General features: G+C 31.8%; 3 protein-coding genes across 3 annotated transcripts; all 3 read right to left on the bottom strand.

The window, feature by feature from the left end:
- Window positions 1-95,608: 95,608 nt before the first annotated feature.
- Window positions 95,609-101,138, bottom strand: LOC142329869 (coiled-coil domain-containing protein 12). Its single transcript, XM_075374751.1, has 3 exons — window positions 100,899-101,138; window positions 99,125-99,263; window positions 95,609-95,958 (listed from the first exon to the last, which is right to left on the bottom strand). The coding sequence occupies exons 1-3, from the start codon at window positions 101,027-101,029 to the stop codon at window positions 95,758-95,760; spliced, it is 471 nt and encodes a 156-aa protein (XP_075230866.1). The 5' UTR covers window positions 101,030-101,138; the 3' UTR covers window positions 95,609-95,757.
- A 12,218-nt stretch (window positions 101,139-113,356) lies between these two features.
- On the bottom strand, window positions 113,357-265,400 carry LOC142330643 (uncharacterized). Its single transcript, XM_075376087.1, has 2 exons — window positions 265,311-265,400; window positions 113,357-115,829 (listed from the first exon to the last, which is right to left on the bottom strand). Exons 1-2 carry the CDS (start codon window positions 265,398-265,400, stop codon window positions 113,562-113,564), a joined length of 2,358 nt encoding a protein of 785 aa, XP_075232202.1. The 3' UTR covers window positions 113,357-113,561.
- A 10,132-nt stretch (window positions 265,401-275,532) lies between these two features.
- LOC142330525 (uncharacterized) lies at window positions 275,533-283,407 on the bottom strand. Its single transcript, XM_075375860.1, has 2 exons — window positions 283,074-283,407; window positions 275,533-275,960 (listed from the first exon to the last, which is right to left on the bottom strand). Exons 1-2 carry the CDS (start codon window positions 283,288-283,290, stop codon window positions 275,728-275,730), a joined length of 450 nt encoding a protein of 149 aa, XP_075231975.1. The 5' UTR covers window positions 283,291-283,407; the 3' UTR covers window positions 275,533-275,727.
- Between the last annotated feature and the right edge of the window lie 4,951 nt (window positions 283,408-288,358).

The raw sequence follows: 288,358 nt of genomic DNA, 5'->3' as shown, positions 1-288,358 counted from the left end.
ACAGATATTGGTTTAGATTCACATGATTGGTGGGCACCTGGGCACCCGACGCCCTTAAAAAGGAACTCGAGGCATTCCATCCACACACAATAAAGAGTATCTACATACAATAAAGAGTAATCTTGAAATGGTGTCTTCAGATCATGTCGGAAGTTGCAATTGAAGATGTTGTGAATAATATGCAGATTGTAACACACACGAGCGACCCAAGAAATAAGCGGAAATGGCACACACGGAAGAACATCCAGATTCAGAGTGGAAGAGGCACACACGAGCCACCCCACATTCATACATCCCCCCACACACCCCACATGCACTCACACAAACACACACTCATTCACTCACACTGTCATGCCCTCAACCACACACACATTCACGCCTCCCAACCACACACACATTCACTCTGACTCGTATATGTCTAATCTACAATGTCTGGGGTAATTCCGGTGTGTCGCGTCCTCTCCTTCCTTGAGTGGCTCAGATGAGTCATTTCTCTCCGTACTTCCTTTTCTCCTTGGGGTGGTTCTTGTTTGTGAATAACTTCCTACACAATTTTCGGTATTTACACATGAATAATAATTCTTCTATTTTATTTTAACACAAAAGTTTTGATATAATATTAATAACACATAATTATTAATATAATATTAATGACACATGGTAAAAAATAATTGTTTTCAATCAAACTTGTTATTTTTGTTAAGGTAAATGAATTATACCCGTAGTATAAATTGAAATGTAAAAATGATTAATTTACAAATTAACAAAAAAATATTATTAAATAGTTTGCTATTAACAGCAGTGGTTACAAGTTATTAACACTAGCATTAGCATTCACTAAGTTATAGTATTAAAACTAGTTGATACAATAAAGAGTAATCTTGTAATGGTGTCTTCAGATCATGTCGGAAATTGCAATTGAAGATGTTGTGAATAATATGCAGATTGTAACACCACGAGCGACCCAAGAAATAAGCGGAAATGGCACACACGGAAGAACAGCCAGATTCAGAGTGGAAGAGGCACACACGAGCCACCCCACATTCATACATCCCCCCACACACCCCACATGCACTCACACAAACACACACTCATTCACTCACACATTCATGCCCCCAACCACACACTCATTCACTCACACATTCACGCCCCCAACCACACACACATTTACTCACACATTCACACCCCCCAACCACACACACATTCACTCTGTGACTCGATATGTCTGATCTACAATGTCTGGGGTAATTCCGGTGTGTCGCGTCCTCTCCTTCCTTGAGTGGCTCGGATGAGTCATTTCTCTCCGTACTTCCTTTTCTCCTTGGGGTGGTTCTTCTTTGTGAATAACTTCGTACACAATTTTCGGTATTTACACATGAATAATAATTCTTCTATTTTATTTTAACACAAAAGTTTTGATATAATATTTATATCATATTTGATGATGTTCAAGTTAGGTGCAAGAATATACTAATTTATAATTGGTATTGTTCAATTAATGAAATTTACTGATATTTTGTAAGAATAAATTGTTACAAATGAAAAAATTAATAAATATTCAAGTAAATTAATAATTAAAGTATTATAAGCTATTAAATATTTAATGACACATGATAATAAATAATTGTTTTCATCAAACTTATTATTTTTGTTAAGGTAAATGAATTATACCCGTAGTATAAATTGAAATATAAAAATTATTAATTTACAAATTAACAAAAAAATATTATTAAATAGTTTGCTATTAACAGCAGTGGTTACAAGTTATTAACATTAGCATTAGCATTCACTAAGTTATAGTATTAAAACTAGTTGATACAATAAAGAGTAATCTTGTAATGGTGTCTTTAGATCATGTCGGAAATTGCAATTGAAGATGTGAATAATATGCAGATTGTAACACACACGAGCGACCCAAGAAATAAGCAGAAATGGCACACACGGAAGAACATCCAGATTCAGAGTGGAAGAGGCACACACGAGCCACCCTACATTCATACATCCCCCCACACACCCACATGCACTCACACAAACACACACTGATTCACTCACACATTCACACCCCCAACTACACACTCATTCACTCACACATTCACGCCCCCAACCACATACACATTCACTCACACATTCACACCCCCCAACCACACACACATTCACTCTGTGACTCGATATGTCTGATCTACAATGTCTGGGGTAATTCCGGTGTTTCGCGTCCTCTCCTTCCTTGAGTGGCTCGGATGAGTCATTTCTCTCCGTACTTCCTTTTCTCCTTGGGGTGGTTCTTCTTTGTGAATAACTTCCTACACAATTTTCGGTATTTACACATGAATAATAATTCTTCTTTTTTATTTTAACACAAAAGTTTTGATATAATATTAATAACACATAATTATTAATATAATATTAATATAATATTATTGACACTTGATAAATATAATTGTTTTCAATCAAACTTGTTATTTTTGTTAAGGTAAATGAATTATACCCGTAGTATAAATAGAAATGTAAAAATTATTAATTTTCAAATTAACAAAAAAATATTATTAAATAGTTTGCTATTAACAGCAGTGGTTACAAGTTATTAACACTAGCATTAGCATTCACTAAGTTATAGTATTAAAACTAGTTGATACAATAAAGAGTAATCTTGTAATGGTGTCTTTAGATCATGTCGGAAATTGCAATTGAAGATGTGAATAATATGCAGATTGTAACACACACGAGCGACCCAAGAAATAAGCAGAAATGACACACACGGAAGAACATCCAGATTCAGAGTGGAAGAGGCACACACGAGCCACCCTACATTCATACATCCCCCCACACGCCCACATGCACTCACACAAACACACACTGATTCACTCACACATTCACACCCCCAACTACACAATTCACTCACACATTCACGCCCCCAACCACATACACATTCACTCACACATTCACACCCCCCAACCACACACACATTCACTCTGTGACTCGATATGTCTGATCTACAATGTCTGGGGTAATTCCGGTGTTTCGCGTCCTCTCCTTCCTTGAGTGGCTCGGATGAGTCATTTCTCTCCGTACTTCCTTTTCTCCTTGGGGTGGTTCTTCTTTGTGAATAACTTCCTACACAATTTTCGGTATTTACACATGAATAATAATTCTTCTATTTTATTTTAACACAAAAGTTTTGATATAATATTAATAACACATAATTATTAATATAATATTAATATAATATTATTGACACTTGATAAATATAATTGTTTTCAATCAAACTTGTTATTTTTGTTAAGGTAAATGAATTATACCCGTAGTATAAATAGAAATGTAAAAATTATTAATTTTCAAATTAACAAAAAAATATTATTAAATAGTTTGCTATTAACAGCAGTGGTTACAAGTTATTAACACTAGCATTAGCATTCACTAAGTTATAGTATTAAAACTAGTTGATACAATAAAGAGTAATCTTGTAATGGTGTCTTCAGATCATGTCGGAAATTGCAATTGAAGATGTTGTGAATAATATGCAGATTGTAACACACACGAGCGACCCAAGAAATAAGCGGAAATGGCACACACGGAAGAACATCCAGATTCAGAGTGGAAGAGGCACACACGAGCCACCCTACATTCATACATCCCCCCACACACCCACATGCACTCACACAAACACACACTGATTCACTCACACATTCATGCCCCCAACCACACACTCATTCACTCACACATTCACGCCCCCAACTACACACACATTTACTCACACATTCACACCCCCCAACCACACACACATTCACTCTGTGACTCGATATGTCTGATCTACAATGTCTGGGGTAATTCCGGTGTGTCGCGTCCTCTCCTTCCTTGAGTGGCTCAGATGAGTCATTTCTCTCCGTACTTCCTTTTCTCCTTGGGGTGGTTCTTGTTTGTGAATAACTTCCTACACAATTTTCGGTATTTACACATGAATAATAATTCTTCTATTTTATTTTAACACAAAAGTTTTGATATAATATTAATAACACATAATTATTAATATAATATTAATGACACTTGATAATAATTAATTGTTTTCATCAAACTTATTATTTTTCTTAAGGTAAATGAATTATACCCGTAGTATAAATTGAAATATAAAAATTATTAATTTACAAATTAACAAAAAAATATTATTAAATAGTTTGCTATTAACAGCAGTGGTTACAAGTTATTAACACTAGCATTAGCATTCACTAAGTTATAGTATTAAAACTAGTTGATACAATAAAGAGTAATCTTGTAATGGCGTCTTCAGATCATGTCGGAAATTGCAATTGAAGATGTTGTGAATAATATGCAGATTGTAACACACACGACAAGAAATAAGCGGAAATGGCACACACGGAAGAACATCCAGATTCAGAGTGGAAGAGGCACACACAAGCCACCCCACATTCATACATCCCCCCACACACCCCACATGCACTCACACAAACACAGACTCATTCACTCACACATTCCTGCCCCCAACCCCACACACACATTCACTCACACATTCACGCCTCCCAACCACACAAACATTCACTCTGTGACTCGATATGTCTGATCTACAATGTCTGGGGTAATTCCGGTGTGTCGTGTCCTCTGCTTCCTTGAGTGGCTCGGATGAGTCATTTCTCTCCGTACTTCCTTTTCTCCTTGGGGTGGTTCTTCTTTGTGAATAACTTCCTACACAATTTTCGGTATTTACACATGAATAATAATTCTTCTATTATTTTTTAACACAAAAGTTTTGATATAATATTAATAACACATAATTATTAATATAATATTAATGACACATGGTAAAAAATAATTGTTTTCAATCAAACTTGTTATTTTTGTTAAGGTAAATGAATTATACCCGTAGTATAAATTGAAATGTAAAAATGATTAATTTACAAATTAACAAAAAAATATTATTAAATAGTTTGCTATTAACAGCAGTGGTTACAAGTTATTAACACTAGCATTAGCATTCACTAAGTTATAGTATTAAAACTAGTTGATACAATAAAGAGTAATCTTGTAATGGTGTCTTCAGATCATGTCGGAAATTGCAATTGAAGATGTTGTGAATAATATGCAGATTGTAACACCACGAGCGACCCAAGAAATAAGCGGAAATGGCACACACGGAAGAACAGCCAGATTCAGAGTGGAAGAGGCACACACGAGCCACCCCACATTCATACATCCCCCCACACACCCCACATGCACTCACACAAACACACACTCATTCACTCACACATTCATGCCCCCAACCACACACTCATTCACTCACACATTCACGCCCCCAACCACACACACATTTACTCACACATTCACACCCCCCAACCACACACACATTCACTCTGTGACTCGATATGTCTGATCTACAATGTCTGGGGTAATTCCGGTGTGTCGCGTCCTCTCCTTCCTTGAGTGGCTCGGATGAGTCATTTCTCTCCGTACTTCCTTTTCTCCTTGGGGTGGTTCTTCTTTGTGAATAACTTCGTACACAATTTTCGGTATTTACACATGAATAATAATTCTTCTATTTTATTTTAACACAAAAGTTTTGATATAATATTTATATCATATTTGATGATGTTCAAGTTAGGTGCAAGAATATACTAATTTATAATTGGTATTGTTCAATTAATGAAATTTACTGATATTTTGTAAGAATAAATTGTTACAAATGAAAAAATTAATAAATATTCAAGTAAATTAATAATTAAAGTATTATAAGCTATTAAATATTTAATGACACATGATAATAAATAATTGTTTTCATCAAACTTATTATTTTTGTTAAGGTAAATGAATTATACCCGTAGTATAAATTGAAATATAAAAATTATTAATTTACAAATTAACAAAAAAATATTATTAAATAGTTTGCTATTAACAGCAGTGGTTACAAGTTATTAACATTAGCATTAGCATTCACTAAGTTATAGTATTAAAACTAGTTGATACAATAAAGAGTAATCTTGTAATGGTGTCTTTAGATCATGTCGGAAATTGCAATTGAAGATGTGAATAATATGCAGATTGTAACACACACGAGCGACCCAAGAAATAAGCAGAAATGGCACACACGGAAGAACATCCAGATTCAGAGTGGAAGAGGCACACACGAGCCACCCTACATTCATACATCCCCCCACACACCCACATGCACTCACACAAACACACACTGATTCACTCACACATTCACACCCCCAACTACACACTCATTCACTCACACATTCACGCCCCCAACCACATACACATTCACTCACACATTCACACCCCCCAACCACACACACATTCACTCTGTGACTCGATATGTCTGATCTACAATGTCTGGGGTAATTCCGGTGTTTCGCGTCCTCTCCTTCCTTGAGTGGCTCGGATGAGTCATTTCTCTCCGTACTTCCTTTTCTCCTTGGGGTGGTTCTTCTTTGTGAATAACTTCCTACACAATTTTCGGTATTTACACATGAATAATAATTCTTCTTTTTTATTTTAACACAAAAGTTTTGATATAATATTAATAACACATAATTATTAATATAATATTAATATAATATTATTGACACTTGATAAATATAATTGTTTTCAATCAAACTTGTTATTTTTGTTAAGGTAAATGAATTATACCCGTAGTATAAATAGAAATGTAAAAATTATTAATTTTCAAATTAACAAAAAAATATTATTAAATAGTTTGCTATTAACAGCAGTGGTTACAAGTTATTAACACTAGCATTAGCATTCACTAAGTTATAGTATTAAAACTAGTTGATACAATAAAGAGTAATCTTGTAATGGTGTCTTTAGATCATGTCGGAAATTGCAATTGAAGATGTGAATAATATGCAGATTGTAACACACACGAGCGACCCAAGAAATAAGCAGAAATGACACACACGGAAGAACATCCAGATTCAGAGTGGAAGAGGCACACACGAGCCACCCTACATTCATACATCCCCCCACACGCCCACATGCACTCACACAAACACACACTGATTCACTCACACATTCACACCCCCAACTACACAATTCACTCACACATTCACGCCCCCAACCACATACACATTCACTCACACATTCACACCCCCCAACCACACACACATTCACTCAGTGACTCGATATGTCTGATCTACAATGTCTGGGGTAATTCCGGTGTTTCGCGTCCTCTCCTTCCTTGAGTGGCTCGGATGAGTCATTTCTCTCCGTACTTCCTTTTCTCCTTGGGGTGGTTCTTCTTTGTGAATAACTTCCTACACAATTTTCGGTATTTACACATGAATAATAATTCTTCTATTTTATTTTAACACAAAAGTTTTGATATAATATTAATAACACATAATTATTAATATAATATTAATATAATATTATTGACACTTGATAAATATAATTGTTTTCAATCAAACTTGTTATTTTTGTTAAGGTAAATGAATTATACCCGTAGTATAAATAGAAATGTAAAAATTATTAATTTTCAAATTAACAAAAAAATATTATTAAATAGTTTGCTATTAACAGCAGTGGTTACAAGTTATTAACACTAGCATTAGCATTCACTAAGTTATAGTATTAAAACTAGTTGATACAATAAAGAGTAATCTTGTAATGGTGTCTTCAGATCATGTCGGAAATTGCAATTGAAGATGTTGTGAATAATATGCAGATTGTAACACACACGAGCGACCCAAGAAATAAGCGGAAATGGCACACACGGAAGAACATCCAGATTCAGAGTGGAAGAGGCACACACGAGCCACCCTACATTCATACATCCCCCCACACACCCACATGCACTCACACAAACACACACTGATTCACTCACACATTCATGCCCCCAACCACACACTCATTCACTCACACATTCACGCCCCCAACTACACACACATTTACTCACACATTCACACCCCCCAACCACACACACATTCACTCTGTGACTCGATATGTCTGATCTACAATGTCTGGGGTAATTCCGGTGTGTCGCGTCCTCTCCTTCCTTGAGTGGCTCAGATGAGTCATTTCTCTCCGTACTTCCTTTTCTCCTTGGGGTGGTTCTTGTTTGTGAATAACTTCCTACACAATTTTCGGTATTTACACATGAATAATAATTCTTCTATTTTATTTTAACACAAAAGTTTTGATATAATATTAATAACACATAATTATTAATATAATATTAATGACACTTGATAATAATTAATTGTTTTCATCAAACTTATTATTTTTCTTAAGGTAAATGAATTATACCCGTAGTATAAATTGAAATATAAAAATTATTAATTTACAAATTAACAAAAAAATATTATTAAATAGTTTGCTATTAACAGCAGTGGTTACAAGTTATTAACACTAGCATTAGCATTCACTAAGTTATAGTATTAAAACTAGTTGATACAATAAAGAGTAATCTTGTAATGGCGTCTTCAGATCATGTCGGAAATTGCAATTGAAGATGTTGTGAATAATATGCAGATTGTAACACACACGACAAGAAATAAGCGGAAATGGCACACACGGAAGAACATCCAGATTCAGAGTGGAAGAGGCACACACAAGCCACCCCACATTCATACATCCCCCCACACACCCCACATGCACTCACACAAACACAGACTCATTCACTCACACATTCCTGCCCCCAACCCCACACACACATTCACTCACACATTCACGCCTCCCAACCACACAAACATTCACTCTGTGACTCGATATGTCTGATCTACAATGTCTGGGGTAATTCCGGTGTGTCGTGTCCTCTGCTTCCTTGAGTGGCTCGGATGAGTCATTTCTCTCCGTACTTCCTTTTCTCCTTGGGGTGGTTCTTCTTTGTGAATAACTTCCTACACAATTTTCGGTATTTACACATGAATAATAATTCTTCTATTATTTTTTAACACAAAAGTTTTGATATAATATTAATAACACATAATTATTAATATAATATTAATGACACATGGTAAAAAATAATTGTTTTCAATCAAACTTGTTATTTTTGTTAAGGTAAATGAATTATACCCGTAGTATAAATTGAAATGTAAAAATGATTAATTTACAAATTAACAAAAAAATATTATTAAATAGTTTGCTATTAACAGCAGTGGTTACAAGTTATTAACACTAGCATTAGCATTCACTAAGTTATAGTATTAAAACTAGTTGATACAATAAAGAGTAATCTTGTAATGGTGTCTTCAGATCATGTCGGAAATTGCAATTGAAGATGTTGTGAATAATATGCAGATTGTAACACCACGAGCGACCCAAGAAATAAGCGGAAATGGCACACACGGAAGAACAGCCAGATTCAGAGTGGAAGAGGCACACACGAGCCACCCCACATTCATACATCCCCCCACACACCCCACATGCACTCACACAAACACACACTCATTCACTCACACATTCATGCCCCCAACCACACACTCATTCACTCACACATTCACGCCCCCAACCACACACACATTTACTCACACATTCACACCCCCCAACCACACACACATTCACTCTGTGACTCGATATGTCTGATCTACAATGTCTGGGGTAATTCCGGTGTGTCGCGTCCTCTCCTTCCTTGAGTGGCTCGGATGAGTCATTTCTCTCCGTACTTCCTTTTCTCCTTGGGGTGGTTCTTCTTTGTGAATAACTTCGTACACAATTTTCGGTATTTACACATGAATAATAATTCTTCTATTTTATTTTAACACAAAAGTTTTGATATAATATTTATATCATATTTGATGATGTTCAAGTTAGGTGCAAGAATATACTAATTTATAATTGGTATTGTTCAATTAATGAAATTTACTGATATTTTGTAAGAATAAATTGTTACAAATGAAAAAATTAATAAATATTCAAGTAAATTAATAATTAAAGTATTATAAGCTATTAAATATTTAATGACACATGATAATAAATAATTGTTTTCATCAAACTTATTATTTTTGTTAAGGTAAATGAATTATACCCGTAGTATAAATTGAAATATAAAAATTATTAATTTACAAATTAACAAAAAAATATTATTAAATAGTTTGCTATTAACAGCAGTGGTTACAAGTTATTAACATTAGCATTAGCATTCACTAAGTTATAGTATTAAAACTAGTTGGTACAATAAAGAGTAATCTTGTAATGGTGTCTTTAGATCATGTCGGAAATTGCAATTGAAGATGTGAATAATATGCAGATTGTAACACACACGAGCGACCCAAGAAATAAGCAGAAATGGCACACACGGAAGAACATCCAGATTCTGAGTGGAAGAGGCACACACGAGCCACCCTACATTCATACATCCCCCCACACACCCACATGCACTCACACAAACACACACTGATTCACTCACACATTCACGCCCCCAACCACATACACATTCACTCACACATTCACACCCCCCAACCACACACACATTCACTCTGTGACTCGATATGTCTGATCTACAATGTCTGGGGTAATTCCGGTGTTTCGCGTACTCTCCTTCCTTGAGTGGCTCGGATGAGTCATTTCTCTCCGTACTTCCTTTTCTCCTTGGGGTGGTTCTTCTTTGTGAATAACTTCCTACACAATTTTCGGTATTTACACATGAATAATAATTCTTCTTTTTTATTTTAACACAAAAGTTTTGATATAATATTAATAACACATAATTATTAATATAATATTAATATAATATTATTGACACTTGATAAATATAATTGTTTTCAATCAAACTTGTTATTTTTGTTAAGGTAAATGAATTATACCCGTAGTATAAATAGAAATGTAAAAATTATTAATTTTCAAATTAACAAAAAAATATTATTAAATAGTTTGCTATTAACAGCAGTGGTTACAAGTTATTAACACTAGCATTAGCATTCACTAAGTTATAGTATTAAAACTAGTTGATACAATAAAGAGTAATCTTGTAATGGTGTCTTTAGATCATGTCGGAAATTGCAATTGAAGATGTGAATAATATGCAGATTGTAACACACACGAGCGACCCAAGAAATAAGCAGAAATGACACACACGGAAGAACATCCAGATTCAGAGTGGAAGAGGCACACACGAGCCACCCTACATTCATACATCCCCCCACACGCCCACATGCACTCACACAAACACACACTGATTCACTCACACATTCACACCCCCAACTACACAATTCACTCACACATTCACGCCCCCAACCACATACACATTCACTCACACATTCACACCCCCCAACCACACACACATTCACTCTGTGACTCGATATGTCTGATCTACAATGTCTGGGGTAATTCCGGTGTTTCGCGTCCTCTCCTTCCTTGAGTGGCTCGGATGAGTCATTTCTCTCCGTACTTCCTTTTCTCCTTGGGGTGGTTCTTCTTTGTGAATAACTTCCTACACAATTTTCGGTATTTACACATGAATAATAATTCTTCTATTTTATTTTAACACAAAAGTTTTGATATAATATTAATAACACATAATTATTAATATAATATTAATATAATATTATTGACACTTGATAAATATAATTGTTTTCAATCAAACTTGTTATTTTTGTTAAGGTAAATGAATTATACCCGTAGTATAAATAGAAATGTAAAAATTATTAATTTTCAAATTAACAAAAAAATATTATTAAATAGTTTGCTATTAACAGCAGTGGTTACAAGTTATTAACACTAGCATTAGCATTCACTAAGTTATAGTATTAAAACTAGTTGATACAATAAAGAGTAATCTTGTAATGGTGTCTTCAGATCATGTCGGAAATTGCAATTGAAGATGTTGTGAATAATATGCAGATTGTAACACACACGAGCGACCCAAGAAATAAGCGGAAATGGCACACACGGAAGAACATCCAGATTCAGAGTGGAAGAGGCACACACGAGCCACCCTACATTCATACATCCCCCCACACACCCACATGCACTCACACAAACACACACTGATTCACTCACACATTCATGCCCCCAACCACACACTCATTCACTCACACATTCACGCCCCCAACTACACACACATTTACTCACACATTCACACCCCCCAACCACACACACATTCACTCTGTGACTCGATATGTCTGATCTACAATGTCTGGGGTAATTCCGGTGTCTCGCGTCCTCTCCTTCCTTGAGTGGCTCGGATGAGTCATTTCTCTCCGTACTTCCTTTTCTCCTTGGGGTGGTTCTTCTTTGTGAATAACTTCCTACACAATTTTCGGTATTTACACATGAATAATAATTCTTCTATTTTATTTTAACACAAAAGTTTTGATATAATATTAATAACACATAATTATTAATATAATATTAATATAATATTATTGACACTTGATAAATATAATTGTTTTCAATCAAACTTGTTATTTTTGTTAAGGTAAATGAATTATACCCGTAGTATAAATAGAAATGTAAAAATTATTAATTTTCAAATTAACAAAAAAATATTATTAAATAGTTTGCTATTAACAGCAGTGGTTACAAGTTATTAACACTAGCATTAGCATTCACTAAGTTATAGTATTAAAACTAGTTGATACAATAAAGAGTAATCTTGTAATGGTGTCTTCAGATCATGTCGGAAATTGCAATTGAAGATGTTGTGAATAATATGCAGATTGTAACACACACGAGCGACCCAAGAAATAAACGGAAATGGCACACACGGAAGAACATCCAGATTCAGAGTGGAAGAGGCACATACGAGCCACCCCACATTCATACATCCCCCCACACACCCCACATGCACTCACACAAACACACACTCATTCACTCACACATTCATGCCCCCAACCACACACACATTCACTCACACATTCACGTCTCCCAACCACACACACATTCACTCTGTGACTCGTATATGTCTGATCTACAATGTCTGGGGTAATTCCGGTGTGTCGCGTCCTCTCCTTCCTTGAGTGGCTCGGATGAGTCATTTCTCTCCGTAGTTCCTTTTCTCTGTGGGGTGGTTCATCTTTGCGAATAACTTCCTATACAATTTTCGGTATTTACAAATGAATAATAATTCTTCTATTTTATTTTAACACAAAAGTTTTTATATAATATTTATATCATATTTGATGATGTTCAAGTTAGGTGCAAGAATATACTAATTTATAATTGGTATTGTTACTGATATTTTGTAAGAATAAATTGTTACAAATGAAAAAATTAATAAGTATTCAAGTAAATTAATAATTAAAGTATTATAAGCTATTAAATATTTAATGACACATGATAATAATTGTTTTCATCAAACTTATTATTTTTCTTAAGGTAAATGAATTATACCCGTAGTATAAATTGAAATATAAAAATTATTAATTTACAAATTAACAAAAAAATATTATTAAATAGTTTGCTATTAACAGCAGTGGTTACCAGTTATTACTACTAGCATTAGCATTCACTAAGTTATAGTATTAAAACTAGTTGATACAATAAAGAGTAATCTTGTAATGGTGTCTTCAGATCATGTCGGAAATTGCAATTGAAGATGTTGTGAATAATATGCAGATTGTAACACACACGAGCGACCCAAGAAATAAGCGGAAATGGCACACACGGAAGAACATCCAGATTCAGAGTGGAAGAGGCACACACGAGCCACCCTACATTCATACATCCCCCCACACACCCACATGCACTCACACAAACACACACTGATTCACTCACACACTCATGCCCCCAACCACACACTCATTCACTCACACATTCACGCCCCCAACCACACACACATTTACTCACACATTCACACCCCCCAACCACACACATATTCACTCTGTGACTCGATATGTCATCTACAATGTCTGGGGTAATTCCGGTGTGTCGCGTCCTCTCCTTCCTTGAGTGGCTCGGTTGAGTCATTTCTCTCCGTACTTCCTTTTCTCCTTGGGGTGGTTCTTCTTTGTGAATAACTTCCTACACAATTTTCGGTATTTACACATGAATAATAATTCTTCTATTTTATTTTAACACAAAAGTTATGATATAATATTATTAACACATAATTATTAATATAATATTAATGACACATGATAAAAAATAATTGTTTTCAATCAAAGTTGTTATTTTTGTTAAGGTAAATGAATTATACCCGTAGTATAAATTGAAATGTAAAAATGATTAATTTACAAATTAACAAAAAAATATTATTAAATAGTTTGCTATTAACAGCAGTGGTTACAAGTTATTAACACTAGCATTAGCATTCACTAAGTTATAGTATTAAAACTAGTTGATACAATAAAGTGTAATCTTGTAATGGTGTCTTTAGATCATGTCGGAAATTGCAATTGAAGATGTTGTGAATAATATGCAGATTGTAACACACACGAGCGACCCAAGAAATAAGCGGAAATGGCACACACGGAAGAACATCCAGATTCAGAGTGGAAGAGGCACACACGAGCCACCCTACATTCATACATCCCCCCACACACCCACATGCACTCACACAAACACACACTGATTCACTCACACATTCATGCCCCCAACCACACACTCATTCACTCACACATTCACGCCCGCAACCACACACACATTTACTCACACATTCACACCCCCCAACCACACACACATTCACTCTGTGACTCGATATGTCTGATCTACAATGTCTGGGGTAATTCCGGTGTGTCGCGTCCTCTCCTTCCTTGAGTGGCTCGGATGAGTCATTTCTCTCCGTACTTCCTTTTCTTCTTGGGGTGGTTCTTCTTTGTGAATAACTTCCTACACAATTTTTGGTATTTACACATGAATAATAATTCTTCTATTTTATTTTAACACAAAAGTTTTGATATAATATTTATATTATATTCTATATTTGATAATGTTCAAGTTAGGTGCAAGAATATACTAATTTATAATTGGTATTGTTCAATTAATGAAATTTACTGATATTTTGTAAGAATAAATTGTTACAAATGAAAAAAATTAATAAATATTCAAGTAAATTAATAATTAAAGTATTATAAGCTATTAAATATTTAATGACACATGATAATAAATAATTGTTTTCATCAAACTTATTATTTTTGTTAAGGTAAATAAATTATACCCGTAGTATAAATTGAAATATAAAAATTATTAATTTACAAATTAACAAAAAAATATTATTAAATAGTTTGCTATTAACAGCAGTGGTTACAAGTTATTAACACTAGCATTAGCATTCACTAAGTTATAGTATTAAAACTAGTTGATACAATAAAGAGTAATCTTGTAATGGTGTCTTCAGATCATGTCGGAAATTGCAATTGAAGATGTTGTGAATAATATGCAGATTGTAACACACACGAGCGACCCAAGAAATAAGCGGAAATGGCACACACGGAAGAACATCCAGATTCAGAGTGGAAGAGGCACACACGAGCCACCCTACATTCATACATCCCCCCACACACCCACATGCACTCACACAAACACACACTGATTCACTCACACATTCATGCCCCCAACCACACACTCATTCACTCACACATTCACGCCCCCAACTACACACACATTTACTCACACATTCACACCCCCCAACCACACACACATTCACTCTGTGACTCGATATGTCTGATCTACAATGTCTGGGGTAATTCCGGTGTTTCGCGTCCTCTCCTTCCTTGAGTGGCTCGGATGAGTCATTTCTCTCCGTACTTCCTTTTCTCCTTGGGGTGGTTCTTCTTTGTGAATAACTTCCTACACAATTTTCGGTATTTACACATGAATAATAATTCTTCTATTTTATTTTAACACAAAAGTTTTGATATAATATTAATAACACATAATTATTAATATAATATTAATATAATATTATTGACACTTGATAAATATAATTGTTTTCAATCAAACTTGTTATTTTTGTTAAGGTAAATGAATTATACCCGTAGTATAAATAGAAATGTAAAAATTATTAATTTTCAAATTAACAAAAAAATATTATTAAATAGTTTGCTATTAACAGCAGTGGTTACAAGTTATTAACACTAGCATTAGCATTCACTAAGTTATAGTATTAAAACTAGTTGATACAATAAAGAGTAATCTTGTAATGGTGTCTTCAGATCATGTCGGAAATTGCAATTGAAGATGTTGTGAATAATATGCAGATTGTAACACACACGAGCGACCCAAGAAATAAACGGAAATGGCACACACGGAAGAACATCCAGATTCAGAGTGGAAGAGGCACATACGAGCCACCCCACATTCATACATCCCCCCACACACCCCACATGCACTCACACAAACACACACTCATTCACTCACACATTCATGCCCCCAACCACACACACATTCACTCACACATTCACGTCTCCCAACCACACACACATTCACTCTGTGACTCGTATATGTCTGATCTACAATGTCTGGGGTAATTCCGGTGTGTCGCGTCCTCTCCTTCCTTGAGTGGCTCGGATGAGTCATTTCTCTCCGTAGTTCCTTTTCTCTGTGGGGTGGTTCATCTTTGCGAATAACTTCCTATACAATTTTCGGTATTTACAAATGAATAATAATTCTTCTATTTTATTTTAACACAAAAGTTTTTATATAATATTTATATCATATTTGATGATGTTCAAGTTAGGTGCAAGAATATACTAATTTATAATTGGTATTGTTACTGATATTTTGTAAGAATAAATTGTTACAAATGAAAAAATTAATAAGTATTCAAGTAAATTAATAATTAAAGTATTATAAGCTATTAAATATTTAATGACACATGATAATAATTGTTTTCATCAAACTTATTATTTTTCTTAAGGTAAATGAATTATACCCGTAGTATAAATTGAAATATAAAAATTATTAATTTACAAATTAACAAAAAAATATTATTAAATAGTTTGCTATTAACAGCAGTGGTTACCAGTTATTACTACTAGCATTAGCATTCACTAAGTTATAGTATTAAAACTAGTTGATACAATAAAGAGTAATCTTGTAATGGTGTCTTCAGATCATGTCGGAAATTGCAATTGAAGATGTTGTGAATAATATGCAGATTGTAACACACACGAGCGACCCAAGAAATAAGCGGAAATGGCACACACGGAAGAACATCCAGATTCAGAGTGGAAGAGGCACACACGAGCCACCCTACATTCATACATCCCCCCACACACCCACATGCACTCACACAAACACACACTGATTCACTCACACACTCATGCCCCCAACCACACACTCATTCACTCACACATTCACGCCCCCAACCACACACACATTTACTCACACATTCACACCCCCCAACCACACACATATTCACTCTGTGACTCGATATGTCATCTACAATGTCTGGGGTAATTCCGGTGTGTCGCGTCCTCTCCTTCCTTGAGTGGCTCGGTTGAGTCATTTCTCTCCGTACTTCCTTTTCTCCTTGGGGTGGTTCTTCTTTGTGAATAACTTCCTACACAATTTTCGGTATTTACACATGAATAATAATTCTTCTATTTTATTTTAACACAAAAGTTATGATATAATATTATTAACACATAATTATTAATATAATATTAATGACACATGATAAAAAATAATTGTTTTCAATCAAAGTTGTTATTTTTGTTAAGGTAAATGAATTATACCCGTAGTATAAATTGAAATGTAAAAATGATTAATTTACAAATTAACAAAAAAATATTATTAAATAGTTTGCTATTAACAGCAGTGGTTACAAGTTATTAACACTAGCATTAGCATTCACTAAGTTATAGTATTAAAACTAGTTGATACAATAAAGTGTAATCTTGTAATGGTGTCTTTAGATCATGTCGGAAATTGCAATTGAAGATGTTGTGAATAATATGCAGATTGTAACACACACGAGCGACCCAAGAAATAAGCGGAAATGGCACACACGGAAGAACATCCAGATTCAGAGTGGAAGAGGCACACACGAGCCACCCTACATTCATACATCCCCCCACACACCCACATGCACTCACACAAACACACACTGATTCACTCACACATTCATGCCCCCAACCACACACTCATTCACTCACACATTCACGCCCGCAACCACACACACATTTACTCACACATTCACACCCCCCAACCACACACACATTCACTCTGTGACTCGATATGTCTGATCTACAATGTCTGGGGTAATTCCGGTGTGTCGCGTCCTCTCCTTCCTTGAGTGGCTCGGATGAGTCATTTCTCTCCGTACTTCCTTTTCTTCTTGGGGTGGTTCTTCTTTGTGAATAACTTCCTACACAATTTTTGGTATTTACACATGAATAATAATTCTTCTATTTTATTTTAACACAAAAGTTTTGATATAATATTTATATTATATTCTATATTTGATAATGTTCAAGTTAGGTGCAAGAATATACTAATTTATAATTGGTATTGTTCAATTAATGAAATTTACTGATATTTTGTAAGAATAAATTGTTACAAATGAAAAAAATTAATAAATATTCAAGTAAATTAATAATTAAAGTATTATAAGCTATTAAATATTTAATGACACATGATAATAAATAATTGTTTTCATCAAACTTATTATTTTTGTTAAGGTAAATGAATTATACCCGTAGTATAAATTGAAATATAAAAATTATTAATTTACAAATTAACAAAAAAATATTATTAAATAGTTTGCTATTAACAGCAGTGGTTACAAGTTATTAACACTAGCATTAGCATTCACTAAGTTATAGTATTAAAACTAGTTGATACAATAAAGAGTAATCTTGTAATGGTGTCTTCAGATCATGTCGGAAATTGCAATTGAAGATGTTGTGAATAATATGCAGATTGTAACACACACGAGCGACCCAAGAAATAAGCGGAAATGGCACACACGGAAGAACATCCAGATTCAGAGTGGAAGAGGCACACAAGAGCCACCCCACATTCATACATCCCCCCACACACCCCACATTCATACATCCCCCCACACACCCCACATGCACTCACACAAACACACACTCATTCACTCACACATTCACGCCCCCAACCGCACACACATTCTCTCACACATTCACGCCTCCCAACCACACACACATTCACTCTGTGACTCGATATGTCTGATCTACAATGTCTGGGGTAATTCCGGTGTGTCGCGTCCTCTCCTTCCTTGAGTGGCTCGGATGAGTCATTTCTCTCCGTACTTCCTTTTCTCCTTGGGGTGGTTCTTTGTGAATAACTTCCTACACAATTTTCGGTATTTACACATTCTTCTATTTTATTTTAACACAAAAGTTTTATATAATATTAATAACACATTAATATTAATATAATATTAATGACACATGATAAAAAATAATTGTTTTCAATCAAACTTGTTATTTTTGTTAAGGTAAATGAATTATACCCGTAGTATAAATTAAAATGTAAAAATAATTAATTTACAAATTAACAAAAAAATATTATTAAATAGTTTGCTATTAACAGCAGTGGTTACAAGTTATTAACACTAGCATTAGCATTCACTAAGTTATAGTATTAAAACTAGTTGATACAATAAAGAGTAATCTTGTAATGGTGTCTTCAGATCATGTCGGAAATTGCAATTGAAGATGAGAATAATATGCAGATTGTAACACACACGAGCGACCCAAGAAATAAGCAGAAATGGCACACACGGAAGAACATCCAGATTCAGAGTGGAAGAGGCACACACGAGCCACCCTACATTCATACATCCCCCCACACACCTACATGCACTCACACAAACACACACTGATTCACTCACACATTCACACCCCCAACTACACACTCATTCACTCACACATTCACGCCCCCAACCACATACACATTCACTCACACATTCACACCCCCCAACCACACACACATTCACTCTGTGACTCGATATGTCTGATCTACAATGTCTGGGGTAATTCCGGTGTTTCGCGTCCTCTCCTTCCTTGAGTGGCTCGGATGAGTCATTTCTCTCCGTACTTCCTTTTCTCCTTGGGGTGGTTCTTCTTTGTGAATAACTTCCTACACAATTTTCGGTATTTACACATGAATAATAATTCTTCTTTTTTATTTTAACACAAAAGTTTTGATATAATATTAATAACACATAATTATTAATATAATATTAATATAATATTATTGACACTTGATAAATATAATTGTTTTCAATCAAACTTGTTATTTTTGTTAAGGTAAATGAATTATACCCGTAGTATAAATAGAAATGTAAAAATTATTAATTTTCAAATTAACAAAAAAATATTATTAAATAGTTTGCTATTAACAGCAGTGGTTACAAGTTATTAACACTAGCATTAGCATTCACTAAGTTATAGTATTAAAACTAGTTGATACAATATAGAGTAATCTTGTAATGGTGTCTTCAGATCATGTCGGAAATTGCAATTGAAGATGTTGTGAATAATATGCAGATTGTAACACACACGAGCGACCCAAGAAATAAGCGGAAATGGCACACACGGAAGAACATCCAGATTCAGAGTGGAAGAGGCACACACGAGCCACCCTACATTCATACATCCCCCCACACACCCACATGCACTCACACAAACACACACTGATTCACTCACACATTCATGCCCCCAACCACACACTCATTCACTCACACATTCACACCCCCAACCACACACACATTTACTCACACATTCACACCCCCCAACCACACACACATTCACTCTGTGACTCGATATGTCTGATCTACAATGTCTGGGGTAATTCCGGTGTGTCGCGTCCTCTCCTTCCTTGAGTGGCTCGGATGAGTCATTTCTCTCCGTACTTCCTTTTCTTCTTGGGGTGGTTCTTCTTTGTGAATAACTTCCTACACAATTTTCGGTATTTACACATGAATAATAATTCTTCTATTTTATTTTAACACAAAAGTTTTGATATAATATTAATAACACATAATTATTAATATAATATTATTGACACTTGATAAATATAATTGTTTTCAATCAAACTTGTTATTTTTGTTAAGGTAAATGAATTATACCCGTAGTATAAATAGAAATGTAAAAATTATTAATTTTCAAATTAACAAAAGAATATTATTAAATAGTTTGCTATTAACAGCAGTGGTTACAAGTTATTAACACTAGCATTAGCATTCACTAAGTTATAGTATTAAAACTAGTTGATACAATAAAGAGTAATCTTGTAATGGTGTCTTCAGATCATGTCGGAAATTGCAATTGAAGATGTTGTGAATAATATGCAGATTGTAACACACACGAGCGACCCAAGAAATAAGCGGAAATGGCACACACGGAAGAACATCCAGATTCGGAGTGGAAGAGGCACATACGAGCCACCCCACATTCATACATCCCCCCACACACCCCACATGCACTCACACAAACACACACTCATTCACTCACACATTCAAGCCCCCAACCACACACACATTCAAGCCCCCAACCACACACACATTCACGCCTCCCAACCACACACACATTCTCTCTGTGACTCGTATATGTCTGATCTACAATGTCTGGGGTAATTCCGGTGTGTCGTGTCCTCTGCTTCCTTGAGTGGCTCGGATGAGTCATTTCTCTCCGTACTTCCTTTTCTCCTTGGGGTGGTTCTTCTTTGTGAATAACTTCCTACACAATTTTCGGTATTTACACATGAATAATAATTCTTCTATTTTATTTTAACACAAAAGTTATGATATAATATTATTAACACATAATTATTAATATAATATTAATGACACATGATAAAAAATAATTGTTTTCAATCAAAGTTGTTATTTTTGTTAAGGTAAATGAATTATACCCGTAGTATAAATTGAAATGTAAAAATGATTAATTTACAAATTAACAAAAAAATATTATTAAATAGTTTGCTATTAACAGCAGTGGTTACAAGTTATTAACACTAGCATTAGCATTCACTAAGTTATAGTATTAAAACTAGTTGATACAATAAAGTGTAATCTTGTAATGGCGTCTTCAGATCATGTCGGAAATTGCAATTGAAGATGTTGTGAATAATATGCAGATTGTAACACACACGAGCGACCCAAGAAATAAGCGGAAATGGCACACACAGAAGAACATCCAGATTCAGAGTGGAAGAGGCACACACGAGCCACCCTACATTCATACATCCCCCCACACACCCACATGCACTCACACAAACACACACTGATTCACTCACACACTCATGCCCCCAACCACACACTCATTCACTCACACATTCACGCCCCCAACCACACACACATTTACTCACACATTCACACCCCCCAACCACACACATATTCACTCTGTGACTCGATATGTCATCTACAATGTCTGGGGTAATTCCGGTGTGTCGCGTCCTCTCCTTCCTTGAGTGGCTCGGTTGAGTCATTTCTCTCCGTACTTCCTTTTCTCCTTGGGGTGGTTCTTCTTTGTGAATAACTTCCTACACAATTTTCGGTATTTACACATGAATAATAATTCTTCTATTTTATTTTAACACAAAAGTTATGATATAATATTATTAACACATAATTATTAATATAATATTAATGACACATGATAAAAAATAATTGTTTTCAATCAAAGTTGTTATTTTTGTTAAGGTAAATGAATTATACCCGTAGTATAAATTGAAATGTAAAAATGATTAATTTACAAATTAACAAAAAAATATTATTAAATAGTTTGCTATTAACAGCAGTGGTTACAAGTTATTAACACTAGCATTAGCATTCACTAAGTTATAGTATTAAAACTAGTTGATACAATAAAGTGTAATCTTGTAATGGTGTCTTTAGATCATGTCGGAAATTGCAATTGAAGATGTTGTGAATAATATGCAGATTGTAACACACACGAGCGACCCAAGAAATAAGCGGAAATGGCACACACGGAAGAACATCCAGATTCAGAGTGGAAGAGGCACACACGAGCCACCCTACATTCATACATCCCCCCACACACCCACATGCACTCACACAAACACACACTGATTCACTCACACATTCATGCCCCCAACCACACACTCATTCACTCACACATTCACGCCCGCAACCACACACACATTTACTCACACATTCACACCCCCCAACCACACACACATTCACTCTGTGACTCGATATGTCTGATCTACAATGTCTGGGGTAATTCCGGTGTGTCGCGTCCTCTCCTTCCTTGAGTGGCTCGGATGAGTCATTTCTCTCCGTACTTCCTTTTCTTCTTGGGGTGGTTCTTCTTTGTGAATAACTTCCTACACAATTTTTGGTATTTACACATGAATAATAATTCTTCTATTTTATTTTAACACAAAAGTTTTGATATAATATTTATATTATATTCTATATTTGATAATGTTCAAGTTAGGTGCAAGAATATACTAATTTATAATTGGTATTGTTCAATTAATGAAATTTACTGATATTTTGTAAGAATAAATTGTTACAAATGAAAAAAATTAATAAATATTCAAGTAAATTAATAATTAAAGTATTATAAGCTATTAAATATTTAATGACACATGATAATAAATAATTGTTTTCATCAAACTTATTATTTTTGTTAAGGTAAATGAATTATACCCGTAGTATAAATTGAAATATAAAAATTATTAATTTACAAATTAACAAAAAAATATTATTAAATAGTTTGCTATTAACAGCAGTGGTTACAAGTTATTAACACTAGCATTAGCATTCACTAAGTTATAGTATTAAAACTAGTTGATACAATAAAGAGTAATCTTGTAATGGTGTCTTCAGATCATGTCGGAAATTGCAATTGAAGATGTTGTGAATAATATGCAGATTGTAACACACACGAGCGACCCAAGAAATAAGCGGAAATGGCACACACGGAAGAACATCCAGATTCAGAGTGGAAGAGGCACACACGAGCCACCCCACATTCATACATCCCCCCACACACCCCACATTCATACATCCCCCCACACACCCCACATGCACTCACACAAACACACACTCATTCACTCACACATTCACGCCCCCAACCGCACACACATTCTCTCACACATTCACGCCTCCCAACCACACACACATTCACTCTGTGACTCGATATGTCTGATCTACAATGTCTGGGGTAATTCCGGTGTGTCGCGTCCTCTCCTTCCTTGAGTGGCTCGGATGAGTCATTTCTCTCCGTACTTCCTTTTCTCCTTGGGGTGGTTCTTTGTGAATAACTTCCTACACAATTTTCGGTATTTACACATTCTTCTATTTTATTTTAACACAAAAGTTTTATATAATATTAATAACACATTAATATTAATATAATATTAATGACACATGATAAAAAATAATTGTTTTCAATCAAACTTGTTATTTTTGTTAAGGTAAATGAATTATACCCGTAGTATAAATTAAAATATAAAATAATTAATTTACAAATTAACAAAAAAATATTATTAAATAGTTTGCTATTAACAGCAGTGGTTACAAGTTATTAACACTAGCATTAGCATTCACTAAGTTATAGTATTAAAACTAGTTGATACAATAAAGAGTAATCTTGTAATGGTGTCTTCAGATGATGTCGGAAATTGCAATTGAAGATGTGAATAATATGCAGATTGTAACACACACGAGCGACCCAAGAAATAAGCAGAAATGGCACACACGGAAGAACACCCAGATTCAGAGTGGAAGAGGCACACACGAGCCACCCTACATTCATACATCCCCCCACACACCTACATGCACTCACACAAACACACACTGATTCACTCACACATTCACACCCCCAACTACACACTCATTCACTCACACATTCACGCCCCCAACCACATACACATTCACTCACACATTCACACCCCCCAACCACACACACATTCACTCTGTGACTCGATATGTCTGATCTACAATGTCTGGGGTAATTCCGCTGTTTCGCGTCCTCTCCTTCCTTGAGTGGCTCGGATGAGTCATTTCTCTCCGTACTTCCTTTTCTCCTTGGGGTGGTTCTTCTTTGTGAATAACTTCCTACACAATTTTCGGTATTTACACATGAATAATAATTCTTCTTTTTTATTTTAACACAAAAGTTTTGATATAATATTAATAACACATAATTATTAATATAATATTAATATAATATTATTGACACTTGCTAAATATAATTGTTTTCAATCAAACTTGTTATTTTTGTTAAGGTAAATGAATTATACCCGTAGTATAAATAGAAATGTAAAAATTATTAATTTTCAAATTAACAAAAAAATATTATTAAATAGTTTGCTATTAACAGCAGTGGTTACAAGTTATTAACACTAGCATTAGCATTCACTAAGTTATAGTATTAAAACTAGTTGATACAATATAGAGTAATCTTGTAATGGTGTCTTCAGATCATGTCGGAAATTGCAATTGAAGATGTTGTGAATAATATGCAGATTGTAACACACACGAGCGACCCAAGAAATAAGCGGAAATGGCACACACGGAAGAACATCCAGATTCAGAGTGGAAGAGGCACACACGAGCCACCCTACATTCATACATCCCCCCACACACCCACATGCACTCACACAAACACACACTGATTCACTCACACATTCATGCCCCCAACCACACACTCATTCACTCACACATTCACGCCCCCAACCACACACACATTTACTCACACATTCACACCCCCCAACCACACACACATTCACTCTGTGACTCGATATGTCTGATCTACAATGTCTGGGGTAATTCCGGTGTGTCGCGTCCTCTCCTTCCTTGAGTGGCTCGGATGAGTCATTTCTCTCCGTACTTCCTTTTCTTCTTGGGGTGGTTCTTCTTTGTGAATAACTTCCTACACAATTTTCGGTATTTACACATGAATAATAATTCTTCTATTTTATTTTAACACAAAAGTTATGATATAATATTAATAACACATAATTATTAATATAATATTAATATAATATTATTGACACTTGATAAATATAATTGTTTTCAATCAAACTTGTTATTTTTGTTAAGGTAAATGAATTATACCCGTAGTATAAATTGAAATGTAAAAATGATTAATTTACAAATTAACAAAAAAATATTATTAAATAGTTTGCTATTAACAGCAGTGGTTACAAGTTATTAACACTAGCATTAGCATTCACTAAGTTATAGTATTAAAACTAGTTGATACAATAAAGTGTAATCTTGTAATGGCGTCTTCAGATCATGTCGGAAATTGCAATTGAAGATGTTGTGAATAATATGCAGATTGTAACACACACGAGCGACCCAAGAAATAAGCGGAAATGGCACACACAGAAGAACATCCAGATTCAGAGTGGAAGAGGCACACACGAGCCACCCTACATTCATACATCCCCCCACACACCCACATGCACTCACACAAACACACACTGATTCACTCACACACTCATGCCCCCAACCACACACTCATTCACTCACACATTCACGCCCCCAACCACACACACATTTACTCACACATTCACACCCCCCAACCACACACATATTCACTCTGTGACTCGATATGTCATCTACAATGTCTGGGGTAATTCCGGTGTGTCGCGTCCTCTCCTTCCTTGAGTGGCTCGGTTGAGTCATTTCTCTCCGTACTTCCTTTTCTCCTTGGGGTGGTTCTTCTTTGTGAATAACTTCCTACACAATTTTCGGTATTTACACATGAATAATAATTCTTCTATTTTATTTTAACACAAAAGTTATGATATAATATTATTAACACATAATTATTAATATAATATTAATGACACATGATAAAAAATAATTGTTTTCAATCAAAGTTGTTATTTTTGTTAAGGTAAATGAATTATACCCGTAGTATAAATTGAAATGTAAAAATGATTAATTTACAAATTAACAAAAAAATATTATTAAATAGTTTGCTATTAACAGCAGTGGTTACAAGTTATTAACACTAGCATTAGCATTCACTAAGTTATAGTATTAAAACTAGTTGATACAATAAAGTGTAATCTTGTAATGGTGTCTTTAGATCATGTCGGAAATTGCAATTGAAGATGTTGTGAATAATATGCAGATTGTAACACACACGAGCGACCCAAGAAATAAGCGGAAATGGCACACACGGAAGAACATCCAGATTCAGAGTGGAAGAGGCACACACGAGCCACCCTACATTCATACATCCCCCCACACACCCACATGCACTCACACAAACACACACTGATTCACTCACACATTCATGCCCCCAACCACACACTCATTCACTCACACATTCACGCCCGCAACCACACACACATTTACTCACACATTCACACCCCCCAACCACACACACATTCACTCTGTGACTCGATATGTCTGATCTACAATGTCTGGGGTAATTCCGGTGTGTCGCGTCCTCTCCTTCCTTGAGTGGCTCGGATGAGTCATTTCTCTCCGTACTTCCTTTTCTTCTTGGGGTGGTTCTTCTTTGTGAATAACTTCCTACACAATTTTTGGTATTTACACATGAATAATAATTCTTCTATTTTATTTTAACACAAAAGTTTTGATATAATATTTATATTATATTCTATATTTGATAATGTTCAAGTTAGGTGCAAGAATATACTAATTTATAATTGGTATTGTTCAATTAATGAAATTTACTGATATTTTGTAAGAATAAATTGTTACAAATGAAAAAAATTAATAAATATTCAAGTAAATTAATAATTAAAGTATTATAAGCTATTAAATATTTAATGACACATGATAATAAATAATTGTTTTCATCAAACTTATTATTTTTGTTAAGGTAAATGAATTATACCCGTAGTATAAATTGAAATATAAAAATTATTAATTTACAAATTAACAAAAAAATATTATTAAATAGTTTGCTATTAACAGCAGTGGTTACAAGTTATTAACACTAGCATTAGCATTCACTAAGTTATAGTATTAAAACTAGTTGATACAATAAAGAGTAATCTTGTAATGGTGTCTTCAGATCATGTCGGAAATTGCAATTGAAGATGTTGTGAATAATATGCAGATTGTAACACACACGAGCGACCCAAGAAATAAGCGGAAATGGCACACACGGAAGAACATCCAGATTCAGAGTGGAAGAGGCACACACGAGCCACCCCACATTCATACATCCCCCCACACACCCCACATTCATACATCCCCCCACACACCCCACATGCACTCACACAAACACACACTCATTCACTCACACATTCACGCCCCCAACCGCACACACATTCTCTCACACATTCACGCCTCCCAACCACACACACATTCACTCTGTGACTCGATATGTCTGATCTACAATGTCTGGGGTAATTCCGGTGTGTCGCGTCCTCTCCTTCCTTGAGTGGCTCGGATGAGTCATTTCTCTCCGTACTTCCTTTTCTCCTTGGGGTGGTTCTTTGTGAATAACTTCCTACACAATTTTCGGTATTTACACATTCTTCTATTTTATTTTAACACAAAAGTTTTATATAATATTAATAACACATTAATATTAATATAATATTAATGACACATGATAAAAAATAATTGTTTTCAATCAAACTTGTTATTTTTGTTAAGGTAAATGAATTATACCCGTAGTATAAATTAAAATATAAAATAATTAATTTACAAATTAACAAAAAAATATTATTAAATAGTTTGCTATTAACAGCAGTGGTTACAAGTTATTAACACTAGCATTAGCATTCACTAAGTTATAGTATTAAAACTAGTTGATACAATAAAGAGTAATCTTGTAATGGTGTCTTCAGATGATGTCGGAAATTGCAATTGAAGATGTGAATAATATGCAGATTGTAACACACACGAGCGACCCAAGAAATAAGCAGAAATGGCACACACGGAAGAACACCCAGATTCAGAGTGGAAGAGGCACACACGAGCCACCCTACATTCATACATCCCCCCACACACCTACATGCACTCACACAAACACACACTGATTCACTCACACATTCACACCCCCAACTACACACTCATTCACTCACACATTCACGCCCCCAACCACATACACATTCACTCACACATTCACACCCCCCAACCACACACACATTCACTCTGTGACTCGATATGTCTGATCTACAATGTCTGGGGTAATTCCGCTGTTTCGCGTCCTCTCCTTCCTTGAGTGGCTCGGATGAGTCATTTCTCTCCGTACTTCCTTTTCTCCTTGGGGTGGTTCTTCTTTGTGAATAACTTCCTACACAATTTTCGGTATTTACACATGAATAATAATTCTTCTTTTTTATTTTAACACAAAAGTTTTGATATAATATTAATAACACATAATTATTAATATAATATTAATATAATATTATTGACACTTGCTAAATATAATTGTTTTCAATCAAACTTGTTATTTTTGTTAAGGTAAATGAATTATACCCGTAGTATAAATAGAAATGTAAAAATTATTAATTTTCAAATTAACAAAAAAATATTATTAAATAGTTTGCTATTAACAGCAGTGGTTACAAGTTATTAACACTAGCATTAGCATTCACTAAGTTATAGTATTAAAACTAGTTGATACAATATAGAGTAATCTTGTAATGGTGTCTTCAGATCATGTCGGAAATTGCAATTGAAGATGTTGTGAATAATATGCAGATTGTAACACACACGAGCGACCCAAGAAATAAGCGGAAATGGCACACACGGAAGAACATCCAGATTCAGAGTGGAAGAGGCACACACGAGCCACCCTACATTCATACATCCCCCCACACACCCACATGCACTCACACAAACACACACTGATTCACTCACACATTCATGCCCCCAACCACACACTCATTCACTCACACATTCACGCCCCCAACCACACACACATTTACTCACACATTCACACCCCCCAACCACACACACATTCACTCTGTGACTCGATATGTCTGATCTACAATGTCTGGGGTAATTCCGGTGTGTCGCGTCCTCTCCTTCCTTGAGTGGCTCGGATGAGTCATTTCTCTCCGTACTTCCTTTTCTTCTTGGGGTGGTTCTTCTTTGTGAATAACTTCCTACACAATTTTCGGTATTTACACATGAATAATAATTCTTCTATTTTATTTTAACACAAAAGTTTTGATATAATATTAATAACACATAATTATTAATATAATATTAATATAATATTATTGACACTTGATAAATATAATTGTTTTCAATCAAACTTGTTATTTTTGTTAAGGTAAATGAATTATACCCGTAGTATAAATAGAAATGTAAAAATTATTAATTTTCAAATTAACAAAAAAATATTATTAAATAGTTTGCTATTAACAGCAGTGGTTACAAGTTATTAACACTAGCATTAGCATTCACTAAGTTATAGTATTAAAACTAGTTGATACAATAAAGAGTAATCTTGTAATGGTGTCTTCAGATCATGTCGGAAATTGCAATTGAAGATGTTGTGAATAATATGCAGATTGTAACACACACGAGCGACCCAAGAAATAAGCGGAAATGGCACACACGGAAGAACATCCAGATTCAGAGTGGAAGAGGCACATACGAGCCACCCCACATTCATACATCCCCCCACACACCCCACATGCACTCACACAAACACACACTCATTCACTCACACATTCAAGCCCCCAACCACACACACATTCACGCCTCCCAACCACACACACATTCACTCTGTGACTCGTATATGTCTGATCTACAATGTCTGGGGTAATTCCGGTGTGTCGTGTCCTCTGCTTCCTTGAGTGGCTCGGATGAGTCATTTCTCTCCGTACTTCCTTTTCTCGTTGGGGTGGTTCTTCTTTGTGAATAACTTCCTACACAATTTTCGGTATTTACACATGAATAATAATTCTTCTATTTTATTTTAACACAAAAGTTATGATATAATATTATTAACACATAATTATTAATATAATATTAATGACACATGATAAAAAATAATTGTTTTCAATCAAAGTTGTTATTTTTGTTAAGGTAAATGAATTATACCCGTAGTATAAATTGAAATGTAAAAATGATTAATTTACAAATTAACAAAAAAATATTATTAAATAGTTTGCTATTAACAGCAGTGGTTACAAGTTATTAACACTAGCATTAGCATTCACTAAGTTATAGTATTAAAACTAGTTGATACAATAAAGTGTAATCTTGTAATGGTGTCTTTAGATCATGTCGGAAATTGCAATTGAAGATGTTGTGAATAATATGCAGATTGTAACACACACGAGCGACCCAAGAAATAAGCGGAAATGGCACACACGGAAGAACATCCAGATTCAGAGTGGAAGAGGCACACACGAGCCACCCTACATTCATACATCCCCCCACACACCCACATGCACTCACACAAACACACACTGATTCACTCACACATTCATGCCCCCAACCACACACTCATTCACTCACACATTCACGCCCGCAACCACACACACATTTACTCACACATTCACACCCCCCAACCACACACACATTCACTCTGTGACTCGATATGTCTGATCTACAATGTCTGGGGTAATTCCGGTGTGTCGCGTCCTCTCCTTCATTGAGTGGCTCGGATGAGTCATTTCTCTCCGTACTTCCTTTTCTTCTTGGGGTGGTTCTTCTTTGTGAATAACTTCCTACACAATTTTTGGTATTTACACATGAATAATAATTCTTCTATTTTATTTTAACACAAAAGTTTTGATATAATATTTATATTATATTCTATATTTGATAATGTTCAAGTTAGGTGCAAGAATATACTAATTTATAATTGGTATTGTTCAATTAATGAAATTTACTGATATTTTGTAAGAATAAATTGTTACAAATAAAAAAATTAATAAATATTCAAGTAAATTAATAATTAAAGTATTATAAGCTATTAAATATTTAATGACACATGATAATAAATAATTGTTTTCATCAAACTTATTATTTTTGTTAAGGTAAATGAATTATACCCGTAGTATAAATTGAAATATAAAAATTATTAATTTACAAATTAACAAAAAAATATTATTAAATAGTTTGCTATTAACAGCAGTGGTTACAAGTTATTAACATTAGCATTAGCATTCACTAAGTTATAGTATTAAAACTAGTTGATACAATAAAGAGTAATCTTGTAATGGTGTCTTTAGATCATGTCGGAAATTGCAATTGAAGATGTGAATAATATGCAGATTGTAACACACACGAGCGACCCAAGAAATAAGCAGAAATGGCACACACGGAAGAACATCCAGATTCAGAGTGGAAGAGGCACACACGAGCCACCCTACATTCATACATCCCCCCACACACCCACATGCACTCACACAAACACACACTGATTCACTCACACATTCACACCCCCAACTACACACTCATTCACTCACACATTCACGCCCCCAACCACATACACATTCACTCACACATTCACACCCCCCAACCACACACACATTCACTCTGTGACTCGATATGTCTGATCTACAATGTCTGGGGTAATTCCGGTGTTTCGCGTCCTCTCCTTCCTTGAGTGGCTCGGATGAGTCATTTCTCTCCGTACTTCCTTTTCTCCTTGGGGTGGTTCTTCTTTGTGAATAACTTCCTACACAATTTTCGGTATTTACACATGAATAATAATTCTTCTTTTTTATTTTAACACAAAAGTTTTGATATAATATTAATAACACATAATTATTAATATAATATTAATATAATATTATTGACACTTGATAAATATAATTGTTTTCAATCAAACTTGTTATTTTTGTTAAGGTAAATGAATTATACCCGTAGTATAAATAGAAATGTAAAAATTATTAATTTTCAAATTAACAAAAAAATATTATTAAATAGTTTGCTATTAACAGCAGTGGTTACAAGTTATTAACACTAGCATTAGCATTCACTAAGTTATAGTATTAAAACTAGTTGATACAATAAAGAGTAATCTTGTAATGGTGTCTTTAGATCATGTCGGAAATTGCAATTGAAGATGTGAATAATATGCAGATTGTAACACACACGAGCGACCCAAGAAATAAGCAGAAATGACACACACGGAAGAACATCCAGATTCAGAGTGGAAGAGGCACACACGAGCCACCCTACATTCATACATCCCCCCACACACCCACATGCACTCACACAAACACACACTGATTCACTCACACATTCACACCCCCAACTACACAATTCACTCACACATTCACGCCCCCAAATACATACACATTCACTCACACATTCACACCCCCCAACCACACACACATTCACTCTGTGACTCGATATGTCTGATCTACAATGTCTGGGGTAATTCCGGTGTTTCGCGTCCTCTCCTTCCTTGAGTGGCTCGGATGAGTCATTTCTCTCCGTACTTCCTTTTCTCCTTGGGGTGGTTCTTCTTTGTGAATAACTTCCTACACAATTTTCGGTATTTACACATGAATAATAATTCTTCTATTTTATTTTAACACAAAAGTTTTGATATAATATTAATAACACATAATTATTAATATAATATTAATATAATATTATTGACACTTGATAAATATAATTGTTTTCAATCAAACTTGTTATTTTTGTTAAGGTAAATGAATTATACCCGTAGTATAAATAGAAATGTAAAAATTATTAATTTTCAAATTAACAAAAAAATATTATTAAATAGTTTGCTATTAACAGCAGTGGTTACAAGTTATTAACACCAGCATTAGCATTCACTAAGTTATAGTATTAAAACTAGTTGATACAATAAAGAGTAATCTTGTAATGGTGTCTTCAGATCATGTCGGAAATTGCAATTGAAGATGTTGTGAATAATATGCAGATTGTAACACACACGAGCGACCCAAGAAATAAGCGGAAATGGCACACACGGAAGAACATCCAGATTCAGAGTGGAAGAGGCACACACGAGCCACCCTACATTCATACATCCCCCCACACACCCACATGCACTCACACAAACACACACTGATTCACTCACACATTCATGCCCCCAACCACACACTCATTCACTCACACATTCACGCCCCCAACTACACACACATTTACTCACACATTCACACCCCCCAACCACACACACATTCACTCTGTGACTCGATATGTCTGATCTACAATGTCTGGGGTAATTCCGGTGTTTCGCGTCCTCTCCTTCCTTGAGTGGCTCGGATGAGTCATTTCTCTCCGTACTTCCTTTTCTCCTTGGGGTGGTTCTTCTTTGTGAATAACTTCCTACACAATTTTCGGTATTTACACATGAATAATAATTCTTCTATTTTATTTTAACACAAAAGTTTTGATATAATATTAATAACACATAATTATTAATATAATATTAATATAATATTATTGACACTTGATAAATATAATTGTTTTCAATCAAACTTGTTATTTTTGTTAAGGTAAATGAATTATACCCGTAGTATAAATAGAAATGTAAAAATTATTAATTTTCAAATTAACAAAAAAATATTATTAAATAGTTTGCTATTAACAGCAGTGGTTACAAGTTATTAACACTAGCATTAGCATTCACTAAGTTATAGTATTAAAACTAGTTGATACAATAAAGAGTAATCTTGTAATGGTGTCTTCAGATCATGTCGGAAATTGCAATTGAAGATGTTGTGAATAATATGCAGATTGTAACACACACGAGCGACCCAAGAAATAAACGGAAATGGCACACACGGAAGAACATCCAGATTCAGAGTGGAAGAGGCACATACGAGCCACCCCACATTCATACATCCCCCCACACACCCCACATGCACTCACACAAACACACACTCATTCACTCACACATTCATGCCCCCAACCACACACACATTCACTCACACATTCACGTCTCCCAACCACACACACATTCACTCTGTGACTCGTATATGTCTGATCTACAATGTCTGGGGTAATTCCGGTGTGTCGCGTCCTCTCCTTCCTTGAGTGGCTCGGATGAGTCATTTCTCTCCGTAGTTCCTTTTCTCTGTGGGGTGGTTCATCTTTGCGAATAACTTCCTATACAATTTTCGGTATTTACAAATGAATAATAATTCTTCTATTTTATTTTAACACAAAAGTTTTTATATAATATTTATATCATATTTGATGATGTTCAAGTTAGGTGCAAGAATATACTAATTTATAATTGGTATTGTTACTGATATTTTGTAAGAATAAATTGTTACAAATGAAAAAATTAATAAGTATTCAAGTAAATTAATAATTAAAGTATTATAAGCTATTAAATATTTAATGACACATGATAATAATTGTTTTCATCAAACTTATTATTTTTCTTAAGGTAAATGAATTATACCCGTAGTATAAATTGAAATATAAAAATTATTAATTTACAAATTAACAAAAAAATATTATTAAATAGTTTGCTATTAACAGCAGTGGTTACAAGTTATTAATACTAGCATTAGCATTCACTAAGTTATAGTATTAAAACTAGTTGATACAATAAAGAGTAATCTTGTAATGGTGTCTTCAGATCATGTCGGAAATTGCAATTGAAGATGTTGTGAATAATATGCAGATTGTAACACACACGAGCGACCCAAGAAATAAGCGGAAATGGCACACACAGAAGAACATCCAGATTCAGAGTGGAAGAGGCACACACGAGCCACCCTACATTCATACATCCCCCCACACACCCACATGCACTCACACAAACACACACTGATTCACTCACACACTCATGCCCCCAACCACACACTCATTCACTCACACATTCACGCCCCCAACCACACACACATTTACTCACACATTCACACCCCCCAACCACACACATATTCACTCTGTGACTCGATATGTCATCTACAATGTCTGGGGTAATTCCGGTGTGTCGCGTCCTCTCCTTCCTTGAGTGGCTCGGTTGAGTCATTTCTCTCCGTACTTCCTTTTCTCCTTGGGGTGGTTCTTCTTTGTGAATAACTTCCTACACAATTTTCGGTATTTACACATGAATAATAATTCTTCTATTTTATTTTAACACAAAAGTTATGATATAATATTATTAACACATAATTATTAATATAATATTAATGACACATGATAAAAAATAATTGTTTTCAATCAAAGTTGTTATTTTTGTTAAGGTAAATGAATTATACCCGTAGTATAAATTGAAATGTAAAAATGATTAATTTACAAATTAACAAAAAAATATTATTAAATAGTTTGCTATTAACAGCAGTGGTTACAAGTTATTAACACTAGCATTAGCATTCACTAAGTTATAGTATTAAAACTAGTTGATACAATAAAGTGTAATCTTGTAATGGTGTCTTTAGATCATGTCGGAAATTGCAATTGAAGATGTTGTGAATAATATGCAGATTGTAACACACACGAGCGACCCAAGAAATAAGCGGAAATGGCACACACGGAAGAACATCCAGATTCAGAGTGGAAGAGGCACACACGAGCCACCCTACATTCATACATCCCCCCACACACCCACATGCACTCACACAAACACACACTGATTCACTCACACATTCATGCCCCCAACCACACACTCATTCACTCACACATTCACGCCCGCAACCACACACACATTTACTCACACATTCACACCCCCCAACCACACACATATTCACTCTGTGACTCGATATGTCATCTACAATGTCTGGGGTAATTCCGGTGTGTCGCGTCCTCTCCTTCCTTGAGTGGCTCGGTTGAGTCATTTCTCTCCGTACTTCCTTTTCTCCTTGGGGTGGTTCTTCTTTGTGAATAACTTCCTACACAATTTTCGGTATTTACACATGAATAATAATTCTTCTATTTTATTTTAACACAAAAGTTATGATATAATATTATTAACACATAATTATTAATATAATATTAATGACACATGATAAAAAATAATTGTTTTCAATCAAAGTTGTTATTTTTGTTAAGGTAAATGAATTATACCCGTAGTATAAATTGAAATGTAAAAATGATTAATTTACAAATTAACAAAAAAATATTATTAAATAGTTTGCTATTAACAGCAGTGGTTACAAGTTATTAACACTAGCATTAGCATTCACTAAGTTATAGTATTAAAACTAGTTGATACAATAAAGTGTAATCTTGTAATGGTGTCTTTAGATCATGTCGGAAATTGCAATTGAAGATGTTGTGAATAATATGCAGATTGTAACACACACGAGCGACCCAAGAAATAAGCGGAAATGGCACACACGGAAGAACATCCAGATTCAGAGTGGAAGAGGCACACACGAGCCACCCTACATTCATACATCCCCCCACACACCCACATGCACTCACACAAACACACACTGATTCACTCACACATTCATGCCCCCAACCACACACTCATTCACTCACACATTCACGCCCGCAACCACACACACATTTACTCACACATTCACACCCCCCAACCACACACACATTCACTCTGTGACTCGATATGTCTGATCTACAATGTCTGGGGTAATTCCGGTGTGTCGCGTCCTCTCCTTCCTTGAGTGGCTCGGATGAGTCATTTCTCTCCGTACTTCCTTTTCTTCTTGGGGTGGTTCTTCTTTGTGAATAACTTCCTACACAATTTTTGGTATTTACACATGAATAATAATTCTTCTATTTTATTTTAACACAAAAGTTTTGATATAATATTTATATTATATTCTATATTTGATAATGTTCAAGTTAGGTGCAAGAATATACTAATTTATAATTGGTATTGTTCAATTAATGAAATTTACTGATATTTTGTAAGAATAAATTGTTACAAATGAAAAAAATTAATAAATATTCAAGTAAATTAATAATTAAAGTATTATAAGCTATTAAATATTTAATGACACATGATAATAAATAATTGTTTTCATCAAACTTTTTATTTTTGTTAAGGTAAATGAATTATACCCGTAGTATAAATTGAAATATAAAAATTATTAATTTACAAATTAACAAAAAAATATTATTAAATAGTTTGCTATTAACAGCAGTGGTTACAAGTTATTAACACTAGCATTAGCATTCACTAAGTTATAGTATTAAAACTAGTTGATACAATAAAGAGTAATCTTGTAATGGTGTCTTCAGATCATGTCGGAAATTGCAATTGAAGATGTTGTGAATAATATGCAGATTGTAACACACACGAGCGACCCAAGAAATAAGCGGAAATGGCACACACGGAAGAACATCCAGATTCAGAGTGGAAGAGGCACACACGAGCCACCCCACATTCATACATCCCCCCACACACCCCACATTCATACATCCCCCCACACACCCCACATGCACTCACACAAACACACACTCATTCACTCACACATTCACGCCCCCAACCGCACACAAATTCTCTCACACATTCACGCCTCCCAACCACACACACATTCACTCTGTGACTCGATATGTCTGATCTACAATGTCTGGGGTAATTCCGGTGTGTCGCGTCCTCTCCTTCCTTGAGTGGCTCGGATGAGTCATTTCTCTCCGTACTTCCTTTTCTCCTTGGGGTGGTTCTTTGTGAATAACTTCCTACACAATTTTCGGTATTTGCACATTCTTCTATTTTATTTTAACACAAAAGTTTTATATAATATTAATAACACATTAATATTAATATAATATTAATGACACATGATAAAAAATAATTGTTTTCAATCAAACTTGTTATTTTTGTTAAGGTAAATGAATTATACCCGTAGTATAAATTAAAATGTAAAAATAATTAATTTACAAATTAACAAAAAAATATTATTAAATAGTTTGCTATTAACAGCAGTGGTTACAAGTTATTAACACTAGCATTAGCATTCACTAAGTTATAGTATTAAAACTAGTTGATACAATAAAGAGTAATCTTGTAATGGTGTCTTCAGATCATGTCGGAAATTGCAATTGAAGATGAGAATAATATGCAGATTGTAACACACACGAGCGACCCAAGAAATAAGCAGAAATGGCACACACGGAAGAACATCCAGATTCAGAGTGGAAGAGGCACACACGAGCCACCCTACATTCATACATCCCCCCACACACCTACATGCACTCACACAAACACACACTGATTCACTCACACATTCACACCCCCAACTACACACTCATTCACTCACACATTCACGCCCCCAACCACATACACATTCACTCACACATTCACACCCCCCAACCACACACACATTCACTCTGTGACTCGATATGTCTGATCTACAATGTCTGGGGTAATTCCGGTGTTTCGCGTCCTCTCCTTCCTTGAGTGGCTCGGATGAGTCATTTCTCTCCGTACTTCCTTTTCTCCTTGGGGTGGTTCTTCTTTGTGAATAACTTCCTACACAATTTTCGGTATTTACACATGAATAATAATTCTTCTTTTTTATTTTAACACAAAAGTTTTGATATAATATTAATAACACATAATTATTAATATAATATTAATATAATATTATTGACACTTGATAAATATAATTGTTTTCAATCAAACTTGTTATTTTTGTTAAGGTAAATGAATTATACCCGTAGTATAAATAGAAATGTAAAAATTATTAATTTTCAAATTAACAAAAAAATATTATTAAATAGTTTGCTATTAACAGCAGTGGTTACAAGTTATTAACACTAGCATTAGCATTCACTAAGTTATAGTATTAAAACTAGTTGATACAATATAGAGTAATCTTGTAATGGTGTCTTCAGATCATGTCGGAAATTGCAATTGAAGATGTTGTGAATAATATGCAGATTGTAACACACACGAGCGACCCAAGAAATAAGCGGAAATGGCACACACGGAAGAACATCCAGATTCAGAGTGGAAGAGGCACACACGAGCCACCCTACATTCATACATCCCCCCACACACCCACATGCACTCACACAAACACACACTGATTCACTCACACATTCATGCCCCCAACCACACACTCATTCACTCACACATTCACACCCCCAACCACACACACATTTACTCACACATTCACACCCCCCAACCACACACACATTCACTCTGTGACTCGATATGTCTGATCTACAATGTCTGGGGTAATTCCGGTGTGTCGCGTCCTCTCCTTCCTTGAGTGGCTCGGATGAGTCATTTCTCTCCGTACTTCCTTTTCTTCTTGGGGTGGTTCTTCTTTGTGAATAACTTCCTACACAATTTTCGGTATTTACACATGAATAATAATTCTTCTATTTTATTTTAACACAAAAGTTTTGATATAATATTAATAACACATAATTATTAATATAATATTAATATAATATTATTGACACTTGATAAATATAATTGTTTTCAATCAAACTTGTTATTTTTGTTAAGGTAAATGAATTATACCCGTAGTATAAATAGAAATGTAAAAATTATTAATTTTCAAATTAACAAAAAAATATTATTAAATAGTTTGCTATTAACAGCAGTGGTTACAAGTTATTAACACTAGCATTAGCATTCACTAAGTTATAGTATTAAAACTAGTTGATACAATAAAGAGTAATCTTGTAATGGTGTCTTCAGATCATGTCGGAAATTGCAATTGAAGATGTTGTGAATAATATGCAGATTGTAACACACACGAGCGACCCAAGAAATAAGCGGAAATGGCACACACGGAAGAACATCCAGATTCAGAGTGGAAGAGGCACATACGAGCCACCCCACATTCATACATCCCCCCACACACCCCACATGCACTCACACAAACACACACTCATTCACTCACACATTCAAGCCCCCAACCACACACACATTCACGCCTCCCAACCACACACACATTCACTCTGTGACTCGTATATGTCTGATCTACAATGTCTGGGGTAATTCCGGTGTGTCGTGTCCTCTGCTTCCTTGAGTGGCTCGGATGAGTCATTTCTCTCCGTACTTCCTTTTCTCCTTGGGGTGGTTCTTCTTTGTGAATAACTTCCTACACAATTTTCGGTATTTACACATGAATAATAATTCTTCTATTTTATTTTAACACAAAAGTTATGATATAATATTATTAACACATAATTATTAATATAATATTAATGACACATGATAAAAAATAATTGTTTTCAATCAAAGTTGTTATTTTTGTTAAGGTAAATGAATTATACCCGTAGTATAAATTGAAATGTAAAAATGATTAATTTACAAATTAACAAAAAAATATTATTAAATAGTTTGCTATTAACAGCAGTGGTTACAAGTTATTAACACTAGCATTAGCATTCACTAAGTTATAGTATTAAAACTAGTTGATACAATAAAGTGTAATCTTGTAATGGTGTCTTTAGATCATGTCGGAAATTGCAATTGAAGATGTTGTGAATAATATGCAGATTGTAACACACACGAGCGACCCAAGAAATAAGCGGAAATGGCACACACGGAAGAACATCCAGATTCAGAGTGGAAGAGGCACACACGAGCCACCCTACATTCATACATCCCCCCACACACCCACATGCACTCACACAAACACACACTGATTCACTCACACATTCATGCCCCCAACCACACACTCATTCACTCACACATTCACGCCCGCAACCACACACACATTTACTCACACATTCACACCCCCCAACCACACACACATTCACTCTGTGACTCGATATGTCTGATCTACAATGTCTGGGGTAATTCCGGTGTGTCGCGTCCTCTCCTTCCTTGAGTGGCTCGGATGAGTCATTTCTCTCCGTACTTCCTTTTCTTCTTGGGGTGGTTCTTCTTTGTGAATAACTTCCTACACAATTTTTGGTATTTACACATGAATAATAATTCTTCTATTTTATTTTAACACAAAAGTTTTGATATAATATTTATATTATATTCTATATTTGATAATGTTCAAGTTAGGTGCAAGAATATACTAATTTATAATTGGTATTGTTCAATTAATGAAATTTACTGATATTTTGTAAGAATAAATTGTTACAAATGAAAAAAATTAATAAATATTCAAGTAAATTAATAATTAAAGTATTATAAGCTATTAAATATTTAATGACACATGATAATAAATAATTGTTTTCATCAAACTTATTATTTTTGTTAAGGTAAATGAATTATACCCGTAGTATAAATTGAAATATAAAAATTATTAATTTACAAATTAACAAAAAAATATTATTAAATAGTTTGCTATTAACAGCAGTGGTTACAAGTTATTAACACTAGCATTAGCATTCACTAAGTTATAGTATTAAAACTAGTTGATACAATAAAGAGTAATCTTGTAATGGTGTCTTCAGATCATGTCGGAAATTGCAATTGAAGATGTTGTGAATAATATGCAGATTGTAACACACACGAGCGACCCAAGAAATAAGCGGAAATGGCACACACGGAAGAACATCCAGATTCAGAGTGGAAGAGGCACACACGAGCCACCCCACATTCATACATCCCCCCACACACCCCACATGCACTCACACAAACACACACTCATTCACTCACACATTCACGCCCCCAACCGCACACACATTCTCTCACACATTCACGCCTCCCAACCACACACACATTCACTCTGTGACTCGATATGTCTGATCTACAATGTCTGGGGTAATTCCGGTGTGTCGCGTCCTCTCCTTCCTTGAGTGGCTCGGATGAGTCATTTCTCTCCGTACTTCCTTTTCTCCTTGGGGTGGTTCTTTGTGAATAACTTCCTACACAATTTTCGGTATTTACACATTCTTCTATTTTATTTTAACACAAAAGTTTTATATAATATTAATAACACATTAATATTAATATAATATTAATGACACATGATAAAAAATAATTGTTTTCAATCAAACATGTTATTTTTGTTAAGGTAAATGAATTATACCCGTAGTATAAATTAAAATATAACATAATTATTTACAAATTAACAAAAAAATATTATTAAATAGTTTGCTATTAACAGCAGTGGTTACAAGTTATTAACACTAGCATTAGCATTCACTAAGTTATAGTATTAAAACTAGTTGATACAATAAAGAGTAATCTTGTAATGGTGTCTTCAGATCATGTCGGAAATTGCAATTGAAGATGTGAATAATATGCAGATTGTAACACACACGAGCGACCCAAGAAATAAGCAGAAATGGCACACACGGAAGAACATCCAGATTCAGAGTGGAAGAGGCACACACGAGCCACCCTACATTCATACATCCCCCCACACACCTACATGCACTCACACAAACACACACTGATTCACTCACACATTCACACCCCCAACTACACACTCATTCACTCACACATTCACGCCCCCAACCACATACACATTCACTCACACATTCACACCCCCCAACCACACACACATTCACTCTGTGACTCGATATGTCTGATCTACAATGTCTGGGGTAATTCCGGTGTGTCGCGTCCTCTCCTTCCTTGAGTGGCTCGGATGAGTCATTTCTCTCCGTACTTCCTTTTCTTCTTGGGGTGGTTCTTCTTTGTGAATAACTTCCTACACAATTTTCGGTATTTACACATGAATAATAATTCTTCTATTTTATTTTAACACAAAAGTTTTGATATAATATTAATAACACATAATTATTAATATAATATTAATATAATATTATTGACACTTGATAAATATAATTGTTTTCAATCAAACTTGTTATTTTTGTTAAGGTAAATGAATTATACCCGTAGTATAAATAGAAATGTAAAAATTATTAATTTTCAAATTAACAAAAAAATATTATTAAATAGTTTGCTATTAACAGCAGTGGTTACAAGTTATTAACACTAGCATTAGCATTCACTAAGTTATAGTATTAAAACTAGTTGATACAATAAAGAGTAATCTTGTAATGGTGTCTTCAGATCATGTCGGAAATTGCAATTGAAGATGTTGTGAATAATATGCAGATTGTAACACACACGAGCGACCCAAGAAATAAGCGGAAATGGCACACACGGAAGAACATCCAGATTCAGAGTGGAAGAGGCACACACGAGCCACCCCACATTCATACATCCCCCCACACACCCCACATTCATACATCCCCCCACACACCCCACATGCACTCACACAAACACACACTCATTCACTCACACATTCAAGCCCCCAACCACACACACATTCACGCCTCCCAACCACACACACATTCACTCTGTGACTCGTATATGTCTGATCTACAATGTCTGGGGTAATTCCGGTGTGTCGTGTCCTCTGCTTCCTTGAGTGGCTCGGATGAGTCATTTCTCTCCGTACTTCCTTTTCTCCTTGGGGTGGTTCTTCTTTGTGAATAACTTCCTACACAATTTTCGGTATTTACACATGAATAATAATTCTTCTATTTTATTTTAACACAAAAGTTATGATATAATATTATTAACACATAATTATTAATATAATATTAATGACACATGATAAAAAATAATTGTTTTCAATCAAAGTTGTTATTTTTGTTAAGGTAAATGAATTATACCCGTAGTATAAATTGAAATGTAAAAATGATTAATTTACAAATTAACAAAAAAATATTATTAAATAGTTTGCTATTAACAGCAGTGGTTACAAGTTATTAACACTAGCATTAGCATTCACTAAGTTATAGTATTAAAACTAGTTGATACAATAAAGTGTAATCTTGTAATGGTGTCTTTAGATCATGTCGGAAATTGCAATTGAAGATGTTGTGAATAATATGCAGATTGTAACACACACGAGCGACCCAAGAAATAAGCGGAAATGGCACACACGGAAGAACATCCAGATTCAGAGTGGAAGAGGCACACACGAGCCACCCTACATTCATACATCCCCCCACACACCCACATGCACTCACACAAACACACACTGATTCACTCACACATTCATGCCCCCAACCACACACTCATTCACTCACACATTCACGCCCGCAACCACACACATTTACTCACACATTCACACCCCCCAACCACACACACATTCACTCTGTGACTCGATATGTCTGATCTACAATGTCTGGGGTAATTCCGGTGTGTCGCGTCCTCTCCTTCCTTGAGTGGCTCGGATGAGTCATTTCTCTCCGTACTTCCTTTTCTTCTTGGGGTGGTTCTTCTTTGTGAATAACTTCCTACACAATTTTTGGTATTTACACATGAATAATAATTCTTCTATTTTATTTTAACACAAAAGTTTTGATATAATATTTATATTATATTCTATATTTGATAATGTTCAAGTTAGGTGCAAGAATATACTAATTTATAATTGGTATTGTTCAATTAATGAAATTTACTGATATTTTGTAAGAATAAATTGTTACAAATGAAAAAAATTAATAAATATTCAAGTAAATTAATAATTAAAGTATTATAAGCTATTAAATATTTAATGACACATGATAATAAATAATTGTTTTCATCAAACTTATTATTTTTGTTAAGGTAAATGAATTATACCCGTAGTATAAATTGAAATATAAAAATTATTAATTTACAAATTAACAAAAAAATATTATTAAATAGTTTGCTATTAACAGCAGTGGTTACAAGTTATTAACACTAGCATTAGCATTCACTAAGTTATAGTATTAAAACTAGTTGATACAATAAAGAGTAATCTTGTAATGGTGTCTTCAGATCATGTCGGAAATTGCAATTGAAGATGTTGTGAATAATATGCAGATTGTAACACACACGAGCGACCCAAGAAATAAGCGGAAATGGCACACACGGAAGAACATCCAGATTCAGAGTGGAAGAGGCACACACGAGCCACCCCACATTCATACATCCCCCCACACACCCCACATTCATACATCCCCCCACACACCCCACATGCACTCACACAAACACACACTCATTCACTCACACATTCACGCCCCCAACCGCACACACATTCTCTCACACATTCACGCCTCCCAACCACACACACATTCACTCTGTGACTCGATATGTCTGATCTACAATGTCTGGGGTAATTCCGGTGTGTCGCATCCTCTCCTTCCTTGAGTGGCTCGGATGAGTCATTTCTCTCCGTACTTCCTTTTCTCCTTGGGGTGGTTCTTTGTGAATAACTTCCTACACAATTTTCGGTATTTACACATTCTTCTATTTTATTTTAACACAAAAGTTTTATATAATATTAATAACACATTAATATTAATATAATATTAATGACACATGATAAAAAATAATTGTTTTCAATCAAACTTGTTATTTTTGTTAAGGTAAATGAATTATACCCGTAGTATAAATTAAAATGTAAAAATAATTAATTTACAAATTAACAAAAAAATATTATTAAATAGTTTGCTATTAACAGCAGTGGTTACAAGTTATTAACACTAGCATTAGCATTCACTAAGTTATAGTATTAAAACTAGTTGATACAATAAAGAGTAATCTTGTAATGGTGTCTTCAGATCATGTCGGAAATTGCAATTGAAGATGTTGTGAATAATATGCAGATTGTAACACACACGAGCGACCCAAGAAATAAGCGGAAATGGCACACACGGAAGAACATCCAGATTCAGAGTGGAAGAGGCACACATGAGCCACCCTACATTCATACATCCCCCCACACACCCACATGCATTCACACAAACACACACTCTTTCACTCACACATTCACGCCCCCAACCACACACTCATTCACTCACACATTCACGCCCGCAACCACACACACATTTACTCACACATTCACACCCCCCAACCACACACACATTCACTCTGTGACTCGATATGTCTGATCTACAATGTCTGGGGTAATTCCGGTGTGTCGCGTCCTCTCCTTCCTTGAGTGGCTCGGATGAGTCATTTCTCTCCGTACTTCCTTTTCTTCTTGGGGTGGTTCTTCTTTGTGAATAACTTCCTACACAATTTTTGGTATTTACACATGAATAATAATTCTTCTATTTTATTTTAACACAAAAGTTTTGATATAATATTTATATTATATTCTATATTTGATAATGTTCAAGTTAGGTGCAAGAATATACTAATTTATAATTGGTATTGTTCAATTAATGAAATTTACTGATATTTTGTAAGAATAAATTGTTACAAATGAAAAAAATTAATAAATATTCAAGTAAATTAATAATTAAAGTATTATAAGCTATTAAATATTTAATGACACATGATAATAAATAATTGTTTTCATCAAACTTATTATTTTTGTTAAGGTAAATGAATTATACCCGTAGTATAAATTGAAATATAAAAATTATTAATTTACAAATTAACAAAAAAATATTATTAAATAGTTTGCTATTAACAGCAGTGGTTACAAGTTATTAACACTAGCATTAGCATTCACTAAGTTATAGTATTAAAACTAGTTGATACAATAAAGAGTAATCTTGTAATGGTGTCTTCAGATCATGTCGGAAATTGCAATTGAAGATGTTGTGAATAATATGCAGATTGTAACACACACGAGCGACCCAAGAAATAAGCGGAAATGGCACACACGGAAGAACATCCAGATTCAGAGTGGAAGAGGCACACACGAGCCACCCCACATTCATACATCCCCCCACACACCCCACATTCATACATCCCCCCACACACCCCACATGCACTCACACAAACACACACTCATTCACTCACACATTCACGCCCCCAACCGCACACACATTCTCTCACACATTCACGCCTCCCAACCACACACACATTCACTCTGTGACTCGATATGTCTGATCTACAATGTCTGGGGTAATTCCGGTGTGTCGCATCCTCTCCTTCCTTGAGTGGCTCGGATGAGTCATTTCTCTCCGTACTTCCTTTTCTCCTTGGGGTGGTTCTTTGTGAATAACTTCCTACACAATTTTCGGTATTTACACATTCTTCTATTTTATTTTAACACAAAAGTTTTATATAATATTAATAACACATTAATATTAATATAATATTAATGACACATGATAAAAAATAATTGTTTTCAATCAAACTTGTTATTTTTGTTAAGGTAAATGAATTATACCCGTAGTATAAATTAAAATGTAAAAATAATTAATTTACAAATTAACAAAAAAATATTATTAAATAGTTTGCTATTAACAGCAGTGGTTACAAGTTATTAACACTAGCATTAGCATTCACTAAGTTATAGTATTAAAACTAGTTGATACAATAAAGAGTAATCTTGTAATGGTGTCTTCAGATCATGTCGGAAATTGCAATTGAAGATGTTGTGAATAATATGCAGATTGTAACACACACGAGCGACCCAAGAAATAAGCGGAAATGGCACACACGGAAGAACATCCAGATTCAGAGTGGAAGAGGCACACATGAGCCACCCTACATTCATACATCCCCCCACACACCCACATGCATTCACACAAACACACACTCTTTCACTCACACATTCACGCCCCCAACCACACACTCATTCACTCACACATTCACGCCCGCAACCACACACACATTTACTCACACATTCACACCCCCCAACCACACACACATTCACTCTGTGACTCGATATGTCTGATCTACAATGTCTGGGGTAATTCCGGTGTGTCGCGTCCTCTCCTTCCTTGAGTGGCTCGGATGAGTCATTTCTCTCCGTACTTCCTTTTCTTCTTGGGGTGGTTCTTCTTTGTGAATAACTTCCTACACAATTTTTGGTATTTACACATGAATAATAATTCTTCTATTTTATTTTAACACAAAAGTTTTGATATAATATTTATATTATATTCTATATTTGATAATGTTCAAGTTAGGTGCAAGAATATACTAATTTATAATTGGTATTGTTCAATTAATGAAATTTACTGATATTTTGTAAGAATAAATTGTTACAAATGAAAAAAATTAATAAATATTCAAGTAAATTAATAATTAAAGTATTATAAGCTATTAAATATTTAATGACACATGATAATAAATAATTGTTTTCATCAAACTTATTATTTTTGTTAAGGTAAATGAATTATACCCGTAGTATAAATTGAAATATAAAAATTATTAATTTACAAATTAACAAAAAAATATTATTAAATAGTTTGCTATTAACAGCAGTGGTTACAAGTTATTAACACTAGCATTAGCATTCACTAAGTTATAGTATTAAAACTAGTTGATACAATAAAGAGTAATCTTGTAATGGTGTCTTCAGATCATGTCGGAAATTGCAATTGAAGATGTTGTGAATAATATGCAGATTGTAACACACACGAGCGACCCAAGAAATAAGCGGAAATGGCACACACGGAAGAACATCCAGATTCAGAGTGGAAGAGGCACACACGAGCCACCCCACATTCATACATCCCCCCACACACCCCACATTCATACATCCCCCCACACACCCCACATGCACTCACACAAACACACACTCATTCACTCACACATTCACGCCCCCAACCGCACACACATTCTCTCACACATTCACGCCTCCCAACCACACACACATTCACTCTGTGACTCGATATGTCTGATCTACAATGTCTGGGGTAATTCCGGTGTGTCGCGTCCTCTCCTTCCTTGAGTGGCTCGGATGAGTCATTTCTCTCCGTACTTCCTTTTCTCCTTGGGGTGGTTCTTTGTGAATAACTTCCTACACAATTTTCGGTATTTACACATTCTTCTATTTTATTTTAACACAAAAGTTTTATATAATATTAATAACACATTAATATTAATATAATATTAATGACACATGATAAAAAATAATTGTTTTCAATCAAACTTGTTATTTTTGTTAAGGTAAATGAATTATACCCGTAGTATAAATTAAAATGTAAAAATAATTAATTTACAAATTAACAAAAAAAAATTATTAAATAGTTTGCTATTAACAGCAGTGGTTACAAGTTATTAACACTAGCATTAGCATTCACTAAGTTATAGTATTAAAACTAGTTGATACAATAAAGAGTAATCTTGTAATGGTGTCTTCAGATCATGTCGGAAATTGCAATTGAAGATGTTGTGAATAATATGCAGATTGTAACACACACGAGCGACCCAAGAAATAAGCGGAAATGGCACACACGGAAGAACATCCAGATTCAGAGTGGAAGAGGCACACATGAGCCACCCTACATTCATACATCCCCCCACACACCCACATGCATTCACACAAACACACACTCTTTCACTCACTCATTCACGCCCCCAACCACTCACACATTCATGCCCCCCAACCACTCACACATTCACGCCCCCCAACCACACACACATTCATTCTGTGACTCGTATATGTCTGATCTACAATATCTGGGGTAATTCTGGTGTGTCGCGTTTTCTCCTTCCTTGAGTGGTTCGGATGAGTCATTTCTCTCCGTACTTCCTTTTCTCCGTGGGGTGGTTCTTCTTTGCGAATAACTTCCTATACAATTTACGATATTTACACATGAATAATAAATGTTCAGGTGACGTTCGATGCAGGGGAAACGTTTGCAAGCATTAGTGCCAGGCTTTGTGCAAGAGTATGAAGCAGAAGTGATATTCAGGACAATCTCCCGATATGACTCCACTGCTTATTTATAGGCAACTTCGGCTGTGGTATATCTCTGTGGCTGATCACACTATTCAAGACACGTGACGATGACTTTAATTTCTATTTAACTACGTAAAGTATCATAATAGAAAAAGTGTTTTGTTAACTCCAATAGAGGTTCCCAATCCTTGGTATCTGCGTGGGAGTGTCACTGGAAAGTTTACCAAAACTAATAGTGAGCTGTGATGTGCTTCACAATATCGCCAAATAACTTAGTTTTATTTTTTATTAAATAACTAAGTTTTATTTTTTCGAGGACTTGTAACAAGATTTGGAGGCGGATGTGTTCCATGCAGAGGAAGTTGTCAGAGAGATACGTGAAACCAGTGCAAGAAAACTTCGTGGGGAACAGAAGCGGCGGGATATGCTACATTTTACTGTCACTAAGCGGGTGTCTTCCCCTACGCGGTTGGGATGGATGTACTCACGACCCACCATGGTGACAACAGCTAAGCTAACAGTGTATACAATTAGACGGGCAAATTGTACTGGCCTACATTTCTATTTTTTAATCATTTATTTTATTATTTTTATGATGACGTATTATCAAAAATTAATTTTTGATAATATATAGTTATTTCAATTTTTTTTTTAAATAAACGTCAGAGGTTATGTTAGTCTGTGATTCATTGTCAATGTAGTATTTATATAGTTTCTTCAAATATTTCTTCTCTTTCTGGATTTTCTGCAGTTCAGATTGCTGTTACATGACCAGCCTCTGCAGTTGAGGGTCTATAAGTCTTTCTTCATTTTCGTAGGACATCATCTGCTTAATATTGGATCTCGCATAAGTCTTTGCAGATGTGGTATTCGCCTGTTGTACAGCTTTAAAAGACGTAAACTTATTAATTGAATATCTTGGAGGATCGCTGCAATCATCATTGCTATTAGACATAAAGCTGTTATCTTCGGTTCATTGTGGTACCCCGACGAAAATATTTCCTGGCACTTTGGTGAAAACTGGATTTTCTTTTTCACCCTATATTAATAAAAACATTTTTCGCCAATCATTAAGTTTGATCTTTTTGTTTCCCGTTGTTTTTTATTTGTTTTCTTTTTTATTTTGATCTTCAAATTTTATAGCATTTCTTCATTCGGGCTGCTAAGATTTCAATTACAGTACCTTGGGAATATATGCTACATTCTTCCCACCCCGTATATTTTTCATTCATTACTTTTGGCACACTTAACTTTTCCACACATTGAGTGTTCTGTGAGTAATTAGACGAATAAATATCTATCAACAGCGTTCGTAACATCCCCTTCATCATCACTTGACAACATTTAAAAGAAGATGAGTGTTCTGGAACAATAAAAGAATCTTTCTCTTATCAGCTAAGGCTGCATACTGAGCTAATATTGACATGGTGGGAGTACGAGTTGTGACGCAGAGGGAACGAGGAATAAGTTGCAGCATGAATGATAGTTATTGCTGCAATATATTTTATAACTACCCGTAGTTGTACCTTCAGTTTTTCCGGATACCACTCCTGGCAGCGCTAATATAACTACCTAGATGTAGTGTTTGTTTATTTGCTACATTTTATTCCCTTCATCAGACATTAAAATTAGTAAAAAAATAATCTACATAAAGTTAAAATACAACAATTTTTTGATAATAGTAAAACATGGTTCAGTAGAAATACCTAGAAATAAAATTTGAATGATATTATTTTATAAAAGAATATTTAGTTCCTAATGTAAATTATAGTTTATATTTTGAAAATGATTTTTTCGAAAAATTTGCAACAACCAACCGAATTTTACCCCGGTTTTTAGTAACCGAATATTTTAAGAGTTATCAATTAACAATTATTAATATGTACAAGTAGAATTTTAGATATCAGCAATGAAAAAGAATTGCAAGAAATAATAAATAATTATCATATAAATAAAACTAATCATAGAAGAATATAGGAAATTCTACGAACAAATTAAGTAAAATAAGGACAAAAACAAATAAATTTTGTTTTAAAAAAAATATAAATCGTCAAGAAATAACTTTTATAAATAATCCTTTTAAATCTTCCTGTGTAATTCAAAAAAATCTGAAAAAAAACGTAAAATATCGAAAAAATTTGTAAATTAAAATAAGGATGATTTTGAAACTTACCTTATTTTAGCTCCTGTATCCGAAATTTAAAATGTTGGAAAATATAATTATACACTGCTATCCGCTGTTTTTCACTATGTCTTCGAATTTATTTTCCATACTTCCCCATGTTATATACTATGTATAATGTACTTTCAAAATTTTTTTATTGTTGCTAAGAAACAAATTTTATAATGATTTCATAGTTATTTTAATTGTAAATACTTTGAATTACTATTATTAATATTATTATTTAGAATGTATAGGTTTTACTTATATTCACATAAAGCACTTACGTACTTGCCCTAGATAATTGCAAATTTGGTTTTTGATCTAGTCCAGATGCTGAAAACCTTTGACTAGATCATTAACCAAAAAAGTGCTAAAATAACCATTTTAAATTAGTTATCGTTAATTTAAAAAAAAGTTTAAAATGTTAACTCGCGGATACATTCTTGTGGTTGTAGATGTCAATAAATTTATCCCAGGTTAACAAATTTAATTATTACAGTAAAAAACAGAATTATTGATTTAAACTAAAAGTGTAAAATTTAGCCGATACCACAAATAATCTTACTGTATTAATTCCAAATTAAAAATGACCAAAATTTCAATTTCATCAGTAACCGTTGACTACAAGGACACATGTTCATTATACTTTTTTTTGTAGTGAATTTAATTCTCTGTTTTACAAATGAGCTTCAAGAATTTGATCTTCTTATTCGTTAAGAAATGATCTTTTAAATTATAAGGGCTAGAACTGTTCTAGTCACCACCGATTAGTGAATGTCATGCTGTAACGATTTTATGAAAATTTCTTACACGTATACTTACATCATTGTAGTTAATAATAACAAGAGCCAATTTCTCTCCCAAGAGAGAAGAGCCAATTTGCAACTACTGCAACGAGATAGATGATGCTGAGCACACCTTTTTTGAGTGCAATAGGTGGGACACATTTAGACATAGTAAGGCACTCACAGGTATAACTCCAGAGACAACAATAGACTACATGCTAAGAAGCGAGTCAAACTGGAATAATTTTGCTAGTTTTGTTAGACAAGTTGTTCTACAGAACTACTCCGATGAGAGAAGACAAGGTGTTGGCTAGAATAGGACTGGGTGGACAGCCTTGCTGGTGAGGTCCAGCATGCTGCGGTGTGTTGGCACTGATAAGCCACCAAGGACTCCACGGGTAACAGTCAGGCAACAGCACACTGAATACTGAAGGGACCCGGCGCCGCGTCGCGGCGAACTGGGTCTGGTGTGGTGTCCAAAAGGGCAATATTAATAAAGAACTCTCAAAAAGAGCTAACCGGTAGGCCGACCTGCCTTGCCGGTATATAGCCGGTAGGTGGGGAGGCCTATTTGAGTTTAAAGACACTCCCCTGGGCGGCGTAATACCAACAAGTCGGTCCGGCCCAGGGGAGCTGAGAGAAAAAAAAAAAAAAGTTAATAATAACAAAGTTGATTACAGTTAAAATTTCAAATTGTACATGAACAAATTCTATATTATAAAACACAAAGAAATGAAGTGCTAAAAATTACTAACAGAATCTCGCTTCAGTTAGGTAAGTAAAATAAAATAAAATTTCAAAAAGTAAACTTCTTTATAAAATAAGTACATACAAACGTTTCTACATTCCTATAAGCATATGCGTAGCGCGTCCTAGAAAGTATTAGACAAATTTAAGGATTAACTCGGAAAACATCAATAAAAATAAATTAATGATTTACGATCAAAATCTATACTGTTATGTGGAAAAACATTATCCTCGGCATATTCTGCCAATATTGATATCCGTTTAAACCATGACACGGATATAACATAACATCTTCACCAGCATAATCAAGAAAGCTTCATCGATCTTCATTTCACTAATTTTTCTAAACATCTAATACTGTAATACATAATACAAAGACTATGAATAAAAAAAACTAAACAATAATTATTAATACAAACATTATTACTCATTTATTATCATAAAATTAATTAAACCTAAATGTATGCGTAGTAATAACACAGATGTAGTATTTGTATTAAACACACATACATACATAAACAATTAATATAATTCTATGTAACAGAAACTTATTAAAGGGAAGCTAAATCATGAAATTTTGCTCAAATTCTGGTCAATATCCGCCTGATAAAAATATGAACACCAACTTCTTTGATAACAAAACATTAATATTTATGGTTCGTCAAGATTACCAAGGTTTAGTTTCAAGATGTAATCTTTCTATGAACATTTCTTGATAACAATAATTTTATATCCAAGGTGTAATAATGTGTTTTGAGATTAGCTGTGGAAAATATTAAACGGCCATCCTTTTAGTTGTAACGTGATATTTTTTTATGTCAAAATTATTGGTTTCCAGTGCCCTTTAAAATGGTGTATCGTTGTCGTATTATTTCACTTTAAATCAATTAAAGTGAAAGCACGGAGAGTTGCTCCCCGTGCTGTTCCCCTGAGTGTGGTTGTCTCATACAAAAAAAAATTATTTGGAGGTAGGAAAATTTGCTAAATTTCACTTTTCTATGCTGCACCTTAATCTTGAAGGTTAAGATATTAAAAATATTCATTATTTCTTGACCACCAAGGAGGGTGAAGTTGTGAATTGAAGATATTCATTAAGTAAAAAAAATTAATCCTTTTACTTCATTTTTATATTTCTGCACCATGACAGAGAAATAAGTTATGATTTTTTCATTCTCAAATAGTTACTGTTATTCTAAAATAACATGTGCGTACAGAAAGGTGTCTGCAGAGGCGGTGGGGGGTACTTGCTGGAGTCCCCGCGATTCGTCTGAGAGGTTTGCAGAGAAAAAGACAATATCAGGGAACGACCAAAGAAGATGCGGCGGCACTAATTACTCAAGAATGGCAGGAGGCATGGTACACGGCGAGGAATGGCGCCTGGACGTGCAAACTCAAACCTAGGTTAAAGCCGTTTCTGGGAAGGGGGCATGGGGTGGTTGGATATGTCACACAGTTCCTCTGCGGTCATGGCGAACTTGAGGAATATCTCTGCCGGTTTGATAGAAGGATGTTCCAGAATTGCATATATTGCGGGCTGCAGGACACCCCCTACCATACCTTCTTTGAATGTCCTCGGCGGGATGGGGCCAAGTTAAATTGTAATCTCGGATGGATCATCCGAAACCGCTGTTCCATACATGTTAAAGGGTTTAAGAAAATGGCTGAACATGGAGAAGCTTATTTATTGCAGACATCCTAAAGAGGAAAGAGAAGGATTACAGAGAATGAGGGGGCAGATGAGAGCCCGGGTAAAAGACGTTGGGAGGAAGGACCGCCCCCTGCTGAGCTGCCGTTCGTCCGTGCTTGCACGGGTGATCCGACAGTGAGGACTCCCGATCCCGGGTCAAAAAGAAATTGGACAAACGATCTAGGGAACGGGATAGCCAGACCCGTTTATCCCCTCCTCTAGTTAGAGGCAGGCAAATTAAAATAAGAAGATCCACAACTGGCGGGCCGACCTGCCATGCCAGACAAACTGCCGGCAGGCGAGGAGGCTCATTAGAGTCGCAAGGACACGTTTCTGGACTGAATTATGCTTGACTGCAGATCCAGGGGTGTAGGGAAAAAAGGTTATTGCTATTCTATCTTTTGTAATTTAGTTCTTTTTCAGATTTCTATAAAGCCTCAATACTACCATTATTATTTATCAGTATTATTCTTACAACCATGATGATAATGTACAGTGCGGGGGTCCAGGGAGTGAAGTCCCCTGGATGGGTGGTTCAATTTATAAATTATTTTTTAAGTTTAGACTGTTTCAGTAGTCGTGTACGTCTTTCAGGCATGGATCATGAAGGATAGAGAATTGATGTATTCGAAATGAGGACTTAAAGAAGAATTCGTCGCATTACATGGACGGGAGGAAAAGTAACTCAATTATAAACGAGCTGGGTATGCACAGGACGTTGCCCGTAGTATTTTTCCAGCGCAACTTCCGCTTTTTCGGCCATATACTCCGTAGGACCGGCAAAAATCTTGAGAAACTAGTCGTACCAGGGAAACATCGAGAGCAGCAAGTTCTCGAAAGACTGTCGAAAAGATGGTTGGATCAACTTGAAGATGTGACGGGTAAAATGTTAGGTACATTGATTCCAATGGGAGAGGACCATGAGCTATGGCGGGAAATTGTCAGAGGGATATGACCAATTATCAGACATGATACGAAAGATCACTGATGAGGTAACTATGTTACGTAAATATTTTAAGGAAGCTCAAAAATATAAACACATTTGAAATTTTCTTTTTAAATAATATATTTTTTAATCAACTTGATTAATTACAAACATTTACAATTTTTCTATATGACAATAAAAATCTATGTAATCTCCTATAATGATTTTTACAAATACCAGTTTTCTCATTTTCACTTAAAATTTCAGATATAAGTTTACCAATCCAGAAATTCTAGACTTAACAAACCAAAAAAATACATTTGTGTTTACAAGTTGTCAAATACCCTCTATGTATACCCTTTATGTGGTGTAGTAAAAATGGAATATTAAAATTAAATTTGTGTTTTATTTTTACTTCCTTGTATGAAGTAAAAGAAGTATTGTGATCGCGAAAAATTTCAGTTTTCGTGTTTCAACGGAAATATTCATTTTGACCATCCCTGAATCCATTTTGATTAGTTTCGGCGTGACATCTGTACGTACGTATATAGCTCGCATAACTCAAAAACGATTAGCCATGGGATGTTGAAATTTTTGATTTAGGACTGCTGTAACATCTAGTTGTGCACCTCCCCTTTAGATTGCAATTAACTGAACTAAAAGTGTCCAAAAAAGCTTAAAATACAAAAAAATTTGAATTTTGGATTTTTTCTTAACTGCAGAAATATGCCCTCATTGCGATCTTTTCAACAATATGATTATATCATAACTGGTACATACTTTCATTAGTTTTAGAGTTATAGCAAAATAACATTTTAATTAATGAAATATTAGGATCTTAGAAGGGGAAAAGCACATCGGTTCGAATCCGACTTTATCAATTTTTTTTTAACTTTTCTTTTAATTTATATTTATTGATTTATTAATAATTATTATTCTGTAATTGTAAAAAAAAATTTTACAGTAAATAATATTAACTGTATTAATTATAATTAACTAATTAATTATAATTCAATAATAACAATAAAAAATAAAATGTAAAATTATCAAAAGTTATTAATGAAATAAAATTTTATGTAGTTTTATTTTTAAAAAATTTGTATATGTAATTCAATAAGCGTACAAGGAAGTCATGTGGTGTCCACATCAGATTGTGTTATAATTATAAGGACACACCTAAAATAGTAAAATAGAAAAGATATTACTTATTCACTTCATTATATAGTTTTTTTTCGTGAGATGAAGAAACAGTTGAATACTCTTCAGCTGGGTCTGATCGTAAACGCCTACTCAAAGTGGTTTATGGCAGATAAATGTTCGGCCACAAGTACTGTATATTTTTTTATTTTGTTTTTGTGTTTGTCTGTGTGTGTTTGCGTTGGTTTTGTTTAGTAAGGTTCACCTCAAAGGGATTATCCATCAACTCCAAATAAACTTACATATTAACGCTGCTCCAGCTGAAACAACAGAAATTGACTTTTTGCTATTTGTGTTTAAGTAAAACAAAAAAATAATAATAATAAATTATTGATGGTCAGATAATTAAATATGTTTTATGCCGTGAACGTTATTTCTTCATCATAGTAAATTTACAATAATTATTTATTAATTTTTATTTGAATTGTAGATAATTACAATGTTTATAATAAAATTATGCAATATACCATATTAAATTAATAATTTACATTAGGGTATATATAAAATGTCAAGGGTGACAAGAAATTAAATATAACGATTCAAGAAGAACATAGCAATGCTTCATTTCATTATCTATCATCTCATCAAAAATACAGTCCACACTACCTCTAAATTCTACCAGTAAGTTATGACAACAAAGCGGTGTAAAATACTCATTTTGCTGTGAAAATAATCATGATTTAAATTTGGGTCCGTATCATATAACAACTTAACAGACTAACAGAAAGATTTTAATCATTGCAACTGATTTTTAAAAAAAACATTGTTGATGGACAGATAGACCCGATGCTTTATTTCATGTCAGACATGTTTTCATTTATTTTGACATGTTAATTCGTACAAAACAATCGTATTGTATACTTTTTTGTCGTACTTGTAATACGATATTCGTATTGGATGTTTGATAATCCTCACCAGATGTGAAAGCATCCACTTCACATGACAAAATCGATGAATAGTGTGATTTTTCTCGTAATCGTATAGCGAGGACAAAATTTTTGACGGGACTGTCAGTACAAAAGTGTATCCTAAAATTTTCAAAGAATTCTATGTTTGATTAACAGATCTTGAAAAAGAGACAATTTCTTCTAACAAGACCGAGAAAATATATTAAATTAACGATCTAATTGCACTTTCTAATTGCACGATCTAATTCTGCTTCTACAGAAGGAACTGTCAGCAGAGGTTGGCGGTCTCCGCGTTCTCCAGATCTGTCTAGTCGTAGTATTTTCCTTTGTGGCTATTTGAAAGATAGAGCTAATGAATCAAACTTCCATGCTATCGATGAATTGAAAGCGAACATTTTATAAGAAATCGGTGTATTGACGACAACGGTTTGCGACAAGTGATTTTCAACATGGTCACTCAATTACAGAAGTGCAGCGCTGCCCTTACTTTAATATCTTTTGTAAAAATATGGTAAATATTCGTACATAAATTTTTGCTAATGTAAATACAGAATTTAAGTTTAAATTTTCATCCTATATCTCTTAATTAATTTTTCTAGTTCTATGAATTAATAAATATGAGTATTTCCATAAAATGATAACGCACTGAAACCTAACTTTTATTCTGATTCGTAATAAATAAATGAATATTATTCTACTACCTATCCGGGAATTTCACCCGGAGGTCCCGGATTCAAATCCCGGTCAGGAATGGCATTCCACACGCTACAAATCATTCATCTCATCCTCTGAAGCAATGTTTAACGGTGGTCCCGGAGGTTAAAAAAAGTATATTTTATACATGACTAAAAAAAGAATTGCCTCAGCATTTGCCTGGATGGATTAAGGGAAACCGTAGAAAAGATTTAAATTGTAGCAGCGCGACAAAAAACACAATTAATTATAAAATAATGCCGGCCTCCGTAGCGCGATTGGTAGCGTCTCGGCCTTTCATCCGGAGGTTCCGGGTTCGAATCCAGGTCAGACATGGAATTTTCACACGCTGCTTGTCATTCATCTCATCCTCTGATGTAATACCTAACGGTAGACCCGGAGGTTAAAAAAAATTATAAAATAAAAAGTAGGATCGGTTAAATTCCAAATTAATTACTTAAAATATACACACTTAAAAGAAATTAAAAAAGATATTTTTAAAATTAGTAATATTTAAAAACTCATCGACAAAATAATATTGTTTATTTAAAAGAAAATGTATAATTTTGTAAGAAAAAAAACAGTCGGAAGATCTTTTCAATGAGTAAAAATCAATTTGTTAAAAATAGCAGACGAATCATAAGATTTTTTCTTACCAGCTGAAGCATTGTATTAGTGTTCTATAGTTTGGTGTGATAAGAGATGGATATTCTTTTAACTTCTAGTCTAGATAGCGCTATAGCAAAGCTATAGCTATAGAAGGGAAAGTATTGTAATCGGTCCAATTTGGGCATATACTATTTTCACCGGATTTTGACGTCCTGGCACCGGATGGAAATTTTCCGGATATTCGTATGTACGTCTGTTCGGTGTTGGCCTCTAAATCACCTTATATCTCCAGAATTCTGGACCAATTTTGATCAAACTTGGTCAGATTACTTCTATATATGGGACATTAATGCTATTAAATTTTCAACTTAAAAGGTCAAGGAGATGAGGCTGTAGAATAAGGTCCCACTCAGTATCTCGAAATTTCGCCTAATTAAGATCATATTTTTCTTAGACACATTTATTAACAACAAAAAAATAACAACAATATTTGCAAAAAAATCTTTTGATAAATAGTACCCCCACCCCATAAAATTCGGTTGTAGTCGTCTGCTATATTGTGATGTCACAGGTGAGCGGTAGAATTAAATAAATGAATAATATAAGTGTAAAAAAAAACTCGGTCTGCCTGGGTCTGGAACTCGATCGCCCGGTCGATTCGGTACCTAGTGCGTTAAGCCTCGCGGCTACACCAGTTTGTCGACCGTACAAGCGAAAATTTTTCTATGTAAGTTTTGAAATTACATTAGTTTAGTTAGTTGCCGACCGTCGCCGCTAGTACCGCCACTCCCGCGCTAATTAAATACAGTATGCCCGCGCGCTTTAGTTAGAGTCATTGAATTGAATAATCGAAAAAATATTTTATTTAAATAAAATTATAAATATTTTAAATTAAGTTGGGTGTATCACACAGTTCTACACTGTGGGTTGTATCTGACTTTCCCGAAACGCGGCTTTAGCTGTGTGACGGAAAAGTCATACAACTGTTGTCGGATTTTTTAATATAGATTGAATATTTATACAGACATTGATAAATTAAACAAACGGTTTCATTTTATTTCAGACAAAACCAATTTGATCGTGCTATGAGAGAGTTTATCATTTAAAACACCTGGACATTTCGCACTAGTGTATTATTGTGAAGTAGTGTTAATCCTAAAGACCAAAAAATTACACCTTTTATATATTTTTAGAAAAGACCGTTAGGTAAATTTGTTTTAACTCAACTCTGTAATTGGAAATTTTCGGGTGTGCCTATACTATATGTACATAACAACTATTCTTTATTTTATAGTGCTGATTGTATTGTGTGTTGAACTCAGCGAAAAAACTTAAGGAGTTATGTATAAAGCAAAGCTATCATTCATGGTTTTTTTATGTGTTGAATGGTGGAAATACAATGAGTATCGATGAAATTTTTGATGAATGAAACCGATCCGAAAAAATCTGTATAATCCTACAGAATTAGAGCAGTTTTCCGGTATCTGATATCTTTAAAAAAATGTAATATTTATTTTTTATAAAATAGTTATAATTTCAAAATTATTATTGTAACCCACCGGGTTGGTGTAGAAGTAAACTCGTCGTTGTAAATCAGCTGATTTCGAAGTCGAAGTTCTCAGGTTCAAATTCTAATAAAGATAGTTGATTTTATTCGGATTTAAATGCTAGATCGTAGATACCGATGTTCTTTGGAGGTTGGATTTCAATTAACCACAAGTCTCAGGAATGGTCGGTCTCACTTTGTGCAAGACTACACGTTTACCGGTACAGTTACATTGCACTGATAAGTCGCTAATGACTTTAATTGTTGATGCGACTATAATTAAAAGTATTTAAAAATATATATATATATATATATAAAACTATATATATATTTAAAAAACTTAAAATTAAACTTACGACTTAAATGAATACTGCCGATATTGTTTATAAGTGTGAGACATGGGTGCTGAAAAAATTAATTCAGTAGCACCTTAGAAAGACCAATAAAAGTCGGGTTATAAAAGATTGTGAACTGTAACGGATTTTCAATAATTAAAGTAAAATACTTACTCGATTATTGCAATAAGATTTAAATTAACATTTTGAGTCTGTACGAAAATATTTATTTCTCTTTTATTTTATATTCTTTTACCTCCCAACTCCCTGAATTTTGCCACGTTATCCACGGTCTCGATACAACAGAACTTTGTGTATGTGTATATACGTCTATACATACACTGCTGGTTACACACACACACAATATCCGTTACTCTTTGAACCCTACTGTTTTAGTGTCAAAGTTTAATGTAAACATAGCCGGGCTTAAATAGCACCCGGTCAAAGAACAAAGGGCCTTATTGATTGATTGATTGATTCTTTACACCGCGTTTCACTTTACATGTTTACGTCAGCTGGACCTAAAATACCTACAGCCAGCTTTTAGACACAACACAATAACGCTACAGGTCGATAAAAAATACATTTATTTATTACGGGAATTATTTCGGAAATACATTACGATTTGAAAACGAGATTCCCCAAACATCCCTAATACAAAGATATATATATTTTTTAAATAAAACCCTATTTAGTACATCCGTTGAGGAAAATTTACTAGAGTGAAAATCATTTTAGTCAAATCATACTCCAACATCGACTAAGACATGCAGTATGATACAATAATGAAAATCGGATATCGTCCCTTATAGATAATTTCAAATCGTTTACGTGAAAGAAAACAATCAAATTGTGAAAAATTATTGTAATGGGCTATTAATATTTGCCTTTTTTGTGTTTTATAAAGGTTAGGAGGCTCGGATTTACTTTAAAGACACTATCAAGCACCCATTGAACAAGAAACTAAATCTCCAGCTTGATGGGCAGATCCCTTACCGGATTATTCTGCTGCTTACTGGTAACTGAGCATAGATCTTTCAGGTCCAACATTTGTCTCAGAACCAGAAACAAGGAAGAAGGAATCATGGCTAAAGAAAAGAGATGGAAGATAAAAAAGAACTATCTACCCTAATATGAGAAAAACAACCCTCTTACAGAGGATATTTCAAGGCTCCCACTGACAAAAGGCTCCCACTCATCCTGCTTACAATCTGTCAGGAAATCAAGAAATAGATTAACCTATAAAAATAAGAATAAGAGGAAGAATACAGCAGAAAAGTATGGAAAAATAAGCAAAACTTTTTTTTTAGTCTGTATGATCAAAATAAATTTCTAGATAAAGTATAACCCACCGGGTTGGTCTAGTGGTTAACGCGTCTTCCCAAATCAGCGGATTTGGAAGTCGAGAGTTACAGCGTTCAAGTCCTAGTAAAGCCAGTTATTTTTACACGGATTTGAATACTAGATCGTGGATACCGATGTTCTTTGGTGGTTGGGTTTCAATTAACCACACATCTCAGGAATGGTCGAACTGAGAATGTACAAGACTTTAACACTTCATTTACACTCATACATACATCCTCATTCATCCTCTGAAGAATTATCTAAACGGTAGTTACCGGAGGCTAAACAGGAAAAAAGAAAGATAAAGTATGATCTAGATTTGAAGAAAATCACAAGTTATATAAAACAATGATTTATTGTTATGTTATAAAATTGATTATTCACAACCTACACTAACACTTTTACACAATAACACTGAAAACTCCTTTAAGATATTAAAAATTAAGTCTCATTTTTCCCCTCATCTGTAGTCAGTAGACAGTAGAGCTTGAGAGTCCTGATCCTAAGATAACACACTTAACTTTGATCCTTAACTCTTGACTTTAGACCTTATTTCATATAACATTAGAGACATCATGTCTCAGACACATTCTAGGTAAGATCTCAATTTATAAAATGAATTATGATAAATTACCTATCAAAATATGATATTCTACCTAATTAGACGTTATTTATTTATTAAATTTCAGTAAACTAAAACCTTGCACCCAATTGCTGATACAATTCTTTCTATTCAATTATCATAATGTTAATTTAAATATGTATATAAATGTATTGTTTTACATTACAAATTGTTATTATTAGGGTTGTTTTTCTAACAAAAGTAACTTCCTTAACTGCTGTTAAGTACAGGAATAAATTTTAACAAACTGTATTTTTGTTTGTATAACCAGTGAATGCAAGTTCATTTGTTGAATAGGAAAATCAGATTAGAATTACCCGTATCGAATAAATTTAATTACTATTTCTCCATGTAATATGCCTTTTATGTATATTTTTAAAAAAATCACAAACCTCTAATTCAAATTAGGTAGATTTTATAAGAAAGCTACCTATTGTAATGGGTACCATGATTCGTCTTCCGGAAATTTCAACATATCTTTGCGTTTTACATCCCTTGTACCCCAAAACTACCATCAGCTCAAAAGTGTATAATACATTTATATATATATATATTTCACTTTCTTGTGGTCATGATAACTGTTGTAATTTTGCGCCAGTCGCTTTCAGATTGTTTCTTAAAAATAGTCCCAATATCTCGGTCGAGTTTGTTAAAGGCCAAAATCAGCCCATGGAGGTAAAAATGGGGGGGGGGCTTTTTCGGGAAAAAAATGTTGCTATAACTTTCTTATTAAGTAAAATATCAAATTCATTTAAAGTTCTTACTATTCTTTGGATAAGGACCTAAATCTTATGTAACTAAAGTTTTTTGATATCACCAATCATTGGTGCAGGGGGTGGAAAAAATGAGATTTTTGAAGGCAAAAAAATCATACCTCCCTTTATAGGCAGGTATCGAATCGGTTTAAAGTGGTCGTCAGTCCTCTCAACATTACCTGAAACCTTTGTCTAAAACAATTTTTGATATGACCAACCCTTACAGCAAGGGATGACCAAAACAACAAAAAAGAAAAAATATATCACTGTAACTTTTTTATTAAGTAAAATATCGTATTCGTTTAAAGTTATTATTCTTTGGATAAGAGCCTAAAACTTAGGTAAGTAAACTTTTTTTATATCACCAATCATTGGCCCAGGGGTTGAAAAGATGGGGTTTCAAAGAATTAAAAATAATCATATCTCCCTTAATAGGCACAGTATTGAATCTTTAAAGTGGTCGTTAGTCCTCTAAACATTATTTAAAACTTTTTTCTGAAACAATTTTTGATATGACCATACGGTATAATATTTTGATATTACCTTACGGTAAGGGATGACCAAAATATTACTGGAATTGTAAGAAGATGAGGCTTGTCATGTGCTAAACATGTGAAAACTTTTTTTAACATGCAACCATTGTCGTATTGAGTAAATTTGAAGTTTTTCTTAACTTTAAGATGGAAATCTTTTTTATCCTCTACTTAGCCCCAGTGACCTCCCCCTTCTGGCACGCCAAAGGGATTTTTTTAAATTAAAATATTCCATCATCTTATTACATGTATATATTGGAAACAGACAAATAGAGCAGAGGTTTTAGATGGGTGATACCTCTACCTCCCCTCCAAGGATCTGCCTCTGAGTAGTAAATTTAGATAAAACTTAAAGAGACATTACAATTAAAAAGCCGTAAAAAAAATAATTGCTGCCTATTACCAGAATATTTTGCTATATTTGTACTGATGATGATGATGTTACTAATAAAAACTTTATTTTTTGTATAAATTCATATTATCAGTTTAGTCATAAAAAGTGTGTTACAAATAAATGAAAAATAGTTATTCTGAGTAGTTGATACTTCTAATAATTTAAATAGATTAATATAAACCAAAGAATTAATTTTAAACTAAAGAGTAAATTTTTGACAGAAGCAGCTCTGTAAATGCACACATGGTCGACAAACATTACTTTTTCAAGCCAGGAAATCTAAATAGGAAATAGTGGCAGAAAGAGAGAATGTAATATACACAGTAAAGGAGTGAGAGAGAAAAAAACAGATGAGAGTATATATGACTGTGTGTATAGAACGATGAAAGCGAAGTAAATATACAGGTGGTGGGATAAACCCTCTCCACATCATCAGATGAGTTTTTGATGCAACAGGTGTTATTGTTTGAGAAAGCCATTCTCTGACTCACTGTTCATTGCCATGTAATTGCACATTAAATTGTGGCCAGTAGTTCTCTATAAGTATATAATCATGAAATTCACGTATAAATTAGAAGAAATAATATACTCAGTAAATCTACCTATTACAAAGAAATGGCAAGTAATCTAATTTTAAAGTGTTTAATGAATCAAAAATTTACATTCGCTAATAGTGCATATTTGTAATTTTAGTTTTTTTTTTTAATTCGGTTTATTGTAGTTGTATAATATCTATTATATAATCTATAATTATATAATAATATAATATAATTATTATAATATATTATAATATAATATAATATTATATTATTATAATATAATTATTATATAATAATTATATTATATCTATAATATCTATTTGTATAAATTTAAAATCAATAATTAACTAGTATTTGACCATTGGTATTTCCACCACCAAAAATTTTTAATTGTGGTAAATACTACTTTTTTCCAGGCATGCAAAAATTATGATCAAGGGATCGTAATCTATGACCACATAATTTATGTTTTTATTTCCTTGTACAAAGTAAAGGAAGTATTGTGATCGTGAAAAATTTCGGTTTTCAGATTTAATGGAAATATCCATTTTGACTAGTTCAATGTGACGTCTGTGTGTACGTACATATGTGTGTATGCATATGTCTTGCAAAACTCAGACGATTAGCAGTAGAATGTCGAAATTTTCTTTTTGGGACTGTTGTAACCTATAGTTATGCACCTTCCCTTTTGATTGCAATTGACTGAACCAAAAATGTCCAAATAGCCCATAAAATCATAAAATAATTTTGTTTTTTTTTTAAATCGCATGAAACTGTTCCTTTATAAAATTTTTTAATGCCAAATTTTGCAGAAGTCGCTTGGTGTAAATTTTAAGTGATATTTGTAATGAGAAAATGCTACATGAGTATTGAATCCATTTTATAGGAGGTAAATAAAAGAAAAAGGATAATATTAACAAAATGTTTTATTTTATAAAATATAGTAACCAAACTAACAACAAAATAACTTTATAGTAGATCTGTTTTTACAGAAAAAATCCTTTTCGTTAGATCATATATAAGCGATATTCAAAAACTTCTTTCTACTCACTGTTAAGAATAAACTGGCTGCTATAGCAGTGAGAGAAATGATCATCAATCATTGGCAATCTACTGCCTCATTACACAGCAAAATTGTTGTACACGTTATTCAGTGAAGGAATAGCAGCTGTTGATGGAATGTGGAGTATAATTGTCAATCTCACTAACTTGTGATCAAGTGGTTTAACATAACACCAAGATACATTGACAAAAGCATCATATTTGTCATTGCAAAATTGATTTTCATAATTAAAAAAGAAAAGAAGTTAGGCTAGTCCACAAAATACAGCTAAGGAATACTCATGAAGGGTGCTATTCTTATTCAACCTGCTCTGCAAGTAGTATAAAAACTTTACTGGAGCAAAGCAAATTGATGATGGTTTGGAAAAGGTGGTATTATAGAATGGTAAGCACTATAATACTAACCAACTATAATACCACTAATAAGTAGGGGTAACTTATAAATAATAAATCATTTTTTCAATTTTATTATTTTTATTTATTTTTTTACTAAGTATTCAAAATAATCATAAACATTTATTATAAGAAGCAAAGTAATTTTTGGTCCTTCTTATATTACTTTTCCATCTAACACCATCACTGCAGAAGGGAAAGTATTGTGATCGGTTCAATTTGAGCACATGCAGTTTTTACTGAATCTTGACATTTTGATATCTAAGAAGCCCCAAAAAACCAGATGGAAATTTTCTGGATATTACTATGTAAGTGTGTTTTTGGTGTCTCATTCTAGATCACCTTATATCTCCAGAATTACTAGACCAATTTTGACTAAACTTGGTCAGATTACTTCAGTATGTGGGGCATTGATGACATTAAATTTTCAATTTGAAAGGTCAAAAGGGTGAGGCTGTAGAGCAATGTCACCCTCAGTAGCTCAAGATTTTGCTGAATTAAGGTCTTATTTTTCATAGGCTCATTTGGTAACAATTAAAAAATATTATTTGCAAAAAAAAATTCTTGCAAAATCTCACCCCCACCCCAAAAAATTCTTTAAACTAGTTGCTAAGTGGATATACTGCACCAATAATACCTTCTGTCACCACAAGGAATGCTAGAGTAGTACTGACATATTTTAAATTAAGTTGTATATGTAAGCTGTGCATAAAAAAAAAGCCGTGTGATGGGAATGTTCTATAACTGTGTTGTCAGCTTTTTTATATTGAAAAGAAACATCTTGGAGAAAATTTAATAAACATATTTATTTTTATAACGTTATGAAATTATGAAACTAAATAAAAACTTAAGTCGAACTGAATTTTTTTCTTTTTTCTTGTTAATATTTATAGTAATAAATATACATTTATAATTAAAAATAAAGATCTGGTACAAAAGTATACAGGTATGATACTGAAATGAGAATATGATTTATTAATAATATATCTGCCCCTAAGCTAATGTGGTGAAGAATCATGTATAGTCCCAAGTCTATTTATATGCAGTGATGTGACAATTTGACAGCACTAGTACTGTATTATGACGTTCTAGTTATACTGTGCAATATGGTCAACAGATGTCGGTAAATGTGGTGAATTTGTATGACAATGGTAAAGAGACAGCAAATAATATTTTTGGGGGATGAGTATGATTCAGTTGAGTGGGAAGTGACTAGATATCCCTCTAACTGACTGATAACGTATTTAATAGCTGTATACGAGAGCGATAGAGGCAAATGTAATGTGAGATATGTAGATTCAGTTTTAGATATATATTTATACGTAAATGGAAGGGGAAATTCTATTATTTTCATATTCAAATCAGTGGTGATTTACAACAGTCTACTTGTTATCCTCTTCATATAAACCAGAATATTGGTTTGGATATGATAAATAATTTAATAATATTTTGACATCATCAAGTTTTAATTGCTTCTTTTTATGTCACGGTTTGAGTGACTGACTGATGTTAATTGGTGATGATAAATGTTTGCATTAAGATTAATTTATTTGTTTTGAGTCTCTTATGTATAAAAAAAAAATCAGTGTGTTGTAACTCTATAATAGCTGCCACACTCCATGCTTGTTTTAAAAAATTATTATCGGTAATTGCTGAGACTAAATATAACCTGATTCATAGTAGATCCATTATTCATGATATTTAATTGTATTTGGCATTTTTTCTCTGAATATTTTCCTATTCTACATGTATACCATTATAAACTTATCAACTGCTGACAAGACATTAGCCTACTTATATTATCCAATTTTAATAACATGGATTGCTTAATTTTTCTACCTGGTATTTATACATATTATTAAACTTTTATTTCTTTAAACAATTATTTTTTTTTCTTTTGAGCCATTAATCACTTGAATTTTTTGATGCTATTCTCTTTATTTCTGTTTATTACTAATATTTTAACCTCAACGATACTTAATACAACCTATGACCTTAACTACCTGTTTTATAAATTCCAATCTTTGTCTCCCTCCATCAGCAAATCAACTAAACCTGGATTATTAATGTATATCTCACCGACCTAGTTCACTCTTTACAAAATGTGCAACAGATTTCTCTTATGTTCGTCATCATTATATCTTCGTACATAATTTTCAACATTCTCTTACAACATTGCATTTCAAAGGCAATATTCTTAAAAAAAAGGCATATTCAAAGGCATATTCTTTAATTTTTGCTTTTCCTGTGGACCTGTGCCACACTACAAAAATATTTTTAATAATATTTATCTAATTCTTAGATCTATATTAAATATTATCAGACTAATTTGTTTTGTTATTTTTTATCTTATAATTAATTGTGTTTTTGTGGTGCTGCCCTGATCAAGGTTTTGCCATGCTTTTTACCTATCCAGGCAAATACTGAAAGTCCCTTTTGTTAATTATATAGCCTAACTACCAAATCCTGAACTGATTTGTATAATATAATACGTACTGATTAGCATATAAGATTTTTTTCAAATGGTGTTTCTTAGCAATTAATCCAGGTCATTTAAATTTTTTTATCTCATTTTTGGTTGTGCCAAAAGCATAGCGTGATCAGTGAAATTTTTAGTTTTTTTCTCAGATATTAACTCTAGCCCAGCAGTCTCAATTTTGTCCTTTAATTCTTGAACTACTTCTTTTACATGCAACTTAAAAAGAATGGGAACAGAACTATTTATTGTCTTACTTCTTTCTAAATGAGGCTGTCTTTCTTCAGCTTCTGCTCTTATCACTGCAACTTGATTCTTGTACAGATTGAAGATTACAAAATTCTTCCTCTGTATTTCAGTCTGATTTTCCTTAATATTTTGTTATGAAACACACCTTCTCCAATTGCCAAATAGGTGGCTTTATGCCAAATGTGAAATATCCATAAAGTACCACGTTTTAAAAAATTAGAATGATTTTAAGAACTGGGTCCAGTACACATTATTTTAAGATGAAAATTAGAAAACTTTTACTTATGACTGTGAATACCTCTCTTAGTAGGAATGTTTTACTTTTGGCTTCCTTATAAATATAAACATTTACAAACTTGTCTACATCACTTTTTTTCTTTCTTGGTATAAATCTACTTTTGATGATCATTCAGTACTGATGATTGTAAGAGAGATAAACTAAATATGACAAACTTGAAAATACTAAAAACAATAGAAATGAATCATAATGGCAATCTGGAAGATATTAAAATTAATTTAAAAGCAGTACTTGCACTATTAATGAAGAAAATTAAAACATTCTAATAAATACTTTACCAACAGTATAAACCAATCAGTAAAAAGATCCTTGATATCAAATATGTAAACAATATTATACCTTGAGGTATGCATTCATCTTATTCTGGAACAATTGTTTCATTCTGATTATTTACACTGTACCATTAAAGTAGTCTGGATTATGATAATTAAAAGGAAATATACCTCATAAGAACAATTATAGAAGTTACCGTGTTCAACAGATAACTATCTATGTTTTTAATCTTGCCTTTGAATGAGTCAAAAATTAAGTACAAAAATCAGTGAAAGGACCATACCTTAAGAATACAAGTATACTCCAAACAATAGATTTTAGTATCAAAGAACAGAAAAGACATTCAGAATGAATTTGAAGAATCAAAACTGAAATTTAAATATCATTAATAATATTTTGCTATTAAATAAACTTTGTAGTCAGGACAGGTATTTTTTTGATGAGGATAGAAGAAAATAATACACTTAAAAACAGATGATAAATATTTATTTACTTACTGCTACAAATTGTTGTTACCTTACATCAAAAACTGATGGATGATAATGAATTTTATAGCGTGTGAAAAATACCATACCTGACCATGACTTGAACTCAAACTTTTGAATAAAAGACACCCTACCATTCTGCAATGCACTAAAAATCTTTTGAGCAATAGAGAATGAATCTAGAAAAATGAGCAGTAGCTGAAAAAGTACTGAATTTACTTATATAAAAATATTTGTGCAAGATGACAATTATAATTATACTCGTATATTAATTGTCAATGCAATATTATTTACTGTTATTAACCCTAGAATCATAATATGTTCATGAAAATATACATTAATCATGTCTGTTATTCATGAGTGATCTGACTCCTGAAATAAATTCTTTAAAATAATAAATTTAAACTACAAATAAAATTTTTAAAACTTTGTAAAACACTGTATCTCTTTCAATATTTTACATTGTTTTTTTGTTTTTTTTGCAGCATTCAACATACTGCACTCCTCAGTACTTCATGCAAATGTACTGTATGCAATTAGCGCAAACAAAATTAGTTTTACTTCTTATTTTGGCTGGAAAAAAGTGCAGATTATTTTTATGTTGATGTTTAAACATCATCTTTATCTTTACTGTAGCAAGTCTCTTCAATGTTGAATTTTAGATCTCATGATAGTTGTGAATATTTTTGCCTCTGTTTTGGCTAGCTGAAAGCTTATAGGGCTTTCGCAAAATATCTTCATATTTTTAATTGATTGATGGACATTAATTAGTTATCACATATGAATAATATGTAATAATAATAAGTAATATTATAGAAGGAACAGAAAGGCCATCTCTTAATTTTTCCTGAACCAGATGCAATGGCATCAAATGTATTGACATTACCTTCTGTGTCATAATTAGAGACCGGATTATATGCATTTGCATATTAAGCCCATTATTACTGGTTATTGCATATTTTCATTAAAATCTAATGATGATGCATATTTTTGTATTTACAATATTTTTCGGTAGGGTAGCTTGTTTATAAATGAAATCTTACATTGTAGCTGGCCAAACCTATAAGCTGCATGGCTCTTAGAGCGGAGCGCACTTAACAGCCGCGGAACAGTACCTCTGATTGTTTATGTTTACAAAAGTAATAAAATGTTAAATAATTGTTAATTATAGAATTTATTGATATGTTATTCAACTAATTACTAATTGTATGCTGATTTTAAAATAAAAAAAAATAAAAATTACTATTTTTTTATAATTTAAAGTTGCATATTTTGACACTTTTCATGCTTATTTCAATTTTTTATGTTACATATAATCTGGTCTCTAGTCATAATGCTTAATCGAATTTGGTTTACTACTTCCACTAATAGATACTATTTCATGCATAGGCTATTATGAAAAAAGAAGGTTTTGTTAATTTTGTTTGATATGAAACAATTGTTTTCATATCATCATTGCAGAACAATGAGGATCCCAGCTTCTTACGTGTTTTCATTTAGCTGGGGTTTCAGACTTATTTAGTTTTAATGTAACAACAGTAATTAGTTTAAATAAATCAAGCAAAGTATTGTCTAGTGAAATCAAAATAACCCAACCAATTATAACACAACATATTACTGTTGCTTCCATGTATAGATTGTGATAGTTCTGCAACAAGAAACTATTACTATTCATAATGTTTGGTTTTTGAGACTGCAAAGGCTAGGAATACAAAATTTAGCTGTAGTTTATAAATGGATAACTATCTAGGTCAACATTACGGGTATGCTAGAATATTTAGGTACACAGAGACTAAGTTCAATAACCCCACTCCTGTTCATAAAAAGCTAATATTTTATAAACACTTAGTCTGGCAAACCAATCATTGTGATTCCAGGGTTAATTAATTACTATAGTTTTTGTTGAAATTAAATTCTATTAATATTTTTATTTTGTTGTAACAAAATAACTGTTTATTTCAATGTTGATATTATATGGTGCATACTACAAGTCTGTCCTTGAAGCGTTTCCATAGAGACAACATATTTTCTGGGGTGGAGGTATGCATTCCCTCAGTTGCTTCTTTTCTTTATGTTTGTTATTGTGTCTGTTTGAGTGTGACAGTGTGAGTGTATTAAATTAATTTTGTGAAAACATTGTATTGTGTTTTGTTTATTAAAATTATTGGCGTTGTTACAATATTTTTTGATTTTTACAATGTCTGTTGTTTTATGAATTCTGTCTCTTTAGATTACTATAATTTTAAAGTAGGATATTATTATAATTATACATTATTATCATGGAAGGTGAAAGTAGTGGAGTATTTAAGAAAAAAATTGAAGGGGCGTAAACTTATCCGTAGCCAGACAAGAGAAATCGTGTTCAGTGTTTTTAATTTTATGATAACGTAGGCACAAGGTGGACCGATTCTTCTTAAACAAGTTCAGAAACATATTATCCAAGTTATGTAAATTTCACTCAATAGTGTTCAAAAAATTTTTAACGAAGCAAAAACTAATCCCGATAAAGGCTTTAGAACTCCTCAAAAAAAATCCTAACACTAAAAAATTAAAACGTCCGTGGATAACTTTGATAAAAGTATTATTCGTGAAATAATTTATAATATTCACATTAATAAATGTTTTATTATGCGTTTCTTTTCAATCAGTACTATCGATCGTAAAAGAGAAAATCAGTTTTCAAGAAAGCCTTTGGTCTTTACTGTGCATTATCAAAGACATGGGGTTCAAATGGAAAAAAAAAGTATAGATAATAAAAATATTTCAGTCGAAAAATAATAAAATCGGGAACTGAGGCTACATTACTTAAGTGCTATTAAATACACCGTAACCAAAACAGACGTAAAATTTACACGGAGTAATACTATGTACATGCGCCAGTCATACCAAAATAAATATCGTGGAATGATAGTTCTGATCGCAACCTTGCTGCTCCGATTTCTAAAGGCAAGCGTGCATGCATTGTTCCGAAAATGGTTTTGTCAAGAACGAGCTTATATTTAAATCTGGTACCAAAACAGGAGATTAGCATGATAGTATGAATTCTCTTAATTTTGAGCAGTGGGTAAAATAATAATTAAATCCTAGTCTTTCCTCTAACTCAGTCATTGTCATAGATAATTTTTCGTATCTGAATCGCGATGAGAATTCGAACACGCGAAAAGCAGATATGATCGATTGGCTTGTACAAAATAACGTGTCACTTACGAGTACAATTTTGAAATTAGAACTGTACAGTTTAATAAAACTGCATAAACTACGTAAAAATATTTAAAATCGATTCAGTTTTAGCCGAGGAAGGTCAGTATTTTGAGATTGCCTTCTTATTTTCCGGGATTAAAACTGACTAAAAAAATTTGGGCGGTTTTTAACAGAGTTATGTCACGAAAAAATGTTAATTTTAAATTAGATGACGCTTTTGCATTAATTGCAGAAAGAACAACTTCAGTTATGAATGCCGAATGGAAATTAAAGTGCAATCATGTCAAGAAACTAGAAACAACTTATTCGTTCGGTTTGTAATTAAACCTTTTGGTACAAACCCGGTTTGTAAGGTTTGTAATTAAATCTTTAATTGATAATGCCATTGAAAATATCGATATTAACGTAAATGGCGATAGCCATGATATTGATTTAAGTTATGATTGTGATTTAATCATTTGGGGTGACGATATAAGCGATGATGAGTTATCAGAATTGAAACATCATGATTTATTTGGCAAGTAGCAGTTTAGATCAATGTTCGTTCGTAGTATATAATGCCCTACGTCTCATCCTTTGTTCTTTCTTTCTTCTCCTACGTCAGTCAGTTCCTCTTCGAACTTATTGTGGTTTGCAACAAGCCGTATGCATTCTTAGAACAACTAGTGACTTACTTATTGCATTAAAAGACAGATCTGGTTGTGATTTCCATTATCATTATACATTGTTAATAAATAAAGTTTTTATTCTGATAAATCCTTAATCATAATATAATTAGTTCATAATAATACAATATATATCATATCAGGAATGGGTGGAAATGTTACTCCATGGATAAAAATAGGAACTGTTCACGCAATTACCTGGATGGATTAAGGAAATCTGTGATAACATCTTCATCAGAGTATCACAAAATACACAATTAATTATAATTAAAAACAGATGTAATTAAAGTACATATCAATAATTAAAAATATAAACAAATGAAGTATTCTCATTAGCTGAAGAATTATGTTTTGCTGCAACATTAGCATTTATTTTTTCCCAATACATAATGTGGATCACATCATGAACTGATAGGTGTGCTAACATCACATCACAAAAAAAAGTAAAAAAAAAGCACAAACCCAAGTTGGAATTTAAAATAAATGCTCTACCCCTATTAGTTGCTGAAAGGCTTATAAACTATTTACTCTCATAAAAATTTATTACAAACAGTATCTATTCAAATTGAAATATGCTATGTTAATGAGCTATCTCATAAACCCCGCAAAATACTTAAAAAAAATATTCTAAACTCCTCTTTTTTTTAATGTACCCCTTTAGTATCAGAAGCAATAAATTATCTTTGAATATGAGACATTTTGAAATTAAAACAATCTTTTACTAATTATTCCTTTGAAGGGAGAAATAAGAAAACAAGAATATTGCAGTTTGATTTATTGCAGTTGTAGAAGTTCACACAGCCATTTGAGTGATTTATTGACTGCAATAACCCAGTTAGAAGATATAACTGCCTTCTTACCATTAGATACTCTTTCCCAACTTCTTCTCGTTTAAATTATAGTACTTAACAATTCTGAATTAAATACCAAATAAATGTTTTAAGTTATACGTAAAATATTTCATCTTATTAGTCGTTTTTGTTCCACTTACTTTTTATGCATTAATAAATTAAATTAATTTATATAAAAGTTAATTTAGTAAATTTGTTTAAAGTATGTGTATAAAACTTTACTATAAAAAATCTATTTCTTTTTTGTTTCATTGTTTTGGTAAAATTTTAAAATGAACATCAAGGTGGTAAATGTATCAACAAGGGTTAAATTTAGTAATTAGTAGGACCACATTTATTTACATGACTTCAACCATGAAAATTTTATAATTTTTTTTTTATTAACTAGATGCCAATCATCGATCAATACATGATCGATGAAGCATGTCCCTTTCTTTGTAAAGCAGATCATAGAAACTTTAAAGAAGCATACAAAAAGAGTGAAAAAACTTAAAGCTAATGTGCATAGCAATACCATAATGTTATTAACAGTACTTTTCTTAATTTTTGTTAATGATCTTTTACAGAAAAATATTTCTAGGTTCATTTATCATTTTGTAGATAAGATTTTTATTTGGTTTATACTGATAAGGTTGTAGAAACAAGCACCTATTTTTTTTTAAAGTATTAAGATAAATTTATTATATATATATAATAATAAGAATATTTATTCTATCATAAAAATCCATACAAATTCATATATATATATAAAACAATCACATTATGTATGTGACATATGTATATGATGTATATAACATTCATCTATGTATGTCATAAATTAACTAATTATAATCTAATTTTATACTTACTTTTGTGAGGACTGGAATTCATCAATGGAATTAAACTTATCATCTAAAAATTTATCATTAATAATATTTTATTCTGAGTAAAAGTTTTTATAATAATTTAACCCCAAGTGTGATGAGTTTTTTAAAAAATATCTTTGAATTAAATTGCTCAATGTGAATTCTAGTGCGCTTCACTCAGTGTTACAAAATTTTTATAAATTAAAAATATGTACCCCAAAATGATTTCACATCTAATATGTGGTCCAGTTAGAACAACATAAACTGTTACATCTAATTTTGTACTGTTAAGCCTATCAATTTGTTTTAAAGCACATACATCTGATGTTACTTTACGACATAATATGAACATACAAATATGTAACAGCAAATCTGTTCATTTACTGTATTTTTGTTATCGATTTATATGTAAAAAATTGTATTCTTGTATATTACATTTATTCTGAAATTCAGTAATATTAGTTTTGTCTTAATTATTGATCCGTTTTTACTTAGATATTCTTTTACTCAGTCCAAATCTTCAGAGAATTTATATTACCTCACAGAAAACAATAATATATTTCAATTTTTTAATGTATAGATAAAAATAAATTAATTTTGGATATCTATTGAAAACCAAATCAACAACAATCAATACATCCGTATCATAAAACAATAAAACCATCTATAATATGATGATTACTAAAGTATACTGTATGCATGATAATATTAAGATTAAATAAAATACAAAATGAACAAAAATGGATGTAATATAAAATATATAAATAAATATATTGCCCTGACGCAATAAATATATTGCCCCTAGGTAATCCCCACGTCCGGAACACAACATCTACGTTCCACGTCCAGGGCGGTAACAGCCGTACTTATGTACAATACATATAGCTGGCTAACGGGGCTCCGAGTAAATACCTCGGATATGCTTTTCTTTTGACCTGTTTCCACCTTCAGGTCCCCTCATGGATTGGATTTTTCGGCTACCTGCAGGATATGAACAATTTGTTGATTAGGATGTGGACATATACCAAACCTAGAGCTGGCGATGTGGCGGCCACGGTCAAAGTTATTTGCAGGTGTAACTGAGACCTTTCGTCGTCCACATGCCCCCCGCGATGGCAAGCATGTAGTTAAGGTGCCCATGTTCGGAGCATGGGAGCCCTGAAAGCTTCGGTGTGTAGGGGCCTGGAGTCAGTGCAGAGACTGCGCATCCGCTCTCTGCCAGGACATATGCCGGTTCCACCGGAGTACCGGAACGGACCTCCAGGGTTGGTAGCCCTGGAGTGGGGGTGTACCCCGGCGGCTAGCCTTACTACCGAAGGGATTATTTGTTCATGGAAACTGAACAACTAAACGTGGCAGAGGGTTCACGCAAACACCCTCGTTTAGAACCGGCCGTTTCGCCTGAAGCAAAACGGAGAAAAAGTGCGGAAACTAAAAGGATTCAGATTGAGGCTAGAAAAAGCTTACAAAAAGCTTTTTTTAAAAGTAGTAATGTACCGAAACCCAAATACTTGGTCATTACAAAGGAGGATGGAAATTTCTCGAGGGTGAGTCCTTTTCTCATCGCTCGGGAGATAACCAAATGCGCTGGTGGACCTGTAAAAGAAATAAGGAAGACCTTCATGGGACTTCATGTTGAGACTGTAAATGATGTCCAGTCTCAAAAGATTTTGGGGCTTAAAAAGATTGGAGAACTGGCTGTACATGTCGATCCCCACAGCACGCTCAACACCTCAAGAGGTGTGATCGTCTGTCGGGATCTTCTAAATTGCACGGAGCAAGAAATTGTTGAGGAGTTGTCATCACAGGGAGTAATTGAGTGTCGCCGATTGAACATGAGGAGGAATGGCGAAGTCCTACCTTCAGCCTCTCATGTTCTCACATTTAACCGGCCTACCTTGCCGGAGAAGATTAGAGCGGGGATACATCGATTGGATGTGCGGGCATTTATCCCGCAACCTATGCGATGCTTCAAGTGCCAACGTTTTGGCCACACCGCTATCAAATGTGAGAGAACGCAAATATGCGTGTGCGGCGAAGAGGTGCATGAGGGAGAGCCGTGTAAAGAGCCCCCTACATGCATCAATTGCAAGGGACAGCATTCATGTAGATCCAGGAATTGTCCTGTCTACAAAGAAGAAGTAGCTGTGCAGGAAGTTAAAACCCTGCAGAAAGTCAGCTACATCGAAGCCAAAAAGATTGTTAACGCCCGCAAACCTAGAGCAACAACATCTTATGCTCAGGCTGCGGCTACTGTTCCTGCTCCTGCTCCGATTGCTGTAGATGAGGCTCAAATTATAAATAAACTTGCGCCTACTTTGGCTAACATGATTGAGAGGATCATCGAAAACAAGATGAAACCTTTTGGCAATAAAGAATTTGTTAAGCCAAAGATAGTGGTACAGCCTGCTGAAGATAAGTCGATAAAAGTGAAAGTTGCTCCTCCAGAAAAGAAAACGGACACCAAACCAGAATGTCAAGTCCGTCTCAGCGAGATTCTTGATGAAAAGAAAAAGGTGATACCTACAGAGACTGTTATGGAGGCTCCCAAGCCTCCTGTAACTGAAGTGGCCTCTAAGCCTCAGAGGCCACAAAAAATCACACAGGGGGGACGAGTGTCCCCCCTCCCACAGGCGGTGACCCCCGTGTTGGGGAGCGGCCAGGTTGCCGCCTCTCAATCGGCGCCTGAAACCGGCGCCGATCCATGCCCGTCGTCGTCGGCGGCTTCGGTGGTCTCCGATACGGAGACCGGAAGCCTTACAGGCGACGACTTTCACCGCGAACACGATGCTGTTCGTAGGATGGAGAAGAAAAGGAAAAAGGGATGGCCGAAAGGAAAACCCAGACAATAATTTAATTAAAAATTAGCGAGTCGATTGTACAATGGAACATCAATGGATGTTTTTCAAACATCCATGAGCTCCAACGCTTGGTACATGACGTAGACCCGATTTGTATATGTCTGCAAGAAACGCATTTCCGCCGAAATGAAAATTTTAAATTAAAAGGGTTCGATATATTTCGGCGAGATCAACCGCCAAATGTAAGAGTTAGAGGTGGAGTAGCTATATTAACATCGACTAGAGCTACCACCGAAGCGGTTGTTCTAAACACAAACCTACAAGCGGTCGCCGTTAGAATGAAGCGTCCGCTCCAGGTCACTGTCTGCAGCATATACTTGCCGTATTTTGATTGGAATAAGGATGACATAGCAAGACTAATTTCCGAGCTTCCCCCACCTGTTTTACTGGTGGGTGACTTTAATGCTCATAATTCTCTTTGGGGATCAGATCGAGTAGATCCCCGTGGAAGAGAACTGGAAGGGTTCCTGATGAATTCAGAACTTATTATTTTAAACGTCGGATCAGGAACCTTTTTCAATGCCAGAGATGGATCGACGTCCTGTATAGATCTTGCACTTATAAGCGGATCGATAGCACCAAGGTACAGCTTCCATGTCATAGATGATCTGCATGGAAGCGATCATTTCCCGGTGCAAATTGTAACTGATGTTACAAGAACAATATATCCCATCCCTAAAAGATGATTATTTGAGAAGGCAGACTGGACGAGCTTCACAGCTAGAACGATACTCCCAGAAACAACTGGAGTTATCGGAGACGATGTCGACGCCATAAAAAATGCAATAATTTAATCGGCATCGAGATATATTCCCAAAACATCTGGGAAACTTACGAAAAAACCCGTTCCATGGTGGAATGATGAAATAAGTGAAGCTATAAAAACAAAGAAAAGGGTGTATAACGCCTTTAAGAAGCGTCCTAGTATAGAAAATCTTGTTGCCTTTAAGAAATACAGGGCGTATGCAAAACGTCTTATGATAGACTCGAAAGAACGATCCTGGCAGCAATACGTGTCATCCATCGACAAAACTACTACTGCATCAGATGTTTGGAGGAAAGTGATGGCGATTTGTGGGCGTAATGATTTTGCTCCCATAACTAGCCTTCAAGATGAAGATGAAATAAGAGACACTCCATATGAAATTGCAGAGCTGTTATCCAATCACTTCGAAAAGGCCAGCAGAACGGCCAACTACGAGGAAGGTTTTCGAACCAAAAAAGAAGAACTCGAAGGTCTACTAAATTTTAGAACTGAGTATAATTACTCATATAATGTACCATTTAAAATGGAAGAACTCGCGAAAGCGTTGGAAAAAGCAGGTAACACAGCTGCTGGTCCGGATGAAATCCATTATAATATGATCAGGCAGCTGAATACCACTGCAAAACGCAGATTATTAGAACTTTATAATAAAATTTGGCGGGATGGAACGTACCCGCAGCAGTGGAAAAAAGCTCATGTTGTTCCAGTACCAAAGAAAAATAAAAATTTAACAGACCCCAATAGCTATCGTCCTATTTCTTTGACGTGTGCTATGGGAAAAATACTGGAAAAAATGATTAATAATCGACTCGTCTGGGTTTTGGAAAAAGAAAACCTGATATCACCGTATCAAGCAGGTTTTCGGCAATACCATTCTACCACTGATCAAATGATCAGCTTAGAGGACATTATATATAACAGCTTTATTAAATGGAAACATTGTGTTGGAGTCTTCTTTGATCTTCAGAAGGCTTTCGATATGACCTGGCGTCATGGTATAATGCTCCAGATACATGAATGGGGCATTCGTGGCAATCTGCCTATACTGCTCAGCAACTACATGAATGACCGTACCTTCCAAGTACGCGTCAACAATGAATATTCATGTGAAAGAATCTTGGAAAATGGCATACCGCAGGGTTCGCCGTTGAGCGGTACCTTGTTTACCATTGCCATTAATAAATTGATACTAGCCATTCCAGTAGAAATCAGCAAAAGCATCTATGTTGATGATCTGGCAATTGTATATGCCAGCAATAAGACTGCTATGGTGAGGTACAAATTGCAACGAGCGATCAATGCTCTAAATGAAGTTGCAAGGAATAACGGATTCCAATTCTCACCAGAGAAAACGTGCTGTGTACACTTTTGTAGGAAGAGAATTCCTCATCAAAGTCCTGCGTTGACAATTGACGATAATCCAATACAATATAAAGATAGCGTAAGATATTTAGGACTAGTATTGGATAAATCCCTTACATGGGGATTACATATACAGGACTTGAGTGATAGATGCAAAAGAGCCCTACACATTATAAAATGTTTATCGAATTTAAATTGGGGCTCAGACAAAGAGACATTATTGAGGTTGTATAAAGCATTGGTTCAATCTAAACTAGACTACGGATGTATCGTATATTCATCCGCTAGAAAGTCGCACTTAAGAAAGTTAGACGTAGTTCATAATAGTGGAATAAGATATGCAACAGGCGCTTTCCGCACAAGTCCGGCGGCTAGTCTAATGTGTGAAGCCGGAATAATGCCACTACATTATAGAAGAGATATCCTTTTGTTAAGATATGCAGCAAATGTATGGGCTTTCCCTGCTCATATAAATAATAAATTGTTTATGAATCATCCTATGGCTGCAGTATATGAACATCGTGCTACCTATTCCAGACCAACCGGAATTAGGTACCACGAATTAAGAAGAATATGAAATTGCTATACCAGAGACACTAGCAATTTCTACTAGAGAAATACCGCCATGGCTCTTGCCAGCGGTAAATACAAGTTTGGATCTCTCTCAAAGAGAAATAAAAAAGAAACCAGCAGTGATCATCCAGCAGGAATTTTTAGCAACTGTCAGTAGTTACGAAGAACATATTAGAATTTATACTGACGGTTCTAAAACCGAACATGGTGTTGGATGCTCGATATATGTAAATGAAGAAGCCCACTCTTGGAGACTGCCAGATGTGGCCAGTGTCTACACGGCAGAACTCACTGCAATTCAGCAAGCTCTTCGCTACACTGAACACTATTGCGAAGAGAGAGTGCTAATATGTTCCGATTCATTAAGTGCACTCGTCGCAATTCGGAACAAGAACATTAAGGATGTCCTAATTGCAAACATCCTGTCCATTTTATACGTACTAAAACAACGAGGACAGCGATGCGTATTTGTATGGACTCCAGGGCATGCTGGTATTATAGGTAATGAAATCGCAGACGAAGCTGCCAGAAAGGCAACAGTCTGCGATGACTTGGATGCATTTCCTGTAAGAGTGGCAGATGTTAAAAACCGTCTAACCAACATAGTAAGAAACAAGTGGAACGCTGAATGGAGGAGTTTAAATACAAAATTAAACCCGGTTAAAACTTCTCCTTATAAATGGAAAAGCGACTTTAAGCTGACTCGCCGTGAACAAGTAGCGGTGACCAGACTTAGAATCGGTCACACGCGATTAATAAATTTATATTTGTTAACCGGCGAAGTGAGACCAATGTGCGGTGTTTGTAATAAAACACTGACAATCAAGCATCTAATAGAAGAGTGTACCATATATGAGGACCTTAGAAAGAGGTTCCGTCTTACAAATAATATTAGTGCTGATCTGGATAATGGAAATGAAGAAAATATAGTTGCATTTTTACACGCCAGTGGACTTCTTAAAAGTCTATAAAATGGAAGTTTAAAGCTGTGGTAAGAGATACTCTAAGCGGTAGTTTTATATATACATATTAGGGAGTCTCGAAGCGTGGCACGTATAGTGACGGGAGGTAGCCCTCTTGCCTAGGCCATTTTGGCTCACCTGCATTCAAGAGCAGTGAGTCGGGGTGTGTCCGATGATGGCATGGGGGACCCTCAAGGGTGGATTGAGGGCGCGAGGCTATGGGTGTACGCCGTGTATGCCTATGGCCTGATATAAGAAGGATTCAACTGCCACGGCACCCTGGCACGACTGATATACTGCTCAACGGCGGTTCTGGTCGCCCCGAGGGTGCTTAAGCAAACTATAAATGAGACTTCGTAGAAGAAAGAAAGATATGGTATTGATTAGTTTAATTTTAAGTTCATGGTCTTTTGAGAACCTATCCCAAATTTTAATATTGGGGTCCTTTACACCCCGTAAGTGTTTGTGATTGTCCTTGTCTTTCATGTTTTAATGTTTATTGTGAAGTTTGTGTTTTTAAATAAAATGTAAGGGCCCTTTACACCCTTACATATGACGATCCTGATGGAGATAATAATTTCTTTTAAAGAATGTGACGAGGGCTAATGACCTTAGCAGTCGATGCCCGTAAAAATTCAGTTATAAAAAAAAAAAATAAAAAAAAAAATAAATATATTTCAACCTAAAATAAACAATGAAATCTAAAAAAAACCCTGACGAAAGCTAAAAATATTAGGCTTATCTCACATCTCTGAATGAAATTAATTGAACACATAACCAAAGTGATAAATTAAGTATCACCCAATTGAGATGAAATAGAATCATTGTTAGCTATGTAATGAATTCCACAACATACATCAACATGCCACTGCTTATAATAAAGTGTCAAGAGCCAAGAGGTAAACTTAGTTGCAACACAACACATGTATGACGGTAAGTCAATTATTATCCGCAATTTAGTTATATTTTTGTTTATGTTGGTAGAACTGTCGTGTTGTGTAAATGACGCATGCGTGGTTTAATTGCTGTTATGTCTGTGTAGGTTTGATGCTGCTAGGTTAGTTCCATTATTGCTGCCCTGCCGTTAACCATGGCTGCTCCGCTTTCTGTTTGCACCATAGAAGAGCAATGTTCAGTGATCTGTTTTTTGTAGTCGGAAGGTGTATCGGGGGCTGAAATTCATCAAAGACTTTCGGTACAGTAGAGGAACAGTGTGTTGCTGCAACGGAGTGTCTACAAATGGATTGAAAAATTCAAATATGGTCGCACAAGTGTTATGTAGGATGAAGGAGCCGGATGACTGTTTACTGCCACAAATGAGGAAAACATTGAGTGTGCACATGACATGGTTTTCTTAGACAGACGAGTAACTATCAATGAAGTGGCACATCATCTGCAAATTAGTCACGATTCTGCCTACAAAATCATCCACAACAGACTTGGGTTTATAAAGTCTGTGCAAGATGGGTCCCAAAACAACTCACACAGTCGCATAAACAAATGTGTTTGGACATCTGCCAAAAACATTTGGATCGCTATGGTAATGAACAGGACATCTTTTTAGACAGAATCATCACTGGTGATGAAACTCGGATCCATCATTGCGAGCCGGAGAGTAAACGGCAGAGTATGGAATGGAAACATCTAAATTCGCCCTGCAAAAAAAGGTTCAAGACCCAACCATCCGCAGGAAAACTGCTTACGGTTTTTTGGGACTCACAAGGCCCAGTACTGGAACATTATTAGGAAAGTGGCACAACTATAAACAGTGCGTGTTACAGTGAGATGCTTACTACCAAGCTGAAGCCTGCAATTCGAAGCAAATGCCGAGGACTGCTGTCGAAAGGTGTGGTGTTGTTGCACAACAATTCCCGTTCACATACTGCTGCCCACACTGCTGAAACATTCCAGAAACTCAACTTTGAAGTACTGGCTCATCCTCCATATAGTCCTGATCTTGCCCCTTCTGACTACCACTTGTTTGGTCCACTCAAAGAGGCATTAAGGGGCCGTCGATTTATTTACAGATGAAGCAGTGCACTTCTGGCTGGCAGCTCAACTTCTTTTGTGAGAGCATCAAGAAGCTTGTGCAACGATGGACTAAGCGCGTTGAAATGCAAGGGGACTATGTTGAAGAATGATATACATGTAAGTTTCCTATTTTTATTGCAATAAAATTTATAACTACATTGTGGATAATAATTGACTTACCCTCGTATAAATCTTCAGTTGAAATTTCTTGACAGGTCTCATATTCAGCTCCAGCTATATCACATACTTCATACATTGTTTGACAATAGTCCTTTCAGGCAAATTCTCAAATCTTCTGGGGTATTTTGCTCACCGAAGATCACTCAGTGATAATTGTCTTTAAAATTAGATTATACCAGCCTTGAAATGAACATACCATTTAAAAAACAATGTTCAACCTATTGAATCTTATTTAAAAGTCTCAGTAGCTGATTTACCAAGATTGCCATACAATTTTATAAGGTTAATGTTTTTCTATCAATCATTGCAAATGAATAACAAGGTAATAAAATTTCATCTCTACACTGAGCATATGCACACAGCACATTTGTACTCATCAAGAACTGATGTAATAGGTTTGACTTCCAGTATCCTGTACATCACTGTGCTGTGAATACAGTCCAGGAAAATTTTGATACCTATATATAGTTTTTAAGAGTTAGCGTTCTGGAAAGTAGTAATTAAATTCATTGATTTAGAAAATGTACCCATTTTCCCTAATTTTTTTATTTTAGATTAAACAAAATGTTTATCAGTTTGATAAGACATGCTGTTATAGTTTTTTTCTTAAAGAAATTATCACCAGATTTGTGTATAAATCTATAAAAAGATACTTATTACTTCAACAAAACTGTTTGCTTTGATTTTTTACAAAAAATAATAAAAACAGCTTATTCATTTTATAGTAATTTATTTTCTTACCTAAAACTAAATTCATTAATTTAATGATTTTCAAAGTAAATTTTATTAGATCAGTACATAATAATGTGTTATAGATAACACCATTATAATCTTAATTGAAGAAACAGAAATACTGATGATGTTTACTAATATTTTATTATTTTTAAACAATGCAATAAGTATGTGTAAATGAGAGCTGAAAACATCCTAAAGATTCTGAATTCTATTTAAATCAAATATAAGCAACATATATATGATATTTTATAAAATAAAAGAATTTGAAAAAAGTCAAAGTTTGGCTAATTAGCATTTTAAAATAATATTAAACAAAAATTAAAATACAAATCTGAAATCATGCCAACAATTTTGAAAAAAAATATAAAACTGCATTTATATTATAATTTTTTGAAAGGGAAAGATAGGTGATGGCCAAATACAGACATTGGAAACAAAGTAATATTAAAACAGGGTACTTGGTTGTAAATGTTGTGATATGAACTGATTTAGAACTGCTTGGATTGCACTTATTTTGAGATAAAACATTTTCAAAAATTTTTGTTCTCTACTCTTAATAAATTTCTATTATCTTCTCTTATGTCAAGCTGCGTATCACAAAAATAACATTAAACAGAATAAGCCCATTTTTTAACTATATTTTTTTTATTAAAACTTTTAATAATATAATAAACCTAAATCACCAATATGAAAAATAGAGCAGACTTAAAATATATATCAACTTGACACTGCTGGCTACGGTGTTCTGTTTTCATTAAGATTTTTTTACAATATAGTTTTTAGAATCATGTGTCATAGTATCTTTTTTATTACTTATATAGATGCTTAAGTTGTGATTTTTTTCTTAGCATGAGAAAAACAATTATAATACATTTATAAATCCTTTATTCAATTATACATAAGTGACTCTGCCCTCCACAGTTACTAACAGCATTCACTAATATTTTGTACAGGTGGCGCATGAAATGATCCAACATTTGTTTTGGCAAATTAATGTGTCATTTGTTTTGATTATTAATTATTAATGTGTTTTATGTTGGCAGAAGTGTCAGCAATTCATGAATATTAGTTTCTTCTCTTTCCGACTGTGCTGTTTGTGTATCATTCCAAGATGACTGACAACGAAGACTGACTGTTGAACAGCATGTAAAGACTGTTGTTTTTTAATGAAACAAAAAGTGTGATGCTTGAACAAAGATGGTTTTGTGCACATTTTAAACTCGGTGGTTGCCCTCATTTAAAAGTAAATGTAGATTTTATGAAAAATTTAATAGTGATGGTTCAGTATTTGAGAAAAAGCGTGAACAGACTGCTAATGTTTGTTCACAGAATGTTGAAGCTATCAGAGCAGCATTGCTGAGGTGCCCAGGCAAATCAACAAGAAAAGAAGCAGCACAACTAGGGATTTCTAGGTGATGTGTAGTGAATTTTAAAAATTGACTTGCATCTGTACAAAATAAAGTGTTGCCGAAATTAACGGTTGACAACAAACAGACAGCAAAGAACGGCATTCGCTGAATGAGCTGTGAACCAAGACGTATTGTTGAACAATGCTTGGTTTTCAGATAAGGCATATTTTACGTGGATGGGGTTGTTAATAAACAAAACATGTGTTTTTGGGCTTCTCAAAATCCACATGTGCTTCATGAAAGGGTGCATCACGCTCCAAGAATTACAATAAGGGCCATTATCTTAAGTCATGGGGTAATAGGGACATTCTTTTATGAACAGACACTGAATAGTGAACGTTATCTAAACATGCTGCGTAATAATTGTTCCTCAACTTCTTGAAAAAACCGTTTCAATTAGGAAACAAGTGGTTCATTCACGATGGAGCCAGACCACACACAGGTAATGATGTTTTAGACTTTCTGCATGAAAACACAAATGTAATTTCAAACCAATTTCCTAATCATTTTACATGTGGACAGAACTGGCCTCTGAATAGTCCTGATTTGAATCTGCGTGATTATTTTCTTTGAGGGTTTATAAAGGAATAAATTTTCCCTAAACATCCTCTTACAGTGATGAAACTGCAAGTGCTGATTGCTAAGGTGTGCGACGAGTTAACTGAGGATATGTGTAGTCGAGTTATTAACAACATAGGAGTTGTGTTGAAGAAGTTGCTAGACATAATGGTGATCATATTGAACCTGTGATAAGCAGAACGTAATCTTCAGGTATATAGTAAACGCATTGTATTTTACTTTTCTGTTTTGTCATTCAAATAAATATTTTTTTAAAAAAGAAAATGTTGGATCATTTTGTGCACCACTCTATACAATTCAATCAATGTTTTCCAAGTAAAAGTCATCTTTAGTTGCTAGTATTGTTCTATAGTTTATTTTTTACAAGTTTATATTTATTTCGGTTAAAATTACATTTGATGTTTTCTAATTTTTATTTATTTTTTTATATATATTTCATCTAAAGAATTTTTTTTATTAAAATGGTACAAATGATTTTTTTCAGTTTTTGTTATATTACTATAAATTTGTTACAGTTACTATTGTAATATGCAATTATAGTTTGTTGTAGTACAGTACTATTACAATTTGTTGTAGTAAGTTTGTAATATTAGTATTATTTCTATAAAAAATGTTAAGAGATAATGGTATTAACGTAGTAGGTGATCTAACGCTGTAGTTAGTTAGTTTTTAGGTGGTGCCACTGAAACTCTATATTGAAATAAGAAAATAAATAAATAAAATTTAATCAAACTTTACCTATGCTTGCTAACCTTGACTACCGAGTGAAGCGAGCTTAGGTAAAGTTTGGAACTTTCTTATTCCTTTTACAGCATTCAGTTAATCTATCATGTCGCAAGACCATCCCTAATTATTCCTACATTTTGTATTCTTAATTATTTCTTGCATTCCTAAGTACTTGCATTTTGTTTCAAATCATCCAAATAATGGTTTATTACCTATTCTTACACAAAATAAATCCAATTTTTGAAGAAAAAACAATTCACTAAATGTGGATTTCAATGGACATTAGTAAGGGCTCACTTCGCTCACTCAATTAAAGTAAATTTCTAAATTATGATTTTGCTGAAATTCCCAGTAAAATACTTTATATCTGCGCAAAGCTAAAGATTAGAATGCACTCAACAGCTAATAAGAACACACAATTAGTAAAGCTATTAATGGAGATTGATTTGAACGTGAACATTTTTATAAAACTACAACAAATGTTGAACATTTTTGATAACAAAAGATAAATTTTAAAATTAAAAACATGACTGCCAAAAAAAACATCATTAATATAGGATAATTAAAGAGCATGTGGGTGACAATTTTGTACATAGTATACTATATACAAAATTGTCACCCACACTAATAATCATTTCTTAAAAATTTGTAAATTTATTTAAACATATATATATATATTTTTGTATATAACTGAACCCTTCTCTATGAATCATGAGACCTTGCCGTTGGTTAGGGGGCTTGAGTGCTCATGGATACAGAGTAGCTGGACCGAAGGTGCAACCATATCGGAGGGGTATCTGTTGAGAGCCAGAATAAGGAATGATTCCTGAAAGAGGGCAGCAGCTCTTTCAGTAGTTGTTAGGGGCGTGAGTCACAATGACTTAAACGGCCATATCAACATCACTCAGTCCTCTGAGTACTGCGCAGCTGAAAGCAATGGAAAACTACAGCTGATTTTTTTTTCCAAGAAAATGTGGCTCTCTGCATTTTCACATAAGAATAACGGAGGCGCCTTCCTTGGTAAAATATTCCGGAGGTAAAATAGTCCCCCGTTCGGATCTCCGGGTGGGGACTACTAAGGAAGGGGTCACCAGAAAACTAAAAAATAACATTCTACGAGTTGGAGCGTGGAATGTTAGAAGCGTAAAAAAGGTTGGTAGGGTAGAAAATTTAAAAAGGGAAATGGATAGGGTAAATGTGGATATAGTAGGAATTAGTGAGGTTCAGTGGGAAGAGGAAGGCGACTTTTGGTCAGGTGATTTTAGAGTAATTAACTCAGCGTCAAATAATGGGCAGGCAGGAGTAGGTTTCGTGATGAACAAGAAGATAGGGAGGAGAGTGGAGTATTTCAAGACGCATAGCGATAGAATCATTGTAATAAGGATAAAATCAAAACCTAAACCGACAACGATTGTTAACGTCAATATTCCTATAAGCGCCCATGATGATGATGAGGTAGAGTGTGTATACGAAGAGATTGATGAAGCAATTAAACACGTAAAAGGAGATGAAAATTTAATAATAGTTGGAGATTGGAATGCAAGCATGGGAAAAGGCAAGGAAGGAAATATAGTGGGTGAATACGGGCTGGGCAAAAGGAATGAAAGAGGGGACCGACTTATAGAGTTTTGCACGAAGTATAATTTAGTAATTGCCAACACCCAATTTAAAAATCATAATAGAAGAATATACACTTGGAAAAAGCCAGGCGATACTGCAAGGTATCAGATAGATTATATCATGGTTAAGCAAAGATTTAGAAATCAACTCGTAGACTGCAAAACTTACCCTGGAGCAGACATTGATAGCGACCATAATTTGGTGATAATGAAATGTAGATTGGGGTTTAAAAACCTGAAGAAAAGGTGTCAGATGAATCGGTGGAATTTAGAGAAGCTTGAGGAAGAGGAGGTAAAGAAGATTTTTGAGGAGAACATCGCAAGAGGTCTGAGTAAAAAAGGTAAGGTAGAAAATGTAGAAGAAGAATGGGAGAATGTTAAACAGGAAATTCTTAAATCAGCAGAAGCAAACTTAGGCGGAATAAAGAGAACTGGTAGAAAACCTTGGGTTTCAGACGATATATTGCAGCTGATGGATGAACGTAGAAAATATAAGAATGCTAATGATGAAGAAAGTAAAAGGAACTATCGGCAATTAAGAAATGCTATAAATAGGAAGTGCAAACTGGCGAAAGAAGAGTGGATTAAAGAAAAGTGTTCAGAAGTGGAAAGAGAAATGAACATTGGTAAAATAGACGGAGCATACAGGAAAGTTAAGGAAAATTTTGGGGTACATAAATTAAAATCTAATAATGTGTTAAACAAAGATGGTACACCAATATATAATACGAAAGGTAAAGTCGATAGATGGGTGGAATATATTGAAGAGTTATACGGAGGAAATGAATTAGAAAATGGTTTTATAGAGGAAGAAGAGGAACTTGAGGAGGATGAAATGGGAGAAACAATACTGAGATCTGAATTTAAGAGAGCATTAAAAGATTTAAATGGCAGAAAGGCTCCTGGAATAGACGGAATACCTGTAGAATTACTGCGCAGTGCAGATGAGGAAGCAATTGATAGATTATACAAACTGGTGTGTAATATTTATGAAAAAGGGGAATTTCCGTCAGACTTCAAAAAAGTGTTATAGTAATGATACCAAAGAAAGCAGGGGCAGATAAATGTGAAGAATACAGAACAATTAGTTTAACTAGTCATGCATCAAAAATCTTAACTAGAATTCTATACAGAAGAATTGAGAGGAGAGTAGAGGAAGTGTTAGGAGAAGACCAATTTGGTTTCAGGAAAAGTATAGGGACAAGGGAAGTAATTTTAGGCCTCAGATTAATAGTAGAAGGAAGATTAAAAAAAAACAAACCAACATACTTGGCGTTTATAGACCTAGAAAAGGCATTCAATAACGTAGACTGGAATAAAATGTTCAGCATTTAAAAAAAATTAGGGTTCAAATACAGAGATAGAAGAACAATTGCTAACATGTACAGGAACCAAACAGCAACAATAACAATTGAAGAACATAAGAAAGAAGCCCTAATAAGAAAGGGAGTCCGACAAGGATGTTCCCTATCGCCGTTACTTTTTAATCTTTACATGGAACTAGCAGTTAATGATGTTAAAGAACAATTTAGATTCGGAGTAACAGTACAAGGTGAAAAGATAAAGATGCTACGATTTGCTGATGATATAGTAATTCTAGCCGAGAGTAAAAAGGATTTAGAAGAAACAATGAACGGCATAGATGAAGTCCTACGCAAAAACTATCGCATGAAAATAAACAAGAACAAAACAAAAGTAATGAAATGTAGTAGAAATAACAAAGATGGACCACTGAATGTGAAAATAGGAGGAGAAAAGATTATGGAGGTAGAAGAATTTTGTTATTTGGGAAGTAGAATTACTAAAGATGGACGAAGCAGGAGCGATATAAAATGCTGAATAGCACAAGCTAAACGAGCCTTCAGTAAGAAATATAATTTGTTTACATCAAAAATTAATTTAAATGTCAGGAAAAGATTTTTGAAAGTGTATGTTTGTAGTGTCACTTTATATGGAAGTGAAACTTCCATATAAAATCAATCGGAGTATCTGAGAAGAAAAGATTAGAAGCTTTTGAAATGTGGTGCTATAGGAGAATGTTAAAAATCAGATGGGTGGATAAAGTGACAAATGAAGAGGTATTGCGGCAAATAGATGAAGAAAGAAGCATTTGGAAAAATATAGTTAAAAGAAGAGACAGACTTATAGGCCACATACTAAGGCATCCTGGAATAGTCGCTTTAATATTGGAAGACAGGTAGAAGGGAAAAATTGTGTAGGCAGGCCACATTTGGAATATGTAAAACAAATTGTTAGGGATGTAGGATGTAGAGGGTATACTGAAATGAAATGACTAGCACTAGATAGGGAATCTTGGACAGCTGCATCAAACCAGTCAAATGACTAAAGACAAAAAAAAAATATAACTGAACTTGATCCATCCAAGTACAGAATTAAATAAAGTAAAATGACACACCTTATTTTTTCATAATGTCTACAATAGTACATTCATGGCAACCCATATCATCAGTTGTAATTTTTCTTTATAAAATGTTTATTACTAAATTACATATTAAACTCAAAATAATTAAAATATATATATATAATATATAAATTTATTATGTAAGATTTAAACATTTTTCAATTTATAATTTTTAAAAAGAAATATAAAAAATGTTAAAAATTAATATAATTAAAATTATTGAAATTAAAAGTTACATATATAAAAATATTACATCAATTATGATAAAATAAATTAAATAGGATAAAAACAAAATATACTTCTTGTTTGGCCAGCCATTACTATAGTACAGTATGAATAATTAAAATTTATGTATTATCATTATTTTTATCTGAAAATGTTCTGCCATCTATTGCTCCCCATATTATAAAAAATAAGACGAGTGTCATTTTACTTTATTTAATTCTATACTTGGGTGGATCAGTTGAGTTATAGAACAATTATTAGTAGAGAGGTGATATGGGTCTTGAAAAAATAGATTTAAAAAAATAAAAATATTTATATAGCCTAAGACATTCCCAGTAACATAAGGATTCTAATGCAGGGTCATATATCTAAGTCGGTTCAACCAGTGAGCTGCTACTGTGGAACAAACATACATACACCCTAAATACATTATACTCCTTTTTGGGCAGTCATCTATCTAATGACTGTCCAAAAGTGACAATTGTGTTTTAGTTTATCTTTTGTCATTTTACTGTCACTGAATTAAGATCAGAACTGGAGGGAAATGTTAATTCAAAACATGGAATTTTGTACAATATTTTATATGTAAAAAAACTTGTTCTGCTTTTTTAATTTATAATCATAAATAATCACGATAATAATCATAATTATAATTCGTAATCATTAATAACAATAATTCACAGATTTAATTTTATGATTATGAGTTTTATATTTCTAAGAATCTCTATTAATAAAACTGTACTGTGCGACACCATAGAAGAACATCATTTAAATTGGTATAAATGTAATTATTATTACAATTTGCTGAATTATATATTTTTTTGTCACTAAATTTATGGATACAGTTTTATCTAAGAATATGTTTTCACATTAATTTCTAGTAACTGATACAGCTTTGTAAAGAGTAAATTCCATATGCTATGCAGCATTAAATAAGGCGCATTTCAGAGTATTTCAATTATTTTTTGTTCTGGTTTGGTTCCATTGTGATTTTGTATTATACTAGCAAATACCCCATTTGAATTTTGAAAATCAGAAGATTGGTTGTAAAGATATAACAACATTCTCAAATAACCGTTAACTGTTAGATTGGAAGTGTATCTGATGCATGCAAAAGTTAGCCTTCAAACTACTAACAAATACCCAGTTTGAATTCTGAAAATCGGATGATTGTTTGCAGAGATATTATAAGAGCACCCAACTGCACCTCCTAAAACAGCGCCCTATTGGGCACCCTGTTTGTTGCCAGTTGATGGTGATGATTGGTCTAGTCTCGCAAGAGGTGCTTGCATCACCTCACCTCACCTTTAGCCTCACATGCAGCCCCCATGGGAAGCCCATTATATTTAAACAGACATTTTTTTAAATTTATTTAATGTAATTTTATTATTTTTGTAATATTATTTATTTGATCGATTCTAATCATTCAATTCAAACCAAGCTCGTACAGTGATAGAGGCTCACAGTTCACAGTTCATTAATCAGCAAATCTCCACTACTACATATATATATATATACACACACACACATGAGAGATATCTCTAAAGTACAGACCGCTGGGAAATTTCTCTCCTTAGATTTGGTGAACCTGTGTCATTCATGAACACGCTAGTAATGTACACACTGGGTTGTTGTCTGTAAGTTGTCGCATTGTATCTTTGATTGTGTATGTGTAATTATGTTATAAAATGAATAGAAAAATTGATGTTGCTGCCGACTGAAATACATGGAGTCATAAGTTTTTTAAACCATCAAAACATTAAGCTGGCTGAAATTAATAGGCAGATGGTTGTTATATATGGTGATAATGTAATGAATGAAAGAAATGTCCAAAAATGGGGTGAAAGGTTTAGAAATAACAAAATTAATGTACATGATGAAGAATGTTCAGGGAGGCCCTCAATAATCACCAAGGACTTGTTGAAATGCAGAAGCCTACTATGAAACTCTACGTAAGTTATGGCAGGCTATTCAAAGTCGGTGATGTGGGCAGCTGACTGACAACATCGTCCTGCTACATGATAATGCAAATCCACGTGTTGTGGGTCCAACACGTGAATTACTGAGAACATTTGGATGGGAAATTTACGATCACCCACCATATAGTTCAGACCTAGCTCCTTCTGATTACCATTTGTTTGGGAAATTAAAAGAATTTTTGAGTGGTAGCAATTCACGGGTGACGAAATTAAAAATGCTGTTAATCAGTGGCTAAATAGACTGGTACTTTACTTTAGAGATAAACTCTGGTATAGCCTGTGACACTTCCGATAACATACGGATTCCAACACGGTATCATCATCTAAATTGGTTTAGCCATTGAGCTGCTACAGTGTAACCAATATACATACACCCTAAATTAAGTTTGCTTAAATATTAGTGAATAACTGTATTGTTATAGTAAAGAAAAGCAGCAATTAATTAAAAAATACATTTATTTGTTTGTAAATAAAGCTGACAACATACTTTAAAGTTATTTTTAATGTTATATATTTTAATGATAATAGAAAAATTCTAAATTACCTAAAAAAATAGTCCACTTAACACTATATACAAAAATTTATAACACATCTTAATCTTCATCAACATCATCTTGATTTGCTCTAGCTCCCATTGCAACTTTTGTAGCTAAATCTTCCTGACCCTTTTTTAATCTTTCACGAATTAATTCTGCTATGGCTCTCTGTGTCCGTTTCTCTAATCTTTCTAATTTTTTGCCAACGTCACGTTTTAAATCCCAATCTGGTTTTCTTGGGGCTAAATTCGTTAAATCCTGTAATTAAAATATAGCTCAGAATATAAATGAGTAATAATATTACTTAATTAACTACAATAAATTATATCACAAACATACCAAGAAAACCACTGCAAAGTGATAAAACCACTCCATTGCAAAGTGCTAGGCGTATCTGCCTTTCATCATGAAGGTTCTCAATTTATTCCTGATTACTTGGTAATTCTACATTCTATCAATAAAATTAAAGTGTCCTTCCATACAATGATATTTTTCAAAAATTTTAAATCTCACCAAATATGCATGAATTCCAAAAATTTTGGAATATGTGTCTCTTATTACCCATAGCTTAAGAAACACTGATCCAAATTTTAATAAAATCTTCACTTTTGAAACTTGTTTCTTTTATTATCAGAAATGATGATAGGTTTTTCTTTTAAAAACACATTTGGAAACCATAATTATGTTTAGTAATACTATAAAAAAGAATAAAAAATACTTTTCTGCAATTTTCTTCTTAATTTCTAGTCTATAAAAAAAAATTGATTGCAATCAAATATAAATCCTCCATCATTCAAAACAGTTTTCTCTAAAATACTGTGAAATCACTGGCCAAAGCTTTATGCCATGGTAAAAAGTGAATTTGTGCCATCTTCAATTGTCTTGCACTATTGTAAATCAAAATTGCTATATGAATAAAAATGAAAGGCAACACAAGTTACAATAATTTTTTTCAACACACTTTTTAAAATTTCCATCTAGAACAGATTTCTTTCATCAATATTTTCTTTAATGTTCTTGCTGTTTTTTATTTTACCAAAAACCTTTAGTTTTAACAAATGTTTTGTTTAAATCAAGGTCAGAGGTTTCATTCTTCTTTGCAAATTTTTTTTTTATATTTTCTTAAACTTCAGCTTTACTTGTATTTTATATCTCTGACAAAATTGTTCAACAAGTAATTTTCAACAATCTAAATTTTTCAAACATTCTTTGGATTTAAAAGAAAAATCTGCCTTGCGTAACTCTGTTCTGAATTATAAGTTATCAGTACTGTTGAAGGACAAACTTTTTATGAAAAAAGTGCAAATCCTTGTTATACTTAATAAGGGTACAATTAGAAATTTTATATGGTCCCATAGAATTATATAATTATAAAAATAATAAACGGTACTTGTTTAGTAACTTGAGGCCAGTTGTTTGCTATTTTAAGTCACTGCATTACTTTCCCCATTATACTACCAGCAACATCAGTTTCATTATCTCCATTACATTACAATGCACCAATCTTTATTTGCTTCTTAATCTCAGCCTACAGTAAATTAAAAGAACATAATTATAAAACTAGCAGGATTGAAAGAATTATGTTAATTACACAGAATTGACTGTTGTTTTAACTAGAGATTGCTCATTCTATTCCATACAATCATTGCAACTGAATGACAACAGTAAAAAATTAATATTTGAAGTTTGTCAAATATTAAAGAAATAGCCCACATAATGTTGCAACAAAATGACATATGATGGTGATTGCATAAAATGGTAGCATAATAACAGTGCTACATGAAAGTTAGCATATCAATAACTGATTTTAGAATTCATGAACTTCATTTGTTACTGCTGTAAGATATATATATATATAGTTGGAGTGAACAGCTCACATCAATTGCATAGTGAGAAAAGTAATTGAAAATGAGAAAACCCACAACTGATTGGAATAGCTTGCTATACATGAGAAGTACGTATGGACACTAACAAGGGCATCATATATCAAAGTAAGAGAAAAAATACAATAGTTAGGTAATTGATGAAAGGTTATTTACATATAAAAAGAACAATGTAGGACAGGTACTATCTGATCAATTGATTTTTGGGGATATCTGTTGACACACAAGATGATGTTTTCTTGTCTTCCAAACCAAACAGCAATATTGCTGTATACTCCAATTCCTGGAAGGTTTACAATACATCATTAGAAGAAGCAGGCTATGTCTACTTTAATGTAAACCATAAATACCATTTAAAGGATCACAAATATGGAGCACACATACCAAACAGTAGGAGAAACAAAAATATTGTAGAACAGCACACCGCCATCTAGAATCGTATTTAGTCAAGTTCATGTGTTGGCAACAATTACCCAATTTAGTTGGCAAACAAGACCATTTAGTCATATCCTTAAAGCAACTTCAGCACTGGCAGGCCCTTGCATCACACAGTAAATACTACTCAACATAATACTCAAAATAATATTATTAATCAACAATATTTTATTGGTTAATATGTAAACAGAAAAATCAACTGACATCCTCCTTTATAAATTAACTGTTAAAAGACAAGACTATTATATTAGATACATTAAATAAAAAAATGTTGAAAGTGTTGCAATCCTAGCAAGTGATCATGAGTATTTTATTAAAATTAATTAATTTTTTTGTTAAAAATAAGAAAAACAATAAATAGTTTTATTAAAATTTAACATTGAGTGATTTTTGGAGATATCTGCTGACAATCAAGGAGATATTTTCTTGTGCTCATAGTGAACAATAATAGGGACACAACATTCGAAGCCATTGCCACCAATATTCATGAAAATACAACTATATATTCCCATATATTCTAATAAATATATTTTATTAACTACATATTCTAATATATTATTTTAAAAACAAAGTTAGTAATAATAAATTAGTTTTATTAAAATGTTCTCGCATAACCAAATACTGTCAACAATTTTTGATGAAATATTATCTTCAAAGGATACTCTTTAGACTGTATTATTTTATTCAATGGTGTCAGATATCACTTCCTACTTTTGCTCCTTTATTTGGATTACAGGTTATACATAAGTTGCTCACATTGTACACTTATTTAAATAATGTTCATTTATATCATGCACGTGAATTTGGTAGTTATTTTGGAATATGAGGTTCATGAAATTGTTTACTAATATAAATTTATTAAATTAAATTAGGTTTAATTCAAAACTACCAGTAACAATTAATTAATAACATGTATCTATCTAATACTGTAATTTATTTCTCCTCCACAAATATATCTTCAATATTGTAGGTCTCTTGAGTTAATAGTGTGAGGAAATAGGGATTTATATCTGTTTAAATTTACTTAGTATATTTAATATTGAATGCAGCTTTAAGAAATACTAGTATATATTTTTATAAATATAAAGATACATAACACTACTTACTAATTCTTCAATTACAACTCTAGTATTTGCTGCATCTAACTGGTCCTTTACTTCCGCCTCAACATTACCAGGTTCTGCTGGAGGAAGAGCACTGGCCTTTAAATTATCATCACTTGGATTGTAACTACGAAATTTTGGTCTAAAAAATAAAATAAATCATATTTAATAACCACAAAAATAAATTAATAATCAATTATCAAACTATAATTTGCATTATATATAACTTTTATACTCAATGATGTATTCCATAATATACAACTAGAAAAAATTCCTTATCAATTATCAAACTAATATTCATATAATATAATTAGTTTACATTGTCTTCCTAGCAAAAGTAATATAGTGCGTCAAAGTGCAAAGATAATGACAAAATACATTGTTGTAAGATTAGTAAAACTTTATTATTCCCATCAATTAATCTATATACATAAACAGTTTCAATTCTCCCTTAAATTCACTTTATTATTGTTGTTATTAATTAATTAATAATTAAAAAACCCACTTACCAATAATTCTTTTATGTATGCATTCAAGTGCTTTTAGAATAAAATTTCATCAGGAACTAAAAGATTTTTTGCTATAATCTAATTAAAACTAAAACTTCTTTGTCATATAAATTTGTTTATATAATGTAATATAATATAACAGTGGTCGTCAGAGTTTAAAATTATGTTGACTTAACATCCTGTCATTATGAATACCTCCACTGTTATGGTAAAATGTAATGGGAACGGTACATCAAATCACTCTTTAGTTATTATCTAGTACTTGCTTATACAGTATATCATTAGCAAATCTTATTTGTTCGTTTATTAATTTATCACTGTTAAGATACATATGGTACTTTTCTAAATTATTAGTAATGTGTATATTATTTGAAAAATCGAGTATGTCAATAAAATTTTCAGAGTTGTAGTTGTGGTCATTATTTATAATATGTTTGACAAAATTTGATTTTTTTTTTTATACAATTCATATGTTCTCATATTCTAACAGAGAATGACTGATTGGTCTTGCCAATGTATTTTAATTCGCAATCTGCACACTTTAAACTACACACGCCCTCTATCTAAATTAATTTTATTACATATTTTAATTTATTTGATGGATCTATATTTATGTTTTATTACTTTATTATATGTTACACATGTAGTTTTTAAATTAAATAATTTAAATATTTTGTTGAAATTCCTATAATTTATGTTATACTCGAGTTTAGTAGAATAATTAAATTTTAAAAATAATTTAAAATCGGCGTAGGACATAAAGTAGAAATGTAACTGTAAATGTACATACCATGCACTAGAATAATGCATTTTTTTAATTTAACCTATAATAAATGGATGAAAGTTTTTTGCAATGCAATTAACAAGGCCTAATGAAAGTAGATTCTATGTTTCTACACGAAAAACAAAACGGGCATGTTCTGTACTTCAATTTTAATCTAATTGTGATTGTTAGGTTAGATTCTATTTATTGACTATATTACACTAATTTAAATCCGAGCAAATTTACACTAAATATTTTAGTATACATTATAATGATTTTTCTGAAGGGTATTACAAAACAGTGGCTAAAACAAAATTTTGATTGGTCTTGATACCTCAAATGTACAATTTGAATGTGAATTGTTTTCAGTTATTTGGTAATACATCCAAGCAATAAATAGATACTAAAACTGGAAATTTATCAATAATTTACATCACAATAAACAAAACTGAACAAGTAAAAAGAAAACATATGAAACTCTTAAAAAATAACTGTGTAAACATACTTAGGCAGCTGAATTATATTGCTCTTAACCTCACTTTCTGATTTATGTTCTTGTTTTCGTTTCAGAGCTTTAAGTCTTTCTTTTCGTTTTAATGCCTCATCTTCGAGACAGCCTATTTTTTCATCAGTCATTGTCACTGAAATTGTCTTTAACTTACAAATTACGACTTCAACATGTGCATAACGTAAACATTTCGAAAAACACTTTCTAACCGTCAACTACTAGCGCCATCATAATAAACAGTTGACTACCCACAATTCAGTAGAAAGTTGCTAAATGTTTTGAAAAATTATTTCTTCGACTGTTAGTAACTGCCAGAATCGAAGCAGAATTTTTATTTTGTGCGCTACAATTGCTTTAAATTTGTGAGAACTTATTGCGGATGACACACAGTTTATTAACAAAAGAGGAAAAAAAACAAGATAATTGATATCAGTAATTATTTTTTTTATACGGTTCAGTTTTGTTTCTATTTTTTAAAAGTTATAACCTTAATATTGTTTGGCTCTTCAACATCTACATTACGACGATTGTAAGTAATACTTTAATTATCAAGAGCAACATAGAGCAAAAATGTTCAACTGATTAATGAAGACGTGACAGTAGGTATGAATCCTTAATGTATAGTAAGTATTGATTGAACAAAACTCGCCCCACAACCTAATATTGCAAAAAAACTTATTTTTTAAATGCAAGACGATAAACCGTTTGGTACAGTTACCTGTTTACACCATACAGTTAATTTTTACGAACTATCCCAAGAAAATAATCAGTGGCGTAAAGTAAGATCAATATATCAAATGTTAAATTTAAAAAATGATATTTCTCCTTTTTTTGTTTGTTGGTAAATTTCAATAAGAAAGATATTTATAAATTTGATTCATTGTTATATTCAAAATTAAACTAGAATCTGCTCAGTGAAAAAGTTTTCTGACTCAGGGTTTTCTTGGTGTCTAGACTATTAGCATACAAATTGTAACATATGTATCACCATAAAATCATTTTTGATAGTTTGTAGTAACCAAACTGGAAACCATTCATCTGCAAATATTCTAAACTGCCAATAACTTGTACTGTTTGTGGTGGATTATATCCAGCCATTTACAAAGGCTGTTATTTTTGCAAAAAGGTTGCAAATGCAGTGATCATCAAACAATTTATATACTAAACTAGACTGTAAAAATGTTATTAATTAATGACAGTCATTCATTTCTGCCTTTTCTTGTTAAGGTTAGAAATTTGTTTTCTGTCTTCACATCTGTTCCTTTAATTTTGAGCAGCTAACAGATCATACTGCTTAAAGCCCTATTGTACTTGTTGCTAATTTGTCAATGGATTTATTTTGCCAGCTTAGTACATTTATAACAGAAGTGATGTTATTAATCCAATGAACAGTCAATGTGTTAGTTTTGTAAATCGGCATAAAATAACCTTTCTTGGAATTCATTAACTATTCCTTAATGGAATGCAAAAGGATTTGAATTCTGAATTCATCAGAATTTAAATGAATTAGAATACATTTTGAGTAAAAAACAGATCTTTCTGAAACATCTAAAATTTTTCTCATGTTCTTTAGAGGCTTTATAGCCTGCCTTTATTAGCCTGCAAATAAAAGCTAAGGGATAGTTTTTTGTATTAATCTAGTCTATGATTTAGCACTATGGTTATCCTCTAAGTAAAAGGTAACAATTATTCTTTTAACCTGTTGTTTACTTTCTAACATCTGCTGACAGTTTTTTTTAAAAGTTGTTTACAGTAGATGTAATGGCTACGTCTCTCTACTGCTCTCTTGGGTTCACAATACTTCAAATGACTTTTAAAATGCTTTTTTTTCTCTTTACACCTTCAGTTTTTCATGAATGGCAATTCTAATGTGAAATACGTCTATTGATTTATTGGGATCTTTGACTGCACATTAGTTAAGATTGCTTAATGTAATTTATAAAATAGCCACTACAAGAACAACCATTTACTGGCCCACTGTATCAAGAGAGCTGTTTGGTTTTATTAGATTTTTTTTTTATTCTTCATGGTATAGATTCAATTCAAAATTCAATATTTTATTACACTGACATACTATCAGACAAAATGATTTTGTCAGAGCAACAACTAGCACAATTTCTATGTACCGCACCTTTTTAAGAAAGAAATATTGCAAAATAATTAAACAAAAGAGTAGAAGATGATGAACTTCATTTTTATTGTAAAATAAGAAAAAAACTTTAATAACGACATTAGATCAAAATTATCAACAAATTTATAATAAACTAGCATCTATTTAAAATATAAGTTATAAAACTGTGAAGTATAAAATATTGACTTTCAAGAGTCATTTTATGTTTGGTCAGCTTGCACAGCCTAAAATGGTGTAAATATTAAGGTAACCCCTGTGCCTAAAAAAAGTACATCAAAGATTCTATGGATTTATTAAAAGTTCATTGACATCTAGACAATGCTACAATTTCTTTTCATAGTTCTAGTTTATTTTTGGTAGTCACTGTAGATTTTAATCTTATGCACATGTATGTTTATACAGACAAACAATAAATTTGGAACTGTTTAAAGTTATGAAAGTATTCTTTAGAAAACATTTGTTTTGTAAAACCAAATAATAAAACTAATTTAAGTTTTATTTATGGAAATTGTTTTTATTGTATCTGACTAGGTGTTGCCACTAGTCAATCGTCATCAATCATTGAACCATCATCATCAATGACTACTCTTGTGGTGAAACCAAATAATACCACATTAGTTGTGTAATTATGTTGGACATATTTATTTTTTGTCATAAGACACTTTACTTTCTTTTCTTAAGGTTCTAAAACCATTATCTGCTAATTTACTATTATTTCATAACTAACTGTTCATATACCTTCTATCCTTTTTTACTACCTTAACTAAGTACATTTTTATTACAAAAGCTTTGGTTTACAGATTTTAATGAAAATATCCATTTTTGACCATCCCTGAATCAATTTTGACTAGTGTCGGCATGATGTGTGTTCATACGTATGTATGTACGTACATATGTATGTATGTATCCTGCATGACTCAAAAATAATTAACTGTAGAATGTTGAAATTTTGGATTTAGGACTGTTCTAACATCAAGTTGTGCACTTCCCGTTTGATTGCATAGACAGGACCAAAAGCGTCTAAAAAAGCCCAAAATCTAAAAAGATTTGGATTTTGGGCACATTGTTTTGAATCCGACTTCATTTCCTTTTTTTTTTTTTAATTTAGATATATTTATTTGTTAATAATTATTGGCCTCTGATTGTAAAAAAAAATTTGTGTATGTAATTTAATAGGCGTACAAGGAAGTCATGTGATGTTCAAATCACATTTTTTAACCATTAGTAAATTTGGATGTAACCTACAAAATAAATCTAAGTTTATTTATTATTTGAAATTCTGGATTACTTTTTATTCTCATGTTAAAATAATTACATAATGATATGTATATTTTTACCTGAATTATGAGTGTTTAAGCTGGAAAAAAGTATGGAAGATTTACATAAACCATGTTGAATGTATTTTGATATTGAGAAGCATATATATTTGGTCTATCTATTAATTATTGCATTAAGTAACTATAAAATGGTTGCCTGTTACTACTAATAGCTTGAAGTCAAAATCTATTTCCCTTTAATAGTAGATTTTGATATTTTTTTTAAGTAATGTAAATTATGGCCGGTTTATCATGGAATAGACTGTAAAATTGATACATAGGGTAAAATTTCACACAATCTATGGATTATTTGCTAGATGATAAAGCACTCCTTTTTTATTGCACACATACTGAGACTGTTAAATTATTTTGTCTGTTCAAATTGACAAACAATTATTCCAATATATTTATTATTCAACCAATATTTTTATTTGGTAGTACTTATCAAAATATAATATATAATTTTCTAAAAGTACTTTCTCAGCAATTTTGCGATCTTTATTCACTACAAAACACATTTCTTTGATGTTTTATATATTTTTTATACTTTGAAAGCATTACACAATATTTGTCTACTTGTCATTCTCATTACCTTATTTGACATCTCTGTATCGATCATATGTTCATCACATGATTTGTAAAGTGTTTTTTTTCTTCATATAACTCCATTTTCTAACATATGTTATAAATTCATTGAAAATTCTTTTGGGAATAGTTAATGTGAGTACAGGGAATAGTTAATTCAAAACAGAAATGATTTTGAAAATTTTACAATAATTTAGAGGAAAAATATTTCATCAAACATTTATAATACAAAAATTGATTTTATTTATTGTAATTTATGGAGTTATATAGAAAACATGCAATCTCCATGAACTTCAAATTCCATTAATGTATTAAAATACATGTAAAAAAAAAAATATATTTAGGATTTGGTAGTAATACTACAGTTTGATTGTGATTTGGATATTTTCTGCGTAATATAAAATGATAAAATTTTCTCTAAAATGTAATCCCAGATTCATATTTTGTTTATTGGATACTTTCTCCATAATTCCGTCTAATTTTAGCTTAACTTTATCTTTCTACTGAAACCACATACATCAGATTTTTATTCTAATTATCACCTTAAATAAGTTCATTAAATCTTGATCTTTGTTCAACCTTTTAATTTCAAACTGTTCTTCGTAAGTTGTTCTAGGTGGAGAAAACATTCAAATGTTATGTCAGGTTAGATTTCAATACTGCTGTAGTTTTCAATACTATTTAATAAAATAGTTTATAAAATACTTTACAGATAATTATTTTAACACAATGAAATAGTAATTGAGATAATTTTTATCTAAAAATGAACGATATTTTTAGTGAAATACTACATAATGCAATTAGTATTAATGTAGTAGGCGATGTACCGCTATAGTTAGTTAGTTCTTAGATGGCACCACTGAAACACTATATTGAAATAAATAAATAAAATTGTAAATATAATCTAACCAAACTTAACCTACGCTCGCTTTGCTTGGTAGTCAAAGTTAGCGAGCGATGGAAGCGTAGTCAATATTACATAGGTTATGTCAAGGTTAAGTGTAGTTCAAGGCTTGCTTCGCTTGCTAGTCAAGGTTAGCTAGCAAAGCAAGTGTAGGTTAAGTTAGGTTAGACTACATTTATAATTTTACTTATTTTTTTATTTCAATATAGTGTTTCAGTGGTGCCATCTAAGAATCAACTATCTACAGTGGTAGGTCACCTACTACATTAATACCATAATTATAAAAAAAAAGTAATGTTTGCTACATTTAAAAGTGCAGAAATTATTACAGAAAACTTTGTGTTTATTAAATTTAATTTAATGTGTCTAAACTTAGTGCAGAAATCAAAGCTAACCTTTTCTTTTTTTTATAATTTCTTCTCGTACATAATGCAGTTACTATTAACATACAGTGTCTTATAGCTTGAATTACTTCTATAGTGAAGAATTACTTACAATTAAACGTTAAACACCATTAAAAAAAAAATCATCTTTTGTTTGTGTTAGTTATGCATTTCAGTATTTTAAACCATCAACAGACTTGCCATATTAAAACTGATGTTAATATGTCATGCAAAAACGAAAAACTCATTTGTGATAATAAAAAACGTAATGATACAACATCATACAAACATACAAACATCGTAAAAGATACAAAATTTAGAAATATACAATTTGATAAAAATGATATATTTAATGAAAAAATATAGAAAGAGCAGATATATTATGTGATTTAAAGAAATTCATTATTAAAATAATGATACCAATAATACCTTTGAAAGGTAAATAATACCATTAATAATAGTACTGTTAATTACCTTTGAAAGGTCCTGTAGAAGAAAAATTCCAGTATTTTGGAAGTTAGTCATTTTAATAATTTCAAAGTTTTATTGCATTATCCCAAAAACTGAAAAAAATCAGTTTTTGCATGTGTATAATATTTTAAGTATATTTAATTATGATAAATTTGATAGTGGTTGAAAAGGACTGAAATTCATAACTGTATTTTTAAGGTGAGTTGTTAATTTTGTTTAATTATATTTAACTACATTAAAATAACTTTGTCAGACAAAATCAGAAACGTTAATAACTTTTATGTAGTTCATTCAATAAAAAACTTTATTGGTTGCAGGATCTGTTTTAACACTAAAACACACAGGAATAATAAAATAAGATTTCTTTTTTTGTTAAAATATACTTTATTATATTTTTAATTACAATTGATTTGATTATTATAATTATCTTAATAATTTACTATGTACAATTATATATAACATTTTAAGAACCTTCAGTTTACAATTTTTTTTTTTTTTAATTGATTTGTTTATAATCTTTATTCTTAAAATATACATTATAAATATTCTGTGAAACTTTCCATCATGTACAACTTCTAGACATAGGATTTTCCTTTTTGGTCATTCTACTTAACATAAAATACAATATTTCATGTGAATGGGCATAATGTCTATTATCTGTAGAGATTGTGTACAGTAACTGTAGATATATCAATTTAACTATTATTATCAGAAATATCTTTCTAGCAAAAAGTGTTGGATATTGTAATCACTGCAATGAAAAATTTCTTTCATTTTAAGCTGATAGAATGTACATTTATAATTATCAGTCAGGAGAATAAATATTTTTATTATTTTACTTACAAGTCTACAATGTGTTATAACTGGGGCAATTTTAGCATTACTTAAAATTATGTTCTAAGTTGTGAACATAAACTAAAATTTCTGGTTTAGATGTAAAAAAAAAACTTTAGTAATGGTTGTTAATAAAATTAAATTCTTGAATACTATTGTAAAACACAATATTTAAATACTATAAATGTCTCAAGTTTTCACCCAACAATAACCCTGGAAGTGATCATTAGTCATTTTTTTATTAATTTCATCAATTTTTTTCTTATAATTAATTAGTTTAGTCAATAAGGTTAAACAAAAACAAATGATCTAACAAAGTTTATAGATTGAGGACAAAAAATTTGATGATTAGGCTCTTATTTGTGTGTTTTTTGTTTAAGAAATTGTAAGGGTGCATATTTTTTAATAGAAAAAAAATCACAAGGTGAAATAAAATAACACTACCAACTTTAAATAAAAAGAATAATTATATTATAAAGTTGTGTAAAAAGAAACTTTGTTATACCAGCAATGTATGAAAACAACACTAAAGGTATTGTGGCTTGTTTATTAACATAAATGGATTTTATTTATCTTGCTGGATTATTTCCTCTTCAAATACCATTGCACAGCATATTTTATTTGTGTACCACTGTACAAAGCAACCCAGACAATTAAGTATCAGTAAAACAGAAAAGGAAAGCAAAATTAAGCGTTCTCATTCTTTAAAATATATGAAAAGAATGATAAAAAACACACAAAAGGACACAAAAAACGTTGTTTTTTATTGTATGAAATTTATGTAACATAATATATCCTGTAGGTGATAACATTATCCACAAATCATCATTTTCAGTGTTAATGTATGGCTTTTGTAATTCACTGGATTCATAAGTTTTAAAATTTTTGGGACGGTAATAATAATCTAAGCAAGAATTATCCGTGCCTTACAACACTGATAACACTAAAACTGAAACGTTCCTAAACTGACACTAAAATGTTCCTGAAACGTTAATTAAAACTGTAGTTTAAATGATTTTGAAACTCCCTTGGGAACTTGGATATATTTTGTGTTTGTGTGTGTGAAAATTTGTACCCATAAATTTTTCAGTTCTTTTCGATTGTTTTGATAGTTGATTCAAATAAGAAAATTGTATTTTATAAATCCAAAATCAAAATTTTACCCTTATGAAGTCACCATATATTTTTAAAATAGTACCTTTTCATATAATGTAGCTAAACTAATTGTTTATCGGAAGGAGCATACAGTATTTGTTCCACATATATTATGCTAAAGAGAACCTATCACTGTTATGAATGAATACCATCATTTTTCTCTCTCTGCATTTTTTAGAAGAGAATCTACAGTAGAAATGTTATTCCCTGTTTTTTACTGTAGCATTTTTTTAATGAAAAATAAATGAATATAATTTGTTTACTGTTTATTTACAGAAAATTTAAAAACCACTTCTTATTCATGAATGGAAAGTTTCACTGCTCATTTTCTGTTTTATTACTTATTTAAAAATATATGATTTTCAGGAATAAATTTGTTCACATATATTTTCATTTTACATTGTTTTATAAACTGTATAAACAACTGAAATTTACTTCTGTTTAATTTTAACAACGTAATTCATTTAAATAATAATAAAAATTATCCAAAAAGTTTTACTTTGGTTGCACGAATGATTATAAAAACTGGTTGTTAAAATTATAATGGCATTTATTTAGTAGTTTCATTCATTAAATTTACATTCATATTTGTTTAGTAATGTTTATCACACTTAATTTACATATATCTTTACTGTTTATTACTTTTCACATGTGAATGATTCTCAGTAGTAGTTTGCATATATCATTACAATCTGATGTGTACAAATAGAAAATATGTAAATAAATAATCATCAGTAAAAAGGAGTGTTTGATGCAAGGTGTGTTAAATGATGTACTTCCTTTATTAAAAATATTCTCCTTTTAATATCTTGCAAACATACTTATGAATGAAATTTTAATATTACTTAATGTATATTCACTGAAAGTTCTTCATAAGTTTATAAACATTTTTAATTATTGTACTTGTATTTTTTATGTATATTATTAATGATCGTAGTAAAATTACTTTTTTTTTATTTTTATAACTTATAAATATTTTAATAGAGGTAATGTCATGGAAATATTTACAGTTATAGAATTATGTACATTTGCTTTCATTTTATTTTAATACATGAAATTGATTAATATCATGTTAAACTCCTAATTTTCTTAAATCTGTATCTTTTTCAATTTATCTTTAATAGAAAAATATTTATTTCTTGAAAAGAATCTGACAAAATTTTTCTAAAAGGTAACAAAAAACTTGAAAAATAAGTTTATTTCTTTGTTTATCCATGAGCGACTCTTGTTGGATTATTTCTATGACATTTTTTAATGTTAAGGCTATCATTCTCTAGATCTCTCTTTTGTTTGATAATATAATATTTGGCAATGCATATGCACAAAGACTGCTTTTATCCTTATTTTGATATACTACTATGTTACACTCATGCTGATATGAATTTTTTTATAAATTGAAGATTATACTGTTTGAGAATAGAATGTTAATCCAATTACAATCTGTTAGTCCACCGTTCTTGAGACATTGTATGATTTAAATATGATGCCCTAAATACACTTATAATACCAGCAGATGTATCTAAAATTAAAATGGAATTCAACCTAGACCACTACAGAACAGCCAGTAACAATTGATTTGCAGCAGTAACATTAATATTTCTTTTACCAGTAAGTCGTCAGTGATTTGTTTGATGTGGTGTTGGGTTGAGGTCAGACAAAAATATTTATTTGAATGAAAACTGTCAATATTCTTTAAAGGAATCATGTTATAAGATTTAAATATTTTTTCTATCTCTTATACTATTATTTATTGAGGAGTTACGGTAATTGTCCTTTACCAAGTGACACTATGTATTGACCTAGGTATGACAGTGCAGGTTCCATTAATTATTACAAACAAAACAACAAATTGTGGCAAATATTAAGCTGGGAAATAATTTTTTTTATTTTCAAAGTAAAGACAGACTTAAATCCAATTAGTCATTTTATGATAAATGAATTTTGAAGCATAGGAAAAATTCCAAGCCTACTAGAATCTGAACCAGAACTTTCTGGATGAAAGGCAGAAATGCTATCGCTCCACTCTATGCTTCAGCATTTAATTAGTAAAACAGGCTATAATCATTTAATTTTGCATATGAAAAGGCGTACACTAAGACCACTGTGCTGTCCTAACTCTGAGTAAGTAAAATAATATGTTTAATAATAATTTTCAAATTTATGTTTTTATGTGCAGATTCAATTCTTTTCTTGGGTGATAATCAAAAGGAGTAAAAAAAAGTTATTGTTATTAAAGATGGATTTTCTTTGACAGAGTTTCTTGTTGTAGCACGTTCTTAATTGATAAGGAGATGGATGAGAGGGAAAGTATGACAGTATATCAGAAAGAAAGGAGAAAGCTTGTATGTTTTGGTATGTTGTATATAAATTGAATTATAATTGTTGATCTGATATAATGTAGGCACAGACACCTTTTTTAATAAGGAGGAGACAAAATGAGATAATCTCCTGAAATAGAATGATAACTTAAGAAGAGAAAAGGTTCAAACAATCCAGGTTCACACTACAGAAATACTGGTACATGGTATTTAGGTTACGTTAAATGTCAGTAATCCTGTCAAAAACTAGGAAAACTTATATGCCTTTTTTTTTTCAGGAAATTATTTTCAATGATCTTCAAGGTGGGGTAAGTAAGGAGAATGAATTATATGAATTAAACATTCAGTAAAATAGTAATTTTCATTTAAGAGTTACTGTTTAAATAATTAAATATTTTATTTCATTAACTGAAATATGAGATCTGAATGTGAAAAACAAACTGGTAAGTATTAAATCACACTTTATTTAAAAAAAAAAAAAAAAAATGCTAAATTTAAGTTTTTTTAATTGTAATATTAATTTGATAATTTTATGAACATAATTGTTTTAATTAAGGTCTTATGTTAAACATCACTTATTAATTTTAGTATTTTTAGTTTTTAATTCATCAAATAAGTTTGTCTGACAAATTTTTTTTATGTAAAAATAAATGTGTGGTAAGTGTTGTAGTTTTCTTATATAACCAAATTTAGCTCGTCTTATATAAATAATGAGATTTTACATATATCTAACAGTTTCATTTAATTCTGCATTATGAAAACAATTATATAGAAAATTTTGTACAATGCCAATAAATTTTCATGTGATTTTAAAAAAGACAAACTTTTCAATTGTAAATTGGGGATAACACAATTACAAAGCAGAGATTTGAAGTAATTCAGTAAGATGTTTCAAACCTGTAATATTGTAATTGTTTCATATCTTTTATTTTTCAAATAACTGTATAGTTTTTGTAGGTGCACTTAAGTATTAAATGCCATGTTTTATTTATTTTTTTTGAAGGTTGGTTTTTTATACCATTATCCATTTCATGTTATGCCTAAATAAACTGTTTTATATTCTTACTACCACATGTACATTATTTCTTGGTAAGTTCTCAAGTATTTTCCTTCACATTGTAAATGTTGAACAATAAAACAAATTGAATGTAATTTTTATCCTAGTAACAGTAGTCAACCGGCTCCTATTCTGATTTTTTCTTGCAAGTTTTAACAGGCAATATAAATATATTAGTAATTTTTATGACATATTTGTTACTAGGAAGGTAATTTTTATACTTTTCAGTAGCTTAGTGAAAATTATCATTTGGTTTGTCTTTTGCCTCTATTAAAAAAAAAAGTTAAAAAGCATTTCTTATCCATTACAAAATTTTAAAACTAAAATATACTAGTTGTCAGTAACTCTTTATTCATAACTGGTATAGAATAAACTTTCACAACATTTAATGGATTGGTAATTCTGAAGTAAACGGCCACCTATGCGAAATAGCTGAAAATTATTTTTATCACCACTCTTAATGTTTACCTCCAATGTAAGCCCATGAGACTTGATAAGTGTAATATAATTATAAGAGTTTAATGATTGATCTTTTGTTATCAGAAAAGAATTAAATGAACTGCTGTACATTACAAATTTTTTTAACAGTAAGTTATAATATATATATATATATATATTATATGTTAAAACATGTATTATAAATAACATGAAAGCTTAATAATTTTATGTTTTAGGCTATTAAAACATGTGTTGCATAAAATTAAATACATTTTAAAATTCTTCACTACTTTTGAGTAAATATGAGTTGAATCAAATTTTACAAACTGTATAAAATTGTGTTAGCAGAGTAAATACATAATCAAGTATATACTGTGTATTTGATTCTGTTTGATTCAATTAATATGATGAGCATTTGGTGTGTTAGAAAATTAATTCTTTTTTAGGCAAAGGAATCTCCATGAAAAAATTGGAATTGAATAATTACATTGATATAAATCATTGATACTGTACAGGTTTTTATATAATACATGATGGTTATGTACCATGACTTCACATATCCTCATTTGTAAATAATTGTTAACAGTATGGCTTTTAGTTAATAATTGATTTAAAACAGATGACTTCATGATAATTATATTTGCCTTTTTTATATCAAAGCTACTGTTATTTAACTAGACATTACTTCTCTTTGGTTTAAGATAAACAAAACCTTTTGCTACTTAAAATGTATCAAAATGTAAATGATAAAGGTAGTGTTCATCTTTTTGTATCTTGTAGGTTTCTCCCTAACTGTAGTACTTTTTATTTTACTGTCATTAAGTTTTATGGCTTGTCTTTTTTTGTTACATTTGTAAAAAAATTCTGTATTTATAAACAATAAATAAATCTAAATCAGAAGTTCCCATAATAAAATATACAAATTATGTAATTATAAATCTAGCAATATCTATTAATTAATTATTTGAATTCACAATCAGTTCAATTATTTCTAATGGCAAATTATTAATTCTTATTTTTATATACAATACTTATGATTCTATTTTTTTTATTATTATAATTATTACTCTATGGCAAAGGAGGTTCAATAAGAATAGATGGCGCTTTGACTATTTTATTGACTTTGAGCGATGGTTCACTGAATAATTGTTCACTTGCCCTAAATTCTTGTGATGAATAAAATTGATTATTTGATCGATGCTGTTGTACATTTGGTCTAAATTGTTGTTCATTTGATCTGAATTGTTGAACATTCGGTCTGAAATCTTGTACATTTGATCTGAATAGATCGTTTGGTTTACTAAACTGCTGTTCATTTGACCTAAATTGTTGTACATTTATTTGTTGGGGTTGTTGTTGATGTACTTGCTGCTGGATCTGTTGTTGATTATTTGTTTGGAAGTGATTTTGTTGATTATATCTTAATTTTTGATCATTCGGTATAAATTGTGATTGTTGTGGTCCGTCTCGTATGCGAAGCTGTTGCAACAATTGTTCTTGTTTAGTTTCATGGTTTAACGATAAAACTTTTGAAACTATATTTAAATCTTCATGTGTTGTTGGAAGTTCATTTGTGATACCTGAATGGAATATAAGATTTTGCAATTGACTGTCATGATTTGGTGATTGGTTATGTGGTAATTTGTTGTTGTTAAAGCCAGAATTTCCAACAAACCTACTCGATTCACCCCTGTTTACTCTATTTAATTCTACTGATGGTGATGATTGATAATTATTGAAATTATTTACTGCTTGTTGAGGAATTTGGGGAAAATTGTTGAAATTATTCACCGATTGTTGAGGATTTGAAGGAAAATGATTGAAATTATTAAATGTTGGTGAAGTTGCAGGATTTTGTACAGGGACTGGATTTGTCGGTCTAAATTGAAAGTCAACACTTTTTTGAAACTGAAAGTCTTGTGGTTGTGGTTGTTGGTATTGGGTCTGAAAATTGATCGATAGTCCTTGATTTTCTTCTTGTTGTTGAAGCAATTTAAGTCTTTCTTGTTCTTGCCTTTGTTGACTGTTTAATAAAATATCCTGCTGTTGCTGACGTATTTTAGCTTGTTCTAAAAGTAGTAACTGTTGCTTTTCTCTTTCTTGACTCTCTAGAAATTGTCTTTGTTGATTTTGTAAATACAACTGCTGTTGATTTCTCAATTGATCATCATATATTTGCGGTTGGGATAGTAATTGTTGGTTACTTCTTTGCAATTCATACCTTGCTGTTTCTTCTTGAATTTTATTTAAACTATTTTGATGCAATGGTAACTGCTGAAGTTGTAATATCTTCAGTTTTCTTTGTTGTTCGATCAATTCTTGTTCTAATATTATTCTCTTTTCTTCCAATTCTTTTTGTTTGGCTATTTCTTCTTGCGGATCTAACAATAAAAGCGGTGCTCCTGTGTTTTTGTAATTTAATGGGATAACTCTTTTCGGTAAACCTAATTGATCTTGTTGAACTGTAAATGCTGCTAATAATGGTGCGTGAAGAAATTCCACTGTATGTTTTAATTTCTCATTTTTGGTTGAATTTGTTAATTTATCATTTGAATTAACATCTTTATTGACATCATCATCATCATCATTATTATTATTAATGATTTCTTCATTTTCTGATTGAATGTTTTCAACTACTATTTTTGGAATTTCTCCCTTTTTATTGGTACTTTCAAATTCAGAATTATCTGATTGAATGGTCTGAAGGTATTGTGTTTCTTGTACATTTAGAGAATCATTAAAAGGCTTATCAGATGCCGCATCTGGTACTTCAATTGGGTGAGGTACTTGAAAGAATATTGCTTCCTGCGGTGTAGGATTTGTGGAAGGATATTTTTCTTTATCGTCGAATAGAATCTCTTCTGTTTTTGGTTCTTTTATTTCTTCAATTGTCGAATCTGGTATTTCTCTAGTAAATGTTCCACCTGTTCTAAAATCTGGCTGATTTTCATCATCTGTTGAATGATACAAACTAAATTTTATTTCTTCTACAGGCGCCCGAGGTTCAATCTTTATATGATCTTCGTTAGCGTTATCATTCTGTAAATTTGTTGATCCAAATATTTGTTCTGTATCCTTATTATTAAAATATCTTGCAAAATCATATTCATTAAGAATATTTGATGTTTGATTAGTTGGTTCTTTTTCTGTCCCTTCTTGTAAAGTAGTTCTATCTTGTTCTTCAAGTTTATTCAGTACTCTTAATAGTGCTCTTCTTAATTTTGGATCAAGCTGTATCGGTGGATGCTGATCATCTTGATTGTTGTTTGCATCATGGCTATCACTGTTATCTTCACTGTGCCCATAGCTAACCATTAATGTCACCATGAAGATTACCTGTAACAAAAAGAAAATTATCTTGAGAAACATGATAATGGCAAAAATACATCAGCAGTGAGAGTTTATAGAGAAATTCTTTACTGTGTATCATTGTTCAATCTCAACACCTAATCACTGTAATAACAAAGTGTTAAAGCATTTTATATTTAAGGAAATGCTTTTCCTGATTATCAGTTCAGTGATCTTCAAATTCAGTTAAAGAATATGGTTTAAATGAATTAGTCATGTTCTACTTAAAAAAGCTAACAACACAGTTGTAGAACTTTCCAGGGACGCAGCTTTAGCCACGTGACAGTTGTTTCTGATGTGGGTTGTTTATGATGCACGACCTACATACACAACTTAATTAAAAATATTTATCATTTTATTTAAATATATTTTTTTGTTTATTTAATTCAATGATTCTAACTAAAGCGTGTGTATGCATACCGTATTTAATTTGCGCAGGTGTGGAGGTACTAGCAGCGATGGTTAGCACTAACTAAACTAATTTAACAAGTTGTAATTTCACAACTTATATAGAACAAATTTCGATTGTACAGTCAGCAGACTGGTGTAGCCGTGAGGTTTAACGCAGCTGGTACCGATTCCACCAGGCGATCGAGTTCAGGACCTGACCAAGACTTACTTTTTTACACTTTAAATAGTATTCATTTATTTAATTCGACCTTCACTTGTGACATCACAACATAGCAGACAACTACAACAGCATTTTTTGGGGCGGGGTGTGATTTTAAAAAAAATATTTTTTTTGCAAATATTGTTTTTTTTTAATTGTTAACAAATGTGTCTAAAAATATGACCTTAATTAGGTGTTGAAAATTTAACGGCATCAATGCTATATATATAAGAGTAATCTGACCAAGTTTGAGTAAAAGTCGGTCCACTACTTCTGGAGATAAATGCTGATTTAGAGGCCAGCACCAATCATACATACGAACATTAACAGCCAGAAAATTTCAATGTGGTTTTTTGGGTTCCTTAGATGTCAAAACATCAAGATCCACTGAAAACCGGATATACCCAAACTAGGCTGATACTTTCCTTTCTGGATATACTTTCCCTTCTGGAGCTAGTAGCTGCAGGACGTGCCCACGGCACACCTCCACAGCTCGGCCCTCTGGGTGGGCGGCATCTTGGAATGGGATTATTAGGTGTCCAAAATTGATTACCTCTTGTGTACAAATATTTTTTTTTGAATGATGAAAATTGATATAATGAAAGTTAAATTAGAAATTGATACTAACGAATCGGGATTTTCCGCTAGTGATCGGTACATTCCAGTGCCTTCTTTTTGGTTATAGTTCATTATTTTATGAAAAAAAAATCACATAAATAAATAAAAAATATGTAGAAAAAAATTTAAAACACCACTTAAATTAAAGTCATTAAAAGGTAAAAAATAATTTTAGGATGGTATCTCAGAATGAATTTGACAAAAAGCTTTGATGGTGATATGTAAGATATGTAAAAGTCATAGCTTCAGATTAAAGAATTGATTTTTTTGTTAATTTTTGTCTTAGGCGTGTTTGGACCGCACTCTTTAGGCCATTAGAAAAAATTTTTTGCCATGCATTAGAAAAAATTGGCAAAAACATCAAATTTTTAATTTGAAGCTGTGACTACCACAAAATCGTACAAATCACCATCAAAGCTTGTCAAATCCATCTGAGACACCATTCTAAAATTATTTTTTACATTTTAGTGCGTTTAATTTAAGTGGTGTTTTAAATTTTTTTATTTTCTACATTTTAGTACATTTTATATAAGAGTGGTTTTTAAAAAACTTTTTTATATATATTTTTTTTGTACTTTTTAGTCTTCATAAGTCTATACTTTATAGCTATGCTAGTACACATGTTTAAGTGTATTTAGTGAAAGAACCCATTCTAGTTCTTGATAAACGTGAAAACTTGTTTCATGAAAACAGTGATAAAGAAGTGGACATCATGGAAGAAGACAATCATGATTCAGACTTTGAATTACAATCCAGTGAGCATATGTTATATATCACAAGGTGAATTAAATGACAAAGAGATTTAACTTATCAAAAAACCAAGCTGAATTTTCGACTCAATATTGCACGGTTGGAGTTACTTAAAAAAAAAAAAAGTATAAAAATCTCAGGCCATTGAAATCGTGGAGAGAAAGATTTCTCTCAATACTTTGCTGAAAAAAATTACCTAGTTTTACTCTACAAATATTGAAGAGCTTATGTTACAATTTGGGCAAGTTAGTGATCCTGAGGTGTGGCACCTTTTCATTGATTCCTCCAAGTATAACTGAAAAGCAATTCCACTTCACAATAGTAATAAATATCTTCTACACTGATCTGTTTTTTTTGTTTTTTTTTTTTTAATGAGATCAGTAATGAATTTATTAGAAAGCAATATGATATGGAATTAATATTAAAAATACATATGATGTTATAAAATGTGAAAAAGTAATTTATAAAAAGCATAGGTCAGGATGTGTGTGGAAATTTAAAAGTAATAACTCTTTTGCTAGGCATGCAGTTAGAGTATACAGAATACTTGTTTTACTTGTAAATGGGACAGCCGAACTAGGGATCAGTGTTATGTAGTAAAACAGTAGAACTGTGAGAACTTAACTCCTCGTGAAATATGTATTATTCATAAGCCTCTAGTTAAACCAGAAAAAATTTCTAAAAGCTGTGAAGAAGGACAGTCAAGGATTCTTGTTTATAAGGCAGAAATTCCCAAAAATAAGTGAAGCAAAAATTAAAGAAGTGATTTTTGTTATCCCACAAATAAGGCAACCGATCAGAGATGAAATTTTTAATTCTGTGTTGACTGATAAAGAACTCGCTGTTTGGACACCATTTAAGACATTATTGAAAATTTTTTGGGTGTCTACAAATTACAAAGTTACCAGTATGTTGTAGATAAACTGACAAATTCATACAGAGTTATTGAATGTAATATGTCATTAAAAGACCATTCACATCTAGATTTCTTACTACCAAACCTTGGAACATTAAGTGATAAGAATTTATTTGTAAATGTTTCCACCAAGATATTTCTGTTTTGGAAACCATTACAATGGTAAATGAGATGTTAATATGGTAAAACTGATTACTGTTCAAATTTTAATTTGAGATGTATCTGAGACTACTTACAAAAGGAAAGTATCTACTAAGAAATTTTAATGTAAGTGTATTAACTTTTATAGATTCTATTTACAGGTCTGTAATCTACACAAAATAAAACAATGCAGGGAAAGGTATCGCACCTAGAGAAACATTAAAAATGTTTTATTTTGTTTTGTCAGTGTTATTTTCATCCTGAGTAATTTTTACTTTAACGTTAATCATTTGAAAGATAGGATACAGAATAAGAGTTGCTCTAAAATAACGTATTTAATAATAGTTTGAACAAGGTCCTCCATAATCAAGGCCTGTAGTGCAGTGGTATTTCTATCACTGTTGTCCCATATTGTAATGTATCATTGCTCCTAACTGTCGTTGTGTTCATTACAAATATGTTTAAGGATGTTGTGGTCAATGATGGTTGGCAGTGAATATAAAATTAAATAATAATTTTTTTCTTATTTCTAAGCATATTGTTGGATTTTATTGTCCGACATGCGTATATTTACCAGTTAGCACTGTAAGCGGGTAAGTTGTCGAGGGAGCTTGCAGTTCACATACACGATTGCACATGTGTTCCCCACTAAACCAGCTGAGTGTGCAGCACAATCACGCACCAGCGGTTTTATAAGCAGCAGCAAGGTAATGCGAGACCATTCATTCTCTGACCATCACCAGAAGAAGTCCCCTGGCTGGCCTAATGTGGAACCTCTCTGGGAAGTGCCAACATCCCCGCCGGAGCAGCCGGCCTGCCGACGGAGCCGCTGATTGCGGACACCACCTTCCTTCCCCACCTCGCCGGGCTTCAAACCCCCTGAACGGTGGTCTAACCAGCGGGCTTACCAGCAAGAACCGGCCCAACGTGGGATCACCCGGCGGAGGGCTACATTCCCGCCGATGCAGCAGACTGACCGGCCTCGCACGAAACCCGCTAGCGCCAAGATGCGCACAGGGGAAGATGGAACCGGACGAACGCCACACGGGAAAGCCGCCTCGGCCGTGCCGGCGGAAGACAATAGGGGCCGATTCAACACAGCTCTGAGGACATTATTGCCGCTAACGGAAACTCGGTCCGATTCCTATGGACGAGCCGCAACTTCCCGACGCTTCGCCGGAGTCCAGCGAGCAGACTCAACAGCCCTTTTCAAAGCTACCAGTAGAAAAAATAGCCCTTTTCAGGGCTACCACAAGGTTGTAAGGTGGCACGTGCCGTCGGAGCAGTTCGGTGACAATAAATAAATATATATATGATAAAATGATTACAGAAGAATTATAAATCTCAAAATCATTATCAAAATAACAATTTCTAGATGAACCAAACTGAATTTAAAGCAACTTAAAATCATTAGGTTTCAAGTCAAATTAAAAATCATTATTATAATACTTGTGATTCCATTTATTGCTGCCAATATCTTGTTTTGTTTTTTATTTTTGAAGTGTAAAGACATAAATACAATTTTTAAGACCCAATATATAATTGTAAGGTTATAACAAGATCAAACAAAGTAAATATTCTTAAAAATAAAAAATCTGAATAAAGCAGGATTCAAGTAGTTTTTATGTAAAAATAGAAACATCAAACTTTTCAGGGAAATAATCTATCACCATCTTCAGTTTAAATTTTATTACATAAAAGAATAATTTAAAAAAAAAAATCTATTCGTACAATAACCACAGGCTGAAGCCAAATTACAGTTTCCTTTATTTTACAACGAGGAATTAAGTTTTTAGCTCGCAATAAATGTAGGATTTATTTAATCAGATGGAATTATAGCAAATATTATACTTTTAAATTGTAGTTATTTGATTGTAATACTATAAAGCAAATTTCTAAACCGATGCAAAGCAGTTAACAAGTGTATGTTTAACCAAATCGTATGTTTGTTTTAAATCGTACACAAATCATAGTATTTATTATAGAGTTTGATAAAAATTGTTTCTGTCTAGTATTAACTGTTCGACTTAACTATACTTATGAATTTCATTATTTACTCCTATACTCTACGTGTGGGAATAAAAAGGCATACTTCTTTCTGCTTTCACTCGCATTTCATTCAACTGTATTCCATATGTTTATTTTTATATACGCTAACCTTTGACTTCGTAGTTACCTGTTCATCGGTTTCAATTCGGTTCGGTTAACTATTTATTGTATATGTGAATTATGTTGACGTGTTTTTTTTTTCAGAATAGGAAGCTTGATTTGTTTAGATATCTTTTGAAAATTTACTTAGAATCTTTCATCTCTAGATATAGATATATAAATTTCTTTATCAGTATTATGGCTTAAGTTGTGTCATCGAGTGACACAACAAAGAAAATTAAATTAGTATCAAATTAAGTAATTTTCTCACAATAATAGACCTAATAATTATGATAAAAAATTACAACATCAATTTTCTCCCATAACTCAACTATTTTGTAATCGATTTTAAAAATAAAATTTCATTTTGTTCAAAATAAAAGCTTTTTTTTACAAAAAACGTAGATTTTGATGAAATTAATATTTATAGAGATATAACGGATTGGAAGATAAACATAGCCGCCATTTTTGTAATTTTAAGTTCTGATTTTTTGCTAATTTTAAAACTTGATTACCAAGACGTTTACCATATATTAATATGATTCCTCTAACCGAGGAACTTGAGATATAAATTTTTATATAAAAATTACAAAATGGCAGATAGGGGGAGAATGAAGGAGAAATTGTCATTTTTCTTAAGGGTATCTTTTGTTTAGTTTTACAAGTAGAATCCGAAAAAGTATAGCCAGCCCACCATTGTAGGAAAACTCTGTATACAACATTAAATATTTGTGTACAGATAGATATCTACTCAAAAAATACCTGTAGTGAAATATACAGCTGCATATTAATACGCCGTAACGATAATGATAATTACAAGTGATACCTTTATTCTGTTCACCGTTGAGGTTGTTTTTATAATGGACATCAACGATGAGAAAATTGGGAAGGATATAAAGCGTCAAATGTGCTCTGCACTGTAAAACGATGCTTTAGTAATAACGATCTCATTTCAAAAATAATGGGGAACAGATATATCCATACAAAAGAAGAAACCATGAATAAGAAAATAGTACAGGTTAACTAAAGATCGCGTGAAATAAAAAGTAGAATAGCGGTAGTTAAGAACGATTTATTTTGTTTTGTTTACTTTTTTTTGCTTGATGATCATCACATAAGTTTGAAGCTTGTGCGTGAGATATGGAAATAAAATTTTGTAGCTTATGATAAATGCTATACCTGACCGAGATTCTAACACGGGACCTCTGGGTGAAAGGCCGTGACGCTACCACTCCGCCACGGAAATCGGCTGATTGAAAGAAACCATTGTAATACACTAAGATGGAGCTGAACTCGAAAAAAATATCTTGTAAAGGGATTATCTTATTAAAAAAATTTCTAGATTGTGTTAAAATCATACGTCTCTTTAAATTTTGCTTTAAATTAATTTACATCTTTTTAAATTTTTATTTGTTTCAATCGACTTGAAATAAATTTTCCAGAAGAATATTCTCTATACGTTTACTTACAATAGTTTTATTAGTTTATCGGCAACTGGTGGATCCAGGGAAGGGGTTATGGCACCCCCAAAGGCCCGAAGGCCTTGCATTTTGAAAACCCAGTTGAAAAGAATTGAATCATTGTACCAATTATCAAAATAACCAGTTGCAACTCTGTAATTAACGTGAATATATATTATTCTTAGTAGGTAATTAAGAGAGGTTGACTAATACATATTCATAACGACATGCAAATCGATAAAAATCGCGTTATCTATCGGGACGCTAAGATGCGAAATCGACCCACCGGGTTGGTGTAGTGGTGAACGCGTTTTCCCAAATCAGCTAATTTGGAAGTCGAGAGTTCCAGCGTTCAAGTCTTAGTAAAGCCAGCTATTTTTACACGGACTTGATTACTAGATCGTGGATACCGGTGTTCTTTGGTGGTTGGGTTTTCAATTAACCACACATCGAACTGAGAATGTACAAGACTACACTTCATTCACACTCATACATATCATCCTCATTCATCCTCTGAAGTTATTATCTAAACGGTAGTTACCGGAGGCTAAACAGGAAAAAAAGGAAGATGTGAAATCATCGAGATGAATTAATTTTGTAAATAAATTATTGTATTATTGTTATCAAATGTGTAAAACGTTTGATTGCAATGGACTAATTACAATTATTGAAATGAATGAACCAAAAAAATCAACTAATTCGAATTTTCATCTTATTATTTTTTCCTTATCTTATATAATTTTGATTGTTTGCATTGTTAGGATTAAACAATCCGAGTTTAAAGTTAATTTAGCTTCTGGAGTCCTGTGAGGATCATTTTAAATAACTTACAAATTAATTTTTATAAATCGAAGTAAAATTGAAGACATTTAAGCTCGTTTCTTGGTTTTGCCGAAACTGTCCATTTTAGCTTCTTTTACAGCAAAACTAATGACTGGTTTAACGATTTTTCTTGCTTATAATATAAAAGTAGTTCAAAATATAGTATGTATCTTATAAAAGTTTATCAAATATTATATACCCAACTCAATTAGGAGGAGTAGGAACCCTTTCCATCAATTATCCCACTCCAAAAGAAGAATTCAGTTGTTCGATCCGTTCCTGCAAATTCGTCGAGTAAACCGAACCTAAACGATCATATTTTTTTCTGACTACAATGTTTTGGCCTTTATAAAAGTTTTGTCGTTAACTATTGAAGCTACTGTTCCAGGAGACACTAATTATAAATTTTCAAGTCAAAAAACATACAAAACTACAAATTTTTCATAAAAATTTGTTTCAAAACATTTTTCGCACATCGTAAATCGAAAATAAACAGTTTCTGTACGTTCATGTGATTTTTTTTTCTCGTATTTATGTAGAGTAAACCGGTAAAATTTAGTTAGAATCTCCTAGAACACTCTGTATGAGAAAAATAATTGTAATTTTAAGAAAAAAATAAAATAATAATTAAATTTCACAAAAATAAAAACGTAGCGTACACGCATTCCATAATCATTTTTCTAATTTTTTTTTCTTATTGTATCATATCCTCGAGTAATGAGCAATACGTGACTTTCAATCAACAAAACGTGATTCTTCTTTTTTGTCTTATTTGTTTCTCTGTCGTTTATTATCTTGCTCTTCTCTATATCTCGATCCCTCTCTTCTTATCTCATTTTCTTTACCTTTAAAAGCTTCATCTATTAAAAAGAAAATAATAAATAATAAAACATCATTCATTTATAAGAATCGAATGATTGTGAAAGTTTTTTTTTGAAATCGATTCAGTTATTTTTTTTTTTTTTTTGTTAAATTGAAACACGATATTTATATATATATATATATATATATATATATATATATATATATATATATATCGACCTTGAAACAAAATCCCATTCATACTTTTGATTTTTTTAATAAAATTATAGTATTATTATTGAGAAATCTTTTTTTTCTTTTAATAAAGTGGAATAATGAATAACATTTATAAGGGGAATTAAAAAATATTATATATATATAAAATTCTTCTGTTATTATTGTTACAACTATTATACGACCCACGATGTGGCCACATCTTTCGTGCAGCTGTTTGGTTTTAAGGATATAATTTTTGTTTGTTTATTAAAGATGTTCTGCTTAAAAACTTTCCTTATTTTAACATCATGGGTGTTATAGATTAAAACGAGGGTAAGTACTGCGTTATCAGGTGGAATAAATTGTTCTATTCCCATTGAGGAATTAGTTGTAACGCATTCATTTCTCCATTATTAATAACTAGAATCGTACAATCCTTTTACAGTTGATTCAATCATTTTTTTACTATTTTTTCGGTAATAAAACGAAGTTAACGACATTATTTCTAGATTATTGTTTCGTGAATTAAATTAAATATCAGATAAAAAATTCCAAATTTCGTATTGTAATTCCATGATATAGTTATAGACGATTTTTCATGTAGAAATTATCAACTTTTTATTTATTGAATGGTTTCTTGATAAACGTAAAAGAAAACATGCAGTTAACTGATGTGATAGTAAGACTTTTTAAAAAAAAAAAAACCACTAGAAACAATGAATGTACATTATAGAATTCTGTAATAAAATTACTCTTGTATTGTAGTTAAATAAAAACTTAAATATATTTTAAAAAACTTTGTTTCAGTAAGTGCGTGAGAAGGGCGGATTTCCGGCGTTAGTTAACCATGAAAACGTACCCAACAAACCCAGTTTTTTACCTCTTAATTTCATTTTCCTGTGAACCTATTCACTTGAAAATCAATAGGGTTGTATTTCTAATAGGTTTACATCAGTCCATCAAATTTCGTCAAAATCTGTTAAGATTTGCGTCTGGTAGAGCGGACAAAAAATGTTATACCTGCATATATATATATATATATATATATATATATAAAAGTGCAGAATCGTGTTCAGGAGACTCCAAAACGTAAAGGAAAGTGGGCCCTTCCCATTCAACCGACACACCCTTATAAAACCTGACTGGGGACAGTAGCGATTTCTTCTATAAATTCTTTGGAAATCCACTAAGAAATATTTTTTGTATTATTATTTAAGTTTCTCGATAGCAAAACGTTATCAAAAAAAAAAAAATATTTTTAGTGGCATACAACTTGGGTAATATATACTATCAATGATAATATATACTAAGATGTATGCCACTAAAAATATTGCACTATAAATAAAAGTATTTTGTTTGATTCACTAGCGTTGTTACGTAGGCTTTATATAGAACAGTTGATAAGCGTCAAACCTCTTAAAATTATTTATCCTTAAGAAAAAGAATCTCATGTGGACAAAACATGACTTCCTTGTACGCCAATTAAATTACATTTATAAATTTTTTTTAAATCAAAAGGACATAAAATTTTATTTCTTTAATAACTTCTGATGTTTTTTCATATTCTTTTTTTGTATTGTTATTGCATTATTATTCCACGTAAATTTTTTTTACAGTGAGAAGTTATTAATTATTAATAAATCAATATATTTAAATAAAAAAAAAGTTAAAAAAAGGAGATGAAGTCTGATTCGAACCGATGTGCCTTCCCCTAATATCCAAATACTTCATTAATTAAACTTTTATTTGGCTATAACTCTGGAACCAATGAAAATAAGTACCACTTATGATATCGTTAAAAAGCTCTCAATGAGGGCTTATTACTGCAGTTAAGAAAAAGTCCAAAATCCAAATATTTTTGGATTTTGGGCTTTTTTGGACACTTTTTGTTCAGCTGATTGCAATCAAAAGGGGAGGTGTACAACAAGATGTTACAGCAGTTTGAAATCCAAAATTTCAACATCCATCGGCTAATCGTTTTGAGTTATGCGAGATACATACATACATACAGAGATCACGCCGAAACTAGCCAAAATGGATTCAGGAATGGTCAAAATAGATATTTCCGTTGAAATTTGGAAACCGAAATTTTTCGCGGTCACAGTGCTTTCTTTACTTCGTACAAGTTAGTAATGAAATAGGCAATGTAAAAAACTTGCGCCCAGTAGAATAAAAAAAAGTTGAAAGTGTACCCAAAAACCCTGTTTCTTTGGCTCTAACTCTGGTATTTGTGAGCAGATTTGCTTGACAATCTATAGGGCCCTATTCCCATTAAGTTTGCATGACCACACCAAGTTTCGTCAAACCAGTTAAGATTTGCATCCTCTACACCGGACGAAAAAGTTTTATTCAAAGAGATATACATACATACGTGCTAGTTAGAATATAGTATTTAGTACATATAAGCATTATTAGCTGGAATGTATTCCTGAAATACAGTAATTCTAAGAAATATTATACTGAAGCCTTTGTCTTTTATATAATTTTCTTATGTGTTGTACTCACATCGTTAGGATAAACATCTAACGTTACGTAAACTTGGGTTATTAGAATGAATATCTAACGTAAGTGTCGTACTCACTATGTCAGCAAATACGCATAATATTGTTCATAAATCTTGTACTAGGATTCAGAATAATATTGTAGAAAGGAATTTATATTTTTTGTAAATAAATAAAAGTTTCTTTTTTAAAAAAAGAAACTTCGTCGTTAAAAATAAACGTATAATACATACGTATTTATAAATAAACTTTTCCAAATTCTTCGGAAATCCAATAAAAATTAAAAAGTTCTTCAATAATTTTTCAGTTCTTCTTTATATTCGTATTTCAAAATAAAAATAAATTTATAACAACGCCGTCTTCAGAAAATCGTATTTTAAAGAATTTTATTTAAATTAATTTCTCAAAAGATTTTATTTTTTACCGTATTTGTTAAGACGGTTTTTTATTTTTTTTTCTGTATTAAATGTGAGTAGATCTAAAAAGAAAGCTTTTTTAATGAAAAAAAGTAATTCGCTTAAAACAAATTGGTGAAATTTTATTAAAAAGTATAAAATTTAATAATAAAAATAGTGTTAAGATTTTACCCGTTTAATCATCGACCTATCATATGTATTTCTCTTTTTATAAAAACATCTTCATTATTATTTTTATTTTATATTAAATAACGTTAAAAATAATAATTAATCTTCACTGAAATTTTTTTTTTTTAAATCCATTTTCAGATGTTTCATTTTTAAAGCATCTTAGTGATTTAATACGTAACAACTTATTATTGACTTTACGAAGAAAAGTACGGTACTACTTTTGGTCGCATGGTAAAAGTGGGAGGTAAAAATTTTCTTATCGTTTTGAGGTATGAGGCGTAAGAAAATACCATTTACTTAAATTTTTTCCTTTGTATAAAAGTTTGTGGCTCGAGAATCTCCAAAACTATTAGATCAATTAATTTGAAATTTAGTTATGCTGTAGTAGATTATCTGAGGTTGTGCATGTAAATATTTTATGGTGATTGATTGAATCGTTCTTGATTTACGCTCAATTTAAGGTCGAAAAAATTTGAGCGGGAGCATGTTAGAAGCGTAGTTCGTTATGATGTTGCAAGTTGGAACGTTGACATTTTTTTTAACTGCGTTATTTATTGTTAGCAGTACTATTTAGCGTATTCAGGTAGCATTAATAGCTTAGACAACCGTGATGATCGGGTATATGTTTGAGGAAACAAAAAAGAAAATTTGATGTGGACACCAGATAACTTTCTTGTACACCTATTAAATTACATATACACATTCTTTTAAAATGAAAAGTACATAAAATTTTATTTCATTAATAATTTCTGATTTTTTAAAATTGTTATTGAAATATTATTTATCGTAAAAGTTTTTGTGCAATCAGAGGTTAATAAGTATTAATAAATCAATGTATTTAAATTTAAAAAAAAGTTAAAAAAAAGGAAATGAATTCTGATTCGAATCGACGTCCCTTCCCCTTGTAAGACTCAAATATTTCATTAATTAAAATTTTATTTGGCTATAACACTTGAACTCTCTAAGCTTTCAATGAGGGCTTATTACTGCAGTTAACAAAAAAGTCCAAACTCCAATTTTTTTGGATTTTGAACATTTTTTGTCAAGTCGATTGCAATTAAAAGGAGAGATGCACAACTAGATGTTACAACAGCCCTAAATCCAAAATTTCAACATCCTACGACTAATCGTTATTGAGTTATGTACAAGATAAATACCTACGTACATCACCCCGAAACTAGTCAAAATGGATTCAGGGATGGTGAAAATTGATATTGCCGTTGAAATCTGAAAACCGAAATTTTTCGCGATCACAATACTTCGTACAAGGAAGTAAAAAAAACGTGTAATCGGTCGTCTTGCGCAGAATTATGCTAGTTTTTTCTTATTGTTCCCTTTTTTTTTGTCTTCAGTCATTTGACTGGTTTGATGCAGCTCTCCAAGATTCCTTATCTAGTGCTAGTCGTTTCATTTCAGTATACCTTCTACATCCTACATCCCTAAAAATTTGTTTTACATATTCCAAACGTGGCCTGCCTACACAATTTTTCCCTTCTACCTGTCCTTCCAATATTAAAGCTGTTCCCGTAATTAATAAAAATATTTATTCTTTTCAATAAAATCTATTAACAAAGAATGTTAAACGATAATTAAATATAACTTAAAATTATTCATTACTTGTGTTCGTGTAAAATAATTTATTTCATGCTTCTGCCGGTAAAGTTGCTTTTATATTAATCTATTTATATTAAATTTATAAACGGAACGGATCGAATCCGGAAAACTAAGGTACATTATTTTTTTACCTGCACACATAAAATTATATAAGAATATTATTTATTATAACGAAGTTCGGAAAATCAGACACCGAATACAAACTTACGTCTAATCACGAAGTATAAATAGATTACATCCGGAATCTGTAAAAGGAATGTAAAAATGCGTATGTACCTGTTTCATATATATATATATATATATATATATGTAAAGAGATCGGTTCTTCACTACTACGCATGTTTTATAAACAAAAGTGAAATTTTGTTATCGATGAATAAAAAAAAAAATTCGTTGTAATTTTCTTTTTTTTATATGTTTAGCTTTATTTATTATATTTTGCAGAGAGTTTTCTAAAGTAACATTTGTCATATGAACTTTGACCTCGTGATGCATTAGCAAGGCTAGGATTATATAGCAAGGTGAGAGAGGTAAAGAGTGAAAGCTGTTCATCTGCCTGATGCTTATGTCTGAGCTGCATTTTAACTACCTAACGGTTATAAATTATTTCATCGGTTTACTAGTTAAAATTCCATTTAGCTTTTTTTTTATTTTCTATATGTTTGTAATTGTCGAGTCTTTATTGTAACATCGTTTTAAAAATCACATTAATACTAGGCTATGATATACATTGTACTAGTTAACGTAGAAGGGGTATTACATTAGTTTTAAGTTTTTAGAAAGTAAGAATTACATTTTATTTTATAAAATGTCGTTAAATTAAAAAATATTGTAATCTGACTTAATTAAAATTGTTTGAAGATTATATCAAGTTACCTACAATGCGGGTGAAAAGTCCTTTTACATGTTAATAGCATAGTAAGTTAGACATGTAGATAAACATTGTTATGGATACAAAACAATACAAAAACGGTATATTTTTTACTATTATTGAACAGATTGACTCTTTATTATTGTTTCCCGTCATAAACTGAGTCCTGGGCATGTCACTTCGGGGTAATGCGGAAAGGACGTGACAGTTTCGAGTTAACCCGTAGCGGATACAAGTGGTTTCACTGTTGAGGAGCATTTGTTGGCTTCTGTATGAGTTCACGAACGTTAGAACACAAAGAAGACAATGACAGACATTTTAACGGGCTTCGCTGTTGGGTTTGGAAATCCACCGCCGTCATGACCAATGTTATTCGCACGGGAAAAGAAAACCTTAGTGATTGGAAGTGTTCTCGATGCACCACGTAGCAGAAGGCCTAAGACTCGTACCGAAACTTGGGTTTCTGTGGTGGCGGAATCGATTGAACGATTGCCGATGAAGTCAACCGATAAGCGGTCTTCAGAATTAGGCATCATGCGATCGACTATGCGAGATTACATGCGGAAATACTTGAATGTTGCATGTTTTCGGCCATCTGCAGTAAATGAGGAGTGGTCGTGATTGAAACAACGTGTGCGTGCATATGAAATGCTGCTCGCGCGTTTCCCGCGTGTAAATGATCAAAAAATCGTTATGTTCTCTGACGAGTGTGCGATTTATCGTAGCTCACGAAATCGTAACGTCTTTTTTTTGGGCAAAAAACAATCCGCAATTTTATGAGGAAATCGTGTGCAATCCGACGCGTTTTATGATTTGGGCAGGGATAACGACAGATCATCTGCTTGGACCATATTTCTTTGGTGGTTCTATTAAACAGCATAGCTATCTTAACGTTATTAACACGTGATTGCTTTCAGAATTAACGGCAAGAAGAATAGCATCGTTACACTTCAACAAAATGGCGGTGCTCCACCACATTTTGCTCGGAGTGTCCGCACACGGCTAAATAAACGATTTCCAAACCGATAAGTGAACCTTGTACCTTTATAAAATGTTATTCACAATAAATGATAATAAATGTTGAAATGTTTTTTTTTATTCATAACAATGTTTGTCTACATATCTAACTGCACTACGCTATTAACATATTAAGGGACTTATCGCTCACGCTATACACAGTTTTGTGTCACCTGTTTACATTAATGGGAAGAATAATTAAATCGATTCACGATTCGATTAATTGATGAAGAAAAGTCATTAAAAAAAATAAAATTATACTGTAATGAATGTAACCGTATGAAATTAATTTTCAGTGGTCTTTTAGAAGAATACAGAGAGATCTAAATTTTAAATAATTAAGGCGATTACAGTAAAAATAGAATTACCTATTCCTTCAGGAATGCGGTAGCAGTAGCAGCGGCTAGACCAGTTACTATTTTCATACATACAGAGCGTACGTGTCTGTAAGTGTAATCGTCCTTAGCGTATAATTTTTTATTTTTTTATCGGAAAAAGTACCAAATATCCCTTTCGGGACGCCGGAAGGCGGATGTAGATTTCACCGGTGATAAGTAGGGGAAAAAAAATTTCCACCTTAAAGTTAATGGTTGCATTTAAAAAACGTTTTCGGATGTTTAGCATACGACAATATTTTGTCATCCCTTGCCGTAAGGTTTGGTCATATTAAAAATTGTTTCAGACAAATATTTTAGGTAATATTTAGAGGACTAACGATCACTTTAAATCGATTCAATATTGTGTCTATTAAGGGAGGTACGATCTTTTTTGTCTTCGAAACCCGATTTTTTCCACCCCCTGGGCCAATGGTTGATGATATCAAAAAACTTTACTTAGATAAGTTTTAGGCCCTTATCCAAAGAATAGTAGGAATTTTAAACGAATCCGTTATTTTTACTTAAGAAAGTTAAAGCGATGTTTTGTTTTTCCGACAAAGCCCCTCATTTTCATCCCCATGACCCGATTTTTCCCATTAACGAACTCGATCGTCATTTTGGGTCGTTATACTTTATGTATCAATTTGAAAGTGATTGATGCAAAATTACGGCAGTTATCGTGTTCACAAGAAAGTGAAATATATATATATAAGTAAATAAATATATATGTGTGTGTAAACTTTTGAACTGACGGTGGTTTTGGGGCCTGGGGGATGTGAAACCCAAAGATTTGTCGAAATTTTCCGGAAGTCGAATCATGGCACTCATCACAATACGTAGCTTTCTTATGAAATCTACCTAAAATATGTTTACCGGAAAGGGCTTCACCCGCCGGATCACATGGAGGTTGTCTGGGTCCATAGCTTCCGCCAAATCGTGAGTCAGATTTTCTACGATAGTACTGAAAACTGAGATCGAGGGTAAGTAGTCGGATAGGGCGGAAAAAAACATACGAATTACTCTGTAAAGAGCTGCAATACACGATAAGTGAGCGCAATCCTGAGAAAAGCTCAAGTTCATCTCCAATCAGTGAACACCTGATCCGTTCACAATCCCTCGTAAAACCAGATTATTTTACTGGATGAATTCCATATTACAATCGACGATTTTTCGTCCACCGGTTCAACATCTCACACACACACACACACACACACACACACACATATATATATACACACAGCACACACTTCCGGTCTGAACCCCCGCTGTGTTCATTATCCTTATGGCTGTGAAATAATACTGATAAATAACAATTAAAGCCTAGAGGGGCTGTCTTTCCCCAAACTTTTCCCTAATTCTTGACATAGAATCTTCTGCTGTAGAAAAAACTTATCGTGTTTATTTCCATTATCGTAGAATACTCTATATCTCGGGAAGGGTTCAAAGTATAGAGCTGAAAATCGGATCAGTTATAAATCGCATATTCTATTATTTTTATTTCGAAAAACGAAATCTTAAACTGTATTAGATAGTCGCCCAAGAGAAAAATTGGTACTTGCCTATTAACGCCACCGCAGCTATAGATTTATTTAAAAACAAAGTAGTCAATCGGATTTCGTTGGAAAATGAACAATCTCTTTATTAATTTTAACAAATGGTTATTTATATTTATTTATTTTATAAATATAATTTAACCAAACTTAACCTACGCTCGCTTCGCTCGCTAACCTGGACTAATTAACACCGTAATTTTTTGAGTATTTATTTAATAAATTCAGTAATAATTCCAATTATTTATTACTTAAATAATCAAAACACTCCTGTTAATTAGTCAAGGTTAGCGTGCGCAGGTTAAGTTTGGTTAAATTATATCTATAAAATAAATAAATATAAATAACCATTTATTAAAATTAATAAAGAGACTGTTCATTTTCCAACGAAATCCGATTGACTACTTTGTTTTCAAATAAAGCTGTAGCTGCAGTGGCGCTAATACGCGTAAGTACCGAAAAAATTCACCCTCAAAAGGGCTAGGGTCTCGAGCTGTGGCTTAAAATATTTCTTGGAAAAACACAGATGTATCCTGAAAATTTCAAAGCAATCGGTCGGTTGGTTCTCGTATGATACTATTTAAAACGGACGACAGGCAGAACTCGTCACAAACTTTCGTATTTATATATTAAAATTTTTCTTTTAACTATTTAATATAATCGATAAATTAAATAGAAAAAAATGGGAAATTTTAATTTAAACCCTGGTTTTTCGGGTCATCTTTGTGTTTTTCAACCGGTAGTTAAGTGAACAATATCTCTCACTCATTTTGTACCGAATATAATAAAATGTGATAAAAAATAAGAAACAGAAAAAATAATTTTAATTGCTTTGTTAATTTGGCTTACGATAAGCCCCAACTTTTTTTTGTCTTCAGTCATTTGACTGGTTTGATGCAGTTCTCCAAGATTCTCTATCTAGTGTGGTAGTCGTTTCATTTCGGTATACATCCTACATCCCCAACAATTTGTTTTACATATTCCAAACGTTGCCTGCCTGCACAATTTTTCCCTTCTACCTGTCCCTCCAATATTAAAGCGACTATTCCAGGATGCCCTTAATATGTGGCCTATAAGTCTGTCTCTTCTTTTAACTATATTTTTCCAAATGCTTCTTTCTTCACAGATTTTCCGCACACCTCTTCATTTGTCATTTTATCCACCCATCTGATTTTTAACATTCTCCTATAGCACCGCATTTCAAAAGCTTCTAATCTTTTCTTCTCAGGTACTTCCATCGTCCGTGTTTCACTTCCATAAAAGCTACGCTTCAAACATATGCTTTCAAAAATCTTTTTCTGACGTTTAAATTAATTTTTGATGTAAACAAATTATATTTCTGATTGAAGGCTCGTTTCGCCTGTACTATTCGGCATTTTATATCGCTCTTGCGTCGTCAATCTTAATATAACCCCCAACTTAATATAACTTAAATTCAACGATTATAAATACTGCTCGTACATAAAAATAATATTTCGTTGGAAATAAAATTATTTTCTTCGATACTGTATGATAAACTATAATTTCGGTTTAAAGATCATAATCGCGGTAAACAATTGTACATGTATATTGCATGTAAAATTTATTATTAAAAGAATGTACATAAATTAAAATAATTATATTTACAAACACATTTACGTCTTTTGTAAATCTACCTCTTTGAGTGTATATGCTTGGTATATGCTTGAATATGCTTGGACTATAGTTTACCTAAGATAAATTGAGTACATTTAAATACATAACTTTTACCATAAATAGGTTCATTGTCCTCCGTATTTCACTATTATGTTACGAGTAATTTATAAACTCTTAAAACGTGCTTATTTTAACCAAAGTAGACTGCGGTATTATAATGCAAATTCTTTTATATTTATAGCTATTCATTGCTTGCAATAATAATTTTTATAAACTACGCCTTTCTATGCATAATTAAAATTCTAAACATTTTTTTTTATTTACAGGCTTATAATCAGTTCAGCGATAAATTATTGAATTGTTTTTCTTTTTACTATTTTCTCTTTATACATTAATAAAAAAAAAACAAAAAAAAAACTGAAATTTATATGGCTAGATTTTTATCTTAATATCTTGTCAAATTAGAAGTTTTTCCTTTAAACTGGACGACACATTTTGAGCGGCAGAATTGTTTTCACAGAAAGTTAGAATGGTTCATTGCACATTATGAAAAAGGATGCTATCTAGTGGAAAATTTTGGCAACATTATGGAAGCAACATGACGCCTATATTGATTATTTAAATATTAATTTTTTTAGAAGATCCTCTATCTCGTTTATTTCACAGAAAAAAAGAAGTTTTTTTATGTGAGCAAGTATTTTACACACACGCACGCACACACACACACACACACAAAAGCCCAAAATCCAAAGAAATTTGGATTTTGTGCTTTTTTTAACTGCAACAATAAGCCCTCATTCAGAGCTTTTCAACAATATAACATAAGTGGTAATTAGACATTGGTTCCAGAGTTAGAGTCAAAATTTTAATTAATGAAATATTTAGATCTTAGAACAAGAAGGCACATCGGTTCTAATCAGACTTCATCTCTTTTTATTATTATTTTTTTATTTAATAATATTTACTTAATAATTATTAATCTCTGATTGTAAAAAAAGGATTAAAAGGATTATTGCAAAATTAACACGGTGATTTTTTTTTTATGACAACTGAAACAATCGATTAACGTTAAACAAAGGGTATACATTAAGCTGTTAATCGGCCGAATGTTTCTTGTACTAACAAAAAAAAAAAAACTAGGCTATTTAAAGGTTATTTCCCGATGTTTCGTAACGACTGTGTTGTAATAATTGTGTGTAAATTCTTTTTGCTGTTTATTAATGCCGAGGAAGTGTGAAAATAATGCAAATTGTTACTTTATAAAGAAGATTCTGTCTGTGACTGGCCGTCTTTGTCTTGTTTTAAATACATTAAATTATGTCTGTAAGCTTACACTGATTAAAGTCATAGTCGGATAAATGAAATTAAAAAGTTTATTGAATTTTCAGTAAAACTTTTTTTGTTGTTGATATTGATAATTATTAAAAAATGAAATGTGAAGTTTAGTTACGTGAATGAAGTTTGATTTAATATGATCCTCTACTTTGTGTGTGTGTGAGCGCGCGCGCATATTTGTGTGTGTAAGAGAGAAATTTTTTAAATCAAGTTAACATACTTGAAGTTACAGAATGATGAAAGTACCGGTATTTGCTTAAAAAGAAAGAGAAATGAATTTACTAAGCCATCAACTTTTGTCACATAAATGGCATATCTTCGTATTAGAAATGAGTAGAGAGACAGATAGTACTGTGAAACATTATCGTAATAGTAACATCTGTTGCTTTGCAATTTATAATGTATTTAATTAATTTACGTTAGACTTCTTTATCAATTAATTTATATTATAATAAATGTCTTACTAACTTCCTATAAGATTTGTCACATAACAGTTTTAATTTATGAACAGAATTTTCAAGTAATTGTATGACGAGTACATTCTATACAGAACGCTGTCATTTATTTATAAATTAATTGGTATTGTAAGAATGTAACTATATAATTATATAATCGAATTCAGGTTGTTTAAGGAGAAAATTAAAACTGTAAAAAGTGTGATTGTCGGCTGTAGGCAGGTGGTTCGTATATTTAAGGGAACTCTTTTGTAAATGTAAATTTATATTATACAGGGTATTTTTATTTTAACTTTCTATACATAATTTAGATTCACTCATTCAGTGAATAAGATTTTAACTTTTGTAATAAATAATTATCATTTTTATTTAATTCAAAATAAATAAGGAATCTTATTAAATTTTTAATTAGTAAAGATAAAAAAGAAGTTGATTCCCACGTACGCGTATAACTAAATTATAATAAAGGTTAGCTGTGAAATAAAAAATTCTCAAGACCTGTGAACGTACATGACCTACATAAAAAAAAATCTGATACAGTTATTAAATAAGAATAATAAAATGAAAATCGTGAAGAGGTATTTCATTAATATTAATATAATTGAAAAACATAATAGTTAGCGGCTCAAAAGAAGCTTAGCGAGGGTAAGTTGTAGGATGTAGACTTCGATGTCTCTTATCTTTCTGATATACTAGCTGCAGGGCGTGTCTACGGCACGCCATCGCAGCTAGGCCCTCCGGGCGGGTTGCCCTGGCGGACGGCTTCCCGGAATGGGATTATTAGGTGTTCAAAATTATTTACCTCTTATGCAAAAATATTTTTATTTGAATGATGAAAATTTATATAACGAAAGTTAAATTAAAAATTTAACTCTAGAAATTGATACTAACGAATCGGGATTTTCCGCTAGTGATCGGTACGTTCCGGTGCCTACTTTTTGGTTATAGTTCATTATTTTATGAAGAAATACATAAATAAATAAATAAGTAAAAAAAAAATATTAAAACAGTACTGTTAAATTACCGTTAAACCGCACTAAAAGGTAAAAACTAACTTTAGGACGGTATCTCAGAATGGATTTGACAACAAGCTTTGATGGTGATAGGTAAGGTTAAGTGAAAGTCATAGCTTCAAATTAAAAATTTGATTTTTTTGCCAATTTTTTCTAATGTGTGTTTGCAACTCACTCTTTAGGCCATATATATATATATATATATATATATATATATATATATATATATATATATATACATATAATATATGTGTGTGTATATTTGTATATATTTCGCATATATATCGATGTACCGATTATTGTAACAATTATTATTCATTTATCTTGTTTTACTTATGTTCTAAAACTAATAAATTGTAATTATATAAACATTTTCAATTGTCAATCTCTCAATATCCTGATCCAGTCGCGTATATAAGAAATGATTATAATACAGTGATCAAAGTATAATGTGTATTAGTAATGACTATACTATGATTACAGTATACAGTGATAATGATTATAGTATAATACAGCTGAACTGATCCGTTAATTAATTCACAAATTTTTTAGTTTTTTGAATATATATATATATATATATGTAAACAACACATTTAGACAATATATATATATATATATATATATATATATATATATATGTTTCAAACATAGTAACAGAAAAACGTAAATAAAACTAATACCAAAGGTCGACTTTCGCGGAATCCCCCGCATCATCAGTTGGCACACAATTTTATAATCACATCAACAAATAAAAAAGAAATAAAATTTTAAAAATTTTGAAAACAAACAATAAAAACCACAAAATTTGTAAAAATCAACTCCACTGCCATTACTGGAATGGTGTAAATTTAAACGTCACCCATTTAAGTTCGTAAACATTGTTATAATCTGTCACAACCCATTATATTTTTAATTAAAACATCATCTTCAAATACGATCTGTTGATTCATCATTTCATATTTTTGTTTAAGTTTATAAATGCGAACATAATACTATTAAAGTATATTCATTTTTTTATTGTTATCATGAAAATACGAGTATTGTTGAAAAGTAGTTTTTTTAGGGATTTCTTTTGCTGTGTTTTAGTGCTTAAGTTATTGTTTTGTGAATTTAATTAGCACAGTAGTCAATGTCTTGATGAATTATTTGAATTTTCAGTAATATATATGTAGGCCTATGTACAAAATCTTGTGACTCGAAAATCTTCAAAACTAATCCATCAATTTCATTGAAATTTATATATATATATATATATATATATATATTTGAATTTTCAATAATATATATGTAGGCCTATGTACAAAATCTTGTGACTCGAAAATCTTCAAAACTAATCCATCAATTTCATTGAAATTTATATATATATTGTAATAGTGCATCTGAAATTGTGCTTGTGAAAATTTAATGAAGATTGGTTGATTTGTTCTCTTGATTTACGCTTAATTTAAGATCGGAAAAATTTGAGCGAAGCAAATTAGAAGCGTGGTTCGTTATGAGGCTACAAATTGGAACGTTAACGTTTCTTTACCTGTGCGATATTTGTTGCTAGCAATAATGTTACTTTTATCTATTTATTTTTTATCGAAGTGTTTTTTTACGTGTTACTATTTGTTATGGATAAAAGGGTTTTTTTTTGTAAAATTTTAGATTAGAATGAATTGATATTTTTTCAAAAGGAAGCAAAATAAAATAATGAAATGTCAGTCTTTGAAATCCACAGAACTGTCCAAGAATATTTTGTACTGTCATTTCACACTGGCTGTTCCTTAATTGTTTTTTAAATCGTAACGACAAAATTACAATATTAATAAAGAAATTGAAATAAAAATACAAGTACTTATACCTTTATCTGAATTTAAAGGGGATTCTCAAAGTATTACGAAATAGTTGAGCGAGTATAATAATCGAAATGCTTTTATTACTACGGGAAGGCTACAGATATGAATTTTGTAAGTTTTATAATTAAGTTTTATTAAAGTAAAATAAAAAGTCAGCAACATATGGCTAAATGCATTTAAATGGAAATTATTTAAACATTAAAATGTAAATAATAAATATTTTATTTAGGATACGTATTTATCTAAATAAACTGTGATTATTAACGGATAACAAAAAGGAATTATTCCGTGGATTGAATCGAAGAACCAGGATCATCATGGAGTATAATTAAAATAACTTAAAATCTATTAAATCCATAATTTCACGAAATAGTAAGAAAATATATTAAGATAATAAAAAATACATAATTTAATAAATTTTATGTTAACTGAAAACTATGAGAAGAAGATGTATGTTATTTTACGGTGAATTAAAATTCAAGTATGGTTTAATTAAATTAATTAAAAATAACATAACCCACCGGGTTGGTCTAGTGGTGAACGCGTCTTCCCAAATCAGCTGATTTGGAAGTCGAGATTTCCAGCGTTCAAATCCTAGTAAAGTCAGTTATTTTTATACGGATTTGAATACTATCTCGTGGATACCGGTGTTCGTTCTTTGGTGGTTGGGTTTCAATTAACCACACATCTCAGGAATGGTCGAACTCAGATTGTACAAGACTACACTTCATTTACACTCATACATATCCTCTGAAGTATTACCTGAACGGTAATTATCGGCTTTTAACTACTAGTCTTGTATTAACAACAATAGTACAATAGATAAGACAAATATTAAAATTCCTTCACTCAAATACCTTTGCTGTTCACAAATAAAACTACCCTAACAATTTACGATTGAAATTTAGTAATTTATCTCTTTCACTTACGGTCTTAACAGTAACTCACCGAACCATTTCTTGTTTTCGTGTACTGTCCATACTGGAATTACTTGTGACGTCACCTTAATCGCGTCGAACTCATCGTAACACTCTCTCGTAGACTCTCCTCGCAGACCGGTCTTCCCGGAATATTTATACTCTTATCCTCTTTACCTGCCGGACCGCACCCAATTCGAAGCGTGAGAATGATTGTATGCTCTCACATTTTTTCGTGAAATTCCTACCCTGGTCCGGCAACTCTTCTCACGGAACAACATCTGTTTAGGTGTGTCAGCGATCAGTATTGAAAAAGTATTGATTGTTAAACGGATTTGTTAGCTTTACTAAAAAGGTTTCTTTTAGCCCCTTTCTGGATTTCTTCAATTATTATATTTTCGACTACTTTCTTCTAAATTGACAGGAATCCATTACTCAGGTCCGTTGTACCGGTCTTGTCACTATATACATGTAATATATATATATATACACATATAAGGAATCCCCAATTTAAGTAGATGGTATTTTCACCCATCATTTTCATGAAAAAAAATCCATTTTCACCCACCAAGCGACCCAAAGTACCGTACGTTTCTTCAAAAATTCGGTAAAAAAAATAGGTAAGACATTCTTAATCGGGATTAAATTCATTGTAGAGTCGATAAAATCTGTAAGTAAAATAATTTTTCAATATGGTTCGATTTTTGTTTTATTAAAATAAAATTTCAGATATTTTACATCTAAAAACGAGTAATTATTTTACATTACCTTGTTAAATGTAATTTTCACGTTTGCTAAAATTTATTAGATACAGCAGTAAAACTGAATATAATTTAGTGATAAAATACTGACCGTCCACTCGTATATTAAATTATTAAAACGTTTTAGCTCCTTATTTTTAAGTTTTTTTAGACGGATTAATAATAGTCATAATCCGTACATAACAGGTACATTTTATTTTTCATATAGTCGTTTCGTAATCTTTACTGTTACGAATGAAAAAAATAGTTATTCGCTAATTATAATTTTTTTTTTCATCTTTTATAGTATTATCGTAGAATATGAAAGTATTATTCGGTCTAATAATAATTTGCTTACGTGTACTTATGCCGTATTTAATAATCGATCGTTAAGCGGAAAGTTAAAAGATCGAATTACATGTATACGTAATTTAAAAAAAATTAAAACTATATTCGTCGTTGTTTCATTTAAAGATAATAATAAGTCGTGATGTAATACATTAGAAATTATTACAGTTATTTATGTAATGTTAAAATGTAGCATGACATGTAAAATAAAAATATCTTGTTTTAACGCAGTCCAATTAAGACCTTTATTTAACAACCCTTTTGTTAACCGTGGTTTAAACTTGTTTAGTCGTATATTACCTTTATTGAACATAACTTTTGATTTTTCAATTATATAATTTATTATTTTATAAAATCGATGAGCAAAAATCACTTTATTTTTTCTTAATAAGTATCCATAACTTATTACCGGTGTCAGCGTTATTAAATAAAACTTAAATTTTGTTTCGTATATGATTGTTTTCTTCGCTTTGTTGGTCGAAAGAGATATGTTTTATCAGATCTTTATTTCTACTGTAAATTTTGTTTAATCGGTCCAGTTTTCACTGGATCGCAAATCATATTGTTTAACGAAATGTGCGGTCGGTACAAGAACTATAACCGATGACTCCGGTCGGTTTATCAAGTCGACATACCCGTTCTCGGTCTATAAGTTTATGTATCGTTCAGATCTGCAGATAAGACATAAAAAAATAAATAAAGTTTACTTTTTTCAGTTCTATCGTAATATTCTTTAGTGCGTCAATAAAGGACATTGCGGTAGTTTGTCCTATAAATAGCTGCTATACTGTACCATTGGTATAATATATACGATCTCTAATTCGAATCCATATACATTCCCTAGGTTATGTCTTGCACTAAAACACCACATATCCGATCTGATATGAAGTAATACCTGATCATTCCTATTCAATTTATTTGTTATTTTATAATATCTTTATCCAGAAAAAATAACAGAACATTTTCTCATTCCTGAAGCCGTAGAGTTATCGAGTGAAATTTTGAATTAGTTATTTAGATAAATAAGATCATTTACATTTTTTTTAGCTCCTCATATTCGTAGGTTAATATATTCAATGTAAAATTTCCATCATAACGATTCCTTTAACCATCAAGTTACTTATATTTTATCTGATAATTTTGTTTACTTACGTCAATAAATTCATAAAAAATTTAAAGTAAAAACATAAAAGATAAAAAAGATGAAAGTTTAAACGTGTACATTTATTTCTACAAAATTTATAAAATTATAAACACTCTTTCGGAATTTCCCTCCAAAATTTATCTATTTTTTTTTTTTTGTAACAATATATACTTGTAATATTGTGCAATATCATAATTCATTAAAAATGCATATATTTTAATAATTAGATAAAATTATTTTGGAGAAACGAGAGTATAATTAAAAATTAATATAATATATTAGTCCAGCCGGTATCTGTTTTGGGTTAGACGTTTTCTATATGATCGCTAATTTTATGCATAAAAAAAATAAAAATTTATTAATTAATTTAATTTTATGCTTAAATTTTTATTAAACAAATGTAAAAAATTGCAAAATTGTCTATTTTTCTCCTGTTTCCGTAGATAACTCGATCGATAACTGTTTATTTTAGAGAAAAAATCGAGAAAGAAAAAATTCTTTTATTAAACTAGCCGGTCAGGGCTCGCCCGACCGTCTAGTCCGGGGGCTGTGTCTCCTGTACCCTCGGCACGTTCTTATCCTCATGTTTGTAAAAATAACATCTAACAATAATAATAACAGGAACACATTTTACTGATATTATTTTTTTGATTATAAATGATCCCAAAATATTCTTTCATAAAATGTTTTATTAGCATTTCGTCGCGGTGAACTTATTTGTAGTGATTTTAGCTACAGCTCCGTTTATCGATCGGTAATTTATGGAACCAAAATCCATCTCGATAGACATTTTCAAGGAGAATATTCTTCAACCTTTTTAATAAATCGGTACTCAATAGCGCTTGCGCAGTAAATTTTCGCGGTTTAAGGCCTTAATACTGGGTGTAGAAAGTTGTAAAAACTTCAAAAGTTCCTAAAAATTGAGATTTATCATTGTCCTGTTCTTCTTGAATAATTAAATTTAATCTGTCACATTAGATATTTTTTGAATATCGAGAAATACAAGTCGCATTAGACTGATGAATAAATGTCACATTAGTCACAATAATACCGTTGAACATTATCAATTAAAACTATAAGCCACATTAAACTTTAAACTACTAAATAAAACTAGTCACATTAGACTACGAATGAAATGTTACATGAAACATTTTTCCGCACTGAGCGGGATCCGGCTCTCGAAAGGTCAGATTAGACCCGTTAGTCACCTTAGACTAAATGTACATGACCGCACCCGACGAGATTCTCTACTGGAATGGTCGTATGAGACTAACTCGCCGGCCAGCGCTAGTAGATTCTAGAGTGCAGCACCAACCGGCTCAACATGGAAAGGAGCAGCCTGAAATAAAGTTTCTATACATTTGGAACATTTAATCACGTATAAAAGAGAACTCAAACTTTCAAATGCATTTTGAAAATCTGTTAATCACGAGAGTCTAGAGAATTGTTTCAGTTTATTTGCTTTTTAACAAACTGAATATCTTCGCGAATTTTTATCTATATTCATTTAAAAAGGACAGCTTAAAAGTACTCGGAAAGACGCTTCTTTAAAAAAAAAAAGTTTCGATTCGTTAATTATCTTCGGAGATATAACCGATCAAAGTTGACCGCCGTTGTACAACCTTTAGAATAAATTATTATCGATAAATTAATAGATAAATATTTTGCAATAATTCGCGTTTGCCAGTATGATATTTGAACTTTTTGCTTACAAGACATCGATTAAAAATAACCAAAAAAACAATAATTTTCTTTGTTAAACTTGCAGCTACAAATTGTTAAATCTTACTTAAAATTACTTTTATAAACACAATACTTATTTTACTAAACGATAATTATACTACATGATAAAACTCACAAATAATTATTTTGTAGTTTCAAATTGAACAAATCTTCCTCATCCTTATGTCGGTCACGCCATAGAAATTCATATAAATAAGAATCCAACACACAATTAGCCATCATTAAAGATTGCATCATTGTTGTATATATTTTTTATATTATACGTTAGTTAGACGAAGTTAGCGAGCGTAGTTTATGTTTGGTGGTGTTCTTTGGTGGTTGGGTTTCAATTAACCAAACATCTCGGGAATGGTTGTAGTGAGACTGTACAAGACTACACTTCATTTACACTCATACATATCATCCTCATTCATCCTCTGAAGTAATACCTGAAGGTGAATTCAAAAAAGTATCAAAATATAGAGATAATTACAAAAGCTTTGTACATTAACTAATTTATCACGAGATCTAATGCTCGCATTAGTAAGTAAAAATCATAGCTTGTAGTTCACACTCCTCGTGCGTATCACTGATAAATATATTTGAATATTAACACATCCCTGCATGTCTCGTACATTACCTCTAGAATCTATAAATTTGTAAATGATATTACGAGTACAACGGTATCGAATTAACTTTTCATTTAAAAATAATTTGTACAAAGAATATATTAGCATAATAATTATTTATACGAATATGAACGATCCGTTATTCCTGTGTAGATATTTTCTGTAGCGGTTAAATTATTTGATAATCAAATCATAAATATAATGATACGTATTATTAGTCGAAGTTTAGAAAGGATAAACATATAGATAAGCAGCTGTTCGACCTGGAATGTTTGAAATATTGTTGGCACTGCTAACAGTACAGTAGAGGGGAAAATGTACCGCTACAGGACATCGCAGGCAACTAGAAACAGTCTAGCAATCCATTCCCATGCTGTGCGACTTTCAGGTTTTCAAATTTCAACGATTAATATTACCTTAAGGTTTACGGTGTAGGTGTTGCCACAAAATTTTAAGCTTTCTAGAGAACCAACAGAATCTGCTCCGGTTGACATGACCTTTTTAGCATAATATATTATTCCGTCATTTTTTGCAGAACTATACATTGTTCTGCGAATTTATTGTGCAATAATTATAAGCAGTAGTGAGTAGCAAATGCATGTATATAGTAAATTTACGAATAAAGTAAAAATTGAAAACAATTCTTTTCGGCACATCGGAAGGCGGAGGTAGATTTCACCGGTGCTAAGTAGGGGTATAAAAAAGATTTCCACCTTAAAGTTAAGAAAAACTTCTTTAATCAATACGACAATGGTTGCATGTGATAAAAGTTTTCACATGTTTAGTATACCAAAAGCTGGGTCTTCCTACAATTCTAGAAACGTATTTTGGTCATCCCTTGCCGTAAGGGTTAGTAGTATCAAAATTTGTTTCAGACAAAAGTATTAGGTAATGTATAGAGGACAAACGACCACTTAAAACCGATTCGATATTGTACCAATTAAAGGATTTTTTTTGTCTTAACCCAATTTTTTCCACCCTTATCCAAAGAATAGTAGGAATTTTAAACGAATTCAATATTTTACGTAATAGGGAAGTTATAGCGACTTTTTTTTCGAAAAAGCCCTCCATTTCCACCTTCACGGTCCGATTTTTCCCATTACCGAACTTGACCGAGATTTTGGGTCGTTATATTTTATGTATCAATTTGAAAGAGATTGCGGCAGTTATCGGGTCCACAAGAAAGTGAAATATATATATAGATATAAATGTATACATAAACTTTTGAACTGACGTTGGTTTTGGGGTATGGGGAATGTGAAACGGGAAGATATATCGGAATTTTCCGGAAGTCGAATAATGGTCCCCATTACAATAGGTAGCTTCCTTATGAAATCTACCTAAAATTATAATTTAATTAAGTAAATTAAAAATTAAATTACACATAATGAAGTTTATACTTTTAATTTGATTATTCATACGGATTACTTTAGCATATTATTATTTATTTATGAAATTTATTTACTTTCCTTTCCCACTACGCCCAATTCGAAATTATCTAGCCTTGTCGTAGGTTTTTCATGATTTATCTACTTTCATGAGTGTACTGAAATAAAAGGAAGACGATTCCAACGGATTTTGGTTTAATTTTTTAATACATTTTTTTTTTTTTGGGCTTACTCTAAACTTGCGATCGGGATGTTTTATAAGCAACTTTTTTTCATTACACTTTTGAATCGAAACAATGTCTATCGTCTTTGAAATTGCCTTTTTTGAAAGATTAATTGATTTAATTAAGCTTACTTGTATTTTTTTAAACTAGTCCTTTATATATTATTATTATTTTTTTTTAATAAAATAATCCTGATTTTTTAAATTTATCTGATTTTTTTTCATGAAATCGTACACGGTATTGATATCTCTCGATATTGCCGATTTTATTTTTTTTGTCCGTTGATTTAAGTTCATTTGTTCGATGTGAAACTGAAATAAAAAGAATACAAAAAAAAATACTTTATAACTAATCCTATATACGATACGCTATCAAAAAGCATAAAAGCAGCACCGGTTTAAACGTACAAGTAACTAGTGAAAGTTATTGCTTTGCACCTGTATATTTATATTTATGACAAACAGACTTGTGCAGAAATTATGCAAATGTCTTTTTTTAATTCGAGTTTGATGCGACAAACTGGTTTAAAATTTTTTATAAATAAAAACAGATTACAAAAACTGCAGTAATAATTTATTTCTTGATAGAGGAAAAGTAATTAAAATGATGATTGAAATGTTACAGTAAAAAAATGTACAGAACGTTAGAAAACGTGAAAAATACAGCTACTATAAAACAGTTGATTTTGGTTGTATCACAGCGACCGGACGGTGGTGGTTGGACGCATTAGTGGGCCAGTGGAATAAATTTAAATTTTAACTAATCTCTTTGCATTTTTCACATTGTTTCACTTTATTTTTCGTGTTAAAAATCTATTTGATGCAACCCGGAAGGATAATCTCCTATCCAGCAATATTACATTTATGAAGGTTTTGTGTTGATGGCGTCTTACGAATGGTGCACAACTGTCGTCTTTCCATAGCGTATTATATATAGAGAGTTAATCTTTATTTATTTTATACGATGCTTGTCGATATATACCTTTCATGGCTAGGTTTCAGGGGAGGGTAGTGTGGTAACCGGAAGCGTCACAAGGCGGGTATCTTCCCCTATGGAGTTGGGATGTCGATATATGCCTATCATTTAGCGATCTGCTAAGAAGACTGTTTGCGCGAAATAGAAATAGCTTGGGTCAAGCATGCGCACAAAAATATGTATATATTAATATATAACCTGGTATTACGTAAATTAAATAAATAAATAAACATATGATTCACGCATCACATACTTTCAGCGTTATTATTTCTGAGAGAATTGGAGCGGGGACTTTAAGTGTATCAGTTCATCGGTACAAGCTTCACGCTTTTAGTACGCCATGTAATTTGATTTTTTCTCTTTCATAATTCATTATTTTATATTTCAACTGGTATTTAATATTTTATTTGTTATTTTATGTTTTATAGAACAACTTTAATAGTTTATAATTTCAATGATAACGTACGAAGAATTGGTGGAGTTAAGTAAAAAGGTGTATAATAAAGCAGATTACAGTTTTGTTGTGAAAAAGTTCAGGAGAAACGCGACAGTTTGCAAAAAGAATTTAAGAAAATAGAACAATCGATATTTGAAACGGGTGGTTCTCATTGTTCCAAAAATTATGGTCCAACTAAATTTAATGAATCGCCAAAAATATTACTGTTCATACTCAAGTAATTTTTAAAATCTTCAGGATTGAAGATCTTTCAAAAAAGGCAATTTCAAAGACGATCGACATATTGTTTCGATTCAAAATTTTGTTTTCTTGTCGTGATTCTTTTGGTAGGTTAATATACGTATAACTTTCACGTTTTTTAACAATTTTCTTTTTTTTAATTTACATATTTTTGATGTTCATCATCTGACTGTGAAAATACTGTTTCAAATGCTCTTTTCTTTTACTGCATGGTATCTTTTAATTTTATTTATTTCACAACCAAACCTACTCACGAAGCTAAAAAAAGAGCTAATAAAATGACCGCACGCCAGATATTTATTATTTTAAATTGGATGTAATTTTTAGCGGGGATACTTGGAACGTGTAAAAAGTGAAGGTTTCGTTCTCCAACGAACGATCAAGTATTTCATGTTTCAAGGGTCCCGATTTGGCATCTCTGTTTTAGAATACGTTTATGGATGACGAAGTACTTAGAAGTCGCATTTTAAATCCGCAAGTAATTACCTGACATTCCAAGAACGCATTCTAGATACCGTGGCCAGCTTTTTTTAGGCATTTGAATAGACAGTTGGCATTCATTTTTCCTGAATTTTCTTTACTTTTAAATGTTGGGTAATAAGTTTTCATAACAATAATTTTATCAGTATACTAGTCTAATTAGAGGCTCTGCCCCTGTATCTCCGGGGCCCAGGTCAGCCTAGGCTAACCCTGGAGCCCTCTTTTTATGATGCGGGTGTGTAGTGAGTGCGTGTGCGTGGTAGTAAATGATGTCTATACCAGTCTGTGCTAGTATGTGTGTTCTTTAGTTCATTGTCCTAAAGTTGGTGCTGCGTTTGTTCCGATGCGTGCGTGACGGTTAGTGATGGTGTTCTTTTGATGACTGAATGAGTGCGAGGAAGTTACCTTCCTGAAGTGATGCTTTATTCGAGATTTCCATGAAGAGGCAGGTTGCCAGGGGTGGAGGTTTAGACGGTAGTGCGCAGTATATATACGCACTTAATAACATCTTTCAGAACATGTTAGTGAGCCCGAAACTGCTTCGGCGCCCGTAAATGAGGTTCCTCCACCTCTTAAAAAAAAGGCTAATTCGGAGCTGATTCAGGGGCCTCTATGGCCTATCCCAGAGCCGTAGAGCTCGCTCTGCTCACTATTCCCGCAGATTCTCGTTTCTCCATTACTGTCTAGCTAGGGGGCGGAGCTCCTTGGATCCCCGTAGTGTTCGTTACTTTCATTGTTGTGAGATTAATACTGATAAATAACAATTAAAGTATTCAAGCTTCATAGAAACCTGAAAAAGAAACTAAATTACAAAAGATAGAATATTAGTAACTACGGAACTAAAGTACATACACCTTTGATGAACAATTCATTACTTACTTCTGTTGCCGTGGTGACAAAATTATAATAATGAAGTAAAAGGATTAATCCTTTCATTCTTTAATGAATATCTTTAGTTAACCCCCCAAGGGGGCTAGGCCCTTGATCTATGATTTAAAAACCCTTCCCTGGGATAACACAAGTGCATCCTGCAAATTTGAAAGCAATCGTTCTGTTGGTTTTCACGTGATGCGAAAATAAACACACAAACGTTTACATAGATAAGATTATTTTTCGGCTTTATTCATGTATATAGAGCTGAAAAATAATCTTATGTATATACATCAGATAATTTTTTCAATAAATTAAAGTTGCTGGTATAAAAGATAATATAGTTCACTACAGTTGTAATGGAAATAATATTAATGGAATTTTAATTGACATTAAATCTTACTCGCGACATCAATTTCTGGGAAGAGCTGTATAAAGTAAATCGGATTATGTCTTGCGAATACTGGTTTGAAGGAAATGTTTTTAGAATAGTTAATATACAACCATAACAAGTGTTTCAAATTGTAACAGCTAACAGGCAGCAAGCGAAAATTTCGTGGCGAAACCAATAGTATACTGCAACCATACATACAAATAAATATTGTACTTTTCTTATTATACAAACATTATTTAAATACTAAAAAATTCCGAGTTACCAACATTAAAACTTAATTTCATTGATTATTTTAACAAAAGATTTAATATTTTTACCCTAAAATGGTGACAGGGGAGGTTTTCGGTCCCAGCTTGATCGACCGGGTCGGTTTGGCTGGAACCCGACATAACCACATACGAGGGCGTTGTGATATCTGCGAGCAGATTTTTTGGGCTCCTCTTACGTAAAACCAAAGAAAAAAATTGTATTTTATAATTCGATCGATATTAAATAATAACAGGAATGTTATTAATAATTCATAACGATGTTATGGATTTAAAATAAAAATCTGTCAAGGACGAAGACGGGAAAATTATCAAACTTTTTTTGCTTTTTTTTTTTTAACAAAAGTAACAATTTCAAATTGAAATCATATAAGTCAAAAATTATTATATTTCAATAGAATATTATTGCGATATGAAGTTTTAATAGTCAGTATGCATTATAGCGTGCCAAATTGTTATTTCCTTCGTTACGTTGTATTGTTTTATACGTGAAATACACAACACTTGTTGCCGCTTGTGTATTCTCCTCTATTCATGAGAGTAAAAATTATACTGTGTTAGTTAAGGTAGTAAATACTATACAGTATAAAGTCGCATCTGCTTCCTAACCTAGATTCACAGTAGTACATATATTACGGTCGGATTTTATGTATTTTATTATGATTTCCGCTTCTATAACTGAATTACGATTCAGGAAATAAAGTATATTTTACGGATATTTCTGCTGTAAAATAAAATGAAAGATATTTTTACATAAAGTAATAAATAAGTGAATGCTTGCTTGATATTTTCTTTGTTTTTTACTTTCCCTGCTGCAGTAAATTCAAAATTTATTATTTTAATCGAAAATGCAAAAGAACTTACCTTCTGTTAACTCATTACATCAAACAATAATAATATTGATCGATTTCAAACAAAACCTTGAATAGTTTTGTTAATAAATCGGTATTTTTATTTCCTGTTGATATCTAGGAAAGTTAAAATTTGTATTTTAAATATGAAGAGTAAATATTCCGCGGGAATTGCTGATACTCCTGCTAGTATTTTAAAACATGTCGTAGATACTGTTGATATTCCTTTACAAATTTAATTAATGAATATTTCAGCTTTAGCGTTTTCCCTTGATGCCTTACGTAACAAAAAACAATAAAATGTTTATCTAAAAACTTAAAAATCAGACATTGTAACAGTAATTCTACCCCAAGACCTGTATGGATCTGAATGTTTAAAATTCTTCTCTAGTAACGAAATAAGAAAATACTAAGGGAAATAAATATACGCTCAATGATTACAGAAGATCTACAATACAGACATCTTAACGTAAAAATAATGTTGATAACTGTGGGTTGTTTCTGATGTGCGGCTTACACGTGCACACACAACTTAGTTTAAAATGTTTATCGTTTTATTTAAATATAGTTTTTTTTAAATTTAATTCAATGATTCTAATTAAAGCACTTGCGCATACTGTATTAAATTCGCGCGGATGTGGCGGTTCTAGCGGTGACGGTCAGCACTAATTAAACTAATGTAATTTCCCAACTTTCAAAGAACAAATTTCGCTTGTACGGATTGGTGACGCGGGTTACAGTTAATAGATATAGATGAATATTGTAGCATGTCAAAAATGACATATGCCTAACCGAGATTGGAACCCAGGACGGAATGAAAGATCGATGCAATATCACTCCGCCACAGAGATCAACTAATAATGTTTTATATGCTTATTATAATAATGTTAAGGTAATTATTATACCCCGATTAGAAATAAATGATTTATTTTAATTTTCAGAATAAAATGTTTGTTTATATGAGGTTTGATTTGATTAAAATTACTCGTATATTAGTTTACTTTTTCGAATAACAATTTTTTTTTTTTTTGTTCCTGAGGTTCCACAACCGTAAAGGTTTTTATGCTTTCTGAAAACAAGTCTCTTTTCTGCTGCGGTTTCGCTTGTCTTCTTCATTCACTTAAAAAAAACTATCGTAGAAAAGGACTTTGATTCGTACAAATACGAATGGTTGGTTATTGGTCTACAAGAGGTACGTACGTTCTTTCTGTTCACTGAACGAGTTGACTGTAAACTGAACGATATTATTATCGCAGAAAATGACTTTGAGCGGTGCCTCTTTTATCTTAAAAACTTCAGATGAGTCATGGCATTAAGAAAATTTTTGTATTACACACTAATACGCCCGTTACAGCAACATTAAATAATAAAAACAATTACAAAAATGAAAAAAAAAACACGACTGCCAGAAAATAAAAATTAAATATAATAAAAAAATGAACTAAAAAAAAAAAAAAACGGCAATAAATCGAAAAAAAACCTAGTATGGAAATAAAGGGCTAAACATCGTTATAATAGCAGTAGGTATTTAAGGTAATCATTTACCTTATTATTTAAGGTTGTCAAATGATTAAGTTCTTACCAGGTTTTACATCGATAAGAAAATTTTGTCCTTCAACAAAAAATATTTAAAAGCAGTCGGGAACCTCTTTAATGTAGGCTAGTTACTATTCAGAGCCCCCCACCCTTACTGCATTTAATTATTTTCGTTGAAAGACAAAATATTGTTTCTTATTGATGTAAGACCTGATGAGAACTTAATTATTTGACAACCTTAAATACCTGCTATTTTATTTAAATTAAATACTGTATAACGATGTTTAGTCCTTTATTTCCTCACCTTGTTTTTTTTTCTTTAGTTCGATTTATTGTCTTGTTTTTTAGTTCAATTTATAATTTTCGGCAGTCCAGTTTTTTTTTTTAATTTTTACAATTGCTTTTATTATTTAATACTTTTTAATGAACATCGGAAAGAATTCATGATTCGAAAACTTAGGATATAACGTATTTAATGTACTGGGGCAAGTGAGGAAACTGTAAATATTTCAATTTATTTATTTAATTGGGGTAAACCAATCTAAACTTAACGATTTCTCAAGCGTTTGGGTTCCTCCAGAGAATTTATACCGTGCGGATCGTACAGCAATTTTCTGGGATCCAAACAACTAATTGCTAAACTCTCCAACAGTCTCATGCGATTTTCTGCTACGTAGGCCTGGAACCTTGTCGAAGATGGGAGCGCTCAGACCTATGACAGCTCATCTTGTGATTTTTTAACCCACCGGGTTGGTCTAGTGGTGAACGCGTCTTCCCAAATCAGCTGATTTGGAAGTCGAGAGTTCCAGCGTTCAAGTCCTAGTAAAGCCAGTTATTTTTACGCGGACTTGAATTCTAGATCGTGGATATCGGTGTTCTTTGGTGGTTGGGTTTCAATTAACCACACATCTCAGAAATGGTCGAACTGAGAATGTACAAGACTACACTTCATTTACACTCATACATATCATCCTCATTCATCCTCTGAAGTATTATCTGAACGGTAGTTACCGGAGGCTAAACAGGAAAAAGAAAGAAAAGTCCCTTGTGATTTATGCACCATCACAGCCCAGCACAATAATAGTGGAGCATACGCCGTTCCACTTTGCCCTGTTCCCGTAAAGCATGAAATTCGACAGCAGTGAGCTCGATCCTCAATCCGATGCCGTCAGGATTACCTCTAATCGTACTGTCATCAAACTTTACAAACACTGTTTGTGGGAGCTCGCCGGGTTCAAGCTGGTATCGGCGTAGATTTTCTCGGCTCCACTCGATTTTTCTGAGCATTTCAGTTAATTTTCGTTCTGGTTTAGTTCCATCATTATTTTGAATTGTACTAGCAAATACCACATTTGAATTTTGAAAATCGGTTACGAAGATATAAGAACATTTCCAAATAACCTTATATCATGCCCTTCTCCATATCTCTTTTGTTTTGTTAAACTTTTTAATTCCTAATAGTTACCATTTCCTGTTAGATTGTCTATAATTTTTACTATTATCTAATCATCCTTTTATGATATCTAATCATCCTTTAAGCATTGCTTTCATCAATCCTTCATGATTGAACTTTAGTTTTACTTTTTGAATCATTTTAATTAAGCTTATATAATCTGTTATATCGAGAGTGTACTTAATTCAAGCAAATGTTAGACATCAACCTACTAACAAATACCCCGATTGAATTTTTAAAATCGGACTATTGTTTACAGAGATATTATAAGATCACCCCCATTGCACCTCCCAAAATAGCGTCCCGGTGGCACCTCGTTTGTTACCAGTTGATGGTTATGATTGATCTAACCTCTCACTAGGTGCTTGCATCAACTCGCCGCTCTAGCTTTACATGCAGACCCCCACCGGAAGCACATTATTATTAAACAGCATTTTTTAAATTTAATATTATTTCGTTTAACGTAAAATTAATTCTATTATTTTTTACATATTTATTGGCTTGATTTCAATCATTCAGTTCAAACCCAGCTAACACAGTGACAGGCTCACAGTTCATTAATTCATTAAAGTTTGGGCTTCAACCTGAAAATCTCCACTACTATATATATATATATATATATATATATGATAATACTGATAATTTTTTTCTGTTTTTATTTCCTCCACTACATTTAATAAAAATTATTAATGATAAATAATAATAAATAATAAATTAATAACAATAAAATTTATCACACTGCATTTTATGGTACGCAAGCGTACTGCAGGGTTAATTGTTTCAATAACTCGATTGTTTATCAACGGATTTTTACAAATAAGGTATCATTTTGGAAAGTAAAATGCTTAATACATTTTGTGAAAGTAAAAATTGATCAAACAAATAATTACAAAGATATTGAAGATTCAAATTAAAATGCCCGCTATTTTGATTTTTTTTAAGGTCACGTTTTCAAAATTTTTTATTTTGTAGAACAAAACACTAGTCGTAGATTTGCCAAATTTAATTAAAGTAGGTAACCCGTTCCTGAGAAATAATTTTTTTGTTGAGAATCACAAAATTGCGTTCAGAAGGAAAACAAAGAAAAATAGAACTTATATCAATATGAAATTTTTTGTTCATTTTGGTGTCCTGAACAAGTTACTGAAGTTTTTCGAATACGTCCCGGATCACTCCTTATAGCCTATGATATTTCCAGCAAGGATTACAAGGATTGTAAGGATTACAACACGGGGTCATACATCTAAATCGATTCGGGCGTTGAGCTGGTACAGTGGAACATACTCTTAACATACACACACATGCACCCTAAATATATTAGACTCCTTCTTGGGTAGTCGTGTAACCTTTGGGTATCGAATTAATTTTTTTTTCTCTTTTATTCATTTTACATTATCCTCTTCAAATGAGCCTACATAACTCATACATAAGAAATAGATTATCGTAACAGGAATATATTTTCCTGTATTTTCAGAGAAGAAGAGGGGAAGGAATTTTTTTAATTTAAGAAACTGAAGGACATAAGAATAAAAACAATTTTTTACCCGAGGAGGAAGACTAAATTTAAATCTCTGTATAAATTGCGTGAGAGTTTAACAACTTTTTATTTATATTTCTACCGACCTTTTACATCGATTTGTTTAATGTTGTAGCTTCTGGTAATTTTTTAGTTGTGCTAAACGTGCGTGATCTTGTTTGTTTGTACCAGTATAATTACTTTCTATTATTTTTTTTTATTTGTACACGATATATATTTAAAAAATGAAAATTGATCTTAGTAACTGTTTGCTATTTATTTTCTTTTTAAAAATAAATAAAACTACTCTAAGTTTTAAAGAAATATATTACCGTACCGTATCTATTAAACACATACAATTTATTAGTTAAAGTGAAAGTTTTGTATACATACTCGTGCTATTGACAGAAGTTCCTGATTCGAAGCGATTAAAAAATGTCCGTAAACCTGACTTAAAATAATACAAGATGAAAGTTTAACAATAGTGTCTGTGTACATTACAATTTTTTTTTTTACTTTTACTATAGTTAATAAATTACTATTTTAAATCGTACATGTCCTAGAATAGTTAAACTATTTAAATACATACTCCACATTTCTTCTTCGTTAAGTTTAAAAACCTATCCATTATTATGAAAACAAGTAAATATATACGCTTTACTTCCGAACAACTACTTAAAATTATGAACATAAATATCGATCGTACCTGTTCGAAATGTGGTCAAGTTTACATTAAGTAAATTGTGGGTTTTTGTTGACCCTCTTCTACCCAGTGACGCTTCTCTACGCCGTGATATATACAAACGTAGTTTTACTTCTTAAATTTAGTTTTACGTAAGATTTTTTTCAAGATTTACGTTTTTACTTTCTTGTTTAGAAGGTTTTGTATTTAAGAAAACAATAGGAGTGGCGTCCATCATCCGTATAATTGTTAGTGGGTGTTAACGTATACATCCGCTCATGTAACAAAGAATGTTTAACAGAGTTTGGGTATTTTTTATTTTTTTTAATCTTTTATACAGATTTGAATACTAGGCAATGGATACCGGTGTATTTTGGTGGTTGGGGTTCAATTAATCGCACATTTCAGGAATGGTCGGCTTGAGTTTATACAAGATTATACCGCATTTACATGTCATACATATCATTGGGCTATGGGGTGAGTTGCTTATTGTTCGTTAGATGAACAGATACAATACTTGAGCTGAAATTTTGCCCTTTGCCAATTGCTGTGTCTATTGTACTAATAATTTCATTGTACTAGTGTGTTGTGTTAGCATTTTATAAACAGATGTGCAGTATTATTAGTTATCGGATGATGTCATCTGGTTAGATAGTACAACAAACCCCGTTTGCCCGTTCCGCCTAAGCCACCTGACAATTCGGTTAACAAAGATAGGGGCAAACCTCCAGTTCACTTAGTGTAGACATTAGGAAAATATAATATTTTTTTAATGAATCAATGTAGTAAGAAATTGATATCGATTCGATATTAACATCATAAAATATTAACATTTTTTTCGTAAAATTGATATTAAAATCTTTTCAGTCTGTACTTGCAAAATAATACAGATTTGCAACACAATATGGTTTTAACTAAAAAATCTGATTTTGGCATCACATGACTTCTTTTTACGCCTATTAAATTACATATACACTTCTTTTTTTTTTTAAATGAAAATAACATGAAATTTTATTTCATTAATAACTTCTGATATTTTTTCATGATTTTTTTTATTGTTATTATTAAATTATTATTTATCGTAAAAATTTTTTAATTATTATTAATAAATAAATATATTTAAATTAAAAAAATAGGAGATGATGTCTGATTCGAATCGATGTACTTTCCCCTTCCAAATATTTCATTAATTAATATTTTATTTGGCTATAACTCTGGAACTAATGAAAATAAGTACCACTTTATCGTTGAAAAACTCTCATTGAGGGATTATTACTGCAGTTAAGAAAAAGTCCAAAATCCAAATTTTTTGGGTTTCGGGCTTTTTTGGACACTTTTGGTCCAGTCGATTGCAATTTAAAGGGGAGGTGCACAACTAGATATTATTAGATGTAATCCAAAATTTCATCATCCTACGGCTAATTGTTATTGATTTATGTCGTACGTACAGACGAAACTAGTCAAAATGGATTCACGGATGGTGAAAATGTATATTTCCGTTGAAATCTGAAAACCGAAATTTTTTGCGATCACAATACTTTACTTCGTACATGGAACTAAAATTTAAACATAAATTTTTAATTCACCTCCATTTAATAATATACACTTATGTGAATTAACATAGTATTCAGAATTCCGATAAACGTATCAACATTGTAACTAGAGTATTTTGCAATATCCTCATTACTTAAAATACATTTATTTTTTTCTTTATCTGCTCTGAGTCGGAAACCTTGTATCATGTCCTTCTCCATATCTCTTTTGTTTCCGGTTTAACTTTTGAATTCCTAATAGTTATCATTTCCTGTTAAATGGTTTATAATTTTTACTATTTTCCATTTTCTCTTTTTTGTATCTAATCATCCTTTTAGCATTATTTCATCAATCCTTCATGATCCATTTAGTTTTACTTTTTGAATCATTTTAATTTAGCTTATTTACTCGTTTATTCTCTTTCTTACTTGTTCATTTTTCTTTTTGTCCATTTAATCTTCTCCGATCTCCTCAATACCTGTATTTTTCAAATGTCTTCATAATTTCTTTTGTTTTTTCTTCTTAGTAGTTATCCTTTACATCCATACAGATATACAACCAAACGTAACATTTCAAGAAATCAAGTCTAATCTTATATCTTAATACATAATTACTATTTTGTTTAGTTAAAACCTTCATTAGCCATTTCTGTTCTACTTTTTATTTCGTTTTTACTCTCACCGTATTCTGTTAACATAGAACGCGAAATATTCAAGTATTCCTTCTTTTTATGTGGATATTCGTCGGTTTATTGTTTTCTAATATCATTGTTTTTATTCTCTTAAAATTCATTTTGATTTTATTTTTTATCATTGATTCTTCTAATATTTAAATCATCTGTTGAATATATTCGTACTGTGCGACATCTCCTTAAAAAAATAACGGAGTCATTTGTAAGAATTGTAAAATTTATTATACTTTTATTTTCACGTGTTCCTTCTACTTGTAGAACATTTTTGATCACATTCTCAACATAATTATTAAACAAGGATGAGATAAGTAGCGACCTTGCCTTACTCCACTTTCTACATCAAATAACTCAGTTTGTTTATCCGTCCAGTAGAACGTCTGGACGGATTGGAGATAAGTTTTGAGCACGCATTTTACCTGCGGTAGGAAAGGAAAGTGAAAAACAATGGGGTTAGGATGAGACATGTGGTAAATGGAATAAGTTTTCAGCCGATCTTTTAAAATGTATAATATTACTCTGTAATAATAACGCTGTGGAGCAGCAAGGGACCACTATTATTAAATAAATAAAATTTAGCGATTTCTCCTATCTCAAGTCGTTTATTTTTCAGGACCACTACAAGTAACTTTTGCTTGAAAAATATTAAATGGCTACCATTTTAATTAGGATTGTAGCAGCTCAAATTTTTTTAGGGTGAAAGTTTCTGTTTTTAAATGCCCTTCAAAATGATTTTTCATAATACTACTCTTTCCGTTTCAGGCTTTGATTTGCACCCCATGGTGGTACCTTGGTGCAGTATTATACCGAAAAATAAATCCTTTTGAGGTAGAGGCATTTGTTAAATTTCATTTTTGTATATTTAACTGTCGTAAAGTTTTTAAGAGTTACCGTACATTTTTAAAACTGTACAGTATATATTTTGTACACATTAGACTCTATGAATTCTTTATAATATTTTTAAAATCTTATAGAATTGTTAAAACTAATTACTAGATTACCACTTTATAAAATTAAAACCTTTCCTTAAAACCTTATTATTCTATCGAGAATATAAAAAATAAATCCCATGAACACTATAGTTATTTTTACATAATAGAAAGCTGTAAAACATTAAATTTTCTTTAAAGAAGAGAATAATAAAAATTTACTGGTCTTTGTTACCCCAGCGGAAAAATTAATCGTAATTAATTATTCTTCCAAACAACCAAACATTTTCCAATCTTTTAAGTACAATAACTTCCTTTTTGAATTTTAACCGATACGATAACAGTTAATGGTAATCTGTTTCTATATTTTACTATTGCTATTAAGAGTTAACGACTGTAACGATAAATAGTTATTATGTACAACATGGTCATATAACTTTCTTTCTTCACCTCTTACATCGTTATTATTCTTAGAATTAAAGTGAAGTTTCTACAAGAAATTTTATTTAAAGAAATAAGTTAGGATAAAAAATGTTTTTATTATTATAATTCGTGCGCGTGCACACACACACACACACACACACACACACATACATACACGATTATTTTTCTATTATTTCTTTTTATTTTCGGTATTTGATTTTTTTAAATATAATTTTAGGAATTTAAACTAGAATAAGAGTATAGGAAAATTATTTCAAAATTTTAATATTCAATAAGTAAACGAGAAAATGTAAGATTGAACTGTGTACCTACGAGATTAATCTCGAAAAAAGCGGAAAAGTTTTTTTTTGGGGTGACGTAAGAATATCCGTTTTCATATGTAAGTTTTAGCGGATTTCCCAATAATCTGCAGAAATCGCTAGAGTGCTTTTAGATTTTCTAAATGGGTGTCATGGGGAGGGGAACCAACGTTTCTTCACGTTCTGTAGTCTTCTTAAAACGATTCGGCGATATTAATATATATATGTTCGTATGTATTAAATTTGTTGTCCGCTCTACCGGATAAAAAAATCTCATTCGATTTTGACAAAACTTTTTGGTGTAATGTAATCCTATTGGTAGTGTTCTATTGATTTTGCAGTCGAGTCGGCTTACAGGAACCGGAGTTAGAGCCAAAAACGGGGTTTTGAAACACATTTTTAGATTTTTTCGTTCTACCGGTCCAGGTCCAATTTTTACTAATTTTGATGAAACTTTTTATGATGATGTAAACCTATTAGAAATAGAATTTTATCGTTTTACAAGCGAATCGGTTCACAGAAACCGGAGGCAAAAAACTTGGTTTTGGGGTTACTTTTCAAGGTTTTAATGTTTAATTTGAAAGGTAATATATTAGAAAGCCGAAATTAGATATTTTTTAGCCACACCAGGTGCGAGCTGGTTTCTCAATGGTCCTAAAACATCAAGTTTCTAACACAAATCAGATATGTTCTAGGATCGCAAGTACTAGTTTGAAGCTAAAACCAGATTTTTTTTTGCGAGCACCACTAGGAGCGAGCTTTTTCGTTATAGTACTTTAGTTTCGTAATAATCCAAAATGTGATCTGGTATAAAGGAAAGAGGTTTGGTGTCAAAAATATCAGTTTTGATGTTTTAATCGTTTTGGGTTAATTTGAACTTTTCCTTTTTTGTGAACACGGCTCCAAGCCACACAAATTACGGGTAACAGTATCAAAGTGGTTTGCTGGCTAGTAGCAGTGTTAAGTAATTGATGGAGTCACAACTGAACAACTTTGTGAAAAGGATGAAAAAAAAGACAAATATACAAGAATAATGTGTATACAGGAACAAAACAGTACACAATACCTTACAGTATTATAAAAAAAGAACACATGATACTATCTTTACATGAATTACAAAAAAAAGAACATCGAAAGCAATATTACTTCAGAAATCATTACAGCAATGCAACATCCTTTATTTCTCAACTAAAACTGGAAATCCGTCCTTCCTGTCGCACTTACTTCGACAGAAAGTTTTTATTAATATGAATGAAACATCATTGTCAGAGATTAATTCATATGATGCCTTAATTACCTAAACACATTGCGGTTGAAAAAATAATTTTATACGGGTGTTTTTTTAATTATTTTGAATATTAACATTAATTTTGTTGTTTAACAGTATTATTTGCGATTCAATAACCTACGTTATATTTGTACACATAGCACTTCCCTCCCAGGTAATACGTGGGCGGGAAGTCCCCAGCTTATTCGGGCTCTACTGCTGCCAGTTCTCACCGTTGATATTGCTCACTGCTGCTGGAAAAGGTGAGGAGAATAAGCCGTGGTGGGGATCATCCGGTGTGTTCATTCGTGTTTGGATGACCTTAGTCGTAGTCGAGAGTGTAATGATGGCGGATATTGGTCCGTTCATTGACGAATAGCGTTTATTAACTTGTAAGTAGATCCACGAATGGCCACACACTGTTAAAACATTGGAAAATATTATGAATGACTTCGTGCATTTTGGGAAATCGTCACCATCATGACAACGTTACTGACATGGGAGAAGAAGGCTTTTGCAACGGGAAGTGTTCTTAATGCGCCACACACTGGGAGATATAACACTCGAGCTGAGACGTGTGCTGCTGTGGAGGTATCGATTCAACGATCACCGAAAAAATCAACGCGAAAATGTTCTGCAGAGTTAGGTATTCCAAGATCGATAATGCCAGCCGTTATGCGTAAGGATTTGAAAGTTAAACACGTCGATCGAGTGTTTATGCATGTCGTTTATGGCTTGGACGCTTTCCGAAAGCAAACGATAAAAAGAACGTCATGTTCTCAGACGATTGGGCGATTTACCGAAGCTCTTGTAACCGGAATGTTTTTCTGGCAAAAGACAAACCTCACTTTTTTGAGGAAATCGAACACCATCCGCCTCATGTTATGATTAAGGCTGGGATGACAGCTGAACATCTCCTTGGTCCTTATTTTTTCGACGACGCAGTTAATTAATACAGTTATTTGAGAACAATAACACGGCAGAAGGAGTCGCTGACATCAGTACGTCTCAGGAAGACGGTGCTCCAGCGCATTTTGCTCTGAATGTCTGCAGACGCCTAAAGGAAATTTTTACGAATCGCTGGACCGAAAGTGCCTCAGAAGAGTTACCAGCTCCATTGCCTTGGCCAGCAAGAAGCCCTGACCTTACCACATCTGACAATGCAGCCTGAGGTTTTGTAAAAGAAGAGATCCAAAAACGCAAAAACGTCAACAATGAGCAGCTGCAGCAGTTCGGTCAATACTTGACATGATCACCTCTCATATGCTGTAAATAATTAACAATAACACACCTGTTTACATCTGGAAACTTGGAGGTTGCGGCTGACTGAGATCTGGCAACCATTTTTTTTTACATTCTTCACATCATTTTCTTTCAAATAACGTTTAATTCACTTTAGAAAAATATAGTTAAAATAAAATAATTACCTTATATTTAATTAAAGGTAATTGCGGTTAATTTTTGCTAGACAGCCCGGCAGTAATGTATTTAACTATCATTAATCATTCATTTAAATCGAGTTTCATTAAAAAAAAACAGATACCTGCAGAAATCAGCTGCCGGATCTTGTACTAAGATGCTAAGAGATTTTATGTCTATACCAAGCTTATTTGACGCGATCACAATAAAAAAATCTTGACTTCAATGAAATATTTTGAGTGTTTAAACGTTTTTCATCAGCCGATATTTAAAACATTCTTAATTAAGTAAATTTTTATTTAAAAATATAATAAAATTAATAATAATTAAGCCTGAATTTAATTTACCAAACATCTACTTTTTCCCTATTTATCTATCCCTCTTTATTCGTTACTTTCTTGGTCCTGCTTAGTGTCAAAGACAGAAACTTCTTGCAGCATAGATTCAAAATTATTTATCGATAACAATGAATAGGAATTTTTATTTATAAATTATTAACGGTCACATTTTACCAATATTTAAGTCCAATTGTATATCTGTTTTGTGTGTGTGTGTGTGTGTGTGTGTGTGTGTGTGTGTGTGTGTGTGTCCCCACGCCTGCGTGTCTGCGTTTTAATAAATTATGAGAAACCCTTTCATAACTTTTCCACAACTAAAAATAGAGAAATTAATTTTCGCATATCCTCTTACCTTAAAACGTTCTTGTCTTTTGGTTATGAGACGACTATTTAGGAGGTACTGCAGGCAACCCTTGAAACTAGTTTTGAAAAATATTAAATGACAATTCTTTTTAGGGTAGTCGTACATCGTCAAAGATTTTGGTTCTTCAATACCCTTTAAAACGATGTAGCAAAATCTAATTATACCAGTTTAAATTTTTAAGTTGCCCCTCGGAAAGGCTTAATGGTGTGTGTGTGTGTGTGTAGAATTCTCATATCAAAGAATAAATTGTTTTGAGGTAGAAGTATTTGTGTAATTTTATTTATTTAAGTTGTTTTTTTAAGCGTTTTACCTTTGAGCCGTAGATAGCTTTTATGATTCGCTGTAAGGAACATTAAATGGCTGCCAATTTCGTTAGGGTTGTAATCCAAATTTTTTTTTATATCAAATGTTTTATTTCGATTTCCTGTTTGTAGTGATACGTTGCAATCCTACGTTTTCAGCTTCTCTCCCCGTTGGGTACTTTCTGGGGCTTGGGCTTTTTTTATCATACTTAAAAATATGTCGTTCATTGTAGGGGCATCTACTAAATACCTTTTCTTTTTTTTATTTAACGTTATTGTATTTGAAAATTCATTTAATGATTCCCGTACTTTTTTTAAGCAGTCTATGTATAAATACATATATGAGAAGTAGTAAATGGCGTGGTGACCATTCCGTTTGGAGAGAAGCTATTTTTTTTCTTTCAGCTTGGACTATTCGCAACGAGATTGTATTATTTATTTAGTTTTAATTCTCGTTTTTGTTTGTATTGCTTCGTTTGTATTTTTTTCCTTTTTAGTAATCTTTTTCTATAAACAATGATGATAATCGCTTAACATTCGAAATTAGCATCTACGTTTTTTTTTTTTTTATAAACGGTGACTGAATCTTTTCTTTGTTTCCTTCACTCCAAAAATAGCTTCATTTTAACTTCTTATTGATTATCTTAAAAAATATTTCATTGAAAGAAAAGTCAATATATTAAAATCGTTTGTACACGATTAATGTAAACGTCATTATAACATTTCTCCTTTACATTTTTATTTTCAATCGTAATCCGATAAACTACAATTAAGTTATATTTTATTATCATTACTTCATTTTGTGATCATGATATCTTTATAAAAATTTCTTCGTTTCAATTTACTTACCTTATTTCTTTTCGAAAGAATTAACTCGATTCCATTCCTTACATTTAAAAGAATTTATAAGAGAATTTAATAATTGTGATAAATGTACAATATTTCTTTGTTTATAACGGAATACTAATCAACATGCAGTATTTCTCTCTTATCAAGTATAATCACGATCAAGTTCAAATCAAGCACGAATTTTACCATTCGTTTATAAATTATATTATGAAGTTTTAACATTTAAAATTTATCCAATAATTTTTTTTAAGGATGATTAATGTGATTATTTAATTATCTGCTGCTATATAAGAATCTTCTGAGGTCAGTTTAATGAATAAAGCGATGTTTTCTCTGTCATTTCTTTGATAAAGAGATATTTTAAACGATAAAAATACTTTCTAAACAGAAAACAATGTTTTCTGACATTATACGTGTCAGAAAACGCGACTTTTTCATCATAGTGGCAGTTTACAATTAATTTATGTAAATTATATTCTAAGGAAATTAAGGATTTAAGGAACAAGAAGGTTCAGGTCTCATTCATCTTATATATTAAAAAATTGTGCTGTAAATCTATTTCCAGTTCGTCTGGGTTTTCTACTGGACTGATCGGGCTGATTTATTTGTATTTTGCTTGGATTGAGCCATAGATATGTCATCGGATCCCTAACTCGAGTCTCCCGTGAGTATTCCTCAAAAAAATCCCCATTTATTCCTTAATTGAGGAACTTTCCGAAGTTATTACTCATAGGAAAATCACTTTGAAGGTTTTTCGATGTTTGATGACAAATCTGCCGGACATTCCGAGCAAAATAAATAAAAAATCAGTCCAGTCCGTCCAGTAGAACGTCTGAACGGACTGGAAATAGGTTTTAAGTATCCTTTTTACCTTTGGTAGAAAAGGAAAGAAAAAACAAGGGGGTAATACTTGTTGTAAATGAATAAATGGATAAGTTTTTTAGCCGATTTATAAAAACTACGGAGCATCAAGGGGCCACTAGTAGTAAGGTTTTTAAAATGATGTGAAATCTCGTACAACGGGTGGTTGTTTCATCGTAGTAGAGTTATTTCTAATATGTACCATTTCCTTGTAGTGGGTGTTTTTTTTTTTTTAGAGAGAACTTTTGATAGAGATAGCTGTGATTTGTTTTGTTTTGATGACATTTTGTTTTGTCATTTCAGATCAGTGATCATTGGCAAATGATCATGGAAAAACCAACACCGAAACAACGTTTACAAATTGTGGAAATATATTTCCAAAATCAATGTTCTGTTCGCCAAATGTATAGAGCACTTCGTAATTTTTTTGGTGCAAATAATCGTCCATCACAGCAACTTATTCGTCGAACTATTGATAAATTTCGAAAAACATTTACTCTACTCGATGAAAAACCAACAAGACAAAAAGATCTGTACGTACAGAGGAAAATATCGGAAGCCGCAAGACCATAATAAGAGTCGTTTGGTGAATGGTGCCTAAATTAATTGAAAACCGATCCACTTTTTTATCGAAAAAATTTGTTTAGTGACGAAGCTCATTTCTTGTTAAATGGTTATCTCAACAAGCACAATTACTGTATATGGAGTAAGACCAATCCTCAGGAAATATACGGGTTTCCATTGCATCCTGGAAAATGCACTGTATGGTGTAGGTTACATGCTGGAGGCATCGTCGGTCCTTATTTTTTTTAAAACGAGGCCAGACCGCATGTTACTGTTGTCAATGGTGATAGTTACAGTTCAATAATCAGTGATTGTTTTCAAATTTGCCTGATATCGACCTGCAACAGTTTTGGTTTCAGCAGGACGATGCCAGCCATACCTCATCATGCTATCGATTTATTGAAACAACAATTTAGTGACAAAATTATTTCACTCATCAATCATTTTTATGTCGCTCACTACAGTACTAAATGACGTGAAATAGATTATTGCATTTGATCAGCTGATTTTTGTTCATTAATTAAGATTAATAAACTGCACGACCAAAGCGATTGATAGATTAATAATGAACCCATATAATTTTAATACGATACTGATAGAGTTTATACTTTGGTTAAGTTTTAAGTGAAATATTTAACGAATTGCAAGCTTCTTTTTGGTAACGGAAAATAATCCGGGCTATGTCATAGGATTATGTTATAACCCAGCAAAAACTACTGAAGATAAATCGATGAAAATTTGTATGCACGTTTTTCTTACTGTGTAAGTGTACACTAAGAATGGATTTTTTTGAAATTCCGAGAGTAAAGGGTTAAAATGGAGTAACAATGAATTTTACTAAATTCTTTTTTAATTTCTCGTTAGCAAATGACGATATCAACTTGATTTTTGATGTGTGTAATTTTCATGTGAATATCTAAAAAAAGTTGTAAATTTTTTGAGATTCGATCTTGAAAGGGGTGAAGAAAGGTAAAAAAATTTGAACAATGATTACAAATTTTCCCTGCTTCCGATTAAAGAAAATGATATTCATTCGATTTGGGCTTGCAAATACGCTTAAGATAAATATTTAAAACCCTTTTCGAGTTTTTGAATTTTAATATTTTAAGGGGTAAAAAAAGTATAAATTGTTTTTTTATATTTTTAAAGTTTTATGCTTTCGCTATTAAATCAATCTTTATGAAATATGGTAACATTGTGATGGTAATTTTTATTCGGAATTCTCATTATGTATTTTGCAATCAAAGCTGCCACGGGAAATTTAAAAACCAGTTAGTCCTGTGCTGCCAATTACGGTAGTTATCGTGTCCACAAAAAGTGAATTATATATATATATATATATATATATATATATATATATATATATATATATAAACTTTTGAACTGACGGTGGTTTTGGGGTCTGGGAGATGTGAAAAGCGAAGATAAGATATGTCGAAATTTTCCGGAAGTCGAATCATGGTACCAGTTGAAATAGGTAGCTTTCTTATGAAATCTATCTAATTGTTCAAAAATATAATGAAATAAAATAATTTGTAATTTGGGGGTTTTATCCATTTACAACCCCTTAAAATTGGATAATTTATTTGGTTTGAAAAATATATATTTTATATAAAAATAGAAACAATAATTTATTTTTAATTATTAAAGATCTTTTACTGGCTTTGAATAAAAGTCCATTTAAAACCATGACCTAGCTTATATTAGCGTAAACAACGGACCTTTAATTATTAAATACCACGTTATTTTCAAGTCATTTAAATATAAAGTGATGCGTTGATATTTAATTGTAAGCTGCAATATCTTACTCGTATTTTATTATAATATAATATTAAAATTAAACTTTTTTTTTTATAATTTATTTTAAGTGTGTATTATTCGTATTCTTTTAAAATAAATTTTGTTTTTATATGATAGGCATTTTTAATAATATATTACATTCTATTAAATGAAATGTTTTATCTCTCTTGTTTTTAAATAGATAATTTAATTTTTAAATATCAAATGTAATAATATTTTTTATTACTTTAGACCAAAACGATCGTTTATAATTCTATTTTGTAATATTTCGATATCTGAATATAAACAACAACAAATATATATATATATATATATATATATATATATATATATATATATATATACCCTATATATATATATACCCTAAGGTATTACTTCAGAGGATGAATGATGGTGTGTTTGAATGTAAATGAAGTGTAGTCTTGTACAGTCTCAGGTCTACCATTCCTGAGACATGTGGTAAATTGAATCTCAACCACCAAATAACACTTGTATCCACTATCTCTTATTCAAATCCGTAAAACGGTTATTCTTGCCTTTGCTAGGATTTGAACTTTAGAACTCTCGACTTCGAAATCAGCTGATTTGCGATGACGACTTAACCACTAGACGAACCCGGTAAGTTTACCAATTAAGCCTGCTACTCTTAAACATCTACGAAATCGAATTGTTACAGCAGTGAATTCAATAACCAGAGACCAGTTACCAATAGAAATAATTTGGGAACAATTGAAATAATTAGCTGTTACGTATAAATCTCGATTTTTACATCCTTGTACAAAGTAAAGGAAGCATTGTGATAGCGAAAAATTTTGGTTTTCTGATTTCAACGAAAATTTCCATCGGACCATCTTTAAATCCAATTTAACTTTTTTTTTGGGCGTGACATCTGTGCATGTGTATCTCGCATAACTCAAAAACAATTAGGCGTAGAATGTTGAAACTTTGGATTTAGGACTTTGTAACATCGAATTGTGCACTTCCCTTTTTGAATGCAATCGACTTGACCAAATGTGTCCAAAAATATCCACCAAAACATTTGAATTTTTGAGTTTTTCTTAACTGCAGTAATAATCCTTCATTGAGAGGTTCCAGAATTATAGCCATAAAAAATTTTAATTAATGAAATATTTGGTTATTACCAGTGTAAGGTACAACACTTCGAATCTGACTTTATTTCCTTTTTCTTTAAATAAAAAGTACATAAAATTTTATTTCATTAATAACTTCTGATTTTTTTAAAATGTTTTTTATTTTTATTATTGAATTATTATTTATTGTAAAACTTTTGTACAATCAGTGGTTAATAATGATTAATAAATCAATATTATTAAATTTAAAAACACTTGAAAAAAAATCAACGATGCTAAGGAGGGGATAAAAAAGATTTCCACTTTAAAATTAAGAAAAAATTCAAATTTACTCAATAAGACAATGGTTTCATGTGAAAAAAAGTTACGCGCGTGCTTAGCATACGACAAACCCTATCTTACAGTTCAGTAACATTTTGGTCAACCCTTGCCGTAAGGGCTGGTTATATCAAAAATTGCTTCAGACAAACGTTTTAGGTAATACTTAGAGGACTAACAACCACTTTAAACCGATTCGATACTGTGCCTATTAGGGTAAGTATGAATTTTTGTCTGCAAAACCCCATTTTTTCCACCCCCTGAGCCAATGGTTGGTTATATAAAAAAGTTTAGTTAAATAAGTTTTAGACCCTTATCCAAAGATTAGTATAAACTTTAATTGAATTCGATATTTTACTTAATAAGAAAGTAATAGTATATTTTGTTTTTTTCTGGTTTTTTTGGTTTTGGTCATTCCTTGTCGCAAGCGTTGGTATATCAAAAATTAGTTCACACAAACGTTTTTTTGTTTAGAGGACTAATAACCATTTTAAACTGATGCGATACTATGTCTATTAAGGGAGGTATGATTTTTTTTTTTTGGTTTCGAAACCCCATTTTTTTCACCCCCTGGACCAATAGTTGGTGACATCAAAAAACTTTACTTAGATAAGTTTTAAGCTCTTATTCAAAGAATAGTTAGAACTTTAAACAAATTCGATATTTTACTTAATAAGAAAGTTATAGCGATATTTCCTTTTTATTCGAAAAAGCCCCCCATTTCCACCCCTATGATTCGATTTTACCCATTAACAAACTTGAACGAGATTTTGGATCGTTATATTTTATTTATCGATTTGAAAGTGATTGGCGCACAATTACGGCAGTTATCGTGTCCACAAGAGAGTGAAATTTATATATATAAATGTATGTATAAGATTTTGAGCTGACGGTGGTTTTGAGATCTGTGGGATGTGAAACGCGAAGATGTCGAAATTTTCCGGAAATCTAATCATGGTATTAATTACATAAGGCGGCTTTCTTATGAAATCTACCTAAAATATGATGTGGACACCACATGATTTCCTTGTACGCCTATTAAATTACATATACACATTTTATTTACATATACATATTTTTTATTTATTATAATTTTTTTTTACAATCCGAGGTTAATAAATCAATATATTTAAATTAAAAAAAAATAAAAAAAGAAGAAAGGAAATGAAGCCAGATTTGAACCGATGTACCTTTTTCCCCTTAAGATCCAAGTATTTACTAATTAAAATCTTATTTAGCTATAACTCTGAAAGAAGTGAAAATAAGTACCAGTAACTATATATCGTTGAAAAGCTGTCAATGAGGGCTTATTATTGCAGTTAAGAAAAAATCAAAATCCATTTTTTTGGATTTTGGTTTTTTTTGGACGTTTGCAATCAACGGAGAAGGTGCATTAGATGTTACAACGGTCCTAAATCCAAAATTGCTACATTCTACGTCTATTCTTTTTTGAATTATGTGAGATACGTACAGACATCACCCCAAAACTATTCAAAATAGATTCAGGGATGGTCAAAATGGATATTTCCGTTGAAATCTGAATATCGAGATTTTTCGTGATTACAATACTTTCTTTACTTCGTACAAGGAAGTAAGATTAAAGGGAACGGGTTCACACTATTCCAAGAAGATCTAAAAGAACTGAAGATAATCGAAGAAATTATAAGAGAAAGGGAAATTTTAAAGAGAATATTAAAAGTTGAAAATCGAAAGTTCCAAGAAACGCCAAAACGCAAGAACAACAGATCTGAAATTTCTGAAGGAAGGAAAGAGATGTCAGAAAAAATGAAGGGGTACTTTGCATATATAAAAAAACAAAAAAATAGAAATTGCTGAAATAAATAAATGATCCAACGTGTTCCAAGGTGAACTATTAGGAAAAAAATAATGAAATTGCCGCGTTTAGCTCGGAGAAGACACATTATTTTTACGAGAAGTAGCGAAGTAGTTCGTGTCTACAGTAATTTATTCTAGAGATCGTAGTTACAGCAGTATTAATCATTATTCTATTGCTTCGGTCTAGTACAACGTTCTTTCCCGTACAGTACTTTAATGAACATTGAACTTGTCGCTTTTCGAATTTCTCTTCTTGAGGTCAAGAAAGCAAGAAACAGGTTTCATTTCTATCATTATAACGTACGTAGTACCTTGTATATACGATGAAACAGTAGGAAGTACTTGGCAGACTCGAAGACTGCTGATGTCGGTATAAGATAATAACACAGTGCGGGTTGGTTATAACCGGTTACGACTTTTATAGTATTCATTACGGTCAAGTTTATTATCATTACTTATAATGTACAGATTATTCAATCAATTTTATTTCTATGATCACACGCATTTACTAAACATCGTATGTGCATTTCTTTTATCCAACTTATAGAAAATTGTCAACGATTAATTTATTTTATTATCACAATTATTTTTTGTCGTTAATTAGAATAAACGTTTTATTAAATACAACTAATTTTCTGTTGTTTATTATAGAAGAAATTAAATGAATAAAGTTCGATAGATGAATGAATTATCTTTTAATAAACTGATTTGCTCGCTTCTGCACAAATGAAAAAAATCTGATGTGGGCACAACATCCTTGTACGCCTATTAAATTACATACACAGACGTCTAACAGGAAAGGTGACTAATTTTATATTCGTGTAACTACTACTGCGATCTGTGAACGGATGCATGAATTAACTAGCGTGGTATTCCGACAACCTTCCGTTTAAAAATTAACAGCGCTGACATCACAGTCTGCTTGTAATAACTAAAACTTTAACAGTATTTTTTGAACTTCGGTCGTAAAAGGAGCAATGGATCGACATGCAAACATTAAGTTTTGTTTTAAATTGGGTAAAAGTGCCATAGACATTTTTAAAATGATACAAACTGTTTATGTTAGTGATGCAAAGAATCGTAAAAACATTTTTAAGTGATATTAAAGGTTTCATGATGGTAGAGAGAGCATTGAAGATGATCTACGTCCAGGAATACCGTCGACAGTTCGAGTAGAAGAAAATGTACAAAAACTGGCTGAAATTCTTCGAAATGATCGTTGTGCATCTATCAGGTTAATCGAGGAATTCCTAAATCTACTGCATCGCATTCTAACGGAAAATTTGGGCAAAAAGAAGATTTGCTGTCGCTTTGCGCCCCACTTGCTCACTGACGATCAAAAAGATTGCAGAATGGAACACTGCAGATACATGCAAAGATCGGCCGTTAGGGACCTAGACTTCATATCTTGCTTCGTAACAGGCGATGAAACATGGTATTTTCAGTATTTTAGTGTTTTGATCGTTTCGACACGATTTCAGATATCCAGAGGGCTACGACCGTGGCACTGCAGGCACAATTTTTCTAACGCTTCCAGTTGTGTATTGATTCACAACGAGTTTATTTTGAACAAAAAGTCATATAAACTAAAAATAAACAACGCCTTATATTTTATTTTAAATGAGTCACCTTTCCTGTGGGTGGACTGTGTATACACATTCTTTTAAAATGAAAGGTATACAAAATTCCATTTCAGTAATAACTTACATTTTTTCATATTTTTTTTAATATTATTATTGAATTATTATTAATTTAATTTTTTTTTACAATCAGCGGTTAATAATTATTATTAATAAATCAATATATTTAAATAAATAAAAAGTTAAAAAAAGGAAATGAAGTCAGATTCGAACCGATGTGCCTTCCTCTTGTATGATTAAAATATTTCATTAATTAAAATTTAATTTGGCTATAACTCTGGAACCAATGAAAATAAGAACCATTTATGATGTATCGTTGAAAAGATTTCAATGAGAGCTTATTATTGCATTTATGAAAAAGTCCAAAATCTAGATTTTTTTTGATTTTGGACTTTTTTGACACTTTCGGTTCAGTCGATTGCAATGAAAAGCGAAGGTGCACAACTAGATATTACAACAGTCCTAAATCCAAAATTTTAACATTCTACGGCTAATCGTTTTTGAGTTGTGCGAGATACATAGGTACATACGTATAGACGTCACGACGAAATTAGTCAAAATGGATTCAGGGATGGTGAAAATGGATATTTCCGTTGAAATCTGAAAACCGAAATTTTTCACGATCACAATACTCCCTTTACTTTTTACAAGGAAGTAAAAAGTAAAATCGTTAATCGAAAGAAAAGACGGATCTTACTAACAGAAATAAACTAATGCTCAGTAAATATTTCTCATACTTTAAAAAGTTGATAACTCTGTTACAAGCATTACCAAGTTAGCAGAACTGTTGTAAGATTTTCTATTTCTTCAGCTGTTTCATCGATGAAATTAAATTTTAAATTGAGGATTCCAAGTTTTCTATTGTAATTCCAGAACAGCTGAACCGATTTTTCATTAAATAGTTATTGTTTTAATTATGAGATGGTTTTAAAAGAAAAAAACAGTTAAATGTGAAAACATCCTGTTAATATACAAAAGACATTACGCCTGTATTATAGCTAAATAAAAACTTAAATATATTTAACAGATAAAAAGTTATTAAAAAATTAAAAACCATAATTTTTCAGTTCTTCATAATTTTATTTCAATGTTTTGAAATCGGCGTTAAATTAAAAAAAAAAGTTAATAACAATGTCGGCTTCAAAAATTCGTAATTTATATTTTACAAAAGATTTTATTTTTTAATAAAGTTTTTATATGATATCGTAGTTCTTGAGTAAAAAAATGGGGTGTGGGTTTTTATGTGCATTTCTGGAAGTTTCATAATCCAGGATCCCCAGAAAACAAAAAAAGGGAGAGTAACATTCGTACATACGTACATATGTATCCTATGTGTCTTACGTGTATGAAGCTTAATAACTTTTGACTGGAAAAACCGATTTTAATGAAACATTGCACAGAGACTCGTGTATATGGGGAAATTTGTTACTTAAGTTTTGGGGATCAATATCTCCATGAGATGGGATTGTTTTTTGGAGGTCAATTTTCTCAAAATTTTTCAAACGTTAATTCTTCTTTTTATTAAGCTCAGTATTTGTGTGCATGATTATCTTACCGTTTTTTTTAATAATTTCCTTCAAAATTTTCCGTTCCCCAAAAGTCGAAAAAAGTATCTTTTTATTTATTGCATATTTTTTTTAACCGATTTTTTAAAATGTCTTACTAGGCATAGTAGTAGTGCAAGCTATCCCCAGATAAAAAGCATTGGGGGTGGGGAAGCTGATCAAAGTTTAAAAATATCGATTGTTTTATTTCAAAACCTTTTTGGTCTATTTAAACTTTTAATAAAATTAAAAATTTAAATAAACTGTTAGTAATAATTTTACAATAAAATTTCTTCATAATTCACCCCACCCAAAAAAGAAATTTTAGGTAAATTTTTACTGGTCGTACACTTTTAAGTGGATTTTTAAAAAAAATTTCTTCCATGTAAAACAGTAAACGTAGAAAAAAAATCTTATTATGTAATTTTGGTGATGGAGAAGCAGAAAAGTTTAAAAAATACAATTTTTTGAATTTAAAGGTTTTATTGGTTTATTTAAATATATAATGATAATTTTACAATAAATCATCGTAAATTACCTCAATTCAACAAAAAAAAAAAAATCTTAGGTAACTTTTTTAATGTATAATTAAATCTTACTATATTAGAATCATTAACCAAAGCCAGGAAACTATTACAGCATTTTTTTAAGGTAGCTTTTTTCAGTTATTTTACTTTTTTACTTCTATTTTTATGTAATATATGAGTGAATAAAAAAAACGGTCTCTCTCAAGAAAAAAGGGAGTAAACTAAGCGAAAAAGTTTAAAAAAAAATAAAAGTAACGAAGAGAAACTGCGTAATAAGACCACACCGATCGTATACTAAGATTCTCTGAAAAAAAGGGAATCTTTCCGCTGTCAAGCGGAAAAATAGGGAATCACTCTATGGCCATGCGCGCAACTAAAACTGTTCCTTTTTCTCTTTGATTCTAGCCTTAACTCAACATTGTACATATCATCCAAGAGATATTAAAACCTTGATATTCTTTTTTGTACACCTGGTATTTTGCTGCTAGGATGTAGCCTAACTTACTAAATTATTTCTCTGTAATAATTTTGTATCTGTAATACAAATTACACTGTTCTGTGTCGGACAAAAAGGGTCACAACTTAAAAAAAAGGTACAAATAATGAATATCGAATTTTTGCGATTACTATTGATCAGGATTTTATTACAGTAGAGACTATTAATTATTGGACAGCAATTTATTGAACCGATCGATATTATATTTTAAATAATAATTTTAAAAAGATCTTTATTATTCATCTAGTGTAACTTTGTAAATGAATGAGAATATGAGAATTCAACTAGGATTTATTAACGATCTAACCTATTGCTCTAAGTTTTTTTTAATTATTTTAACTTTCGTTTTATGAACTAAATTGAAAATGTAGATATTTAAAATTTAAATGTACGCTGTGATTTTTTTTGTACGAAAAATTAATTTCATTTAAGAGAAATTAAGTATCTTTTTTTTGGCTTCATTCATTTGATTGGTTTAATGCAGCTCTCCAAGATTCCCTACTAGTGTTAGACGTTTCATTTCAGTATACCCCCTACAATTCCTACATCCCTTACAATTTGTTTTACATATTCCAAACGTTGCCTGCCTGCACAATTTTTCTCCATCTACCTGTTCCTCCAATATTAAAGCGACTATTCCAGTTTGCCTTAATATGTGGCCTGTAAGTCCGTCTCTTCTTTTAACTATATTTTTCGAAGTGCTTCTTTTTTCATCGATCTGCAGCAACACCTCTTCGTTTGTCACTTTATCCACCCATCTGATTTTTAACATTCTCTTATAGCACTGCATTTCAAAAGCTTCTAATATTTTCTTCTCAGGTACTCCGATCGTCCAAGTTTCACTTCCATATAAAGCTACGCTCCAAACATACTTTCAAAAATGTTTTCCTGACGTTTAAATAAATCTTTGATGTAAACAAATTATATTTCTGACTGAAGGCTCGTTTCGCCTGTGCTCTTCGGCATTTTATATCGCTCTTGTTTCGTCCATCTTTAGTAATTCTACTTCTCAAATAACAGAATTCTTTTACCTCCGTAATCTTTTCTCTTCGTATTTTTATATTCATTGGTCCAACTGCATTATTTCTACTACATTTCAATACTTTCATTTAGTTCTTGTTTATTTTCATGTGGTAGTTCTTATGTAGGACTTCGACCGTGCCATTGATTGTTTCTTCTAAATCTTTTTTACTCTCGGCTAGAATTACTATGTCATCAGCAAATTGTAGCCCTTTATCTTTTCACCTTGCACTGTTACTCCGGATCTAAGTTCTTTATAAGTTCGTAAGGTAAGTGTAAGTATAAGTTCGTGCAATTTTCTCTTAAACTACGGTATGTAGTTAAACTTACTAAGTAATAAAATTAGTAAATTGTTATTTTTTGGGAAAAAACATATTACTGATAATATTATTATGTATAAATGATTTGCTTTTTGTCTATCTGTTCCGATTTTCTTATGTTACATATGAAGCATTCGAATTTAAATTGATTTATTATCAAACAAATTTAAAATACAGAATAATCGCAAAGAAAATTATATTAGATGGTTTGGGACTGAAAATGAAATATTGTTATCTATTTTCAGGGAATGTTATTAACGGTCAAAAACCACACACTCATGAGTAATTACATCTAGAAATTTTCCGGATTAGTCTCCCAGTTAGTGAAGCCATTACAGATTAAAACATTTTACAAATTCAATAATTGAAACCTATTTACATTCAATTTATTTATAATAAAATCATTAGCTATTAAACTAATTATAACTAAAGTATCGGGTCAGCCTGTGACAGATACAGATCCTTTTGAGGTATACCAAATGATTAAATTAGTAATATCAGATTATAGAGGGGTACCCAAGGAATATAAAAAAAATAGTTTTATTTACATAAACGATTAAATTCTTAGTAAAATTAGTACAATAAATTGAAAAATAAATTAAATAGAATCTATGTTTACATGTTAAATATTTAATCTTAAAGAAGATATTGATTAACGGAGGTAAACTAGTCTGTAGAACAAATTTAGTCGGTGATACTTGGAAAAGAATAAAATGGTAAAATGAATCGGTGAAACAGAAAATAAAAGAAAAGAAAGAAGCTTGAATGCGATATATGAGGAATAAACTCGTAGATGATTGGAACGAGTATGTTTAAAAAAGAAATGAGGCAAAACAAAAAGTAAAGGGAGCAGAGTTAAGGGAGTGTTTTTAGGCGTGATATGGAAGAGTAGTACAGGTTGAATAATAGAAAGTTTTGACAGATCGTTAAAAATATGAAATGGAAGTTTGGAAAACGGATAAGAAATATAACGGATAGGAATGGCGATTTGAGAACAGATGAATTCTTTAGACCTGGAAAGAATATAATGAGAATATTTTCAAGGGAACTAAAGAACAGGTCCAGTAGTTGAGATGCGGTTTGAAGTTGAGGAAGAAAGAGAAATAACGCTTAGTGAGGTCCTGAATGCTATAAAGGAAATGAAATCAGGAAAGTCTCCTGGGTATGATGGAATATGCCCAGTTTCTATTAATCTTAGAGAAAAATAGGTAGAAAATTGGATTGCGGAAAGTGTGCAGCGAGTCACGGCTTGAGAAGAGAATTCCAAAAGACTGGGAAATGAACCTGATTATTCCAATCCACAAGAAGGGCAGCGCTATGAAAATTATAGGACAAAATGTCTGTCATCGGTGGTTCTAAAAATGATAGTCGTATTCTTAAAAACGGGGTGAGGATAGAATCAGAGGAGAAGTTAGAAGATGAGCAAACTGTTTTAGAAGGACCAACAAATTATACGTTATATACTTCCCTAAATGGCTGAATGGCTAAAAAATAAGACACTGAGCAGTAGGAAAGAAATAGGTATAGGATTTCTTAATCTAAAGGCTGTTTTCGATACAGTTCCAAGATACGACTTACGGAAGGGTATGGAAGGAAAAAATTGAAGCTTCAGATATTAAATCTTTGACCACAGAAATTGAACCTTTGAATCGAAATGTGGGAACTGAGTTAGAATAGGTGGTGAAAGTCAGCAATATAGTAAAGTAAGTTAGCAATATAATGGTTTAATATTGGTAAAATTGTGAAGCAGGGAGGCAGTCTGAGTTCGTTTCTGTTTTATTGTGCTGATCAATGGCATTATAAGATAGTGTAAGAAGCAATCAAACAGAAATTACATCGAGAATTGGAGAATGAAACCTGTGAATATCCAATCACTTATGTAAACGGGTGATGTGGCAATGTTAGCAATGAATCAGGACTTAGAAACTTCGGTAACTGAATACCAAATTTTTTTCACACTTGTGTATGCAATAGAAATTCATAACTAATATATACATAATATACAAAGATACGCGTCTAATTAGGTAGACTTGTATAAAATAAACCTGTTACAAAATAAAATAAAAGAGAAATAGTTTCTAATTCCAAGTTTGTGAATTTTTTATTTTAGTCGGCCAATTTTTAAAAAAATTATATATTCTAAAATTTGTTATTGCCACCGACAAAACAAACGTAAATACAGTAATCAGATACTGCATTTTTTATTGCTACAGTAATTTATATATATATATACGTTAGGTAGGTTTATTTTCTTTCATTCATATAATCTGTAAAATGAAATTACACAAGAAATTTCATAATTTACAACTATAAATATGAAAGATGTAATTTTAATGTATTTTCTACCGAGATTAAAATTGATGTTTGCAGTAATGATGGCAAAATTTTTGTAAATGTGATAGATACGTATCTACCCATTGATGTATGTTTGATCAAAGAATATTATGCGATCGCCTGAAGCTTTATGGTTTTTTTTTTAAATGGCAGTGAAAGTTACGAAACTATGAATGACTTTACAAAAAAAAAAAAAAAAACCTTAAAATTATCAATTGAGTGGTTAATTTTATGTTATATTATGTTTAACAAATTGAGGTGTTTTAGGCGTCATATACGCTTCTTTAGTAAGATGAGATTTAGAATCTAATTTATAGTTTTACTTTCTCGATTGTTATATACAAAACTTAACGAAAAATTAAAGGAATAAATATCGCTCTGCGTAATAAAATGTTATACCTTCACAGTTTTTTTCATTTCTCAATTTTTGAATCTCCCTATGGTAAAAAAAAACTTTTCCGATATCGATTACAAGATTATGTTTTTTGTGTATATATGAAGAAGCACCGGTTTTCTTAAATGTGGTATTGTAAATTTACAATTTTTTTTTCAATTTTTAAGTTTTAATTTTCTAGGTTTCATTCTATTTTATGAGTTCTAAAATTTCTTTTAAATTTTTCATTTTATTTTTTTTGTAAATTTTTTATTTATTTTTCCTTTACTATTTATTATTTACCATTTACCTTTACTTTACTATTTACGTTGAAATTCTGATGAATTAAGATTTACAAATTTAATTACTTGAAATAATGTCTTATTTTTGCGTTTATGGAAGTGCATTTTTTATGGTAGATCCCTTTAGTTATTCCTTATGGTCTTTCCATTTTTTCTAATCCACTTTTTTGGATCATTACTATTAAATTTTTCTTCTTTTTTGATTTTCTAGAGTTTGAATTTAACGAATTCGGTTCATTCTTTATATTTGTCATGAATTTAGTTTTTTGTTTGGATTTTCTGATCCGGTTTTTCCACTACTTCTGCTGAAAAAATTAAAGTTCTATGCGGTGGCCGCACGGTTTATTTTATTAGATTTGAATAAGGCGTAGTGCAATCGATAAATTTCGATCGCCAGCGCTTTTTCATCAGGCTACTGCCATCTTATAATTTGTGTTTCACTCCTCTTAAGTAAATTAATAAAATAAATAAAAAAAACTGTCACAGTGAGTGCTTCAGAAGGGTGGATTTCCAGTTTTAGTTAAGAAAAAACGGATGTTGGAATTCTTTAATGACTTTTAAAAATAATATTGCTTTCGGTGTTTTAGCTAGCTTTCGGTGCATTTAGGTATATTTCATAAGAAAGCTAGCTATTGGGTAGATTTCATAAGAAAGCTACGTATTGTGATGAGTGCCATGATTCGACTTCCGGAAAATTTCGACAAATCTTTGGGTTTCATATCCCCCAGACTTCAAAACTACCGTCAGTTCAAAAGTTTTACACTGAAATATATATATATATATATATATCACTTTATTGTGGACACGATAACTGTTGTAATTTTGCGCCAATCACTTTCAAATTGAACATAAAATATAACGATCCAAAATTTTGGTCGAGTTCGTTAATGGCCGAAATCGGACCATGAGGACCATGAGGCCGAAATCGAATCGGAAATGGGAGGGCTTTTTCGAAAAAAAATATCACTATAACTTTCCTATTAAGTAAAATATCGATTCCGTTTAAAATTCCTACTATTTTTTGGATAAAGGTCTAAAACGTATGTAAGTTTTTTGACATCACCAACCATTGGCTCAGGGGATGGAAAAAATGGGGTTTCGAAGGCAAAAAATCATACCCCACCTAACAGGTACAGTATCGAATCGGTTTAAAGTGGTAGTTAGTCCTCTAAACATTACCTAAAACCTTTTCTGAAACAATTTTCGAATGACAATTCTTTACGGCAAGAGATGATCAAAATTTTGCTGGAATCGTAAGAAGATGGGGCTTTTCGTATGCTAAACATGTGAAAATTTTTTTCACGTACAACCATTGTTGTATTGAGTAAATTACAAATTTTCTTAACTTTTAGGCGGAATTTTTTTTTATCCTCTATTTAGCACCGGTGAAATCTACCTCCTACTTCTGGTGAGCCGTGAGGGATTATTTTTTCTCCTTTTTACATAGTTGTTGAGTTGTGACTGCATCAGTTAATTAACACTGCTAATTGCCAACAACCCAGTTTGATACTGTAACTTATAATTTGTATGGTTTTTGAGCAGAGCTCACAAAAGAGAAAAGGTTTAAATTGATCCAAAACTATTAAAACTTCAGAACAAATTTTTGTTTCTCCTTTTCCTTCATACTAGATTGCATTTTGGATTACTACGAAACTGAAGTTTTATAGCGAAACTAGTTCGCAATGGGAGATCTGATTTGGGTTACAAACTTGATGTTTTGGGATCATTGGGAAATCAACTCGTCCCTGATGAAGCTCGGTAAGATATAATTTTGGCTTTCTAATATGCCACATTTTAAGATACGATATGAATTTCTTGAAAACACACAAAACGCAGTTTTTTGCCTACAACTACGGTTCTTGTGAACAGATTCGCTTGAAAATAAATAGCGTTCTGTTTCCAATAGGTTTATACATCATCGTGCTAAATTTCATCAAAATCGGCTGGGATTTGCGTCCGGTAGAGTGGATGAAAATATGTTATATATACATACGTACATGCGTGTGTATATCAACGCCACAAAATTATTTTCAGGATACAGGGCGTAGTGGCGATTTCTACAAATGTTTTGGAAATCCGCTAAAAAGTTATAAGATGAATAATATTCCTGCTGTATGACGTCATTCTTCTTTTCTTAATGCAAAGCGAATTATTTTATTACTATAAAAACAATTACTTACCGAGGCTAAAATGTAATCGTTTATAAGATATTATTGATTAAAAAACTAATGGATTACAAAATGCTGCGTTAATGGTTTTCTATGATCGTTTACCGATCTTTATAATATTTATTTATTAATTTACTTTATCGCATATAAAATAAAGAACATTAAAGTTTGATTCTTATATAATTATTTTAATTAGCGTTATAATCATGCGAGTAACTTTTAAAATTAATGTTGTTATTTTTATTATGTAGGTTATAGAAATTATTAATGATTATCATGAATAGAAAGTTAATGTTACTAGTAAAACAATAGAACATTACTAGTGTAGAGCCAGGGTAGACGTTTAGCGTTTATTGTGATATTAATCAATTACACCACTTTATAACTGTTTTTATTCGAAATAGAAGGTAACAATAACAATATCCTTTAATGTTTATTTTTTTTAAATCTCGATGTTCTTCTTACCGAATAGAAGTAATTTATAAATTTGTTATTCTTCATGACATAGAGCGGCACTTTGTAAAAAAGAGCGACATTAATCGGCTGCTTTGCATTACTTGTCTCGATCTCTTTAACGGGTGGGATGCGCATAAAACATCGAGCTACTTAACTCACCGCTTGTACACACCCTGACGATAATTCCAACGGAGAACCGGAGTGAAAGTTTAATTTAAAGGGCTGCATATGACCTGCGTTTCGATAGGTTCGCAAGCTTATGAGTTATAATAATCAGATATAGGAAACCATAACGTTTTTCTTTAAGGTTATTTTATGGTCCGGGATGTCTTACTTGATGATATCTGTCGTGCGATATTCAGTTGTTTGTCACGTCTCGTTTAACAATAATATAAATAGTTGATGTTATCATGTTTTCTCCGTTTAGTAAACTTATTTAGATTATTCCACACTGGAAATAGGTCTATTATACGATAAAACCACGTGTATTGTGCAATCGGTATCCGTACATCCATATTTTTGTATGAAATTCGTTTAAAATGACGCTATCGATATAAACGTTTATAATTGAGACGTCATTTAAATGATATTCTTTTAATTGAACATTATTTTGTATAAAAATTCACTGTTACTGTCAAAATTATTTGTATTTTTAAGCAATAATTTACATCATTACGGCTCTAAAAAAAACAATCCATCGAATTAGTGGTTTATAATATACAAATATATGAATTCATCATTCATTACAAACTACGTATATAATTTACTCTAAAACCGAGTCACAAATCATGTCATTCTTATTTTTAAAGTTGATATCGATCCGTTAGTTATAACCAGTTATAACTAACGGATCGAATAATATTGATGGAAGAGAAATTTGATTCTAGCAAAAAATCAAAACAAACAAAATCTGATGTGGACACCACATGACTTCCTTGTACGCCTATAAATTAGATATACACATTTTTTTTAAAATGAAAAGTACATAAAATTTTATGTCATTAACAACTTCTAATATTTTTTTCATATTTTTTTTATAGTTATTATTGAATTATTATTTATTGTACATTTTTTTACATTCAGAGATTAATAATTATTAATAAATCAATATATTAAATTAAAAAAAAGTTAAAAAAAAGGAGATGAAGTCGGATTTGAAACGATTTGTCTTCCTCTTGTGAGATCTCCAAACATTTCATTAATTAAAATGTTATTTGGCTATAACTCTGGAACCAATGAAAATAAGTACCATTTACGTATGGTACATCGTTGAAATGCTCTCAATGAGGGCTTATTACTGCAGGTAAAAAAAAAGTTCAAAAACCAAATTTTTTGGATTTAGATACTTTTGGTCCAGTCGATTGCCATCAAAATGGGAGGTCCACAACTAGATGTTACAACAGTCCAAAATCCAAAATTTTAACATCCTACGGCTAATCATTTTTAAGTTGTGCGAGATACATACGCACATTCGTAGGTACGTACAGACGTCACGCCAAAACTAGTAAAAATGTATTCAGCGATGGGCAAAATAGATATTTCCGTTGAAATATGAAAACCGAAATTTTTCGTGATCGCAATACTTTCTTTACTTCGTACGAGGAAGTAAAAATATATTATTAATATATAATAATATAACAAGTGTATCCCTGATCACCACCCTTTGACGTTTACTAACGAATCGGGGTTTTCCGTTACTGATCGGTACATTCCGGTGCTAAGCTGTGGGGAACGGACACATACACAAACAGTCACATATACAAATGCCCTTTAGTTGGGTGGATATAAATATAGATATAGATGTATAGAAACAATGAAACTTTTAAATAAATGCGAGAATGAATAAATCAAAAACACGTAGAACGTAATCGTAATATAACGATAACGTTATTTCGGAGTTTATTAGTAAATCATCTTCATGCATATCCTGCTAGTAGCATCTGCAATTGGACTGTCATCCAAAATATCCCTACCGTTCATATGAAAGTTAGATATTCATCACATAATAGATTCTGTCTAATATATTAATATTTATAATATATCCGTATTACAGTTATTAGTGATTCTATGGGTCAGGTTTCTTGTACAATTTACAAAACCGAATACATAAAATCAATCGCCTACAAATATTCCAAATACTCTAAACTTCAAACGATAATTAGCCTTATCCGTATAACATTCACTCTTTCCATCGCACGACTGTGTAATGGATATATTTAATGACATAAAAACAACTTTGTTTAGTACTAGTGCCCGTTATTCGTTTTACCCGACTACGAACATAGAATTGGTAATGTGTTTTACTCTTATGTATGTTTGTTCCCTTCTGTAGCTTCACAGATCTAATCAATTACAATAAACTTTTGGATAATAACAGGTCTTCAGTCTGGAAGTAACATAAGCTATCTTAAATTGTGTCAACAAATTTAAGGAGGCCTCACACTGGGAGACCAAATTTTAAAATTACGCTATCTTAAAATTTTAACGATGGTATTCCATAAAACGATAAAAGAACCACCTTTTGCCTCTTGTGATTTCTTCGAAAAAATGTTCGTTCTCTTAATTAAGCGAATAGTGTGCTCAGCAAAAAGAAGCAGAAATGCATCGTGGTTAGCCACCGCCTGCGCGCTGTATGTTGCCGGTACGCATTGCATTGTATCGCTGTTTCCTGTTTAATACAAATGCTTATAATACATGTTGCCTATTACATTCAAATTCCTATTTAAGTAGCACGAAGTTTCTAAAAAAACATAAAACCTTATACTAGTATCATATCTAAATGATTTGTATATTGAATGATAAAGTTATAGAAAAAACATCAAGCGATAAATAAAATAATTAGTAAAAAAACAAAAAACCCGTCTACTAATTAAATACAACTGCATAGAATAATTACGAAAACGGACAAAAAAATAGTTAAACTTTCTTATTTTACAGACTTTTACAGAATACAGTTAGTCATTCTGCTTTTTGAAATTTAATATTACTTCTATATTTTATGTTGCAGTCAGGTGCCTGTATAGGTTATATGAGATGATAACTTTAATGACCTCCACTAAGAGGTACCTGAATACTATTTAACATTAGAAATAATATTTAATTTCACATCGCTGAGTAACTTATTGTTCTGAAAAACTGCCTGCAAGAAAAGAAAGAAAAACTTGTTTAACTATTTTTTGTTCGTTTTTAATAATTATTATAGTAATTGTACGCAATTTAATCGAATTTTTGTTTTAAATAATTATTTTATAATCCTTTCAGTAATTTTAAGTTACTAAAAGTATCTACAAATTTATTGTAGGAATTAATGTACCGATTGCTATTATGAAAAATGGTTATTATTTAAAAAAATAAAAAATATCATTCATATCCTTATATATATCATATATTCTTACATTTCTGTATAAATAAGTTGTTAAAACAAATTCGAAAAGATTTACTTCATGAATTTTTGAGAGTAAGCTCATACGCCCGAATAGTTATTGAGCTTAGATGGTCTCCAGGTTGGGCTTTTACAAGAGGTATGACGTATTTGTAACAGCTAAGAAGAATGGACACATACACAGACAGACACATATACTAATGTCCTTTCTAAAACAAAAATAATGTAAGGTAAAAATAATGTAGCTTATTTTTACAGAAATATAAGGGTATAACGAATATTATCTACATTTTTGAATAATCGGGTAAAATCAAAAAGTATATGTCTCGTTTGAAAATGTTATAATAATAAATTTTGAATGAGAGAAATATAGTTTACGAATTTAATTAAATTTGCATCTAAGGTTATAACTTATTTAGTGTTTTACGGTAATGATAACGAAGGCTTTAAACGTAGATTATTTAAAAATATGTTAAACATAGTGTAACAAGAGCGGTATAACGGACCTGAGTAAAGGATTCTGTCAATTAAGAAGAAAGTAGTAGAAAATTTAATAATGGGAGGAGTCTAAAAAGGGGCTAAAAGAAACCGGTTTAGTAAAGGTAACAGGTCCGTTTAATAATGGTCCTTTGTAGTACTGCTATTGACACACCTGAATAAATGTTTGTACAGTGAGAAGAGTTACCGGGCCAAGGCAAGGAATGCATGGGAACGAAAAGGCTCGTTCGATTGTTCTTACGCTTCGAATTGGGTCCGGTCCGGCAGGTAAAGAAGACAGGAGTATAAATACTCCTGAGAAGACCAGTTAAAGGTCAGTTCTGGGAGATATGAGTTCTGCGAATCAATTTAGCGAGACGTTACGACGTCAATCCAGCGAGGAGAGTGCAAGACGTCAGTCAGCGAGAGAATTCTGTGAGGAGAACAGTGATAAAGCGACTTTCCAGTGTAAATTAAGTTCGATACAACAGAGATGACGGACGCCACGAGTAATTCCAAATACACGAAAATAAGAAAAACTATCGGTGAGTTACTTTAAAACTATAGGTGAAACAGATATGTCACTAAATTTCATTCATAAGTTGTTATGGTAGTTTTATTTGTGAACAGCAAAGGTATTTGCAGTAAAAGAACTTTTTATATTTGTCTTATCTGTTGTACTATTGATATTAACGTAAGAATACTGGTTAAAAGTGTAAAGACTAGCGGACATACTATAGGACTGAATTCTGCTTTTCCATTCTATTTATCTACCTGTAAATAAAATTCTGACGATTATTTTAAATTCTGTTTTGTATGTAATCTCTGTTTACTGTTATGATTGACATTTATGATTATTTGTTTGTTATTGAAATGCAATATTTTTATGGTTTACTATTATTATTATTATTATTGTCTATTTTTCTTTTTTTTATACGGGCATCGACTTCTAAGGTCATTAGCTCTGGTCACATTATTTAAAAGAGACTATCACCTTCAGGTTCGTTATGTGTATGGATATACACATACATTTCATTTAAAAGCACCAAAATACCTAAAACATTAAACACAAACACTTACGGGGTGTAAAGGACCCCGATATTAAAATTTAAAGAAGTAAGTAGAGCACAAAAGTATGTATATGGAAAAGAAAGCTTCTCAATACCAATGTTTCTTCTGGTTCCCTTGTTTTTTTTTAAGCACCCCTGGGTCAACCTGAACCGCCGTTAAGCAGCACATCAGTCGCCCTAGGTTGCCGTGGCACTTGACTTCCCCCTTATAAGAGCGTCATAAGAGCAATTTGACCACTTGTTCAGGACGCCAAAGAACCCCTCGGCGAGGAGGCTGCCCTTCCTGGTTCTGACGTACTTGGCCCCTACTTTGGATTCCATTATTGTCTATTATTCTGATTATTATTGTGGTTGTGATTACTATGATAATATTTCTTTATTTTCTATTTTTTATTAATTGTTTATTGTTGTCGCTTATTATTATTACCAATGTCATTATTTTATGTTTTTAAACCAATAAACTGTAATTATGTAAACATTCTAAATTGTCAATCTCTCATTATCCTGATCGAGCCACGAACATGCGACAATAACTTATACCATTAAAAAAGAAACACATCATAAATGAATTTTATTTCATAAACATAAATCATAATAATTTGTTTATAAGTACTAAAAATTATATCTAACTACAGAAATAATAATATTATTATTATTATAGAAAGTTTGAAAATGTGTAATAAGGAAATCAAGATATTATATTTAAATGGTCTATTTTATTAATTTTCCTCCGATAACAAATAGGCTGTCACTCGACTTTATTTACGTATAATGATGATGATATGTAAAGTTTTTTCACATTTTGTTTGGATTTTCGAGTTCGATAAACGATAAGCGTGACAGAGATTTGATTCCAAAACTTTCCAAATGAAAGACGTAGACATTATTGTTGTATCATGGAGGTAAAAAGTAACGAAAAAGAATTCTTCGCAGTTCTGCGCAAGAAAACCAATTTTTCGTTATTTTATTTTGGATAACATTTTTTTTTGCGCGAAACTGCGCATGATTTTTTTTTTCAAATTGTTTTTATTTTCAAAACGCCTAAAAGATTGAAATTTTAGTTGTTTTAAAGTACATTTTATAACATATTAACTTTAAAATGCGAATTTTTAGAGAATTTTTTACCGGTTTAAGAAATAAATCTAAAATTAAAAAAAACAAAAAGAAAGTAAATTAGGAAAATAAATTTATAATAAAGTCTTAATTTTACATAAAAATAAATTTCGTTTTTTTGTTAATCGAGGAGATGTTAAAATATAAACACCGAATTAATTCAACAATTCTCAACAGCACTTGTGATTCGATTCTGTGATATTAAATTTTAATAAATCGAGAGAGAAAGAAAATATACAGGGGAAGAGAAAGAGAGAGCTGAAGGTTTTATAAAAGATGAAGTAAATTTAAAAAAAAAAAAATAAAAACTAAAATATTTTTATACAGGTAATGCCTCAAGCAAGTTCAGGGTGACCGTATCTCAAATAAGGAGAAAGTAGCTTGAGCTAGTATGTTTTATAATCATCACTCTATATATATATATATATATATATATATAATATATATACATACATACACTCATAATTTAACCCTGTCGGACCAAAAATATTTTATTCATTTATGGTGTACGATAGTTCATTAATATTAAATGACATTAATAATTTTACATTATATTATTAATATTATAGAAAGTTTTAATGTATATGTTAAATTTTACTGATATTTTTATATTATCGTGTTTATTTTATTACCCTGCTTTTATTCTTTGATATTTATCTACTGAATTACTTTCATACGTTTAATCTTTTAAATAAGGAAAGTAAAAATTATGTGATAAAATATGAAAGAAGAAAAATATGAAAAATTAATTATTAAAAAGGAACAAATTTTTTTATTCTTGTTATGTTCTGAGTAGGGAAGACATCAGTAAAAGATTGGAATAAGAAAGAGAGAGCTTTTATTCATAAATACAAGTCTGTTATAATATCAAACACACAGAATTCGATCTAGAAATAGATAGGAATTATATTAAAAAAACAAACAATTAAGTATTACGTGGTATATAAATGTTAATAGTTTGATTTTGTACATGGATATGTTTGATATTATGAAAAGGATATTTTAGTTTATTGTTGATGTTAAAGTTTCTAGTATCCGAAACGATATATGGATGGATAAAACGTCAGTATCTCATTGAAAACAATTTTTTTACCCATTGAAAAATTGTATCGGTGATCGTCCCGTCGGTTCTAAATTTCCGGACTTTGACTCGTTTCATCTGAGAGTTATCGATATAAAATACTAGACCGCATTGTTATTCAATAAAACTTATGACAGCTATGTCGTTTCCTGCAGTGAAAGTGTTTACTAGAGAAAAAAGAATTTTTATTTTGAAAGCCTGGTACAAAGACGATTTTACAAAGACCTTGAGTAGAGTAATAATTTCACTATTATTCCACTTACACGAAAGGAGTCTACGATTTACGAAAAAGTTTTGAGAATCATATTTGCATTGGAATGACCAAGGTTAAGTCGGCCATTATTAAGTAATAAAACAAAGCTTAAAGTTTTATAAGTTTTATCCAGAGATATATAAAGGCTATTAGTAAGCTATCTCTTAAAGAGAATATTCCGAGAAGGTCTGTTAAGAGAATAAACTTTTCAGACAATAAACTTCGTCCTGTTAAGAATACTGTATCATCGTGGAGCTCCTCATGCAGGAATAACCGTTGAGAGGAAGTTATTATTTGCCGTTTGCGAATAGGGCACACTAGGTTCACTCATGTGTATCATATGACTCAGACCTATGCACCCGTTTGTATTCGAAACGACTGCCTACTAACTGTTAACCACATCCTTGTAGATTGTGTCTGTTACTCGGCATTGCAACGGAAGTTTAAACTAGGGGCTAACTTGCGAAATATCGTAGGAAACAATGAGACGATGGTGTTAAATGTTTTACGATTTCGTAAGGCCATCTTTATATATATTCAAATATTTAATTTTTACTGTAGTATTTATCAGGTATTTATGTCATTTTGCGTATGACATGTGGTAATTTAAGTATTTTAAATAAAATAATGTATGTAATATTTCATCATGGTTTTATTTCTCTGTTAGTATACGCCATGGGCGTTTTCCATTTATGTTGTGTTTTTATACTATCGGGCTTTAGTTTTTTAATTTAATTTTTAATATATATATATATATACTATATAAATATCGTTTCCGGGTGCCGATGACGACATTTCTTTATGCGCTTAGGGGAAAAAAATGTTCAGAGAATTTTACATCGAGCTGAATTCAAACATTACAAACTTGTTGCCTATTACTTGGCTTATTAGAAAACGATTCTGATAGAACCGTTCTATTTCGGAAAACACTGATAAATGAGACAAAAAAATGTAACTTCGGTTTATTTTCTAAATTAATTTGAAGTAATAAGACCGTGTTAAAATTATCACGTCAATTAAGAGAATCGTGAAATTGCTTTTGAAAGGCAACTTAATCGACCGGGTGATACATTACGATTGATACAACCGAATTTTGAAACAAGGCATATGTCTTTCTAAGGCTACACAAGAATTACGAATTCAGCTCACTTAACCTTCAAAATTACGGTGTTCCATCGCATTACACAAGATTTGTGCGAGGCTAAGACCATGAGTTGTTTGATGGCAAAGTTGGAAAATGAGAAGGAATTAGAAATGCCACCTAAATCACCAGACCTTATATCTGTAGAATTTAAAATGCACCGGATCTAAATTTCGTTCAGTTGCCCATTTCCCGCCTGCGGAAGAGGCTGCAGAGCCTAGCGATAGAAGCATGACCACTGGAATGGGATCCATGTACAAATTTATACGGGATCTGAGGGGGGATGGTATGCCTCGAGTTCGTTTTTAAGGTCAACGGGTGCCCAGGTGCTCACCAACCATGTTAATTTGAACCAATATCTGTTTCGGTTCCGCCTGGCAGATGATGAGCTGTGCGATTGCGAGGAGGTCCAGTCAAATGAACACCTGATGTTTGACTGCCCTGCTCTTGGGGTGGGGGCAGAGACCAAGCCATCCTGGAACTTAGAGGTGATGGGGAAAATTGGCCACTCACAAGCGGCGATTCAATGTGGCGAGAGGCGCTTTGTCGGACCGTGTGGGAGTTTCTTGATGCGGTTGCTATGTTCAACCGATATCAGTAGTTTATTTAAGGGAAAGATTCCTAACGCACTGGTGTGGGAAGCTAACCTTGAGATATATGGCTGACCACCAGCCAATTAGGGTTTAATATGGTGGATAGGTACTTGCTGGCATTCAGCGACCTAGGCGTGGCAGCGAATTGCTGTCTTGACAAAGTAAATTTTAATTTTTGGATGTCATATATATTTTTAGTAGTTGACGCGGTGCGCCTACCCATTTTAGTAAATTTATGACAAGTGAGCGGTTGGGACACGTAAGTCGGTGGTGTGTGGCACCGCGCTTAGTCCGCTCACGCTGTTAGGTAAGCTCTAGGAGCTATTTAGGATACCGGTCGCTAAACTGTTTCGAGGTTCAGTAGCCGTTTGTGGCACAGACATTCGGTCTTATACTTTAGGGCGACCGAATAGGGTAGTGGCGGGAGAAATGCCAAGCAAACCAATCTGTAGAATTTTACTTTTGAGTTGTAGTTAATGATGAAGTATACGAGGTCTGTTAAAAAATAACCGACAATTTTTAATTACATGCCAACGGAAATATTTAATGACGTGCGGTTGGCAGTATTGTGTTCCACATAACCTCCTCTGTAAGCACATGTTCTTGGATTGTTGATTACTTGTTTAGTTTTCATGCTATTTTTATTTGAGTGAAACGTATTTAAAGTGTTAGTAGCGATTTTTGTAATGTACGTTTTTCGGGAGCAATGACACAACGTAAAATTTTGCGTGAAACTGGGAAAAACTTTCACAGAAACTTTCCAAGTTTTGAGTGTAGTTTAGCTTACTGAGATGATTCTCTGGGTCGTACAAAATTCTGCGAATTGTTTTCACGATTTAAAAGTGGTCGTCAGTCAATTGAAGATGACCCTCGACCAAGAAAGCCTTCGACTTTGATGACACAAGCCTTCGAAACTGATGACACACACGTTCAGAAAATCAACGATCTGGTGCGTGCAAATCGCTGATTGACTATCAGAGAACCTTCAGAAAGGGTTAGCATCTCGATTGGATCATGCCATGCATGACATTTTGACTGAAAAATTGAACGTGCATCGAGTCGCAGTAAAGTTTGTCCCTCGTTTGATGATCGAACAGCAGAAAGAACATCGAGTGGACAATTGCCGGCAACTCCTTGAACAAGCCGATGACGATGAAACATTTATGTAAAGGATCGTAACGGGAGACGAAAGCTGAGTTACGGTTACGACATTGAGACAAAAGTTCAATCATAAAAAAATCGCACATTACAAAAATCGCTACCAACACTTTAAATACGTTTCACTCAAACAACAATAACACAAAAACTAAACGATTTATTAACAATCCAAGAACATGTGGTTGCAGAGGAGATTATGCGAAAGACAATGCTGCCAACCGCACGTAACTAAATATCTTCGTTGGCGCATAATTGAAAATGTTCGGTTACTTTTTCAACAGACCTCGTGTACTACAAAATTAACAACGATTAAAATTTTGAGGATAATTACTGAAAATGGTTTTGAAGATATCGTTTCGAGATCATTTTTTCAAAAAACTACACCTAATATCCCAGACACTGCAGAAGTGCATCGACGTAGAAGGAAACGATCTAATAAATAATCATATAGTTTAAAAAAAAGGGTTAGTTATTGATTAAATTGGTATGTTTTTCCGATAAGTTTTTTAATGGATATTAACTATTGCCTCAACCATAAATACAGTTTCTATTTTCCCCCTGAACAGTCTTTGTAGTTAATTCTTAAAATTTTGTACTCCTAGTTTCCAAAGGTTTTATATCTGGTGGTCGCGGGCTTTAATATTACATCTGTATAAACTCTATGTTTTTAAAATTCTATATATTATTTTTTTTTTTAGGAAGTTACATAATTTCAGTGGATTTTTGTAACTCTATATAATTACGAAAATATTTATTTTAAGAAAAAAGTAAACAAGGGAATAGGCAGATGTCTTTATTGCTTGTTTATTTATTTTTGGACCGAAATTTGCAATTACTAAATACATTTCAGAATTTATATTAACTTTTTGAAATAGGATGGATTAAATGAGTATGAATTACAAAACTTTATTTTTAAAATGTTTTTAGTAATAAAAATAATTTTAATTTTGTAACAGTACCTAGTTTGTAAAATTACTTTTGTAGCGAAAAAAAGGAAAAAAAATATGTATATTCTCCCATACTTTTTTTTAACGATCTGTATATATAAAAAAAGTATGGGCTAAAAAAATGTATAAAAAAATATGGGAACCCTTAAATAACTTATTCGACCTATTAGACTTATTCGACAAAATAGTAAACTGATTCAAGAAAAGAGTGTCTGCTAAATTTAATTTTTCTAAGTTTTGCTGAAAAGTTATTTAAGAATTGTCAAACTTTGTGTGTGTGTGCGCGCGCGCGCACTGGATGTTAGTTTTAAAATGTAACTCAAGAAAAATACTTTTTAGAAGTTAATACAGTAATTTCCGATAAAGATGCTGACAGCAATACCTGTTGCTGTTGTTTTATAATCAGCTGATATAATTTTCTACGTCTTTTTTGTGAACAGTTAGTTATATTTAATTATCTGTGTTTTTTATTAAGAAGAAATTGTTTTGAACACGGAAAAAAGGAAAAATTAATATGTTTATTAATTAACTAAATCTTTTGTTTTGTGCCAAGAAGATTTTCAATTGCAGTTACCGGGTAAGTATGTATCAAATGAATCTTCAGTTTATCGTTTGATAAAGAAATATAGAGGGACAGGTTCTATTTGCAATCAGAGATATAGCCGGAAACGTTCAGTACTTAATGACAAACATTGGAAGATGTTAGGGTAAGCTTTTTAAACTCAACTAACAAATCAGTACGAAAACTTTGCAACAGAAAGGAATATCTCTATATAATGCCTTTATGCTATCCTTTTTTTCTTTTTCCTGTTTAGCCTCCAGTAACTACCTTTCAGATAATACTTAAGAGGATGAATGAGGATGATATGTATGAGTGTGAATGAAGTGTAGTCTTGTACATTCTCAGTTCGACCATACCTGAGATGTGTGGTTAATTGAAACCCAACCACCAAAGAACACCGGTATCCACGATCTAGCATTCAAATCCGTGTAAAAATAACTGGCTTTACTAGGACTTGAACGCTGTAACTCTCGACTTCCAAATCAGCTGATTTGGGAAGACGCGTCAACCACTAGACCAACCCGGTTGGTTTCTTTATAGCTATCCGGCATCCGACTACTTAACTTAAAGCCATATCGAATTCAGGTATCACATAAATTACACCTGGTTGATTATGCTGCTAGGCTCCACTTCTGTCAATGATTTACTCAGTTAGTTCGGGAGAAAATTAAACTGTTGATCAATATATTTTTTACAATGAGATTTGGTTTCATTAACTAGTTACGTCAATAGTCGGAATGAACACTACTGGAGCTCCAACAATCCTTACATCATCCATTCATGACTCTAACCCACAGAAAATTGATTTGTGATTGCACATCACAAATCGTGGAAACGTGCAGTTTCCAGGTGAAGAATAACTGGCCCCATATTCTTTGAAAACACACTTATTTCAGACCTTTACCAAGAAATTGTAAAGAAATTTATTGCAAATTTAGAATTAAACAGAGAGAGAGAGAGAGAGAGAGAGAGAGAGAGAGAGAGAGGCTCTTATTCAATATTCTAATAAACACTCCTTCACTAAAAAAATAAGGAAAAATGAAATCAAAAAACCTTTCTGCATGTTAGGTTCGGGATCTATAATTTAAAAAAATTGTAGACATATCTTGATGGTTGTATATTTGAAATATAAATTTACAAAAAAACTTTGAAACACATTTAAACCGAAAGATAATAGAGAAAAAGATCAAAAAACATAAATATCAATTTTAAGAAGTGGGAATTGATTTTTTTTTATTATTATTTATATATGCATTGTGGGTAACAAATTTGCTTTAATAGATATTTCTCTAAAATTCCTTTTAAGAAAATCGAAATTAATTTTTTCGAGATATCCGTCAACCTCTTAAGGAATTTTGAAAAAAAATATAATCAATGGCTTCATATATAAAAATATTTGAGCCAAATTCAAAGAAAATCGGTTTGGTCAATCCTGATATAAGAATAAAAGAATAAAACACTTACGCACAAACGTTCGCACATACATAAGTATATTCGTCGGGAAAGTAATATATACATAATTCCGGAAATTACACTTAATCTTATATGAAACTGTATGTAGGAAGATAAAAAAAAAACACGCTTTCACTTTTTTTATCGAATAATGATGGTCAAGTTAATAATAAAAATAATTGAAACAAAGAGTTGTGAAAATATTCTATCTATATAAATTAACATTTTCTCTTAAAAAATTCGTATATAACATTGCTAAATTTTGTGTGGTTTTAATCTAGAGATGTAAATAGATACATTTATTTGATATTGTAAACTGAATTTACTGTTTTTGACCTGAAACGGTTTCACTTCAGAACTAATTTAAGGTTATTTGTCGGTAAGTTTGTTGTTAGTTGTTCTTAGCTTCTTTGGAAGACGTGAAAATTACTTTAAAAAAAATAAATTTATTTCGGCTAGTGATATTAGAGGTGATTTAATTAGTGATGTCCAATATTAAAAATAAAACTATTAGAAAGTTGAAATTAACGAAAAAACCTAAATTATGAAAAATTTACTGTCTATTATTTTATAATATCGACTATAATGTCGTTTATTGACATATCAATTTGCTCTCCAGATAATTGTCGTGTGACGGTTAATCACATTTGCCTTGATGTACGTTATTTTAAAAATTTGAAGTAACCTGCACCATTGGTAGTAATCGGGTTGTTGAGACGATCGAAATAAATTATCAAAATTATTAAATATTTTTAATATCCAAAATTTATTTTATGTGTAAAATTAGAATCTTTTTTTTTTTGTAAATTACTTTACAAAACGGATAAACTTTATCGTAATATTTTTATTTAATTTATTAAAATTTAAGGTGATTAATTATTATTTTAAATAAAATGTAATAAATATAAAATAATCGACAAATCTTGATTTAATTTAATTATATCGAACGTCTATATAAGAAATGTCTTTATAAGAAAACGTCTATATTAACGTGTTACTCGCACAGCAATACTCATACGTACGCACACACACATGTACACATGTTTACGGTTGTATTTGAATTGTACAACGCTTGTTCAGTACTGTCTGACGGTAGCCAATCAGAGGGAAGGAAGCCACCTGCGTTTGTAAAACCCCGTCCCTCCCTCACACCATCATCCCATTAGTTAGACTGACAGAAGTTTTTACTTATGCCTCATCACAAATAATTAAATAAAAAAAGATTTACCTCTAAAATTCCTCTTAGCTAAAGTCCTCTGTCACCGTATAACTATACAATTTTATAAATTATGTTATTGTATTATTTTATCATTAACTCTTGAACTATTTTTTTTTTTTTTTTTTATTTATTTTATTAAAGCATTTGTTACTATAATTTGTTTTATTAAATTTATTTATCATTAAGCATTTCGCTTTAATCAACTGATTTTTTTTTAAATCTAGCACAAATGAAGTATTACAATAAATAAAAATACCTTCAAAACTAGAATGATCTAATATACCGGTGATACAGATGGGGTTGATGAAGCTTTCTATTATTTAATCAAATCTAATGTTCAATCTTGTGTAATGTCTTTATCAGTAATGCAAGATTTCGCACGCACACACACACCGCGCGCAAATGAAATCTGTTACTCCATAATTACAATTTTTGCTTTTCAATTTTTATTAAAATACCAGTAGACCCGGTAATGCTTCGCTATTCCTATATATATATATATATATATATATATATATATAGGAATATATATATATATATATATATATATATATATAGAGAGAGAGAGAGAGAGAGAGAGAATTTGATAAATTTGATACACAATTGAAAATGTGATAAAAAAATTAAAAATCTGAACTTGACAAATTTTACCTTTCACTTATTCTCCTTCCCCTTTTCCCTTTCTAACTTCTCCGTTTCACCCTTCCCCTCTCCCTGTTTCCTTTTTACCCTTTCCCGTTTTCCCCTTTTCTCTTTCCTCTTTTTCCCGCGCGTAAATCGGTCCATTAGTTTTTTGGTCTTTAGCGGACACACATACGAACAAGCCTTTTTATATATATATATATATATATATAGAATAAAAAAGTTTATTTGTTTGTTTGTTTCGTAAATATGTCGACACCGGCCCCACCTAGCGGGTACAGTTTTTAAAAAATATTTCTTTTCACGTAACTAATATTCATATTCTGAATACCAACCAAATTGGTCCATAAATATAATTTTTCTAAATATCTCGAACACAGCGCTACCTAGCGGGTCGAAACTAATTCAGAAACCTTCCCTGGCATGCGTCCAACCGTTCCCTAAAGTTTCATGCTATCGGATGAACGGTTTAGAAAGGCTTAAGAGACATACAGACAGACAAACATTCATTTATTTATATATATATATATATATATATATATATATATATATATATATAGATTACTTACTTAATAAATTTCTTAACAAATGTTACAATCCTCAATATCGATGAACTGAAGGCGAACGTTCGACAGAAATCAATGCCGTTGACAACAATGTGCAAAACGTTGTGCAAACGCAGAAGTTGTTAGTGAAATAAAATTTTACGTAATATAAAAATGTGTGTATGTAATTTAATAGGCGTACAAGGAAGTCATGTGGTATCCACATCAGATTTGGTGAAGCATCTGACTATTGTTGAGTATAATTGAATATTGAGTGTTAGTATTTTGTGATGAAGACACGTAAACAATTACTATTCACACAAGCATTATGGTTCATAGGTGTCCCGGTTTGAACTTAGTTTTCCATTTCTCTTGTACATTTATTTAAAGAGTAATAAAGAGACTTTTACTCTAACCTAATATTTTAGGTAAGATTGTTGAATTAATAATTGTATAAATATTTGATGTTAATAAAAACTAATATTTTTTCAATTGTGTAACTTTCCACTTAATTAAAGAATTGGAGGATCGTATCTCACTTTTAAATGAAATAAGTTTAAATGAAGAGCAGCAAAAGTTGTGTATATGTAATTTAATAGGCGTATAAAGGAATTCATGTGGTGTCCACATCAGATTTTTCGAAAAAAGTACGGTATACATTCGGTCGCATGGTGAGATTGGGGAATGAAAATGAATTTTCTTTATGTTTTGAGGTACGAGAAGTAAAAAATAATCATTAAATTAATTTGGGGTTAACTAATACATATATTTTGGTCTACGAATTAAATTTTGTGGCTCGAAAATCACTAAAACTATTTAATCAATTCCCTTGAAATTTATATTTGCTATTGTAATATATACGAAGTTGTGCTTGTTAAAATTTTATGAAGATTGATTGAGTCGTTCCTAATTTACGCTCAATTTAAGGCTCATTACCGAATTTACGAAGAAAAGTACGATATTGCTTTCAGTTGCACTGTGTGAATGGGGGAAGAAATTAATTCTCTTTACGTTTTGAGGTATGAAGAGTATAAAAATTACCATTCACTTGATTGGCGTTTTCCTTGTACATATATTACAGAATGTATTACAAAGTTATACCGAGACTTTCTTAACCTATTATACTCGGGGAAATAATGTAAGAATTTCATATAAATTTATGTCCTAAAATGCTTCGTTTGTGAGTTTTATTTTTAGCGTATGCTTCTAAATAAAATTCGAATTATTTTTTGTTTAATCAACTTATCTTACACCATTTTGTTCAGAATTAAATTCTCTACAAGTTTTGTTTATAGTTCGAAGTGTTTATTACCCATTTACAAGGTTATTGTACGTCAAACATAAAAAACAGGGTTTTTTATCTCAATTTATTCTCAAAAAATAACCCAGATTTTTCGAAAACTACTGCAGATACGGATCTGGAACTTATTTTATTAGATTTTTCAAGTTAAAAACTATATGAAATCATTAATTCTATTCCTTAATTAACGTTCTAAAAATTTCAGTTAGCTGAAATTTCACCAGGTTAGCTGAAATCCGAGCGAAATCTTTCACTAGCCTTAACTCGCAAACGAAACGTTTTAGAACATATGTTTATATTAATTTTTTCCATTATTTTCACGAGTGGAATAGGTTTTGAAAGTCCCAGAAGAACTTCGTGATACACTCTGTATATATTTATAGGCCTATGTATAATATTTTGTCGCTTGAAAATCTCCAAAACTACTCCATTAATTTCATTGGAATTTATTTTGCTATATTAATGTATTTGAAGTTGTTCATGTGAAAATTTTATTAAGATTAGTTAGTCGTTTTTGAATTTAACTCAAGAAGGTCGCTCGATTTATTTTCGATAAAATTTGAGCGGGCAAGTTAGAAGCGTGGTTCGTTATGATACCTTATGTTTGAACGTTGACGTTTCTTTTTATAAATGTTTTAAATATTTACCAATTGTTAGCAGTACAAGATTGTTAATTTACTAAAACAAAATTTTAAACAGAAATATTAGAATAAACTCGTAATTCGTAAATTCGTAATTATTTTACATAAGAAATATATATATATATTTTTTAAATTATTTCATTAAAATACGGTTATAATAATTTAATTTTATATAAAAAAAAATATATATTTTTTAATATTAGAAAAAAAATTATACACCATTCAGTTTCTCACTTTTTCGTAAAGTCCTAAATTAAAATGAGTTAAAAAAGATACCTTTTCATGACAGACCTTTTATCAGTCTTCTTGCGCAGAACTGTGCGAGAATTTTTTTTTAATTTTTGATTTAATGGTTTCTGGAACCTTAAAACAACCCATTAATGTTTGTTTTTAATTTTTTTCCAAGTATTGTCAAAAAACGATTACTTCGTTTTCTGCTTTCTAAAAATGTGTGTTTTTTTTTAGAAAGAAATTCTTCTTCTATTTGATTTTTTTTTACCGATGACTAACGGTAGTTCAACTATATAAACTCAAATTAGTAATTAAATTATTCTGTACGCAATAACTATACTGCTTCTACAACTTGAACTATTAGGGAAAGAATGGTTAATGGCCAAAATTTTGAGTGTGGGTTTTTTCATAAATTTCGAAGTTTTATATTTACCTTCTTTGTAAAAAATAAAAATCCATTGAAAATTCCAGAAGGAGATGTATAGTACGTATGGATGGATGTATGAATTTTGATACTGCCTGCTCATTAAAATTTTTAAGGTGACTCAAATATATTTATACAGGGAAGTCATTGATGTCATTAAATTTTGAACTTATCAGAAAAATCGGTTAATTTATAGTTGAGGGTTATGTTCTTGTTACGATATTAGTATTCTTGTTTTGTATTCTTGTTATGGTATAAGTGTTTTTGTTATTCTGTTTTATATCTTGTTATGTTTTTGTTTTATTTTATTCGTGCTGGTGTTGTGTGTTGAATTCAACCTTTCCCATTAGGGTGTAGTTTGTTTTATTATCAGCGTAATCGGTCCAGTCTTGTTTAACACTTGACGTACACCAACGTATAACATCGAATGATTAGTAGTACACCGATGGAAATGTCACACGTCCATTCGCATCGGTGTCATCCTGACTGAGGCAAGAACAATTCTGAGAAATTTATTTTCCTAAGATTTTGAAGATGACCTCCGGTAAAGCCCATCAGGGCTGGGTACGGAGGAGGTGGCTTGGCGACCGGAATCGTCACATGGCGAGTGTCTTCCCCTACAGGGTCAGGATTAAAGGAATAAGTATTTAGAGTCATTTTAACATTTCAATTTTTGAAAGCAATCGTAAAAACTTTAAATTTGGTACTGTAATATTACGATATGAGTTGTTAGAATATTAGAATTTGAAGTCCATCGGACTTACGGTTGGGAGTACAATTGCTTAATTATTTTAGAGTTTTTGCTATATATTTCCAGAACTGTTACTAATACTTAATAAAACTTCGAAAAAATATTCTTCTACATAACTTATAACGTGTGGTAACTTTGGGTCTCTAATCATCAAAGAATCAAACAAACCCGTATTCAAAATAATTGGTTTTTTTTTAGATTTTGATTAAAATTTTTATACGGAACCGGTTTCATAAATTTTTTTAAGGGAATTAAGTCAAAGTTTTTCTATGTTTGGATATTAATTATATTAAATTTTGTGCCCATGTAAACAAACAGGAACCCCATTTCTCATTTTATTAATTTTCTTCTAATTCATTAACAGATTTTATATTAAATAGCGAAATTAAAAAAAAAAAATGTTTCCTTGTAAAGGAAATCACAAGAAATATTGATTTTAAAAATTCTAGAGCTACATCAGACAATAGGAGGAAAATTGAACTCAAATTTTTTTTTTAATTTCATGACTTGAAAAATGGATATTTCACTAAAATTAATACTACTATGAATTAATGTAATGTTGTAAATTAATTCTCCAAATCACTTTCTACTTTATAATTTATTTGATGAATTTTAAATTGTAACAATAAAAACTTATGAGAGAAAAATCTGTCAAGGAAAAAGCCATGAAAGTTTACTCTTTTTTTTTCATTTTTTATTACTTTTTTTTATGCTAATGATACATAATGATTTTCTTCGATATGATATAAAGTAGAAGTACTTTGGATAGAAAATTCCGATCACCGAGCTACTACTGGGGTAGACACGCGGTTTTCTCTTTCCTTCTGACCTGTCTTATTCTTGTCGTTCCTGATTACGAATACACATTCCGTTCTTTGACCGAATGACTTGGAAAGTACCGAGTGATTGTAACTTTTTGTCCTAATTATCCGATCGAGTGCATTCTACTTTATATCTTTAAGGTCTACAGTATGGTGTGATTTGTTAAAATTCTTCTACTCATCTTATCCGCCAATTTATGTTAAGGACAAGTTCTTATAATCGAGTGAACCACAATTAATCCATAAAGTGGATTCTTAATTTGGACCTGTCATTGACCTAAAATTTTTACTTTTATTTTTTTAATTCGGTTATAAGTATTTTAATGTTCAATTATTATTTTTTTTTGTAACTGAATTATATTTTTTATATTTAATTAATTTTTTTCAAGATGTAATAAAAATTCGAAAAAAAACGATCTAGAAATTAATAAAAAGAAACAAATTAATTATAAAATAAAAATAAAAAAACAAATTAATTATATATTGTTATTAACATTTGTTGGTTACATGAAAAGACAGAAAGAGCGTGTGTAAAATGTCATCAACAGAGCTTTCACGATGCTTAATTATGTTATCAAATAATGATCTAAGAAAGGAAATATAACTTTGTAGCCACAGTAAAAAAAAAAATGTGTTTCTTTGTGAAAATGATTAGGGTGAGCGAAATTACACGCATTTAGCTACGTAGTAGCCTCATCATCTATAACGTGTTTTAAGTACTACAAATTATACTATCACTATAAAAAATAATTTCGAATATTACCGTTTTTATCAACGATAATTACACGTAATTATTTGTGATTGTAATTTGAATTTTACTGTTTTTAAATATATCACCAGTAAATAAAGAAATTGTTGTAACGTACCACGGTATTAATTAAATAGCTGCCTTCTTTCATTTTTTATATTTCATTAAATTTCTACTATAATAGGCAAGATTGTATGATTACATCATTGTGTTATGTATGTGCATAAATTTTTGTATGTGAATCTTTTCATCTTCCGGTTCCATTTCATTTTATAGAACAATCAGTGCACACTAGCTTTATACATTTTTTTTGTGCATTATACAATAGTTTAGACCGGGAATTTGCTTGTAGTATTTTTTCCGTAGTTTTATTTTGTATTGATTTTAAATTAAAGATTACGAATAAAATATTATTATAGTTTTTAATAATATTTACAATATTTGTTTGATTTTGTCAAACTTTCGACATATTTCACTAATAAAGTGTATAATGGATTTCTAAAGAATTTTAAAAATCGCTACTGCATTCGTCAGATTTTCTAAAGGGTGTCATGAGGAGGGACTAACACCACATTTTCTTTACGTTTTGATGTCTCTTGAACACGATTCTGCAATGTTTATATAGATGAACTTTGTATAAGATGTTCTCATCCGCTTTACCTCACGAAAATCCTAACTAGTTTTGACGAAACTTGATGGGATGATGTAAACCTATTGGGAATAAATATTTATTAATTTTCAAATAAATCGGTGGTTCTTAGGAACCGGATTTAAAGGCAAAAAAATTGGGTTTTGGGTACGTTCTCTAGGTTTTCATGTTGAAACTTGAAGGGTCACTTGTTAGAAACCCAAAATTAGATTTTTGCGAGCACCACCAAGTGCGAGCTGATTTCTCAGTGGTCCCGAAACATCAAGTTTGTAACCCAAATCAAATTTTTGCGAGAAGCGCCGGTGCTAGCTGGTTTTGCAATGATTTAAATTCAAGATATCATGTTTAAAGCCAAAGTAAGATTTTTGCGAGTTAGTTTCCCTGCAGTACTGTAGTTTCGCACTAATCCATAATATGATCTGGTATGAAGGAAAGGGGATGGTATCAAAAAAAAAAAAAAAATTAGAAATTTAATGGTTTTGGATAAATTTGAATCATTTCTTTTTTTTAGCGCCGCTCCAAAACCACATAAATTAATGGGTAACGGTTTCAAAGTTGGTTTTTGGTTTGTATAAAGTATAGGAAGTACTGTGACCGCGAAAATTTTCGGTTTTCACATTTCAACAGAATTATTCATTTTCACCTCTCCATTTGATTGAATCGACTCGACCAAAAAAGCCAAAAATTCAAAACATTTGGATTTTGAACATTTTCTTAACTGCAGTAATAAGGCCTCATGAGAGTTTTTCAACGAAATATCATAAACGGTACTTACTTTCTTTGGTTCCAGAGTTATAGCCAAAAAAAAGTTTAATTAATGAAATATTTGGATCTTACAAGAGCACATCGGTTCGAATCCAACTTCATCTCCTTTTTTTTAACTTCTTTTTTTAATTTAAATATATTGATTTATTAATAATTATTAACCTGTGATTACAAAAATAAGTTTTACAATAAATAATAATTCAATAATAACAATAAAAAAAAAATATGAAAAAATCAGAAGTTATTAGTGAAATAAAATTTTATGTACTTTTCATTTTAAAAAAAATGTATATGTAACTTAATAGAGTTAGGAAGTCTATAGGAAGTCTTCCTTGTCTTATGACAAGGAAGTCATATGGTGTCCACATCAGATTTTTTATATCCTATTTTGAAGCTAATATTTCGGGGGCTACAAATATAAATTCTTTGAAACTACTTCAAGTTTCCTGTGTAAATCATCTCTAAGAATTTAAATTGAAATAACCAGATCGAGGGTGGAGTGTCGAGCGTTAAAATTACCATATTTACTTTGAAAAATTCTGTACGATTTAAACAATACCTGTATGTTAACACTGTTGTTGAAAGAAACAATATTTCTTACTCGCCTTATGAAGTCATAATAAATAAAAATTTAATTTCAGGATTATAATCAAAATAACAAAGAATTGTCTTTCTACAGCAAGTATCTTATAATATTTTTCGTTAAAGTTTCAAATATCTCTGCTCGAAAGTGCTCTTAAAATTATAATGCATAATTTCATTTATATATATATATATATATATATATACAAATTTTGTTTTGTTTTTTTTTTAATAAAAAAGGACTGTTGACTTGCATTCGTGACCTTCGTGAAACTAATGTCCTTATTAACTGTTTGTCGACATTATCTTTATTTAAAACAAAATATCTCGTGGACTGTTAAAATGTTAATTCTTGTGGAATATTCGTGATTTTTGATGATATAAATCTTGATTATAATACGAGTAATAGAGCGTGAAGATAACATAGAAGGCAGTTAATTTTTCATGGATGAACAATTCTCTTCTCTTTTATATTATTATTTTTATTTTCCTTATATTAATACTTATTATTTTATAAACCCTAACAAGCTATTTTATTTTAATAGTTATTGTTTTATTCTGACATTTTCAGTTTTATTTTTTATAACATTACTAACTGAACGCTTGTGTTTCGGAAGGGTGTTAAATATTTTACGGAGCATACATGACTGAAGAAACTTTCGTTTTTCTCATTGTATTTGTTACGCTAAAAACGCTACGAAAACTTATTTTTAAAGTAATAATTCTATAATCTGTTCATTCTTAGAAGGAGATATGATAAACAAACTACAAGTGTGGTAGTGCATGTATATACAGCACACTACGCGTCGAGCTGTTGTAACTACCGGATGTTTAAAAACATCAGTGTTTATCACTGACTTCAAAATAACGCTATAAATTCTCTTATTCCATACTTCTTTTTCTTTTCCTGTTTAGCCTTCGGTAATTACCTTACAGATAATACTTCAAAGGATGATATGTATGAGTGTCAATGAAGTGTAGTCTTGTACAGTCTCTGTTCGACCATTCCTGAGATGTTTGGTTAATTGAAACCCAACCAACCACCAAAGAACGCCGGTATCCACGATCTAGTATTCAAATCCTTATAAAAGTATTACTAGGACTTAAACGCTGGAACTCTCGACTTCCAAATCAGCTGATTTGGGAAGCCGCGTTCACCACTAGACCAACCCGGTGAATTCTTATTCCGTTATGGATATTTTATACATACTGTTCCACAGCTCTCTATAGTCTGCAGTGTGTTTATGCGATATCTCCTTAGAATGAACAGAGAATAAATAAAAATAAATAGCGTTATATTTTTGTCGGTTTATGAAATCGAGTCGAAATACAACGAAAGAGGAAGTGCTGAATTTTATCTGTATAACATGATACGCTTATGTGTTACTATATTATTTAATTTTTAAGCGCAGATCAATGTTCCGTTTATTAATATAAATTACCTCTCCTCTTCTGGAAGGTTTTAAAGTAAACCTTTATAACGCAGCTGTAGAGGTGGCACTCGACTTGCTGGTTACAGTCTGGAATGAATTCGAATTGAGGTGGGGGTGTATGTCGTATTAAAAATGGAAGCCATATCAAACCAAAGTGAATGTTGGGTGACAAACTTGATGAGGTTTTCTATGAAGCGAGACCTCATCCGAATTTGTAAGTTATTGTAAGTTTTTTTTTAATCACTCGTATACTTTATATTGTGACCGTTTATTTCTTATTCCGAAGTACACTTTTTTCTTTTACTTTAGTTTACAGGCACCTGAAACTTTTCTGGGAAAATCTGTAAGACACGTAGGACGTAATCGATGTAGTATATTTGACCTGTATTTATATAATCATATTCGGCGTACGATCAGTCTCTGAACGTATGATCAGGAATTGATCTCACGGTTGATCAGGAATCCTACGATATAATCAGGAATTAATCTTTCGGTTCAGGGACTGAACCGAAAGATGTCACTTATAATTCCGAATTGATATCGTTTGCGTTTGGGTGGCTTCGGTATGATTATGTACAGCAGTGTATTTAGGACGGTAAAAAAGGCGACGGGAAACCACCTTACTCCTCATTTTCTTTATTAAATCTGTATTCGAATAATTGTTATTCTTGAAAATGACCGTACCGTTTTCGGAACTAATAACCTATTCAGCCCTGCAGGTGTGCGTCACAGGGAATGATTTATTAATGTACATAATTATTATATTACTAAAACCGGTCGTTGCCACTCTTATCTCAATTGCATTAAATGTAGAAAAGTCATAAGAAAGACTGAAACAGCAAAAGACATGAATAAAATACAACAGATTACCCTCATTTTGTGGGAAAGGATGAATGGTTTTTACTCGGTATGAAAAGATTAGGCGCAGTTAGTTTAAATAAAAAATATTGCTTGCATTTATAAAAATTATTTTCGATGTCACTATTGCCATTTCTGAGGTAAATAATCCCACCATCAGAAATTATTCAATTCTTTCTTCCGCATCTTTCATCTAACAAAACTTTAATATGTACTTCTCTTTTTATAAATGAGTCAACTTGAATCAATTGAGTTTTCTATTGTTGGATTATTAATTTTTTAAATTTTGCTTATCTTTAAAAGGTATTTCGTAAAAAATTTAATTTTTTCATGTTATATATTTAATGCAGGTAGAATTAATAACCTATTTTAATCGAATACAAAAGTTTAAATTTTTTTTGTACTCTTTTGTTTTCATATTATTTGCCGATAACGCCTTTTATTAACTTATTAAAAGTTATACGTACATTAAAAAATCATTCTCCGCTTCTCACGGCTTTTTTAAAACTTAAAACTTTTTTAAAATTAGAATGAAGATTAAATGATGCGTAAAAAATTTTACCGAAGTTAACATCATAAATATTACATGAACGTAAATTATACGGAATTTCATCGTATTTTCATAAATATGCGTACATACGTTGTACTACCCGAAGGAATAAAAATTTATACTAAAATAATGTTTAAAAATGAGCAGTTTATGATACTCTTAATATTTTTAATGAGATAGTTTACTATTAATTTCAATTGTACATTATCTTTTTTTTTTTTTCAAAAAACCTCTTTGATCGTGATTCATTTTAATATAAAATAACAAGCACTTACTAGAACTTATCATCCATCTAGTATTAAACCTAAGGAAAAACACGATGTGGGTTCATTCAAGCGACAACAAAAAGATATTGTAAATTTACTTACGGTCTTATTATGTTTATATATAATTTTTTATCATTTTCAATAATTTATAAATTAAATCTCTAAATAGTGTTATGTGATAGGTAGGTGTATTATACAGAGTGTCTCACGAAGAAACGGAATAAGAAACTGGTGAAAATAATGAAAAAAGTTTCCATAAACATAAGTCTGTTTTCGCTTTGTTTTCGAGTTAACGATTAGCGAAAGATTTCACCCGGATTACGTCGGGCAGAGTGCTGTGTACATTGTGAAGGAAGGAATTCCGAACAATTTCTGTAAATGTGTTTCGTTATTCTGTTACCATTTATCAGTTTCATATATTTTACTTTTTTGTTTTTCTATATTAAGAATAATGTTTATTACGTACAGAAAAAATAATACGATTTTCCATCTGTTTTGCTTCAATAAAAAATCTATTTTTAAAAGTTTTTATTTACTTTTTATTGGTTATATTTGCATTAATTTTCTGAAAATTAAATTCTCTACCAGTTTTTTTGCTAAATCTTCCGCACTTATTAGTCATTTAACAAATCTATTGTACTACAAATCTAAAAAAAAAAAAATTGTTTTTCGATACCGTGTTTTACGTCGGATATCTGAAAAACTACTGGAGTTATACTCCTGGGACCTGTTTTATTCTATTTACCGGCTTAAATTACATAGGAAACTACCAACGTAAAAATTTGGTTAAAAAATATATAATATATAAAAAGATAGCTTTTTCAGTTTTTGGAGAAGAGAGAATTTTGGGGAAAGATTTTTTTTTAATGGTAAGATAAGTATGCAAGCATATACTGAGCTTAAATTGGGGTTATTATGGTAAAATTTTGAGAGAATTACCTCCCAAAATACCACCACCTTATCCCCTGGAGATATTGATCCGAAAATTTTACCAAAAAATTCTTTCATATACACGAGTCTCGGTGAAACTTTCGTCAAAATTGGTTTATCCGGTCAAAAATCATTAACCTTCAAACACATCATTAATCACGAACATATGTACGTACTACGTACGAAAGAATATTACCTTATCGTTTTTGTTTTTTTTGGTCTCTTGAGTCGAGAAATGCAAAAGAACCATTTTTTGACTGGTAACCTTAGTTTCCTTCTGCAGCGCAGCTATAGCTATGATGCCAGGAAAATAAAATTTACATAATTAATCTGACATAGTTTCAGAACGTGTTGGTATTTAATACTTTTTCAGTGATTATAAGATAATAAAAATAATTTCCAACATTTGTAAAAACAAAACTATTGTGCCTCATAAAATATTACTTTGTCTAATCATTTTAATTTGTGTTCAAATTTTTACCTTTATTAATACTCACAGAACACGTAATCGAATTCTTCAGTATTCTATTTGTCTTTTCTTTTCTGTCTAGCTTCTGGAACCACCGTAAGTTATTATTTCAGAGAATGAATGAGGATGAATGTAAATGAAGTGTATTCTTGTACAGTCTCGGGTCGACAATTTCTGAGATGTGTGGTTAATTGAAACCCTATTACTATGTCTAATCATTTCAATTTATTTACATTTTTACGTTTATTGATTCTCAAAGAACACCTATTCGAATTCTTCAGTAATATTTTATGAGCGCACAGTGATTATATTTTTACAAATGTTAGAAATTATTTTGATTATTCTATAATCACTGAAAAATTATTTTATACTTTTTAGAGAAATTTCGTTTAGTTTAAATTTTTTTTTTTAATTTATTTTTTACTTTTTAGTTTCCCGCCCGCACTGTTCATTCAAATGTCATCAATTCATTCATATTGGTTATCATTTTTTCTCATTCAAACTCTATTAGCGCACTATGGTTTTAAATTATACTTACTGTTATTTTATTTAAGTAATGCGATATAATTTTGTTATCAGATTCTATTATCACGACTGCATAGGATTTAATTGTTGTTCAATGAATTCATTTGATTGATGTAATTTTTATTTACAAAGTTGTATTAATTTATCATTACTATTATTTTATAATTATTAATTTTACTCTTATTTCGAAACTGTTATTATAGTTTATAAAAGTTATTGCAGGGGTTTTGCATGGAAAAATGATTTTGTTAAAATAACAAAAGCGGGATGACAAATTATTTTGTTATAGTAACAAAGTTCATTTACTTAGGACAACAAACCGGTTTGTCGTCGTAACAAAATCAGATAACCTCCGGGTCCACCGTTAGGGGCATGCTTTAGAGGATAAGATGAATGATTTGTAACGTTTGTGAAAATGCCATGCCTGACCGGGATTCAAACCCAGGACCTTCGGATGAAAGGCCGAGACGCTAACACTCGTGCCACGGAGGCCGGCGCCTCCGTGGCGCCGAAAATCAAATAACTTAGAGTAACAAATCAGTAATTGTAGGTTATAGTAAATCCATTTTGTTATCGCAACAAAATCTTTTCGCTGCCACAAAAAAAACCCTTAGTTATTGAAACATTTGTTATCCGTATGTTAACAAAGAAATGTGTTTTTGCAATGTCCGCCATATTGGATTTAAAACGATATTAAATATGCTTTATTATATTATCATCAGAACTAAAGGTGTGTGAAAAATTTCAGCTTGATTGGATAACGCAAAATGTGTCAAATTTCAATTAATAAATTTGACCTATACAGGATTTTGAATATGAGAAAACCATTGAAAAATTAAAAGGTCAGAAATAGCATGAAAAATTTAACATTTAACCAGTTTGAAGGATGATTTTAAAAACGCATATAGAAAAAAAATTTATTTAGAACAAATATAATTGTATCCGATGTGACTTAACTACAAATATTTTATTAGAATTATAGTTTTTTATTATATGACTGCACAATTACGTTTGTAATTTCAACCGAACTTAAGCATTGGTTTTAAGTTATACTTAATGTCGATTTGTTTATTTTATGTAATGCCATAGTTTTAATATCCGATTCCATTATCGCGATTTCATATGATTTAATTGTTCAATGAATTGATTTGATTGGTTTTTTTTATTTTCAAAATTGTTTTAATTTATCGATATTATTATTTTATAATTATTACTTTTATTCTTATTTCGTAACTTTTATTATAATTTATGAAGAATAAGTTTGTATAAAAGTCGTTATCACGATGTATCATTCATAATTTTTATTTATTCCGTTTTTTAATTATAAATGGTATAACTAAAGATAGAAAAATAAAATTTGAAAGTAATGAAAAAGTTATGTTATATTTTGTAATGTTTTACTTTAGTGGTGTTGCAGCCTATTTGGTTTTTTTACGACTTTTCGAAGAAAAGTATAGAATTATTTTCGCTCGCATGATCGAAATGGGGAGGGGGGTAAGAATGGATTTTGTTTACGTTTTGAGGTATGAGGAGTAATAATACCATTCTCTTAAATTGTCGACAACTTGAAAGTTCAAGGAAATGTTCTTGGTTGTTGGGCAAAGGTTCTCGTTTATTTTTTTCTAATAAGTTGCTGGTATACTCAACAATTCTAAAACCTATCTGGACCTATGGGATAAACTATGGGGCACCGTGAGCAGAAGTAATTTCAATATTCAGAATAAGCTAGCGATGAGTATTACAGAGGCACCTTGGTTTACAAGGAACAATGAAATCCAGGATTATTTATTATTACGATCCGTGCGGGAGGAATTAAAATATTTCATTTCAAAATGTAAACTTCGGCTTTAATACCACACAAATCACGTTCTAGACCAAAGTGTCCCTCTAATGTTTATGGTAACTATTGATGTGAGTATTGTGCCAATATCTATTCGTCTACTAATTTCAAATTTTTACATATACTTTTCTTTTTTCTTTGCATTGGTTCATCCTTTTTTGTTTATTTATTATGATATCTTATTTTGCTTTCTATTATTATAGTAGTGCTGAGTGTCATTCATAATTGTATGTGTTTGACGAAAAGGTTTAATTATATTAGTATGTAATTTTCGAGGAGTTCGCTGAGGACTCCTTATTATGTGATTTGGGATATGATCCAGTTTATTAAAAGTTTATGTAAATGTATCAGATTGTAAATAAGCTTCGAAACAATAAAAACAAACCTTAAATTAGAGTTTCCTTATATATATATATATATATATATATATAGAGAGAGAGAGAGAGAGAGAGAGAGAGCGAGGGAGGCCTATATATAAATTTGGTGGCTAGAAAATCTCTAAAACTACTTGTTCAATTTCATTGAAATTTAGATATGCTTAGTAGTATATCTGAAGTTAATGCATCTGAACAATTTGATGAAGATCTATTGAATCGTTCTTGAGTTACACTTAATTTATAGTCGAAAAAATGTGGCACTTTAGAAGCGGTCTTCTTGCGCAGAACTGCGGATAAGTAAAAAAACACAAATTATTTAGTGTAAATTTTAATTTTTTCCCCAACTGTATTTTAAATATTGTATAAATAGGTCATAAATAACTGAAAACGCTATGGTGTACATAAAAATTGTCAGGGCAAAAGTGGAAAATTTATTGACCCTTTGCGAGGGTTTTTTTAATGTGTTATAATTAAATGTTGATTCTGAATTGAGAAAAATAGCATTTATGATTTTCCCATCATCTGTTACTTAAATTGAATTTCTCATCTTTTCTAAATCCTGCGCTAATATTTTAATATACATGTTTATTTATTTAGTAATTATATGTTGTTTTCTAACCTTTACCTTTCCTTACTGTTTTCCCCTACTATACTTTCTTCTATTATTAAAGTAATAAACTCTGGGATACCTTTAATACATGACCTTGCACAACGTAGTCGATCTTCTAATAAGAACTTACCGCTTTTCTTCTTTTTTATCGAATTCATTTTAAAACCTCTTCATTTTGAATGCTTATTAAGCCGTGTAAGTTTTAAAATCTTTTTAAAAAAAATAGATTTCAAAAATTTCTATTAATTTATTTACTGTTTTTCCTCTTGTTCATATTTCTTCGGAATACAGCCTTACACTCTGTATAAATATTTAAATTTCTTTAATAATGCCGATCTTTGTGACATCTCAGCCTTTCAAGCGAAGGTTCCGGGTTCGAGTCCAGGTCAAACATGATATTTTTCACACGTTGCAAAATTCATTACCATCATAACTAACTATTATGACCTTCAGTTTGTTTCTACTGAGTAATTGAATAAATAAATAATTCATGAATATGTGAGTGTTTTATATTATAAAGTTTATTTTTCGTTAAAATTTTCTTCCCTTTCTTCTCTTAACCTGGTTTACATATTTTTCGCGCATCTTTTAATTTCACAATTTAAATGTTTTGGTTTTAATGTAAAATATAATATATCATTTAAATAATTAATTTATTTGTTTTGTTATTAAATGTGATTTTTTTCTTTTTTTCAGACTAAAATTTCGTAGTTACAATGTGATGATAATTTAAAGGCCGACGCTCTTCTTGTAGCGGAACCTGGTAATGTTGAGGCTGAAGTAAAATGAACAGTTAGATGCAACAAACAGCAGAATTATAATGGAAAAATTAGTAATCTTTATAAAAATGTATACTTGTATTTTTTATATATTTTTAGTTATAAGACTACTACTTTAGTTATACTTGTGATGTACTATTGATCGCTTTTGAAATTAGCTGTGAAAAATATTAATTCTGGTTATTTTAGTTAGTTTTCGTAACCCGTAAACAAAATTGTTATTTTTTTCAATATCTTTAAAAATTGTGTGTCGTAATACTACTCTTTCTATTAAAGATTTTTAAGATCCCCCATAGAGATTTGGGAATGTGGTGGACTCATTTACAAAATTTCGTTTATCTATGTTTAATAGTTGTAAAGTTATTCAGGAATTCCCATATTTTATTAATAATCTAATTTGTACGTTGCAATCTGTTAAATTAGTGAACAATAAGCAACCCCCCCCCTCCCATAACCCAATTTGATGAGAATGATATGTATGACATGTAAATGAGGTGTAGGTTTATACAAGCTCAGGCCGACTATTTCTCAGATGTGTGGTTAATTGAACCCCAACAAACTAAATACACAGTAGGCATCCACTGTCCAATGTTCAAATCCGTATAAAAGTAACTAAATAAAATTTTTTTTCTTTAAAATTATTAAGTTCTACAACTTTCAATCTTTTTACCTGTATCTTAGCGTTTAACTCTATTATTTCTCTTTTGTCAGTAATAAATTCTTTGTTTTTTCTCTTATTTATTTTAATATAATTTTGTTTTTTATGAGTGAATTCACACCCTTTGGGATTTCTTGTAATTAATTTTAGTTAAAATAACAATTAAAATCTCGCGGACATTAAAAGAAACTTTGAGAAAAATTATTTTTGTTTTGATTTATATTCTGGGGATACTTTTTATTATTGTTGTTTACAACTTTCATTTCATATTTTACATTTTCGATAATTTTATGCGGTAAACATGTGTATGTGCGTGATTGGATTTTATTCATTTATATGTACATAGCGCTGTGTACATATAAACGAGCTATGTATACGTAAAAGTTAAATCATGTTTTTTCTATTATTTTATTATAATATTGATGATTTTATAACATTGTTGATTTTTAATTTTACGTTAATTTTTCTAGATAAAGCGTGGCAAAAGTAAGTTTTTTCATTTACATTTTAATTTACATTACTTTTGCGATGAATAATATATTTTATGGTATTTATGTAAACACGTGCCTACGTAATAAGATTTCCGAAAGTCCTCGCGATAAATTATATTACATTTATATTCGTTTATATGTAGTATATAAGTGTGTTTTGAGTTGCGTGCTTATGAATATATGATTAAATTTTCTCAAGGAGTGCGTGAATTTACAGCTAATAAAGTGAGACACCACAATATTATTGTGTATTTTCTCATGAATTTAGTGTTCTTACATTACAGAAAACATTTACCGAACGCTACTATTTATGAAATAATGAGATCTGAATATAATCCCTTCTCTGCTGTGTGTAAATACTTCGAATTTGTTTTATCGAGATCTTGTGTGTGTGTGTGTGTGTATGCGCGCGCGCGCGCGCTCGTATGTGTCGATATATATATATATATATATATATGCATACAATACAGATACGCTTTTCTGAATGATGAATAATTCATATCTGAAAGTTAAAACACTCATTCACTTTTATCTTACTTTAAACCAGTGAAATGTTATTTGTTTATTATTGGTTTTATAGAGAAAAATTATCTTTATTAATATAAATAAATTTGTTTGTACGTATGTATTGATCGATATTCGTTTAAATTTCGATTATCGTTGGATCAGTCCGTATAACTAACTGTTTTACCTATATTTTTATTGAAATTTGACAATAGTTGTGTCACTGATCTCTATAACTGGATACAGGATCCCGTATATTGGAACTGGTAAAATTTGAAGCATAAACTAGCGCCACCAATTGAGTGGCTAGAACTAAATAAAAAGAAACTGCGCATGCGCAGAGGTAAGTGTAAGAGTAGGAAAAAAACCACGTTTTAACCGATGTAGTAGGAAGAAGTGTTCTAATATTGCATTTTGAACACTGATCTCTATATAAATTTTCTACAACTGTCCTTAAATTTCTGTTTGTGTTCTTTTGACCGTTCTTTTGATTATCTTCTTTTTTTCTTTTTACTTCCGGGACCACCGTTAGGTATTGCGTCAGAGGATGAGATGAATAACTTGTAGCGTGTGAAAATGCCATGCCTGACCGGGATTCGAACCCGGAACCTCCGGATGAAAAGACGAGATTACCACTCGCGCCACGGAGGCCCGGCTCTTTTGGTTACACCACGTAACTACTTGAGCGACGTGAAACAAAATTAATATGTATACACATATATATAAAATGCTTATACGAACACCACAAACAATGTGGTGTCCACCACAATGCGGATGTGTAACTATCCACTTTATTAAAGAATTGAAAAATCGTATCTCACTTTCAAATGAAATCAGTTTAAATGAAGTGCAGCCTTTTTTATTCATCTTTTTTTTAATTTAAATGTATTTATCTATTAATAATTAATAACCTCTGATTGTAAAAAAAATGTTTAGTAAGAATTATGTTAATAATTATTAATAAATCAGTATATTAAGTTAAAAAAATATATGCATAAGAAGTCGGATTCGAACCGATGTGTGCATGGTTACGAATTCGACACTTTCTCACTTACACCACATACCTACTAGAGCGACGTGAAACAAAATTAAAATATAATTATAATCTTTTGGTCTTAACCAAAATGGAAGGGAGTGCTACACTGAGGAACAAAATTTAAAAATTACGCTATTTTAAAATTCTAATGATGGTATTCCATAAAAAGATAAAAACACTATTTGCCTCTTATGATTTTTTATAAAAAATCATTGTTCTCAATAAATAAACAAAAAATCTGGTCAATAAAAGGAAGCACCGAGGTTAGCGCCTGCCTGCGCGCTGTATGTTGCCGTTATGTGTTGAATTGCATCGCTAGCAAAAAGTTTCTAAAAAACACAAAAACTTATACCAGTATCGTTTCTAAAAGATTAGTATATTGAATGGTTCAGTTATGGAAACAACAAAATTGCGCTGAATAAAATAATTATTAAAAAACAAAAAGTCAGACTAGTTTTTTTTTTCGTATGGGTACGTTGCAATCTCTTCAACTAGTTAACAGTAAGCAATCCCCCCATGGCCTAATGAGATAAGGATGATAATATGCATAACGTGTAAATGTGTCTTATACAGACTCAGGCTGACCAATCCTGAGATGTATGGTTAATTGAACCCCAACCACCAAAGTTAACCGGTATCCACTGTCTAGTATTCAAATTCGTATAAAATGAACTAGGATTCGAACCTCAGAACCGTCGACTTCGAAAATCAGTTCTTAAACAACTGAGGTAACCACTAGACCAGCCAAAGGGCTTTTTACGACGTTTAGTTGTACACATTTATCTATAATAATTATGAAAACGTACAAAAATCGTTAAAGAAGTTTTTCTTACGGGCATTTTTTCAGGCTACAGTAAGTTAAGCAGCGATGTGAAATTTAATATTGCTTCTAAATTGTTATGATTTAATCGGGTGCCTGTGTAGGCTACATTTTGAGATGGTGACTTTGATGGCCTCTACTCTGTTAAGACTAAAAGGCACTCGAATACAACATAAAATTAAAAAAAAGTAAAAGTAGAAAGTAAAATTAAAATGTAGAAGTAATATTAAATTTCACACCGCTGACTAACTTATGGTAAACTAAAAGAATGCTTGTAAAAAAAGAAAGAAAAACTTTATTAACTATTTTTGTTCGTTTTTACTTCCTTGTACGAAGTAAAGGAAGTATTGTGATCGCGAAAAATTTCGGTTTTCACATTTCAATGGAAATATACATTTTGACCATCCCTGAATCCATTTTGACTAGTTTAGGCGTGACGTCTGTACGTACGTACGTATGTATCTCGCATAACTCAAAAACGATTAGCCGTAGAATGTTAAAATATTGGATTTAGGACTGTTATAACATCTAGTTATGCACATCCCTTTTTGATTTTTAATCGACAGCACCAAAAGTGCCCCAAAAAGCTCGAATTCCAAATAATTGAATTTTGGACTTTTTTCTTAACTGCAGTAATAAGCCCTCGTTGAGAGCGTTTCAATGATATATCACAAGTGGTACTTATTTTCATTGGTTCCAGAATTATAGCCAAGTAAAATTTTAATTAATGAAATATTTAAATCTTATAAGGGGAAGGTACATCGGTTCGAATCCGACTTCATTTCCTTTTTTATTCACCTTTTTTTTAATTTAAATATATTTATTTATTAATAATTATTAACCTCTGATTGTAAAAAAATGTTTAATAAGAAATATGTTAATAATTATTAATAAATCATTATCAGTATATTTAAATTAAACAAAAAGAAAGTTAAAAAAATATATGAATAAGAAGTCGGATTCGAACCGATGTGTGCATGGTTACGGATTCGACACTTTCTCACTTACACCACATAACTACTTGAGCAATGTAAAATGAAATTAATATATAAACTAATATAAAATGTTGATAGGGAACCACAAAAAATGTGATGCAATGTGCGGTGTCCACCACAATACAATTGTTTAACTATCCCCTTTATTAAAGAATTGGAAGATCGATCTCACTTTCAAATGAAATCAGTTTAAATGAAGAGCAGCAAAAAATGTTTATCTATAATTTAATAGGCGTACAAGGAAATTTTGTAGTGTCCACATCAGATTTTTCACAATTATTCTAGGTAGATGTGTACAATTAGTAATCTAGTTTTTGTTTTTTAATAATTAATTTTATTTATATTTAGTATTTTCATGTATTTATACTTTAAATAAGTAATATAGACTTTAAAAATATCTATTATTTACTTTATATTAATTTCATATTTTTTGATGCTGCTCTGATCAAGGTTTTACCGTGATTATCCTTGAACTCTCCAGACTAATGTTAACACGGTTTTATTTTTTTATCCGAAGAGTGGTATATATATTCATTCTTGATATTATTTATTTGTTATATAATGTACCGATCAGAATAAAAGATTTATTTTTTTTATAATGAATCATTTTCTGTGTTGTAGATAAAATTTATTAAAAAAAAAGGTTTGTGACTTTTCTTACTAATATTACTGTATCACGATTTTATTAGATGGGTGATTTATCTGATTTTTCATAGAGTTCCTATCTTTGTACCAAATCTTTAATTAAATGGATGCATTTTAAGTATTTATTAAGATGCGTATTATCGTATCGTTATTCGTTACGTAGAAAACTAAAATAAAAGTACTTTTACTTCGATGACTGTTCATTTCAGTTCGTGTCCGTTATCACGACTTCTGCCTGTTCTATTGTTTTTACCAGATACAGATGGACGACGACATATAACCTATTTTTAACGAAATAAATAATGAACTTATAACGACCTACATTCATTTTATTTTTAAATAAAATACGAAAAAGACCGTAAGAACGATTAGAAAGAGCTTTTTGAAATCATTTAAGGATCATAGTAGCCAAAATAAATTTTGAAATGAACACGTAAGGTATAAATTAAGAATTTTCCCCTTACGAATATAAAATACTGATACAAGTAGAATATTTTAAATAGCAAAACTGAGCAGGTAATATTAGTTTGAATATTGAAAGGTCCGACAAATTAAACATCTTTGGAAAATTTAAGAAAAGATGATGGGAAGTTGAAAAACGTATTATTTGTAACCGGGGATTAAATATCGTTCCTTTTACTTTCCTGGCATCGTAATTCTAGAGCTATGTTGCAAGAACGAAAGTATGGCTATGGGTAATGGGTTTCAAAAAATGGTGTATGGGTTTTTCTTCACGTTTCATGACTCAGAAACTCCAAAAAACAAAAAGAGGAGTTAATGTTCGTGCATATCTACGTGTATTTGCAGCTTAATAACTTTTGACAGGATAAACCAATTTTGATGAAATTTTATACAGTGATTCGTTTATATGGGGTAATTTGTTGGTAAAATTTTGGGATCATTACCTCCAGGTGGTGGGGTTTTTTGGGTTTTATTTTCTTAAAATTCAGCTAATGTAACTCCCCTTTATAGTAAGCTCAATATATACGTGCATGCTTATCTTATAATTTTTTTTTTTAAATCTGCCTCAAAATTCCCCCCTCCCACCAAAAATAGAAAAGCTATCTTTTTATTATTGAGTACTTTTTAAGTGAATTTTTTTTAATGTCTTATTAGGCATAGGAGTATAGCAAGCGACCCCCCCCCCCCCCAAAAAAAAAATACTTTGGGTGCGAAATGAGTGAGGGGGAAGCCGATAAAAGTTTAAAATGATTGATTTTTGAATTTTTCAAAACTTTTTTTGTTTATTTAAACTTTTAATATTATTAAAGATTTAAATAATAAACTAAAATACACAAAAATGAACCCCCATCCCTAAAAGAAATCTTAGGTAACTATTTATTGGTTATACATTTTTCTAGTGGAATTTTTTAAACTTCTAATTAACGTAGTAAAATCAAAAAAAAAATTCTTGAAGGTGATTTTATGAAAGGAGTAGAAAAAATACCAATTATTTTAATTTTTTGCCGGCCTCCATGGCGCGAGTGGTAGTATCTCGGCCTTTCATCCGAAGGTTCCGGGTTAGAATCCCGGTCAGGCAAGGCATTTTTACACGCTACTTGTCATTAATTTCATCCTCTGAAACAATACTTAACGATGGTCCCGGAGGTTAAAAAAAATATATTTAAATTAATTTTTTTTTAAATTTATTTAAACATATAATGATAATTTTACAATAAAAACTTTATTATAAATTTCCCACATCCCAAAAAAAGAAATCTTAGGTAACTTTTTTCATACATAATTATTTTTCCACTATATACGAATAAATAACCAATGTCAGTAAACTATTGCAACTCTATCAGCTTTTTTAAACGATAGTAAAAACATCTGATTTTACTTTGTAATTTAAACGCATGTATACCTTAGCAATAATATTAACGTAATGAATAATTAATCAAGATTCGGCTTACCGATGACGGATACCTTAAAATAACTAAAAATATTATTGTTAATAATTTTTTCTGTTTTAACATTAACTTTTGTAGCATGTATACGTGCTGCGAGTGAGGTCAATCCATTTACTAATAGTAATAATTTTTTTTTAAACAAATTACATTTAATTGTAAATAAAACAACGCGTATTAATATCTTAAGTTAACATAGTAATCGGATTTTAAAAGAAAAAAAGCAATTTATAATTATTAAGAAGTATCATTTTGTCAACTCTCGTATGTTAGTATGTGCACATACCTGGCGATTTACTTCATACTTTTGCAGAATTATATTCGCACTTACACCTCAATCTGATTTTGTTTCGCTTTAAATTTTCAATGATTGTTACTAATTATTATAAGCCTGTTAGCTGATAATGATTAGATAGTGATAACTGGGAGATTATGACTTTACTCTTAGATAATTCGATTCGAATCTGGCTGTCGAAATTTATTTACTTATCGATGTTACTACTGATCAATTCCCGATTCATTGTTTTATAAAAATAATAAGAAATGAATTTTCTGGTAAGTGAAGAATTTCGAATATTCCATCTGGTCAATATACAAAGGCTTTATTCTTCGTCAGGGCGGTCAGTGTAGTATTTATGATTATCCGACCGATACGGTTGCAATATTCGCTATGTCCTTTCCAGTACATACAAACGGGAATGGATGGTAATGGCTATTTAATCTCCTTTTGTAACTTTAGGTGTGAAATGAGGTAGTTCATTATTTATCTGCCTGTATCATCCGTAAATTTGGATAGATTTTTGGCTACGTGTATAAGTTTGAATTACTTTCTAAACCGGCTTGAAGATTTTTCTGCATGAATTACGTTAAATAATAGAGAATTTATGTTATATTCGAATCTCAAATTTCTATGAAGAAATTTTAAATAACCGTTTGCAAATATAAACAAAAGATAAATGTGCAATTTAGTTAATATTTTTACTCTGATAACTTATATTTCATGTGTAATACGTAAATTTAAAGTACTATCCGCCGCCATCGGTTGTTGGTTTTAACACCTGCGACTGTCGTGTCTCGGTAAACTGTTCGAAAGGTATTAAAATACACTATGAAAACCGTTATTTCATGACAAATTTACAGGATGCAATTACGTATAAATCTGACTAAATGAATCTAATTCAGATATTTCGATGAATTTCATTGATTATAAAAAAAAAACAAAAAAAAAACACTTATCTACTTACAGTTACATTTTGTGTACGAAAGTACTAAAAGGTCGAATCATTCTGACCCCCGTAGAGGTAGACACCCGTCGTGTGATAATCCCGATCGCCTCCGTTCCTAGTCCTGATGGGCATTACCGGAGGTCGTCTTTTTGACCCTCTAAACTTGATAACATAACACAATCATCAGTTTGGCCTGTATCATGTAGAATCAACCTGACAGCTACTATTTAACAATTTTTGTGTAATGTCCATAATCCTGTTTTTCCTTTTTCTGTTGTAACTCTATTGCTGTTGAAGCGGCTTAACTATAAAGGGAAAGAGAAAGCATATCGACCAGAAAAAAACTTTGGATATCGAGGTTTTTCAAACTGTCGTCGTTCCAAGTCTTAGTTCAAATATTACAAAAAAATTATAACAATTTTCGGAATATGTAAGGAATCCATAAAGTCTTTTCATGATTACAAAAATTTATTACAAAAAATCTGTTACAGTTACAGCTGTGCGGTTTGTAGCAAAATAAAGAAAAAATTATCAAGGTTTTTTTATTGGTTTCTTGCAGGTAGAGGCAGAGTAAAAGGCACTGTGATCAGTCTTTTATAATATGGCGTCAATCCAGGAGAATGCGCAGTGTGTTTTGCTGTATTACGAGTCGAAATCACCGATTATTGTGCAGCGAAATTTTGAAGGGATTACGGATGACCAGCACCGCATAGCAGAATAGTATCATTCCGTGGTATGCAAACTTTAAGGAGAGTAGAACTACAATCGACCTTCCGCGAACAGGGCGGCCATCCGTTAGTGAAAAGAAGGTTGACGTTGTGCACTTCAGCAAGCTTTCCAAAACTACCAGTCGTATATCTCGTGAACTAGGGATTCCCAGGTCAACAGTGCACAAAATGTTACACAAGAAACTAAGGTTGCACGCGTATAAAGTTCAGATATTGAACCATCTACAGCCAGATACGGCCCTTGTCATGTTTTCTTTACGACCGAGATTTTTCAACGGAATGATAACGATAATTCAGCGTTTGTGTTCTTCAGACAAGGCAACTTTGCACACCTTAGGGAAAATAAACAGGCATAACGATAAACCTGCAGCGTTTGTGTTCTTCAGACAAGGCAACTTTGCACACCTTAGGGAAAGTAAACAGGCATAATGTGAGGATGTGGGGCTCAGAAAATCCGTACTTTACCAGGGAAAAAATTAGATTCCTCTAAAGTGAATGTACGGTGCGGTTTGATGCACAACAGAATCATTGGTCCCTTCTTTTTCATTGAGCAATCAATAACAGCTAACATTTACCTGAATATGCTGATTCACTTTGCTATAAATGACTTGCAACCTAAGGTGGTTTTCCAGCAGGATGGCGCACCACTGCATTGGTGATTACTAGTTCAAGATTTTCTGAATGAATCATTTCATGGTAGGTGGATTGGGCGCAACCACGATCACCAATTGGGAATCTGGCCACCACGACCATCAGATATAACTCCCTTAGACTCCTTTTTTCTCTGGGATTATATTAAGGACAGAGTCTATGCAACTCCTGTACCTGATCTGGACTTATTGAGACTGCTGTCTCAATGAAAGCTGTTGCTAGTGTTACCGAAGAAATGTTGACCAACACACGGCGTGAAATTGATTATCGATTGGACATTCAAGGACATTCAACAAGCGCACATGTTAAAGTTTATTGGCATGGTAAAAAAACTTGATAATTTTTTCTTTCTTTTGCCACAAATCACACAGTTGTAACTGTAATAGCTTTATTGTAATAAATTTTTGTAATCATGAAAAGACTATGGACACTCTATATATACGTTCTTGTATGTTTTGGTCTGTGTTTCATTAATATTTCCGAATTTTCGTAACATGAATTATTCGAACAAAGTTTAAAAAATATTCTATATACTGGGATTGATGGCATTAAATTTTTGACAAAATTAAAAAAGAGGCGTGTTAGTTTTCACCATTTTTTTTTTTTTTTTTTGTAGTAGTCGTAGGAAAATTGAACTTCTAATAACATTGCTTATTAAATTATTTAAAATTCCTGTCTTTAAACTGAACTTATAAGTAAAAGATATTCAGAAGTAATATTAAATATTTTTGCTTCATATCTAAAATAACCGTTGACCAAAAAAGTTAAAATTTAACACAAACATTCAGTTATATATACTCTATCTTTGGCCTGATTTTCGATCCTATCAGACAGCGTGGAATCACGATATACATATTTTTTTGGAAACTGTTATCTTTTACCCTTGTCGAATAACATTACACTGAATAAGGAACTAAATAATTACTCTAGTAGTTTAATTTGTAAGCCCCCAAAAAGAAAACTAGATTGAATAGGACCCATTTTTAAAATATCAGTCTTTTTAAACTTTAATTTTTAAGATTAAAAATCCAACTGTATTTACTATTAATGAAGACGAAATGCGAACTTTCAAAAAAAGGGGTCCATGGAATTCGACTTAAGATTAACTTTTTTTTTTAGTTTTTAATAATTTCTGATATTTTGTCTGTTTTTTAAGTTGTGGCTGTTATTTAAATTGTTACGAGGCAGTGAGCAAGAGGGTCAAATGGGATCTAATTTGTTTCTTTTATGCTCATACATAGCCACTCCTGAGTGGAAATAAATGTTTGTGTGTGTGTATTGTGTCGAAATACTTGTAATATTTAATTACTTAACAAAATAAAAGATAATAATACATTAACTTAATACTAATTTGTTATTTTTAAAATAAATATTGCTTCCTAATTAATCGTGGATATAGTGTAAAAATTAGTCGTATTTTTTTGTTTGTGTACAAATACGGTATCCAGCTTTTGTTTTGTATTTCTAAGCATGTTGTATTGCATTTTCTTGCGTGTATTACCAAACTAACTTATTTTATATCACTGTATTGGATGGTTGTTTATAAAATTACTATAAGTGAATAATTTACCTTTTAAATTAAACATTTACAAATAAAATATCAATAATAATACAATATTCTGAAATATAGGAATAAAAAATTGTAATACATTAATATGTTTATTATAATTTATAATGTACATCTATATATGATTGAATACAGTACACCAGATATTTATTCACAATTAAAAATACAGTAATATTATCATAAATGATCAATAATATTTCTAATTAGTTGATTTTTAAAAATGCACGTTGACTTTTTGATGTACACATGTACATAGGCAGTTTATGTCAGACTTTTGAAATATATATGTACAATTTGTATAACTGTTAGGTACAGAATATATATATATATATATATGTGTGTGTGTGTGTGTGTGTGCGTGTGTATGCGTCCGTGCGCGCGTAACAAGTCGTGAGTTATTCATAATGAACGCCCAGCAAAAACTACTAAAGATAAATTGATAAAATTTTCTACACCCGTTCTTGCAGTGTAAATGAACACTAAAAAAGGATATTTTTTGAAATCCCGAGTTAAACAGGTTAAAAATAGAGTAACAATGAAATTACAATTTTTTTAATTTATCAGTAACAAATGAAGATATCGCCTTGATTTTTTATGTGTGCAATCTTAATGTGTTATATCGTAATGTCAAATCTCTAGGGGTTTTTAAAAAATCGACCTTGAAAACGATGAAAAAAATTTCGAAAAATGATTGGAAATTTTCCCCATTTCCAAACACATTAACCAAGATATTCACTCGATTTGGGTTTGCAACCTTCAGAAAAATATATAAAAAACATTTTCGGGCCGTTTTTTGAATTTTGACTTTTTAAGGTGTATGGAAGGGGGCGGCGGCTCAACCAATACAGCCACTGTTCGTGTATGTTCGTCTGGCTGCACCTGCCTCCGGTTACAAGACTAAAAAAAAATATAGAAAAAGATTGACCGCGATGGAAAACGCAAATAACCACATAGAGCGAGCGAGCGAGCATGGGAATGCTAGTGTATATATATATATATATATATATATATATATATATATATATATATATATATACACACACACACACACAGCGTGATATGCAGTATACAATATTATCATAAAATAACTAAATAATAACAAAAATGATTACAAGGAGAAGATTAATCAGTTTAATCGACAATATTTTGTTTAGTTTTGTTGAGAGAGAATTCTCTTAAATTAATTTTATTTTTTTTTTAAATTGTGAACTTAGATTGTTGTTAATTAATGCCTATTCAACTATGAAAAGTTTAAGCTTAAAAAGTATAACTTGGAAACAATAAAATATTATTATTATTATATATACAGTACATTTTTTTAATTTTCTGGAAATTCTTTGAAACTGGAAGTTAGAATACATAATAATTTGAATTGTGTGTGCGAAAAGTCTGATTTATAACTTTAAAAAAAAAAACTATATTAGAAAATTACTTTTAGCGTAAATGTAATAAATACATTGAGTTATAAATTTGTAATCGATTACATTATTATAATTATTACAGTCATATAGGTAAACTATTATCAGAATTTAAAGTGAAATATTTAACTTACAGTGAAATCCATGATAAATGCGTAGAGTTTTACGTATTAAGTAATTTCTCCGATGTTAACAACAGAAAGATCCTTCGCTTACTACCCGATCTGAACTGACTTATTCTTTGAAGAACTGTCTCTATTCTTGCACGAAGGATAAGACAAACAGAATAAAAGAGAGAAAGAATGAGTAATCCGGAGTGGAAATATATGAAAGATAGTACAAGACAGAAAAAGAGAAAAAGCGATAGAATGATGATGAAATGGTTGGGAGAGGGGGAAACAACCCGCATTACTTTCTTCTTTAGTCTTCTCCAACTCCCCACAACAGATCACTTCTTTTTTTTTTTTTATTCTAACCTAAAAGAAGAGTTTGAAAAAATTTTATTAATATTCTGAAGAAGTAGGTTTTATTGTTTTGTCCCACGCACTAATATTATGTAACTACATATTTAAATACGGTTCTTTTTTTCTTTATTTTGTTTAGGTTTACTACGTATGTAATTATTACTATAATTTCAGTCAGCCGTGTCCTTTCGTAATGAAATTCGGAAATTATATTTTTTTTTTATTATTTTAACTATAATATACACGAGTATTCAGTCATAATAGAATTTAATAATATAGTACCAAAGAATAGGATCGGTTTGTTGTTGAATGTGACCCGATTAGTCGGATACTGCACATTCGAACATTTCACAATGGAAAACAGGTTTTTTATCGACTTATCGAAGAAAAGTACGGTATTACTTTCGAACACATGGTGTTATTGGAGGGGGAGTGAAAATTAATTTTATTTACGTTTTTAGGTATAGTTGAAGGGGGATTTCCTTTATATATATATTTATATAGTGCTAGTGTATATATATATATATATATATGCATATACACTAGCATCCCCATCACGGTTTAACCAGTTTTATATGGTTACTTGTGTTTCCCATCGCGGTCAATTTTTTTATTATTTTATTTTAGTCAAAGTAATCGGAAGCAGGTGTAGCCAGTCGCACATACCGAACAATGGCAGTGGCTGTGTCGGTTGAGCCGCCACGCTCTTCATCGTCACACCTCTTAAAAAGTCAAAAAAATACCGAAAATTGTTTTTAGATATTATCTGAGGAGCATCGAGTGAATATCTCGTTAAAAATATTTTGAAACGGGGAAAATTTTCAACAATTTTTCAAATTATTTAACCTTTCGTCATCCCTTTCAAGGTCGAATTTCATAAAAATTTAGAAATTGTTTTTTAAGATATTCACGTGAAGATTACACACACCAAAAATCAGGTTGATATATTCATTTGTCACCGAGAAATTAAAAATATAGTAAATTTCTTGTTACTCCATTTTAAGCTTTTATTTCAAAAAAATTATTTCTTATTGTGTACTTACACCGTAAGAAAATCCTCGAAAGGTGGAAAGATCAGCTTCTCAATTCATAGCTTCGCAGCGTACTATAACTATCGAATAGTTGAATCTACAGCTACGGAGCTAACGGTTTTCCGCAAAACTTTAATTAATTTTAGATTTTAAGTTAAAAAGGTACAATAATTTAAAAAAAAATTTAATATTTAAAAAGTTTGGGCAGACAGATACGCCTGCGATGATACGACACAGCAGCCTCGGTTTTCTGCAAAACTTTAGTTTTAAGATTTTAAAGGTACTAGGACTTTAGAAAATTTTTAATATTAAAAAATTTCGGACAGAGAGACACGGTTGCGACTTCGGCAGCCACCTATGCCTCGCCTTCAAATCGGTCAGTCTGCTTTGGCTAGACTCCTGACCCGCGTGTTCCGGAACCTCCGATCCTCGTACGCTAACTGGCTCGGCCGTTCGGTGGAACGCTGAATCTTTCTCCTTTCGGGGGAAGATCCGAACAAGGGTTTACAAATTTTCATCAATTTATCTTTTGCAATTTTTGCTAGGCGTTGATTATAAGTCAGAACATCTTGTGTTACAGATTTAGATATTCTGTAGATGTTGAGATTATAATAATTATTTAAAAATAAAAAAATTGGGACCGACATCAAGACCATGTTATGTGATTCACATATGTAGAATTATGAGATTCCCACTGTCCCTACCGATGCTTTATATTATACGTAATGTGTATCGGGTCTGAAAGGTTAGAGATACCTCGATTTTTGATGATTTTATTAACGGTACTACAGATCTTATGCAAAAACTCGCATTACCTGCCCTACAGAAAAGACCGTAAAACATCACTTAACGTGACGATTACATATAGAATATCATCAGGATTCCCACAGGCCCTAGATACACGTAGAACAATTAAAAAATTTGTTTTGTCAATTTTCACTTTTTGTATCTAAAGAGTTTCTTCAACATCATGGTACCACCGCAAAAAGCAGCTGCGTCCATTGCAACAACATTTATTTGTTTCAGACATAATAGGAAAGATTTTACGCCCGAACAAACATAAAAAAAAGTATACGAGTCGAATACATAACCTCCATTTTTTAAGGCTGTTAAAAATTGTTAAAAAAAACACATTTGTATTCTTTTCTACTATTACTATTATTGTTTCACTGTACCGCATTGACTTGTCTTCTTATAGTATAATATATTATCTACTCAAGATACCCATCTTTTTTTTTTTATTCTTTTTAAAATGTTTAGTTAATTCACTTTCTCTCTTAACAAGAAGAATTTAAATAAATCTAAACACTACTGACTGACGGTTTATCATTTTTTATAGGTATCACATCATTTTCATTTGACGATAATAAGAAATAAAAGTCATCTTAAACAATAGAATTATATTATACGTTTATTAATATTAACAAATGAACATTAAAGCAATAGTATTTTTTATATTAGATAATCGTATAATAAATTGATTGACGTTTATGTATATTTATATTTATTTTCTTAATTACTTTTATTATTAAAACTGATTTAAAATAAATTCTTATATACAATTGATGATTAATGAAAAATATAAACAGTTTACAAAATTTCTCCATCAATTTATTTATTATTTTTTACTATTGATATTTGATTTTAATTTAACATTACTTCCTGGTTTACTCAAAGATCTGTTTTCAATGTGTTCTTTATGCTTAGATACACATCAACAAAAACAAATAGTTTTAAGCTGTAACTAGCCCACGATGGAGGTTACGCATCGTCGCAAATCTGTAATTTACTGATTTTCGAAGTCGGACGTTCTGAGGTTCAATCCTAGTAAAGGTTAGTTGCTTTTATACGGAGTAGACAATGGATTCCGGTGTACTTTGGTGGATAGGTTTCAATCACACATCTCAGGAGTGGTCGGCCTGAGTCTATACAAGACCATATCTCATGTCATGCACATCATCCTCAACTCTTTGGGCTGCGGAGGGGAGTGGCTTATTGTTCACTATTTGAAAAATTGTGTGTAATATACACATTAAAGAAATAATAATCTAACTGACATGGAAATGAAAATAAATTTCTCTCACTCATTAACCAAGTCTTATTTGCAAGGTGAGACCGTTATTTGATTTCTTAGCTGATTAGGTAAGGTAACTATGTTTGTCATTATTGTATTTTTGTGCCGTTGTATAGATTTACGTTAAATATATACAAATTGGTTTTTATATAAGTTAGAGTATTTACCTGGCATAAACGTGATATAAGCCATGTACACCTGTTAATCAGTTAATTTTCAAGCGATCTATTAGTTCTTAGAATTATTATTAAAGTTGAAACCTTTTTCTTATTATTAATTTTAGTTAGTTCTATAATGACTTAAATACAGGAAAGTTCTACAGTAGATCTCATCCTGTAATATTCTCTCTGTAGTGAACACTTGTTAACATGCATGTTAAATATTTTACAATAATTACTAGCTGCAGGGGGCGCCTGACGGGCACGCCCCGACCCTCCGGACGGGTTGCCCTGGCGGGCGGCGTCTCGGAATGGGATTATTTTAAGGGTCCAAAATTGATTATTTCTTGTATAAAAATATTTTTTTTTTGAATGATGAAAATTGACATAATGAAAGTTAATTTAGAAATTTAACTCTAGAAATTGATACTAACGAATCGTGATTTTCCGCTAGTTGGTTATTGTTCATTATTTTATGAAGAAAAACAATCACGTAAATAAAAAAATATGTAAAAAAAATTTTAAACACCGTTCTTAAATTAAACGCACTAATAGGTAAAAAATAATTTTAGGACGGTATCTCAGAATGAATTTGACAACAAGCTTTGATGGTGATATGTAAGATTATGTGAAAGTCAAATTAAAAATTTGATGTTTTTGCCAATTATCATTGAAAATTATAAATCTGTAGACGTATGGTAAACAGCTGAGTAGATTACAAAATTAATGAAACAAATTTCTCTCTAAGGTGATACAAATTCATTGTACGTAAATCAATTTTTTTATAATGAAAGAAGAAAACATAATTATTAATAAGAGGTGGAATTAATTTATGATAATTAAGTATTAAATTTAAATAATATTAAAAAAATAAATAAATAATAATAATAATGTTGTAAACATTAAAAACCATCAAGGAAATGACAATCTCCTGAATTATTAATAAGTGACATTCTACCAACTTAAATGTTTATTATAATATAAAACTGAATTCATCTCTTAATTTATGCATAAAAAGAAATTTCTCAACATCATTTCAGTTCAAATACAAACGTTATAAAATGAAATAATAACAATAAAAACTTCCTGTTATAAATTATTACATAATTCGTCAAATAGTAAACTGAATATAAAGTATAACTCGAATAAAGCTATTCAAAATAAAACAAATTAACAGCAATTAAATATATAGCATTGAGTTCACTATTTATTTACTTTCATTAACACTGATTAAATTGCTGAGGCAAATAAGACATTCATTTTGTTAGAGTTCGACGAACTTTACTTTATGGAGATCCATTATGTTTTGTTCTATTTTCTTTAATAGATTTATTTATTTTGCATTTTAATATTTTTTAAACTTAATGTGTTCCTTTACTTTAAAAAATCTAATTCCGTAAAAATATATATATATCCATCAAATTAAATAACATGGATAAATATTAGGACGAAAATAGGTATTACGTTAGATACAGGGGTGATCCCCGGCAGCAAGCCTTGCTACAGAAAGTATTAACTCTGATAATGCAAGTTAAATAATTTATCGTGGCAAAGGTTTCCCGTAACAACCTCATTTAGAGGCAGCCGCTCTCTGGAAGCGAAACGGAAGAGTGCTGAATCAGGAAGAATTCGGCATGAGGTGGTTGAAAACCCTGAGTTTTAACCAATTTTGTATAATTTTGTCATTCAACTTTCAGTCTGGTTCTATATAACTTCCATTTTTAATGCGGCATACATCCTACCTGAAGTCGATTCCATTCCAGACTGTAGCCAACTAATCGGTCGTTAACTCTGCAACTGCGGCGTTAATTCGAACTCTTAATTCAACAAGATCAGCGGCCAAAGGTTGAAAATATATCTCATCTTTAATGAAACTGCACAAGAAAAAAATCTAGTTGGATCAAATCTAGAGAGCGAGGTTGGTCATGTAATTGGACCGTCATGACCGTTCCATCAACCTGGGAATCGAACATCAAGAAAATCTAGGATTTCTAGGCGGAAGTATGGTGGCCCCCCCACCACCGTTTTATTGTTAGTATCTTTGTTATCATCGTCTAACGAAGGAATTAGAAAATTTTGAAATATGTCCAAGTAAACGATACCATTTACGGTTGCCTTCTGGAAGAAGAACAAACTGTACGGTTTTTGTTTGCTTAGAGCACAAAAAACATTGATCCCATAGGTATAACGAATGTGCTGCAAAGTTCATGAGTGTTTTCGTTACCCCATATTCAGCAGTTATGGGTGTTCACCTTGCCACTGATGTGAAACGTTGACTTATCATTACGTTGTCTAAAAATGTATCGTTGTCTGAAAATCGACCCATTATTGCCACACAAAACTGCAGCGAGCAACTTTGTACCATATGTAATTTGTTAAACCATGAATAGTTTGTATGGATTCAAGTGCAGCCGTTTACATAATACGCATCAAACAGTCGTTTGTGGAATTCCAGTCTCACGTGACGCACGTCGAGTTGATTTCTTCGGATTACGGCAAAGCCTTCTCTGAGTTGTTCCACAATAGCTTCAGGGACGCGTGGGCATCCTGGCGATTTTGTATGTTTAACAGAATACCTGTCTCAACGAAGGTATGGTGCCAAGAGTAAATTGTATAATTACTAGAAGCCCCCCACCGTACTCTTTAAGAAAATTACGTTGAACTGCAGTTGCTGAATGTAAATAGTGAAACTAAAACACACAGTGAGCACGTTTTGCACCAGTAAATTTATCTGGTATTTTTAACAACACTGGTGGCCGAAATCGGTACTAATGAACTGCACGAGTCAAAACTTGATGTGTTTTGCTATGAAATGAGACTGCACCAAATCTGTAAGTTATCTAAATAATTTTTTATACGTTTTTAAAATAGTGAAGTCCTTTTTGAATAACCCTGGTATTCTATATACATGGAAGTATTCAATTTATGTTTCTACTCTTTTTCCGATAAAAGGAGACGCAGTTTACTTTTTAACAGTATATCGTAAAACACTCATCTAGAAAAGAGGTTATCAGATGAAAACAACTTTTACTATTTCTTAATATCAAAAAACAAAAAATTAATAAATATAAAAAAGAACGTTATTGGAACTCCCTTATATATACAATAAGTATTTAATATTAAAACATAATAACGCGTGTTATTAGATATATGAAATAACACACATAAAAGTGAACCGACTACAAAGAAACGAGAAATTGATATAAAATGAACAATTAAAAAAATGAAGGAAATAAAAATACTTCATTCTGTTTGCATAAAAAATTACTTTCAATTTTTATATCTTCAGTATTATTAATTACTTTTCTTAGAATTATAAAATGTTTCTAAACGATACACGATAACAACAATGATACACTGGATTATTTTGCTGAATTAATAAAGTTTCACCGAACAACGATTCTTATTTATTACCCTAAAGAATCCTTGATTTAATATTACCGCGCAGAAAAGTTTAAACAATATTTAAAGAATAAATATTATTGGAGGTTAATAATAAAATTATAGAAAAAAATAGTACTATTAGTTAGTGGATGTAAACAGACACAAAATTGTCAAGCTGCAACATTTATATGATCCTGTTTATTAATTTCAGCCAAATCTCATCTGTTTTTTTTTAACAAATTTGAAGAAATAAGTTGTGATTTAGTTCAAAATAAAAGGATTAACATTCTCTAGTAAAATATAATTTGATAAAACTAATATTTACGGAGCTATTAATAATTAAAAAATTTTAAATTTAAATGATGGGTACATCAAATTTTATTAAAATATCTCAATCCGTTTCTTAAGATATAAATATTTCCGATATTCGTGGCGGAGTGATAGCGTCTCAGCCCAAGTCCTGGATTTGAATCCCGGTCAGGCATGAAATTTTTCATACGCTACAAATTTCCATTCTCATAGAGCAAATTGATCAAAAGCAATTAATGCCCCCGTCATTCCCCACAAATATATATTATATTTATATAAAATAAAAAACACAAATGGCGTACAGAGGAAAAATGAAGCGAGGTAGAACAATTTTACATATTTTTTTTTTTATTTTCAAATCCTGAATCAGTTGATTAAATTCGGCCAATATCTCCCGAGACATTCTGTATAACAGGATTACACAAGAAGAATGTGACTAACATTCAGCGTATGTTATACTGAAAATAAAAAAAGAAAGTTTATATTAACAGGTACAGAAATGCTTCATTAACGAATCTCGGCTGGAGAAAGATTTCGCGATGGTTTCTGCGCCTTCGATAAAATTAAGCCAGACTGTAATTCTTGGGATCAAAATTTAGGAGTAAATTTAGTGGTTTTATGTATAATCAGTCCTAAAAAAAATTGAAAAAACACCAGAACTACAGTTTTAGCAGTTAGAAAATCTGGAATAAAAGACAAAAGATTGGAGTCGAAAAACATTATTTTATGTTAGGCGTAAATAAATTTATAAAATGGGTATTATTAAAATATGAATGTTTTAAATAAAACTTATAAAGAATTTGATTCTGTGAAAAATAGCAACTACAGAAACCAAATATAAAAGTAAAAATTTTGAAGTATGCAAAAAAAAAGAATTCATGTGGATACTTCATGATTTCCTTGTACGCCTATTAAATTACATATATACACATTCTTTAAAATGAAAAGTACATAAAATTTTATTTCTAATATTTATTAATAAATCTAATAAAATTTATTAATAAATATTTAAATGAAAAAAAAGTACAAAAAAGAGGTGAAGTCTGATTCCAGCCGATGTGCCTTCCCCTTGTAAGACTCAAATATTTAATTCATTAAAATTTCATTGGGCTAAAACTCTGCAACCAATGAAAATAAGTACCAGTTATGTACGATATCGTTGAAACGCTCTCAATGAGAGATTATTACTGCAGTTAAAAAAGTCCAAAATCCAAATTGTTTTGGATTTTGGGCTTTTTTGGACACTTTTGGTTCAGTCGATTGCAATCAAAAGAGGAGGTGCACAACTCGATATTACAACAGTCCTAAATCCAAAATTTCAACATCCTAAAACTAATCGTTATTTAGTTATGCGAGATACATACACACGTACAGAGGTAACAGAGGAAACTAGTCAAAATGGATTCAGGGATGATCAAAATGGATATTTCCGTTGAAATTTGAAAACTGAAATTTTTCGCGATCACAATACTTCCTTTACTTTATACAAGGAATTAAAAAAAACATTACGAAAAGTGGTAGATTTTAACTAGCTATTACGTGAAACAAAATTTTCTATATTACCACAAAAGAATTAAATATTTTGGAAGAATAACAAATATAAAACATATAATTAAACCAACTTACAAATAGCAGATTAAATTGCTGATAATGTCCTTTGCCATAATGAATATTCCACTCTGTTAACGAACAATGTTTTTGGTGACTTCGTATTTCAATAATTACGATTTTATCTTAGTAGCATCGTACTGAGAATTGAAATTAGTAATTCTTCCCTTGTTTTCGCTTTTTACTTTCTTCTACGAAGTAAAGGAAGTATTGTGATCGCGAAATATTTCGGTTTTCAAATTTCATAACTAAAAAAATTGTTAGCCGTAGGATGTTGAAATTTTGGATTTAGGACTGTTGTTACATCTAGTTTTGCACTTCCGCTGTTAATTGCGATCAACTGAACCAAAAGTGTCCAAAAAAGCCGAAAATCCAAATCAGTTTGGATTTTGGACGTTTTCTTAACTACAGTAATAAGTCTTCATTGAGAGCTTTTAAGATATATCTGAATATTTAAGATATATCTGAATATTTAAGATAATATCTGAATATTTAAGATATATCTTAAGTGGTACTTATTTTCATTGGTTGCAGAGTTATAGCCAAATAACATTTTAATTAATGAAATACGAGTATCTGGATCAAGGGGAAGGCACATTGAAACGGAGATGGGGTAATTGGTTCGAATCAGACTTCGTCTCTTTTTTTCAACTTTTTTTTTTAATTTAAATATATTGATTTATTAATAATTATTAACCTTTGATTGTAAAAAAAATTTACGATAAATAACATTCAATAATAACAATAAAAAAAAAGAAAAAATGTCCAAGTTATTAAGAAATAAAATTTTATGTACTTTTAAATTTCAATGTTTAAAAATGTGTTTATGTAATTTAATAGGCGTACAAAGTAATCATGAGGTGTCCACAGATTTAAACATTCAGGAAGATCTCTACAAAGAAGATTTTGTACCTTTTATAGATTAAAGGGATGGAGTTTATCTTTTTGAAGTATTTTCGTATTAAACCGTTGCAGTAAGAAATTCCTCTGATATTGATGCCCGGGTTACAATCCATGTGCTGAACTACGTTTTCTTCTTCCCTGACAGAATGTTTTTCTTCCCGTTCAGCAACGTTCTTCCCGTGCCTGTCATAAGAGAGCCGCTTGGTAGACTGTTCTCGGGGTGTCTAAGCTGGAGTTGCTTTCCGGCTTGCTGGAAGGTGGCTTAGGTGAGGGTGCTCTTACAATTTGGAAAGGATCCTGGTGAGGTCAGTAGTTATCGACCCATCAGCCTCTTGCTGGTTCTAGACAAGTTGCTAGAAAGGCTGGTTGTGGAACGGCTCTGGGAAAACATCGATATGAACTGTTTTTTAAATCGAGGCCAATATGGCTTCATGAAAGGGGTTGGCACCGAGGATTGCATCTTAAATGCTCTTTCCGAGGTGAAAAGCGCCGACTGCAAATACGTTTTAGCAATTTTTATTGACATAGAGGCAGCATTTCCTTCCTTGTGTTGGAGTTCTGTCCTCTGTGAATTGGAACGCCGCAATGTTCCCGAAGCCTTGCAGGCCGTAGTAAGAGACTATTTGTCTAATCGCTCGGCTCTGTTAAAAGATGCGCACCTAGTTGTGGAAAAGTCCGTCACCAGGGGAAGCCCGCAGTGTTCCGTTCTCGGTCCCCTGCTGTGGAACCTGGTTTTTGACGGATTTCTGGGATTGACATTTCCAGAAGGGGTCACGGCCCAGGCTTTCGCCGATGACTGTCTCCTTTTAGTTCGTGGTAATTCACGACCGAAACTGGAAAGCAGAGCACAGGCGGCTTTGTCAACCGCCGAGGGCTGGATGGACATGCAAAATTCAAAGATTTCTGTGCCCAAGATGAAGTTTATGTTTCTCAAGGGTGTAGACAAATTATCATGCAGTGGTAACCCCCACATTAAGTATAAAGGATGTGTAATCAGCCGAGTAAGGGTTCATAAGTACCTAGGTGTTTTGTTTGGTGAGAAGTTGCTTTTTAGTAACCACATTAGGCAAGTTGCGGCGGACGCTGTCTCAGTGATGCACAAACTTAGAAGGATTTCTCGAAAGGACTAAGACTAATTGCTTCAAAATTTAAGGAGTGCCCAGCTCAGAGCCTTGATAGTATGCACTGGCGTTTTTAAAACAACCTCCTACGAGGCTACTACCGAATTGGGAAAGCCTCTCCCAATCGATTTAGTGGTGAAAGTTCGGGCAGCCATGTGGAAGTTGCGAAGAGGTCAGGAGGCCGAAGCATTTGGGATGCGGTTTCGAGCCGGGCCAGAACCGGAGCGGAATGGTGATCACAATGCACTGGAGCTAAATTTCGTCCAGTTGCCCATCTCTCGTCTGCGGAAGAGGCTATGGAGCCTTGCGATGGAGGCACGGCAGCTTGAATGGTACACCACGGCTAAGGGAAGATCCTTGTATAGGTTTATTCAGGATTTGGGGGAATGGTACGCCTCGAGTTCATTTTTAAGGGCAGCGGGTGCCCAGGTGCTCACCAACCATGTACATTTAAAGCAATATCTGTTTCGGTTCCGCCTAGCAGCTGATGAGTTGTGTGTCTGCGGGGAGGTCCAGTCGAATGAGCATATGATGTTCGACTGCCCTGCTCTTGGGGGGGCCAGAGACCGAGCCACCCTGGAACTTAGGAGTCAGGGGGAAACTTGGCCGCTCACAAATAACGAGTCACTGTGGCGAGAGCTGCATTGTCGGACCGTGTGGGAGTTCCTTGATGAGGTTGCGATGTTCAACCGTCATCGCTAGATTTAAGGTAAATTTATATTTTGGTTATATTGATTCCTATTTTGCCGCTGTGGGAAGTCTTTCTTGAGATAATGGCTGGCCATCAGATATAAGCTCCAAGCGCTTTAAATGGTGGACAGGTACTAGCTGGCATTCAACGAACTGCGACAGCGGTTCTGAGCGCTGAAATCCTTCCATTCGAAAATGTTTGATCATATTCTCGCTGTACAACTCGTACAATTCCATTCCAGAACCAACAAATAAAAATTCACTGGAAAATTTATAAGGGATTGTTAGATAATGGCATATACATACTATTCCATTCCTTAAATGTCTATTGCTATTCAAATGCAATACAAAAAACTTACTGGTTGACATCAGTTGTTAGTATCGTTAATTTACGAACTAATTATTTCAAATAAAATTAATTTTTAATTAGCTTTAATGAGCTCTAATAAACTGTTTCACTGATATGTTGTCCATTTTACTTGCATTATTTTAACTTGATTTTTCTAAAATATTTAATTCTTTTGTTTGCAAAGGGTAATTCAAAATGATACACTCAATTTCATAACTCCGTATTCAAAATTAAGAACTAATGACAAATGTGAAGTAAATTAATCTGCTAAATTCAATAAACTTTACAGATACATTTCAAAAATATTTAATGTGGCTCCCTCCGGCTGCACGGCACACATCTAAGCAGTACCTGAACTCGTCCCACACATAACGAAGCACATCTTTTGTTTCTGAGTTCACCGCAGTTGTGTTACGGTTCCGCAGGTCGGCCAGATTTGTTGGTAGAGGTGGTACGTAAAGTGCATCTTTCAGAAACCCCCACAAGAAAAGTCACATGGCGTGAGGTCTGGCAATCTTAGAGGCCGGAACTAAAGAGCCAGGTCTTTATTCCCGATGCGTCCTATCCATCGTTGAGGTAGATATTCATTCGGGTAGCGTTGAACATCTAGGTGATAATGGGGTGAAGCTCCGTCATGTTGAAAAATGGAGTCTTGTGAATCTTCAATTACATGAGGGAAAAGCCGGTTTTTCAGCATGTCCTGGTACATTATCCTAGTAACCGTGTGTTCCACAAAAAAGAATGGTCCATGAAGCTTTGTTTGCGATAGGGCACAAAACACATTAACATTGGGGGAATCTCTCTCATGTTGTAGCGTTCATGGGGATTTTGTAGATCCCGTATGCAAACACTGTGTCTGTTCACTTTTCCACTGAGATGAAACGTCGCTAAAAATTAAAGCGGAAGAAAACATCCTCCATGTTTTCAAGCATTTGATAACAAAATTCAACACGCTTTGGTTTGTCACCTCCGCGAAAAACCTGTGTAAGTTTTAGGCGATAAGACATGGAAAGTAAACGACACTTCACCAAAACAAAACACGCCAGGCAAATAGTGAGGTATTCCAAGTTCTCTTCTCGCTCTACGGGTTGACTTTCTTGGGTTTCGTAGTCATACGCGGTCGGCCCGTGCTCTTACCTTTACAGAGACATCTTGTTTGTTCAGTCTGATAAAGCCAACGCCATATGCTATTCCTTATTGGATAGTCAATTTTAAATTGAAAATGCACACTGCACTGCAGATGCCGACTGAGATTTTCCGGTAATCAAGATCACAGAAAATCTTGTTTTGCACTGTAGCCATCTTACTTACAATTGAAAAGTAATGGCGGCACAATCACTCTAGCGGTCGTTTACGCAACGACGTGCGTTCTAGCGATCTTATTCAAAACTTTCCGACCTACCCTCTCAACAACTACGTAGGTCAGATTCAATGTATAGTTCAAAAAACAGAGTTACTAAATTGAGTCCATCATTCAGAATTGCCTAACAATTTGTTACGTAGTTGAAATTTACCACATTTTGATGTGTTTTGCTTTTAATAAACTTTAAAATTCTAACTTTTGGATTTAGTTTTTTTGGACTTTATTCATACCATTTTTCTCAAAATCAAAGTTTGCAAGTTTTGTTAAAAATTTTATAAGTTACTATCCATTTAACAAGGTTAAAAATACAGTTCTAAGATATTTTTTAAATGTTTTCAGGTCAGATTACTTATTTAACCACGAAATTTACAATTTGGGTCCCTAGAACCCAATTTTACCGCAGGAGGCGGTAAAATTAAGCGTAGAAATCATTGCGAGATCTTTTGCCAAACGATACTCGCTAACAAAGCGTTTCCTAACCTACGTTTATATGAACATTTTTTTTTTATTATACCAGCAGAACATGTACTGAAGGTTTACTAAATTATTCGTAAATCACTCTGTATATTAATGTTAAAATTTCATATACATATTTAATTTCTAAAAAAGTTTTTTATTTAATTTACAACAATATCTATTTACGAAATAAAATGATTAACCATTTATTCATATTAACCATATATAATAACCTAACTATATGACCAATAAATTTAAATGTAATATAAATACGAGTAGATCAAAGTGTCACAGTTTAAAGATGTACGCATAAAATATTAAAAGCGTGTACTATTTTTTTAATGTTTCAATATTTATATTATTCAATAGAAAAAAAAAAACATAAAATATTATTGAATGGTAAAACTAAAAAAAAAATTTGATTATGTAAAAAACCCGTACTGTAATGGAGCTTTAATTCGCCTTTGAAAATTACAAATGAAATAATCAAACAAGAATGAGTAGGAAAAGTATATGAATTGTAAGACGGAAAGTTTTACTCAACCGGAAATTTTTACAAAGGCTACTAGAACACTAGTATTTTTAGCAGTTTATATATTAAATTATTCATTTTTATTTTCTTTTTTCAAACCGGTATATGTACTTTCAGTTTCAATTAACAACAAATAAATAAGAGTTCGATGAGATACTTATAAAAACGGTTCAACTTTTCTGAAGTTAAAGTTCCTCATGTATGCATAAATTTCAGATAAGAGTGTTAAATTATCCTTTATTGTAATGTGAGGTTAAAAATTGAAATATATTTCATTTTGTTTGTATTCTTACTTTCCTGAGTAGACAGCTTTAATGCTGTTCAAGCAGCGTAGCTATAAAGAAGGGTGTACCGATCGGCCAAACTGTTTCGTATCAAGGTTTTTGCAAATTTCATAGTTTTAAGGCTCTCTTACAGATAAAAGATTTCCGGAAAAATATATGAATGTATTTATGCGTGTACGTAAATGCATAAATGTGTTTATGCATGTACAAATACAAGTAAATTTTTTTGATATCACCAGCCATTGGTCCAGGGAGTAGAAAAAATTGGATTTCGAAGACAAAAAAGAATACCTCCCTTAGTAGGCAACGTATCGATTCAGTTTAAAGTGATCGTTATTCCTCACATTACCTAAAACTTTTGTCTGAAACAATTTTCGATGTGACCAACCGTTACGGCAAGGGATGACCAAAATGTTGCTGGAATTGTAAGAAGATGGGGCTTGTCGTATGCTAAACTTAGGAAACTTTTTTTCACATGCAACCATTGTTGTATTGAGTAAATTTGAAGTTTTCCTTAACTTTAAGGTGGAAATCTTTTTATCCCTTACTTAGCACTGACGAAATGAACCTTCCCCTTCCGGCGTGCCAAAAGGGATTTTTTTATTTCAGATTTTTTTAGAAGCATATTTTAAAAAAAAAATTATTCTTTTCTTTTTCATTTATGAACGACATCATTGAATATTTTGTAAACTTGAAAATACATATATACACTTTCCAATCGGGCCTCACGCTCTTCAGTTGATTCTGCTGCACAAATTTTCAAATAACGCTGACGTCTAAGCGCCAATCGAACCTATAGCTCTTCTGGTGTTTAATTTTCGATCTATACTGTTGACTTATTTCTATTAAACAAAATTGCGATTGTCTTGTGAATTTCATAAATGTAAAATGTATAGTTACTGTATGAACATAACCCATCGGGTTGGTTTAGTGGTGAACTCGTCATCGCAAATTAGCTGATTTCGAAATAGAGAGTTCTAATGTTCAAATCCTAGTAAAAGGCAGTTATTTTTATGCGGATTTGAATACTAGATCGTGGATACCGGTGTTCTTTGGAGGTTGCGTTTAAATTAATACACATCTCAGGAATGATCGACCTGAGACTTTACACAAGAGTGCATTCATACATATCATCCTTTGAAGTAATACCTTACGGTGGTTCCGTAGGCTAAACAGAAAAGAGAGAGAAAAAGGTTTAAAAATGAGATCATTTTTAATGATCTCATTTTTATACCTTGAAAACGTATGACTTTTTTGTAAGCCCCATTAGATGATATTATGCTTCATATTTAAGTATAAGTAAGTATAATAAATATTTAATAATAATGCCAAGCTTATCATTTTATTAAAACGCATCAAAGCAAAACAGTAAGACTTGATTTTCTTGCGAACAGTACCCCAAGAGAATTTTTCATCTAATACGTTATACATTATGTTAAGTAATTAGTCAACACATATCCGTTTCTTTCTTTCATAAAACAATGCGTTGAATGACCTCCTACTTTTTCGCAATAGAGGAAAATTTTGCTGTATTACACTTAAATATTTTTTTTTTTTAATTTTTCGTAATATTTTATATATATATCTTCTTTATTACTGGTATTACTAAATTTGTTCCGACTTTCTCATAAACGATTAACTGGAAGCTTCAACTGTGGTCGAAGCTTCCAGTTAACCGGAAACTGTAGAATAAATGGCAAAAAGGTTAATAATCATTTAAACAAATTTAACCTTTAACATATTTAATAGAGTTTGACATGGAATTATTAATATTTTTTCTCCTTATTTAAAATTTAGATGATATATTTCGGTAACTAATTTTATAATAAATTTCAAGGTTTTATTTACAATGTTTTGTAATATCATATAAAAAATTTATATAATTGGAAAAATACCCTCATTTAAAAAATAATTTCTATATTGTTTTTATATTTAGCTCATCAAAGAACGGGATAAATGTAAGAATTATTGTAAATTGAAAATACTCATTCTGATAGTTTATCGTATTTTCGCGTGTTCGCGTCTCAGTCATGATATTGAGGGATTGACGATTGAGAATGTTTATATAATTACAATTTATTGGTTTAAAAACATAAGTATGGGAAACATAAACATAAGTAATGGTATTTCTCTCATTACTATATTTTTTACTACTTTCTTCTTAATTTGTAGGAATCCTTTACTCAGAGGTCCGATATACCGGTCTTGTTACAGTGTGTTTGAAAGTTTAGTAAATAAAGACCAGTTTGAAATAATATGGGTACAAGAGAGGTCAGGTCATTATGGCACTCTTACTAATCTTAGAAGGGCAGATCGGAAAGGAGTAAAAAGCATCTATTTAGTATTTATAGATCTATTAATAGAAAAAAAAAACTTTGATTTATATAAGGGCGTGAAGAGTTATTTAAAATGTAAAATGACAAACATAAAAAAGAAGCGGTACAGAAATTGAAGGAAAATTTTGAGAATGAAATAACCAACCGAGAAATAAATTATAATTCACCGATTACAGTTTTTTTATTTTCAAAATTGCGCCATTCAAAATCGGCGACGTGGGCGGCTGACCGATGGCGTCGTCCTACTGCACGATAGTGTACGTCTACATCCTGCGGGTCCGACACGTGATTTACTGGGAACATTTGGATGGGAAATTTACGATCTCCCACCTTATGATTACAGTTTGTTTGGGAAATTGAAAGAATTTTTGAGCGTTAAGCGAATGGACTGACGGCAGAAGAATACGACGAAGGTATATGGAAGCTGGTGTATCGCTACGATAAATGTCTTAATTCATGTAGCGATTATATAGAGAAGTAGTGTAAGATATGTAGTTTAATAGAAATAAAAAATTTTTATATAGTTTTCAGAATAATTTTTTTTTCAATGGAACGGTCTTTACTTTAGAGATAATCTCTTGTAAAATACAGAAATTTACGACCGGATTACGGATTTTTATTCGTCATCGTCTATGTCTCATGGATTACTTTATGTAGCCTGATCTAGGGCCAGCTCACCCAGTAGTCTATTTTGCCTACTAAAAGGCAAAATAGATATATTCCTTTGTATAGTTTACAAGAAAGTAATAAAAATAAAATACTAAAATATTCTCAGAATCTACCCGAGACTCAAACAGCCAATACACTTTCGATACACGTCACGATACAATGATACGCTTATTCATTTGCATGTACGTATGCATACTTTGATAAACGATACATCTACTATTCACTGTATGTAATTCACCTATAATAATTTTCCTTTTTCCTAGAGTTCTTTTTTAAAATTGTTCACATTTCGTATTGACTTTTTTTCTTTTTTTAACTCTCTGGACCACCGTTAGGTATTCCTTCAGAGGATGAGATGAATGAAAAATTTTTTAGCGTATGAAAATGCCGTGCCTGACTGGAATTCGAACCCGGGACCTCCGGGTTAAAGATCGGGACGCTATCCCTCGTGCCACTAACACCGGCACATTTCGTATTATTTGGGTTCTTTTTGTAAAATAGTTTGTATTTTTGAATTATTTCTCATTTTTGTAACAAAATGAAAAAATAAAGCGTTAAAAAATTAATTTTTGTAATAATGTTCATATTCTGTTTATGTATTTTGGCGATCGAAGCAGTGACGGGAAATGCTAGTTTGTTTAATAAAATTACAAAATATGGGTGAATTAATTTTGATATCAAAAGCTGATCGGTACAAATCAGGAGAGTTTCCATACAAAAAAACTTTACTAGTATCAGGTGTAAGTCTAAGAATTAGGATGAAATTTTTGAAAATATTTGTATAGATACAGCGCTTTACGATAGGGAAACGCGAAAAATTGGAAAAAGAGAAAGAAAAATTGAGGCTTTTGAAATTTTACATTATAGGAAGATTTTAAAAACAATACAAATCGCTAAAAAATGAAAAATTATGAGTTCTTGAACCATTTGGAAAGGAAAAAACTGTACTAGAATTTAATTAAGAGGAGGTTTTGATCGGTGGCCGTGAACATCCAGGTTAAATTTATTTAATGTTAAAAGTCTTGTAGAAAGTAAAATATGTAAAAATATTATGATGTAATAAATAGATAATTGAGAATGTAGGCTAAAGTAAAAGTTAAAATAACACCATAGAATAGATAGGAATGGAGAATAACATTTAGTTAAAAGAAAAAAAAATTTTTAGTAACTTAATTTTTTATTATCATCAGATTTTTACTTCCTTGTACGAAGTAAAGGAAGTATTGTAGTCGCGAAAAATTTCGGTTTTTAATTTCAACGGAAATATCCATTTTGTCCATTCTTGAATCCATTTTGACTAGTTTCGGCATGACGTCTGTATGTACGTACGTATGTATCTCGCATAACTCAAAAACGAGTAGCAGTAGAATGTTGAAATTTTGGATTTAAGACTGTTGTAACATCTAGTTGTGCACCTCGCCTTTTGATTAAAACGACTTGACAAAAAATGACCAAGAAAGTACAAAATCAAAAAAAATTGGATTTTGGACTTTTTCTTAACTGCAGTATTAATCCTTCATTGAGAGATTTTCAACGATAAATCATAAGTGGTACTTATTTTCATTGGTTTCAGAGTTGCAGCCAAATAAAATTTTAATTAATGAAATATTTGTATCTTACAAGGGGAAGGCACATCGGTTCGAATCCTACTTCTTTTCCTTTTTTTTAATTTTTTTTTAATTTAAATACGTTGATTTATTAATAATTTATAACTTCTAATAGTAAATTTTTATTACAATAAATAATAATATTCAATAATAATAATATATGAAAAAAATCTGAAGTTATTAGTGAAATAAAATTTTATGTACTTTTTATTTAAAAAAATGTGTATATGTAATTTAATACGCGTACAAGGAAGTCATGTGGTGTCCACATCAGATTTTTTTTGCTTGATGATAGCTTTTAAAGCTTGATGCTTGTTCGTGGGATATGGAAATGAAATATTTGTAGCTTATGAAATATGTAATGCCTGACCGGGATTCGAACCCAGAATCTCCGGATGGAAGACCAAGACGCTACCACTCCGCCACAGAAATTTTGTACTGTTTTTTAGTATTAAAAAGATGAAATCACAGTAGCGATCAATTCGCTTGTTACTTATTTACCAATGTACAATTTTATTTTATTTTTTTATTTAAAAAAATTCAAATCAATTTGTAATATAGTTTTCGTGTGTTACTAATCAAAAGCACTAAAAAGAAGATTCTTACAAGATTCTTTTAAGAAGTACTGGTTTGGGATGAGGTACGATCACCTTTGTCAGGGTTTCTCAACATTTTTAAGCCAAAAGTACTAGTAAAAAGTCTCACAAATTTTACGGACCACCAAATTATGTAAACCTCTTTTTTTTTTACCTTCGTGGATATTACTAGCATTTGGAACATATTGTTTCACATTACATAATAAATTTAAAAGCATATTTTGATTAATCTGAAAAATAATTAATTAAATTGGAAGTAAACTATTAAAAGTGAATCATCATCATTGAATAAAACTTTTATCAGTATTAAAAAATTGAATCATAAGATATTATTTACATATTTTTAATGAGTTGGTTGATCTTGTCGGCCCTTGAAAAGTTCCAGAATATCTGGTTCAATATTGGTCAACTTTAATCGAAGATCGTTACTTAGATTTGTAATTATAATTTCTGTATTTTTTTACAGATTCTACGAAGGAAACTTTGGTATTACTTTCGGTCACGTAGTGTCGGTAGGGGAAGGGGATGAATTTTCTTTACGTTTTAAGGAGGTGAAGTATGAAAATACCATTCACTTAAAATATAATTTCCTTATTTATATATACGTATGTACATATAAATAATACCTGGGGGATTTTTAATTCCCCCCAGACGGTTTTCACTTAAACTATACATAAAATAAAGAAAAATACGTAAAACAAATTTACTCGGACTAGAGGGAAAACCTCATGGTGATCTTGGATTTGACCTTTAACGTGATCTTGACCGTTATTTCAAAATTAACACGATTTTTCTCAAATGAAATAATCTACTTTTTACCACACCGTTGAAAAGAGCGGAAAATTTTACATGGTCACACATATGACCTTGAAACTTTTTTGAAGGTCATATGGCTAACCATCAGAGATACTGTTATATGGGTTACATGTTTCTGAAGGTCAAATAGCGTAATATTCATATTCCAACCCATTATGTAGCAAAATATGGGAAAGAGCATAACAATGACTACAGAAGTTATGTGGATAAGAGAGGAACAACCGACGGTGACCTTGATCATGACCTCCATGGTACCTTAAAACCCCTATGATCTTGGGACGATCTTTGGAGGTCGATCCAAGGTCATCGAGGTTTTTAAAATAATTACCTTTTTCGATAGCGCTAAATAAAAAAAAAGTCACGTCGACATGCTTGAATTTAATCATTAGGTTTTATGATTATGTTTTATTAAGTTCATAGTTTAGGAGTTAAATCACATACGATATCTGATTAACACAGTTTGCTGAATTTCGAAGACACTACCAATTAGCAACCCTCTTCTCACAACTTCTTCTTTTTCATGTTTAGCCTCCGGGAATTACCGTTCAGGTATTACTTCAGAGGATGAATGAAGATGATATGTATGAGTGTAAATGAAGTGTAGTCTTGTACAGTCTCAATTTGACCATTCCTGAGATGTGTGGTTAATTGGAACCTAACCACCAAAGAACACCGGTATCCACGATCTAGTATTCAAATTCGTATAAAAGTAACTGCCTTTATTATGACTTGAACGCTGGAACTCTCGACTTCCAAATCAGCTGATTTGGGAAGACGCGTTCATCACTGGACCAACCCGGTGAGTTTATTCTTACAACTTAGAAACCAACAACTGTAAATATCTGAAACTCCAGCACCCGTATAACACTATCTCTGATGGTTAACCGTATTACCTTCAAAAAATTTTCAACGTCATATGTATGACCACGCATTTCAGTGTAAAGTTTTCTGCTATTTTCATTGGTGGAATCAAAAATAAGTAATTCCATTTGAAAAAAATCGTGTTAACGATTATATGTCGGTAATAAGATGATCAAGTCTGAATCTAGAATCTAATCTGCTAATTTGACCTTTCAGTCGAGTGCTTAACTTGGTGAAACTACCCAGGTGAACGTATTCTTAGGATTTTTTTGTTGTTACATGATGATATACAAAATTATATTTCCATTTAAAATTAGTATGAGATCCTTTCTTTTTTTTCTCAATCTTCTCTTGTTGCTGCAATGGTTTTTTTTAAAACTAGGTCTATATATATTTTCAAAAGTTTAACATTCTTTGATATCATTAAATAGTATTATTTTGAGGGCAGACAAACAAATAGAAGTTACTTTTATATTAGCTATATAGTTGAGATTATAAAACAATATTATAACTCATAAATTACAAAAAAAACCACTATTGCTTCAAGACATTGGTTAAAAATTAAGATTACAACCAGAACTTAATAATAACCAGGTACATTTAGATTTATTATGGGATGCAGGAAAGTACATCTGTAATCTTAGTGCTGTTTGGCATATATACAAATATACACACAAACATTCCTCACATACATACAACTGAACACCAACACTAGTTGGTAAATAGATAAAGTTTTATTTTCGTTTTTAATTTTAATTTTAAAGATAATCATTTCGAAGGATAATTCTGATCATCTTGTTAATATTTTCTTAACAGGTACTGCTATGACCCAATCTGGCTCTTAATTTATACTTGCAGCTGGGGTACAAGACTGGTTTTTATATCTCAGTGTAATAGTAATTTTCAACTGCTAAAGGTCTTTATTGTTTCTTATTTTTCCATACAAAAATTCATACTGTAATTTTTTCTTGTCTTCAGTTAATTGACTGTTTCGATGCAGCCATCCAAAATTCCCTATCTATCATTTCATTTCGGTATACTGCCTACATCCTTCATTCCTAACAATTTGTTTTACATATTCCAAACATTGCCTGCCTGCACAATTTTTCCCATCTACCTTTCTCTCCAATATCAAAGCGACTATTCCAGGATGACTTAATATGCGGCCTATAAATCTATCTCTTCTTTTAACTATATTCTTCCAAATACTTCCTTCTTTATCAATTTGTCGCAACACCTCTTCATTTGTCACTTTATTCACCCATCTGATTTTTAACATTTTCCTACAGAACCACATTTCTAATGTACTGCTAATCTAAAAGCTTCTAATCTTTCCTTCTCAGTAATCTGATCATCCAAGTTTCACTTTCATATAAAGCTACGCTCCAAACATGTATTTTCAAAAATCTTTTCCTGATGTTTAAATTAATTTTTGATGTAAGCAAATTATATTTCTAAATGAAAGCTTCTTTCGCCTGTGCTATTTGGCATTTTATATTGCTCCTGTTTTGTCCAATAATTAGTAATTCTAATTCCCAAATAACAGAATTCTTCTACCTCATAATCTTTTCTCTTCCTATTTTTATATTCAGTGGTCCATCTACATTATTTCATTGCTTTCATTTAGTTGTTGTTTATTTTCATGCAGTAGTTCTTGTGTAGGACTTCGACCATGCCATTGATTGTTTCTTCTAAATCTTTTTTACTCTCGCATCTTTTCACCTTGCACTGTTACTCCAGATCTAAATTGTTCTTTAACATTATTAACTGCTATTTCTACGTAAAGATTCAAAAATAATGGGGATATGGAAGAAACTGAAATAAAAAAGGGAGTCTGACAAGACTCCCTTTTTTATTTCAGTTTTTTATTACAGTTTCTTTCTTATTTTCTTTGATTATTACTGTTGCAGATTGGTTCCTGTAAATATTAGCAATTGTTCTTCTGTCTCTCTCTACATTTGAACTCTACATTTTTTTAAATGCTGAACATTTTATTCCAGTTTACGTTATTAAATGTCTTAAGTCTAATAATGCTATGTGTATTGGTTTGTTTTTCTTTAATCTTCCTTCTTCTATTAATCTGAGCACTAAAATTGCTTCCCTTGTCCCTATACTTTTTCAGAAAAGAAATTGGTCTTCTCCTATCACTTCTTCCATTCTCCTTTCAATTCTGAACAAAATTTTAGTTAAGATTTTTGATGCGTGAGTAGTTAAGCTAATTGTTCGGTATTCTTCACATTTATCTGCTTCTGCTTTCTATGGTATCATGGCGATAACACTCTTTTTGAAGTCTGACAGAACTTCCCCTTTTTCATAAATATTACACGCCAGTTTTTATAATCTATCTGTTTCCTCACCTGTACAGTTCAGTAATTCTGCAAGTATCCCATCTATCCCAGGAGCCTCTCTGCCATTCAAATCTTTTAATGCTCTATTAAATTCAGATCCCAGTATTGTACCTCCCTTTTCATCCTCTTCGACTTCCTCTTCTTCTATAACACCAGTTTCTAATTCATTTTCTCTGAACAACTCTTTAATATATTCCAACCACCTATCAATGTCTTCTTTCATATTATTAATCAATGTACCATCTTTGTTTAACATATGATTAGATTTTAATTTATGTGCCACAAAATTCTCCATAACTTTCCGGTATGTCGCATCTATTTTACCAATGATCATTTCTCTTTCAATTTCTGAACACTTTTCTTTAATCTACTCTTCTTCCACTAATTTGCACTTCCTGTGTATAGTATTTCTTAATAGTCGATAGTTCCTTTTATCTTCTTCATCAATGGCATTCTTACATTTCTACATTCATGCATCAGCTCCAATATATCCTTTGATATCCAAGATTTTCTATCAGTTCTCTTTGTTCCACCTAAGTTCGCTTCTACTGATTTAAGAATTTCCTTTTTAACATTTTCCCATTCTTCTTCTATACTTTCTGCTTTACCTTTTTTTACTCAGACCTCTTGTGATATCCTCCTCAAAAATCTTCTTTACCACCTCTTCCTCCAGCTTCTCTAAATTCCACTGATTCATCTGACACCTTTTCTTCAGGTTTTTAAACCCCAAACTACTTTTCATTATCACTAAATTATGGTTGGTATCAATATCTGCTCCAAGATATGCTTTGCAGTCAAGGAGTTGATTTCTAAATCTTTGTTTAATCATGATATAATCTATCTGATAACTTGCAGTTATCACCATGTTTTTTTCCATATGTATAGTCTTCTATTATGATTTTTACACTGGGTGTTAGCATTTACTAAATTATACTTCACACAAAACTCAATAAGTCGATCCTCTCTTTCAGGTATTTTGCACAGCCCGAATTCACCCGCCATATTTCCTTCCTTGCCTTTTCCAATGCTTGTATTCCAATCTCTAAGTATTATTAAATTTTCATCCCCTTTTGTGTTTTAATTGCTTTGTCAATGTTTCGTATACACACTCTACCTCACCATCATCATGAGAACTTGTAGGCATATAGACGTTAACAGTCGTTGTCAGCTTAGGTTTTGATTTTTCCATATTACAATGATTCCATCACTTAGTTTTTTGAAATACTCTACTCTCTTTCCTATGTTCTTGTTCATTATGAATACAAATAAAGGGAAGGCGAAATAAAGGAGCCTTCCTTTATTTGACACTGAGTTATTTATTTTAAAATCACCTGACCAGTGGCAGCTCACAACTTATATTAGTGAGGGTGCTGCTCCTGAAAATTTTTTGGGCCTTTTCAAGGCTGTGATTAAAGTTCTCAGTAAAATAAAAAAAACACAAAAAAAACTAATTAAATAGAATAGCTGGAAGCAGGATAATAATCTAATTCTACACTTTATCACAATCAAGAATATGGTACACAGTTTTTAAGCACATTGTGCTAAAAACCGAATTCGGTATAACCGAATAAATAATAAAATATCAATACGGAAAATATTTTTTAGTATTATTAGATAATAATTTAATAAAATGTCTGCTTAAAAATACTAAAGTCCAGTGGTGCTTAATTTAAATTTCTATGAAACACAGAAACAAATACATAATTAGTTTTTACTAATTACCTTCGCTTTCACCCTTCTAGCGTGTTTTTGGACAGATTTGGCAATCAAAGAGCCCTTGCTTTCTGCCATCTTCTGATCATTATTGAAAAAACATCTAAACCACTTTCACATTCCTTCCACTGACTAAACAAGAAAAGGTAACGAATAAGGAACATTCCATACACAGGCGGAGTAATAAAAAAATTACCTTCCACCAGCACGCCAGGGTTGGCACTGCGGGAGCGACAATACTGTCTTTCCCTGGCAGCCTTGCGTGCAACTTCCTATGTGCGCATGCGCACAACAGCCAAACACCTCTCCGCTGGAACTGTGAAACGCACAGTTCCACACAAAGATTTTTGTATCTTTTTAATAAACTGGGGAATGGCTACTGACATTAAGCTCAAGGGTTATATATTGTACAAGTATAAAGAGAGAATTAAAGAAAAAATGACTCATTATATTAAATGTTATCGTAATATCAAGTGGAAATAGGGAATGATGCAGTTTCATAGTGTCTATACGCGAGCCGCCACTGCATATGACTAAAACTAGTTTTCTTCTTCCCACCGAACCTCGCTAATTCCTACTATATCTACACTTAACCTATCAATTTCCCTGTTTAAATTTTCTTATCTACCAACCTTTTTTAGACTTCTAGCATTCCACGCTTCGACTCGTAGAATGTTTTTTTTTTGTTTTCTGGTGACTCCTTTCTTAGAAGTTCCCACCCGAAGATCCGGACTGGGAACTAGTTTACTTCCGGGATATTTTACCAAGGAAGGCGCCTCCATTTTTTTTACATGAAAATGCAGAGAGCTAGATTTTCTTGGAAAAAAAAAACAGCAGTAGTTTTCCATTACTTTCAGCTGCACAGTACTCAGAAGATTGAGTGATAATATGATATGGCCGTTTAAGACCTTAAACTAAGATTTTCGTCGATGATAAATCCGATAGCCGTGACATAAAAAAATGACGAACTTGGCACGGGAGTTTTTGTGGTTTCGAATTTGACAACATTTCGTCATCAGTCATATATATATATATATATATATATATATATATATATATATATATATACACACACAGATGTTTTTTGGCGTGCAGTATTTATTATAATTACACAGAATTTAAGATAAAAAATTATTCATTTTATGTAGAAAATTTATAGATTGAAAAGAAAAAAGTTGTGGAAAAAAGTCTTGTAGCAGTGAGGTAAAGTATCGTTTTGGATGTAGCAATCAACCTGTTAGTTCAGTCCTTTTAATAGGATTCAATAACCTGACAGCTAAAAATTACATTCTACTATTAGAACAATGGGAAATAAATATGATAATAGATGGTAATTCCACACAAATATATAGTATGACGTAAGCATTTAATTGTATTCACTTTTTTAAAGTATTAATTATCTGAGGATAGAACAATTAAAATAAAGTAAATTCTTTGCTCGAAAATAAAATAATTGTTTATGATTTGAATTTTGTCACATTTATTTATTTGTGTAAGGAAATGGTAACAGAAAGAGGAGAGAAATGAGAAAAATTAATTAAGATAGGCAGTAAAAAGTATACAAGTATCACGAAAATTTAGTAGCAAACTATAAAGGATGAACGAAATAATGCAGACATCAAAAGCATATTGAGATAAACTCGAAGAGCATTCAAGCCAAAAAGAAATTTGCTAGTATCAAATATAGATCTATAACTATAATCGGATGATGTTATAAATATAAACTAGTAAATAAATCTTTTTTTCTGATCGATACATAACAATACATTATGTAGATCACGTCAGGAATAAGCAGATATGCTACTCTAAGTTAAAAAAAAAAGGAATTACCTCGTTATTTGGCCGAATAAATGAAGAGAAACCGTGATAAAACCTTAGTAGAGAAGCATAGCAAAATTCATATTACCCATAAAATAAAATTTATGTTTCTTAAGTCCATAACAATTATGTAAATATAAACAAATGAATTACTATGAAGGTAAATACCTGGAAGATATTAAATATATAAAATAACCACAAAATAATTTACAAATCAAAAGACATTAATAAAAATTATTTAAGCACATATTTATGTAAACGTTAAACGGATGTGCAAAATATTGAGTTTCTTTTAATTAATATTATTTAAAAATTATTTGATGATGAAATAATTGTTTCTGTAGACAAAAATGTTTTAATCTTATTTTAAATTTTTTAAAAGGTCCTATTAAAACTATGCAACGAAAACATAATAAGACTTTCTCGTAAGCCAAAGTATTGAATTACACAAAAATAATTCTGTTCTTATTTGGTTTCCCAAAAGATGGATATTATCTTTTAAGAATACTCATTTTAGAAAATATTACACATTCATGGACATGCGTGCGTAATTTAATCATTTTGCGCACGCGCACACACAAACACATACAATGTGCATATACATTATTAAATTGTACTCGTATAAGGCTTAAATTATTTTCTGTATCGTAACTATATTTTAATTTTTAATGTCCTTTACCAAAAATAAAATAGTCGACCTCTGTGGCTCAATAGGTAGGGTCTCGGAATTTTGTACAGAGGTCTCGGGTTTGAATCTGGGTCAGGTGTGGCATCATTTCATACGCTACTAATGACCATAGTTGTTGATGCTCGCTCTTTCATAACAAAATATTTTAAAAAATTTCACGATATATTTATTTTAAGTAACTGTTATTATGGGCTGAAAAGAAACTAAATATCAAAATTAAGAAATAAATGTTTCCTAATATTATTCCCTTTAATTTTATTTTACATGGATTGTTTGTTGAAATGATTCCCAAGCGAGTAAAAAAGATAAAGCATATTGAAATTTGAAAAATAAGTTTCACTATTAAAATTGAAAAACTCCAAATCCAGAACAACAGAAAAAAATAAACCATAAATAAATCCAAAAAAATTAAACATTGTTCAAAATTAAACATCCTATCTCTCCTATGGGAAGACACCCGCCTTGTAACGATCCCGGTCGCCACACCAATTCTCCGTTCCTGTTGGTCTTTACCGGAGGTCGTCGTTTAGACCCTCTGAACTTGATAACACAACACAGTCATCGGTTTGGCCTCTGTCAGGATGCCATCGATGCTAATGCCTCGGCAGACATTTCCATCAGTGAACTTACACAACCTATCCTCCTCCTATCATAACTTACATCCTGACCCTGTAGGGGAAGACACCCACCATGTGACAATTTCGGTCGTCACGCCACCCCTTCCGTACTTAGCCCTGATGGGCTTTACCGGAGGTCATCTTCAAAACCTTAGGCAAAGAAATCTTTCAGCCTTGTTCTTGCCTCAGTCAGGATGACACCGATGCGTATCCCACGTGTAACATTTCCATCGGTGAACTACTAATAATTCGATGTAATCCGTACAATTAGAAATTTATCAATAAGTCTTAAACAAGACTGGACCGATTGAGCTGATAATAAAACACTCTAATAGGAAAGGTGAATTTAACACACAACACCAGCACGAATAAAATAAAACAGAACTTAGCAAAATAAAAATAAAAAACAGTATCGAAAACAGTAACAAAACAAAAACACTAATACCGTAACAAGAACATAACCCTCAACTATCAAATTAACCAATTTATCTGATTAAGTTCAAAATTTAATGACATCAATGTCTTCCCCATGTAAATATATTTGAGCGAACTTAAAAATTTTAATAAGCAGAACAGGTAGTTTCAAAATACAAACCAGCATACATACATCAACACGTACTATATATATCCTTCTGGAATTTTCAGTGGGTTTTTATTTTTTATAAAAAAGATAAATAAGAAACTTTGAGATATATAAAAAACCCTACACTCAAAATTTTGACTAATAACCATGCTTTCCCTAACAGCTGAAGTTTTTGTATCAGCTGTGCAGTTATTGCCAAGAGAGTAATTTAATGACTAATTTGAGTTTGTATGGACGATACAAACCAGAACCAGAACCGTACTACCAGAACCGTAGTCATCGGTAAAACAATGAAATGGAAGTGCTGATCTAAAAAAATAAAACCTCATAAACATTTTATTAAAAGCAGAAAAACAAATAGTTTTTTGACAATACTTACAATGAAAAAAATTAAAAAACCAAACATAAACGGATTGTTTGAGATTCCATAAAAATATAGAACCAATAAACCTAGATTTAAAAAAAAAAAGATTTAAAAATAAAAGGAGAAAACTGAAAGAGGTATAATTTTTTTTCTAATATTAAAATATATATTTATTTTTGTACAAAATTAACTTATTATAACCGAAATTTAATGAAATAATTAAACGAAAAACAAATTTTATTTTCTTATGTAAATTACGAGTAATTACGATGTTTAAAATGATTTATTCTAATATTTCTGTTTAAAATCTTGTTTTAGTAAATTAACAGTCATGTGCTGCTAACTATTGGTTAATATTTAAAACATTTATAAAACGTAACGTTCAAATTATGCAGCATCATAATGACAAACGCTTCTAACTTGCCCCGCCCAAATTATATCGAGGTTAAATTGAGCGATGTTCTTGAATTAAGCTCAAGAACGATTCCACCAATCTTCATCAAATTTTCACATGAACTTCAGAGACATTACTATAATATATGTAAATTTCAATGAAATTAATCGAGGACGCCCTCCGATAAAGCCGACCTCCCAAAGACGACCTTCGTGTTGTTCACTTGTTTATCAAAAACATGCCCTGTACTTTAAATTAACCTGTTCAATGAATTTTAAATTGCTGCAGAAATTTGACTGTACCAAGGTAGCAAAATAATTAGTATTTTAACTGAGGTCTGGAATGAATGGTTTGGCGAGAAATACACTTAATTACAAATATTTTATTTTTAAGTTAAAACATCTGACAACACAGTTGGACTTTCCCGTCACTTGACTAAAGTCGCGTTCCGGGAAAGTCCTACAAGTGTGGGTTGTGTCTGATACACGGCTTACACACACAACTTAATTTAAAATATTTATCATCTTATTAAATTTTTTTTCTGTTATTTAATTCAGTGATTATAACTAAAGCACGTACGCATACCGTGTTTAATTCTCGCGGGTGTGGTGGTACTAGCGGCGACGGTGGGAATTAACTAAAGTAATGTAATTTCACAACTTACATAAAACAAATTTTGCTTGTGCGGTTGGTGGATTGGTGTAACGAGACTTAACGCATCAGGTACCGAGTCAACCAGCCAATCAAATTCGAGACCCAGCCAGACCGAGTTTATTTTTTACGCGTTAAATATTATTCATTTATTTAATTCTACCGCTCACCTGTGACGTTGCAACATAGCAGTCGATTACAACAGCATTTTTTGGGGTGCGAGTGCAATTTTACAAACTTTTTCTTGGATATATTACTTTTTTAATTATTAAAAAATGTGTCTAAGAAAAATATGACCTCAATTAGGCGAAATCTCGAGATAGTGAGGTTGACCTAGCTCTACAGCCTCACCTACATGACCTTTTAAGTTGAAAATTTAATGGCATCAATGTCCCATATATAGAAGTAATCTAACCAAGTTTGGTCAAAATCGGTCCAGTAGTTCAGGAGATATAAGGTGATTTAGAGGTCAACACCGAACACACGTACATAAGAACATTAACATCCGGGAAATTTCCATCCTTTTTTTTTTGGTTCCTTATGTGTCAAAACGTCAAGATCCGGTGAAAACCACATTGGACAATTGGACCAATTACAATACTTTCCCTTCTAGCGCTATAGTTCTGCTGTAGCCCTATTTAGATGGGAAAATTAAAGATTAGTTGTTGAAGTAGGACGATAAGACCCTGCAGACGCTATATAAATATTTAATGATACAAAGTCATGAAATTTTTATACTCGTCTCGAAGTAGAATACTTTTTGTACAGTTACGATTCAATTACAATATGTAGAATTGTTATTAATTAAAAGACATGAAAGGCGATATGTGGTTAAACTGATTCATATCCCTTCGATACAAATAAGTTTTTTTCATGAGCTCAAAAATTGTTTTTGAAGTCAAAGAGGTTTAAGTTGCGAGACTTCTTTGATCTCATTTTTTACGAATGTAAAATGCTTATTGAAAAATAACGGTTTGAATATCACAATATTTATTTTTTTTTTTAATTAACACAGGTCTACGAGAATATGGGACCTGAAGAATTGTGATACTATTAATTTTCATGTGGTCCGATTCACTTTTTTAGGCCAGAAGGTCAAAGGTTTTTTCCCCACGGAGCTTTTACCACGATGATTTTTTTCTCTGTGTCTAGAGCGCATTTTAAGACGGAACGTTCAAATACTACAATATTTTAATTTTTCATCGTGTTAATTGGTTGAGTTTCATACAAAAATGAGTCGTTATCATCATAAACACTGATTTCTTTTCTAGAAATGGAAAATCATATCGTAAAGTTGGTGGATCTGTGATGAATAGTTTTTTGCAAAAGTTAATTTATAAATTATTCTAGCACACTTGGAGAGCATATGCAACACATGCTGAAAATAATTTTCCTTAGCGTAGTAAGGAAATTATTTTTTGTTTAAATAATGAAGTGGACCTCAGCAACAGAGAAGGAGGTTGCTGGTCGAATTTGCTTATTCCTCTCTCCTGTATGGAGCCGAGGTGTGATCGGGAGTAGCTAGATACCGTAAATACAAAGGTAAACTGGAGTCCCTCCACAGGGGGTGCTATTTGCGGGCTATATCAGCGTATAGAACAGTATCGTTAGCAGCGGCGGAAGTGCTGGTCGGATGTATGCCGATAGACTTGGTATTGCTACATTGGGGGATTTGCAGCCTGTAGACAGGAAATTGTTAATTAAGACAATAACAGGTGAGAGCTAATGGAACTGCGGCAAGAGAGATGGGACCAAATGGTGAGGGGTCGGTGGACACATCACTTCGCCTCATTGGTGATTTGAGGAGGTGGTGTGAGAGAGTGCATGGCTCGCTGAGATACAGTCTTACGCAGTTCCTGACGGACCTTGGCGGCTGTAGATCATATCTCTATAGGTTTAACTTATACCACTAGGACATTCCCCCAGAGCGCGAGGAAAAAGAGACCCGAGAGCATGTATATTTCTGGTGTCTGCGTTTCCATTCAGGACCGCTTGGAAATTTTAGACACGCTGAGTCGTAACCGTATGCCCACGCCGAATGAAACGCAAGGGATCCTGTTGGAAGGTGAGCAATGTGGAAGAACTGTGGACGATTTCACTAAGAAGGTGACGGCGAAACTATATGCTGCAGAGGAGTCTCGTGAGGAAAGGAGACGTCAAAGAGTGCCGGGTCGGATAGGCTTGCGGCTGAGCGCCTTAGGGGTGCCCTGTGCATCTGGAGGTCGCCTTGGTGCGACGAAGCGTGGGCATTCCGTACGTGGTGAACGATGGCATCTCTTGCTATTACATCGGAGAAAGATATTTCCGTTTGGTAAGTACTGTGTTTTAACAGTATTGTTGGGTGTTTCTTATAGCTTTATTGCGTTTTGTAAGTTTTGTCTGTGTGCGTTTTGGTTGTTACTTGATCTGTTGGCGTTTTTGGTGTTTGTGTGCTTGTTGATTGATCTTTTGGCTTAATTTGTTGCCTGTGTATGAATTTTGTGGTGAATACGCATTGATTTGGGTGTTTCCTGTTGTCCTTGCGGTGACCGATTGTGTGTATATGTGTGTGGGGGGGAAACGCCCACGCGTTTCCCCCTTCCTGAAGTAATATCACATAAGTGGTTTCCAGGAGGGGTGGAGGTTTAGTCGGTAGTGCGGAGGAACACAGACGCACTTAATAACATCTTGTGGAACCTGTTAGCGAGCTCAACACTGCTTTGGCACCCGTAAATGGTGTTCCTCCACCTCTTTAACAACAAAAAAAATCGAATTTGTAAAATACAAGACTGGAAATATCTGTCTCCTTACGTAAAATAGATTTAAAATGTTGAAATATTTGTGGGTTGTGAAGATGTATTTTTAGATGACTTATTCATTCCTATACCCGCCGTTTTGTTAGGAATAGCGTATGGTTACTACATACTATATGAAAATTGTCAAGTCTGACCAAGATTCGAACCCGATACCTTCAGAATTAAAGACAAAGATTATTACTTCATCACGGAGATCTTAATTTATTTCCTGTCGTAATTATACCATTTTTTTATCTTATTTATTGATTTTGATTTTTAAACGATTAATAATAATAAAACAAATAATAATAATAATTGCACGTATTTAGTATCTAGATGTAAACATTTGATATTCATATTTTCCTTAATAAAAAAAATTAAATATGTAACGAACTCATTTGGTCTACGTTGGTCTTTATTTTTACTAAGTACCTAAATTATTAATGGGTCACTATTTAAAGAAAATCTCTTGTTATTTTAAAATTCTTTCACAGGATTGTTAATAAATTATTATTAATATAACTACATTGTTTTAATAATATATTTCTACTTGAATAGTGGTTGAACTAATTACAATAATCGAGTTTTTTTAATTAATTACTCGTGAGTAAAGCCAGCTTTAATTAACTTAAAATATTACAGTGTAGAATATACCCTAGTAAGTTTTCATTAAATGTGCTCCTCCTAAGATAAAAAATATAATAGATAAGTAGCGTTTTTCGTTTGCGACATGCATAATCAGAATTTGAACATAAATATAAAAATTAATTGGTCAGTCAACGTCAAGCTTTTTATTTTTTTAAGTCTTCCCCCCACTCTTTTCACTTAAAACTAAAAAAAAACAAGGAGTTAATTAAAACAACTTGCTTTACTTTTAGAATCAGAATAAAAAATGCAAGGAAAATCGGCTGGAGATAAAAATCGTTATCCCACGTCCTACATTTAAAAATAATGATGTAAGTAGTGTTGAGGATCAGTTCTCCGTTGAGGTCCATTTTTTCCGTCGATCCAAGCGCTCAGCATTAAGTTTATTTCTTACCCGTTTCAAATTAGGTTTTTTCCCCCTCTGGTTAGGGGAGTAATCCCATTTACGGACAAATGTTACGGCGTATGTAGCCTGCGCCCTACCTACTAAACCTCCACCTCATCAGCCCCCCTCCCGAGGCGGGAAACCGCATTTAAGCGTTAGTCAGGCCCAGGAGGTGCCTTCGAGCTCAATGTGTTCAGAGTCCCCGTGCATCATCACAGCCGCCCATCCATGCAGGCACAAACGAACGCCAGCTCTGCAGAGGGTTGTCTGTCCTCTCTGCGCTCTCCAGTCTGGTACCCTTCATCTTATTTCTTGAGGTTTTCTTTGGTCTTCTGTGTTCTGCTGGACGGTCCGCATGTTATTATCGGGGAGCCTTGCTTCTCATTTGAGTTGAATCAGCCAAGGAACCCTAGACATGGTTGCATCCCGTTTCTTCTCACTATCTATTCAGCAGTCCACCCTGCTCCTTCTCTCGCAGAATCTTTGTGGCTAGTTCTGCTACTGCAAGCCGCTCTCTATTTCCTCTGAGCATACACCCCAGAATATTGTCCGGCGTCAGTTGGAGCAACCCGAGATCTCTCCATAGCGGCATTCACTTTCCACAGTCGGTGTGCTCTGAGGTATCTACTTCCACGCAGTAGACACACCCAGAGTTTGCACGTGGGCGGAATCTGTGCAGATAAGCTCCAAAATCGCCATGGCCATTGAGGAGCTGTGTAAGCTAGTAATTCAGCTCCTCGTGTTTTCTGCTTTGCCACGATTCAATTCGTGCGATGACTCTCCAGGTCCACCTCCCCTCCTCCGACGTGTCCCACTTTTCTTGTCAGGCCGCTGTAAGCTGCTGCCTGGCTTCTCCTGGTGCCAGTCCTCTACGTCTTTGTTTCGTTCTTCAATCAATAACCTCACTGGAGGTAGTCCTGCCAGTACTCGTACCGCCTCCCCCGAAACCGTCCAGTACGCCGTTGTTATACGTAGCGCAACCCTGCGATGTACGGCTTAGAATTAGGTATTTAATGGTGGCGTAACTTACCTCTCCCTCACAGTTAATTGAAAGAGACTTAAATTTCTTTCAGGTCTGTAATTTATATTATCATTCACTATGGTGAAGGCGTTCATTTAAATAGAAGGTTGTTAAAAAAATAATGTAATTATTCGTCAGAGGCCGTTTCTTAACCGTTCTTGAGTTCGATTTGTAAATCATAAATAAATATGGGAGTTATACAAAAGTTTTTATGTGGGATATTTCTCCTCTACCACAACTGCAGCCTCCTCTTCTAGAAATGTCTTTCGGCTATGGCGAAGGAGAATTACAGGAAGATGGAGAGGGGAAACTCGGATTAAATTCGGGATCAATCATGTCTTCATCCGCGTTTTTAAAAAGTTAGTTGATTTAATCATCGTAATAAGGTTAAACCGTTACTAAGATACAATAGCAAATAGCGATCGATACAAATACATTCACGTACACATGCTGAATTTTTAATTTAAATGTAAGAGTTTTTGAATTCCGAGAAATACAAAACTTAAAGAAATCTAAAAATCCAAGTGAGATTTTTACCGATAAGATACTTAAATGCTTTCTCTCTGTTTATCATAACGACCGGGGAAATACAAAAAAGGTTACTTGTGTGGAATAACTAATTTCCTTGATAAATACAATAAAAATTTATTTATTTTATTATATTTCATACATTTATAAGTAATAAAAATTTTATTGTTTTATTTTCTTTTTTTTATTAATCCTTGTTTGTTTTTTTTATGTAATTCATTTATTTTCAAAACAATAAAACTAAATAGAATAGTGTTTATATATACATATATGTTATATAAGTGCAACATGGTACGTTTATAGTAATTAAAAAAAATATTTTAGCAGATTTTTAAATAAATTATCAAAACAAAATAATTGCTCAGAAAATACTAATTACTATTATTATTTTGTAATAGAGTATTCTCTTATAAATAATACACATTATTCTTTTGTAATAGAATCAATAATAGAAAATTAAAAATCAGTTTTACATTATAATGTGGAATGTCATCTTATACGAGAATATGAAAATTTATTTAAATTAAGTAATAATATTTATATTTTAATATAGCACACCGCTTTCACTTAACTCTATACAAGTGAACAAATATTGAGAATATTTTAAAAATGAATAAGTCTTGATAATATTTTAATACATTTGAAGATAGACTCGTTACAGAGTATGAGATAAATTTTAATATTCTCTTCTTATTCTCCACAAAATGTTATTTAAAACAAAGGCTATTCATAAAAGATACAATAATAAGAAATCTGATGTGGACACTACTTGACTTCCTTGTACGCCTATTAAATTACATACACACATTTATTGCTGCACTTCATTTAAACTTATTTCATTTGAAAAAGAGATAAATCCTCCATTTCTTTAATAAAGTGGACAGTTACACAATTGTTGAAACTAGAGAACGTGTAGACAAATTATTTTCAGAAGAATTTTATCAAACCAAAGAGCGATTTAATGATCGGCAATATAAAACAAATAAACGAAATGATGATCGACTCCAACTTGGGAGAATATTGTCCGACAATATCAGAAGAGTTATGAATTAAAAGATAAAACTTTTTTGCAGTTTATTAAAGATCGGGCATGTATGCCTCAGTGTATATATTGTTCTTGTGAGGCTCTATTTCTCAGTCATTCTAGTTAAGTTTAATGTAGATAAAAGTAAACAGAAATTCCAGAATAATTTAATAAAATTAAACAGAAATTTTGGATTTTTTTGAAAATCCAAAAATAATTAATTCTAAATCGTAATCTCCAATTAATATTACCTAATCAGATGTTTCATCAAATCTATTACATACACACATATGTAATAAGCACTATTAAATTACATATACATATTTTTAAAAATACATAAATTTTATTACACTAATAATTTCTGATTTTTTTTATTGTTATTGAATTATTAGTTATTGTAAGTTTTTTTTTTACAATCACGGGTTAATAATTATTATTAAAACAGTATATTTAAATTTAAAAAAAGGAGATGAAGTCTGATTCGAACCGATGTGCCTTCGCTTGTAAGATCCAAATATTTCATTAATTAAAATTTTATTTGTCCGTAACTTTGAAACCAATGAAAATAAGTACCACTTATGAATATCGTTGAAAAGCTCTCAATGAGGACTATTACTGCAGTTAAGAAAAGGTCCAAAATCCAATTTTGTTTTTGATTTTGGGCTTTTTTGGGACACTTATTGTTAAATTGATTCCAATCATGAGGGGAGGTGCGCAACTAGATGTTACAACAGTCTAAATCTAAAATTTCAACATCATACGCTAATAGTTTTTGATTTATGCGACCTACATACGTACATATATCCCAACCTCATAGGAGATGGCACCCGCCTAGTGACATATTCCGGTTGCCACACCACCACCCCCCGTTCCAAACCCTGTTGGGCTTTAACGGAGAAAACATATGTACGTACAGACGTCACGCCGAAACTAGTCAAAATTGATATTTCCGTTGAAATCTGAAAACCGAAATTTTTTGCGATCACAATACTTCCTTTACTTCGTACAAGGAAGTAAAATTAATAAAAATACAAGTGTATCAAAAAGAATAATCCGATTTCAAACAGAAATATTTCATAATAAAAATGTTTTACAATTACAAGACAAATTATTCAAAAATGTTTATAATTTCACTTACTAAGCTAAAAATGTTGTATATGTCCTTCATCTGCTGCAGGGATAACATCAAGATAATCCGTACAGCAGAGGGATTTTCTGCTAGCGCGACGAATGGACTGATTCGAGCTTCATTGAAAAGTCTCTTGAACTCGTTGTATATTTATTTCTGAAATGTTTGGTCGCCCTGAACTCTTCTCCTTACCGTAACATCCCTATTCAAATTGTTTATACCAGTGACGAATATTAGCTAATCGAAGCGCACGCTGATTTGTTATTACGGACTCTGTCTTGCTAAATTATGGAACACAAAACGCTTTCTGTTGCATAGACGCCATGTTGTTAAAGACTGAAGTTAGCGTACATTTGAGCCACTGGATCTCTGTATAACTGGGTAGGGGATCCTTATGGCGTAAAATACAATTAAATGTTCAATATTGAAACACATTCCAGCGCCACAGAATGAGCGGCTGGGAACTAAATAAAACCACTGTACGCTTGCGCAACTATAATCTTGATGGCACGGATGTTTATTTTACTCAATTCAGATAACCCGGAGGTCCCGGGTTCGAATCCCGGTCAGGCATGGCATTTTCACACACGCTACAAATCATTCATCTCCTCCTCTGTAGGATGCCTAATAGTGGATCCGGAGATTAAAAAAAAGTCAGATAACCAAAAGAACGATCATTTTCTCAACACAAGCAGAAATTTACGGACAGTTGTAGAAAATTTATATAAAGATCAGATATATATAGTTATATAAAGATCAATGTTCAAAATATAAAATCAGAACACTTATATTGCATCGGTTTAAAACGTGGTCTTATCCCTACTCGTACACTTTTTTCCCTTACCCCTGAGGTTGGACCTGCGTCGAATATATTGCACAACCTCAGCGGGTGCCTCGCCTGAAATCCTTTGAGATCCCGCGGGATCCGAAAAAGTCGTGCCCCACGGGGATCGCTCATCCGGCACATCGGGATTCGGTCTTTTCTTTGCCAGGCCTCAAACTAGTTTCCACCCGTGAGGGAGAGACCCAGGCGGGACTACGATCTTTAATTTTACCCACTAAAGTCCCCGGTCAGTCATCAAGGGCGGCCTACCTCAGCGAACCACCCTCTCATGAGCAGGACTGCTGTCGGAAATCCCTACCTGCAGATCACTCACCATCCCATTCTCCTTAGCTTCCTTTGCTTTGGTATCCAGTATTTTTGTAACTATTATTGCAACCTGGTCCCAATCACGTCTATCTTTCATCATAAATGGGACAGTCTCTTCTGGTGTTATATTAGGAAGTCCTGTTCTTTGACGAATTTCGTCTCATCTGCTACAAATATACTCTTGCTACTACTTTACTCTTATACTTACCTCTGCGCATGCGCCGTTACATTTTATTTAGTTCTACCACTCATTTAGTAGCGCTAGTTTATGTTTCAAATTTTTACCAATTCCAATACATGGAATCCCATATCCAGTTACGTAGAGATCAGTGATTTGAGCGCTAGTATTCCAATTTTATGTCTGGCATTTAGGCGCATACTTTCAAATGTTGCAAGTTTCATTCAATGACAACGTGTGTTTGCAAAGGTGTATGGTTTTGAAATCGGATCATAACTTTTTTACACTTTTATTTATTTATTTATTTTTTTAATTAGACTAATTCCATTGTAACTTATATTGAATAATATGTTATTAAATTATCAACACACAGAAAATAAAATTCACTGTATAACTATAAGATGATTTTTTTCTTTTTTTATTAAATGTATATTGTATTTAATATAAACAAAGAGAAATCTGCTACCCAAGATTAATAAAGGAGATTTAATTCATTCATAAAATTTAAGTCATCACAAATAAATAGCGTTTAACTCATTTAACTATTCTATAATTCATTTAAAAGTATTTTTATGCAAAAAAAAATTAAAATTTGATGTCGACATTGTGCATCTTAAGGTTAAATAAATGATACTGTTTATTATTATTATTATTATTATTATTATTATTGTTATTATTACTACAGTATTATACTGATGATCATTACTATTTTCGTTAGATGAAAGTGAATTAAACAGCTTGTTGCTTTCACCTAGAAGGTCGCTTGTCCCTGCCTCCGCGTCTTGTCTCTACCATTTGTTTTATACCTCTTAAAACTAACCAAGAAAGTTATGGAATTCCTGCCGATACCTGTTCATTACAACGTACGTTGACGGCTACTTATACATAATTCATCATAACAAATTTTCGTACGCGAGTACACTTATCCAAAAACAAAAAATTATGAAAGAAAAAGTGAAGATGACATTCGTTTACACAATTACGCGCGATTGTACAGACACGCACATACGCGCACGCGCGCGTATGTATCAATATTTTTATATATATAAAATATTTATTTATTTATAAAGTGCGTATATATCATGCAAAGTATGTTAGAGAGTTAAAGACCTTTAAAATCCGGTTAGTTGTTTTTTAGAGGTGGCGGCCGCCTTGACCCTTACCTTTTAATATCAAAATAAAAACTTCATTGGTTTGACCTATACAACCAGCGTTACCATCAACTTATGAATATCCCTCATCTACATCTTCAACATATGTTTTAATCTTATCAGGTATACAAAATAAGCTGTCTCATTTCTTCTTTTTCATATCAAACAGGAAAATTTATTTTTTTAAATATTTATGAATGATTTTTTTAAATTTTTATACGAAGTGTGGCTATTAAATAACGAAACTAATCCTGTAAGATATTTTATTTTAAATTTACACATAGTTATTACTCCCTACAATATACACCCCTCCTCTATCCCTACAACACTCCATGCAAATTTTCTATTGTTCGAAACAGTGCTGGAAATCTTCTTCTATGAGCTCATTCATGACTCAAGCTGCTTTTTCTTTCACAGCTTCAACAGTCTGAAATCTTCTTCCTTTTAATGCAGATTTGACCTTGGGGAACAGATAAAATTCACATGGTTCCAAGTCAGGCGAATAAAGCGTATGGTCTAACACTCAGATGTTATACTTGGCTAGAAAAGTCTTGACAGATGATGCAGTGTGAGCCAGTGCGTTGTCCTAATGAAGAACCAATGACTTGTTCTTCCAAAATTCGGATCTTTTTTTTGTTATTTTTTCACGGAGTCGAGCATGGATCTTGAATAAAGACAAGAATAGTTAACCGACGGTCAAACCAGATCAGATTACCAATTTTTCAATATTTTTATCCGTTTTTGACGTGAAAGGGCGACCGGGCCGAATATCATCTTCAACGTCTTCTCGGCCATCTTGAAGCGCTTAAATCACCCAAAAACCCGCACATGTGATAAAAATTCATTACCATATACTTTTTTCATTGAAGATAAAGCCATTAAGATAAGTCTCAATAATGGTTTTTCCAAGTTTCATTACAATTTAACGACAATTCTTCGCTCTAATAAAACACTTATCATTTTTTCAGCAAAATAAAAAAAACAGATGTTATCCAAACGAAGGTCACGTCCAGATTAATATGTCTGCAGAAACTGGAATGGCAACAATCGAAAGAGAAGGCTTTATGCTACGCTGCTGTCGGTCCTACCAATTTGGCGCATGCGTAGTTCTTCTGTAGCAGCATTAGTCTCGTTATTTAATAGCTGCACCTCGTAATATTACAGTAACGAATGTTTATTATTTAATTCTTTGAATGATGATTTTCCATATCAATTTTCATTCTGTTAAAACGGGTATTTTTTCGGAATCTGACAGCCACTTATTTTCAATTTTTTTCTTCCAGATCAGTGGGTATTTAAAGAAATTATAAATATAATCTCTTTTTCTGTTTTAGCCTCCGAAATCACCGTAAGGTATTACCTCAGAGGATGATGTGTATGAATGTAAATGAAGTGTAGTCTTGTACAGTCTCAGGTCAACCATTTCTTAGATGTGGGATTGATTGAAACCCATCCACCAAAGAACATCGGTATCTGCCCGATCTAGTATTCAAATACGTTTAAAAGTAACTATCTTTTCTAGGATTTGAACCTTAGAACTCTCGACTTCGAAATTAGCTGATTTCCGATTACGAGTTTAACCACTAGACCAACCCGGTAGGTTATATAATCTAACCAAACTTAACCTACGCACGCTTCGCTTGCTAGTCAAGATTAGCAAGCGTAGGTAACATTTGGTTAGATGATATTTATAAATTATAAACCCACCGCGTTGGTCTACTGGTGAACGCGTCTTCCCAAATCAGCTGATTTGTAAGTCGAGAGTTCCAGCGTTGAAGTCCTTGTAAAGGCAGTTACTTTTATACGGAATTGAATACTAGATCGTGGATACCGGTGTTCTCTGGTGGTTGGGTTTCAATTAATCACACATCTCAGGAATGGTCGAACTGAGACTGTACTGTACAAGACTATACACTTCATTTACACTCATACATATCATCCTCATTCATCCTCTGAAGTAATACCTGACGGTGATTCCCAAAGTCTAAACAGGGGGGAAAAAAAAAGGTTTTATGAATGCTGGCCGTGTGGCGCAAGTGGTAGCGTCTCGACTTTTCATCCTGAGGTCCCGGGTTCTCGAATCAGGCATGGTATTTTCACTTACGCTACAAATCATTCATCACATCCTCTGAACTAATACCTAACGGTGGTCATGGAGGTTAAAAAAAAAATAGTAAATGAATATCTTCGGAATATATTTTAAAAGACTGCACGTACACTGAAGATAAATAAATCTTTCTAGCAATTAAAGAAAATTTTATTAAAAGGTATTTTTAGAACGTAGTTATTCTACGGTTGTAAAAATCTGTAATGTTTTAGAATTTTTAGGTTTTTTTTGAGTAATCTGTTGTTCAAAGTTTACTCATGTTTGCTCTATGTAGAACTGTGTGCTGTAAAGTGAAGTTTAGTTTGTATATTCTCAGTATTATATTTGTTTCATGAATATTCTGTGTAATAATTAATTATTTTAAAAACTATTTTGTGTGTGTTTCAATTTTATCAACTAAATTTTCCGATTCAGTGAAATATGAATGTTTTGTTGTATTTTTATTTCATTTTATTAATTTTTTTTTTTTTTTGTGTAATGAATATTTTTTTATGTACCGTAAATCGTAGAGTCATCTTAATTCTGGAAGAGACAGTGCTGTTCAAGACAGTCTGTCTTGAAAACTATAACAACAAAAGGAAAAGGAAGCTAAAGGATTGGGTTGCCTCTTGTCATTAAGAAGGAAAGAAACTATAAAGAAATGAAAGATGATCAGGGTTGAGAATTTGTGAAGGGTGTTTTGGTTGAAACATGTCAAAAGAAGGTTTCACAAAAAAATTTAAATCAAAGGATTTGATCAATATATATAAAACATACACAATATTTTAATGAGACAACATATAGCAAAATCTTCAGTAAGTTATATAATATTAACTTTTTGTAATCTTTAGATAATATGGGTGACACTGATGTGTAATTTATTTTTTCTTACTTTTACGTTAAAATGAATAATTTTGTTGTGGAACCTGAATGTATATGAAGCATGTATGGGGTCCAGTGCTAAGTTTGATCCACATACATGTACATCAAGTTTTATTCTGTAAAGGCTGATGTTCTTAATGTAGCACAGTTTCTGTTTACTATGCAGTTCCACGTTTACCATTTTTTCTTTATTACAGGCCTACTAAATATTGATCTAAATAAATTTTAATGCGTAATGGTGTTTATAATTTTAAAATTTGAATAAATTGACAAATATCAATCTTGTCATTATGAAATGGACATAGCCCCCTTAGATGAAATCATCTGAGTATAAATGATAAGAGGATCTGTTAATATATAAATATGTAATGTTTTATCACCCCTCATATTGTAATCATATTCTAGTTAGAAAATTACACAAATACAATCGGTATTAGACATTTAAATCTAATATGGCAAAAACTACTCATAACTGTTTCACTCAAAACATGTTATTATTAGCAACTCATACATAATGCAATACTATAACTTTCCAGAAAAACAACTAGTGTGCTGTTGTTTGTAGTGAAGTTGCTCAGTACAACTAGTATCATTTTATTTACTGAATAAATTACCAAATGAAATTAATCCTAGGATTAGCCATTCATTGCAATTAAAAGAATTTCTTTTTCTTCTTGAATCGCATTCTATACTGAATACCTGCTTGAAGTGGAATATACAGAAATAGCTCTATATTCCACTTCAAGGAGCTGTCCTTGTGAAGTAATGAGCTGGACAAACATCAATGCTTCTGTTGACATTAATCATAACATTTTGTATGACTGGACTAATCATACAATTGAACTTTTTGTGTAATTGGCCAGGCTAGAGGTGTAATATATAGCGTTAATGAGTTATTGTTATTGAAGCTTGTTCCTGGTTCAATTCCAGGAAGTTTTTCATTTTTTATTATTGAGAAAAAAATTTGCTGTAAAAACATATTTCAATTAAAATTCTTTAGTTATTGAAAAATTTTTCTGTCATTTCCGGTATTATTATATGATATTCCTGCATAAGATGGTTTACATTCAAATAATGTTCTATGGAGTTTATAAACCTAATTGTTTTATTTTACTGTTTTAATAATAAATTGTTTTTTTAAATCTGTATGCCTTTAATCAATTATATAATCTAAATAAATAATGAAGGAATTTTCTTATTCCTGTCGTATAACTAACAGTTTTCTTTTTAACCCTAAAAACTCTTTCTAAATTCTGTTTAGCTGAAATCCTAAAACCGTATGAATATTTTTATGGGAGATAATTAATCCATGACAAACTTAACTCATTAAACCATCACTACAAGATCTAGATATTATTCTTAGACTGAGTTTACTTTTTTTATAACTGCATTCAACATGTTTATTTCAAAAGAGGTTGTAATCAAGCATTGCTCTTTAAAATTTAATTAATGATTAAATTAATTAAATGATTACTCTTACAATATTATTAACTGCAATGAAGACATAAATATTATTTTCTTGTTTGCTATTGTTACTTTTTGCTTCATAAAATTGGATTTATTTTTATTTATTACTAAAGTGCACTGTACAAGATGTCAAATAGTTGAATGTGTATAAAAATGATTAAACAAATCACATCCTAATGACAGTATATAGAAAATTATTAAATTTAATTAAAAACTGTTCTATTTTTAATGTGTCTCCATTGAGTACTTTTGTGTCTGCAAAAATGTAGTAAATATAAATTTTTATATTTTTAAGTTTTTTATTATGATTAAAAAAAAATTGAAATCTGAAAAAACTGAGATCTCACTGTAATGGAGGTACAGAAAAAAAACAGTGTAATAATAAGTGAAAAAATGTTTACATTAATTTTAGTAAACCTTTGAACATATCAATCTTTATTGCATTTATATTAGCACTGGCTTGTACCAGTGTTGTATCGTCTGCATGAAGTACTAATTAATTCTTTTTTGTCATAGATGTTAATAAATACACAAAAAGTAAATATGAACCTATCACTGAACTCTTCAGTACTCTGGCTAATAATTTGATAAATTGGGACCAATAATTTTTAATTACTATTGAAAGCTGATGGTGGCTATTTTAATATTAAAAGTTTATTTAAAATAGGTATATTTCATATATTGATATAATAACCAAAAGGTTGAATAGATTATTTAAAAAAAATATTTTTAATTAATTGAGAAAATAAATTGGGTGTTATTAGATTAATTTTAAATGACAAAAAGCATTGTTAAGCACAAATTTTTCTTCTCGTTTAATATTGAATTAAAATTCTTTTGCTTAGAGTTAAAGATAAACTTTTTAATCATTATTTAAACAAAACGATTCAGCTTATCAATAAATTTTATTGTTATCTTAAAACAAATGATTAAATGGTCCTGTATAATTAATAACAGCTAAAGTAGTGAAATAAACTCTTCATATAATCTTTTATTATGCAGTGTAGAATTACTTGATTCCTGAGTTTTTAATAATTATAAAATTAGATTGTCCCTACTCTATTTATTTATTTATGTATACCAGGTTACAGTGTAACCGCACAGTTACATGATGTCAACAGTACTCTGCAGAGATGCCAAGGTGTCTGAGTGCAGTCTGGCATGTAATTGTAAATGTACTGGTAAATGTGTAGTCTTGAAGAGACCCAGTCTGACCACTCCTGAAGCATGTGGTTAATTGTAACCCAACCACCAAAGAACACCGGTATTGACAGTCTAGCATTCAAATCCATATAAAAGCAACTGCCTTTACAAGGATTTGAACCTTATAATTCACAAGTTATACTCTGAGTATGAAAGCATTTACACCCACATATACTCAATATATTCATGTAAGTTAGCCTGTGAAAAAACTAAAAGGACCAGATTTATCTCACAGCCGCTTGATTTCATGAGCAGTCTGTTTCCTGAGAGGGAATAAAGCACTCAAATATGTTCACAGATGAATTTACCATTTCAAATTACAAAATAGCAGCCATGTTTATTTTTCAATCCGTTATATCTCCGTAAATATTAGTTTAATCAAAATTTATGTTATTTTCTAAAATATTAAGCTTTTTATTTTGAAAAAAAAAAAAATTATATTTTAAAATCGGTTAACATATAGCCGAGTTATGGCAGAAGATTGATGTAATTTTGTGTTTGTTTTCATGTCCTCCACTTTACGTTCAATTCGATTAAATATTAATTGTTTTTATTTATTGTTAATTCTATTATTGTAAATTAGTATCAAATTAAGTAATAATTTTTCACAATAATACATCTCATAATTTAAAAAAATAAAATTACTACCTGTGATAATCTTACGTTAATTATTGTAGAATATTAGGTGTACTTAAACAGTTAACAATTGTTAAAAGTTATCAAAGACGTTCAAAATGTCCACCATTAGAAATTACACAAGTCTCCAGTCTTTTTCTGGGAAATTGTCTTAACTGTTCAAAAATTCCGGAAGTATTCCTAATTGCTTGAAAATCATTTTGGATCCTTTGTTGAAGATCCTCAATGTTGAGTTGTATGTTTCAAATGGCCCCGCAGGTAGAAATCAAGAGAGTTTCAGTCAAGTGATCGGGGAGCACAGGGCACTGGCCCTATTTGGCCTATTATTTTTTCATAGAAAGTTTCATGCAGGAAATCTAATACCAACTCACTGAAATGTGCTGGAGCTCCGATCGTGGTGAAACCACATATTTCCTCTTAATTGCAGAGGTAGGTCTTAAACAAATGTGGAAGGTTTTTGGTTAAATGAGCAAGATAATTTTCTCCATTTAAATGATTTGATAGAATGCCAGGACACAAAAAATAGTCATTAAAAATGCCTGCCCATATATTCAGAAAAAATCTTTGTTGATGGCTACTTTGGAAGGTACCATGAGGATTCTTATCGCTCTAGATACACTGGTTGTGATAGTTTTGAACACCATTCCTGTTGAAAGAAGCTTCAGTTTTACATTGTTAACCTGATCAACAGTAATAGTCGCTGTGTAAAATTATTCAAAAATGAAAAATTAATATCAATTGTTTTATTATTATTTAATATTAAACCTTATTGTGAGAAAATTATCACTTAATTTGATACTAATTTACAATACTAGAATTAACAATAAATAAAAACAATTAATATTTAATGGAATTGAACATAAAATGGACATAAAAACAGACACAAAATTATATCACTCTTCTCCCATAACTCATCTATTTGTTAACCGATTTTAAAAAATAAAATGTCATTTTGTTCAAAATAAAAGGCTTAATATTTTAGAATAACATAAATGTTGATAATACTAATATTTACAGAGATATAATGGATTGAAAAATAAACATGGCCACCATTTTGTAATTTGTGAAGGTATTTAATTCATGATTTTTTATAATTTTAAAACTTTATTACCAAGACGCTTACCAAATATTAATGTGATTCCTGTATCCAAACTTGAGATATAAACTTTTATATAAAAATAACAAAATAAAGGAGGAGAATAAAGGAGAAATTGCCATTTTTCCTAAGGATACTTTTTGTTTAATTTTACAAGCAGAATCCGAAAAAGTTTAGACCACCCACCATTTTAGAAACATTATGTATATATATTTAATATACAGTCATACATTATATTCTACATAATATGGGTATGTAACAGCCATATACAAATCATAATTAATGGTTAAATCATTAATTATGATTTGTATATGTAACACCCTTAAAGTAGACCAGAGAACTGTTATTATAAAGCAAAAAGTACTGTTCTTTCTATTGTGTTACAGTGACTCAACATTTTATACATGCAATATTTTTTATTTAGATTGCTGCTACACCCATTTAGTAGACGACTTTAATTTGGTAGTTTAAAAGAAAGATAAATTGCACATCTTATTTCAGTTTCAATTTCCTCTTCATTTTTATAATAGTTAGTTTCTTTTTTATGGTTTCAAGTTGCTTTGACTGTTGTGGTCATTAGACACTGAGAAACACCAACAGCATGGAGTAAAATTGCCCTAGATTTTTCAAGTTAAATTTTCATCTCTGGTAGACGTAACACTGTTAACTCCATGAATAGAATCCTCTGGAATAATTAAATTGATTTTGTTTGTAACATAATCAAGTCATATTTTGCTTTGAAGTGTTTTATAAGCTTGTTACTATTATTAAATATTTATTATCTACATATATTCTTGTATAAAGTATAATGTTACCTCTTGGTGCTCAAAACATCAGAATGAGTTTTTAAGATACAAAAATGCTATAAAAATATGGGCTGTAATTCTGGCATCCCATTTTGTAAAAACATTTTTGATTTATTAATAAAAAATCTTGACTTTTTTGCTTCACCCTTTATAATGATGCAATTAGATATACAAAAGGATTCAACCTTTGGCTTATTCCACAATCACAAATTTCAGTGTTACCCCTGTCAGTGCCCAGAGTCAAGGTACAGTATAGCTCTTACTTTTTCTGTTTAGTCGCCGGAACCACTGTAAGTTATTACTTCAAAAAATGAATGAGATGATATGTATGAATGTAAATGAAATACAATCTCAGGTCGACCATTCCTGAGATGTGTGGTTAATAGAAATCCAACCACCAAAGAACATCGGTATCCATGATTTAGATTCAATTCCATGTAAAAGTAACTGCCTTAACTAGGATTTAAACCTTAGAACTCTGAACTTTGAAATCAGTTGATTCGCGATGACGAGTTCACCAACCCGGTGAGTGGTACGGTATAGTCTGTATGAAACCATTTGCAATTGTAATCTCATAAAGCAGACAATTTTCCAGTGTAATACAGAATGAGTTACAATAATGTTTCCTTCAAGCACAAGACAGACTGATACATTTAAAGAATAACTTCCATTGTATGAAATATCAGTTCTACAGGAAAAATGAGTGAAAGTTATCTATAGAAACTGATTTTATTATAAAATTTATTACCTCATTTCAATATAAATAAAAGAGAAACAATTGTCTCTATAAAATATTTACAAAGAATAACTTTAAATGAATTTATTAAAATGTTCCATTACGGTAGATAAATTATTTACAAAATTAAAAATTAATTAATTAAAAAAGTTAATATATTTACTTAAATATATATTAAAATATTTACTGAATTTTATTAAACATTAGTTCTGCAATGTTCATTAATACTGATAGAAAATAGATTTCTAATAATGCTTCAGTTCCTTCCCCGGTCATATCTCTGCATATACACCTTACATTATTACTATCATCAACTTTGCATACACCAATGTTCATCCTGTTTGCCTTTGTGCACAGTAAGTTACACTGTGAGTTAGCACTAGCTGATTCACATGTTTTGTAATTTCTTACTTCATCTGAAAAATATATAAAAGAAAAGAGTTTACGTATATTTTTTTTAATTAGTAACATAAGTTGTTTTTATTCAACTAAAAATATTAAGTAAAATCTCAAAAAGTCAGAAAAAGTTTCCAAGAAGAAAAAATAGACTGTCTGATCACTGTTTGGTACACATAAATATCATCCTACATCGATATTTACTAAATTAAAACTTCTACTTATCTGAGTGATACGTTTATGAATATCCAACTCTTGGCTAAAGCAATATTCACTTATTTAAAAAAAAAATAATAATATAATAATAATAATAATAATGACTTCCAATCCTATCAAAACAGATGACAGAAATCTTTTTTAACTCAACATAATACATTCTGACTTCTGAAAAAGGGCTTATTATGTTTCTATTGTCATTTTTAAGAAACTACCAGTCCATCTAAAAGATTTTTTGAACAATTTGTTTAACATAAAGAAAGGAACTCTTTTTACAGAAAAAAAATTGGTATTAATGTAGTAGGCAATCTACCTCTTTAGTTAATTCTTAGGTGGTGTCACTGAAACGCTATATTGAAATAAAAAAATAAATACAAAAAAGAATGAATAAATGGACTAATTTAAGAATAAATAGGATTGCTTCTATTTAATTAATACCAAAATTATTTGTAATTTACATTTATGATTATAAACATTTAATTATAATATGAGCAAAATTAATTTATTCTTAAACTATTCCACTTATTCATTCATTTTTGTATTAATTTTCTTATTTCAATATAGTGTTTCAGTGACATTATCTAATTCAGTGACAGTAGTACTAATGTAGTAGGCGATCTACAGAAGTAGATCACCTACTACATTAATACTAAAACATTACTCTGTCGATGAATTTTTATATAACTAATATAAACAAATTTTTAAAAACCTCAGAATTTTCTGCATCTCCATATAACATGTATGTTACATGTATTTATCACTAAATTGATTTCAATTAATGTCTTTTGAATTGCGACTTATTTTGTAGTTATTTTTATACTGTATATTTTCTTCACATATTTATTTGCCTTAATATTATTTCACGTATTTATATTTTTAAATTTAACTGCTTTTTTAATTTCAACTATATACATTAAAATAATAAGAAAATTAAAAAAAATATGAATTTTGTGGTTATTAAGCTTCACAATTACCCTATTATGCTTAACCAATTTAACCTTCTATTGTGAAGTCTGATAATTTATATATTAGAGGTATTGATTTTTATTAATTCAATATAATAGAATGAGAGATATTGAAGGAGTAAATTATCGTGAAGGGTAGTTGGACACTGTGAAAATTTTACTTATTTTTTTAATATCAAAAATATTATTGCTATTACTGTTGACTGTTTTAAAGTATTGAGTTAGTCTTTTTTTATTACCATAATTATTATGCATTATGAAGAGAGAAAAAAAATTCAACTTTTATCAGAACGGTAAGAAATTAATTTTATAAAGTAATTTTATAAGTTATATCAAATATAATTATTTCTTAATGTTTAGAATTTGATAAAAAATCATTTAATCTTCTAGCTTTCACGTCCAACTTCCCATTATACATGTTCTTATCATTTATTAACTTTGTATAGTTTTTAAGTCATCCCATTTCATAATGGTGTATTCTTATTCATACATTAACATTTTGGTGATGGATGAATTCCAATTTTAGCAAGTGTTCAAAAAATAATCATGGCCTATAATTTTACTGAATAATATTATTATTTACATTCTTGATCATTCAGAAATTTGTGCTTCCCTCTTACCTTCTGTTCAGAGATATTTTTAAAAAAATATCTGATGTCGATGGGTATGATTTATATGTTGAAATTTTTTCAATAAAGGCGCATGTAAAAGCAGAAAACATTAATTTACAAGTGTATGATGTGCTAAATCTTTAAAAATAATCTTCAAAAAACATATCTGAATTTATTTGTAGTATTAAAAATTATTTTAACTCTCCCAGTTTCTTTAGCATCATGTGAATGTTTCTGTTAAAATTATTTACTTATATTTATAGATTTATCTCGTTCAATATTTATATAATTAACCATAAAATTTCTAGAGATATTATTCCTTTTGACAATAAACTTATTTGTAAATGCTGTCTTCCAGTTTTCTTTCTGTATGCTTTTTTAACATAAACTTTGGATACTTTGATTGTGACACAGTTATAACTTATTATAATATTTTCCAGATTTTATGAAATTCCCAGTAAGATTTTTCATAAAATTTCCATTTCAAAATGTTGTACAGAATAGTTGTTAGGAAAAGTACCACACCGTTAGTCACAGTCATCACCTGACAGGCGCTCATTATTCATAGTACGAGAATGAGAATGCATTCGAAATGGACCCGTGTCTCGTCCCCTGTGACAATTTTGTTCAAAAAATCTTCTCCTTCATTGTGGTAGCGCTGGAGAAACGTTAGGGATGCGTCCATTCTCATTGTTTTGTGATGGTCGAACAGCATCTTGGGAATCCATCTCGCACACACTTTGCGGTACTGAAGTCGGTACTGAAGCACCCGGTCAAGACGACCGTAACATCTAATTTCAGTATGTACGCTAGCCGTAACGTAAATCAAATACATCTTTATTTTTTTTCTAGATCCAATCGGTCACGAAATTAAAACCACAGTGAAAATAAAAAATTTTTTATTTGTAATAAGTACTTACATAGTTACGCCATTTCTCTACATGACGCTCATAGTTACGTGACGCTCTACATAGTCGCCACGTAGTGGCGACTATGTAGAGCGTCACGTAGTAGCGTGGTACCAACTTTCCAATACCCTCGTCATAGAACGGAGCCGCCTGTGTTTTCAGCCATGTTTCTACGCTGGTCTGCAGCTCGATGTTTGTGCCAAAATGTTGTCCTCCTAGCCAGCGTTTCATGTGAGCAGAGAGGTGAAAATCGGATGGAGCCAAGTCCGGGCTGTATGGCGGGTGATCAAACACTTCCCAACGAAAACGCTGCAGGATCTTCTTTGTTACAACTGCAGTGTGCGGCCGAGCATTGTCATGGAGAAAGACAATGCCTGATGAAAACATTCCTTTCCGCTTATTCTGAATTGCCCTTCGTAGACGTTGAAGAGTCACGCAGTATGAGGCTGCAGTGATGGTCGTGCCACGTTCCATGAATTCCACCAAGAGAACTCAATTCCGGTCCCAGAACACAATAGCCATACACTTTCTGTTGGAGAAGGTTCGCTTGAACTTCTTTTGTTTACTGGGAGAATGAGAATGCATTCGAAATGGACTCGTGTCTCGTCCCCTGTGACAATTTTGTTCAAAAAATCTTCTCCTTCATTGTGGTAGCGCTGGAGAAACGTTAGGGATGCGTCCATTCTCATTGTTTTGTGATGGTCGAACAGCATCTTGGGAATCCATCTCGCACACACTTTGCGGTACTGAAGTCGGTACTGAAGCACCCGGTCAAGACGACCGTAACATCTAATTTCAGTATGTACGCTAGCGTAACGTAAATCAAATACATCTTAAGCGTGGTTTAAGATAAATTGCCTACCATGATCAAGTTGTGCTACGTACTTTATTTCCTTTCCTCCATTGTTAACTATGATACTCTAGAACGCGATTTTTCTTCATTATCATATCATGTCAATTAAAAAGTATTGTAATCTGTGTAGAACGGTAATTGAGGAATAACTACAGCTCATTATAGTCTTGACAATGAAATCTCTGTTGATTTCATCTTGAGTTGATCCTGTTTTTAGTACGTAATATATTATCTGAATTTATATTAGATAGGGCGTTGGTTTTTTTTGCATAATTCTCTTTTTATTCTGCTGTTATAAAATGTTTTATCCGGTGTCAAACGAGCTCTGTGAATTGTTCGGCTCATCGGATCGCCTGAAACTTCTCACCTGTCTTAAATAAGGTCAATGAATACTGTATAGGACCAAATCCAATCACAGATTTCTGTTTAATTAATTACGTTTGTTGTTTTTTTTAATAGTAAACTAACTTTCAAATTAAGCAGACATGATTACAACGAGAAAGGTAGTGAAACTCAGTTCAAGAATTACAAAAAAATATAACAGGCTGTTGCTGCAGAAACTTTGCTGTAATATTTATTTCTATAAAGTTCGTTAAAATCTATTATTCTTGTAATAAAGTTTTGCATTCGTATATTATAAAGTACTGCTTCTGTGTGTAATGATTTGTATGAAGAACATTCACTCTCTACACCATTGTGAGCTCACTCACAATGGTGTAGAGCTGACCTTGAAATTTCAGGAAACGAATCACTCAATACAGAAATTGTGAACCAACGATTTTCTCGAATTGCCACCACTCGTCCAACGAGATCATCGGTTGCACTCGCTTCCTTCCCTGACCGCCTGCATCATGAACATCTACACGTCCTGCTTTAAAGTTCCTGCACCATTGTCGCACTTTGCTGTCACTAATTGAAGTTTTACCGTACACATTACTTATTCGTTGATGAATTTCAGCTGCATTACACCCCTCAGCCAGAATAAATCGAATTACTGCACGCACTTCACACTTGGCGGGATATGCTATTGTTGTAGACATGTTTACATGCTAGCTGCGTGTTCAGAACTAAACGAAGTGACGCGGCGTGATTGAAGACCATACTAGAGACGCTGCGCAACACATATGCGCAAAGGTTCATCCGATTTTTGCGCGGGTTTTTATTTCGCGACCGATCGGACCTTGAAAAAAAATTACCCTCGTATTTTATAAATATTAATACTATTGTGTATGCCGCAATAAAAACAATTATAATACCAAAAAAAATTTTCTAAATAATAAATGACAGTATAATCTATGTGCCTCATTTATAAATGAGTCGTGTTTGGTTTTTAAACAACAAAACAAAACAGTTTTAATTTCATTTCATTAATTAAATTTCATTGTAGAGCTAAATTTGTTAAATTAAATACAAAATGAGAAAAGTCTATTTTTTGGTTATTTTTGTAGATGTAATTTTTATGTGATACATTTGTGACCTATCTTCTCTTTATAATAATTTGTAATCCACAATCTCTTTCCCTTCCCCGAACCAAATCACATTACCTTATTTTTATGAACAATTTATTTTAACTTACTTAATATAATATATCTGATTTAGTTCTCAATAACTGAAAACCCTTTTAAAAATGATAAAATAAGTAAAACTTTGTTTTATATTACTACTTCCCTCCTTTGAAAAATAGTTAAATTGATCTTTGTTTAGAATATTTTTTAATGATTAAGAAAATTAATTATTTTACTTTTGACTTTTTTCAAATAAATATCTGAAGTAGTGAGAAATTTCATGCTTAAACCTTAACCCATTCATCATGAGACAGACATGGTTTGTCATATTTTTTTAATGGTGTAATTATGAAAGACAGACACCATCCGTCACTATAGTTGAGTAAGTATATCAACATTCTACCTAAAGATAGAGTTATGGGTTTCATTATATAAGGAAATACACATGTTTAACGAGGTCTGTAAATAATGTAATGAGATTAGTTTTTTTTGCAGCCAAAGTGGCAACACTGTAAAGTTACCAGTACATTAACCACATAACATATGGTTATATTAACAGCTGATTTATATTAGGTATTAATATTTTTAGTCTATTGTTGCCATGTGAGACATAAACAAACTTTTTGTGAAACTAGTTTTTCTTGTGCATTGCAAAAATGAGTGATATTAATTATGAGCAATGTTGTGCAGTCAAGTTTTGTTTTAAACTCGGTGAGAATGCTACTGAGACTTTTTCAAAATTAAAAATGACATATGGATGCTTTGTCATGAGCTCAAGTTTTTAGGTGGTTTAAAGCATTTTCAGATGGCCGGGAATCAGTTACATCCCAAAAAACAAAATTAAGCAAATCAAAATCATGCTAATTTGTTTCTTTGATAGTAATGGCATTGTCCATAAGGAGTTTTTGCCTACAGGATAGACTGTAGATCAATATGTTTACCGAGAAATTCTTGAAAGACTGCGGAAAAGAGTTGCTTGCATAAGACTAGCCATCAAAGACAACTGGATTCTGCATCATGACAATGCACCTTGTCATGCTGCACTCTCAATTAATGAGTTTTTGGTAAAGAAAAACATTCCTGTAGTTCCTCAACCACCATATTCACCTGACTTGAGTCCCTACGACTTTTTCCTGTTCCTGACTTTAAAAAACACCTCAAAGGACATCATTTTGGAACAATAGAAAACATTTTTAAAAATGTAACCGATCATCCAAAGGATATTCCGGTTTCAGAGTTCCAACACTGCTATGAAGAGTAGGAAAACCGTTTGAAGCATTGCATGGCTTTCAAGGGAATTATTTCAAAGGTGATAGAGTTCACATTTAATTGGATTGTAAATAAAATGTTTTTCTGAACCAGTCTCATTACTTTATTCATAGACCTTGTACATTGACTATAATTGTTCGCTATCATTACAAGTTTGATACTTTTATTTTTATAATTTAATTCAATAAAAACTAAATTCAATTCAACTCCAAGATTATACTGCATCAGTACCATCAAATTCAGGGATATATCTCCTCTTCGGCTGCGGGGAAACGTTTGGGCCTATTTTATAGAAAATATCCTCTCAACTAGAAAGGCTAAACCAACTAAGAAGTGTAAAGTGTGTTCCAGCCGAAGATTAAGAAAAGAAACAATATATCAGTGTAAAATTGTAAAATAGCGTTACATTTAGAAAACTGTTTTGAAATTTACCACATAAGAACATACATTTATAAAACGTAGTGTTACTAATAAGTAAGACAAAGAAAATCAGTGTTCAGGATGGTATAAAATGAAATTGTAAAGGAAAGTTCATTAATTTTCTTTTATTTGCACGTTTAGGTAATTTGTTTCATGAAATGACAAATTAAGACAAAAAACTCAGTAATGAGAACCAGTGATTTTAGGTAAATATTCAGTAATGAATGGATTAAAGTTATTTATAATGTCATCTGTACAGTAGTTGTCTTTATTAGAGATTTAAGTGAACTTCATCAAGAATAAGGAATGTCCTAACGCTTAAATTTGTCGTTATTAATTAATCATTAATCTTTTTTAAGTATTTTTTTAATAGTTAATATACTTACCATAATCACTGTTTTCATTTGTAAAAAAAGAAAATAAACTTCTTTTTATTCTTGCTGATTGATCGTCTTTGACATTTCTTTCTCTTAATTTTGACAATATATTTTCAACTTGTAACTGTTGCCCTGTTGGTTGAGATGAACATAATGTTAAAAAATATGTAATCATAAATATTATCAATGGTATTTTAGTAATTTTCAAATCAAATATGTATATCATTATTAATTGTGTTCTAATATTCCGGTCAATAATATACTACTAACTACAACATTTAACAGCTTCATATTTATCTCGCATCTCATTTTTATCTTGGGTACTGCTCTAATTCAATAAATATTTAACAGATTAATTTTTTTATGATAATTTCAACGTACACATGCACAATATATCAGGTGGTTCTGTTTATTTAATGATTAAATTATTTTCATATTTTTTATATATATATATATATATAGAACTCAACACATGAAACTTTTTTTTTCATTACATTATCGCTTAAATTAGAAGTTGAGATAAGATGTAAATAATTTCATATTTTAAATTCCTTTCTGTGAACATTATTTTCTTATATTAGTAAACAATATAGTTTATGTTTTAAGAAAATCGTTATTAATTTGTAATTTATTATTTTTTAATAAAAAAAGATAACTTGAGATATCATTTGTAAAATGATGATCTTCAATTATACTGTACTTACCTCTAAACATATATATCTTAATGGGCAGTTATTTTTTTCATAAAAAATCATAATTTCAAGTCTATTCTGAAAATTATTATGAAATTCATGAGTAAAGACTTAATGTATTTATTTTTCTGCTTGTAGCATAGCCAGTAACTTATAAGAAGTTTTCTCCATCTAGAGAGTGCAGGACCTTATGTTAGTGGCACAGCTTGTTTCCTGATTTTGAGAGCTGTGCTGATGGTATCTTAGTCATCAGCAGAACAAAACTAAAATGTAATCTACAGAAGCATCTGTTCTGAATGTTAAGAGCAGCTGAAATTGTGGAAGAAGATGACAGAATACTGACAACAGTCAATTGTTCTATAAGTTTAAGCTTTATGACACTTCTGTTAAATTCTCTGGGGGTAAAATTACTTCCGGTTGTCTAGGGAATAAATATTAGAAATTATGATGATCAGCTGCTAGAAATAAATCAACAAAAAATGAAAACATACCAAAAGGTACTCGAAATGTACAGACATCTACTAGCAGGTCTGTGAGAAAATTTAAAAGTGTAGATGGAAATAAACAAAATGGATATAAGGAAAATGGATATAATTATTTTTCTTGATTATATCACCACATAAGGTTGAAGGTTGTGCTTGAGATATGGAAAGTGAATTTTGTAGCGTATGAAAAAGGCCACGCTTGACCGGGATTCAAACCCGGGATCTCTGGATGAAAGGCCGAAACACTATCACTCCGCAACGGAGTTCGGCGAAAATTAGCTTAAATGAAGGGATATGGGAACAAAAAATGAAGTCGCAATAGAAAATAGGGAGTAAATGTAGATAAATCACTGTAAAGAGTGATATAGAAAAATTTGTATAAAAAATAATTTTTACAGGTGGTCGAATAATGAATAACCGAAAAATTGTCTTTTTTAATACAAGAATACATTCTAAACGATCAGTACAACGAGATCGATGCAAATGAAGTAATGTATGAACAGAGATAGAGGAGATCATAGAAAGAAAACAAAAAAAATTATAAAAGAAATAATTCTGTAAGTGAAATAGAATGGTAGATTTTGATCGATCGGAATATTGTTATAGGGCAAGAAAGAGAAGATCAAATAGTAGAAAAGTATGGACCGGTCACATAGAATATACACATAGAACGGGAAAAAAGCTTATTGATTTTTGTAAAGGAAATAAAACATTCATGTTTAGCTGTAAAAGAAAACAATATACATGGAAACCATCAAAAGATGAAAACAGGCAAAAAATCAGTAAAATTATGCATAAAAAATTAAGAAGTGCGATTCAAAACGCATGCGGTTAGTAGGAGCCCACATAACCGACCCGGTTGGTCTAGTGGTAAACTCGTTATCTCAAATTAGCTGATTTCGAAATCGAGAATTCTAAGGTTCAAATCCTAGAAAAGGTAGTTTATTTAGTTTCGTTAGTACCTTTATACAAATTTGAGTACTAGATCGTGGATACCGGTGTTCTTTACTCGTTGGGTTTCAATTAACCGCACATCTCAGGAATAGTCGACCTGAGACTGTACAAGACTACACTTCATTTTATTAAATGAAATGTAGTCTTGTATAGTCTCAGTTTATCATCCTCTGAAGTAATACCTTACGGTGGTTCCGGAGGCTAAACAATAAAAAAGAGAAAGAAAGAGAGTAGGAGCCGATATAATCCTCATTTTTGATAGCAAAGAAAAAGGGTACTGAAGACCGTTAAACGATTGAATAAAATCAGTAAATGGAGTTTTAAAAAAAATAATTGGGTAAAAGAAGTAGAGAAGAAGTTATCTACAATACTGAAGGAAAAGTACAGAAGGCAATGGTGCAAATGAACGTTTGCTGAATATAAAAGATGTCGGCCGTTAAAAAAGCAGTAAAACAGAACAAAAAGGTTTCATTAAGAGAAAAATAAAGAAACCAACCAATTACAACAAAAATGTTTGCTAAACAGTAAACTAAGAAGATATAAGGACATTATAAATGAAGAAGGTAAAAAAAGCTCTGTAAAAATTAAGAACTGAGTTAAGAAGAGTTACAAAAACACGAAAAACGAGTGGGTGCAGATGTTTTCAAGGTCAGTCATTTATTAAATACTAGCTTACCAGCTTACCCCGTAGCGACTTCGCCCACAATATAGATGTAGCTTCACTCGCAATGCTTTTTTAATAGCAAACTTATTTTTTTATGAATAAAAAATACTTAATCAACAATATTATATTTATATTTTCATTAAATCCTGATAAAACGGTAAATAAAAATTTTTATGAAAAATACTAAAGGAATATATGATAATGGATTGTTTCCCAAAACTTAAATAAAGGAAGATAAAAAAATTGAACAATATTTGTTAGACCAATCCATTTTATAAATGAATTAAAATAGTTCAATATAAAAGTCCAATAAAGATAAACAAAAAATTTATTACAATCCCAAATCTAGCAACCTCATCGCGGCTTCGCCCGTGCTCTATGGTTACTTGCGCTTCCCGTCACGATCAGAGGGTCATGGCTTGTCTTGCTCTCCCTTCCCGTTTCACTTTCCTTCTCCCGTTTCTCTTTCCCTTACTTAGCCCTTTCCCTTCCTCTTCCACCATTTCACTTAACCCCTTCCTCTTTTCCCGTTATACCTTTTCTCGTTTTCCCCTTTCTCCTTTACTTTCTTCCTTCCTCCCTTTATACCCTTTTCCGATTTTTTCCTTTCTCCCTTCTTCCCCGCGCGTAAATCGGTCCAGTAGTTTTTTAGTCTATAGCGGACACACATACCGGAAACATTGCAATGGAATCGTAAAATATTTAGTATAGCGTGTGTTGCTTTTATCTTCAACAGATAGCGCTGTTTTTAAAAAAAACAGGTTTTTTTTTAAAAAAAACACGAGATTTAGTTTTTTATCGATTTGAACCCCTTAAAAACAAAGTTTCGCAAAATACTTTCTTAGTGCACGCCTACTTAAAGATACGAAGGTACCGTGAACATTTCAAGTCTTTACCTATAATAGTTTTGGTTGTATGTTGATTATGAGTCAGTCAATCAGTCAGGACATTCTCTTTTATATAAGAGATGAATGAGGATTTTTTTCTCGTAAAACGATGTATTTTGTTTTTCTCGAAAACAGATCTATTTTCTGGTTTGTTAGAATTGAATGTTGGAATTCGCACACACACAAACACACACACACATTTCTTGGCACGCTTCTATACTGTTTTTATTGTTCTTTTTAGTTATTCAGGGCCGTCCTTAAGTTGCTCAGCCGCATCCATAATGCGGACAATTAATTCCTCACAAGTATTTTTGGTTTGTATACCATATTTTTCATGCATCTCCAGGCACAAAAATCTAAACTTTTTAGGTCAGGTGATCTCGGCGGTCCAGAATGTGACCTCCACAACCGATCCATTTCTCAGGGAATGATGATTTAAGTCACAGGAAACGGCATTGAAGAGAAGTGGGGAGGTACGCCATTGTGCTGGAAGTACACTTTGCATCTCAGAGCTACAGGAACATCTTCAGCCAGCTGAGGTAGTTCTTCTTGAAGAAAGTGCAAGTTGACATCAACATTTAAGCGGCCAGCTAATATGAACGGTCCAAACAGCTGATTGTGAAGACCACACCACATACTGACGCTAAAGTCCATGCTTTCCACCATTTCATGAGGATTTACGTCTGCTCACGTATGCTCACTGGGTAAGTTCACGCCATCTCGAGTGAAATTTGCCTCGTCGATAAACAAAACATACTTGTAGAGTTGTCGATTTGAATTCCACCAATTGTAGGACTGCAAGCGATGCGGACCGTCTCTTGGGCGTAGTGGTTGAACTGGCTGTTTATGATAAGGATAAAACTTGTTTTGTTTGTATGTTCTCCAAATCAACGAATGCGAAACTCCGATCTTAGGAAGCGGTCGTGTACTGACGCCTGAACTGCGCTGAACTTCACAGATAATAATTTCATTAATAACAGCGTCGTGTTGGACAGATAATTCGTAACTGGAACGAATACTAGGTAGTGAACCAGTTTCCTGAAGATTGCAAAAAGTCACGCTAATTGTTTTAGGATATGGAATCCTGCGATTCAGAAAACATATTTCATATTCTACTGCACCAGGTGTAGCATTACCATTGAAAACAACCAAACTGAATACCATATCAGCGTATTCCTCTGTTGTAAGAAAGTACGGCATTACTTCACTGGCAAACCAGTAACGTGCAAACAAACTCTTCGCTAACGACAGCAGTTCACAGAACCTAATTAATGTAGTAACCCGAAATTAATACTGCATTAAACACTAATACAGTATTGCGTAGTTTATTAGCTGTTGTATTTTATTGCCAACTTTGAAATAATTTATTCTATTTCTGTCATTAATAAAAAAATTATCTAAGTTGTGTAATTTCCAGTTTTTTCTTCTTTTTTTTAAACAGTAATTATTGTTTTTACAAATTTTTCACATCACCAAAAAAGAATTTGATTTTTGTTTACATTAAATATAAGTACTTTCCTGACAAATATATTAATGTACTGTTTCTAAATAAAATTCGAATTTTCTAACTTTTCTTTGTTTTATTCAACTTACCTTAAACCGGTTTGTTCAG

Source organism: Lycorma delicatula, chromosome 9 (genome assembly GCF_047948215.1).
Source record: "Lycorma delicatula isolate Av1 chromosome 9, ASM4794821v1, whole genome shotgun sequence".
NCBI lineage: Eukaryota > Metazoa > Arthropoda > Insecta > Hemiptera > Fulgoridae > Lycorma > Lycorma delicatula.
The sequence above is the reverse complement of the archived record's forward strand: the minus strand, read 5'-3'. Positions and strand labels throughout refer to the sequence as shown.

What these genes read in the sequence shown, in the direction of transcription:
- LOC142329869 (XM_075374751.1), bottom strand. Translation starts at nt 101,029, where the DNA reads ATGACTGATGAAAAAATAGGCTGTCTCGAAGATGAGGCATTAAAACGA. An exon ending in AATATAATTCAGCTGCCTAA is followed by an intron (nt 99,264 to 100,898) that starts GTATGTTTACAC and finishes TTTATTTTTTAG; the next exon opens with ACCAAAATTTCGTAGTTACA. An exon ending in GAGTTGTAATTGAAGAATTA is followed by an intron (nt 95,959 to 99,124) that starts GTAAGTAGTGTT and finishes TTTTAATTACAG; the next exon opens with GATTTAACGAATTTAGCCCC.
- LOC142330643 (XM_075376087.1), bottom strand. Translation starts at nt 265,400, where the DNA reads ATGAAAGATAGACGTGATTGGGACCAGGTTGCAATAATAGTTACAAAA. An exon ending in AAGCTAAGGAGAATGGGATG is followed by an intron (nt 115,830 to 265,310) that starts GTGAGTGATCTG and finishes TTTTTGTTACAG; the next exon opens with GTAATCTTCATGGTGACATT.
- LOC142330525 (XM_075375860.1), bottom strand. Translation starts at nt 283,290, where the DNA reads ATGATATACATATTTGATTTGAAAATTACTAAAATACCATTGATAATA. An exon ending in AAATGAAAACAGTGATTATG is followed by an intron (nt 275,961 to 283,073) that starts GTAAGTATATTA and finishes TATATTTTTCAG; the next exon opens with ATGAAGTAAGAAATTACAAA.